The sequence below is a fragment of the Manduca sexta genome, chromosome 20 (genome assembly GCF_014839805.1).
Source record: "Manduca sexta isolate Smith_Timp_Sample1 chromosome 20, JHU_Msex_v1.0, whole genome shotgun sequence".
Lineage (NCBI taxonomy): Eukaryota > Metazoa > Arthropoda > Insecta > Lepidoptera > Sphingidae > Manduca > Manduca sexta.
Window position 1 is genome coordinate 9,912,831 of NC_051134.1, and position 271,563 is coordinate 10,184,393.

The 271,563-nt window shown below is 35.0% G+C and overlaps 6 protein-coding genes and 1 non-coding gene across 12 annotated transcripts; 3 read left to right on the forward strand and 4 right to left on the reverse strand.

Moving 5' to 3' along the window:
- Positions 1-10,761: 10,761 nt before the first annotated feature.
- On the reverse strand, positions 10,762-65,224 carry LOC115440693. The gene is made up of 6 exons (XM_030165107.2): positions 65,012-65,224; positions 31,799-31,912; positions 21,702-21,821; positions 13,467-13,581; positions 12,526-12,688; positions 10,762-11,217 (listed from the first exon to the last, which is right to left on the reverse strand). The coding sequence occupies exons 2-6, from the start codon at positions 31,865-31,867 to the stop codon at positions 11,085-11,087; spliced, it is 600 nt and encodes a 199-aa protein (XP_030020967.2). The 5' UTR covers positions 31,868-31,912; positions 65,012-65,224; the 3' UTR covers positions 10,762-11,084.
- LOC115440692 (dynein intermediate chain 3, axonemal) lies at positions 24,768-28,914 on the forward strand. The gene has a single exon (XM_030165106.2). It carries the CDS (start codon positions 24,850-24,852, stop codon positions 28,129-28,131), a length of 3,282 nt encoding a protein of 1,093 aa, XP_030020966.2. The 5' UTR covers positions 24,768-24,849; the 3' UTR covers positions 28,132-28,914.
- LOC119189952 lies at positions 49,458-50,693 on the reverse strand. Its single transcript, XM_037440784.1, has 2 exons — positions 50,249-50,693; positions 49,458-49,993 (listed from the first exon to the last, which is right to left on the reverse strand). The coding sequence occupies exons 1-2, from the start codon at positions 50,691-50,693 to the stop codon at positions 49,458-49,460; spliced, it is 981 nt and encodes a 326-aa protein (XP_037296681.1).
- An 8,505-nt stretch (positions 65,225-73,729) lies between the features above and the next one.
- LOC115440664 (alkylglycerol monooxygenase) lies at positions 73,730-120,501 on the reverse strand. 3 transcript variants are annotated; one of them, XM_030165070.2, is made up of 10 exons: positions 120,261-120,501; positions 100,987-101,164; positions 96,816-96,943; positions 96,482-96,633; positions 96,017-96,120; positions 94,634-94,796; positions 86,511-86,662; positions 83,331-83,459; positions 81,623-81,736; positions 73,730-75,303 (listed from the first exon to the last, which is right to left on the reverse strand). In XM_030165070.2, exons 2-10 carry the CDS (start codon positions 101,143-101,145, stop codon positions 75,037-75,039), a joined length of 1,368 nt encoding a protein of 455 aa, XP_030020930.1. In that variant the 5' UTR covers positions 101,146-101,164; positions 120,261-120,501; the 3' UTR covers positions 73,730-75,036. The 3 variants fall into 3 exon arrangements, with proteins under 3 accessions (XP_030020930.1, XP_030020927.1, XP_030020928.1); XM_030165067.2 differs by having other exon boundaries at positions 83,325-83,459; positions 120,261-120,500; XM_030165068.2 differs by lacking the exon at positions 120,261-120,501 and adding an exon at positions 102,627-102,736 and having other exon boundaries at positions 83,325-83,459.
- Positions 120,502-132,028: 11,527 nt separating this feature from the next.
- On the forward strand, positions 132,029-132,100 carry Trnae-uuc. Its single transcript has one exon. It is a non-coding gene; the product is annotated as a tRNA-Glu (tRNA).
- Positions 132,101-146,086: 13,986 nt separating this feature from the next.
- On the reverse strand, positions 146,087-155,856 carry LOC115440656 (alkylglycerol monooxygenase-like). Its single transcript, XM_037440746.1, has 9 exons — positions 155,409-155,856; positions 154,513-154,640; positions 152,180-152,331; positions 151,461-151,564; positions 149,469-149,631; positions 148,334-148,485; positions 147,812-147,943; positions 147,342-147,461; positions 146,087-146,492 (listed from the first exon to the last, which is right to left on the reverse strand). The coding sequence occupies exons 1-9, from the start codon at positions 155,544-155,546 to the stop codon at positions 146,241-146,243; spliced, it is 1,341 nt and encodes a 446-aa protein (XP_037296643.1). The 5' UTR covers positions 155,547-155,856; the 3' UTR covers positions 146,087-146,240.
- Positions 155,857-161,913: 6,057 nt separating this feature from the next.
- LOC115440688 lies at positions 161,914-219,417 on the forward strand. 4 transcript variants are annotated; one of them, XM_030165104.2, is made up of 9 exons: positions 161,914-162,122; positions 206,113-206,256; positions 211,149-211,295; positions 214,786-214,926; positions 215,426-215,540; positions 216,123-216,219; positions 216,689-216,773; positions 217,245-217,286; positions 218,023-219,417. In XM_030165104.2, exons 2-9 carry the CDS (start codon positions 206,151-206,153, stop codon positions 218,148-218,150), a joined length of 861 nt encoding a protein of 286 aa, XP_030020964.1. In that variant the 5' UTR covers positions 161,914-162,122; positions 206,113-206,150; the 3' UTR covers positions 218,151-219,417. The 4 variants fall into 4 exon arrangements, with proteins under 4 accessions (XP_030020964.1, XP_030020963.1, XP_030020961.2 ...); XM_030165103.2 differs by having other exon boundaries at positions 206,117-206,256; XM_030165101.2 differs by lacking the exon at positions 161,914-162,122 and adding an exon at positions 176,754-176,855 and having other exon boundaries at positions 206,117-206,256.
- Positions 219,418-271,563: the final 52,146 nt, after the last annotated feature.

Consider the following 271,563-nt stretch of genomic DNA (forward strand, 5'->3'; position numbering starts at 1 on the left):
GAATTAAATGATTTCATAATGACAAAAATAAACTAATATTCCAATAACTGTTTGTAACTGATATTTTCACGCCATGAAAACAAAATGATACCCTTGCAAAATTCCGAGTACATCCCTGACATCTGATTATGCCAACGCTAACGTTTGGCTGAATACCACACATGGGGAGACGGGGCCAAAGTGGGGGCGGATAAAAAGCTCAACGAGATTTTCGTGATAAATTAGACTTTAGCGCATTCACTGGCATATTTGGCGATTAACCGAACCGTTTAGCTGTCAAAACTGGTGAAATATTGCCATCAGCGCAGCTTCTGAAAGATCGGTTTAAGATGAATACTTGTGATTGATTGTCAAAAGGCTTTTTGGTGTAAGTTTTTACAGGAGACAGGGGATCGATCCCTTTAAAATGTGTGATTAGTAATATTAGTATGTTGTGTGTCGTAGTAAGGTATTTTTTTGAATGAGTGTTTTTGCAGTCAACACCGTGGGAATCTGCAAATAGGATACCGGAATACCTCTGCTTAGTGACTGCAGGGGCCTGGAGGAGAATTGGAAGGGAATTTCTGAGGGAGAAAGTGTGGGGGAACAATTTCCTATCCTTTTTGAGGATGGGCGGAGTTATTAAAAAAAAAATCCCTGACACATGTAACAAAAATTATTATTCCTCTTATTATCTGTTTTTCCACTTTCTTTTATTATGCACCTGCCTTCGTCCTCTACACCACCACAAGGTCGACTGGGAGAGAATGCTCATGGCATTAAATTCATCTGTAGACCATGTGTACAAAGTGTGAATTAAAAAAATAAATAAAAATGTTTTTTTTTAAATGTTTTATTTTACACATCGAAGAGCCCCCTTCGCTCTCTACGCTACGTTACTGACTGTTGGGTTTATTTAGTAGTTGTTCCTCGCGTAAAAATCTTCACTAGAATTAAATGTCTTACAGGATAATTAATAATAACAAGGTAGTGGATAAATGAAAGGTGAAAATATTTCTTTAGAACCGTATCTACATGCTTTAAAATTCAGGGCATCAAACTGCTGTAATTGGAATTTAAGAATAAAGGGCGGGTGTCAATACACCCACATTTAAAACGGCTTTGGAACAACTTGTTAACGAATGAAATTAGTTAGCATAAATATTAACATACTTCATAAGAACAAACATTAAAATATTTTAGTTACATAATATTTCAAGCACGAGTACTGAATATAACTTCTCTGTGTTCATGAATATTTAAAGTTACACGTAAACTTATTCACTGAGTGCGGGCTTGTTAAGGCCTCGTTTTCACTAGCAACGTAATTCGCAGCCTTAAAAGTAAGGTAACTCAAAAAAGACGATTTGTGGGAAACGAACTTCTTTACTGATGGTAGGTCTCTATTTCTGCCGCCAAACAGCAGTGTGAAGTCTCTGTTGTGTTCCAGTTTGAAGAACATTGTAGCCAGTGTAACTACTGGTCATAATAAGACTTAACATGTCATGTCTCAGGATTGCGAGCGCAGTGGAATACCAAACAATACTTTATAATTCAATGTGTTGGATGGTGTTTCTACTGTTTATGGGCGGTCGTATCGCTTATCAGGCGAACGGCAAGCTCGTCTCGTCATTCAAAGTAATAAGAAAAAAACGAAAAAGGATTTGAAAATAATATAGATGCAGTGAATTGGGCTCTCGTCGAAAGTGAGAATCTCTTTTTATATTCTATAATTTTGTCTTTTTCTTGTCATAGGATTATAAAGCATGTTTTAGAAGGTCGTTTTTGAATAAAATCATAAAATATATAAACTTTAAGTTTTCACTTTCGTTCCAAGGATGCCATATGACGCACAAGACCTAAGGCCGCATTCACAAATAAAACTCAACTTTGAGTAGGATCTCAAAGATATCAAAGATCGATTGATTTTAGGGCTAGTTAACTCAATCTATACATTGGTTATTGGCATGCTTTATACAATAAAACGATTGAATTATTAGTTTTAGATAGCATACATTGGATTGAGATTGATTATTAATTTCGGACGTTAATTTATTGAACCACGTTGTGTAGATCAAGCTTAAACTGTTATTTAAGAGCCTGTTCTCAGCTGAGTCACTGCTCTTATATAAACAAAACTCAGTCATGTCAAATACCGTCATATATTTTGACTTAACATATTTTTTCAGATATTGATAACTGTTTATTAAATAGGGACGATCTTAAGATGCTGACTTTAATTTGTCGGCTGATGTCACACTTTATTTATTTATTTACAAATCATATTTAATATAGGTTACAACTGAGTTAGGATGCGCACTAAGTTTAGAACTTGTATCGCGTATCCTTTATAAGGGGTCTTAAAATGTGCAATAAAAAATGAACTCAGTGAATACGTGGCTTTAAGCGGTGGCTGTGGCGGAAAATTATAATTAACATAAATATTCAAATAGAAAAATGTTTCTTTAATTTACTTAATACCAGTAATTCAAGCCTATGTAATTGCGAATTTTTTACTAAAATAATTATAATTTCTATTTTCGTTTCTCATTAGTTCCCTTTAGACCGCCCGTATTCCTGTTCCCGTACAAACCGGGATAAAACAGTCCCGGAGTAAAAATTCACCTATAGTATTCCGAGATAATGCACCTTATTTCAGAGGTTCACATTTCCTAAACGGGTCTGAAGGTAAATAATGCGAGAAATAAATCAAAACCCACCGGTGACACCCCTGAAATACGACGTCACGTGTGCGCGGTAATGAGTGGGAAAGATAAGAGAAGTAATTTTAAACTAAAAATAGAATAAGGGCGTATACACACGACGTTTAAACAAGGTGACATTTTTTAACTTGAATTTAATGATATTGCAATAGCGTAATGATATTACATAATCTCAAAATTCTTGGGGAATTTCTCAGGTATGCAGGTTTCATTACAATGTTTTCCTTCACTGTTAAAGCAAAACGATAATTCACAAACTATACAGTAAGTTTAGAAAAGTCAGAGGTGCTCTTGGGTTTGAACCTCGGCAGTCCGTTCTGCTTTTTCAAGTAAGGAAAGTTGGTTGAAGACAATAAATCATTTTATCTATAGTTCATAAGTTTAATTTATTTGACATGTCACCACATTTAATGTCAAGTCATACTTATATATTGATAATGTTCTGATAAAATCCTGTCAACTACCATAAATATTGGTTGCTGCTCAACTATAAACCCTATTTGTAAGTATTTACGGTACAATATTTAAAAAAAATAGGATACATTACAGAGGGACGGAAGACCACTCAACATTACTCAGGCCCTTCCGATCCAGGCTAGTACATATATCTTTACACACATCCTGCGTCAGTTAAAACGATGCTATTAAACTTTGAATAGCTACGCAAAAAGCAACTCTATGCATTGGCGATAGAGGTCAAAATTAAAGTCGTTAAAATGAGCCGTTTATGATTTACGATGCTGCTTGTGTATCAATGAATGTTAGAGGATATTTATTGTAGGTTTAGAAGGGCTGGTTTGTTGGTATAGGTCTTCTAGAGTTTAATAGGATTCTATAAAGGCATCGAGACTAAAACTTTGTTATCATAATATTGTAACATGTATAATAAGCCGTGCACGCTCATCACACAGATCTGGATATATTTTATATCAAACCTTGTCATATTTACAATAGTATAAAGTTATTTTTAGAAACGCTTTAAAATGGTCCTTAGTAAGTTAAGTATTGGAAATAATATTAGTTATTTTGTTATTAGTTTGAATTTTATTTTATTGTTATTGCTGTTTTATTTTGTTAAATTTAGAGTTAGATTATATTGTTAGATGTAAGTGTTTTGGCCAAGTACTGTAAACTTTCATTCAATTTATAAATAAATATATGTATATGGTATTTATACAGATGTTAATAATTAGTTTATATGGTCAATATTACACCGTAGGATCTGAGTATTTCTCAGAATAAATGTACGTAACAAAAAAGATTGCGAAATATTAATACGATGTTTTGTGTCACAATATTTCGTATAAACTTTTTCGTTATTTGGCAAACAAAAAGGACATATGAGACAGAAAATTACGTAACAATATTTCGTATGAACTATTTCGTTACGTACATTTATTATGAGAAATATTAATCTATTGTAGAATGGGGTTTATATCATTTAAAAGGACGGATATAGGTGGCATCTCCCTAAGGTGCGTTCAAAACTGACAAACGCGCCGCAAATGGAGGTATTAGCGAAAGGTTTGTGAGATCCGCGTGTGCATTACTGTAGTACCCTGATATCACGACTAAACCCAAAAGGGGTAGGTAGAAATACTTCTACAACCAGGTTATACAACCAGGGCACCCATTTTTCGTCAAGTGTTCCGTTTCTGAAGAGTTATTGAAGAGAGAAACCCAATATCACTTTGACCATCTCGGAATTTGCACCCGGGGTCTGAGAGTGGTATCAGGGTGCGCGAGGAATACAACTACGCTATTGCAGATCGTATTGTTTAATTTTCTCAAATATCACCTAAGTATTTTCTTGTTGATGGCATTTTGCGTGTTAAAGACATAAAATAATATAGTGGCGCTCATTGATATATCATAGAGTGAAGTGGAGAAGAAAAATCAGGAAAGCATGTGGGATCCATAGCCTAGAAGTGTGAGAGAGAGAGAGAGAGAGAGAGAAAGAGAGGGAGATATTGGCGCTCAATAAAGTACCAAATATTTTGAAAGTCATATATTTACATTTTTCACAAAACATTTCCTTAGTGACTACTGACTAGACATTAAATAAAAGCATAAACGTATATTTACATACTTATATTACTTAAAGGCATTACCTTATCTAGAGAAATATTTACAATACTATTATAGTAAAGTAATCTTATACTGTTTATATATAATAAGTTATATTTGTCGAGGGATATTTTTACATTACAAGGTGAATTATATGATTAATGTATACCAGCCTTTCCTCATGGGTTCGCCCGCATGGAATTCAGTTTTAAAAAAAATATTCAATGTCTTTTTTCAGGGTTAATTTTACTCCGTACCAAATATATCGTTCCAGTGTATCTACAAAATGAAATAATTTATTTGAATCTGTAAATGTTATACATTACTGAGATTCCGTCAATATTAACTTTACTACCAGTTCGGAAAGCAGTTCTCATCAGAGAAGAACCGGCAAGAAACTCTAGTGTTGCTCTTTTCAAAACCAGTTAATAAAGTAAAGTGCATGATACAGATAAAGAAACTCAATTGTTTTTTTTTTTATTGTCGTTTAGTTTATTCATATACTCCCAAAATAGGAAATAAATTTTATATTTCCATTCCATGGGGACGTAACAGACTGAGTTATTTTTGGGTTTATATCAGTATGGAGAGCTCGTGGGAGTGCGCTATGTTTGTAATCGGTAGGACTAGTTGGCCGACTCATCCGCAGTTTTTTTATCGCACCGACGGAAAGCGAGCAAGGCTTAATAACCCCCATCGTCTATAAACCATTGTAGATGCTCTGCAGAGTTAAAAAAAAGTCCGACAGGTTAGGTTACGCAGTATACGCAATAGTAATCTATCATTAATTTTAAATAATTCTCAATACCATATTGATTCCGATTAAGCGGCTCATGAAACATAAAAAATAGCTTCCCATCTTTTTCCTTTTTAGGGTTAGGTTAGGTTGTGGTTTTAGTTAGTAAAACCCGTTTTTAGCAGCTATGGTTTCATGTAATATCGGGCTATTGCCATTTACCGAACACAACTGTCGACAAAAATGTTGAGAATACGCATCCATATATTTATCCATATTTTCCTTCGAATATTTGTATATCATCAAGAGATAATATGGCAATAACACATGTAGTAAAGATAATTTCATTATCAGTGCTTATTGTTTTTATATGAATTGTAGGCGTAGTTTGCCAATTCGGGTGGGTAATGGCTGCCTCCCCTCTGCCATATTAATTTGCAGAAATATTGGAGAATAACCGATCAATTTGAGTAATAGGGATATTAGGGTTCCTTGTTAAGTTACGAAGTATTTATTTAGAGGGTTTTTGATGTCAGTGGGTACTATTTGGAGAATTATATACCACTATACTGAACTGCTTTGGTGGCGTAGTTGTACTGCATGCGCGATACGGCAGCACTCTGAGGTCTTGGGTTCGAATCCCAGGTCGGGTAAAGTGATATTTGGGTTTTTCTGCTCAGTATCAGACCGAAGTCTGGAATTTCTGTCAGTTATGGCGATAGGCTCGCCCTATTACACGTAAGAGTGTACACAGTATATTTGGGTTTATATTTGGAATACATTATACTTACATTAGGGTCTGGTTCATTTCGGTGTACTAGGAAAACAAAACATGATCTAAGTAGGTGTAAAGTCGAACTCCTACTAACTACCCTTTTAGAGGTATAATATGTGTAAACGATATTTTATTTACTCCTTTATACTGAACCCTTTGTAAATGTCTTCGGACTTGTCGAGTTTCTATTAGTCTCATTTATAATGATTATATTAAAGTGTTGTTATACGAAGGACCATTTGTTCTTGAGATATCTCCCCAATTAACCATCGAAGGTCATAATGACATACAAGGGCGTATGCTGTATATATTACATTTAATTATTGTTAATTTCTGATCATCTAAGCGGCGATAGCGTAGTTGGTTGTGGAACGGACTGCCGAGACGAATGTCCGCAGGTTCAAATCCCAAGGGCACATACCTCTGACTTTTCTAAAAAAAAAATTGTGAATTATCGCTTGCTTTAACGGTGAAGGAAAACATCACGAGGAAACCTGCATATTTGAGAAATTCTCTATCAGGAATTTTCAAGGGTGTGTGAAGTCTACCAACCCGCACTAGGCCAGCGTGATGGACTAAGGCCTCTTCCCGATGTTAGTAGAGGAGGCCCGTGCCCAACAGTGGGACAGTATATAATTCAGGGCAGATATTAATATTATTATACACCTGAAAAGTAAGAAAAAGAAAAAAGAAAGACAGATTTGATGCATTGGTCTCTTATCCAATTACAACTATCAAAATGAAACGACATCGATTTACGTATCACGTTCTTTGGGATATTCTAAAGAGGCTGGTTCGAAGAGGAGGAGTCTGAAGCATGAATATATTTGCGTAGAACAAAATTTCATTATTGTTTGCGGACTTTTAAATGTGAATAGGATAACTTCTGCAATTGTGAAAGTGCTCTACCGAGTTTCGCATAGTTTACGCTCGTGAGTTCCTATTGTGATGTAGAAACTGAAACGAGAGGATGTTTGCTGGCGAGATTCTGGAAACTTCATAGACTGTCCAATCAGTGATTTAGCAGATAACGTAGAGCAAATAGGTTTCTTGATGTTAAATTATTGCTTGTAATTTAAAAAAAATAAGGCCTAAACTGCGTTTCGTATGGTTTTCAGAAATAACCCCATCATTCTTTGGTCCTAATACTTTTGGCTCAAAGTTGGCAATGTGTTTATGATTCTTGTTATTATGTATCTTTGTTTGTGGTTAAGATCACTGACGAAATATCAGATAATCAGCTTCTGCCTTTTGTGTACTCGATGTCCACACCGAATGTACTATACCCATACGAGGACGGACGTTTGTCGCGGACCTAGGTAAAGATTAGGTACTACACACTGTTAAGTTTGTATACCTCATGGTTATAAATATACGTTGATGCCTATAAAGGCTCGAGAAGATTTCCCTCCGCTCATCCTAAAGGGGTTCCCATCCTTTCCCCACTTTTCCTACCTACAAAAAAGATCTCCTTCTGTCAATATAAATATATCGATATTGAATTACATCTACTCCGGCGTTAACTCAATTTTAGTTTAATTTTATTCCCGATGTTTCGAAGAAGCCTTTAAAATCACATAAATTAGAAAGGATAAAATCCATAAACCTATTTATTTTCAATATCAAACATTCGCGTAAATAATAAATAAAAAGTCCTAAGAATACCGTATACTATTATTCTGTTTAGAAGCTCACAAGCGTTCTTGTTGTAAAAGTGTTTTATGAACTTTAACATAGTTTGTCCGTACCGTCCAATTGTGTCGAGGATGCATTCGCAGATGTAATTATGGTTGGTTCCTAGTTTGTAGTAGTTAGTAAAGCAAGTGAAAAAAATAATTACAACACATGTTTCTTGGAAGTATCATGGATGCTATAAGAAAGCAGTTTGATTGTAAGTGATACAACACTAATATTCATCCCATTAAATTAATTTTTACGAGTATTAAAGCGAATAAAAAGGTACCTTTATAACTTTTTTTATTTCAAACAAAGAACATAGTATGGTACCGATACCATTTAATAATATAATAATAATAATATCAGCCCTGTATTATATACTTTCCCACTGCTGAGCACGGGCCTTCTCTACTACTGAGAGGGATTAGGCCTTAGTCCACCACGCTGGCCGAGTGCGGATTGGTAGACTTCACATACCTTCGAAATTCCTATAGAGAACTTCCCAGATGTGCAGGTTTCCTCACGATGTTTTCCTTCACCGTTAAAGCGAACGATAAATTCACAAAGAATACACACATGATTTTAGAAAAGTCAGAGGTGTGTGCCCTTGGGATTTGAATCTGCGGACATTCAATAATATGCTAAGTTATAAATAGCATTACAACAATTTTTTTAGTAGGTATATTGAACACTGCTACCCAAAATAAGATTTAACTTGTGTTATGGGTACCATGGCCATCACAAGTTTTGTACAGTTAGTTATATTGCATACAGATAGATTTGTGGTATTATATTCACTTGCGACTTTATAGAAAACAAAAAAATGGTAAATTGAGGATCTAATATCTATATTGTATTTTCGTTTATGTATTTCAAACTCGGAGCAGTTCTTTCCAGCATTAGCGTATTCAAACATAACTAAACCCATATCGGTATAAATCTAGGATTGCGACAATTATTTATATTTTTTTTTAAATAAAATAGTTATTTGTTTTACGTCGAAAAATGTTATATTTTACGTTATACTAAACATTTTTATTCATTCTTAGTCCAGGAACAATAAATACAAAGCACAAAGGTCCGGATAACATCCCTTTGTTTACATAATAGCGTTATGGAAATGTCTAGAAAGTTTTATAACATAATCGCTGATGTCTCGTCCTCTTCCAGCGACCGTCCTGAATCTAGGTTCGTAACCGGTTAGTGGGTTGCCCTCAGCATGGTCACTTAATTTACAAGGGTTGGGAGCGCCTAAAGATCTCACGCAAAAGTCCAGTATGAGCCACGTCATGGGATGGCATGGCGAAAACTGGGATTACTAGTTGCGCCTCTGTCTGCCCCTTAGGGATAAGGGATTAAGTTTGCCTATCTTTAGCATTTTTCTTATATCTTCTCGACTGAGAGCCTTTATTAACCAGGTGGGCATTGTAGATTAAGAAAATTTTAGCATTTATCGGCGTTTAGTCATACCCATTATAGGAATCTTTGACAGCTCGGACGCTAGGACCCTTCAAAATGTATTCCTTTTTTACTGATGGTAAGTCTCTCATATGTGAAAGTCCGCCTGTGTCTACTTCTGCCGCCAAGCAGCAGTGTGTAGTCACTATTCCGATTTGAAGGATATTGTAGCCAGTGTAACTACTGGACATAATAAGACTTAATACCTCTTGTCTTAGGATGGCGTGCGCCGTGGAATACCAAATAATACTTTGTAATTTAAGGTGTTGATGTTTCTACTGCTTATGGGCGGTCGTATTGCTTATCATCACGCAAACAGCAAGTTCGTCTCGCCATTCAAAGCAATAAAACCATGTCTTGCAGCTGGCTCACTCGTTGTACGTCCTTGTACTTGAAGTAAATTGAACAATTTATATTCCCAACTCCTCTAATCTTTTTAATTAATTGAGGGTTTAGATAGATTAGTGTTCCAGAGACTCGCTGAACACCGCTCGGTGTCAAAAATGCGATCCATTCTAGCTTACTGGAGTTACAGTAGCTTGTGTGTAGGCGAGAGACATAACCTGATACTAAATCTAATGCAGACCTAAAGGAATAAAAGGCGTTACGTTCTTGCATATCTAATGACTCAACGCAGATTGTTCACGCAGTATTTTGTTATTGAAAAATCGGGTTTTATTAATTATTGTATATAGCGGGCACGACATTTAGCCATGAAAAAAAACGGCATAGAAGAGAAGAGAGATAGCTCGTGGCACTTGCTTACGTATATTCTCTATGACATTAATGGCTTGTATTTTTTATTGCCTTAGTAGGCAAATGAGCAAGCGGTCCGCCGCTCATGGACTAAACCAATGCCAGAGGCACAGCCGAGCCTTTGCCTACAGGGATGTGAGAACTCTTTTTAAACCTCGTTTGTAGGAGGAAAATTCATAGCGCTCGGGGAACACCAATGAACGGAGTTCATTCCGTTGTTGTGTTGTGTGTAAATTTATTTGACAGTTTGTGGATGATACTCATTTTATTAACATTTATTTGGAAGTATAGATTATAGTGTGACTTTTGTATTTGATCGGCTTATACGATGAGTAACATTTATTCAGAAGTTGTAAAATCCTAAGTGTTCTTATCAGAATAAGTCAAAGATAATAGTTTTATAGAATGTATCAGTATTATCATTCAGTTTAACAAAACTATCGAGTTTCCTATATGTATTATAGAATAAAAAAACATGTTTAAAACCATCTCAGAAGCTCAAAAAGGTATATTTTTTGAGTTTCATAATGAAATATTTTTAATTTGCGAAATTTATTTCTTCAGAACACAACGTCTACAAATATTTTAAAACGACCATTTATTTACATTAACTATATCACAAAAAGTCTTTACCACATTACAATAATAAATGACACATCAAATTCAAATCCATATCACCATTGTCACATCATCCAACAAATGCCTTTCATCACGCTATCATCAATAGGGCATCATCATAACAAAGATGAATAGGTGTGATATTTTATATGAGCCAGGCGACGCGGCCGCCTTTCTCCCTTTCAATGATTACGTCATCGGGTGTGGACACATTGCGGTCAGTAGAAGCGGAGGCGGTAGCGGGAGCGGGCGCTTCGCTGACACGACGTCGCGTCAGGGAGCGCTGCGGCTCACGTCATTTGCCGCAGTCAATGCGCGCACACACTGCCGCGCTTAGGAGCGTCGCCGCTGCCAAAGCGATTTGCACGCACGCGATAACAACCAAATCGCGTGATGATGGCCTGGAGTCTTCGTCTGGTGGGGCGTCGCTGTAACAAGTATTAGATTTAGTATTTTGGCAGTTTAAGGCTATACGCTTGCTATCGGGTTAAACAATTTAACAAATTCATCATCATCATTCACAACCTGTAGAGTCCCACTGCTGGGTATAGACCTCTCTCACATTATGTCACTCAATCGCATCCAAGTTCGATCCGCAATTCTTACAATATCGTCCACCCATCTTGCCGCTGGAAGGCCCACGCTACCCTTGCCTTGTCTTGGCCACCACTCAGTCAGCGTGATCGTGATCGTTCCACGGTTAGTGGCAGTACGTGATCCCTGAACAAGGAAGGCTCGAGTTTTGAATTTCACGGACAACGATTCATGTCCAATGTATAATAATTGACATGGAGGCTGGACTAGATCCCCAAGGAGACGCGGGGAGTATTTTGTACCAACACCTTAAGAGTGGAATAAAAGCAAAACAATTAGAATGTATCATGCGAACATTTTTATAGTGCCAATTAGATATTTGCGATGATTTAACTTAACAACATTCGTTTTCATATAACTTTAATGCCATTTAACTTTGAAAATTCTTAGCTACTTCATCCTTGTTAGAAGTTAGCGCACCGTCTCACTAATAGAGGTAAGATCGGCGCAAATGTTAATAAGTTACACACAACTTTGCTATATCAAAGGCTAGTTCATAAAATTAGTTTTGAGTTCGTAATTTCTGACTGTGGGTAACTGGGCATGTCTTAATACTTGCGAGTAATGGAGAAACCATTAGTTATAATGAAATTTTTGTTCTAAATTACAAGAGTTGCTTAGGCATTGTTTTTGACAGACAAAATTAATTAAAACTACATTATGTTTATATCTCACGAGATGTTATAAATGTGACTTAGATTAGGTCGTTAAGAAAGAACACTTTAGGGATTAAATATACCGAGTTTGGTACGCAGAAATGTTAGTCATAAACTTTATAGTCGAAAATGAGTAAGTACATTATAATATAATTCTATTCTAGCTCGAATATCTCGGAGCATAATATGACACTTTATTCTACTTATAGCAGAAATTGGGTAAACGAGTGATTAGATCAAAAACACATCACGCCTCTATCTTCGAAGGGGTAGGCAGAGGTTTTTCTGGTAGTATGAAATATTTAATATTCGCCCGGATAGCGACTACCGTACATAAGGTGTTGCAACCCATAGCCGTGGCCCACGTAAGTGAGTCGCATTCCGGGATCAGCTTATGTATATCCAGTTCCAACTAGCCGGCATAATTATGTCGACTGACGAGAGATGATTACCCCTCGGCAGGTAGACATTTTAGGGTCATCTCACCTATGATCAAGTCCAGGCGGGTCCAGTATTGTCCTGCAGCATTGTACAATAAGCGCTAACAGTAGACACGCGGCCGCCGCCCACAAAACGCTCGCCGCTCCCGCTCCCGCGCCCGCCACGCCCGCCACTGCGGCCCAGCCCCGCGACGTATGGATTGACACAGCTATGAAAATGAGCATATTTATTGTTCTTAGTACATTTGAATAATGTAATGTTGGAATATTTGTTTTGTTTGCTTGTGAACAGTGTTTATTTGTATTTGTTCATCGTTAGGTTTATTTCTGCCGGAGTATTCATAATCAATAAGATACTGTCTTATTTATTATAATAATACACGAGAAAATAGATATGTCTGCGTGCAATTTGACTTTGGGACTTTTTATGTAATATATTGGTAGTATTTGACAACATTCATTCTTGCTTATAAACTTGTTTAAGCGTTAAGAGGGGGTTAAGAATTGCTTAAATAGCTGTCAAAACATCACCGATTCCTAGTTTAAACCTAATTAAAAGGCAAGATGGCGGGTTTTGACTTACAGCTGATCAAGTAAATTTGTGTTTTAACTAAGTATAGCTTTACGAATGTTTTATAAGTAGGACTGATTAACAATAGGTCCGATTTCTCTTGCTGTATATTATAATTATTTAATGATATAATATAAACTCAAGAATACCTTATATTTTAAAGTTAAAGTTTTGACATATCTATTACCATCAAGTTATATTTCCAACTCCTCCCTTTCTATTTGATTAATTTCGTTGCGGGATAATGACATATTAGTTTTCCCTGAGACTCGCCGAGCTTCACCGCTCCGTGTCATAAAATGCATGCCACTGCTGATCCCTTACAGGAGTTGTAGTGGTGTGTGTGAGGGTGGGAAAGTGTCTACCATCAAGCTATAGCTTGCTTTATGAATTCTAGATATTTAATTCGTCCATACCAGCAGCAACCACGCTAACACCACCAGCTGGTATCCCGAGACCCATGTTGAACTTCTGCCTCTCTTCTATGAAGGCCACGCTGCCCATCACCATGGCTGATATCCCGCATACTATCTGTAAATAATTCTTACAGATATTGAATAGGCATAATTGTGTAGATTGGCTAAAATATTCGTCGATCACCGATTAGAAGCAGCTAATAATATCAGCGCTATATATAGAGTAGTGTGCCCAATATTCATCCCTGTGGATCCCCGCAGGTAACTGGTAAGGGGGAAGAAATTTGATTTTTTTTTTCATTTGAATGACGAGACGAGTTTGCCGTTCACCTGATGGTAAGCGATACGGCTGCCAATAAACATTAGAAACACCATCCGTAGTGGAATCACTACGCTCGTAACCCTGAGACATGAGATGTCTTATTATGTCCAGTAGTTACACTAGCTACAATGTCCTTCAAACCGGAAGACAATAGTGACTACACACTGTTGCTTGTCAGCTGAAATAAAAAATAGGGCAACCTACCCAGGCAAGCTTAAAAGAGCACGTTAAAAGAGACCCATCGTTTCTCCGAACTTCGACAACTTAGCGGTTGCTTAGACAGCTATGAAACCTTGAATAACCAAGGTCGATGGTCTTTGGTCGATGTTAATAGGTGAACTCAGTTTCGCTCGCAAGTACGATATAAATATATATCAACAATGTAAAAAAAGAAAAAGTAGAAATGAGTTCGTTTCACTCGGCTGAAATATTAGTCCAAATGGCGAAAGTTGGAAATGTTTTAAATGTTTCGTACTTTTTAAAAAGAATATCAAAGAAAATGACGTTAACAGATTGTTTGAAAGAACGAGACAGGTCTAATATTAAATATTGTTTGTTTTCTGTCTCCGTGGCGGAGTTGTATTGCGTGTTGTATATGACTACCGCTCTGAGGTCACGGGTTTGAAGTCCGGGTCGGGTAAAGTGATATTTAGTGGAAACCCTACAGTCACCACCGAGAGGAACCTGCAAATGGGATACTGGTACCCCTCGGTTTTACGACTGCAGGGTACCGGGAGTGGGAGGATTGACAGGGTAGGGGGAAGGATGTGACAAAAGGGAAGGATAGGGAAAGTGATATTGGGTTGGGATGTAGGCAAAGTGATATTGGGTTTTTTTTTCGGTACAAGACTGGTGTCTGGAATTTGTATCCGATATGGTGGTATTTTCATTCTCTATCACATCATGGGACGGAGCACACATGGCGAAGTGGGTGCCTTGGTAGCATCTTTGCCTACCCCTTCGGCGATAATGGCGTAATAATGTGTTTTCTGTTTTTTCTACATTTTATAAAATATACTAGCTTTTGCTCGTGGCTTCGCCTGCATTAACACCTAAAATAAAAATTATCACTCCGAGGTAATGTTTTGTGAAACCTATTAGTGAAAGAAATGTCAAAAGTGGTTAAGTAGCTTTTATCCATTAGAAAGAAACATATAAAAGGTCTAATTTTCCCTTTATAACTATTTTTATAGCATAAGTGCAGACAATACGAAACAATTGTGAATACCTAGCTCTAATGGTTAATGGACTCTGAATACAAAGTTTTGTTATGTTCGAAAGCGAATTAGGAGTGTTGTTTCATACGAAACATATGGAAATAGTTTTGAGCAATTTCTGATCTCAAAAGTATTCTAGCCTCTAATGGTTACGTAAAATCTTTGGTCCTAACAACAGATTGGCATACTTTTTTTTTTTGCTTAAATCGCCAAATTTTACTGATCGTACATTAATTTAAAAATCTACCAATGCAGATCTTAGCCAATAGATACATATAAAGGTCTGGTATGATCTTTCCTTGCTGCTAAAATAAATTTTAAGAAGAAAAAGCTCATGCATACGTTTTTAAAACTGCATTTGGTTGGTTAATGTGCGTAAAACAGCCAAGTGTGTAAGTTTTATTTATGTGTGTTTATAACGATACAACACGGTATGAGTATGTATATTGCACTCTCTATCTACCAGTCTGTCTAATAGTTGAATGACAGAATTTTTTGTTGGCGGTAATAACTACACAGGCGTTATTTTTCTGTCACGACAAAATGACCTCTACACCTGATGGTAAGTGGAGTGGGGTCCAATAGAATGTTGACTGACGAGAGATGATTATCCCTCGACAGTCGACACAATTATGCCGGCCTGCTGGAACCGGATATACACAGGCGGATCCCGGATCGCGACTTACTTACTTGAGCCACTATAGCGGGTTTTAACACCTTGTGTATGGTGGTCTCTATGCGGGCGGATATAAAATATATCTTAACAATATGAAAAACGACGAAATTGAGCCAAGTTATTTTATATGTACTAGATGCCCCTAGTGGAACACCAATATTGAATCAATTTGTCAACATAACAGTAATTACAAGTTTGGCAAAAATTACTTGACAGTTGCTCCTTACATAGTACATATTAACTTATACCAGTTATGAACGGATCGCTTGAAAGCCTATAAACAAATTTACTTCATAAATTATGTAGAATTGAAACCATATTTTACGCTCACGGGTAAACATGTGACCAGTTTCATGCAATTTGTATACTCATTTTCGTAAATACAGGGACGTGGGGGTTAAGTCACTCTGTGTTGTCATTACTGTGTACAAATTAGGGTTGTTTTAGAAACATAAACACACTACTGCTCGCTTTTGGACAATATTTTTTGGGAGTTGTTAATCTATACTTTTATATAAAGCAGAGTTTGTTTGTTTGAATGCACTAATTTAAGAAATCATCGGTTTGAATTTAAAAATTATTTCAGTGTTGGATAGCCCATTTATCGAGGAATGCTATAAGGCTATAAACTGATTGAAAAGAGCAACACCAGAGTTTCTTGCCCGTTCTTCTCTGGTGAGAACTGCTTTCCGAACTGGTGGTAGAGTTTATATTGACGGAATCTAAATAATGTTTAACATTTTACAGATTCAAATAAATCATGTCATTTCATTTCTACATACGCTATGACCAAAAGGAGCGGAGCATTAACGGAATATGTTGGCAAAACCGGGAATATTTATTAAACGGTTAAAGTTACGTAAAATAATGTAAGATATAATTGTTCTTCTTAAATAGTTCTAAAAATATACTATAAAATAAAAACCTCAGTATGGGGATAGTTTAAGACCCTGGGAAGGACATAGGCTACTTTCTATGCCGGAAATAATATGTAGCGGGACTTTTATTTCAGGAAACTATATCCCGGAAAACTTATTCACACGGGCGGACCCGCGAGCAAAAGTTAGTTATTTCATAAAAGAGCCGTTTCAATAGATAATGAGTTTATTTTTAGTATGTTTTGGTCATCACGTGTTATAAATATTGGTTCTGCAATTACATTAAAATACATGAAACATTATTGACCTGTGGGAGTAATTATACTTTGTTTCATATTATGTCCAATTATCTGGGGACATTTTATTATAATTTGTATTTAAATTTGCTATTTTTAATGTAATTTCGTATGGTGAGCATTAACTAATATGTAATTTTTGGCAAGCTTGTAATTACTGTTATGTTGAGAAACTGATTGAATATATAGGTGTTCCAATAGAGCATCTAGTACACATCAAATAATTTGGTGCAATTTCGTCTATTTTCATATTGTAGGATATATTTTATATTCGCCCGCAATGCGTCTTCCATAGTGGTCGCTATGTTTAGAACATAAAGAGACAGAGAAAATTTTACTGTAGAACCCGCCATAGTGTCCCATGTAACTGCGCCCCGTTCGGGCATCAGTCTGTGCATATTCGGTTCTAATAGGCCGGCATAATTGTGTCGACTGTCGAGGGGTAATCATCTTTCGTCAGTCGAGATTCTATTGGTCCTCACTTCACTTACCATCAGCTGCAGCGAAGTCACTGCCATGCTCGTATGAAAAAACATAAAAGTAATATCACAAAATGTCTGCAAAAGAAAGTAAATTTATGGGTTCGCGACTGCCGCGAATTGTGTGATTTAATACTTTATTTCACATGAATAAAGACACGGAGCTTTCGCCTTTTCTTATTCTTTTTTAGTGGTGATTATTCATTGTACTCAAAATTTCTGAGGTGACGTATTGCAATCGCGATTATATATACACGTAGTCCATTGAAATGTTACATTTTTTAGGCGTTACCTTGCGTTTTTTAGAGGACGCAATTTTATTTTTTTGAAGTGTAGGGGGGGTCAGTCTAAAGCTAAAACCAAGTTTGTGGGGTCGCCACCCTTGTCCCACGGCCGCCATCTTGAAAATAGGGGTTGAAATGGTTTTTACGATGTATCTCTTAAACTATTTATCTGACAAAAAAAATGTATGAACATTTTTTGTTGCAAATTAAATTCTCTACAACGTTGGTCCAGTAACTTTTTGTCATAGAACTATAAATAAAAAAGTTATAAGCGAAAATGTTAAGAAATTCAATGTTAAGCAATGTCCATTGCAACGTCATCAGAACGTGTGTTTATAAGGTTCATAATACTTTTTATTGTACTCTCATTAGGTACAACACAAACCCGCGGTTGTCGGCTTGTACCCGAATTACTTGGATCCTGAATCGCTTTGGCACAGATGAAGCAATTAAAATCAATCAAAATATTAAAATGGTTCCATTTAGTAACGCAATGTCAAAATGACTGTTTTGTTCTACTTACTTACAACCATGCAATGTTACTTTGCCGTAAAATATTATTAAAATATTAATAAGTTGTGTATGTTTTGCAATATATAAGTGAGCAGTGTCTCTTAACCACAACTAATGTTAATACTGCCGTGCCAAGCGCAAAAGCGATATATCAGGGAAACTTTATTTCAAGATAATCGAAGGTTTGTAAATATAGTTTTATAGTTAAGTAAAATTGAAACAGAGAAACTGTTTTAAGGTTTTTATTAAGAAGTTCTAAACAAGATACCGTTATTTAGGTTAGTTCATTGATGGGTATTTCTTTAAGCTATCTGACGACATAAAAATCAAGATTTTGATTCCTTTTGAGATACCGCTTTTGAGCTTAGCACGGCAGAATAGTAAGTACAAATTTTAACGTAGCATCATAGATATTGACCATCTTATTTGACATATTTCTTAGGTGCGGCGAAACATGCGCTTAGACTACGTCGAAGCTGTCTAAGATTTTATCCCTAGACTAAGAACAAAAAGCCTTGCGTACGACTTACAGGACTTAAGTGTACGTGACTTGAATACATATGTACAAGGTTTACGTAACTAAGGTGTGGAAAACATAGATTGATGTTGGGTATAAACATAGATTGAAGTTGGGTATAAATTGCTTTCGAGTATAATAGTGGGGCCTTATAATGTGTCAGCATATGTTATTCGCCAGTTAAATACGAGACGGGTAAATGGTACTCAGATTAGTATTTAGATTAACACACTTACCCGTTACGCCCTTTTATCAACGAAGAGGTAGGTAGAGGTACTAGTGTATCAACTCACCATATGTATTTAATTCTATAATGGGATAGGAACGATACTAGCGCCATATGAGGTAGAAATTCGATACTGGACTAATATAGGAATACCTACTTAACCCAAGCCAGGGAATTGAACCCGAGACCTCAAAACGGCATTCGTAACGCAATAAAGTATGCCACAGATATAGTCAATGAAGTTAAAATCATTCTACATTTATATTGAATTGTTTTAAATATACTTATTCTTAAACATATTATATACTCGTAGTGAAATTTAGTGGAATGCAAATTAATAATTAAAAAATATCTCTAAGGCTGATTTCTCTTGTTTAATAAGGAATCACCTGAAGTAAATTTGTCATTTACAAACAGCATTTTTGCACATTATATAATTTAATTTCTTTAAAAAAAATATACAATTATCAATGTTATAGAAATAAGGTAAAAGATCATTTTAGGGCCACTAAATTTGACCATGCTTCTCAAAAAACAATAACTGCGCTGAACACAATTTATTTTCAACTCTTCACAAAGTTAACGAAAGTATAAAAGAATATACAAAACAAATTGAAACCATTATTTCAGTTTAAAGTACTTAATCTTTCCAATCCAGCCAATTTGTACCGAAACTTTCTATCACCGACAAGGCTGAAGTCCAGACGCGAATTATAAATAAGAAATAATTAAATTAAATTGTACTAACGGGATATTTCTACTTTACTGAAGGTTACACAATTCGTGGCAAATTTTTATTAATTAAGCGCATTTAATTACAATCTTGATATTGTTATTTGTGAATTTCATTAAATATTTCTGTCCTGCATGTTCCTTATATATAGCTTATAAGTAGTGCCATCACAGAGCAGGTAATTTTTTAGTCATATTATTATCGACATTGTTTTTATTAAAATAATGTTCAAAATCAATTAACACAACAACGTAATGCAAATGGTCCTAAACCTTGAAGACAGTCTTTTATCTGGCGCTGATGTATCGTGGAATCAATATTCCGTAGCCGAGATCGATGTCAAAGTATTTTTTTTTTATTGTTTTGACTGACGAGACGAGCTTGATGGTAAATAATCCAATCACCCATAAACAGTAGAAACACCATACAATACCTTGAATTACAAAGTATTATTTGGTATTCCACTGCGCTCGCCATCCTGAGACATGAGATGTTAAGTCTCATTATGTCTAGTAGTTACACTGGCTACAATGCCCTTCAAACCGGAATCCACCAGTGACTACATACTGCTGCTTGGCGGCAGAAATAGAATGCGGTGGTACCTACCCAGGCGGACTGTCACATATGAGAGACCTACCACCAGTAAGAAGCATCTCGAAGGGATGTAATTCTCTAGAAAATCAGGTTAAACTAATCCACAGAAAGTTTTACCCACACTCTCATACTTAAGAGGCGACATCTATATTAACCAATATAAAATAGATTAATTCGCCCCGCCGTTCGGGAATATTACCAATGAATATTTAAATTTCGACAAATACAATAATCGAACCTGTTTCGCAATGAATAATTTAACACCGTCGAAGAAAACTTAACAAGTTTAAGCCGTAACCTTTCTGGAGCCTTGTTCTCTATGGTACCGTGCTAAGCGCAAAAGTGTTATGCCGGGGAATTATTTCGAGATAACCGAAGTTTTTTAAATATAGTTTTGGATATAAAACTTAGATAGAGAACTCTATTAAGGTTTTTTAACAAGTTCTAAACAAGATACGTTATTTAGGTAAGTTCATTGGACGGGCATTTTTTAAGCTATCTGAATTCCGATGCCATAAAAATAAAGATTTGATTTTTTTTGAGATACCGCTTTTGAGTTTAGTATGATAGTGTTATTTCAGAATAGTGCCGTGTTACAGTACTTTTGTGAAATCAGCATGGAATGGTATATGTAATTTTTAGTTATCAACCTGAGGCCTTATTTTTCAGTACGTAATAACGTAACGCACCATGTCGCGTTAAAGACAATCAAAACTGGCATACAGAGTACCATTCCACGCAATGTTTACAAAGTTAACGTAATACGGCCGCGATACATTAACTTCGTGGAATCAGCGTGGAATAGTCTGAATATCAATTTTAAACTGAATCTTTATTTTTGACAGTGCGTTACAAGTAACGCGTCGCGTCGCGCTAAAGACAACAGTGTAACGCAAACTTCATAATGGCCCATTGTTCTTACCTGTATTGGGAGCATGCGCTGACAAACTTTCAGCTTTTATAAAATAACGAAGGTCTGGGGTTCACGGGCTCTTGCTCTAATAGCCATACAGAGTACCATTCCACAGTAATTATGATTTTTTTTCACTAATAGGAAGCCACGTCAATCCTGAGCACTATAGACTTTTTTTACGCCGGGAAAATATTTACCCCGGAAAACTATTTTCACGTGCGCGGAGACACCATGATCACGACTATAAAATCATGGTGTATAAATAAACAAAACAAATCATCACGCATTTATCTCTGAAAGAGTATGCAGAGGTACAACCAGGGCACCCACTTTTCGCCACGTGTGTTCCATCCCATGTTGTGATAGGGGGCGAGCCTATCGTTATATTGGGCACAAATTCCAGACTCCAGGTTGATACTGAGCAGAAAACCCCAAATATCACTTTTCCCGACACGGGATTCGAACCGAGGACTCAGAGCGCTGCCTACCGCGCATGCAGTACAACTACACTACCGAGACAGTCAAATACGTCTTTCGAAATTATATATTTGTGCTACTTCAATCAAAGGCTGACAAAAATTGTATACCTGTAAAACCCGTAGTCTGAGTACTAGAGCGAGAGGGTATGTAAGAGAGTGACGGAAGATTGTTGCGTCCCTTTCCCCCGTCAGAGGCGCTGCAGACTCTTTTCGACGGGATAGCGCGGCCTGAAACAAGAGAAAATTATTATCTTATTATATTTTACGCGTGTCTTCGTTCACTTCAAGACCTTTATTATATATTTTATTAAAATTACTAGCTTGGTAGGGTAGAGGAGCTAGTAATTATATTTATATTAAGAATCCTGACTTACTGCATTATACTGATCCAGTATTAAGAATTTTTGAATAACTAAACATGTATTTCTGCTATATTGGGGTAACTATTTAAAACATGTATCTTTTACATAGCATCGGCAACAACCCATATCAATTCTCATTACTCAAATCTATACATTTTATTAAATAAAGTCCCCCTTTTATGTGTGTCCGAATGTTATCGTTTTTCTCAAAATCTTCTGAATAGATTTTTATGATATTTGGTATGGAGATAGATTAAGACCTTGGAAAGGGTAGAGGCTACTTTCTATCCCGGGAAAATATGTAGAGGGACTTTATCCCGAATGGTTCAGTCGCGGGCGGAGCCGCGAACAAAAGCTAGTTTATAATACAAATGAAGTCTACAAACAAAAAAGAAACAGATGGCCTTAATTTCCACAGAAACGCGAAGGTTAAGTCTAAATGTATGATGTGGTTGGCAAAAACTTTTGCTGAAAAACAGGTCTGCGGGCCGAAGGTGGTGAAGTGGATTGAGAGACTAATGACCTTTTTTGTTAGACATTACAACTAGTTTTGAAACCCTTATAGAAACATGATAAACAATTAAAATGAGACCTAAATTGAAGTACATAGAGCATTATTTAGAGACGAGTGAAAAGATAGAATAAAATAGTTATGAGAAACCTACCATCCTGGTTTAGTACAGTAACTAACAGAGGGCCAGTACAGTGCAGTAAATATATTCTAATTTAGGACAAAAAAAATACAGCATTTTGTGATATCATTATAGTTATTGTCTCTATTATTGAAATAATTAGTCAAGTTCTTTTAAAGTCACAAGGCGTCATCTTGAGGCAAAAATATCTGAAAGCTCTTACTTAAGACACGGTTGAAATACTTTACTATAGACTCTATTCTATGTTCCCCAATCTTCACTTCAGTTTGTACTTGAAAACAGTATTAATTGGCACAAATTGGTTCCGAAACATGTTCCGGAATTATTAACATCATCATTGCTCAGAGTGGCTTGTTGGAACTTAATTGCTGTATGAAAATAGATTTTTACTTTTTAAGTGCTTAAAAAGTAAAAATCTATTGTTACTTTCTGTTTATGTTCTTTCATTCAGTAATTCATTTTAATTTAACTTAAATAACATTGTGGGGAAATATACTCGCCATAGCTCGTTCAGATAATTCGTAAAATGCTTTTAACTAGTCTATACTGTACAGTGTATTCTACTAATATTATAAATGCGAAAGTTTGTGAGGATGGATTTATGTATGTTTGTTCCTCTTTCACGAAAAAACTACTGAACGGATTTAGATGAAACTTTACAGTAATATTGGTTATACAACAGAATAACACATAGGCTACAATTTATAATAATTTTATGTGATTTGGTCATAATATAACGATACATATAACGTAACTCGAAAAAAAAATGCTATCTTGGCGTACGCTGCCTAAACCATTGGAATTAGACAAAGATGATGTACCGAAGGATTGTTTGTCTTAAATAGTTCCAAATTCAAGTCCGCGACAGCATATATCTACCTTTTATGTGGAAACCACTATGACCAAAATAGTGAGCCATAAATATAATTAAATCGGATATTTTTCTAGCGGGATTTTTATTCCGGAAAACTCTTTCACGCGGGCGAAGCCGCGAACAAAAGCTAGTATTTAATAAGAAAAGCCGGCATAATTTCAACAATCCTGAAAGGATCCCGTTGTATTGAAAGACGTTTTCCCATGGTCCATGTTGATTGAATTGCATTGCATTTAATAGATGAAATAGTTTCTTCAGTACATTTATCAAATTAAAAACATTATTTAGCTTTCAAATTAACTATAGCTTTACATTATTTTGGTGTAATAACTTTTCCACCGCCGTAAGATTACTCTATTTTATTTACAAGACCGTACCATTTACCGTCCGTACCATCCCGTGCTAGGTTTCTGTTTCCAAGCAACCATTCTACGTACGGCAAATAATCAGTAGGGAAGTAGGAAAGTGACACGAAAGGCAAAGGTAATATGAGTGACTCGGAGAACGAAGATAAAAAAAGAACCAGAAGTAGTCAGAAGCGATTCTTCAGATTCTAGTTATGATGAAGTGGAAACTCTTGCACAGGATGCGGGTATGAATATTTTCAAAATATGTAACACACACACATACACAAACACATCACACATTTATCCCCGAAGGGGTATGCAGAGACGCAACCAGGGTACCGACTTTTTTCCAAGTGTGTTCCGTCCTATGACACTTTGCACCGTGTATATTCCGCCCCTGATGTGATGTGGACGAGCCTATCGTCATGTCGAGCATTTATTCAATTTTTCGGGCTGATATTAAGCGGAATAACTAAATATCACTTTGTCTAACCACGGATTTTAACTTGGGACCTCAGGGTATCGTAGCGCACGCAATACAATAACGCCACCGAAGCACTCAGTCATCGATACCAAAATCGTTACTAATCATTTTATTATTATGCCATTATAATTATTCCATACAACAACCTATAGAACAGTAAATTAGCTTACATTACGCCGGTTTTTAAGAATCAAATTACTATTGGGTTTCAAATTCATTAAAATTGTATGTTCCAACATTTTGTATGGTACACATATGTCCCTGAAAAATGGGACAGTCGAAGGTAGAACCGACGTAAATAATAAAAATTGACCCTATTTTTTTGTTACTTTACAACATTTACCATTTTACTCTTCGTTTTACCTCAAGTCCTAAATTACAATATTTTTAGATATAAAACCTTCTTTCGGATATTTTATGAATGATAAGCGATATTTTTAACTGTCTCCTTGACATTCGTATTGTTATGCTAAATTGTGTAGCATATTTCAGTTATTAACAAAATATAATTTTCAGATAAACTTACCGAAGAAAATATGGCGGCACAACAGCCACAACCTAGGAGAAAAAGGTTCATACCTAAATATGACGTAGAGGGAGTTCATAAAGTAGTACTGGGTGAGGAAACTCAAATGCAAATCGAGATACTCATAGGCACACATGTTAACGCCCAGTACCCATGGAAACTAGTCAGCAAAGCTAAGATCATGGAAACTATAGATATTGGACATGAACTATCAGAATTCTTCCATTTAATGCCACAATTACAAGCATATGACGATGATATGGTGTTAATGGGTTACATTGTGGACGAATCCAAAGATGTCGATGAGTTCTACATCTGTTTAACTAAAGAATCCAGAGACCACTGCAAACAACAATCGGATAGATATATAAAGAGACAGGAGAAGAAGTTAGAAAAAGCAGTGCAGAAGAAACCCAGACCATGGAAGAGTTTTGGTAGTGAAAAAGAAATCAAAGAACTTACTCCAGTAAATTCTAGACCGTTAATGGAAATGGAAATAAAAGCTAAGTTTCCAACTGTTTACCAGCCAAAGAAATTCATTGTTAGGGACACAGATTCGGTTAGAGATGGACACATCGAACTTACACCGTATAGACAAAAGTTTAACGTTGTCTTCAGGCGTAGAATCGATACCGCTGCACAAGCTGCTCCACCAAAACGTGATAATTACGCTCAAACCGTGCTGAGATATCCTCAAAATATGTGGACTCAATCGATTGCTGATGCTCTTGGATCGGTTGATGATGCAGAAGATGGTGGTGGTGGGGGTGGTGATGCTGATCAGGCTGCAAAAGTAGAAAAAGAAGAAGAAGAGAGTTCCGAAGAGGAAGGGGAGGGAACTAAAGAGGCACCAGACGAGGTGGGTCTAGCTGCGTATAGAGCCGCATTACAACGCATGCGCCGTCCCTCATACATTAAAATGATTAACACTTTTATATCATCGATTTGCGACGAGGTAACGTCAATAATAGAATTAAATACTGTTATGGATATGTACTGCAATGATTATCCCAATTTAGTTGCGCAAAAAACAGTAGATATTTACGATTCTATGACATTCGAAGAATACGTTTGCTTCACAGATGTGCGCGCTAAAGATAAGTATGTATCTAGTGCTGTCTTTCATCCTATGTGGACAGGTATTGTTGCTATTTGCTATGCCGATGGATCACCATCTGTTATGAAAACTTTGACCACTCGCCCAGATCCAATTCAAAGAGCTGTCTACGGTCTCAATCCTGTTATGATTTGGAGCCACATCGATAGTCTATTGCCCAAATTATACTTAGAGTCACCTCGTGAGGTTAAAGTTCTTTCGTTTTGTCCTTTTGATGAGAACATTCTCGTAGGTGGTTGCGTGAATGGACAAATAGTAGTTTGGGATCTCACAAATAAGTTGGAAAACGTTGAGAAGATAGAAGTATTAAGTGAGACCAGGGAAAAATATCGTATCGCAATGAATGCGCACATGGGTTGGATGAAAACTGTTGAGGATAGTGCTGTGGTTCAATCCACAGCATTGAGTAACTTACTAACGTGTCATTATGGCCCTGTTACTGCTATTAAATGGCTCTCTCCTAATTTCACGATATCAACTACCGGCAAGACTACGTTGTTACCTAAAGACCAGAAATCCTTAATGTTCTTTACTGGTGCCGAAGACGGGAATATTTTGATATGGAATTTATCCGTTGAGAACGTTACTTTATTCGAGACTAAAAAAGTAAAAAAATCTAAAAGAGTAGCCAAACGGCCTTCTGGGTTGTTAGTTGACGTTTCTCCTTATAAAATTCTAGACCGAAACCTGCAGCCTATTTACAAAATTATTTTAGGTGTCGCCGGTCAGCCTGAAACGTTGACTTTACAAAGTTTCGGAATGAATCCTCCAACAGTCAAATACATATACACGCCAAGAAATACAGGCTCGGGTCGAAAGTATTTCACTAGTGAAGTAATTCCACAAACAGAATCTGATATTAACACCATACTGTATTGTGGATCACAGCATGGTGAAATAAGAAGGATCACTTGGGAAGGACACGAATTCAATACAGGTGAGGTGGTGAATTCCGAATATTGTACAATGAAGTTTAGTTGTAGTATACATGATGGTATTGTGACGTGTACACAGAAAAATCCTTTTTTGAACCATCTAACGTTGACTGTAGGAGGAAAAATATTTGCCATATGGGCTGATAAATTGATGAACCGTCCCCTTATTTGGAAGAAGCGTCCGTACCGGCTCACTGATGCTAGATGGTCACTTTATAAACCTAGTTTGCTGTTCATATCTACTTCCGAAGGCGATTTGGAGACATGGGATTTATTGTTGAGAAGCGACCTACCTATATCAATTCAAACACTTTCGGGAAATATGCTTACTGGAGTCAGTTTACATACCTTGCCATTAGCCAAGAATATTATTGGTGTAAGTGATGTCAATGGATCATTCAGAATGTTTCTAGACCCACCAATATTTATGATAGAGAACGCAACATATAAGACACGTATGGAAAATATGATTAATAGGGAATTAAAGGTTATGTTAACGTTCAAAGCATGGCAAGACGAATGGATGAAGAATAATGCTCAAATACTTCTAGAAATGAAACGAAAGGAAGGGGCTCTCTTAGCTGAGAAAGAGGAAGAAAAACGTAGGTTAAAGGAAGAAGAAGAAAAAAGATTAGAGGAAGAAGCTGAAGCAAGAAGACTAGCGAAAATGAAAGTTGTGGGTCCAGAAGAAAGGTGGAAAAAGATAGTACAGAAACTAATTGAAAGAACTATTGCAGTTAAAAAAAGAATAAACAGAGCCGAACTTATAGAGCACGAAAAACCTTTGCGGGAATTAGAAGCTCAACGTCTGGAGAAAGAAAGAAGAATGTTGGAGATAATGAAGAACCAAAAAACAATTTTTAATGATACTGTGGCAATTCTTTTCCCAGAGGCCATTAAAAAGAAAGAAAAAGTCAAGAAGAGTCTCCTCTGTGATGACAAGGAAGGCCTTAAACGCGAGTATTTAGAAGACTATGACTATTTGAAGAATACATCTTTTAAAATTGTTAAAGAAAATCCGTACAGAGTTGCATTTTCTTGGGAAGGTACGTTAGCTGAAGGTAAGGAAAGAAGAGAGGCGTTAAGTGCTCATGAGGATTTTATTAAAATGCACAAAGCAAGGATTGAGGAGGAGGGTAGAGAGGGGCCATCGCCTCTACCTACAAGAAAGTCTGCACGGCAGAGTGTCGTAGAGGAAATTGAAGAACATGTAGAAGAAGAAGAAGTTAATTTGGAGTAGTCCACATTGTCAATATTGCGGATTAAATTTCACGAATAAGAGCACCAATAATGGAGTATAGAATCAAAGGCTGTAATTTGCATTTGGTTCGATCTTTGACGTTCATTTTTTTGGTGTATAACCTGTTGTTATTAATAAAGCACTTGATGAAACTTAGATAAATATATTCAAAGAGATAAAAAGGTATTGTACGTTAAAACAGTCAGAGACAAGAGAGATATAGAGAGGGGACTTAAAAACTAGTGATGTACGCTGACCGGTGAGCTGTCTATGGGTCACTGATATTTGCGTTTACTCCAACAGTTTATTCCAAACTGACATTTGGATGCTTTTTAATATTCAAAATATATTTCTTTAGCATGGACAATAAGGTAGCCACAAAAGATAACCATCTTTTTGTGTTGGTTAAACGACGTCAAAAATCATTCTAAATTTAAATTGCTGCCTTTGACTCAGTCATGCGAAACAGATAAACCAAAAATGATCATTTGTGGAAATGTTCTACTAATCAGCAAATTATAGAGGGGAGAATATTTTCTTTTTTCCGGCTTGTCTTTACCTACTGTCATCTAATTTAGGGGAAACGTAACCAAAATAAACCAAAACGGTGTAAATGTCTATATAAACGTATTATTGTCGTGGCGTTTTATTATATTTCCCATTTTAGAGGTCCCGGTGCATTACTAATGTTCCGTGAAATTTAATAATTTATTATTTTTATTAATTTCCTTTTAACGTATTGCCTTAGTATTTTCTTTTACGATAATATAGTATTTATGTATCGTAATAAGAATTTTAATAATGCATTAACTACATTGTGTTAGTAATATGTTTGATATTTGTTGTAATAATTACTTATTGCATCATAATAAAGTTATTTAACTAAAACTGACTAATTAATTTAGCAAACAGGTACCAAATAACATAATATTTACTAAAATAGCACTAATTTTATCTAAATATTCCTCACATGTTAAAGTACATTGTACATGAAATTGACTAAAAATGCAAAAATAATTTTATCAAAATATTCCTTCCATACTGAAGTATATTGTACAAAAGATGAATTTATTTATAGCGAGAATTCTTTAGTTATGTATTTATTCCAAGAGTAAAATAAATCTGTTTTGACAATACGGAGAACAAATATAAAGGGACAAATCTTTTTTCCTTTCGGAATTTCATGTACGGTCAGTTCACACTCCCTGGAATATGTCGTGAAGATTGTCGTATACTAATAAGTAATTATAATTAATATAGCCTGATTAGGAAAATAAGACACTTCATCAAGTTATGGCAAAATTTCGTAGTATTGTAATGCTCTTTGTGGTAAAATATTTTGTTATATTGACAACGTAGTTAAAACGAAAAAGCCAAATTGGCGAACGAAAAGCAGGTTTTGTTTCCTGGTTAGTCTATAATAACTAATACGAAATTTTGTGGAAATTAATTATACACACGATTCGATAAGTAAACACCGACCGCAAAACGAATGAGTCTAAAATATAGCAAGCAAATAAACCATGTCTGGGATTAAGAAAGAATAAAGTTGATCTTGACTTAACGCGAAAGGTAAACTGGGACATTTACATGAGATCTTTCAAACGGGCGGACGTAAGAGCTTCAACTAGTATAGATGCTGTTAAACTTGGCCTAGTAGGCGGGTTTGAGGGTTGGGGAGGCTAAAGTTGCCTGATCTACAAATCAATCGGTCGATGCGCCGTCACTCCGCGTGCACTTCTAAGCTGATCTAGAAGCGGTGTGTCAAGATTGATAGCATCTATACGAAAGATAGGAATTAAAAAAATTCGATGGTAATAGATATATATAAAAATGAATCCCTAATTCCCTTGGTCACGCCATCACGCGTGAACGGCTGGACCTATTTCACTATTTTGTGTTGTTGTTGTGTTTGTTATTGTCAGGAGAAGGATCTTATGAAAGAAAAAATTAAGAAAGTTGAGCGGAACGTTAGAAAATTTAAGAAAACTTAATTTCAGCGATTGACAGAATGCGCGCTGCAAATTCATAGTTAAGACGGGACAACGTTTGTCGGGTCAGCTAGTGACAAATACATTTATCTCAAAATGTTTGAAGAATCGATGTTGGTTTCATCACTAGTGGACGAGGCGACTGCTGTTGACCTGGATAGCGAGTCACACCACAATTACAAATTACGTGATATGTCATAGCACTAATGATGTCCAACTTCAGTTTATCATTAAAATGTGGTATACTAAAATAAGATGGAGATCGTAGTTGCGGTTTCACAAAGTACTAGGTAACTTGGAAGTTCGTCATTACATAGCAATTAGGTGCACTTTTGCGTGTTTGAATCATAAGATATTTTCATAAATAATTCTTTTAAGATAAACATTCTAAGTGCCTGTTTCACAAGTTCAAGTAAATTTTATTTGTTATCGTATTAATTAACTAATGTAAATATTACTCAGTTTATTTTGGGAAATAGATGAGAGTGTGACTGTTGAACTTCGTCGGCTTATACATTTATGAAACGAGTAGTATTTACTCAAGTTTTGAAACAGACTCTTATAGTTTAGTTTAGTAAAATATTTTTCAATTTACGATTTAAATTTATTTGTTGAAAATATTTGATCGTGGAATATGAACCGTCCTATTTCCGGGTACAAGGTTTGTTAATTATTGTTATTAGGAGGCTTTCATTCCGGATTCCGCGACGTATAATACAATTAGCAGGCATGTATAAACATAATGAAAATTTAATTAATTAAAATTCGATGGGAACAGATGGGAAAATTATTGTTATACTAATTTTAAAGCATGTTACAATAGACTATTTAATGTTCGATGATTTGGGAAGTTCATCCTTTGTGTTAGTGGCCGATTCAGGATGATATTTAAGTATTATTGGGTAGCAACTTTCATATAATAGAATAGTTGATAATTAGCAATACAATACAATTACATATTCTAGTATACAGTGGGTATATGCCAACTCGATCTGGATAGTTGGAATATCTGATATGCAAATAACTTAGAATGACGGCTTGCTGCGTCATTTCGTTATATAGCTAATTATATTTAGTAATATAGTTTCTTATATAGGGGCACGCCACTGAACCCATTGCATCTAATAAGCGGTATAGGGTCCATACAAAGTGTCAACTGACGAGAGATGGTGGTAGTATATTATATATGTCCGGATAGCGACCACCGTATTTGAGGTGTTAAAACCCGGCATAGTGGCTCACGTAAGTGTATCGCGTTCTTGGATCAGACTATGTATATCCGGTTCCAACAGGCCGGCATAATTCTGTTGACTGCCAAGGGGTAATCATCTCTCGTCAGTCAACATTTTATTGGACCCCAACCCTCTTACCATGAGGTGCACTGGGGCCACTTTGCCGTTCCAGTGTTTAATTTAATTTGACAGTTGTATTAAACAGCTAAAGTAGGTAGTACTAATTTTAATACTATTTACTTCGGAGTGTACATTAGAGTGTGATTTTTGTATTTGGTCGGCTTTATGCGACGATTAGCATTTATTCAGCAGTTGTGAAACAGACCCTTAATCTCTATTTCTTTATGTTAAAGTGCTTTTTTATTGTGTTTGTGGCTGAAAAAGATCATAAACATCAGCTGACCTTCCTTATTAGCTAGTTTGTGTAATAAAAAAAATACTTACCACATTCAGGTCCTCCATGTCTTCGCATGTGAATGATGGGGCTCGTGGTTTGCGCTTCATATGTATCATATGTTTGGTTCCAAGTTAAAACGATGACTTTCTTGAAAGAGGCATCTGCAAACAAGAATTTTTTTGTAAAAGAAGAATAAACAACTCTATCTTTAGATAAATTTGTAATTTTTTATTCATTCAATTCATTTATTTATACACTTGTGATACATATGTAATTATATTGTTGAATAATAATATTATGCTTAGTGCTCTATCATCAGCATAATATTGGCATACAAGTGTAGTTTATATTTTTTTTATTTACAAATACAATAAACAGTATAGTCTGAAATTCTTCGTTATAAAAAGTTTAAAAAATATTTCTTCGTTTATAAAAACCTTAGCTTAGCCCTCTGAGATGTTGTTATCTAAACAAAATGTATTTTATCCCAGTAATTTGTTGCTGAAAAAACGACATTGACCCTTATTGAACTCTACATAAAACCTAACAGCAGCAGGAAGCAAAGGCAAGCAACTAGGTTTCGAACTAATCAAAAATGCAGAGATGTCTGCAGTTGGAAAGTTGCCAACAATTTGACAATAAAGACTTTAAAACTCCATCCACGACGAAATTAATCATGGAGAAAGACAGGCATGACTTGGAAACAAATTGTCCACTTCCCTCCGCAGTAAATCGGACGGCGAATATAAATTAAAGAATTAAAAAGACATTTACAGGTAGATGACTCAAGTTCAAAGAACTGCGCATATCATTTTGGAGTTATAATATGTCTTTGTTTGTGAAACTTTATTCCTGTAGGTCGGATGCAAAGCTTACTTATGGTATACCAGGATTTACATTTTGGGTGTTTCTTACGTATTTTCGGTGTTAGTTAGCCTCTGGTGGAATAAATGATTGTCTATTTTACCAAGAAAAATAGTTACCTTATATTGACATTCTGGGATATTGTTCATCAGTATGCCATTGTCTATTTTTCCGAGAAAAATAATAGTATATGTCGCCGCAGCACCTCGTTATTCGTTGAATTGGTGAATTTCCGGAGCGATAGTGGCGCCATCTATCATTACATCGAGGAAGTATTAGAAGAGGAGGGAGGTCGACCGCTGTCAATATAAGGACCGGCCGAACGACGAGAGCTCAATCTTGTAGAAGTTTTTGTACGAGTCTTATTTGGACGCTCGAACCGAGCACATTGTGTATTCCGCTAGTGTTACTATGCAGTAAATTGTTAGTGAAGTAAAGAAGTGTTTCAATAATTGAATAACTGTCTGGAAAATAAATATAGACCGGTGATACTTTACCGGTCATGCAAAAAAAATAACCAAGTAAAGAGTTTTCACTACGACATATATAATTGATCCAGAATATTGTTGTGCCAGATGTTATCCAATTACGTTCTGCATTAACTTGTAATAAACATTGAAACATCTTCAGTAACTTTTGTCTTTATATAACATTAAGGAAAATCACCCACACACGGCGGTATAATGCATAAGCGGTGAGAGCCTAATTAGATGTAGAACGATTTGCCGAGAATTATGGTTGTATTCTTTGTGTATTATCGCTTGCTTTAACGCTGAAGGAAAACATTGTAAAGAAACCTGTATACCTGAGAAGTTTTTTATAGGCATTCGGATTTGTGAAGTCCACCAATCCGCCCTAAGCCAGCGAGATGGACTGAGGCCTAATACTTTTCAGTAGTAGAGGCCCGTGCCCAACAGTGGGACGGTATATAATAATAATAATAATATCATCCCTGTATTATATACTTGCCCACTGCTGAGTACGGACCTCCTCTACTACTGAGAGGGTTTAGGGCTTAGTCCACCACGCTGGCCTAGTGTGGATTGGTAGACTTCACACACCTCCGAAATTCCTATAGAGAACTCCTTAGATGTGCAGGTTTCCTCACGATGTTTTCCTTCACCGTTAAAGCGAACGATAAATTCACAAAGAATACACACATGACTTTAGAAAAGTCAGAGGTGTGTGCCCTTGGGATTTGAACCTGCGGATATTCGACTTGGCAGTCCGTTCCACACCCAACTAGGCTATCGCCACTGGTATGGACGGTATATACAGGGCTGCTATTATTATATTTATTATACGCCACACATCGCGTAGGCTAAATATTTCCCAAAATAACTTATGAAAAATCTCCCCACATGTGTACGACGAGGACACAAGACGGCACGAGCTATTTATAGACATTCCAAGTTACCTTCTGATATACTTCAAGGATAACATAATTTATTTGGTAGATAATTTAATATGTGCGTCGTATTCTGGCGGCCTCGGGCTCCAATGTATTACGTTCAGGTTTAATATAGTGGATGTGTAGTTTCATGGTTGCATAGAGCTGCGCTATATTTTGCTCCGTAAATACGTCATCGGAAGTCATTTAAATTTTTAATATATTTTTATTTAGTGATGCTGGCGTACTCATGCCATCATGAATTGCTATATTAATTAAAGGTTATATTAATTCAATCTCAACGTTGAGTAGGATCTCAAGTAGACATATAATGTTTTGAACTATTTAATAAACAAAACTTAAGCTGTAATGTAAGAGCTTGTTCTCAGTTTAGTCGGCGTCATTTGACAAAACTAAGCCGACAAAATCGGTCATATTATGCTGTGATTTAACATATCATTTGATTTGTTGATATCTGTTCGTTAAATAGTCACGGCTTTAAGATGGTGACTTTAATTTGACAACGTCTTGGTTGTCGCACTTCAGAGCGAATGGAATGGCATCTATTGATATGGTTCTTAGAGACTATTCTAGCGGAAAATGATTTTCATGAGGGCGAAGTCGCGAGCAATATAATTGAGTTACAAGTTACCAGTGGCGAAGGATGAATTTTTCCGAAAGGGAATCCAAGTCCTGATGAATGCATAAAACGGCGATAGCCTAGTTGGGTGTGGAACGGACTGCGGAGACGAATGGCCGCAGGTTCAAATCCCAAGGGCACACAACTCTGAATTTTTCTAAATAATTATGTATGTTCTCTTTGAGTTATCGCTTGCTTTAACGGTGAAGGAAAACATCGTGAGGAAACCTGCATACCAGAAAAGTCCTCTATAGGAATTTTGAGGATGTGTGAAGTCTTAGTAGACTCAGATTCAGACGTCGGATTGGTATCCGCACTAGGCCAGCGTGGTGGACTAAGGCCTAATCCCTCTCAGTAGTAGAGGTGGCCCGTGTCCAGCAATGGGATGATGAATGCATAAAAGTGGTCTGCAAATCGTTCTAATGATAATTAGATTTAACATAAATTACGAAAAGGAAGCTGCCAGGAAACGGAGGCTTGGTAACTGCATGGTACCGTTTGGCATTAAATTGCATGCATCATGCTGATGTTTGTTCTCGTAATGGCTGTCGTCAATAAACTTGATGTAATGTCGTTTAAGCCTAAACACATCGGAGTATGCGTGACGGGAAATATAGGAAATGCGATGGTACCTGTCCAGCACAACTCTAGCACGCAGCTGTCACCCAGTACAATATAATAAAAAAGTATTTCTTTTAAATTCATTAAAATCTTTAAACATTATTTAGATTATATATATATATATATATATATATATATATATATATATATATATATAACGGTGAAGGAAAACATCGTGAGGAAACCTGCACATCTGAGAAGTTCTCTATAGGAATTTCGAAGGTGTGTGAAGTCTACCAATCCGCACTAGGCCAGCGTGGTGGACTAAGGCCTAATCCCTCTCAGTAGTAGAGGCGGCCCGTGCTCAGCAGTGGGCAAGTATATAATACACGGCTGATATTATTATTATTATTATTGCACCTTATACACAATACTTTTTTGCCATAATTAGTTCGTATAGTGTATATTATATAAGTTTCTAAGTTTGATCTTTTGTGTTTCCTGACATACCGCTTTTGCGCTTAGCACGGCAGTATAAGCCATTGGGGATGTTAATTATTAAGTTAATACATTGTTCCTAACGATAAGTCGACCAGAGAATCGAGTTACAGATCTCTCAGCTCACGATGTGCGTATACTGATCTGCCTCGGTGACCTAGTTGTATACAAGGTACGAGTACGACTACCACGCTGACCTCCTGGGTTCGAATCCCAGGTGGAGCCATAATTATAGTAACAAGGTTTTTCCATCTTAAAAATTATTCAGTCGCAGCTCGGAGTCAGGAAGTTGACGGTGTGGTATCCCCGTGCCTCGAAAAGCATGTGTAACCGTTGGTCCAACAGCTGATCTCTCCGGTAATATCGGATTGCCGTCTCATCTGACTATGAGAATGAAGGAATAGAGAGTGCACTTATGTATTACGTACACATTTGTGCACTATAATATCTCCTGCGTACTTGGCTGATCTCTGTTCAAATTCGTCGCCGTAGCCAAAATTCGGCTAGGAAGATTCATTCATACTGTTCTAATAAGTATTTTTATATGAATAATTTCGTAGTCCATTATCGTTATTGTCAGAATAGCTTTTAGCTAGTCGTTCATTATGAAAATGAATTAATTGCTCTATTGAAATGGATTGACGCTATATTGCCTAATTCAAATATTGTACGTTCATTCCTTTGTATTATCTAATTAGTAGGTATTTGCTGTTTCTATTATAAGTCTATTAATATATTAATATCGGGCGACCGTCGAGAAATGCGGCGTCCGTCGATGAACGCTAAATTTGAAATATTTATTTATTTAGAGAAACGTCAACAGCATACATTGCAAACGTAATGGGTCCACATAACCCAATTCCTAAATTCCCATTGAAATGTAATTATCATAGGAACGATTGACAAACAGCATTTTTGTATAACAGTAGTAACTTTATGTTGAGTTGGGTTCCCTTTTGAAAAACCTTACCCTTCAGCACTGATAAATGAAATGAAATGATTTGAAATTAAATGATTTTCATGGGTTATAAAATGTTATACATTATTTACATTCCGTCAATATTAACTACCATCAAAGTAGAAAGGGCAAGAAACTCTGGTGTTGCTCTTCCCAAAATCAGTTTAAGGTATTACGGTAATGATAATCTTTGTTCAATTTTGAGCAAATATTAGGTTCATAGTAGGGTAGTGTGTTTCGTGAACACCTCGACAACGTCTGCGCAAAGCCGTAAATTAAAATTACTTTTGTATGAAACTGATACCTCTATTATTAGAGTCTTTTATGATATAAATACGTATACATAAAACGATTTTAAACAAACGAACACCACACTGTAGTCTACCAGTACAGATTACGTAAAAAGGGCTCAAAGCCTTAACTGGAAATTAAAATTAGTTTTCTATTAAATTGATACCTCTCTTATGAAAGCCTTTTATGCTATAGATATAAATACGTATATATAAAATGATTTTAAACAGGCACGAACTCGCCTAAACTGCCAGTATAGATTACAATAAAAGGGCTTAAAATATTGGAGTAAGCCCGCCCATTACACAGGGCTAATCCAACTTTAATCCTTTGTCAAAGAGTCGCAAATCAAAGGCACCATTATTTTAATACTTCCAACCATTCAACGGCAGACAGCGCTGGAGCCGCTGCAGGGTCCGAGTGTAATTGGCTATTATAGTTCTTTATGGGCAGTTAAGCGCTTTTCAAAGCTTCAAGCGATAAAGGTTTATGCAAGGAGATAAAGCGGGTTATGTCCATGTGACAGTGGAAATTTGGGTTCCATTTTGAGTGGGCGCTACTGTTTAGGGGGAGTACCGCTAGAGAATTGAAAGGCTGTGGGTTCAACGACAAATATTAGTATTGGCGTAAATATTTGTTTCGGGTGTGAGATTGTACTAGGCTTTGTAGTCTATCCCCCTTATTCATAAACGTTTTTTTATCTAAGGACAGAGTAAAGCTGTCATAATAAGTCTGTTTTCTAGCTTTGTTTATCTGACAGCTTGCTGTTTATTCAGCTATCTGGCAGCCAATTAGATTAAAGTTGTATCTTAATATTAACCAATCATAACGTAGGGCCGTTACGCACTGCGAAGGCTGCCATAGCGTCAGCACTGAGAACAGACTTGTTATCACAGCAATGCTCTGTCCCTAGATAAATAAAGTTTATGTATAAGGGGGTATATCTATAAATTTATTTAAAACAAAGCTGGAATTTCCATTTAAACGCCCCGTGATAATTTAAAGTGATAAGTAAATAAAAAAAGAATCTTCCAAATCGGTTCATAAATGAGCGAGTTCTGAGGTAACAAACATACAAAAAAAAATTCACGTCGAATTGATAACCTCCTCCTTTTTTTTGAAGTCGGTTAAAAAGTCTTCGCTAACGTTTTATGTTTCGGTAAAGTATTATATTTTTTTGTCCTTATCCTTCTGTCTTTCGGTTTTCCACGTCCCTGATAAATAATACGTAAAGTCATTTCTCCTAAGTGTTAAAAATATATGAAATAAATGAAATTAATGTTCAAAGATTACAATACAAAATCGCAACACTAGCCTCTGTTAGCTAGGTTCACCAGCGATGGAATCACATTTTGGAGTTTAACGAAACATTGTCCAATCGACCCAGATTGTGTGTTAATTGACCTACTTGTATATATTTACCCCATTTGCGGTTTATTTACATTACATGTAGCCGAGAATTGTGGATCGGTCGAAATTTGCCTGAAAGTATTTTTAAGTTCAGTTTTATATCATGCTCTGCCGATTTGAATTCATACAGAGATACATTGATACAAGTGGTTTTGGGGATGCATGACTACCGTGTCGAAGTCTCGGGTTCGATTCTGGGTCAAGTAAAATTATATTAGGTTTTCCTGCTTATTTTCAGTCCGGAGTTTTAAATTGCGCCCGCTATCACATAATATAATACTAATAGCGAAAAGGTGCAGTAGTTGCGTCTCTGCTTATCCCTTTGGTGATGAGTCGTAACTGTAGGAATATAAGGTCATTTGTTTTTATTTGCTCGCTCCGAGGAGCAGCCTTTTAGCATCATAGTCGTACTCTAAGTGCACCGTCACTGGATTAACGATGTGTTATATATTGAGGTATGTTTCACAACTTCCACGTAAACGCTACTCGTCACATACAATTATAAGCCGGCCAAATACAAATGTAACTCTAAACTATGCTTCAAAATAAATGGTAATAAAATAAGTACAATCTAAATTAGCTGTTTAATACAATATACAAATAAAATTTACTTGAAACTTGTGAAATAGGCACTTAAACTTTTAAAGATTTATTCACCGACGTATTTTATACGCGTCGATGCTTTTTTTATTGCCGTAGTAAGGTAAGGAGCTAGCAATCCGCTTAATAGTAAACAGCGTTATAGTTCCAGCTGCTTATGTACTTTATTAGTGCCAATAGCAAAATACAATGCCAGTAGCGCGCGCAACCTACCTACCTACCTATTTATATTGTAAAATAAATAGGTAGGTAGGCAGCAAACAAAAGCCAATAACAATAAAGACGTCAATTCGATTACACTTGTAATTCAGACTGAAGTTCGCGTGTTTGCTAAATCACCAATTCACAGTAGCCTATCTATATGCCGTGACATATACAAATTAGTACGGAATCGATAAAGCTAAACTCTACTTTACGACTGTGACCATAGGCAGAGGTACATTGGATTGTTATTTATTTTTCTGTAATATTGTAATTGTTATTGTAAATTGACAGTTTGACTTAAGTACATTTTACACATAAGCTTATGTAAAAATTTCCTTTTTGTTATTCAAATACGAAATTAACGCACCATCATTTGATCTATATTCGTCCCATGATGTGATAGAAGAGTATATGTAGTAATATCGTATCGGTCATAAATTCTTATCCCAGAAAAGTCAGACGTTTTTTTGGAATTGAAAAACTCCCATAAATTGTGGTCCGACAAATTGATGGCGCCAGACCTTGGAATTAAGGGCTTGTGGTCCACAGCTCATATACTTTGTCTAGATCAAAACGGCTATAAATTCTATGAATCGGGTACAAAAGAAATTCGAGAATACCTGATATAGTCACTGCACGTTACCTTTGAAAGGAGATTGTTTGAATCCATTACGTACTCATTGACGAACGCCATTAGTGAATTAGTGTACGAACCCATATTTACTTATCCAAGGCGATTTCGAATGCCGAAATACTCGTAGTTATAAATGGATTTCTGCAAATGGCATTGGCTATTATTTTTTAGGTCAAATCAAAGGTAAATCCTTTCGTGTTTCGTTGTAAATATTTAATTGTATTATAGATTGCATAGCTAGTGGGTGATATAAGTGACGTTCGTTGTTTTCTTGTATTATTGTTCTTATTTTGTATTTTTTTTGCTATATTTAATTTTATAGTTGAAAGTATAATTCGTTATTTTTTCTAATAATACTGACATATAAGAGTATAATTGGCCGTATCTCGCCATTCGTGTAGACAAATGTCTACATAACAGCTCTAACACTTATATTTATTTAGTGAGATAGGTTATAAACAAACGATTTGTTTTTTAAGGTAAATTAGTGTTTATTAATTAGTATAGCTCACTGATTCTATCATCCTATAGCTGTGGTCACTAATGACCTTCGATGTTAAAAAGCTACCTAAAATAAATAAATAAAAAAAACAAACTTATATTTAATTGGAGTGACTTCGTCGTGTCAGGCTAAAAATAAAGCTGAACCTGCGTCCATTGTTAATAAGTCTGAAAATACTTAACGAAGCTTGAGACCTTTAAAGGTGTTAAGAAATTATTGAACCTTAAGCTTTTAGCACGTTGCAGCTATGTTATTATTATACTTCGTATTGTATAAAATGAATAAATAAAAGAATAAATCAGATCACATAGTGTGATTGTTCAAGCCACGTTTTAAATGTAGCTATGGTTATAAGTATTTATAATATTCCTTACATAATATGTGGAAAATTCTGGGGTTGTTATATTAGCTCATTTAACTTATATTTTCTATAGCTCCTAAGTAAACTATCATATCTGAAAAAAAATGCGATATTCCCTTTTTTACCGTTTCGTTATGTAGGAACTAAATACTACCAAAACCCATTAAAAAAAGTGAGTAAATGCTTGTTAAACTGTTTTTTCGTTTATAAACTTTTGAATTGAATGGGTTTGGTAGTAAACAGTACTTAGATAATGAAACGCTAAAATGTGATTGTCACAGATTTTTCCAGATACGACAGTTTACTTAGAATCGTTACGTTATAATTTATATGATATTTTAACAATGTTATTTTTACCGCATAAAATAAAATAAAATCATTATATTATTATAAGACCTTGTTGAACGTAGATGAGCTCTTCCAATTAACATTTACTTCGTTATTAGATAATAATGACATTTATGGAAGAGCGGAAATCCAAAAATAAATAAAACTTTTACTCAAAAGACTTTACACTTTGTTATCGTACCAAAAGACTCTCTCGGGCAGAAATGTAAAGAAAACCCACAATGAGAATATAACATTTAATGCTCGTTCCTACGGACCCTCCTATTATCCAACAGGACTTCATTTTCAATAAATTGCAGTTGATTAAACGTTGGCATTTCATACAGAACAATACATTTTCTAGACCAATGCGTTCAATAACTAGAATTTAGTACAAGCCAGCAATTATTCATAACTTCTAAATTCTCAATAGAGAATTTAGTGTGAAGTGGTGATTTATAGCTAGTTTCTTGCAGATTTTTTGCGCTGTGTTCGTCAAACATAACTATAATGATTGTGTTGTATAGTTCTGCCAGTTTTTAAGATAAGACGAGCTAGTTGCTCGTTTGATGCTAGTCTCGATTGTGATAAAGAGAAGGAATACCAAACACAGACTTTCAATTAAAATGGTTGACACTACATTCCGCTCATTACCCCCTGACATAGAATTTATGCCATAAATATTTTTGAATTAATAAGAAAAATCTTAACAAAAAAGTGCTGATATTTACGACGTTCTTATTCAGAAGACTCCATATCTTCTAATAATTGTTGCTGCTTTGAATGGATAAATGAATTACAACACTTTATTTTATACACCAAATACAGTAAAATTAATACAATTATTATAAAATAAAAACATGTATCAATAGGTCTTATCGTAAAATACCGATTTCTTCCAGACAAACTAATACATAAAGGGACTTATATTTATAACGAGTTAAAGAAGAGATGTTGAATAACATTTCAACATAGAAAAATAAGTTATCAAATTAAATATAACCTGGTTTTTTGGTGATAGAAACGCAGATAAAACTATCAACTAGCAATTATATTTAGGAACAGCCTTGTTTACTCGACAAACTCATTCTACTAAAACTATGGTAAATAAAATATTTTTTCAATATCCCATTTGTAAAGTTGGTGATGTAACACTAATTTCTTTTGTATGTTCTTAAATTTAATAAGTAGTTCCTATAATGTACAATGTAAGTAGTTATTTTTTCTTAATATTTTTTATTGTTACGTTTTGTTTTATGTTGTCAATTTTTTTTTCACTCAAGCGTCTTGGTGCATTTCCACTGTAAACTTTTGTGATAATTAATTGATAAATAAATAAATATTACTCAACAGTAATTATGATTACTACTTAGGTAACTTTAAAAGTTGTTCCAATGGACTATTACAAACATAACCCTGCCCTACCCTGTTTCATTTATTTTAAACTAGTTGACACGACAGACGTTGTGCCGTATTAACTATGAATTTGTAGCGCGCATTCTGTCAATCGCTGACAGTTATTTCAAACCACTGACAGTTATGTAAAATTAATATTGTCGTTAAGTTTTCTTATATTTACTAATTTTCCACGCAATTTTTTCTTTCATAAGAATCATCTCCTGACAATAACAAACATAATAAAAAAAAATAATGTAATCAGGTATCGATGTATGTTTTGTTAGTTGTTCCTTTTAATAAATAAACAATCCTTTCTTTTGGTTTTGATGTTGTCGGATGGACATTGTTGTTTCTCACGCTTCGATCCACAAGAAAATTTAAGGAGAAACGAGGATTCCAACTAATAAAGAGCTTAAAACTTGACGAGTCAACATTTACCTCTCAGAATGTCAGGTTAAATTAGAATTTTTAATTGAAAATTTACTACGAAATAGAACTGAATTTAAAGTAACACTTTACCTAAATACAAGGATAAAAATTAATACTAAGATTGACAAAGACGGCACTGTAATTAAAATAAATTTAATCATATTTAGTAAATCGTTGTGCAAGCCAGCCTTATTCTAAGGACGCTTTCTAAAGATTACCCCTTATTTATAGCTATAGTGCCTATGTGTACGCACTGCGAAGGCTGCCATGCCGTCAGCACTGAGAAACAGACTTGTTATCACAGCTTTACTCCGTCTTTAGATAAAAAACGTCTATGAATAAGGAGGTAAAAAAATATTTTTTCTGAAAAACACTAAAAATTTAATTTAAGCGAAAAGAGCAAATATTACAATATTCTAGTTTTATTAAAATGTCGGGAAACGTGGAGTGCGTTATTGTTCGTTTTTCCATTCAAAATTCAGGAACAGCATACAAGCATTCGTTTCTCTATATTTTGTTTGACTAAATATTTTTACATTCTGCAATTGCTTCATGCCTGCTTTGTGCCTGGCTTCAATAGCTGTACGTAGCTCCGAGCAGCAAATACCTACTAATATTTTATTCTAATGGAAATTTTAAAAAAGGAAAATAAATACTCAATAAGTCACAAGCAGCTATAGGAAATAAAATGCAGTGCAAATCTATTTGTATTTAAGCGCGGCGCAGACGTTGTGGTCGAGAACCGCAACACTGCTATGATTTCAGTTGCTTCAGCAACTTAGCTGTTAGTGTCATAGTAGTGAAGTGTGTTGGTACTTGGTCACAACTCCGAAGCAAACATCCACGTTTATTTTTTTTTATTATTTAACAAAAGGCATAACATTGAAATTGAAACAAAACGTAAAAGTTTAATAATTATGGTCATATATAGTCAGTTGGTACGCCTAACGAGTTCGGGTCTCGGGTTCATAACGCGGGTCGGGCAAAGTAATATGAGTATTGACTTCAGTCTGGAATAAATATTATTATCCAATCAGACAAAACTAATAAATAATCACGAAACACAGAGTAATTAATTTCAGATAGAAGTCAGACACACGAAAAATCCGCTAGATATGTAGAGTTCAAAATAGCAAGACTGCCGTAGGGTAATCATTTCTCGTCAGTCAATATTCCATTCGACCCCACTCCACTTATCATCAGGTGCAGTGGAAACACTTTGTCATGCACGTATAAAAAGCTAGTTCCAGAAATCGCCATTGATATAATAATATCAGCCCTGTATTATACACTTGCACACTGCTGAGCACGGGCCTCCTCTACTACTGAGAGGGATTAGGCCTTAGTCCACCACGCTGGCCTAGTGCGGATTGGTTTCACACACCTTCGAAATTCCTATAGAGAACTTCTCAGATGTGTAGGTTTTCCTCACGATGTTATCCTTCACCGTTAAAGCGAACGATAAATTCACAAAGAATTGATATACATATAATTATACCAATAAAACATTACAATATTGCTTTTTCATTTCACGACCTACCTCTAGTTACACTTCTAGGTACCCCTTTAGGGAAAAATGGCATATGTGTGCATATATTTTGTTTAGAAGCGTTAAATTTTTAATTTTCATACATACATTACCGTTGCAAATAGTGTTCCCAGAGGATTATTATAAATGGAAAACAATATCCTAGACATAAACTATTCATCTATACTTCTATACTATTATATAAAGCTGAAGAGTTTGTTTGTTTGTTTGTTTGAACGCGCTAATCTCAGGAACTACCGATCCAAACTGAAAAATTCTTTTTGCGTTGGATAGCCCTATGTTCGTGGAGTGCTACAGGATATATATCATCACGCTATACCCAATAGGAGCCGAGCAGTAATGCCTAATCTCAGGAACTACCGGTCCGAACTGAAAAATTCTTTTTGCGTTGGATAGCCCTTTGTTCGTGGAGTGCTATAGGCTATATATCATCACGCTATACCCTATAGGAGCGGAGCAGTAATGGTTAATCTCAGGAACTACCGGTCCAAACTGAAAAATTATTTTTGCGTTGGATAGCCTTTTATTCGTGGAGTGCTATAGGCTATATATCATCACGCTATACCCAATAGGAGCAGAGCAGTAATGGCTAATCTCAGGAACTACCAGTTCGAACTGAAAAAATATTTTTGTGTTGGATAGCCCTTTGTTCCTGGAGTGCTATAGGTTATATATCGTCAGGCTATGACCAATAGGAGCGGAGCAGTAATGAAACATGATGCAAAAACGGGAGGTTTTGAGAGCTTCTGTTGCGTGCGCTGCGTAAACGGTTAAAGTTATGCAACAATAATGTATGACGGGATTGTTCCTCTTAAAAAGTTCTACAAAATTATATCATAAAACAAAGTCCCCCGCTGCATCGGTCTGCCCGAACGTGTTAAACTCAAAAACTACCCAACGTATTAGGATAAAATTTGGTATGGAGACAGTTTGAGACCCTGGGAAGAACCATAGGCTCCCGGGAAAATATATAGCGTGACTTTTATAACGGAAAACTTTAGCCCGACTAACTTTATAACGCGGGCGGAGCCGCGGGCAAAAGCTAGTGTTTAATATACTGCGAGAAATGTATCAGAAAAATTATATTAAAATAGATCTCCAGTCATGTGAGACGCTATGGCTATGGGTGAATGAATGAATGAATTGAATGGATGAATGAAATGATTGAGCGCAATGGAAAGCGTTCAATTAAAAATAATTATCTTAGTATCTATTTTTATAAGGATCACTCCATTGGTAAATTGTTTGCGAAATAACAAACACTTGGGCTATGAATTAATCCCTGAGATAAATTCTCGTGATAGATTATAAATTATTATAGATAGCGATCGTGAGGTTATACTCGTATTATATGTAAATTTATGTTCGTATAGAAGTTAAAATAAACACTTCCTATCACAATGAACCTGACAAAAAAACTAGGTTTAATTTGACGCAATATTTTTTTTGTTCTACCATTTACCGATATTAAATTAACCTAAACCAAGTAAATTATTAATGAATGAATTATGAACGTTTTAGAAATATTTGCTTGGAGAAAATTGAAAATTATTAACATAAATAATTGCCAGAGGGCTCTTACCCCAATCTCCTTTTACGTTCCAAAAAGGTCAATATAATACAGTCAATTGTTCTCGGATTTGTGCTCTATTAAATTCCGATCTGCGGCTGCGAATAATTCGAACATATTTTTTTTCCTCTGAATGTCGAGATGAACTTGCCGTTCGCCCTATGGTAAGCGATACGACCGCCCATAAACAGTAGAAACACCATCAAACACCTTGAATTCCAAAGTGTTCTTTGGTATTCCATTGCGCACGCCATCCTGAGACATGAGATGTTAAGTGTTATTATGTCCAGTAGTTACACTGGTTATAATGTCCTTTAAACCGGAACACAACAGTGACTACACACTGCTGCTTGGCAGAAATACACATTGCGGTGGTACCTACCCAGGCGGACTTTCACATAACAGAGACCTACCACCAGTATTATAAATATGTTCACAAACCTATATAATATTAGAAAGATAACTTGTACCTTGTACTAATTTATAATATGCTGTCATTTCTAACTCGGCTTTCATGTTGGCTTCATTAAAATATTAAACGCAAATTGATATTGTTGAGGACTTGTCTGAGCCTCATTACAAAGTCTAAATAGAGGAAGAGCCTTAAATTCTGAACAACAACTAACTGACGAGAGGTTATTATCCCTTGCCAGTCGACAAAATTATGCCGGCCTGTTGGGTGATCGACCGAATATATACAGACTGATGTCGGAACGCGACACAGATTCATAGGTCATAATGGCGGCTTTGCATCTTCTAGTCGTGAAGAAGTATATGACCCATCTGTTCTATTGCAATAAAAAAAGATGTTCCAGAGATGGACGCGTTAAAAAAACAAGCTTTTTAGTGTTATAAATAAACCTATATAAAAATCATTCGAAGGTTGAAAAGCGAATTAACTTAAGCGAATTCTTTTTTTGAAAAATTTTGACTGGTTTAAAAAAGCATAGAAAAATGAGCTGATTTTAAATATTTTTGAAACTTATCGTCGAAAAAAAAAGACTTTCAAACGTCGAAATGTGTATGTATGTTCCCTATGGACTCTAAAACGGCTAGAGCGATTTAAATATTTTTTTTAGTTAATCTTCAAATTATTCCAGCGGATGATCCTGTGAAGTTTAGTATCGGTTTTATAGGAAGTTATTTGGCTATAGTTTATAATAAGTCCTACTTGTAGGAAGCCGGGGCGGGTTGCTAGTATATGTATACTAGTCGACCCGACAGACGTTGTCCTATCTTAACTATGTATGCACGCGCGCATTCTGTCGATTGTTGACAGTAATTTACCATTAAAATAAAATGAAGAGCACTTTAATATTTTCATCCTTTCAATTAAATTGACGTTTTTATTTTAACTACAAAAGCGGTCCAAATTAAACAAGATCGAAAGGTCTGTAGCCACAGGCGATTAAAAACCAAAAAAGGCAACCCTTTGACCGTTGATTCTTTGAGATATTTCTATTTATAACGTACCCTTCTTAAATAGGTTTAGAACATCCCACCATTTTTACGGGTTATACAAAACCTTGTTAGTTATGATAAAATGCTTGGCTTACGAATTCTAATGGACGTTCGAGTAATATTTATTCGTTTGCTGCCCTTTTGATTTTCTACGCGAACAGAAAATATTAAGTAATTTTTAACCGGATTACGTCTTTAGAATTTTTATTCTTGGTTCAAAGTTTGTAATGTTTTAATGTTTGTTGGAATTTAGATAAATTTAGTCATATTAGCACAGCTTGGAAATAAAAACATTATTTTGTAATAATTTTATTTATTCTTTTATTGGATATAAGATTGATATACTTATAAGTGTTTCATCATCATTATCATTTCAGCCAGGAATCGTCTACTGGACATAGGCCTCCCCTATTGAGCGCCACAGGGACCGATCCGACGACCCTCACCAGGTCGTCGGTCCATCTCGTGGGGGGCATGCCTATGCTAAGTTTTTATAAGTGTTTATGTTTTCCTAAAACTAGCAGATAAATAAGACACATAAGCGAACCAAATCAATGATAGACGATATTTATATCTGGCAATATACCTATTTCAATAGATATTTACGTTAGAAAAAAAATTGTCAACTTGAGAATTGAACTCAGGGCGACAGTTCGCAGTTCACAAGCAATATACCCCAGAACAAGCATAGAAAACCATGTCCACTACAACATTATAAGGCTAATTTGGCATAATGATTTCCTATATTTACGCGAATGACATTGAAATAAAACTATTTTTCAGATTTCATAGGGGCTTTCTTATATTATAATTTTATGCCGACGTTTTCTTTTTCTTGCCAGTTCCCCCCATTACCACAAGGATGTGAAGTCTTCAAAACGTTCCGAGTAAATCATAATATAATAAACTGTGATAAAAAAAAGAAACAGTTATATTTCAAGACCACTTTTATCAAGAAAAAGTGCGCGATATAAGATTCATCGAGTCTATTTCACGCGAGAAGAGAGACCAAAAGGTAATAATTCACAACAATAACAATTAAAAATGGAATCCCCAATTTCGTCACATTTTCAAACACTTTAGATACCAAAAAAATTCTCCGATACCGCGATATTATTAGAAAATATAACTGGCATTATTTTTAATGCCGTCTCCACAATGTCTCGGCCCGTAAATGAAACGAATGGGATACTTAATTTAACGGTGGGATATAAACTGAACCCCACCCATATGGTTGCAGGGAATGTTACCAATCGATTCTGGTTATGAGGTTGTTGCTCTGGTGAAAGATTTCTACAAATTATGATACAGAACTGTCTCGATTTCGTCGTTGCGTTCTTGTATCATTTACTATTTCTCAAAATAAATGAACCTAATAGTTTTTATAAAACATTGGTCTAACATTTTATTTCTTATTTGCCTTTTTTGTTAGACTCAATACATTGGTTCTATGAAATAATACATGGAATGTATATATCAAGACACACAAAAAAGAAGAGACAGAACAAATCGTAATAATTCGTTGCGTACATTTATTTTGAGAAACACTCATCTAGGATTCTAGAAAAGTACAGTCAAACATCTAAACAATTTTATAACATACAAACTTAAAATTAAACTTTATGTTCCTTTGCTGTACAGCAATACAAGTATTTATGATTTGGATTTAATTCCTGGTTTGGGAAGTGCTTATATTTTATTTATTTATTTTGAGAGTTTACAACAGAGAACACACATTACATTATTTTTACATATAGCAGTATAACGGCAGAAGATAGCTGTGTTTTTCTACTTACAGTAAACTACAGCATGCATCATAACTTACATGATATTAGTAAATTTTGAATTTACAAGAGTATTATTATTGTTATTTTTTAAATTATTATTATTTATGTAATGTCCTTTGGAGCGTAAAGAAACACAGCTAATAGTTGTTAGCATGGTTTATTTTCCACTGACGTATCCAATGTCATTCTTACAACCTCAGCCCATAGTGCCATAATACTCCGCATAGTTTGCATACACTACATCTCTCCCGACTTAATTTAATCTTAACGGTCTACTCCTTATAACTAACAATTTTCTCTAATCTACATTTCCGCAATGGTCGTGACTGGGATAGTACAGGCGTAGTGGGCGGCGTACTAAACTTTTCATCTTGTGTTTGATGTTCATTTGCACTCGAAATGTTCGGCGATGATATGCCTACGCCGAGCTGCCGCCTTATAGATGGCGATATTGGAGAACCCGTTACAAGTGAACGTTCTTGAACTGGGGTCGCCTCATTCTCACGACTTGAACCCATTATATTAGGTCTGGACTCCCTAGAACTCGTGGGGATAACAAGCGACCCACACCTCGGCTTAAGCTGATCGATGTGTCTATGTATTACTTTACTATTCTTGTCTAAGACCTTGAAGTCCCTTACACCCGTAGCCTTAGCCACAGTACCAGGAACCCACTTCTCCGTCATCGAATGCTGCCGGTACCAGATTCTCTCCCCAACTTTTAAACTTCTATTTTCACCCCGAGCGTCGTTAGTTTGACGTTGTTGCGCTCGATGCACATTATTTTCTCGGTCTGGCTTAATAATATCTAACGGAGTTCGCAACCTTCTATTCATTAATAATACCGCTGGACTTTCTTTTGTGGTAGAATGTTCGATGTTTCGATAATGTAATAAGAAAGTATTTAAGGTCCGATCCACATTTTTACGTTCTAAAACCGCCTTTTTTATTACTTTCTTTAAGGTTCTCACTGCATTTTCTGCCGCCCCGTTAGATAAAGGATGATACGGAGCTGTAAATATGTGCTCCGTACCATTCCGCCTAACAAAATTTGCGAACTCACCACTAGTAAATGGAGGCCCGTTATCTGTTACTATTTGTTTAGGGATACCGAACCTGCTCCATAATTCATGTAGTTTCGCAATAGTGCTACCCGCCGCCGTACTCGGTACACTAAATACTTCTAGCCATTTAGACATAGCGTCAACAACAACCAAATATAATTTCCCTGCTATAGGTCCCATATAATCCAGGTGCACTCTTGTCCACGGCCGAGTCGGCCAAGGCCAGGGATGCGGTGTGGCGCGCGGAGGTGCATCCGAGAACGCAGCGCACGTTCCACACGCGCCACAAGCTTGCTCCACCGCCTCGTCAATACCGGGCCACCACACGTAACTGCGAGCCAAGGCTTTCGACTTGACTATCCCCATGTGAGGCTCATGGATTATATTTAATACCTTTTCGCGGCAACCTACAGGTATTACTACTCTATGCCCCACATCACACATCCTAGCTCTTCGTACAATTCGGATTTCCTATTGAAATACGGTCGCAAAGCGGTGATCTCGCAAGCTTCAGGCCAACCATCGCGAATGAAAGTCAATATCCTAGCTAAAATGACGTCCTTTGCCGTTTGTATTTTGACCTCTTTGTAATTTAACAATAGCGCCTCTTGTGCAAAATGCAAAAAAGTTTGTTCGGGAATAGTGTCCTTGTAACATTGGAAATCTTTGGTCACTTCCGGTAACCTTGATAGGCCATCCGCGCAATTTTCAGAAGTTTTGATATACTCTATCTCATAATCATATGCCGAGAGAATTACGGCCCAACGTTGCATCCGGCTAGCGGTCATCGTTGGTATGCCCCTACTAGGACCTAAAATAGACACCAAGGGTTTATGGTCTGTACGCAATATGAACTTCCGTCCGTATAAGTACTGGTGGAACTTTTTTACCGTAAAAATTATGGATAAAGCCTCGCGATGTATCTGCGAGTAATTCTTTTCAGCTGCGGTCAGTGTACGGGAGGCGTATGCGACCGGCCGCTCGCTGCCAGCGCTTGGCTGCGCTAAAACCCCCCCGATTCCGTGCGGGCTTGCGTCACACGTTACGATCAAGGGTTTATCGGGATCATAATGTGCTAATACTTCCGCCCCGGTCAATTTCCTTTTTATTCCGTTGAAAGCTTGTTCGCTTTCAATATCCCAGTGCCATACTATACCCTTTTTTAATAATCTATGCAATGGAGTTAACAATGAACTAAAATTCCTAATGAATTTAGCATAGAAATTAACCATTCCCAAAAATGATCGGAGTTCACTAACATTTTGTGGTCGATTTAGCTTTAATATAGCATCGATCTTTGAACTATCGGCCTTAATACCATCCTTTGATACGACAAATCCTAAATACGTAACCTCTTGTGTAAGGAAAACACATTCTTCCAGAATTTTAACCCGTGGCTGCATAAGCGCTTGAAAACTTCTTCGAGGGCAGCTAAATGCTCGCTCCGTGTTTTCCCACCAATAATAACGTCGTCCAAGAATACCTGTACATTCGGTATACCTTGCAACAAATTAGTCATAATACGTTGGAACACTCCTACGCTTGATGCCAACCCGAAAACTAGCCTATTGTAGCAGAATAATCCTCGGTGAGTATTAATTACGGTATATTTTCGAGACTCATCTAGTTCTACTTGATTATATGCATGTGATAAATCTATTTTACTATAGAATTGCGACCCGTTTAAACCTACTAAAACGTCCTCAATCCTTGGTAGAGGGTAACGATCGATCAGCAAAACCGGGTTCAGGGTCGCTTTGTAATCAGCACAAATCCTCAATGTACCGTCAGCCTTAAAACAGGCACCAGAGGAGAGGCCCAGTCGGAGCATTCGATGGGCTCGATGACGCCGTCGCGTAGCATACGGTCCAACTCCGCGTCGACGCGCTCGCGCAGTGCATACGGCAGCGGCCGCGCACGATGATATATCGGCGCCGCCCCCTCTCGCACCCGCAACGTCGCCCTTCCGCCCGTGTACCGTCCCAGCCCGTCACTAAATACTTCTTTATATCTGTCGAGAATGCAACATATTTCTTTATTAACATGAATATTACTATTTCCCTGTATCCGATTACAACTAAACAGAGGAATGCTTATCTGTAATTCTGCTAACCATTGTCTACCTAATAACGACGTCAGGCCACCGTCAATAATAAATAATTCGAGCCGCTTATTGACATTATTAAAATTTACATCTGGTGTTATAACGCCCAAAGGCTTAATTTTAGAACCGTCATAAAATCTTAATATTGTATTATCATTCTCGATGGGTAAATGAGTGAAAAGTCTGTCATACGTCTTTTTACTTATGCATGATATGGCGGTACCTGTGTCAATTTCCATATTAACTTTAGTACCTTCAATACATATTGGTAAACTTACTGCCTTATAATTATTTAACGCTAAGAGATTTAATTGCTCCTCGATGTTTCCATCCTCCTCTCTGCTACTGTTGTGAATGACGTCATATTCGTTGTCCGAAAACTCTCCAGCTTCCGCTCCTCCAAAGTAGGTGCACTCCTGCGACATTTGGGCCGAATCCGCATTTTCCGCGGGACACACCCGTCGCAAATGACCAATTCGGTGGCACTTGCTGCAAGTGAAGTTCCGGAATCGACAAACGGTGAAGGAATGGGACGTCCTTCCGCATGCCGTACATTTCCCGTACTGACGAACAGACGCCCTCGGCTCTCCGTACTGGCGACCAGACGCCCTCGGCTCTCCGTACTGTCGAACAGACGCCCTCGGCTCTCCGTACTGACGAACCGACGTACTCGGCTCTGCTGCTAACGCACCTGCTCCTGCGCTGCCGGCGCGTTCCCCCGCAGCTCTGGTCCGCATGCTTGGTGTACTGTATGATCCTCCTCTGCGCGCCCAACCTTTACTGCTCGTGTTTTGTTTCATCGCATGCATCGCCTCTGCCCCATTGGTTGACTCCACGATTGCTGCATCCCGTTCCGCCGCCTCCAAGGATTGTGCTAATTTAACCGCCTCAGCGAATGTTATTGTATCCTCTTCCGCAAAAGCCTTTGCCGAATGACGTCACTATTAAGACCACATATGAATTGATCGCGCAAATTTTCATTCAATTTTTCTTTAAATTTGCAATCCCGCGATAGTTTCTTTAATTCCGCAACAAAATTGGCTATGTCTTCTCCCGATCCTTGACGTTTTTGTCGGAATCGGTATCTTTCCGCCAACGAAGATGGCGTCGGCTGTAAATGCTGACGTAACAGTTCGCATACATGGGCGTATTGTAATTCAGACGGCTTACTCGGACTGGCGAGATTTACGAGTAGTTCATACGCCTCGTCTCCCATCGTAGCAATCAAAGTTGGTAATTTCAAATCATCCGTTACTTTGTTGACTTTAAAATACATGTTCAATCTGTCTATATAAGAACTCCATACCCCCTGACCGCACGTCAAACTCCCGTACTTTACCGATCGACATCGTTTAAATAGTACTATTGACACTATTTGCGCACAAGATATAATTGTCTACTAATTATTATTATAATTATTTTAATCCTCGTCGCCACTGTAATATCCTTTGGAGCGTAAAGAAACACAGCTAATAGTTGTTAGCATGGTTTATTTTCCACTGACGTATCCAATGTCATTCTTACAACCTCAGCCCATAGTGCCATAATACTCCGCATAGTTTGCATACACTACAATTTATGTGCAGTATCAGTTTGGAAATGTACTCCGTAAATGGCAATAGACTCATCCTACATGTAAATTGATAGAGTATAACGTGGTTGTGGCACTGCCTACCTCTGAAAGGCAAAAGTCGTGACGTTATGTTATAAACTAAACGAGTTTCTGTACATACAGTCCTAAGAAACGGGATCTTATCATACAACTATTTCAAACTTATTTCTTATAACAAGTAAAATGTTTGAAGTGAAAATATTGAGTTTCCTACGTTTCTTTCAGAAATTTGTTTTCATATTTCGATTTGTTGAACGTTCGGCTCCAATAAGTTTACTTCGAAGATTTAAACTATCAATTTCCTTTTGAAAAATAAGCGTGAATTTTTACCTTCAGGAATATTTTAAAGAATCTTTGTTAGCGCGCAGTGTGACATAATCATTTCTTTTGTACATTGTAGACATTTTGTGATATTTTTGTTATTGTTGCAACTATCGAATGTATAAGTTCTGGTACCCAAAGCCTTTATCGTCAACTAGTTTTTGCTAGCGGCTTTGTCCGTGAAAGAGTTTTATGTTTTTAAAGAGTTAGATATTTTCCTGAGATAAAAAGTGGCATATGTCCCTTTTAGGGCCACAAACTATGTCCATACATTTCATCAACATCCGATTGGTAGTTGTTAAATTTACCGCGTCCAGACGGAGAGACGCGTCAGAGAACTTTTTTTAATAATATTTAAGTATTAATTTAACTATATACTCGGATATATATTATGTCTGTTTACGTTTAACCGCCACGCAAACGCTGTTAGAAAAAATAGTTTAGCGATTTAGTTGACGCAAATGCGCACTAATCAATGTTAATTAATTTCCTAATTTAGTTTAAACTTTTGATCGTTGTAATTGCGAATATCAATTCGTCTCCATTTTATGTTATACATGTGTCAAGTTGACAGCGTCTACGTACTGTCTAAGTGTTTTCCCCCAAATACTATAGACATTTTTATGCTGCAAGTCTATAATTTGACTCGTACTTAACGTTTTTGTTAGTGGAGAGAAATCTGACACTAGCGCTAGAGGCTAATGGCAACCTTTTTCAAAGCGCTTCTAAGAGGCTAATTGTGAAAAGCTAGCGAACTTTAAGTCCTTCAAGAAACTTTAAAAACAAGGTAACAAAATGAGGTTTCTGAAAACAGTACTGGTCTACATCTGGATTAAAGAAAGGCGAGAGAAAGGTAAAAAAGATGATCGCATGAGTTGAGACTGTTTCTTCTGGATAAAATAGGGGTCACCCGAAGTGTAGGAGGGCCAATGCACAACTCGAACTGTTTCTCCTTTTGAAAGGTCCATTTGTAGTTAAAACATACATCTCACCTTTATTTCCGAAGGGGTAGGCAGAGGAGACATCCTCTTCTCGTCATGTGTGTTCCATGACGAGACGGGAGCGAGTCTGTCACCACATGTGATACTGAGTAGAAGAAACCTATTATTAGTTTACCCGACCCGGGATTTAAATCTGAGACCTCAGGGCGCTTTCGTACCGTACAATACGACTACTCCACTGAGGCAGTCCTTCGAAGATTAACTGGCAGAATGATTGTGCTGATTCTTTACCATCAATTTTGTTGACTGTCGTGGTATAATTGTCTCTCGTCAATTGACATTATTTGAAGCCATTTTTTTACGTCCTCTGCAAAATGACCCCACTACACATGATGGTAAGTGGGGTCCAATAGAATGTCGTCTGACGAGAAATGATTACCCCTCGGCTGTCGATACAATTATCGGCCTGTTGGAACCGGATATGCCTGATGGAACCAGGCTACTGTGACAGGTTTTAACACCTTGTGTACGGTGGTCGCTATCCGGGCGGATATGAAATAAATCGTACCACCAACATTGACCATTAGGTGGAGTGGTGTAACGCCTGAATAAAAATTCCTAATATTTAATATTTAATATTTACCTTCAGTAAATATGAAATATTTTTCCATATCAAAACCTTTTTAAAAGCTTCCAAAGGTATTTTACAAAGTTTTATATTTCCATTGAAATGTTTTTCCAATAAATTTATCGAATATGTTGAAGGTAATTAGAACTTGATAGGTTTCTTTTAGCTCTATTCAAACCTAAAACGAGGTTCCTCAATTCGTCTTGGAATATTTACATTGAAATTTAATGAAATAATTTATTAAAACTCAATATGAACTCTATTCCCAGTTCGGAAAGCAGTTCTCATCAGAGAAGAACAGGTAATAAACTTCGGTGTTGCTCTTTTTAAAATCGGTTTAGTCGCGGCTATTAATAATATAATTACTTAGATGTTGCTCGTGGCTAACTCCACGTGACAGATCTCTCTCACTGGAAATTAAAACTCTACTGAATTTTCGGGAAAATTTAGCCTAAGGAAAAGTATTCTACCTCTGAGTTAAACGTTCAAAAGCGTTTTGTGTTTTCTGCATTTACTTCTAACGGACACTTTCCTAAACTTTCGCGTTCATTCAATTATCAAGTAAATTTTATTTGACAGTTATCTTATAAAACAGCTAATGTTGATAGTATTAATTTTATTATTATTTATTTGAGAGCAAGAGCCTACAAGGTGGACGGACGACCTGGCTAAGGTCGCAGGAAGTCGCTGGATGCAGGCCGCTTCCAACAGGTCGACGTGGAGATCCTTGGGGGAGGCCTATGTTCAGCAGTGGACTTCCTGTGGCTGAGATGATGATGATGATTTGAGAGCATAGATTGGAATGATTTTTTTTATACTGGCATAGAAAAGTTACCTAACTGCCCATGATGGTAAGTGGAGTGGGGTCCAATAGTGACGACTGACGAGAGATTCGATAGTCGACTCAATTATGCCGGCCTGTTGGAACCGGATATACACAGGCTGATCCCAGAACGCGACACACTACCATCAGTCACTATGGCGGGTTTTGTACTTTTGTAATCGGTGGGCTATACATTTATGTGACCAATAACGTTTATTCAGAAGTTGTGAAAAATCTGAATCTAATCAATCTTAATTATAAATATACAAAACAGTTCACTTTTAATAGAAAGTTCGTCAACTAAAATAAACCTACGGCTTCTAATTTAGGGAAATCAATGCGCCCACACGAATCCACCTAGATTTCAACGAGCGAACTCGACGAGGAAACAACTTTGCTTTTTACAATTAATGATGAGGTATTTGCGGATACCCATTTTAGATTCTACAGGTTAAATCTAATTGTGTATGGTATTCGTCATTCGTGACAGGTTTGGAAATCTTTGGCTGGTCATGATGATGATTCGTCACATTGGTTTGTGCGTCAATAAAATAATATATAGCTGACGTGAAACACCGACGCTCTATGAAGTCTGCAGTCGCTGAACACTCTGAAGGAAGCGCCAATCATTATCTGCGATTAGACAAGCCACAAATCCTTGCCAAAGAACACCGATTCTTGCCTAGGATGATTCGCGAGGCTATTGAAATTAAAAAAACATCCTAATTTCAATAGGGAAGATGGTTGGAAGCCTGCACAAGCCTGGGATCCAGTTCTACATTTAATTAAATCGGAACCCAAAAGACCGGCTGCCAGATTTCAAGACACTGTGAGCTCATTATGCGTAGATCGGACCATCAAGAGCTAAAAAATTTAAAAAGTTCTATAATTGTAAAATGTAGGTAGATTTTGTAACTTTGACTTTACGGATGAACAACACCTCAGTCCCCCCCGTGACCATGAAGGCTGCAAAGTCTTCGAAACGTCGGTAGAAAACTAAAATATAAAAAACCGCGATAAAATCCGAAAAGTGGTTTAATTTTAAGAAGAAAACGATTAATTTATTTCTCATTGATCCAGCAAGCTATGTTCATTGTGCTCAAATCAAATGAGGTTCATGAGCACATTTAGTGGAAAACATTTTGAGAAGTGGTCATGTTTATGAAAACATTATCACTTCTCAAAATGTTTTCCACTAAATTCGTCTGACGCCATTCATCATCAAAACCTTAGCGCCTAGAGGTCTGACTCGAAACATAAATAATGTATGAAGCATTAAAACGAACGAAATCGTAAACCAAGGTTTCTGTTTATCTCAAAATCAAATTACATTTGCAGTAGAAATCAATAATCGAAAGGTACTAAAATGTTGGAAGTAGAATTTGATGGTAGTTTATAGTAAATTCATTGGATACATAGATTTAAGTTTGGATACGAAAAGTCAACAGAGCGTATAATTAATAGTTTAATAGAAGAAATCATCGGTTCACTGCAAGAACTCACTATTGAAAAAATCACTCAAAAATCATTAAGTACAGTTTATAACGCTCTGAACATAATATAATATTTAACATACTCACTTGGTTTTAAGAATAAAAATTATGTCTACGATGATATAGGGAAAACAATAAAACTACAAGTGGCTTATTTCATACTTTTGTATTTGTCAGTTAATGAGTTTTTGCAGTAAATCGACCAAATATTTATTTTCAGAAGGCAAAGAACAAGCATGTAGGAGTAATGAAGTTTTGAGGACCATCCGTAAACATCTACAACTCTAGAGAATGTTATCTAAGAAGCCAATAATATCAGCTCTGTATTGTATACTGTCCCACTGCTGGACACGAGCCTCCTCTAATACTGAGAGGGATTTGGCTGTAGTTGACCATGCTCTCAGTGCGGGGTGACTTCCCATACCTTCGAAATTCTTTTGAAGAATACTTAGTATGTACGTAGGTTTTTTCATGGGAAAGTCAAATATAATTGATAAATAATACGTAACTTGAATTCAAAGGTGCGTCGTTTGAGTTTTTTGGACCTTGCGCAACGTCGACTCGGCAGACTATTTCGTTCCTAACTCGTATTGTGAACTTATTATTATAATACACAGATAAAAGTTTATATGCAAACGAACCTTAACTAACAAATTATAAATATTATTAGAACAGATTTTAGCGTAAGTCATGATCAAAATATTTGCTAAGATATATTTATACTTCGAATTCATTCCTAATACATAAATTAATCTACTACATTTCTATATCCTTATATAATAAAAATACCTTTATTTGCGTAGGTATGATTTGATCTATTTCATATCATTCTTGAAAGTCGTTACCGAAATGTATTTTATATTTATTCTCTATCATTAGTTCAATAAAAGTTACTACAGCATTTTCTGAGAAGTCTTGTTCCCGAGAAAAACAGCAAAGCAACCGCTTCAAATTACCAAATATCTATTGCTCTCAAAATTATAAGGACTTCAAAGTTCTCGGATGAGAAATGAATAAAATCGAATATATTATGTCTATGTGAAAGTTCTCCGAACAAAACTAATCAGACCAAAATAAAATATAGCCTGTAAAAGTAAGGATAACGGTTTCTTAGTAAAAGGTTTTGGAATCAAAGAAAATGGCCGGGACTAAAACTAGCTTTGTGTTAATCCAAGATATGACCTACACGTGTATTAAATGTCATCCAAATCCGTTTATTTGTTTATATACATATATATACTTCTACCATACCATCAAAATATATAAATATTCAATAAATTTCACAATTTCTTTTATTTATAATATTAAGATAAGATGGCTCAAGTTTACGAAATTGGTTCTGAGTTGGTACTGCTGTTTTCATTTGGCCGGCTTAACAATTAATGCCTCAGGTCAACAAGTATAGAACAGTATCACGGTGTACTTATTATTTACTAGATTTTACTCGCGGTTTCGCCCGCGTTAACAAGCTCTTCTAGTATAAAAGTCCCACTTTATATTTTCTTGGGATAAAAGTAGCCTATAACACTCCGTAGTAATGCAGCTTCCTTATTTAGCGAGTGGCGTGGTCAAACAAACTAACTTTTCAGCTTTATATGTTAGTTTACTGGTAAGTAGAGTGGAGTCCAATAGAATGTCGACTGACGAGAGATGATTACCTCTCGACAGTCGACATAATTATGCCGGCCTTGGAACCGTATATACACAGGCTGATTCCGGAATGCGATACACTTACGTGGGCCACTATGGTGGTTGTGCCTTGTGTACGGTAGTCGCTATCAGCGCAGATTTAAAATATATCCTACCAACAGCAAAGAACCTATCAATATTCTATGCAGCATTTCCCTACTGCTTAAAATAGGTACTTTTATTACCATTATATTAATAATATGATTATGATCATAAATCTTTTTGCGTATTTCCCATTTTCTTATATTTATTGTGCTCTTCCAAAATTCACACGGAACCCTAAACTCCTCTAATTCCATAGTCCATTCCATTAAATTATAAGCTACAATACAGATGTAGCTTTCGGAAAAAATATTTCATTATTTGCCGTCAATTACCAAATTAAAAGAGCAGCGAAATAAGACTCGGGCTTTAGACGAAATTCCTTTTAAAACATTTATTATTTACTATAAGGTTCAATTTGATGATATCCTTGTATATTTCGTATGGTTCAGATTTAATTTATATATAAATAGGTTTTTCTTGTTGTTCTGGCTGGTTGAAAGTACTTTTAGGTTTATGGTCGAAACATAAGTTAATATTGATGTTAATTAAAATTGCCTATTGGTATAGTCTAGAATAGTAAACGTATAACGTATTCCTTGGTTCTAGATTTAGTGTCATTTGATTATACATGAAAGATCTGAATCTAATTCTGAAATATTTCTGAACGAACCCAACTTCAAAAGTCACATTAGTTACATCTCTATCTACCCGTTAAAAGTTGAGTTTAAATTGTTATATAGGAGTTCCACCTCTATCAACTCCTCCTAAGTAATAAGTGTGAATATATTATATGTTGTACAGGAGAGTTCCCGAAGCCAATTTCTACTTCTAACGAAGCGTATTTCATACTAGACCTTTCGAAAAGTGGACGCCAATTCATCTTATTACTACATCAAAGGACATAATATCTTAGATCAAATGCTTTGAATATAAAACAAACAATAAACTTAGTAATATAGAAGGCCCGTGGGTGAATGGACAATCAAGTCAATTAACATCTTCTGGAATTATAGTCCTAATAGGAATGCAAAATTGGGGGAAATTTTTGGATATCTTTTTGTAAATAATTTTCGATAAAATTAAAAAAAAACCATGACACAAAAAAATTACAAACAAAACAAAGAAAAAAGAAAACCATAATAATAATTATAAAACATACACACGTAAACAAATAGACGAAATAACAAGGAATATAGGTAAACGAACTTGTATCGTTCCGATTGTCTCGAACGTGAGAAAATCATAATATAAAAAACCGCAATAAAATCCGAAAAATAGTTTTATTTAGATGTTTATCATGGTCATAAACATAAAAAATAATAGTGTACATTAACAGTTAAGAAGTAGAGTATACTACTAACCTTCAGTCACATCGAATACTATGTATCTCAATCATAAAAATAACCTCCAATTATTCTTGTCAACCAAAGTTGATGACAAATTCTAAGGACAAAGTGGCAAGTCAACTCAGAAGTCACGTAGGCCTTTTAAATACGTGACATTTATTACAAAAAAAGGCGACGTTGGATCATTTAGCAATTTTGAGAGAAATGGAGCGGATCGGTCATCATTCACCTATCTTGAATTGAGAAAAGTGACGGCTAAGGGATCTTTATCGAATAGTTTACGAGACTACCCCTTACACCCACCACTACAAACCCGTAACTGAGAAATAGTTCTTTTATATTATCTTTTTTTCACTTCCCTATAGCAACGCGGGTGGGAAAATTATGAACTACAAAAGATCGAATGTCTGAATGGTTTGCGTTTTTCGCGATTAGGTGCCTATTTCTCAACAAGAGGACATTTGTGTCATTATGAGTGCTAGACAAGTGCCCACATCAAAATGGAGTAATGATGACCAAATTTAAGTCACCTGTGGCGCGCAATATACCGCCTTACTAACAGTGAACGGATGGAACAATTTCGGTAATTATTTTTTTGTTGTGTTTATTATTGTTAGGAAAAGGTTCTTATGGAGGAAAAAATTAAGGAGTTTGAGAGGAAAAGAGAAGATTTAACATAACTTAACGATAATATAGTTAGTAATTTGTTTGAAATAACTGTCAGCGATTGACAAAAAGTAATATTTTTTTTTAAATATACTAACTTGAAATCTATGTTCATAGTTAAGACAGGAAACAACCCGATTCCAGTTGGATTTTCTTTATGTAGAATCTAATTATCATCAGAAGTATTTGCAGACCGCATTTACACATACTTATAAGTACGTGTAAATTGTGACGGGTGAAATTCACCTTTCGGAATAGCGACGGACTGCCAAGACGAATGTCCGCAGGTTCAAATCCCAAGGGCACACACCTCTGATTTTTCTAAAATCATGTGTGTACTCTTTGTGAATTTATCGTTCGCTTTAACGGTGAAGGAAAACATCGTGAGGAAACCTGCACATCTGAGAAGTTCTCTATAGGAATTTCGAAGGTGTGTGAAGTCTACCAATTCGCACTAGGCCAGCGTGGTGGACTAAGGTCTAATCCCTCTCAGTAGTAGAGGAGGCCCGTGCTCAGCAGTGGGCAAGTATATAATACAGGGCTGATATTATTAATAGCGAAAGATGAATTTTACCCGTGCAATAGCACTATACACATGTTTGAGTTGCAATCCTTCATTTTCAATACTAAATGAGACTGACATGGATGACATCGCATGGTCCACCCACTCTACTTTGTGAGATGTGTTGAGATCAAAATTTGCCTTCATTCGGAAATATAGATGTCGAGTGCGACTGACACTCTACGTCATGTCAAACATGTGACAAAACGATAACGTATTGATCTATAGTAGATTGCCGTATCACGATAAAAAATACATACACACACACACACACACTCAACCCTTTCATCCCCGAAGGGGTAGGCAGAGGCGCAATCGGTGCATTCTTTTCACCGTGTGTATTTCGTTCCACGGTAATTACACCGTAGAACTATTACGGGGTCAAGCCTGACGCCATATCGGGTATAAATTCCAGACATTTTCCCTGACTCGGGTATCGAACCCGGGACCTCAGCACTACAGTCGTACCCTAATAAAACTACGCCACCGAGACACTAAAAAAAATATTTCGTCATATACCACCAATGAGCTTTTGTTATGGTATTTGATACCATAATCGAAAGCTTTCATACACATCAATAGAATGATAAACTGAGAAGGAAGTTGTTTTCACCAGAATTAAGGAAAAACATTTTCTTTATACGAGGAAGTTATTAACATCGTTAAGTAATACTAGCAGTACCGGCTTTTATCAATTTATTACCTTATACTTCCGTTTCCGCGTTTAATTCTTTTTTCAATATTAAGTTTTACGCATTGCTTCATGATAAATATCCGTATATATTCCAAAACGAAATTTATTTGTGTTTACGTCGTTCCAGTCTATTACTCGTTAATTTCAGGATTCTATGTAAGTAAAATTATTATTTTAGGAAATTTATCAAATATCACATATTTTGTGTAAATCCTTCACCTAAATAGGATTTGCTGGAGGTAGGAAATATTTTATATCCGTCCGGATAGTAACCACCGTACACAAGGTGTTAAAACCCGCCATAGTAACCACGTAAGTGTAGCGTTCCGGGATCAGCCCGTATATATCCGGTACCAACAGGCCGGCATAATTATGTCGACTGCCGAGGGTAATCATCTCTCGTCAGTCAACATTCTATTGAAGTCCACTTCACCTACCAGTGCAGTCACTTTGCTATGCACATATTAAAAATATACCAAACGTTTCAGCCGTAAAATATATGAATGTTTCGAACTAGTAGCCAGCTTTGAATGTCAGACAGACAAATGAAAATTTCGCGACAGGATTTCGATGGCGCTCTACATATGGATGTCTAAAAGTAACAAAATAGAAACTAAAATAGCATGACATTTTTCATCACATTTTTTTACGTGCCGATGCCTCTGTGACGTAATACGGTACGACTGCAATAATGAGGTTTGGGGTTCGATGCCCGGGTCAGGCAATCATATTGGGTTTTTTTTATTCAATTCCAAGTCTAAAATAAGTGCTCGATGGTGCGATTGGCTCGCCTAATCATATCAAGGGATTGAATAAGCACGGCGGGAAATGGGTACATTAGTTGCGCCTCTGCCTACCCCTTCGAGGATTCAAGGTTTGTATGCGTTATATGCAACGTACAGAAAATTAAGTCTTTGTAGATGTATTAAGAATAAATACTTATTTATAGTAGGTCGGTAAAGTAATATTAAATAAATTTTATATTGGCATCAGTCCAAACTCAGACGTTTCTTTGAAAGGCTTAAATGTTCATTATAAAGTGCGCTGATGATATAGTCTTGAATGCAATGTTTTTAATTTAACTATTGTTTTAATTACCAGCATAATAGGATATCGCTTTGTGTATTAAAATGTAGTTAGGTAGCAATATATTGACTGCTGCCAAGCATTGTTCAAGAACTGCTGTGGTCCAATTTGTTCATTTTTTATTTGAATTAGGTTTATTATTGAGCATTATAAGACAATAAAAAAATTACCGAATGCTTCAGTAGCATAGTTGTATAGAGTGCGGTACGACTATGTAATGCTATTAGGTCTAGGGTTTGAATCCCAGGTCAGGTATAGTGATATTGGGTTCTTCTGCTCGATTAGCCACTATTTCGGAATAGGTCGATATGGCGATAGGCTCGTCCCCTATCATATCATAAGACGAATCATAAATGGCGAAAAGTGGGTACACTAGTTTCACCTCTGTATACCCCTTTAGGGATAGGGCGTAAATGTGCGAATATATATAATACTTTGCGTCTAGTGTAGTGCGATGAAGTGTTTAGTAATTCAAACTTCTGGTAGGTTCTGCTACTATTTAGAGATAGTCGTGACGCTTGGCATTAGGCGGGCGGTGCCTTGTCTTATCATAAAATAAAAAAAATAGAGTCCTAAATTATAACGTAATCATATTTTCAATTTATAAAGTAAAAACTGTTATTTAATCATTGGGATTTAAATTACTTCTGAAGTTGCAATAAATACCATTATTTTACACAAATACATTTAGATGGTTTACTATTTTTGGAAATATATAATTAAATTTAAAAGGTCTGATAAAAATAAATTACCTTTTTCCTTAAAACCAAGTCCGTAATTCAACACATCACATAATTATAAACAATAAAATGAAAACAGATTAACCAATTCGCTTCTAATAATTATTATTTAAATATTATCTAGAACAGTTCTTTTTTCAAATTTTGTTCCATTGATATTACTCAGCCAATACAAGGATCGCGCGGGAACGGTCCGCCCTTCGGCAAACCACGTGACGCGCCTAACGTTGCTGCGAAGCGACTGAGCTCATGATACGTGCATTTGAAGCTTCTGTCAAAGGTTCTATCAAATATATCATCAACAAAAGAATTACTATGTTCATTGTTCCCTTTGGAACATGTAAGCAACGATGCTCTCTAAAACATTGTTATCTTTAATTGATTTCATAGAAATAGAATTAATAAAACATGAAATATTTCGACTTTAATATTATATTACCTGGAAAAAATATACTGGCCGTCTCTGTATTCGAAACAAAAACAATATGTACAACATTCTATTTTGAAACATGAAAATGGCGCGCTGCAATGTAAAGGGATGTGTAAAATTAAAATACATTTCGCTTTTGTTATTGCGGCCAGTTTCCAAAGAGCGTTCTAAAATCAAACGCAGGTAAACATTGGATGAAATTTTTGTTTATCATCGCCCTCGAAGTTTTCTAACGCAGTTAGGATTTAATGAAAAATAATTTGTTCCTAGCGAAATTATTAAACTAATTTTAGGTAGTAACACATCGTAGGTATGTTTATAAAGAGCATGAATGGCTATGCTCTGGAGTTGTAAGACCCCTAACACAGAAAACCTACATATTGTAGTTAGAGTTTGATGCGTTTAGTATTTTGAGTGCGATTTCCGCGAGTTCAAATAACCCCGTCTTTTCTTCATTCCTTATTCTCAGTCCGTTAAGTGTGACTGCGGATTCGTGATATTTTTGACATTACGATGAGTGAAATTTTTGTCTTGTCAGGTAGTCCAGATGATCTTTAGCTCTCCTATGCTATAAAAAACGGGCCCGATGAAGTACATTATATTTTATCTTGACATTTGTCAAGATTATGCTGGTGTCTTACAACCCTTCTAAATTTGCGATGCGACACTTCTAAACGAGTGAGATTTTTAAAAAATCGTACTATTTCAGAGAGAAATAAAACTCCTTTTTAATTAAATATTTGTGGTATATTTACAGTATATTTGTTATTGGTTATTTTCGTAACTTAATACTGCGAATATAACATTGTTATCATGTTTAGAAATATATAAATATTAATGAGAAAAATAGGTATATCTATAATGAAACGTGCGAAATGTCGGATATTATTCCGGAAAAAAAAAAGAATTATGCACGATATATCTACTCAAAAACAAAACCTGGTATCCGTCCACCAGTATTCATCAGTGTTTAACACAAGCAGAAAAAGTAATAGGACATTGACATGAAAGATTTATTCTTGTCTCTACCAATATTTGTAAACAGTGAGCTTCTAAACTTAATTGCAAGTGTAGGAATTTTGCAATTTTACAGAATTGGAATTTTCAAATATTAACGTTTACTCTCTTTGTAGACAGTAATTACTATAGCTGAATGTATTCGAACTATAGGTATCGCTCGACTTGACTGCCTTGGTGTCGTAGTTGTAATGCGTACGCGAGAATACGACTAGCGTGCTGGGGTCCTGAATTCAAACCCCTGGTCAGACCAAAAAAAATGTGACTGGGTTTTTCCATCTTAAAAATTACTCAGTGGCAGCTTAGAGTCAGGAAATTGGAGGTATGATACCTCCGTGCCTCGGAAAGCACGTAAAGCCGTTGTTTCTGTGCCTGATCTCTCTCCGGTCATGTCGGATTGCCGTCTCACGGGACTATGAGAATGAAGGAACAGAGAGTGCACCTGTGTATTGCGCACACATTTGTGTACTATAATATCTCTTGTGTAACTGGCTGATTTTAAGATTGGCAGCCCACCCTTAAGTACACATGTACACAGTATTGATGAACAATAGCAACAGCGTTAGGATATTATCATGAGGTTTAGCTTTGCTAGTGGTGGAATTTTATATTCGTATAGCGACCACCGTACACAAGGTTTAAAACTACTCATACTGCCGTGTTAAGCGCAAAAGCGGTATGTCAGGGAAGGGAAATATCGTTTTATAACCTTGTATGTAAAACTGAAATAGAGAAACTCTTTTAAGTTTTTTTTTTTTACAACTTCTGAACAAGATACTGTTATTTAGGATAAGTATTTCTTTAAGGCATCTGGCGACACAAAAATCAATTATTTGATTTTTTTTGAGATACCGCTTTTGAGCTTAGCACGGCAGCAAAGTGGCTCACGTTAGTGATGCTGGAATAGCCTTTGTATATCCGGTTTCACGGCATTATTGGGTTGGCTAGCGACGGGTAATCTCCTCAGTCGACAATCTATCTGGATTATTTACCATTCAATACATAAGGGTCGTATAAAACAGTAGAGTATTTGTTTTTACATCTTATGTTCCGAATGCGATAAAATTATAATATAATAGGGGCTTGAGAATAATCTAAGTGGACCTTAGATGTATTAATTTCATTTCCAACTATATAAGCAAAGACGTTAAATGAAGAAAGATACTAATATTTACAAAGCACTCACATTTTAATGAAAAGAAATAAAAAGTGTATATTTAAACAGTTTACGAGTTTCTATTAACGCTGTAATTACCTTTCTAAAAGCGAGATTAAAAATATATGTACGAGTGAGAACTGACATCATTTTGTACTCAGATCTAAGAATTTGAATATAATGAATTCTAAGAAACGTTTTGGATGTTTAGTATTTTATACTTTGAAAGAATGTTTCTAATTAGTTTCTATAGATTCCTTTAATATTTAGTCTTACATAGAGCCTTTTCACATGTTTTAAATTTTAATTACACAGTTGTATTAAATAGCTAATGTAGATAGTACTATATTTTAAACAGTTTATTTGGGGGAATAGATTAGACTGACTTTTGTATTTGGTCGGCTTATACATGATGAGTAGAATTTACTCAGAAGTTTTAAAATAGGCCCTTATATACATATATGCGAAAATTATCAGGTCTTTTTGATGCTAAGAAATGTTATATAATTTTCTAAATACTATAATGTTATTATTATTTTAAATGAACTAAATTTTATTGACACAAAGAAATCCTATTATTTCTTCATTAGCTTTTGCTCTCGGCTTCGCATAAGTCAAGGAATTTTCCGGGATAAAAGTCCTGCTATATATTTTCCCGGGATAGAAAGTAGTCTATAAACTGCAAAAAATCCATGAAGCATCGGAATGTTTCCCGGCAAACATTCCGATGCTTTAAGTACTAAACTATCTCCATACCAAATTTATAAAAATCTGAACAGTAGGTTTTGAGAAAATTGATAACATACAGACAGAAAAGGGGACTTCGTTTTATAATATGTATAGACATACTTGTTATTGTTCAGGTTTTCTTACGAGACATTGGAACAACACTTTTTGGCCATCTCTTCGAATTCGTCTTGAATGAACTTTTGTTCTAAGAAAACTCTTCCACACAGTTGAAGCCTTCAGAAACAGTATTATGTATTTGTGTGAAATTCATACCAAACTTTCGCCAATGGTTAGTTCGTACAAGTCAGCTGAAGTGGAACGGTCTAGAGCCATGTTATTGCATGCCAATCAAGTTGCTTGGCAATGGTATTGTTTTGTTTCTATTATAAGCGATAGCTTGGAACTAGATGTCAATTATTAGATTTATATTTGATAAACATTTTATTTTTATATTCTTTGAGATATTTTACAGCACACTAGCTTGTGCTGTTTTGTGTTGGTGGTAGGATATATTTTATATCACCGTACACAAGGTGGAAAAACCCGCCATAAGGGTTAACGTAAGTGTGTCGCGTTTCCGTATCAGTCTGTGTATATCTGGGTCCAACAGACCGGCATAATTGTGTCGACTGCTGAGGGGTAATCATCTCTCGTCAGTCGATATTCTATTGGTCCCCACTCCTCCTACCATCAGGTGCAGGGGGATAACTTTGCCGTGGAAGAAAAAAAAGATTTTGCTCGCAGTTTCGAGTAAAAAAGTAGTTTGTGCTTACTTTCACTTTTTTTTTATCTTTATTTACTTCGGGGTTTTATCCCACAAGGATATGCCAACGCCACTTGTGCTTATTTGAAAGCAAATCTGAGTCCGTTATAGACATCAAATTTCATAAAATCTGATTTTATATTATATCCATGAAAGCTTAAATACAACTTTACATTAGCAGTATGGATTCGTCTTTGTAGATATACATTCTTCTTAAGACGTACTGTTATTTAGACTCATTATACTAATACATAAATGCATTGATGTGAAATTTGGCCATATTCAGTTTATTCCGCTTAAATTTCTTATGAGTCTTTAACTCCAAGAAACGTGTTTAAAACAGCCAAAACCACAAGCAATGTTTAATTTCAAACAAATTAAATCTTTTTAACTAAAAAAAGAAGTCCCGGTACACGTTGTTCACAATTTTTATGCAAACTCAGTATTGAAACTCAAAGTATCCGACCGTAAACGAGATTCGAGAACTTTCCAAAACTTCTGCCGAGGCGGTTTTCACGTTATTCAAAGTAGAATTCATTGCGACGATATTTCTAAAATTCGGACGTTTTTAATATTATAGGACGTTTTCTTACCTGGTGGATAAAAATACTAGATAAACTGTCGACAAATTTTTTTATGTTTACGCGAATTTTAAACATGAAAATTAAACTATTTTTCGGGTTTTTGTCGCGGTTTTTATATTTTAATTTTCTCGTGACATTTTTCCCGAGAACTTTGTCTTTGGATGACCAACACCTCAGTCACCCCCATGACAACGAAGGCTGCAGTCTTCGACACGTAAAAATTAAAATATAAAAACCGCTATAAAATCCGAAAAACAGTTTCATTTTAAAATGTCGACTTCCTCGACGGCGCTAGCATTGGCTAAGTTTTAAACGAATCTATACTATTATATAAAGCTGAAGAGTTTGTTTGTTTGTTTGTTTGTTTGAACGCGCTAATCTCAGGAACTACCGGTCCAAACCGAAAAATTCTTTTTGCGTTGGATAGCCCTTTGTTCGTGGAGTGCTATAGGCTATATATCATCACGCTATACCCAATAGGAGCGGAGCAGTAATAGCTAATCTCAGGAACTACCGGTTTCAACTGAAAAATTCGTTTTGTGTTGGATAGCCCTTTATATGTGGACCGCTATAAGCTATATATCATCACGCTATACTCAATAGGAGCGGAGCAGTAATGGCTAATCTCAGGAACTACCGGCTTTAACTGAAAAAATCTTTTTGTGTTGGATAGCCCTTTGTTCCTGGAGTGCTATAGGCTATATATCATCACGCTTTGACCAATAGGAGCGGAGCAGTAATGAAACATGTTGCAAAAACGGGGAATAATTATTAGTTTTGAGAGCTTCCGTTGCCTACGCTGCGTAAACGGTTAAAGTGCAACAATGATGTATGACGGGATTGTTCCACTTTAAATGTTCTAAAAATATATTATAAAACAAAGTCCCCCGCTGCATCTGTCTGTCTGAACGTGTTAAACTCAAAAACCCAACGTATTAAGATGAAATTTGGTATGGAGACAGTTTGAGACCCTGGGAAGAACATAGGCTCCCGGAAAACTACTACATTTATAACGGAAAACTTTAGCCTGAAAAACTTTATAACGCGGGCGGAGCCGCGGGCGAAAGCTATGAAAAGATAAATGTAACTAGAATGTTCTATTTACCTACTAACTTGTACAAAACGGTCGTTGTGCGCAACTAACTGCTGTTAACGAGATTAACTCGCTCGCTAACATTGACTCCGCTACTATCTGTGTTCACAGAAACTATAACTTCAATAATGGATACAATACGTTGGAAAATGTAATACATTTTTATTCATAACACGATCAGAGCAATCCAAATTGAAATTGAAATAGAATCTGATGAAACTATTTCTCATGTAAATCTGAAAATTGATTTGGAAAATAATTGATTATATTTTGGTGATTTATTACGTGTTTAGCGCAACGTCGATGTGTAAATGTTGTTGAAAAACTATTTTTCGGGTCTCATCGCGATTTTTTATATTATTATTTGTTATCGACGTTTCGAAGACTGCAACCTTCATTGTCACGGAGAAGACCATTTTATTTTAATGGCTAACATTCGCATAAACATAAGGATAAATGTTATTTGGGTTATTCAGCAAAAAATATTTTAATACATTTTACTATTATAATGGATTTATCGATGTATTGAACAGGATACAATGTAAAAATTATTTGTCAGATACAAGTTAGTATATCTGATGATTGAAAAATCACTCTTATCTTTAGGTATTTTTGTCCGTTTTTGCTTTACTTTATCGTTTATTCTTTTTAAGGTTTCCTAACTCAACTTACTAATAAATTAATTCCTACTTATGCAAACTCGGTAAAAGTTATGTATTTTATTGAATATTATAAAGCTTGTTATACACAGGATATTTTCTCGTACCATAGAGACAAAGTAGTAAAGCAACGCTATAGACATTTGTCAACAGAAAAGGATTAGCTGAATCGAGAAAATGTCATGGTTTCAGAGAAAACAATACGAAGTGATATTGATGTTTCTTACGGTTAGTGAGATTTCCGGAGCTCCAAATAATTCCCAATTTTAACTCTTAGCCTTATATGTTGGGCCTGCTACTTAGAATATTTTGGTATCATAAAATGACTGTATATTACGCACATGCTCGTTTATTGCCTACCTTCTTACAGAAAAAAAAACTTTAGGGACCGAATTGTGATACAAAAGTACAATACAAAGTTCAATGTTACCTTTTTAAAATTATTTAATAAAGGCATAATTTTTACTACTATTAAGAGACGTATTCTTTATGAAAAATGTTGGACTCTACTGCACTTGCTGAGTATTAACCATATTGCAGTAATATGGGATAAAAACACAGCATCCCGCAAAGGAGTTACTTTCTAGTCTCTGTGGTACGAGAAACTATTATATATACCAGCCTTAAATGAACAGAAAAGCACTTGAGAAACCATTTACATCTAATAAATATTTCACGGTTCGTGTCAACGTGCCGTCAGATTATCACAGTTAAGAATGCTGATCCGGAATAAATTGACAATACAAAAATTTCTTACCTTTTGTTGATAAGGTTGTTAATATTTCGAGGTCGAGTTGTTTTTTCGGCATTTTTAAATTCACTGGGTAAGTGCTTATATGCGATAGATCATTTGAGTAGAAATTACTAAGTTCATTTTTAAAGGTATGGCAAAATGATTGATGATGATAAAAACTTGTTCACTATAACATTTTCCGCATACCTGGCTGGTCTCCGTTGAGATTGGTCGCCGTGGCCGAAAATTTGGCTACGAGGATTTTATTTATAACAAATTGAGGTTTAGTTTAATAGATTGTTATATTTCTTTTATTTACGGTTTAAGAACGCGTGGACGGTGGTAAAGACTACAAAAAATGTACGCAAAGCAACATTGCTATGTTTAAACTCTTTACTTTTAGTTTTTTATGACACTGTTGTCGTCTATGTATAGATCAAATCAGATTTTGATTCCCTTAGAGAAAGGCAGATTAAGGGCATTATTAAAGACAGCTTATACTAATATATAAATCTGAAGAGTTTGTTTCTTTGAACGCGTTAATCTTAGCAACTATTAAACCGATTTTGGATTATTTTCACTCATCCGAAACTACATTAATAAAAAAAAATATCTACCACGTTGACGCCTTTAAAAACATTGTTGATTAATTAAAAAAAAATGTAAATTAGGTGCTATTAATTATTAACCAAAATATTTTGCTATCGAATAAAATTGTAACAATAATCTATACTCATAACCTATTTTTAATATGTTCCCAACCCAGACATGTCACTTTGATAGTTGTGACCGAGCCGAAGTTAAATTTGACAAATTAAGAGAGATTCGAATGTCATGGCAACAATGTTCTGAAATGTAATAAAAAATAGACTTTGACAATATAATATAAAAAATAAATTACTTTAACAATAAAACGTGGAAAAAAGAAGAAAATGTAGCCTCATTCCCTCTAAAAAGAATCATAGATTAATTAATTCGGATTCTAAGTCTCATTACAGCGCGGCGTGTCAAATTGGATCTTGTCAGAGAGAATTGTTAAATCTGTGGAATATGGGTTCGGATTTATTTCAGCTAAATGAATGCTTTATATTTTAATGTGTTTCGAATTGGGATTAGTGGATCTGAATTTTGAGGCATTAGTTTATTCACTGAATAATTTGTTGAACCCATTGTTATAGTAATTTGGATTCATATTTTATAAGATCGGATTTTGCCAGCGGCTGCGCCTGTTTCGAAATCGGTTAAAGAAAAATATAAAATATTTGTGTATATTCTCTTGGGATTCATGCTTCAACCATATAAAAAAAAACATGGTTCAGAAGGCTTATTGATTTTTAAGAAAAAGGATCAGTGAACTCCCTATGAGATAGCAAAAGTACATAAATAACGATGATGCATACTTTAATCAATTAATTATATTGTACAAAAAAAATAAAACGACTATGTATTCGTCCTATACGAAACGCCAATTTCATATGTAGCCTTAGGGACCTAATAGTTTTTCAATTATTTCTATTATATTAACTGTAATTGGCAGCTTGAACAAATTTTATAAATAAAACATGATTATAAGAACAATATTCCGTTTAATAAATTCGTAACAATAAACAATAAATCATAAACATTGTAATAATTTATTTGTTAATTAAAATGCTCGGAGATTGCTTCGGACCCGAGGTAATTTAAAATTATCTCATGAATTATCTCCAAATTACATTAACGTTATTACAAAGTTCTTAAAAACACTTAAAATTCTAATTATTTGGTATTTGCATTTTATTTCAAACTTAACATAATAATGCCCTCAATTCTTGAATTTTACGAACATTTTATTGTCTTTTAATTGTTTTTGTGGTACTTTATTGATATTTAACAAACATTTTGTTTCAATTGCTAGAGCCAAAAATATATATCATGGTATAATTTTCTAATTACATTATTATTTACATGTACAGTCAGTCACAAAAGTAGGTGAACAAATTAAAAAAAAATAAAAAATAGGTGAATTTCACATCGTCTTTAAAGTTTCGTGTCCGTATCAACTATAATTTTTTCTTCACTATCATATACTTCAGAGGGTATAATTTATTTTAGATAAAGAAAAAATAATTTTCGATAACAGTTAACGCGATCTGACTGTTCATGTTTAGGTAAAAAGACATTTTATACAAATCAGTAAATTCCTTGCAATTTTCAATTTACGTATGAAGGCACATTTTTGGCAGTACTTATACAAAATACAATTCATAGTTTTAAAATTATTCCTATATATTTTAATTCAATTGAAAACATATATTCTAAGGTAAAGATAACAGTTCATATTGATTACATTCAATATACATTATTAAATCTTTTAAACAACATATCCATTATTAAGTTTCTTCATCTCCTAAAAAAAAACCTCATTTCTGATAAATCTTAAAACGTAAAAAATATAACATGTTATCCACGTCTAACATAAAATAAGTAGCAACGTCAAGCAGAAAATCTCTATGTAATAGAAACCTTAGCATCAGTCAAACATCATTCAAAAATGACAAGATAGCTAGCTCAGTCGTCGATTAAATTCTGCTGTGCTGATAAAGACTGAAAAATGGGTCGTGGAATTCATTTACTGGACTATTTCGGATATAACTATTATTGAGAAATTTCCATTAAATTCAATATTGAAAACTTCAAAGGAATGCAATGATTTCAAAAAGTAGAACATGCGAAATGAAAATGGAACGAAGCTATTCCTGATTTAATATCGGCATAACAACAGTCCAATATCGACATCTGTATTAATGGTCTTTTGGTACATAATTCTACGATCTGTGAATTGATTTCTTCTGTCCACTAATGTACAAACACAACAGAAACAATATTAAAATCTAATCGACCTTTCTAGTCTTCTTAATTTCCAGGAGCTTGAGCATGTTCAGGCACCAGAACATGGCTGATACCACGTAGAAGACCTGCAGAGCTGTGCCAAGCGCTGGGCTAGAGACTGCCACACTCCTCGCCAAGAAGGCCAGAGCTGAACACCGAATGATCTCCAGGAGCGGAGCGTACTTGGAGTTGTCGAAGAGCATTCCGATGACTGTGAGCGAAGCTATGATGTAGAGTACGAAGATAAGAACGGAGATGGGAGTCATGCCCTGTGAACAAAGACACATTGGTAAATAAGTTGCAAAAACGAATGAAATGAATGTGGGTACTGTACAAGGTTAAGGATAAAAGACAATTATTATGGAATACGCTGACTATTTTTAAGGAAAAAAGTAGGAATTAAACACATGGAGAAAATATTTTGGGTTTTATAACCGTAGTTCATGATTTGAAGTCAGACAGTTGTAATGACGTTGACCTTTGAGCAGAAGCTTAAGGTTTCCTAATTGGAGGAACTGTCTGATGTCACCAAGCTGACTAAAATAAATTGGAATGTTATATAATAGCTTACAATAAAATAGATACAAATAATACACATAAAACATCATGTTAAGCATTAACATATCATTGTTCCTAGTATCAACGCTGTGAATACTATATTGTATTCACATTAATAAAACGCCATAATAGTTAAAAGACAGGCAGAGGTGCAACTAGTCCCAAGAGGACTAGTTGCACCTCTGCAATATGTCAAGCTTCATAATTTTGGACAAAATTCCCACCTCCCGAAAATTACGCAGGACTGTCGAACCAAAATTTCACACCAAATTGGTTCCTCGAATACGAAATCGGGCTATAGTGGTAGCTGTCTAGTCGTTTACAAATAGTATTTGTTATTCTTCCCACATTCTTGCTTACGAGATACCATTAAAATCTGGATCACTTTTAGCCTAATCATTCCGAAGGACTTCAACCCAAAAATATATGAGATTAAACAAAGAAACATTTCCACCTTTATTCTTTCCAGGTCCGTATTATGTATTCAAACATTGTACTGGGTGCCAATTCCGCTGATTTGTTACTTAGTACTGACTTGATACGCGAGCCGCACGTAGTGAGTTAACAGCGGGATTGTTTGATTCTAAAGTTATATTGTTCCGTGATGTTTCCTTGAGTTTTGTGGGACGTGTTATTTTCGCTTCTATTTCGTTTAAAGTATTTATTTAAATGGATGAAATTGCGTTTTGGCTTTGAATATAAGGCTTAAGAGCTTTTTGCTTGAATTAATTCTTTAACTTCTTTAATTATGAAATCTTTTCCACAAGTAGGAAGCTAGACTGACCCTGATGATTATTGTTGTATTGTATCAGCCTATAATGTCCCAATGTTGGGTAAAAGCCTCCCCAAGATCTTTCCATGAACCTCGATCCTGCGCTATAGTAAACCAGTTATTTTAATGATTCTAGGTCGTTCCACCATCTCTTTTATGGTCTACCTTAACGCCTACGAGCCGTATCAGGGGTTTACAAGGTTATAGATACATTTTATCAAATTCACTATCAAGTAACGATGCGTCTATCGCCAAATTGGAAAAAACTTATAATACCACAATGTTATTTTAACCAATAAACCTTGTTGTCTGTCATTGAAGTCGAATCCAGAATTTAAAAATTCACCCTCAAGTATGCTACAAATTGTATTAATAAATCTTGCACAACCATTCTTGAGAGTGTAACAAAGAAAAATTGTGGTAATTCATTAAGCGTGCATGTTGCATGCGTTTGTTGGCTCATATACGGAACCGCACTGCGGACGAACGCCGCATGCAAAAGTGCTCTTTAGTGACACTAAATCTCAACCAATATGTCAGGGCTAATCCTCGCGTTAAGTATAAACCTTTGAACACGATCAGTACTTCAAAACAATTTTTTTAATTTATTTATGTAGGCATACTATTTGTCTACTGTCCACCTCGGCGATGTTGTATTGCGTACGCGTAGGACTACCGTCTTCAGGTCTCGGGTTTGGATTCCGGGTCGGGCAGTGACATTGATTTTTCTGCTCAATATCAGTCTCGATCTGGAATTGTATCGCGGTAGGCTCGCTCCTTCCCCTTTCAGAGATAAGTGTATTTTTTAAAGAAAGGTCACAATAATTTATAAATGATTATAAAATTATTCGACATATGAACCAGCACAGGGTAGCCGGTATAATTGTCTACCCAAGTATATAATTTGGAAAAAATTCATTTCGGTCTAATAGGAAAGACCACCGGGCGCTGATAAATTGTTACTATTATTTTATTTACAATTCAATCCAATTTGTATAATATATTTGTTGTGTAAAGAGCCTTTTATTTCAAAATTATCTTTATAATCATGTATTTCGATTGAAATTTAAATGAGGTTTGCAAATAAATCGAAAATACGATTTATATAAATTAAAATCGCATTTGCAAAACATGGATGCAAAGCTTAATTGGAAATTTAAACTAAATCTATTAAGGGCCAAAATAAATTGAACCGAGCACACCTGAGCGCTCTCTGTTACAAAGTTAAGTAAAGTCCATCAAACTGCATACGACGAGCGTGACTGTTAAAGGCATATTACTTAGATAGAAAAGACCCGCGCCTAACAAAGAACCAAGTTCATACAGAACTACTTTAATTCAACATCTATTATAAAAACAATCGGCAGTAAACATTACACATCGAGCTATGAAAGGAAATCAGAAAATTATTTAGAAGAGACCTTTTCTTTGCCTACCAATGGGACAAATTGATACAGGACTAAGATTGATTTGTTGGTGGTAGGATATATTTTATATTCCCCCGGATAACCACCATCGTACACAAGGTATTAAAACCTACAATAGTGGCCCATGTAAGTGTGTCGCGTTCCGGGACCAGCCTACGTATATCCGGTTCCAACAGGCCAGCATAATTATGTCGACTGTTGAGGAGTAATTATCTCTGATCAGTCGACATTCTAATGGATCCCAGTCCAATTACCATCAGGTGTAGTGTCAAGATAGCGCTGAAACTGTCATACATGCAATTGAGACGACAGTCTACGAAACCGAAGCTTATCGATTGTGTTTCTACAGTATGTAATACTGCCGAGTATTGTAACTTTTTGCACGTATCGCTCCACCGCCAACAGCGGAAAACATAAATAAAGTACGATAGGATGTAAAAAGGAAGAACAGGATGAAAAAAAGACAGGAATGAATGTTCTGGACAACCTACTTAGTGTTATTGCTCAACTGTTTTATCTCGATATCTGGATTTTTATCCGTACTTTTCGTTATTGCCTCGGGTAAAGTCAATTTTAAATTGTATAGGTCATAAAAATCTACTTTCGATATCATTTTAATATGTTAATGTTTGATTATTTATTAGAAACATTTCGCAGAAATCCCTAGGGTGATAGACGAGATGCCTTTCTGCAGGCCCTTACCTTATTAGGAAACTAAAAAAACTATGTAATGTCATCGAAAAGTCTATCGCCAGAACATTCATTGCCATACATTTTTTTGTTTTTTATTAGCATTAATGATTGCAGGAACGCGTCTTGTCTCCTTCCCTAGAGGGAATTTAGATGATCCTATTAGAAAGATGACAAAAATATCACGAAGTTGGACACTAATTCCACGTAACAAAAATTTAAAACTTAATTATAGATACACTTACAGAAGATTTTAGGTTCATTTTCCAATTACTCAATATTTTATCGAGTGTTCAAATATATTTTATTCAGGTCTGAACGAACCCTGATTAACATTAATAAGAAATTTGTGAGGCAGTAAATGCTCTTGCCTCAGTAAATAATTAACGAAAGGTTTCCACGAACCTTATATTGTTTGGTAGTCAATTGTATGGGTTTTTATTGTCCGCGCATATTGGGTAGGCGGTATACGATGCAAGAATGTTCTTTGTACAAGAAAATGGGACGGGAAAGTTACTCACCTGAAAGTAACTGTTTTATCCAATCATTAGGCAATACATGGTTTAGCACTGAGTTGGTCATTTTGGTAAATTTCTTAACATTGTGAGACGTAGGACATAATGTATTTTGTCGGAGTGTGTGCGGAATGGACATCATTCTTTAGGTGTCAATGTAAATAATCTAAATAGTTGGTTGCGCTCATGCGTCAGAATGGAATAAGAAGTTATTATAAACATATTTATAATCATCAGTCAACACTTTGGTGTTTCAATGAAATTGAGCGTATGGGAGACATTGTAGTAAAATAAAACGAATCTCCTTAAATCAAGATTAAAAAAGGTTCTCATGTATAGCACCCACATTTGTTAAGTATAATATGTATTCTTGAAAATAAAAGATAATGAGTGCTTACATCTACTGCTACCTATATATTAGTATTTTTGTTGAATACAAACCTATTTATTCATCTTTTATATACAAGTTTTAGGTGTTTTTTTTACGCCTCATTCCATAATATTGAAAGCGCTAATAGACTCAGATCAATTCTCATTTTTCACACATAAAAGAAATCTTTAAAGATAAGTCGTTATAATGAATTTTTAAATGAGTTATTGATATACACACCCGCCTTGTATAATGGCGAAGGGGTTGTATTTTATTGAGAAATTGAACTTGAAATTAAAAAGTAAAAATGACCCCTCCAATGCAGGTGTTTTATTTTTTTGGTTAGGCTTATCTATATCTATACTATTATATAAAGCTGAAGAGTTTGTTTGTTTGTTTGTTTGTTTGTTTGTTTGAACGCGCTAATCTCAGGAACTACCGGTCCAAACTGAAAAATTCTTTTTGCGTTGGATAGCCCTTTGTTCGTGGAGTGCTATAGGCTATATATCATCACGCTATACCCAATAGGAGCGGGGCAGTAATGGCTAATCTCAGGAACTACCGGTCCAAACTGAAAAATTCTTTTTGCGTTGGATAGCCCTTTGTTCGTGGAGTGCTATAGGCTATATATCATCACGCTATACCCGATAAGAGCGGGGCAGTAATGGCTAATCTCAGGAACTACCGGTCCAAACTGAAAAATTCTTTTTGCGTTGGATAGCCCTTTATTCGTGGAGTGCTATAGGCTATATATCATCACGCTATACCCAATAGGAGCGGAGCAGTAATGGCTAATCTCAGGAACTACCGGTTTCAACTGAAAAATTCGTTTTGTGTTGGATAGCCCTTTATTTGTGGACCGCTATAAGCTATATATCATCACGCTATGACCAATAGGAGCGGAGCAGTAATGGCTAATCTCAGGAACTACCGGTCCAAACTGAAAAATTCTTTTTGCGTTGGATAGACCTTTGTTCGTGGAGAGCTATAGGCTATATATTATCACGCTATATTCAATAGGAGCGGAGCAGTAATGGCTAATCTCAGGAACTACCGATTCGAACTGAAAAAATATTTTTGTGTTGAATAGTCCTTTGTTTGTGGAGTGCTCAAAGTTATATATCATAACGCTATGACCAATAGGAGCGGAGCAGTAATGGCTAATCTCAGGAACTACCGGTTTCAACTGAAAAAATCTTTTTGTGTTGGATAGCCCTTTGTTCCTGGAGTGCTGTAGGCTATATATCATCATGCTATGACCAATAGGAGCGGAGCAGTAATGAAACATGTTGCAAAAACGGGGAAAATTATGAGTTTTGAGAGCTTCCGTTGCCTGCGCTGCGTAAACGGTTAAAGTTATGCAACAATGATGTATGACGGGATTGTTTCACTTAAAAAGTTCTAAATAATATAACAAAAGTCCCCCGCTGCATCTGTCTGCCTTAACGTGTTAAACTCAAAAACTACCTAACGTATTAAGATGAAATTTGGTATGGAGACAGTTTGAGACCCTGGGAAGAACATAGGCTCCCGGGAAACTACTATTTTTATAACGGAAAACTTTAGCCTGAATAACTTTATAACGCGGGCGGAGCCGCGAGCAAAAGCTAGTACAAAATAAGATTAAAAATTGTGCAAAATTCCATTTATTAACGGTTTGTTTTTAAAGGAAAAAACACCTACAATAAGTAGGTTTTATAAATATAGATTTTTTTGCGTCCCACATTTCTATGTCAATATTTTGTCAATGAATTTTATTGAAAAAAATACTGCGGTTTACGTAACAAACTGAATATACATCAATTATTTTGATTGCTTTCACATTCCATTTTCCGGGGTCCATTTAAATAAAAATACAAAGGCGTAGTCGGCTACAAACGTTTTAGAAATAACATGCGCTCCGAGCTTTTTGTGGTTATATTTCTGAAATATTTTTTTGTAATATAAAACGATTAAATGGGTTAACAGACGATATGTGATCACTTAGTTTCAGGCCAGAAGAATTGTACTCTTTATAAAAGTTTATGGATATTTGGAAGTAGGGACTTTTGTCCTTCAGAAATTTAACTGAGTTAGAGAATATTGTTTAGAGACACTGTTTAAAGAATATTGAAACTTAACATCTTTGTTACGTTTAAATACAAAAATATATAAAAAATACAAAATATATAAAACAAAAAAAAATGTAACATACCAAAATATATTTAATATATTTAATAAAAAATATAATTAATAAATCCAAAGTTGATAACTCACCATATATCTGGAAGCTAGTTCGAAGAAACCGTACAGGACTATCGCGTAGTGGCACACCAGGTACAAATTGCACCAAGCCGGCAAATGCACGTCGTATTTGTCACGATTTTCCACCTGGCATAAATTGTCAATCGTTAAAATTGTAAAAGGCGTGAGTTAATTTATATATTCACCAGTGGCACACACACATCACGCATTTATCCTCGAAGGGTTACGCAGGCACAACCAAGGCACCCACTTTTCGCCAAGTGTGTTCCGTCCCATGATGTGATAGGGGGCGAGCCTGTCGCCATATCGGGCACAAATTTCAGACTCCGGGCTGATACTGAGCAATAAAACCCAAATATCACTTTGCCCGACCCAGAATTCGAACCCAGGACCTCAGAGCGCTGTTGTAACGCGCATGCAGAACAACTACGCCACTGAGGCAGTCACGCAGTTTACCAATGGCGTAGGGTGAAATTTTGCTCAAGGGAACCCAATATAATATAATATTAATAATATGCATCAATGCGGGCTGCAAATTGTTCATAGTCGTAGCAATTTATAATGATAATTAGCTTTTAAAAAATTAGGAAAGGAAGCCGGAAGGAATTGAGTTTTATGGACCCTTGCCTACTGATATTTACTGCGAGTGGGATTACCTCACTTTTGGGGTAGCTTTGGCGTATTTACAAGACTGATCATAAAGAGAGCGACCCGCTTAATGATGTGTGGAAAAATAATGTGAGTTCAAGGATTCATTGCTGTTTTTTCATCTTTAAAATTATTGTTTAGCTTGGACAGGTTCTGGTGGCTTTTATAGAAAATAATATTACCCTAAATATTAATTATTTTAAAATCTTTGACTAGACATCTTTAATTTCTACTGCTTAGTATTTATCACATTATCCTGATTTTTTTTCAGATAATTGAACATGTTACTGAGTTGCATTTATCTATTGATGAGTTGTTGTTATCGGCAATGACTGTGCAGATATTGCTTATAGACTGACCAGCATATTGTATAATAATACATAATTATAATTATGGCTATTATCTGTGTCAGTATATCAACATTTCGAAGTAAATTCTAAGTAGCTTAAAACAATACACGTATACGACCTGAGGTCGTAGAATGGTTTAAATGTCGCAATTAAATTGTAGTGGGGAACCAAACATACCCCAGAGAGTGATATTATCCCTCCAACTTCATTCCGTATTCATAGTGCACTTGCTCCGATAACAGTAAGAATTTGCTGGTCACTATGGGAGTTACGAAGTACTTCTAGACGGGTGATTGGGGTAAACTAACTCTGAACAAAGTTGTTAAAACCTGTAGACCGCTAACCCCGACTTGCTTAGTTAATTAATGCTTCGGATTACTTCGCTGATTATCAAGTTTCCTTTGTGATTTACATCAGTCTATCTTCCGCTGTTTTATTGTTTATAGGATCAGTTTTGGTTCAATTTTAATTGAATATCTGTGTTTTCGAATTGTGAGTGTTTTGAGGATATATTTATAATGCAATTAGTTTTTTTGTATTAATGTTGTGATGTTTTTTATATGTAGCATGTTGTTTTTAAGTAAATTTCAAATTGAAAGAACTATATCATTTTAATATTAATAAAAAAATATATAAATAAATGAAAATGAATACAAAACATACATATTAATATCTAAAATATAAAGGAAAATGTGTGTTGAATTAAAAATGCTTACATCAACCTTCATATCTTCGTCGCCGAGTCGTGGGGTGCCTGGCTCCCAGCTCGGGCCCCAGAATACTGCTCTGAACTTGTCACCCCAGTTGTCGAATTGTCTGAACTTATCCACCACGTAGCCGGTGTAGAAGGCCTGAAAAAACAAAAAATCATAAAGACACGTGTGCGTTTCGTACGCTTTTAGCATTATTTTTATGTAGAAATACAGCTTCCAAAATTGCGTTAACTGTAATATAAGTAGCTTTCGAAGTGTGTCGTCAGCTTTTTAAAAAAAAATCGTGTACAATGCCTATCGCTAAATTGAAAAATTTGTTATTATTTAATAACTAACTACGACGTATCGAATTTCAAATGTATTGGATTTCTTACAATCGCAAATTCATGTTTCATTTTTTATTTTTAGGTTATGAGAATATTCTTACAACGTCTTTAATATATTTTCAGATATTTCGTCCTTTACAAGTTGAACTAGATAAAGTTGTAGAAGATTTAGATTATACTCTTACGTATAATAAAAGAAAGTCGACCGCCGTGTCTGTCTATCTGAACGCGATAAACTCAAAAATAACAAATGAATTTTAATAAAATTTGGTATGAAGATAGTTTGAAACCCTGGGTACGATAAAGACCACTTTTTATCCTGGGAAATATATAGCAGGACTTTTATCCCGGAAAAAGTCTCACGCTGGCGAAGCCGTGAGCAAAAGCTAGTAATTTTATAACTTAATCTCTTATTTTAATCAAAACTTTGACCTTCAAGTTTTAATCTCGGCCGAGTTTACGTAGTTTTGTAATTATTTCGTATATTTAATTCCTTAGGATCGAAATTAGTTTTAAAAATATTTTCGTTTTTTTAATATTTTATTGCAACTGATAAACAATAGTTTTTACTTAGGTATGCCCATGGGGTATTTACACCAAACCTAATTTGAAAATATATTCAAGACCAATTTAAGTTTTCTTCTTTTAAGCTTCTTTAGTCTATTCTCAAATGACGTTTTATTCAAGAAGTTGATTGGAAAAACTTGGAAAAAGATAGTTTGACTTTACTTGACCGTTATGTTGTTAAATGATGCGTGACTGGGTTTTTCTTTGTTCGATAATCTTTGACTCCCTAGCTCATAGTTCGAGCCAAAAAAAATGCCAAAATTTCATAATCATTTTTACGTTCTATTGATTTTATCATGATCTGGATATAATTTAATTTTCTATTATTATTCTTTATTGTAAAGGGTACGTGTTCATAAACTATTTTGTGTCTTGAAATACTTTTTGCGTTTTATAAGAAATTGTACTTGAAAAAGATAATGTGTTTTATTATTCAAGCATTAAAAACTAATGTAATTAACATGAAATAAATAATGATATTCTCAATCTTTCCAAAAAATTTACACATCTTTGAGAAACAAAGACTAATAAGCCGTTACAACAACAAAATGTAAAAAAAAAACAAAAAGAAATAAAGTCCTACAAAGATACCAGAGCAAATAAAATGTACCCTAAAATACAAGACAAAAGTTTCGGTGAAATTAAATACAGGCAAAAATATTTTCGCGGTAAATTAAATGGCCAAGTTCTAAAAGGTTTATATAAAATTTGGTCTTTTATATTCTGTGAAACTCTTGTTCTTGCCTAGCGGGTTGTTAACGCAAAGTGCTATTTCCAGGTAAATTTTATACTCGAATATGAATTTATAATAATGTAATATTCGACTTAACTTTGTATAAAATGTGATACTTTGAGTTACTTAGCAAATTCATAGAGATGCTCCCTTCTTTAGCCTTTATGAGTAAGAGTCAGGAATTCTAAAAACTCTTTCACGCTGGAACCTTATTTATCCTAGTTTATTCCTAATATGAGCCAAGACATTCCACGTGTATTTGTCGTTTTTGAATAAAATAATATAATTTTAATTGTTCGACTCAGGATAACTTTATTGTTTCTCAAATCGGAATCTATAACTTCGTACATAGTTCTTGTATTGCCAGTAGAATAAAGAAACTATAAATTAATATCTACGAAACGTAGCCATACTAAGTTAACTAAATTATCGCTATAAACAAAACAAATGAGATAAAAACATCTAAAACCAATTGATTCCGCGCTATTGGTAGTAATTCAATCCATTTTCTATTAACGCAGGAAAAATCCATTTAAACTCAATGCACGACTAAATAGATATCACGTTTCTAAAGCACCTAATCCATTTGAACAACAGCTATTGTGGTCGAGGTTGGTTAGAAAGCAAATTAATGATGTCCAATGTGTCGCGCGCTGGGACACGCAAGATGGATGGAGTATAATGGCCAATATTTCACCAAGAGTAAAAGGAATTACTGTCCATTCTTTAGATTATATAGACGAGTGGTTATTATATCAGATTGGGCTTTTGAAATCTTTATTGTACTGTGAGTGTAATTCTTGCAAGTTATAAATCGTAGTATAAGGCCTTGTTAATATAGATTGTACGAATCGTATTTTTTTTCTTTGTTAAGTATTCATCGCGTGTTTTAGGCGGTTGTTACAACGCCATATTAATTATATTCTTGGAAATTAAGTTTATTATTCCTCAGTCAAACAGAATACAAAAATTACATTCAGATTCCTGATCGCACAATTGCACACATGTATAGCTATACTTATTTAAGTAGTACTAGAGCTTCGAACTTGCTCCCTATATCCGATTTAAATGTTTATTTTAACAGTACTGATATCAAAAATATGGCCGATCACAGCCGATTACTATGACAAGAAGCCAGTAAACCCTTAGTAGGGGGTGCCCGTTGTTTTAACAGTAGAATATAATTATACAATAAAGGGCTAGTATTATTGATGTGGAACATTTAAAATGGCGAGTCAGACCGGCTGTTAGCGTGCCTACGTTCTGTCACCAAGCTGATCATGTATATTTAAATAAAAATAAATTAATATGTGGTGGTGGGAAATTAGTACCTGCCTAAATAGCGACCATCAGACACAAGGTGTAAAATCCACGATAAAAGGCAACATTAGTCGCGATCTGGGATTAGCCCGTTTATATTTGGCTACACACTAAACAGGCCAGTATAAATATGTCGGGTAGCGAGGGTTAAACATATAGATACTCTCTATGAATCCTACTCCACTTATCATCAGGTGCAGTGACTTCACTTATGGAGTTGATATAAAAGAAATCAAATCTCACCTGCAAGTAGACGGGGTTGAAAGAAGGCTGGTTGTAGATAAGTCCGTAGACGATCTCGACCTTGTCTGTCTCTGGTTTGAAGGTGCCGAAGAGTCTGTCCCAGATGATGAGCACTCCGCCGTAGTTCACATCCAAGCAGTATTTGTTGCTGCCTGTGAACAAAAGAAAAAAAAAACCTACTAATCCGGAAGAATTGTTTTAATAAAAAAAAAAAAACATAATACAGAGCAGTCATTATTAAATTGGCAAATGAAATTCATTGAATAAAATAAATAAAATAAAATATTGTAATAATGTATGTAAATGATTGAAAGCGTAACGAAATTAGACAGTACAGTCGGCCAAAATATCGAAATTTTAAATCGTCTTTAAATTTAACAATGAATGTCTCAAGTCGACAAGTGCAGAACTGTATCACGGAGTACTATTATTACTATATTTTACTAGACTTTACTCGTGCTTCCGCCCGCGTGATAAAAAATTATCCGGGATATTGTCTCAGGAGGAAAAGTAGACTATAGCACTTAACAGTAATGTAGCTCTTATTATAAAAATTTCCAAAACGGTTTAATATTTCCTGAGATTAGCGTGTTCAAACAAACAAACTCTTAAGCTTTGTATATCAGTATAGATTTAATAGTTGATCTATTTCAGTTAATCTAAATTCAGTAGTAAATCGAAATTGAAAACCAATCATCCAAAACGAATTTCGAATCAATAGATGTCATTCGATAGATTAACCCCGTAGGAGTAATCAACGTGAATCCAATTCCAATACAATGTAGATTTTAATTAGCTGAGAACACAACTGCCATCCATTATCAATGAAATGTGCAATATGATGATTTATAACTCGTACTAAATGATGGGAAGATAGTTTTAATTCTCCAGTCGAAAATAATTTAGGGTACTTGAATTTTCTAACCCGATTTGCATAGGATTGGACTTCCAAAAGGCGTGGTTGTCAAGTAGGTATAAAAATGTTATAAAAACATTCTTGAATATATTGGACTGGTCTCATTTTGGAGTCGGATAAGAAATTATATTGTATTTAAAATTCGATTATTTATTATCCCTTGCAAAAAACCTTATTATTACCTCATAAAACTTTGAAATACTTGATCAAAATGCTTGTATTAATTTTATTGAAGTATTTCCTATAATATATACATGTTTACTGCACTTCTAAGACTAAGTTTTGGAGTAGCGTAACATCCAATCCTCTTCAATTTAATGTCAAAATGCCCATAAATTTCAACATTGTAGCATGGAGATTTCATAGTTGGGTTTATGTCATGGGTCATCTTAAGCTGGACATTTCAGATTGTCCCTTTGGCAGCCCTAAAGCCCTTTGTAGTGCTCTTAAACGATTTGTTAAGCCTTAGGCTTATGAGAAATGTAGAATAAACGTTGGATGTAATTTGTGTTCTATTTAAACAGATATCATGATTGTAGAAATAAATACTTAATGAAATAATATCCTAAAACATTAGTAGACTACAGCCTAGTTGGTTGTGAAATGAATTGTCGAGACGAATGTCCACAGGCTCAAAACCCAAGGGCACACACCTCTGATTTTTCTAAAATTATGTGCGTATTTTTTGTGAATAATCGCCTGTTTTAACGGTGAAGCAAAACAGAAAGAAACCTGCATACCCGAGAAGTTATAGGACTTTTTAAGGCTGTGTGATGTCTACCAATCCGCACTAGCCCAGCGTGGTGGACTAAGCCCTAATCCCTCTTAATAGTAGAGGAGGCCCATGCCCAACAGTAGGACAGTATATATGCAGGGCTGATAATATTATTCTATACATTAGTAGACTTAACAAAATTTAGTAATAACTCCTATACTTTAAGCGGGTATTAAAAATATGATAATTATGAAGATAGTTTTGCTTTCAAATGTAGTGTACGTTTAAATATATCAAGCATAGTGTCCTCAATGCTGTGAAGATTTTCTTTTGTTGTTTAAACTCTTTGATGACTCGAGCGCGGCCTTGTAACAATTACGTGGTGGATGAAGTCAAGATTTTAAATTTTCATCAGCCTCATTTCTTATTATGAAAATGGCGTTATTTTTTTGTACGGGCACAGTAAAACCACACTGCTCCTGATGGTAAGTGGAGTGGAGTCCAATAGAATATCGACTGATGAGAGATGATTAGCCTTCGTCAGTTGACACAGTTATGCCGGCCTATTGGAACCAGACATACACAGGCTGATCTCGGAACGCGACATATTTACGTAAGTCATTATGGCGGGCTTTAACACCTTGTGTACGGTAGTTGGTACCCAGGCAGATATAAAATATATTCTACCGTCAACCAGCCCCGGATCTAAGGGGGGCTAGCCGGGGCCTATGCCCCGGGCGGCGAATTCAGAGGTCGGCAAATTCAAACTAGGCAGATGAATACATGACTCATCATTAACTCAACCTTGACTACTGAGACATGCAGTACATTCAATACTAAAATTGTTTCCCGCTGGGCGCAAAATAATGATGATGATGACAAAAGTAAAAATATAGGTGGGTGGTGGTGGCATTTTCCAAATTTTGCCCCTTCCGAAAAAATTTAAGATCCGAGACTGCCATCAATAAAAGATGACTCGGAATATGAAGGGCAAACGTATTAACAAAATTCTAATACGGGGCAAAATAAAATTTTCATGCCAAACTAGCTCAAGTTCCTCTTACCTGATAAAATTAGAAAGAATAATACACAGCATAAACTTATTCCCCAAACGAATAACCTTACTGTAATGCCCTTCCAATGCCATAAATACGATTTTGTTTATACAATTCCCGAAAGGCAAACAGGACGACGCAAATAGTATTAAATATTCATACGTTCTTTCAATTATTTAATCATTTATCAACAGCACCCAGAAACGGTAGGGTCTGCAATAAAAGTCACATTATAATGGAACTGCTATAAATAATGTATTAAGGAAAATTACAGTCTGGGGAATATATTTGTTTATTCCAAAGCATTTTGTATACGAGGTTTGGACACGATAGGATTTAAGTAAACATTGAATATGCTTTAGAAGACGATTATATCGATAGATTTCTTAAATCATGAGTGTCACTCTTCTAGATTTTAATTCGGTAACACCTTAAGTCTTGGACCCAACCAAGATTTTACCGAAAATTAACATTGGAAAAATACTACACACCTTTAAAATATTTGAATAACAAGATGTGAGATGAGATTGGGCGATGATCATTGTATTCTATTTTTCTTTTTTTGCTTTGAATGACAAGACGAGCCTGCCGTTCGCCTGATGGTAACTGATGCCCATAAACAGTGGAAACACCATCCAAAACCTTGAAGTACAAAGTATTGTTTGGTATTCCACTGCGCTCGCCGTCCTAAGACATGAGATGTTAAGTCTCATTATGTTCAGTAGTTACACTGGCTACAATGTTAAATCGGAACACAACCGTGGCTACACACTTCTGCTTGGCGGCAGAAATGGACATTGCGGTGGTACCTACCCATGCGGACAATAACATATGAGAGACCTACCACCAGTAAACATAATTATAAAGTAAGTAAACAACATAATATATACTTATATAGATGGGACACTACTTCTTCAAATAAAACTATGAGCTTATATCTATTTACTTAAACACTGTAATGTCCAAATTTCCCCAGATAAGTAATTAAATTCATATTTATACTAAAACAGGACCAGTCTTGCTTTTAAATTAAGGTGTTTAAAAGGATGTTAAATGAATTAATAAGTCTAAATAGACGACCGTTGGAAAACTCTAGGCCGCTTTTTAGGGCCTCGAAGAGTGTAAGTATGAATTTACTTGTTTATGGTCGTACCTTATTACTATATACAGTAAGGGTCAAATTAAATCTCTTGGCTTTTTCTGTAAACCGTAAAATATTTTTTAATATCTGCAAAGCGAATATTTTATTAATGTTTACAGACTTAACAAAGAAAGTAAACGACAAAGTACGTACTACATATTCATGAAAACTATAGACTTTACAAAGAAATCGAACGATAAAGCATGTACATTGAAAATACAAGTGCTACAATCATGTCTATTTATTCCTTTATGACTTCTATGCTTGATGTGATTTTGTTTTTATTCTATTCGTCGTGGTATTACTTTGTAGTTCTGTTTATGTTAAATGGTATTTCTAATTTTATTGAAATTTTGATTTAATTTATTTGGTAATTTTAATTTATTTGTTTTTTTATATAAATGCTTTTCACAGCTGTGATTAGTTCACTCGTTCATAACATCGTAATTTTTATTGAGCATGTTTTGTCTATTAACTATCGGTGTGGCGTTAAATAAATAAAATGAAGGAAAAAATAGCCATTTTTATTATAAGCTTCTGGGTTTTAAATTCGTTGTTTAAATTCTAAAAAACAGCATAGTACATTCAACTTACCTTCTAGTTTAATATGAAACCAGGGTCCTATATCGGTCGAGGTGCATTGTTAGAGGAAAGAAAAGGAGCGGTGATTAAAGTTTCTCATGATGGTTCGAAAATAATGTTTGGCGCAGTGACATTGTATAAGTTCTATGGGGCATTCCACGTGAAGCGGGCACGAAAAAAAACTCGATGTCTCAGATTTTCGTAATATTTGATTATGTTATACCTGTATATGTCCTCGATCCAGATACAAAATATTATTAAAGTATAAAGCCTGGTAAGCGAGTTAAAGGACTTTGAAGTTTTAACTGGCCGGCTGGTATACGCCACTTCGAATCCAATTATCAAGTTTTTAAATGTTACAATAAAATAAATAAAGCAATGAAATAAATACTTCATTTAATGAGCTTTTTTATTGTATTTTTGGAAATTGAGAAATGTTTTTTTTTCTTTGAAAAAAATGTGTTTGAAAGTTTCAAACTTGAATTTCACAAAGTTGGCATATTTATATTTTTTTTTATAAAAATAGCTACTATTGTATAGATAATCCCTGCGAAGTTTCATAATGGGCTGAGAAGTAGTTTAGGAGCTAGACCGATTACAGTGCCGAAGCGCGGCGGTCGCCAAAAAGAGCGAAGTAGTAAAAACTTTCAATTAAACTAAATACTTTCGATTAGAGTATTTTATCATGTTTTGCATCGCTCTAACGATTCAATTACATCTGATTATAATATAAAAAATATATTTATATTACTGACGGTGCACAACAACATTTTAAAAAGATTTAATTGTATTAACTTGTTATATTTCAAACAGGATTGTGGTAAAGATGCAGAATTTCATTTTCGTGCCACTTCACATGGCAGAAGGGCAATTTGACGGTCTCGGTGGTAACCTAAAACGCCTGGAGACACAGGCTAGTTTACATAACGCATTAAACAAAGCCATCACGATACCCGACCGCTTATACATGTAGGCTAGAACATCAATGCCACAAACTCATATTATTATTACTACTACTATTTATTATTATTATTCATATATATTTTAATGTTTCAAACTTGTATTTCACAAAGTTGGCATATTTATATAATAACTTTTTTCTACTAAAATAGCCAATATTGTATATATATATATATTATCCTTGCCAAGTTTCAAATGTTGTTGTGCACCGTCAGTAATATAAATATATTTTTTTATATTATAATCAGATGTAATTGAATCGTTAGAGCGATGCAAAACATGATAAAATACTCTAATCGAAAGTATTTCGTTTAATTGAAAGTTTTACTACTTCGCTCTTTCTGGCGACCGCCGCGCTTCGGCACTGTAATCGGTCTAGCTCCTAAACTACTTTTCAGCCCATTATGAAACTTCGCAGGGATTATCTATACAATAGTAGCTATTTTTAGAAAAAAATAAAAAAAATATAAATATGCCAACTTTGTGAAATTCAAGTTTGAAACTTTCAAACACATTTTTTCAAAGAAAAAACATTTTTCAATTTCCAAAAATACAATAAAAAGCTCATTAAATGAAGTATTTATTTCATTGCTTTATTTATTTTATTGTAACATTTAAAAACTTGATAATTGGATTCGAAGTGGCGTATACCAGCCGGCCAGTTAAAACTTCAAAGTCCTTTAACTCGCTTACCAGGCTTTATACTTTAATAATATTTTGTATCTGGATCGAGGACATATACAGGTATAACATAATCAAATATTACGAAAATCTGAGACATCGAGTTTTTTTTCGTGCCCGCTTCACGTGGAATGCCCCCTATGCAACCTTATGTCGTGGTAATAAGTGCGTGAGGTTTTCCATCCTAATAGCCAAAACAATGATAAATGTAAGTCACATAAATATTATACAATAATTAAGAATTTCGTTTTCGAAATTATAAATGCAGCCAGAGATTTTTGCACAATTATAAACTACCTTAAACTAAAAAATTGCGAACTGTAAACTTTTATTAGTATTTTTAAAATTCTCTTACGTCATCGGATTATTGTTACATTAAAATTTTCTTCTACATATATTGGCATAATGTTTTGTCTGAGGACCTCAACATCGCCCACGAAACAAATAAATCATCCATCCATTACAGATTTTGGTCTTTTTATAACTTTTGTAAAATTAAAATGAATATAAAATCCACAAAGGGAGATCGAAATATTTTGTTCTGAGAATAAAATCCCATTTTTATTTAAATTAAAACCAACCAATGTATCATTTTACAATTCATATTTTTGAGAAATGCTTTATATCTTTAAAATGTTGGAATTTATTTGTTTTTCTTGTGATTTCATTTCAGATGTCATTGAAAATGAAATAACATGTTATCTCTATAACTTTATATGATTTGTTCAAGATGTTATTCTAAATCTCGAAGCAACTATCTAGTAACAATTGAATCTAGCTCTCTTTGAACATTAAATACGTCGAGTATTATTATATCCTATTACGTTAAAACTATTTTCAATTTTGGATGTAATTTGCCTGATTCTGAATTCATCATTATGTAATATCCTGTCATACTAATTAAATCCGTTCGAATTTCAATTATCCTGCAACTTGTTCCATCAAATTTAAGTTTTATTATAGTTCTTATTAGTTATTAGGTTTACCTACTTAAAAATGGAGACATCACGGAGTAATTCCTGAAGAGATAGACAGAAGTGCTTCCAGGACACTCACTTTTCGATTTTTCATACGAGTTCTGCTCCATAATGTGCTAGGGAGCGAACGTATTGCCAAATCTGGTACAAACTCTAGCCTCCGGGCTCATACTAAATAGAAACACCCAAATATCACTTTGCCCAACCCGGGATTCGAACCCAGCACTTCAGAGCGCTGCCGTACCGCGCATGCAATACAACTATGCCACCAAGGCAGTCATGATTCACGGTTGTTATAAACACATACATCTGCTCAGAATTTTAAATGCATAGATAACAATAAAAAACCTGCCAGCACTGAAATCCGCAATATGGAAACGGCCTCCAAAGCACTTATACTTGGATTATGATAAATTATAACGTAAACAGTTGCAACACGATAATTTGTACATCAAAAATGATGAAAGTCCTCGTTGACGGACGCGTTGTGGGCAGTTTCAAAATGTTTTTGTTATACTACCCACTTTAAAGTTAAAGCAATAACAGTAGTACACGATCTATTAATAACTTTTTAAAATAGCAAACGATAGTGGAGCGCCTAGATGGATTATTCATATTATCTTGAAGTGGCATGGGAATATTGTGTTGTCTATCTTTAAGATAAAGAAAGGAATGAGGATCATTAAGGCAGAAGGCATTTGTTTTCCTTCCGAGAATAACTCAGTCGATTAAAAGGTTACAACTCTCTTCAATATTATTTTTAGAATTTTCTGTTTATAATTTATATTTACCCATTTAAGGGTAAAGCATTTTGCTTTGTAGGTAAAATAACTTGAGTAATTGTTTGTGTTTATTACAAAAGTTAAAGGGTTGCTGATGGTGCGAGTGGAACGAGGCAGAATAATAAAGTAAGTTTGGTTATAATGTACATCTTTCTATCATTAGTTGGTAACGAACGATTAAAACAAATTTAAACTATTTCGTTATGTTATTGTTTATTTTTTAATGAGGTGTTTATGCTACCGCTTTGATAGATTAATGTAATTTCATATTTTTTTTTTTCATTTAGCGGGCCGTATGCTCAATATTTTCTTACCGTGATGAACTCTGTGATGGCTGGGCGTGTTGAGGATGTACTCCAGAGGTCCGAGGCTCTTGATTGCCTCCGTGTGGATCCAGAACATATACAAGTAGCTGAATTGATGGTGCATCACGAACTGCGCTGGTGGGATCGCCAGCGCCAATGGTAGGTAGAAGATCTGTAGAAGATGGTGTAATTTTATTGTCTGCCAGAGAACTAAGCAACTACTTTTTTATATGTACACGACAAAGAGACACCACTACACCTGATGGTGAGTGGAGTGGGGTCAAATAGAATTTCGACTCACAAGAGACGTTTACCCCACGGCAGTCGACACAATTATGTCGGCCTTTTGAACCGAATATACAGAGGGTGATCCTGGAACGCGACACACTTACATGGGTCAGTATGGCGGGTATTAAGACCTTGTGTACGGTGGTCGCTATCGAAGCGGATATAAAATATAATCTACTACCAGCTAACTAGCTTACTTTTGAGTAAATAAATTAGTAGGAAAAGATCTGATGCCCATAAAAATTCTAATTTAATTCTAAAATCTATTTCAGTGTCTATTACGTGACTAAAAATCACGTCAGAAAATAGTTTGAGGACAACATAAGTTGTTAATTAACCTACATTAAATGCAAACATATATAATATTCTGATTGAGATTTTTATTCTATACCTGGAAACTTCACAACGTTGATTGGTTTGTCTTAGAAAATAAATCTTAAATCTAATCTATCAAACTTAGCAGTTGTCTAAAAAGGCTAGTTTAAATATAGAATTTTTCAAGGCGCGTTGCTTAAATTAAATTTTATCGTTGTATAATGTATCAAATTATCGAGCAACAAAATTCAATTTGGATTGACTCAATTTTTCTTTACAGTATATTTTAATATTGGATTTAATCCAGAGGGAGAATATAGGTCATGTCAAGTAGAATTAGCGCATCGGTGTAGTGGAAAAGTACTTCGGTCGTCAAATCGAATTTCATTCCCCAGAGAAGGCAATCAAATTTAAAATTTGAAAAGCCTTTGCATAGAACTGAAATTGTGAAGATACGACTTCTGGTGGTATGGTAGTGGATATAAAATTATACCAAATAGCAAATAATAATTATGAGTGGTGCTGAGTTCCCACATTCTACAACAGGCGTTTTGCTGTCACCTGACCCACAAATCGACGTAATTATAGCAACCATTAAGGAATGTAATCCACGTTAGTCTCCACGTATTATGTCAAGTACTCAGTACGCCTATTTCGTCGATTATGGTCATCAAACCAAAACAATGTTATTATATGAGACAGAATTATGATAGATTTGGAATAGTTGCACATATGTTTGTGAAGATATGGGTATACTACGTTAAGTCATGAGAAAAGATTTTTACTTACAAAACCGCACCAGCCCTGCAGCATGGACTGTCGGATGCCGACGCCCATGTTGAAGTCTTCAGACGTGTGGTGGACCTGGTGCTGAGCCCATAGGATGTGGACCTCTGTAATACAAATAATGCTATTGAAGAACACTCTTTACTATGAGCTCACTAGATTTTGAACCTACTTGCTATTCATATAAGCTGTACAAACATAATCACTGCAACTAACTGGAATTAATCCATTCGATTCGAGATTGTACTCAATGATGTTTGAATCATCAGAAAAATATTCTCATTGATGATTAATCTAAAGCATATTCTTTGACTTCATTATGCATTCCTATTGTAAATGAACTGATAGGCAAACATGGACCCCCAAAAAGACATCGATTTTTCTCTCAATAGCGAGTTATCTGATTAATAGAAACATTAAGATGCAGTAACCAGCTAACAGCGGGAACAACTACTACTAAATACTTACCATGACAAGCTCTGTGCATCCAGTAGTAACAAAAATCGACTCCAAGTGCTGCCGCGTACCACGTGACGGTGTGGTCCCACGGCAGCTCCACCAATCTGTAGTTGGTGTATATCCACGTGTACAGGTACGATTCCGCGCCTCTCCATATTAGCCTGTAATCCAAATAATATGTATTATTGTTGACAAAAAAAAAATAAGAAAGACTATGATTATTTTGTAGTCATAGATTGATTACCTTCGCCTTTATTACAGATTTCAAGAATGGGACTCTTGGTACACTTCTTTGAACCAAAATAATTCATAAAATGTAGTATTAATTAAAAAAATATTTTACCTTCCGCACTCCTGAAGAATTCCATGCGATATACTAGTTATTCCATCATTCAACCTGATCCCAGGTTTTCCTTCAAGCCTTAATACTATATGCTCCAGGATCATAAACAGGAAGAAGTAAGGCCACGACTGGAACAAAAAAGAACTCTTATTAAGAGGAATTAAGAGTTAAAAAAGTAATGCAATTCAGAGTTCTGAATCCTAAAAATATAAATGATATACGAGTATTAGTAGCTCATCTCGACGTTGCATTTTATGAAATACTATTATTCTACTATTCTGGGAAACCCGTATAACTACCTCTAATCAAGAACTGCATGCTGCAGAAGCTTCTGAACTGCACAGCTGTTATAATATCGAGAATATTATTATACAAGTTCTTGTGTCAAGTTACAATCCTAGGCTCAGTGTTTCTATTTACCGTCGATGCGGGCATGGATTTAGTCTTGTATTCTTGGAAATTATGCACAAACGCCTTATTGAGAGATGTATTATGGCAAAGTGCTTGGAATTTGCTTACTAGTAATGGTAATCATCTCTCGTCAGTCGACATTCTATCGGACCCCACTCCACTGACCATCAGGTGCAGTGTGGGATACTTTGCCGGACACATAAAAAAATTTGTACTTCATAAGAATTTCGTAGATTACATGAAAATAATATTCTTGAAAACAATGATTTAGGACAGTAAATATCGTGTAAAGTACGTCAATAATTCATTTCTAATTGCATCACTACCTCAGTCGAGTTTTTGCTACCGATCCCTATTTCCGCGGTGTTTTCAAATTAAAGAAACTTAATCAAGATTTGAGTTAAGATAGGGCCTTCGTCGAGATAAAAGTTACAAATTTCGAGACCCAATCAAGTTTGTAGCTGCTCGATCCAACCTTTGATTTGGAACCACATTTCAGGAAAGCGGTTGTCGTTGTGGATTGTTTGTACAAAATTAATTTTGTTTTATCAGTTTTTTTTTGTCATGGCAAAGATTTTCATTCGTACTGAGGGTACGAATTAAGGTAATTTTGTATTGACATAATATTGTAGAACATGTCACAGGGTCTCAGGGTAACAGGGACAAAAAACAAATAAACACACATCACGCCTTTTTCCCCGAAGCAGTAGACAGAAGTGCAACCATGCCACCTACTTTTTCTCCATGTGCGTTCCGATTTCCGTCCCGCGATATAACAAGGGGCAAGATTATCGTCATATCGCGCACAAATTCCAGGCTCCGGGCTGATACTGAGTAGAACTACCACTCTATTAGCATTATATTGGCACATCCAAAAATAATTATTAAGACACTTTAATTATCGTATCATACGCGTCATATCATTTTTAACTAATTTCGTATTGAAAGTACGAGAAATGAAAAAGAAAAACGGATATCGAGTACATGTATTTAAATATATAATATGCTCTCAAACAGTTCGAAGTATGTCTGTTTTACGATGCTTTATTATTACGCCTCGTGTGTAAAAGGTCTAAGCTCATTTCAGTTGTGGTGGAGTTGCACAAGAGCAACACTACACCGCGTCCACACTGTGTGAACGTAGCATGTAATATGACACGGCTCGTGCGTTACTATTGCGCGTCAGGTTGGCATTACTGGATATTCGATATTTGAAATTTAGAGTGTGGTTATTCAAATGCTTATTTTAAATTTATATTAATTACGTTGGTCAACACAGTTTTTTTTAATCGGCCTATAGTTAATCGGTTTTGGGTAAATTATAATATTTATTATAACCTTTATTGAGCACAAAATACATCATGAAAAGTACCTGTAAGTTTCTAACTGCGGTAGTTAATATATCTACAGAGTCGCAGTTAATAGCGCCTACTTCTGAGTGAAATATAGCTATGTGGATTAACAAATAAACAAAAAAAGAATAAAAAAAAATTAAAAAACAATTGAAAAAAAAATATATATAAAAATTGAGGGTTATTAACAGTTATTTAAAGATGGCAAAAGGATTTATTCCATTCGTTAACGAAACAACTATGAACTGTGAATATGAATATTACTATAAACTACGGCTACTAAAGATAGATCATAAGCAAACAGCCTGTAAAAAAAATACTAAATTATTATAATGTCTTTTTAAAAACTTTTTATTGAATTACGCATTGGATATACCTATACCTAAACAAATGTTCTAACTAAAGTAATACCTGAACAACTTTAACTTGTCTGCATTGTATAAAAAAAATATAGTTTACAAATGTATATTTTTTGGTAACATCATGTAATATTGTGCAATAAAATTGTAATTGTAATTAATGTGATCTAACTTCTAACGACTTATATCATTTGCCTCTAACGTCTTCACCAAATAGTAATAGATAACGCAATTACAAACAAATATAAAAATTATCGATGCGGTTACCACGCAGTGGGTGGGCTGTCTAATACTTGCAAACAAATATTGGTGTGTAGGGGTTTTTTTTTAAAGGGAACGGAAAAGTGCAGTGGTCACTTTTTCTGATGGTAAGAAGAGTAGGGTTCAATAGAAAGTCGACTGACGGGAAGTTATAACGTCTCGTCAGTTAATACAATTGTATCGGTTGTTGGAACTGGATATACACAGGCTGATCCCGGAACGCGACACTTACGTGGGCCACTGTGGCGGGTTTTAACACTTTTTGTACAGTGGTCGCTATCCTGTCGGATATAAAATATATCCTACCAGCAAGAGTATATAGAAGTTAATGGATCGGCGGTAAAATTATTGTATAACTCATAATTGATATTCATTTAATATTGTGTAATCACGCGTAGTTTACGTTCTATATCCGAACAGTTAAATGGTCTCCATATTGACAAATAGAGCCTTGGCTATTTATTTATTAAATATTGGGACATAATAAATGCCATGTTTTGAAATGTAATTATTTTTAGTTAGGCCATTACCGTCCGATACGTGCGTGCATAATTAAGTTTTTTTTTTAAAAAGAACATTTTATTTGTTTGCTATATACAGAGTGTAGGCGGTTTCTTGAAACCATTCTCTTTTATAGGTCTATATTTATGTTCTTTAAAATATTATATTTACGTACTTACAAGGTAGGTTTTGGAAATAAATTATTACAGTTCGATTTTAGCCCACACTGCAGATTTTACTTAGGACACATTCATTTTGCAGAAAATCCCATATTTGTTTGATACCGACGCGTGATAGTTTTATTCTACATTTTTATCGTCCACTGTGTATTAACCTTTATGTTAACAAGGTCAATTAAGTACATAGACATTACAAAATAAAAATCAACTATTTCACAATAGATGTAGCAAAGTCGTTATCTATTTCTAATATTATATTAACCTTTAACTCGAAGATTTGGAGCACACTGTCTAAAAAAATGTTCCGCATGAAATAACAAAGTTTAAATTATCATAACTATAATGTACTAGATTATATTATTTAGTTAATTATTTTGTTACGCATATTAAAAGTTCTTTGCCGATATGTTTATTTCTGGCTTCATAACACGTAATGCCGTTGGTCCTTCTGATCTCTCTCCGGTCATGTCGGATTGCCTTCTCATCGGACTATGAGAGTGAAGGAACAGAGAGTGCACCTTCAGCCAATTCCTAGGCTTATGTAGACATCTCGCCACTGCGTTATAATATATTTTTCCGGGATAAAAAGCATACCACAGCCCTATATCTTTCTCGGGGTCTCAACCGATATCATTACTAAATTTCATCGATTTCGGTTCAATGGTTCAGCTGGGAAGCGTAACAGTCAGACAGACAGACTTACTTTCACATTTATTAGTAGGTACAGATACACGGTGATCTACTTCAGCGCGATACAGCGAGTTTCCAATAGAATAGACGAAACTTCAATATATTGCAGGCGAATTGACTCGAATATATTAAATTCTATGAGCCTTTTTTTATGGGGAGCATCCTCTTAGATTTCTGTCGTGCGTATGTAAGGTAGACGGGGTATGTCAGATTTTACCGATTAAAAACCTCGTGGTGGTCTCCATCAACACTTTAGAATGATTTCAGGACCTTGAACCGAACATGCCGAAGCCATTCCAGTTCTAGCATTTTAAGCAGAACTTGGACATACATTATTGCTGCCGCCATATAGCTCTTTCGATGTCAAAAATTCTACGAACCTAGACGTTAGGCTTTAGAAGAAATTTGAGAGACTTACCTGTTTAAAAAAATTAGGAACATCTTCCTTCCTCTCAAACATGGTCTCCTGAGGTGAATGGATGTAGAACAGTCTTCCAACGCCTTTCAGATGGTCACTGACCATATCTGAGAAACCATTCTCCACCGTAGCATTGGCGAATGAGTAATCCGCCGCCATTTTGAATTAGTGTACTTATCTGAAAAGAAGGTCTAATTTAGTTTTGTGGTAGAAAATAATGATGTACGGAGCCGAGACTGGGACACAGACTGTGGGGGAATCCATAAGCTGAAAGTCACTCAACGTGCTATGGGAAGAGCTATGCTTTAAACCTCTTAAGGATAAAATTCGGAACGAAGTAATCCGTCAGAGAGCCAAGGTGACCGATATAGCTCTGAAAGTTAGTAGGTTGAGTGGCAATCACGAGATCTACATTTAATTTTTTTTTTTCAAATGAAGACCAACAAAATCAAATTACAATATGGACTCTTATGAAAACTACGCTACTGATAAAACGCGTGGGATAGTTTCAAACCATCTTATCCTAAAATTTATTTAATAAATCTAATTATAATATCGCTTTTGTTGAAAAATGTCGAAGACATTAAAGAAAAGAACACTTTATTCTCATTTGAATATTTGAAAACTGTTTCGCGAATATAATTATTAAATATTCTTCTAATATTCATGAAAGAGAAATTTAAATATTTTTACGTCGCGCAATTTTAATAAATAAATACATTCCTTTTTAATTTAAGAAAATTTCGACAAGTACTTATGAGTATAAAAGCTCACAATATCTAATGATATTACGTTATTGTAATTATTCCATTAAATGGGATTAATGCTAAGATCACACTAATGTCTAGCGGAATTAATTATAGCATTCATCGATACGCAGAGTAGGTGTAGTCAAGACGTTGAAATAATTATACAATGACATTCATTATGTCTTATGACAGAGCCTGATTCAGTTTCAAATAAATTTTATTTGAGTTATCGTAAAGCTAATGAAGATAGTACTCACTCTTTTACCATTTATTAAGTACATATATCGTTTTCGGAGTTTTAATTTTGTAATTGGTTGACTTATCCATTTATGTGGTTATTCACCATTTGAATAATATTGCTTCTTCTACCGTTACATTTGTCAATATATTTACGCCTTATTTTTTGTATTAACACTAACCCCTATGGCCCAGCAGGTTTCTAGTCATAATATCTTTTAATCCGTAATGAATTACACTAAAGATGGAGGTAGAATATTAGGTAGACTCGTTGACATTTTTCACGCCTGTTAATCGCAATAGTATTAAAGCCAGTGTATTTAATTTTAGTGTAATTTTGATCTCTTTCCCGTCATGTTGGATTGTCGTCTCACCAAACTATGAGAGTGAAGGAACAGAGAGTGCACTTGTGTCTTGCGCACACACTTGTGCACTATAATATCTCCTACGTGGCCGATCTCCGTTGAGATTGGCCAGCGCGACCGAAATTCGACTAGGAGGGATTAATTCAATGATACAGTCTTTTCTAACTTTCATGATCTTAAACTGATAAACGTAGTGCCTCGCAATACTACTAAACCAGCTACTTAAAGCACTTATCAGTTACCACCACCACATCGCCCTCTAGTGATAATAAAAAATAATCATTCTCACCAATTAGAAGTAATTCTCATAATAAGTCCTACACGTACACGTTTGCTACACTGACTTGCACGGTAATGAAATTATGCACGGTTGGTGAGAACACGCAACTCCTCTCATCGATCTTTACATAATTATGTTGTGACGTGGTGATAAGCTATACTCTATATATATTATGAGCGCGTGTGTCATGAGCTATACTGTTGTGTGTGAATGGATGATAGGAGACTGAAAAAGAGAATATACGAGGCGAATGTGGATGGAAGGTCCGGAAGAGGGCGACCGTACCGAACCTTCGTATGTCAGATGTCTGACATTCTTAATAAAGGTCAGGTCAAAAGTACCCTGGACCGGCGGGAATGCTGAAAAGATTGATGAAGTTGGAGTATGCGAGAGAAGTATGCCAGAATCATGCACACTGGCAATCCATAGTCTCTGCCTACCCTTATGGGATAGAGGCGTAATACTTTGTGTGTATGTATACTGTCGACATATATCTCAACAGGGCAGTGTACAGTAAACCAATGAGAATTAACGGCTTGCTGTTACATGTCATATGGATGTGTGTGATTTTTTTGGATTTGGGAAAGGCATAACCTTACTTTCTCACTTCCTATATGGATGAGTAAGCATTTTACGTAGGTTTTTATGAATGGTACTCGGTCGAGAAGTTTCGTTCTGTAGAAGTGTATATATATATATATACGTATATTTTATTATATAACAGCATCGCTATATAGACCGCATAAAACTGAAATATCTCAATAAAGTACGTGACTAACAGACAAACCGACTTTATTGATATTTTGTTCACACTCATAAACATATTTATTCGCTGTGTTTATTTACTATGTGCCATTATCAACACATTGTAAACTTGGTTATAAAAGAGATGTTACATTCAATAACAGACTCAAGTATGCTCTAAATATAGTTCATTTTATTACAACCACGCTTATCTGCGAAACATATCTGGTAAAATGATAATGTTTATCATATACAGCTGGATTGGTTCTGCAATTTTCTTATTACGAACTCGGAATTCGTTGGAGGTAATTTATCTATTAATGTAAATGGACCATCCAGTTATTTTACTGAGCCGAGATTATAGGTCAAAGCAGTAAAAGATATTTAAAGAGGAAGGAAACGTTTTGCATATAGTTTTTCTATGGCAAAAGAGTAAAATAAAAGGTTCTGAGTGTAATATTAATACCAAACAAGAAATGTGTCTACCTTATCAGCCTTTAGACAGTGGGATGAGAATTTGAGTGATTCGAAGGACAGCTTTGTTGTTGTAAATAGAGGATTTTTTAACTCTCTTACCTACATGGCTATCGAAGCTATCCTTCGAATAGAACGCCCGTAATTGCAATAACACGGATTCATTCCTAGACGGAATAGGGCCCCCACATTAACATATAGTTAATGTAAATTCAGACCTAAATTTAGTTTTATATTCAGTCTTATACTTAAAATATACTGCACTTATGGTGCACCCAATTATTTATTGTTATGTATTAATATGTTCATGCTGTGACAGTAATTAAAACAGCACTGCAGCAATTACTTACTGAATTGTTAAAAAAACTTGTAAGGTGTATGTTTTGTTGGCTGTTCAAATAAATAAATAAATATAAGTAATTTTCTATCCCGGTAATTTTTTCTCATGGGACATAATGAAATTTTATCATTTATCTTTTACATAGATGGCACTGGCGTTTTAGTAACTTTAGGAGCGGGAAAGGCTTTTCACGGCAAAGTTGAAATTAAAACATAATACGTAATTATGAGTTGCGAATATTCACAAATAGCTTATTCATTCGACCGATTTTATAACAGTTACTACTAGAAGTAATAACAATGTGTATTTTTATCCTAATCAAAATTGCTAATATTGGTATAAAAAATATGGGCGCGACACGTCGTGTGCGTATGAAATACAAACCGGTTATTACTGCGCGAAAATGAAAACTTGTTTGGGATTTTTTTCAGCATTTGTAACGGGTGTAAATCTACATTACATGACAAAGAGATTTATAGCTTTGTGAGTTTGTAAAAGGTAATTTATGGAATTATGACACCGGTTTTAAAATTTCTTTTATTAAATAATGAAAAGCTATTGTGCTTTCCAACATTATAAAATGTGAAAGGAAAAGCAAATGTAAATGCCATTAGAATTGCTACAACGTAAACCTTAATTTAAATAGCTTTATTGATACTATCAAGGATGAAACTAACAATTATTAAAATATATATCATCATAACACCATCTTCAGCCTTTGAAAACCCAAGATAAGCCTCTTCTAAAAATATCCAGATCAAACCAGGCCAATGATGGGATTTAATTCCTTTAGAAGAGCAAATAAAAATAATGTTATTTCTCACATATTTTCCAACATGGAACTTACGTAAAATTAAGAACAAAATTTTATGCATTATAAAAATTTTCAGTTTAAATTGTGTGTGATAAGTATTTTATAATAATATCTACTCACAAGTTGTATTCTGTGGCTACTCGCTGAATACGATCACGCATTCTACACACAGTATGAATACCATATTGTAAACACGTATCATTAGGTTTAAACTTATTTTTTGCTGAGTTCGTGTATTGACCCTCGCTAGCGATATAAATGATATCAACGTAATAACTAGAATTATTTTTTTATATTCCCTTTTTTTGGCGTTCCGTGATTTAATTCCATGTAAATATAATAAAGGTGCTATTTTTTAATTATCACATAAAAGTTATTCATCAAAGAAATTATAACACGACTAAGTATAAAAGTGCGACATATTGACAACTTTATACATTTTAAAACTGTCATTTTTTTTAATTTCGAAAAACCTAATAGATTTTAGCTGATAAATATGTCTCCATTGATATATTTTTATTTTATTATACTAACACTTGAACATTACCTATATCTTATTTTACTAAAAATAAATGTGAAAATTAGATTTTGTACTTAAATGCACCGATTTCGATAAAATTTGGCACAGACTTAAACCATGTCCTGTAATTAACATAGGCAAGAGCCTAAGAAGTAAGAAGAGAGAGAGAGAGTTACCCCTTCAAACATAAACGTGTGCGAGTAAAATTCATTCAGATACTAGTATAAGATTTAACTTCGAAACCAAACGCCATACGGAACCTTTGGGTTGAGTTACACACTAGAATGTTTATATTTCTGCACGATAAAATATACTAGCAAAAAACGCAGTCCGAAGTCGTATCAATAATTATTTTTAATTTATGTAGGAATTTTTTACTCAATTTGATAATAGTTTCATTGACATGATGTTTGAGAAGTTTTCACAAAAAATATTTAGATTATAAATTGTTTTGGAGATAACTGTGGGACTAAACATATACCTATAAAAAATAAATTGAATTAACAAACTTTAAAATTCTTCTTATTCTTAGTTCAAAATGGTTTCTATGAAACTGAGCAAAATATTTATTTTCTTACTTATTATTATCTACATTTTAACTTTTTTTTACAAGTAAATGTCAAGACGGGCAACCACCTCGCCTATGGGCTTCCATAAATAGTAGCAATACCATCTGAATATTGTTACGAACACAAGTCTCTAAAAATAATCAAACAACGTGGGAGTGAAATATTATAGAAATAGTCAAATAATAAACAGACTCCCTTTCACTTGATGGAAAGTGGAGAGGCGACCAGATACTGTCGAGTGACGAGTGACGATTAACCCTCAACAGTCGACACATTTATGCCGGCCTGATTGCATATACAAAATGTACGAAAAAAATTGCATTTGTATAACATTTTGAATTATAGAATTTGAACATATCGAGTTTGAGTTGTGTGGTCGGGCAGTGATAGTATTGGCTTTACTACTCAGTTTCAACCTGAAGTCTGGAATTAGCGTCTGTGGCTTGTCCTCCCGTATGGGGTGGAATACTTATGAAAAAAAGTGGGTCAACTAACTACGCTATCACCTAACTGATATAAGAGGCGTTAGTATATGTTGACATATTGACCACACTAAAATCAAGAGGCTCGACCATTTCAAGCGTCGAAAAACCAGTTATATAGATGTGGTATTTTATACGCAACCTTGAAATTATAACCACAATCAAAATTGTGTAACGAAGACGAAAGCGAAAGGTCCAGTTCTATCATTGTAACTAGACAATTACACTCGCTTTGGCTACAGTTTGACCTATCCCGCGCCTGATCTCTCTCCGGTCGTGTCGGATTTGCTGTCTCACCGGACTATGACAGTGAAGGAACAGAAAGTGCACCTGTATATTGCGCACATACTTGTACACTATAATATCTCCTGAGTACCAGACTGTTCTCCCTTGAGAATAGCCGCCGTAACCGAAATTCGGCTAGGACGGATTAATTCATACAAAAAATTGATGTTAAGTGAAAACTTGCTGACCATTTCTCAGATACGTTAGTTTCAGTTTCCTACATAAGTTCCTTTTTTTCCGCAGTTTATATCCATGTAATGGATGCCAGTATTGAACCTGGGGGTTAGAAGAATGGTTATGTCGGACTCACCGGCTTTCCGACCCAAATGTCTAAATGCTCTCTGAGTCAGGTACCTACCACTTTTATGCCGCCATATCGACTGAACCCGTGGTGACCTGCTTCTGCGCACGTGAAACGGTTCCGGAGGGTCGAGAGTGCTTACGAAATCGCCGGACCCGTCTCTGCACAGTATAAATAACTTCCTATCTTTCCTAATTTCTATTAATTATTTAAAATAATTAAAAAATACAGCACATCCATTATTTCTAACTGTAAATGAATGGTACCACCGCAAAAAAGAAGTAGCAAGCAATAATTTTATTTATACTTCAGAGGACAGAATTAGCAATAAGTACGAAATTAAGTAAACATTGCATGTGCTTCCTCGCCCCTTTGTTTCAATACAAGTATGGTATAAACAATTTTGTTATGAACCTATCATTCAAATATCATTTTAGATTTACTACATGGTTCTTCGAGCCGGATATGAAACCTCGCGAGTTAAGATGGTAGACCGCTTTATATCAAGTCTATATCTAATATTATATACCAGTGAGTTGCTGGCTTTAGCCTGAGAAAAAAAACAAACATCATCATTAACTTTTATATTCATATTAAGTGGTATAGTTTTGGCTCTTGAGTTGTTTCGTCTTAACATTTGTACTGAAGTAGACAATAATAGCTGTAATAAATAAGCTAAATTACTTTCACGTCTAGTTATTGGAAAGGTCAACGAACCCACTTTTAACTTTATTATGTCTACAATTCGTAAGACGTGGCGAGCATGTAAATTGAAATGATACTTTAACCGCATAAACAAATGATTCGAATTAAAATGATTCGTGCTGTTAAACTAACAGTATATTGATAAGTTTTCTTGTAGATTTTGTGACGTTACCGATCTTTCTCAGAATGAATGTCCCACTTTTTAGTTTTCAGTACGAAAGTGGCCTATAATATCATGTCGGCCTGGATATGAGTCACTGTGTGCTAAATTGCTGGTTGACTATGACAAGGTTTTATGTTATGTGTTTTGCACAAATTTAATCATATATTATATGATTTTATGTTATAGTTATAATTGACAATAATCATGAAAGATATAAAAGGGACAATCATGGATTATCTTTACAAGTGTTTACCAACATGATCATTTTAAATCTAGTATTCCAATATAAATGATTTACTGGTGGTATTTTATATCAGCTCGGATAGCGACCACCGTACACAAGGTGTTAAAACCCGCCATAGTGGTCGACGTAAGTGTGTAGCGTTCCGGGATCAGTCTGTTTATATCCAGTTCCAACAGGCCGGCATAATTGTGACGACTATCGAGGGGTAATCATCACTCCTCAGTTGATATTCTATTAGAACCCACTCCACTTACCATAAGGTGCAATGGAGTCACTTTGTATATATAAAAAAAACAATTACATAGGACCATGTCATAGTCAGCAAGTAAAATCTATCTAAAACCTTTCATCGGTTTCTGCGGTTACTTATAAGTTATACAAATACCTACTTTCACAAATTATCGCGTTTAAATATTGGTTAATATTTAAGAAATAGAAAGGTAAGATAACTGTGATTTTGTACATCTTATTGCACCTCTATAGATTGTGCAATACTATAGATTGCTTTAGTCTCTGTAAAGAACATTGTCAAACACCTATTTTATAGTTAGGCAAACATCATTACATATTCATCCTTGCATAATATAAAACAAAGACCCCCGTCGCGTCTATCTTTGAACGCGATAAACTCAAAAACTACCCAAAAGATTTCGATAACATTTGGTATGGAGATTTGAGGCAATGAGACCACTTTTAATTCCGAGATAATATATACACAGAAACACATATAATGATATCAGCCCTGTATTATATACTTGCCCACTGCTGAGCACGGGCCTCCTCTACTACTGAGAGGGATTAGGCCTTAGTCCACCACGCTGGCCTAGTGCGGATTGATAGACTTCACACACCTTCGAAATTCCTATAGAGAACTTCTCGGATGTGCAGGTTTCCTCACGATGTTTTCCTTCACCGTTAAAGCGAACGATAAATTCACAAAGAATACACACATGATTTTTTTTAGAAAAGTCAGAGGTGTGTGCCCTTGGGATTTGAACCTGCGGACATTCGTCTTGGCAGACCGTTCCACACCCAACTAGGCTATCGCCGCTTATCATCGAAACACATATACCCAAACTTATTCATGCAGGCGGAGCCGCAAGCAAAAACTAGGATGCCAAAAAAACAATTAATTTACTTCTGAAGCATTCAAATATTCTATTTATTCCATAAGATACTACGTATCAATATAATTGCTCGTTCAGATATTTTAAATCATTATCAAAGGGCAAAGCGGCTTCGCGATCAATACGAATGGGAAGAACACGTGTAGATTCTGTTATTGTTATACTAGAAATAGCACGTGGGTACACTTGATGTTACTTATAGATTTTTGTCAATTTGGATGATCTTGGAAAATATTTATAACTATTTAACGAAATTGAAATCTTTATAATTTAGAACAAGCTTCGAGATCAAGTATGATGTAACGTGTCTTTGGCTTGTGGAAGCGTGTGGGCTTAGATTAGGGGAGGCCTAGGAACGAATGCCAAATTGGGCATTCGCGGAATTTTCCTAATGCGTTTTGCCAGCGATTGAAGTGTTCGGTGATAAAATCTAAGTCATATACTTTACAGTACTAATTCGTCGAGGTGTTTGGTGGTAAGAACTAAGTCAAATGGTTTACAGAACTGACAGCACACTGGACTATATTATATATAGGTGGAATAGGCAGTCCACGTGTAATCAATGAGAGACCTCACTTTAATCAGTATTTGACGCAACTATCTCAGAGAAACAAAAACACTTACACAGCTCTTATAAAGTATCCAAAAGCATAATGGTATGAACATCAAGTTTTATCACACACAAGCCTTTATTCCTAGAATGAGTGGGTAAGAGCAGCTGCTGTTCCCACCTTCCGCCATGCGTACTCTGTCTCATGATGTGATGGGAATCGAGCCCATCGCCATATGAAACTCAAATTCGTGACTCTTGGGTGATATGGTAGAAAAACCCAATATCACTTGGTACCACCCGGGAATCGAATCCGGGACCTGAGTACTCCAGTAGCATTGAAATACAACGCCACCGAGGTAGACGTATCAAGTTATGTCGTAATAAATTAATTAATATTATCGCTTACATTGTAAACGGGTGTAAAGAGGGCAAGTACAAACAAATAAATATGACATTGACCCTCATTCTAGACCTGCAGTAGATTAAGAGCTAAAGCAAGTTTCCGTATTATTATAATTTTTTACACGGGCTATTCAAAGTGACCCACCGCATCTGACGCAAGTGAATTTGGGTCCAGATAGAGCGTCCACTGACGAGAAATCATTAAGTACATCGTCGCCAATCCACATGCCAGCCTGCTTGAAGCCGGATTTACTCAGCCTGATCCTGGAACGCGACACACTTACGTGGGCCACTATGGCGGTTTTACACCTTGTATAGGGTGATACAGTTTGTATCCGAAGGGATAGTGACTACCCTACACAAGATATTTGTATAATAGTTTATTAGCTTTGAAACCAACATTACCAGTTGGTATTTGTATGTAAAACTGTTTCCCAGCGCAGACGCCGTCCGTTGCAGCGTGCGGTCGTGGTTTGCGGTTGGCTAGAACCACGGTATTGTACATTACAACGGAGACGGATAATCGGATTATTGATTTAATAACAGCTCCAACTACAGCCAGAAGAATTTTAGGAGAAATCACAGCAAAATGCATATTTTTGTTTACAGACACGTGACAAACGATTAAAACAGTTACTACACAGACGAAAGGAATAGAAATTTGGAAAGAAACAGGGATGTTTGAGTACTACATTTGCGCTGATTCATCAGTTTTTATATCATAATGCTAACCTAAGCTGGCTTGAAACATTCGAATTGGAACACTGGTAAAGTTTGTAGGTAGTTGGAGAAACGAACAGAACGATGGTACTAATATACGTTGCAAATTTTACTTTTCTTCACGTTTTGGCACAAGTTTGGCCGAGTGCGGATTTTGGCATAAAATGAAGTGGATGCTTGCCAATTTGATTGTTCTTACGACCACCTACAAGACTCGGTAAAGTGGTTTTCAACGAACGCGACCTGTGATTTATTATATCTACGGTAAAGGTAAAATTATAGACTACACTTATTAGCGCTATTCCAGCGGGAAATCTTGATATATAGATAAAAAAATACGATGAATTGAGTAACCTCGTATTGAATTCGGTTATGCATTCAGTCATTGTCGGCTCTCTTGTGTAAGTCGTTCCGTCATTCGGCCAGAGAGCGTACCGCGCTACGTTTGCTCTGTGGCGTTCTTTGGGAGAGGCCTATATCCAATGTAGACTGCAACGGCCTCATTATGATGAATTTGGTAAAAAATAAAAATTCGTCACACGACAGATTAGAGTGGAACAGTAATGAAATATCAGATATACAATAAATTGCTAAAAGATTTATGCAAAAAATTGCCAAATTACAAGAATTCTTACACGAAAAGGTCAATGTTGCTGTTTGGAAAATTTGGCAAGTTTAATCAACTAAGATAAGCTGTCCATGTGTCAAGGTTTTTAAAAGAACTGGAAAAATTACTACGGGTCATCAATAACATCAGTAATCTACAATTTTTGATATGCGCGTTAGCGATCACATGAGCTAGTTGTGAAGTTGTAAGTATGTGTACTCACTGTTGTGTTTCGCTTTGAGCAACATTGCAGCCAGTAACTACTGAACATAATGAGATTTAACATCTCATGTCTCAGGATGACAAGCGCGATGGAATACCAAAAAATACTTTGTAATTCAAAGTGTAGGATGGCGTTTCTACTGTTTATGGACGGTCGTATCGCTTACCATCAGACGAACGCCAAGCTCTTCTCGTCATTTGAAGTAAAAATAAGAAGATTGCATTGTATCTGACACCTATCTGGTCAATATATTTTTTTTATTGAAGATCTAGATGGCTCGGTGGACTTCGTATCACCAATTTTTTTTTGATTACAACTCTTGATCGAAAATAATCGTTATCGATGCTTATAATACTATATACCGTCGAACCCCAATTCATTGAGATCAGTAATATTGTCTGCATTGTATACGATTTGAATTTCTTTATGTTATTCAATGTAACTTGCCTGAAAATAATTGTTAATTGGACCTAAGTAACTTGATCCAAGTGTTTTGTTAAAATTCACAATGTTTATTTACGACGTGTTTAATTAGGGACCGACTCGAATAAAATATTTAACCTGAGTATATATATTTTATTTCTTTCTGTAGCAGTTTTCGAAGTCGGTTCCTTTGATATAAAGTTTTTATTCTTCATTTTTTTTGTTTTTTAAAAACAAATCTAATTGTACAAGACACTAACAGTCACCATTCCACTTAATTTTGAAGAGTTCTTCTATATATGTTCCTGCGAATTTCAAGGGCAATTAATTCTTAATATGGTAGAATGATGAAGCTTTATTGAACACAGCATTCAAAAATCATTAAAATCCTATTTGATTTTGTAGAGTTTATTTATTTATTGAGTTGCCGTCTGTATCTTATGTCCAAGATTCTATACTTACCAATGAAATTATAATGGGGACAATTCTTAAATGATACGAAATCGAATACAAAAAAAAGCATATCCCTCTGTCGAAGTTGGTTACAAATGAATCTGAAGTGGCGATCTCCATACAAAATTACTACATTTTCGATGTTCTTTTGGATTTTCTCTTTTTTCCTTTACTATAGCGAACGAAAAAAATTATACAAATAAGTGAACACGTCCGAGTTTTAGCGAGACTAACGAACGGCAATTAATTTTTATATAAAATAAATGGATAAGAACACTGAATGACAAGGTGACCAACTCGTCGGATGGTAAGTGAAGTAGCAGTCTTTAAACATAATCAAATCAACTCGGAATTTGGAATAACAAAGCTCTGCATCAGTGGCGAAGGGTGAAATTTACTGAAAGGTAACTCCACACTACATATATGTACTAATATGCATAAATACGGTTTCCAAATCGTTCTAATGATAATTTTACATAAGGTACGAAAGGGAAGCCGGCAGAAATTGGGTTATATGGACCTTTCGCTACTGCTCTGCGTACCAACGAAATCCATTACTATCCCGATAAAGTTGTTCATTCTTCAGTATCAAAAAGTCCAGTAATTTCACTGGTCATAACCACGTTCAAACAATAGCGCTCACACTGCTGCATGGCACGAGACATTTTCAATGCGATGGTACATTAAATTGGTCATATTTTCATCCACGAAGACACCTCACTACTTTCCCTAATAGCTTACAATGTGCGTGAATACGAGTGAACGCACACTACGATAGATAACGTTGGGTAAAGGGCAGTACCGCGTGAGTGACAAAAACGTCATAATTAAAACTGATTCTTACTGTACAAAATTTTTGAGTTATAATCCTATACTTATTTTCGTCACGTACGTGGGTTTGCTCTTTCTCCGACGCTATCCATGGTTGTGTGCGTGTGCATTCATTTTACTCACGCACACTGTAAACGATTATTGAAAGTAGAGGGGCGCGTCTTCGTAAATGAAATGACCTTGTAGATTCTAGCAAGAGAGGTTTACCCTCGAATCCTGAAATATAATATAACAAAGTCCATGCCGCATCTGTTTGAACGCGATAAACTCCAAAACTACCAAAAGGATTTCGATACAATTAGATATGGAGATAATTTGAGATCCAAGGACTGAAATAGGCTACTTTTTATACTGAGAGAATATATAACAGGACTTTTAATCGAGAAAAAGCAGACGAAGCCGCGAACAGAGATAGTAAAATAAATTGAAAATTATATAAATAGTAAAATAGTCCCCTTATTAATCTTAGAAGTATTTTTATTTGGATTCAAAAAGAGCAGCGGTAAGAGCACTGTAGTTGAATCAACTACACATATTTTTGTTAGTGATAATAAGTGATTGTTTGAAAAACTCAGGTCTAATCTCATTTACCTTGGCCTGATACTCCTTGTCAACAAATCGACCTACAAGGTGTTATACATAGCAACTAGTTTTAGTACGTGGCTACGCGCAGGCAAACATTTTTTTTATTGAATGACGAGACAAGCTTGACGTTCACCTGATGGTGAGATACGACCGCCTATAAACAGTAGAAACACCATCCAACACCTTGAATTACAAAGTATTGTTTGGTATTCTACTGCGCTCGCCTGAGACATGGGATGTTAAGTCTTACTATGTCCAGTACTTACACTACCTACAATGTTCTTCAAATTGGAACAAAACAGTGATTACACACTGCTGCTTGACGTATAAAGTATTTCTCTATTGTAAAAAAGTTGAATTGTATTTTTTTGGTTTTACGTTATAAACTCCAGTTAAGTAGATAAGTTTATTATTTATTGTGCACGCATAAATTATGCACTTCGGAAGATGATACGGTAGTATTATCTTATTGTTATTGTTAAATACATGTGTTTTATTAAATTATGTATTCTGTCCACAATTTGATAATATAGTCCACTATGTAAGTTAATATATAGACCAAAAAGTTATAAATGTTCTGACCCCATTTAGATATAAGTTTTGTGTTGAGGATATTAACTTTGATTTGCGATCTCGAACGATCCAGAAACGATTCAAATGTAAGCGCAATAATGAATAAACAAATATTTATTATAAAAAAGAATTTTAAATTCGATTAAACCCAGGGGCTTATACTAGATACCTTTTTTTAAATGTTTAATGCTATTAGAAAACAAAAAAATATGGGAATGAGATATTGTATGAATAAAATTTGTGAAGTCTATTTAATCGTTAGCTCCCTATTACAAAAAAAACTATTCCATATAATAAGTATCGACTCAATCGGCATACTAATAAGTACTTTTAGGTAAACTTACTAAAAAAAAATAGTTGAAAAAAAAACTATTTTTCGGAATTTGTCGCGGCTTTTTATATTCTAATTTTGTTCCGACGTTTCTAAGACATTGCCGCCTTCATGGTCACGTTAGAGACTTAGTCATTGGTCGTCCGAAAATTCAAAGTTATAATATCTACCTACATATACAATTAAAGAAATTTAAAATTTTGAAATTGAATTATTATGATAATATCTAACATTTGCGTAAGCATAAGAGATAATAAATATAGTTCTTGTTCCTTACCCATTAAAGACTGCGTGACCTTAAATTCGAATTCACTTTCACGGTCACCTCTGACGTGTAAAACCACTAAACTAATGACACAATTTCCACAATTTAATTTTAATGAAATTGAATTTACATTTCGGGTGATCTTCATACATAAAGACAATAGAAAATGTAAAGAATCAAATTATTTTAAACGCTATCAATATTTTACTAACATAGATTATTGAGAATCTATTAAAATCATTTTTATAATCACTTATTGCTTACTAGCTAAATGGCATCGTTTATATTGTTTGGATGATTGATAGAAGTAAACGCGAATACCGCTGAATGAAATGGGTTGAGATTTAGCACATAGATAGAACATGTCCTGGGTTATCCTACAGAATCATTTTTATCCTAGTATAGTATATATTGGAATGGGAAACGCGTGTTATCCAGGAGGCCAAGCGGCAAGCAAGCCCTATAAGTGTATTAAGAACAAAAGAGCTTATAAATAAAACAAAATATACTATTTTTACCGTATAATCGTTGATTGGAATCAGACTAATCAATTTCTAGTTTAAAAATTAAGTTGTAGTTTTTCTGACCTAACCCTACTAATTTAAAAGCGCCTTGTGCTAATTGGGGTAATGGAATACAGAAATTATTTTTCACACTTTGTTATTTTAATATTTCTTAAAAGCTGAGCAACGATTAAATCGCTGATCTGATGCTAAGCGCTACTATCTGTACGCAATTAGCAGCTTCAGTTAATTAAGATGCTAAGTATTTAGTTTATAGTCCTTTACATTATAATAAATAAAATGGTGTGGTGGGATATTTGTGTCGGCCTAAAAAGCAATAGCCTAGTTGGGTGTGGAATGGACTGCTGAGACTAATGTACGCAGGTTCAAAACCCAAGCACACATATCTCTGACTTCACTAAAATTATGTATTCTTTACGAATTGTCGTTTGCTTTAACGATTAAAGAAAACGTCGCGAGGAAACCTGCATACCAGAAAAAATATCTAACGAAATTTTGATGGTGTGTGAAGTCTACTAATCCGCACCAGGCCAGCGTGATGGACTAAGGACTAATCCCTCTCAGTTGTGGAGGAGGCCCGTGACCAGCAGTGGGGCAGTATGTGGTACAGGGCTGATATAATTCATATTATTATAAATAGCGACTGCACATAAGGTATAAAATCAGTGCCTTGGTCCGGGAACAGTTTGTGTATATCCTGCATCGACAAACCGGCATATCTATGTTGACCGGGGAAGCGTAATCATGTCTTATCAATCGTCAGTTCATGATTTTACTAAACTTATCTACTGGTGCAATGAGGTCAGGTTATTGAACAAATTTTTTTTTTTTTTTAGTTTTTTTTTATACGACTGATGGGACGAGCAAGACACTCGCCTCATTGTTAATGCGAAGATCCATTATCTAACATGAGGGACTCATGCCAGCTTTTATAAATAAAGAAGGAAGCTCGGTTACTACTCTTTTTGTTAATGTAATCCGGAAAATGAGCAAGCAATTGGTCAGGCATAGGTTAAGAACAAACAAAATGCAAACTAATATAAACGTACATCACACCTTTAACCCCGTAGGGATAGGCAGAGATGCAACCTTGGCAGGTGCTAAATTTTTGTCATGTGTATGATGTAATAAAACGCGAGACTTTTACCATATCGAGCAAAAAATCCAAATTCCAGGTAGATACTAAGCTGAAAAACTCAATATCACTGCCCTTTTCGGGATTCGAATCCGGGGCTTCAGAGCGGGTCGTACGGCACACGTAAAACGATTATTTCACCGAGGCAGTCAAAACACTTAAACGTTTACATATAAAAACAGCCAAAAACAAATAAACGTTCACATATAAAAAAAAGAAAATTCAAATGTAAATATGACTGTATCTTAAAACCAGTTTCTTTTGTAATTTGATTGTTTTTAATCGATTTCATGTTAATCGATTCGTTAATCGATTTAGGTAATTTTGTCATTGTTTAAGGGAAGGCATGGCTTACTATCAGCCATGCTGGTCACGTACACTCATGGACAATAATATTAAATATATATTCTTTGTTTGAGATGCAAATGCGCACTTGATAAGGTCATTCACATTTCGTACTTTGTATGCAGACGATGATTGATAGGTCAGTTTTGTTCACAAACCTTGGAACTGAGTGTAATTTTCTCATTGTTCTAATTGTGAGGTGGAAAGTTCAATTCCGGACATAAAATAGATCAAGAATAGGTCAAATTATTCATGCTAAGAAAAGTTTTTTTACACACCGCGGCAATGTGGTCCCACACTGCACCTGATGGTAAGTGGAGTGGGGTCCAATAGAATGTCGACTGACGGGAGATGATTACTCCTCGACAGTCGACACAATTATGCCGGCCTGTTGAACAGGATATACACAGGCTGATCCCGGCACGCGACACACTGATATGAGCCGCTATGGTAGGTTTTAACACCTTTTGTACAGTGGTCGCTATCTGGGTTGATATAAAATATATCCTACCACAAGCAAGTTCAAAATGTTTTATGAAATTCTTAAAGAAAAGCTACACATTTACCATAAAAAATTAGGCAGCTTTGACATTCTTAAAATGGAATATTATCTAAATCTTTATTCATTTTTTCCTCAGTATTTTTTCTGTGGAAGGTCAACACGGGCAAAGACGCATTACCAAAATATAATCTTATCGAATCAATCCATTTTTAGATACTGAGCTAAAAATAAGAACAATCTTCGTTTTACATTATTTCGTGGTAAAGTAAGGGTCGTATTCTGCCTACGGGTATATCCGTCTTTTTGTCATGACGGACGTTCTCGCACTCTTAATACTTAAAATAATGACCTATTTCAAAATTGATAATTTTTGGCAGTCGTTGTAAAACTAATTTTTGTTTGCCGGTTTTTAAAAAAAAGGTTTTTGCAGTTGCTATAAAATTGAGCTTATTAAAGATAGGTAAATAATGAAACCTGTAGTATGAAAAAAAAAGGGAAAAAACTAAAAGGTCGCAAACAGAAATTGGTTGTTTTACGATTCTCACAAATGTGCAATTTTGGAATGGGTCATTATTTTATTAAGAGTGTGTTCCATTCGAAGTACAGCTTGTGGTAATCCATCGGTTGTTATCTAGGTTCACTGTTCCGAAAAAAAATGCCATTTTCCTTATTATCCTTTGCTGTTTTTTTTCTGTCCCTACAAAATTACTCTTAAATTATATAATGAACTTATTTGGATAAAATAAAACTTTCGAACAGCGGCCAATATTGGTCCTATATTGGAATTGAAAAGAGAGAGTATTTGATCGCAAAACCCTTCTCTTTCGTGTACCATAGTACATAAAAGAGATATATAGATCATACATAAAGCTATGGCTTTATGTATGATCATATACTTGATCCCATCGTCAAACCTGCGACCTTGCGAATAATAAAACATGAAGTACTAACAAAGCAGATAAAGTCCACTTTAAGGTTGATTGGTGGAAAATGCCTTCAGCATTAAGTCCGCTCTTATACTCTTTGTATATAAAGTGTTATAAATAAAATAAAGTCAACGTGAAAAATATAAAAAAAAATAACGTTACTTGAGCCTACATCAAGATGCCTTCCTATAATCGACTATTAAAAATAGAAAAAGTAAAGATAGATAAGTCCATCTCTAGGATATGACAAACCCATAAAATATAATGTTAGTGTTAACTATTGTAGAGAGACTTCTTGGTTACGGCCTCAGTACTAAAATAAATCGGTATGAGGAAAGTGTTTTACGATGACCTAACGTACCACTGTATCAATAGATTAAGAAAACAATGGAGTATTGTGACACTTACTAGTAATTTGAAATTCTTTTTAAATATACGAAGGTATTAATAGAAAAAAACCCAATGCGCTACTGCGAAAAAAAAAGAAAAAAAATACACAGAAAAATTTACATTACACACAATTTAGAACATTATCCGTATTTTAGGATTATGACTTTAATATTAATCAGTATTTTGTTTAGTACTAAACAATTTGGTAATAAGGAATAAATTGGCAGAAACAGTTTACATTCATGTATAAAGAATATGTGTTAAAGTATTGCCAAATTGGCCATTATTCGAATGTTAACGCATAGCTTAAAATGCTTTAAATAAATGTTAATGGCCACAAAACGAGAAAATACTTAGAATGTTTCGATGAGTACTAATTCATAATAGTATAGTTATTAGTTATACTGCTTCCAATTATATACTATTATAATATGTAATTACATATTATTCTGTTATTACTGTTATGGTTTTTCGACTTTTAAAACAGTAAACATAAATCTGTAACTCTTTTAGACTATGGTTTAATTAAAATGTAGTAGTAAACAAGAAAAAAAAATCCGGCCGTTACATTTTTTTATAATTTTCTCAAGTTTTTTGGTGGTTTCCAAGTCGTATTTCAGTGCGTTATACTAAAATAACAAAGAAAAAACCTTATCTCAATAAAAACAGGAAGAGGAAAATCGTTATCGTTGTCAACTAAAGAGTCAAATAGTCATTGTCGCCATTGTTTTAATTAATAAAGAGATGTTTCAATTAACTATTTCCGAGTTTAAGAGTTTTATATAGTTTTGAGTGATAATGTTGTCATAAAAAATATACTATAAAAACCGGTACATTTATTTGAGTATTAAATATAAGCGATGACTAAAATGCTTTTAAAAATGAAATGAAGTAAAAATACGTTTTTCATTTATACAATAACTTCCCATATATTATAAAAGGCATTTTAATATCTTTAACGTATCAATAATAAAATAAAATTATAAACAGGATACCCTCAAACAAATTTTAAAAATAAAAAAGAAACGATAAAAATGAAACATGTAAAATAGAGATAGCCACAATTTAAAAATAAAAAAAAACTTACAAAAAAACAATACAGAGAAAAACTAAAAAACGTCAACGTCTTCACTCCACGGGTCCCTGTTACATTGTAACGGCACACATCACAGCACTTAACCCTTAACTAGCGGGTCATCGACAAGAGTCTAATAAAAAAAAAAAACAATTAGAAAATATATTCAAATTTCGAACGATCTCGATTTAAGATCGTGTACGAGCGTGCACTCACGTTAAGAATCGAATGCAAACAGTCCGCATGAGTAGGACGCAATTGTATTAATAGCTCGTGTGGCTAAGACAAGTATTTTAACTGACTAGTTGAGGTTAGGTGTCTTTGAGACCGGATTATTTTTTTTTTGTTTTTTTTTTATACCCTGTAGGTTCTTTGTCAGGTGTCGACCTAATTTTTTCAATATATTTAAACTTTTTTATAAACCGTCTGCGTATTTCTTAATGCCAAAGTTTTTAAATCAGGTCAAACAATATACATACATCTAGTAATGGTTGTTTTGATTGCATTCTAATGAAAACGAGTTTTCAAGGCCAAGATTGTTTACAATTTAATATTCATATAAAAGTTAGATGTTTTTCTTTTACTATTCAAATGTCGACCTCGAGTTGAGACATTCTAAAATATATTTTTTTGTTTCAATGTGACGAGCATGTCGCTCGCTTCATAGCAACTGCTATAATATATTATATGATAGGTACGGTACATATAGTAGTATAGGCAGACGTTAAGAAGTATTATCTTCCAACCAACCATATATAGTACATAATATCAGTGCGGTGGTACCTGTAAAAGGAATCTTTATTTATTTATTTATACACTTTATATACAGCTAAGTATATAGGTGGACTTAATGCCAGAGGCATTTTCTACCAGTCGACTTTAGGGTGGTGCAGAGATGAACAAGGTAGGTGCATCTAAAAATGGTGAAATATTATTATTAAATGTATGTATATATTATAATAAATATGATAATAATAATAATGTATATAAAATAGAATAATTTAAATATATAGGCATTAGACATATAAGAATAAGATAAATAAATAGATACATAATTTATAATAAATATATAATAAGTCATGGTAGCGATTCTGCCAGTTTATCTTTAGTATTCTAAGTTACTTCAGGCCCATTACACAGTCTACGTGGAGACAGGAGCTAGTGGGAATAGATAATTTAAATTATTCCACGACTGTGTCCAGTATATTTAGAAACCTCGAGGGGCATCTTTTGTTAGTCTGGTCGTAGGTTATATTTTATATCCACCCGGATAGCATACCACCGTACACAAGATGTTGAGACCAGCCACAGAGGCCTACGTAAGTGTGTCGCGTTCGGGATCTATGTATATTCTGTTCAACAGGCCGGCATAATTGTGTCGACTGCCGAAGGGTTATTATCTCTCGTCAGTCGACATTCTATATCCTTCCACTTACTATCAGGTGCAGATGAATCATTCTGCCGTGTACGCACAAAAAAAATAGTCGAAATTACACTGTACCTACTTACCATCATTATCACATTACTGAGACATAAAATAACGTTAATGTGAATTTAAAACCACGTGTTAACTAAATAACAATAACGGCGCCACATGTGACATGTTAAATGATATTGTTATCAGCGTGTGAATTTGCTAATTAATTCATGGACATGACCCGTATCACTTAGATGGAGCAATAAATGGATGGCCCAAAAATCTGTATTTATTAATTTATAATCTTTTAAGCGGCGATAGCTTAGTTGGGTGTGGAACGGACTGCCGAGACGAATGTCCGCAGGTACAAAACGTAAAGGTTCTGACTTTTCTAAAATTATGTGTGTATTCTTTGTGAATTATCGCTTGCTTTAACTGTGCAGGAAAACATCGTGAGGAAACCTACATACCTGAGACGTTCTCTATAGGAATTTTGAGGGTGTGTGGAGTTTACCAATCCGCACTAGGTCAGCGTGGTGGACTAAGGGCCCGGCCACAGCTAAGCGGCGTGCGACGCAAAATGCGATGATATGCCGCGTCTCGATTAGTTGCGACCGCGGCGACGCGACGGCGTTAGCGGCTAAGTTATTTATCATTTTTAACAATGGCTCTATTACAAGTGGCTGGCAGAATGAAATGAAAATGGAATTGTTCAATATTCATTATGTATTCACTACGAACGCGCGATGAAAATAAAATAAGTATTTAGTTTTGGTTGTCGACGCCGCCGCGCACGCCGCTCTGAGCTGTGGCCGGGCGGAACGCGCTAGTACATTCGTTTCATTCGCTCACCGCGTTGCCCATCGCCACCGCGATTCATTCGGTGCTCATCGCGCTGCAGATCGCGTCGCAAATCGCGTCGCCGGTAGCTGTGGCATAATCCATATAATGTCCTACATTTGTTTTCGCCGTTGGTCGCTTGAAATCGCGTCGTGAGTAGCTGTGGCCAAACGGTAAGGTCCAATCCCTTTCAGTAGTAGAGTAGAGGAGGCCCATGCCCAGCAGTGGGACAGTAGTATTATTTATTATAATCTTTGAATCCTTCCCCATAAGAGCATCTTACATTCTTCTGGTAATGTGTCACAGAGAAGTAAAAATTTGAGAGGGGACGGTTATTTTCCTTTGTGTCCAGCCTATCATGTGCAGTAAAATATCAATTAGTAATAACATATGGTGTTCATTGTATTCTTTGTTTTAAGTATATTCTACGAATAATAAATTTTGCCATTGAAGTAATCATCATTCCACGTATCAATTTCGTTGACCTGAAATAAACAAGTAATAACACATGTATCAAACAGACCGACGTCACCGCGATAGGGTTGAGTGTAAAGTATTAATAACTCAGATACATTATATCGAACAAAAAAGTTGTTGCGAAAAAAACAAATGTAATTTCGCCGCTGAAGATTCTCTGAATATTTGGAATGGTATTTCATTCAAGAAACTTATATATAAATCTTTATAGATTCGAATTCTTGAACGTTATTTTTAAATTAATAAATAGTCAAGCGGCCCTATTCTATCTTTGGACCAATCCGTCTTTTTGCAATTGATCGCGTTGTAATCGAAGGATAACTTTGATGCAGATAAATAGGCGAGTTTTTGACTCCTTTACCTATACAGATATCTAAGCCGTCATTTGAATCGAACCCCCGCAATTGCAAAAAAACGGACTCGCCTACTTGACTACACCGTCATGCATATGTCCATGATAGCAGATAGAGGTACATGTACATACTTATATGTCCAAAAACGATATTGCCGTCCTACTAGGAAACAGAGGTGTAGCATGCGTCGCAGTTGAAGTTTTAGAAAGATAAAACATTTTATTTTGCCAAATCATAGGATCTTAATTAGAACTTCGTTACACAAGTCAAGATTCAAGTTCTAAATATTTCAAGATACCACATTCAAGATTTTGTTTCATATACCAAGAAGTACTTGCACTTAACAAAGTGATATTTTATATGATCTTTAACATTGTTTATTAGTTTTTAGAATAACATATTGATAACAGATGACCTTAATTATTATCCTAAATATACATTCATTTAATATATATAATTAAACTCTGGACACATATCATTTAATATTACATATAAATACATATCAATTTTTTTTTATTTTTGTGGGGTATTACTAGAAAAAGAGTTTATAGATATAAATATTTTTTTTCTTTCTTTCTTTTTCACTCAATGGCGTAGTTGTAATTGTACACGGTACGCATACGACTACTGCGCTGAGGTCCTAGGTTCGAACACAGGTCGGGCCAAAATAATTGTGACAGGGTTTTTCCACCTTAAATACATTATTCAGTCGCAGCTCTGAGCCAGGAAGTTGGCGGTGGTGTGATAACCTCGTGCCTCATAAAGCTGTTGGTCCTGCGCCTAATCTCTCTCCGGTCATGTCGGATTGCTATCTTACCGGACTATGAGAGTGATGGAACGGAGAGTGCTCCTGTGTATTGAGCACATACTTGTACATTATAATATCTCCTGCGTACCTGGCTGATCTCTGTTGAGATTGGCGGCCGTGGCCGAAAATTCGGCTAGAAGCATTTCTTTTTTTTTCTTATCTTAATAAGAGTTGTTTGTCGCTTGATAAGCCACTGCTATGAACTTACCGCATAACACCTCAGGCAGTTAGGATAGGTTGAAAAGCATGGAGCTACCGTCCCGATCGGCATGACCTGAGCCGCCTCCCTTTATGGTTGTATTGTGTTCCCGAGTTCCATAATAGAAGTGAGAAGATAATAAGGCAATTTTTTAATAATTCACCATTGATAACACTTATGGTTAGCATTGGATATGCCGCTAGTTACTTAGCACTTAGTTCTTTTTAAAGCAGTACATTTAAATTGATAAATGGGTTACCTAATAAGTGATTACTGCGTGGACTTATCGAACAGGGCAACCGACTGGGGCTTCGCGATCGCCCAGAACCTCACGTTTCGAGAGACCTGCTTCTAAAGAATATAAAAATGTTACCCTCTGTCAGCAATCAGACAAAAGGTCTCACAAAGATCTCCCGCGCAGTGCCTTGCATCAGTTGAGGTCGCTACAGTTTACTGATTAATGAGACGGTGAAATAGTTCAAGAATGTTTCAGAAAGATGACAAAACTAGTCGACTTAAATTTCTAACAAACAAAACCACGTTATAAACCAGTTAAGAATCACTAACCGACCACCACAAGGCAAATAAACGTTCATAAAAAAGATATACGACTATCATAACTGAAACGTACGTATTTTTTGCTAGCGTTAGCTGTTAGAGCAAAAAATTATCAAGTCGTGTAAGATTGTTGAGTTAATTATATTTGTTGCTTGATCAGTTCAGGCTTTAGTAGCGTGTTTAAACCGTGGAATGAATAAAGTTTGATGACATCGTGTAGACGATTGCTTTCTTGAGAAATAAGTTGGATGTTCTACGCTCATTCTCCCAAGTTGTGTGTATGACTTTTATACATGTAATAATGAGACGAAACTACTCGTTTTATGTTACAAAAGACTGTGCTAGTACCACCACCTATACTCTGAAGTCTGAACTTCATTGAACTACTTTCTACTCATGTTATAAATGTGAAAGTTTGTGAGGATGTATATATGTATGTATGTTTGTTCCTCTTCCACGAAAAAACTACTTAACGGATTTGGATGAAACTTTACAGCAATATTAGTTATACATCAGAATAACATATAGGCTACAATTTGTAATGATTTTGTGTAATTTGGTCATAATATACCGATATATATCAAATATGTTGGAAAAATATTTATCCCGGAAAACTTCTTTACGCGGGCGAAGTCGCGAGCCAAAGCTGTTTCGTCAATAATTAAAGATCGTGAGGGATAAGTTAAGTTTTCCTATTTTTTATATCAGGAATTTATTTTATTCGCGTTTTCAAAAAAGAAAAGTCGGGAGCTTTTGGGCTATTTGCCCTACAGAGTTCAAGTATATATGATCAGCTAATCATATCAACATTTATAAATAACATACACGTCATCGTATATCGCCTATTTAAGGTTATCAATAAAAATGATATGTTGCTGAAAGTAAACAAATATTTCTTTAACAGCATTTAGAACATTCTAGAAAAACCCTTCAACAACCTGGAATTATAATGGTCACATACATAAAATCATTTAACTCTATATAGTATACGGTACTGTCTATGGTTATCTGGGCTAACGTGGCGCGTGACGGGGAACGACTGACTACCGCTGGCAAGTGCGCTCCTGCGCAGCTACAAAATGTAAAATCAGCAAATTACAAATTCTATGAAATGCATACAGTGTTCCTACAAATTGCATTACATGATGAATTATATAATTATATCTATTTATTCACCTTATACATGTAGCAGGAAATCGTTGGATGCAGGCCGCTTCCAGTAGGTCGATGTGGAAATCTTTGGGGGACGCCCATGTTCAGCAGTGGACATCCTGCGGCTGATGATGATGATATTTTGTATGGTGTCACAGGGCTTTATAGTCATCCTCACAACGCTACAAAATCCTGTGTAAATTTCATCAGAGCGTGACCATCAATGAGTCTCTAAGAACATTATTTATCGTACCTCGCAATGAAATAATTAAATAGATTTAAAGAAATTGTGAATATCAAAAATTAGGCACTCAAAAGCCGCTTTGTATGGGTTTTTCATCCACGCGTTTTTCTGAATTTTATCGCCTGGAGGAGGTGGACGTCACCGTCATTTAAACGACGTTACAAGATTTTTTTTTGCCGTTGAATGACGAGACGTGTATGCCGCTCGCCTGATGGTAAGCGATACACCCATAAACAGTAGCAACAACATACACAACTTTGAATTAAAACTGCGTGATACTCACACGCTCGTAATCCTGAGCCATAAGGTAAGATGGGTGAAAAAACTGTGTTGAGATATGACAGGCAAGATTATATGAACTAAGTTATACCTTTATATAATCATCTATAGTTAATAATAGATCAAGAGATAATTATATAATGTAAACAGTTAACTTTATCACGCAGCTAACTGTTAATTTTCCTCTAGACGGTATGCCTATGAAACAAGAGATAGATTTTAGGTCTAGTAATTCGCTATAGTGGCCTACGTTAGTGTGCCGCGTTCCAAGATTAGCCTTTGTATTCAGTTTCAAATAAGCCGGCAAAATTGTGTCGACTGGGGAGGGACAATCGTCCTACGTCATCTACTCCTAACTCCTAAGATGTTTTTATTACATAGATACGTAGTCCGAGCTCAATACTGGCAAGACGAAAGCAAGGTAATTGCCCGACATTCAACCAACTCCAACCACTGTCGCGGCTAGTCGGCTTACTAACTTCTTGTATTTTTATAAATAAAATGCCCTCCTGTGTTTTTAGACGATGTACAAATTATACTCCAACTGTGAATGAAAAAAACTTTTCATTTCATATGTTAGTAATAAGTATACACTTATTTTTAACTAATGAATGCATTTTATTTGACTGTCATTGCGACGCGACGGGGCGGTCGACGCTCGGGCCCATTCGGGTTCAGTCGGACCGTATCAATGCGAGCTGGTAGGGCTGTAGGTATGTGACTATATATACTGCGCTGTTTTAATGTGCAATTTTGTTAGTCTATGACGCGTCTATTTGTAAAACGTCATTGATCTACTCTATCTGGATTTGCTTACCATCATGTCCAGGTCACTTTGTCATACCCGTATAAGAAATATCTCTTTTATGCAAAAGTCCGCCTAGATATGAGCTACAGCAATGTATTTTTCTGCCACCATGCAGAATTTGCAAGTTATAGTTTAAGTTTTAAGATGATGCGTACGGGCTTTTTTTTTCTTTCACATCACCCGACCGGGGTTTTAAATCTTCAACCTCAGAACGGGAGTAATTTTAACCATTTAAATTCACCGGGGCAGGCCGATGCAAAATGAAGTCTTCAGATTTTTTTCTTATTAACTTCGAAAGTATAACTACATAAACATTTACAGCGAGTCTCTAAAATTTTTCCATTTGCGTTCATTGAAAGGTCGTGTAATTTTTTTGATTTAAATTATCTTTCATAAAATCATCTAATAGTACAAATATAGAATTAGTAAATACTGGGCCCTTATTCTGTATGATAGTGTAAACGCGTAACGCGGCCGTGTCATGTTATCTTCGAGAAATGTGCGTGGAATGGTATTCTGTAAGCCAAATTTCTATAGTACTAAACATGATGCGTTGTGTTACGTGCTTGTTATGCACTGTCAAAATAACGTGCGGGATAGAGAATAAGGCCCCAGCATGGGTCTATCATATTGATAATTTTATTTTCGCTTACTTAAAAGCCTCTACAGCGTCGTTAAGGTCAAATCGTGCGAGTCACTCTACTACCAACCGCAGGTTTATTTCCGTTCTTCCGGTGCGAAATAATTTATATCTGTTTTGTTTTCCATAAAATTGTTTAATATAGTTTTTTATCTAAGTATTATTCAACGCCTGATACTATAATAAGTATTATTATTTTTTATATTTATTTACACTTTATATATTTAGAAGTATAAGGCTTAATATGGCAGGGAATTCTACTGGTCGACCTTAGGCGCAGCAATAGATAAAGTAGGTGCGTCTACATATGGTGAAAACTGGAATTTTATATTATGTGCTTTAAATCATAGTATTTTTCTTAATCGAGCAGGGCAAAGTGACTCCACTGCTCCTGACGGTAAGTGGAGTGGGGTCCAATAGAATGTCGACTGACGAGAGATGATTAACCCTCGGCAGTCAACACAATTATGCCGGATTAGAATTGGATACACAGGCTGATTCCGGAACGCGACACATTTATATGGGCCACTATGACGGGTTTTAACACCTTGTGTACGGTGGTCGCTATTCGGGCGGATATAAATATCATACCACTATTTATTAATATAAACAAAGGTATATTTATCTAACAAAGCATTAAGATTCTTCTTACGTATAAAATACGTGCTAGGAAAACTAAAAACTTCCTTGTTACCTCTTAAATATCACGTGTATTATATAACTAGACGGCTATATATAACATTCCATGTATAACAACAAAGAATTTATGTGTTTTGATAAAATAGGAAGACATAGCAATAATTTAGTATCAATGTCAATGACTTTTAGATACTAGGCGTTGCTCGCGGTTTTGCCCGCGTAAATAATCTATTTTTTACGTTTCACACATCGATGTCTATTCTATAGACACGGTCGTCCATATAAACTATTCGTTCAAAATCTGAACTAAAATGGCAAAGAAAACGTCACTGTTATAACCTATTTATTCGCTTGAACAACAAATATTTTTACTTATTTGACTAATATTTTTTATTCAAATCCAGGTTTACACTTGACTCGAGTTCTTATATCATGAGCGCCACTCCGTACACAACCACAATCTGTCAATATTGACGAAACTAAAGTCAATTTGAATGGATTGTAGTTCAATTCAGTTGAACATAGTGAATGTTCGAAACGCCAAATCTAGTATGTAGTACATATATATCGATGGTTTAATATTACCGTGATGCACCTACCTTATTTATTTCTGCACCACCCTAAGGTTGACTGGGAGAGAATACCTATGGCATTAAGTCCGCCTGTATACTTTTGTATATTAACAATAAATAAATAATCTTTAGTATAGTTCTTTGAGATAAGAACTCTGGTAATATATGTATGGTCTAGTTTTCATTGAAACTTGTTCAGCTAAGTTAGTGTTTACTTTTAAGAAACTTCAAAACTTTCAATAATATAAGATACAAGCTCAGATGTGACTCCGCTTGTGAATAATTCAATAATAATAATTGTTTAGCAACTGCCTCAGTGGCGTAGTTGTAATTGCATAGTACGGGTATGACTACTGCTCTGAGGTTCTGGGTTCGAATCCCGGGTCGGTCGAAATAATTGTAACTGAGTTTTTCCATTTTAAAAAAATTACGCAGTCCCAGCTCAGAGTCAGGAAGTTGGTGGTGTGATACCCCATGGCCTGATCTCTCTCCGATGATGACGGATTGCCGTCTCACCGGACTATGAGAGTGAAGGAACAGAGAGTGCGCCTGTGTATTATAATATTTCCTTCATGCTTAGCTAATCTCGGTTGACATTGGCCGCCGTGGCCGAAATTCAGTTAGGAAATTCAATCAATAAATTTTAGATTAATGCATGTGAAATAAATTAAAACAGACTGACAGTTATATATACACTAACTTTTACTCCCGGTTTCGCCCGTGTTCAAAAAAATTCTGGAATATAAATCCAGGATAAAAAGATAAAGTAGATTTCTATTAGTGAAAAAAAAATCCAAAATCGGTTTAGAAGGTCCTGGGTTTAACGCATTCAAACAAACAAACTCTTCAACTTTATATATTAGTATAGTTTTCAAATTATTTGTTGGTCTATTGAGTGAGTTGTTTTGCTAATATTTTTCAAGTAATGATACGCCAAGTTCATCTAGTTTCGTTAAAGTTAAAGGTTGTCTGAATTATTTATTATGAATATTTTTTATTTATGAATAGGAATATTTTGCATACCTATTGAATAATATTGAGGAATATTATAGCTTACATTAATAGCTAAGATGATAGATATATGGACAATTTAAATAAGTATAAAACTATGACTTATAGGTTTCTAATAACATTAACTACCGTATCGTAACGTTGCTGATGATGGGATATATTTAATATCTCGGATAGCGACTTCACACAAAGTGTTAACACACGCCATAGTGGTCCACGTAAGTGTGTCCCGTTCCGGGATCAGCCTGTGTATATCGGGTTCCTACAGGCCGGCATAATTGCATCGACTGCCGAGGGGTAATAAAAAAATACTGTAATTCAAGGTGTTGGATGGTGTTTCTACTGTTTATGGGCGGACGTATCGCTTACCATCAGGTGAACGGCAAGCTAGTCTCGTCATTTATATAATAATAAATAAGAATATCAGCCCTGTATTATATACTCGCCCACTGCTGAGCACGGGCCTCCTCTACTACTGAGAGGGGATTAGGCCTTAGTCCACCACGCTGGCCTAGTGCGGATTGGTAGACTTCACACACCTTCGAAATTCCTATAGAGAAGTTCTCAGATGTGCAGGTTTCCTCACGATGTTTTCCTTCACCGTTAAAGCGAACGATAAATTCACAAAGAATACACACATGATTTTTTAGAAAAGTCAGAGTTGTGTGCCCTTGGGATTTGAACCTGCGGACATTCGTCTCGGCAGTCTCGTCATTTAAAGCAATTAAAATAATATGTCTCGTCAGTCAATATTCTATTGGACCCCACTCCACTTACCGTCAGATGCAGCGGGGTCACTTTGTCGTGCACATATAAGAATTACTAATATGTTGATACGGATTCGTAATCTAAATATTATATATGAAAATATAATTACATATAACTACGAATAAAAAAGTACGTCTAAACAAGAAAATATTTATCTGTGGGTTATGACATAATCAGTCTTACTTACAAACTTGTTTTAGCGTTAAAAGGTGGTTAAGAATTGCTTAAATAGCTGTCAAACCATCACCGGTATTCCTAGCTTAAACCTTATTAAGAGGCAAGATGGCGGGTTTTAACTAAGCATAGCTTTGCAAATTTTTTATAAGTAAGAAAATAAAAGTCACCGTAGGTCGCTGGATGCGGTTCGCTACTAATAGGTCGAACTGGAAATCTTTGGTGTAGGCTCAGTTTAGTAGTGGACATCCTGCGCCTAATGATTTTGATTCGTGGGTTCATAATTGCTATTTATTAATTATATTACGTTATTAACAAAGCCTTAACATGTTTATTTTTTTCTTTCCGTTTTTTTCCCTTGTGATCTTCAAAAAGTCTAAACTTATTTTAATGACATTTTATTAGCACTTTTTCGAATATACCATAGAAACCTCGTATTCTAAAATAAACTTTTAGTGTTCTTATCCATTATTTAAACCGTTAAAAGTTGTACTAATTAAATTATAACGTTTCTCCGCATGTAAAGCTCCAAGCGAAAGCAAGTAAAGGTAATTACATTTACAGAAAACCCATCGAAAATCGAACTTGCAGTACTACTTAGGTCGTACTGTAGCATTTAGCTAAATGAGGTACATTTGCTGGACTTAATGTTATTTTTGTTTATTTATTTACTAATAATATAGTAATTCTCTTTGTTTAATGTAGTAATGTGTGTATTTAAAATTGTGCTAGCAATAAAACTTTCTTTCTTTCGCCTACTTTTTATCGAATAAAACGATAAATTTATTATAAAATACTGTTTAAAAATCATGTGGTCCGTAAAATAGCGACTCCATCGTCATCCCGTATGGTCTAGTGGCTAGGATACCTGGCTTTCACCCAGGAGGCTCGGGTTCGATTCCCGGTACGGGAAAACTACTTTTTGCATAAAATTATAATTTTATTCTACCTACTGATTATAAAATAATTGACGATCGTAAGCATCGTACTTTGAAAATATTGCTCGTGCTTATAATATCTAACTACTAGTTAGGGAAAAATATTCGATATCCTTATTTCAGTGAAAAATTTATGTACTGCCATATTTTTTTGTGCAATTCTCTATGCACGATACGTTAAAGGACATTTTAGAGTAAGTACCATAGCATTGTTAAAATCAACCGCCAACCAGTAGTGTATCGACGGCTACAGAAGAAGCTAAGCAAATTTAAAACTTCTAACCGGTTCTAAATGTATGTAAATCTGTAACGTGGCATTGGCATATATATATATATATATATATATGCCATAAAGGTGCGTTGGGGTTAAATCGGACGCTTTTTCGACGTGTTAAACAGTCTTCTCGAATTATTTTTTTACAAGAATTCTATAGGAGTTATCATAATGAATCATTAACTTAGCTACATGTTATTAAATGTACTAAATGGTATATATTTTTTCAATTCCTTAAAAATAATAGTTAATGTTTTATAAGGCTTTAAAAAAGTACCATACTTTTAGAAATGTGTGAGAAAGATAGGACCTTCACAGGTATAGTTCGGACTACTATCTAAAATCGTCTATGATACAGGGATTCTAAAATCCATAAAAAGAGCATATTCTGATCTAGATAGTCATTTACAAACATTCAAAAATCTTTAAAAATATCGTGAGATATTTTTAGAAGCGAAATTTGTTTATTTAAAAGTTCTAGGCTTACGATCTTACCCCTCATGCTTAACACTGTAGATATTTATAAAAATATTCTAAGAAATAGTTCATACACGTGTAAATAAATAACAAATAAACAAAATTGATCATTCAACTGAGCTAAAAAAAATTACATAATTATTGAGTTCAGACGTTTTTGTGTGTAAATTTTGACACAAATTTGCAATATTTTACAAGTGCTAGATCGAACGATATTTATCCGTTCTTTAACGACAAATAATTGTATGGGTAAAGATCGGATCTCAGGGAATATAGGTGTTTCGACAAATTTGAATAAAGAAGTCACAAGATTTATTTCCTTTATGATACTATATGACTACAAAATTATTTGAAAACAGTAAATACTCAATTAAAATTAGGCAAATTCTTGCATGGGGTTAATCCGGATCTGCCAGGGAACGACGAAATACCGATATTTTGTTTGTTAGCACCGTAAACATTAATTACTTGACGGAATCATTTATGTGAACTAGTGCAACGTAAGCAAGAAAATGGGGTCGCAGGTAGTGTTGTCCAAAAACAAAAATTATAACACAATTGCGAGTTATTTGATTTATACGATGTTACACCTCCTAAGATCTTACCCCAACGCGCCTTATATATATATATATATATATATATATATATATATATATATATATATATATATATATATATATATATATATATATATATATCTGCCCCATATCTGCCCCACTGCTAGGCACGGGCCTTTTCTACTTCTGAAAGGGATTAGGTCTTAGTCCACCACGCTGTAGTGCGGATTGGTAGACTTCACACACCCTTAAAATTCCAATAGAGAACTTCTCAGGTATGCAGGTTTCCTCACGATGTTTTCCTTCAGCGTTACAGTAAGCGATAATTACAAATAATACACATATTTTTTAGAGAAGTCAGAGATGTCTGCCCTTGGGTTTTGAACCTACGGAAATTCGCCTCGGCGGTCCGTTCCACACCCAACTAGGCTATCGCCGCTTTTTTGGACTTTAATTACGGCTTTATTGAGCTTTAATTGTATGTTTGTCCTTACGCAAATTATGTAATTCCAATAAGGTATTTTTACTTAACATTGGCCCAGTCTTTATTGTTTCCGTAAATAAACAGTAAAAAAATGGCTATAAGGAAACTATTAAAGTAAAACTGACTGCCCCAGTGGAGTTCAATTAAGGTATGATTGCAGTGCTGGGATATCGGGTTCGAAACTCAAGTCGGGCAAAATGATATTGGGTTTTACTACTCAGGAGAGAGTACGAAATTTGTATCCGATATGATTATAGGCTCGTTACCTATCACATCATGGGACGTAATAGGCGTGATGAAACGTGGGTGCACCAGGTGCGTCTCTGGCTACCCCTTCAGGATGAAAAGGCGTGAGTGTATGTGCGTATTAAAAATAAAACTTATATGCATTCATTTCTATGTATTGCAAGTCTTGAGTTATGTTTTAGGTTGACGAGTTGCTATGTCTTTTTTAGTTCATATTAATATTATATTTGATGTACAGATTGAATTATATATGACATGATTGTAATTATTTTTCAGTGAAAATACTAATAACCCAGATAAATAAGGCGAGAACCAAAAATGATTATCTTTTTTAATGTTTACCAAAGAAAAATTTAAATTGCATATCTACTATAGTGGTAACTTAACATAGGACCTTGTAATAATAAGCCAGCGAAACATTAGTCTCGCTGCTCGACTACCTACATATTCCTTCCAATCCACGTGTACGAAGCAATTACCACACTTATTACTTAACTACAATCCATCAATTTACCATAAATCACGCATAAATCTCCCCACAATGGTAATGAACTTGAAACATGATGCAACATGCAACACCACTTTCATAAGAAGATACCGGTTATGTTAATTTAATTGAATCAATTACATGGTTACAGTATTTATATTGTAATATCTAGGTTGATAAGTGCATTAAGGATAAATAAACTAATAAAAATCAAGATAGCACATACGCCATTTAACCTTGACTAAGGCAGAGGCACCACGAGTGCACTTTTCCTTTATTTTTTCGCCGTGTGTATTCCGCCGTATGACGTGGTTGGAAGAAAAGTTACATAAAGGTTGACTTTACTATGAAATAGGTACCATAATATACTGGTGGTAGGTCATATGTGAGAGTTCGCCTGGGTAGGCACTACCGCAATGTCTAATTCTGTTGGCAAGCAGCATTGTGTAGGTACGGTTGTATTTCGGGTTGAAGGGCGTTGTTGCCAGTGTAACTACTTGTTATATTAAAACTTAACATCTCATGTGTAAGGATGGCGAGCGCAGTGGAATACCAAACAATACTTTGTAGTTCACGGTCTTGGTTGATGTTCCTGCTGTTTATAGGCAGTCGTGTTTCTTTCTATTTGATTAAATTATTTATGGGATAAAGACAGATTAGTGTTCCCCGAGACTCATTGAGTTTCACCGCTCAGTGTCATCGTGTGCCACTGCTGATCCTGGTTTACAGTTGTAGTGGTGTGTGTGTGGGCGGGAAAGTTCTTATTTGTAGTGGAAATGAGCGTTGCATTTGTAAATATTAAGCAAGCAAGTTACATATGAACATGACTAAACTGCCCTAGACAGAGCAACCTGGTGTGCAATGCAAGAGGCCTACACTCAGCATTGGGTGAACATAAAGGCAGAAGAAGAAGAAAAAACTTCATACGCTGGTTACAGTAATGAATTAAATTTTTGCAACTTGCCTCTTCGTAAAATTTATCCAGTCTTACAAACTTGTTTTAGCGCTAAGAAGTGATTAAGAATTGCTTAAATAGCTGTCGAAAACATCACCGGTTTCCTAAATTAAGCCTTATTAAGAAGCAAGATGGCGGGTTTTGGCTTACAGGTGATCGAGTAAATTTGTGTTTTAACTAAGCATAGCTTTACGAAATTTTTATAAATAAGACTGATCATGACGAATTACGCCATAATTTGACAACAGCAATTACGATTCTATAATTGTTTTTAGTATTCTTACGCCATATTTAAATAATTGGCTTACACATTAACCATATCGTGGTTTGAGCATGAAGATATATTTACATTGGAATGCGTGACTGTCGATTGCAATTAGTTAAAAAGTTAATGGTATCTAGATATACTCAATAATATATTTTTCCTCTATTATTACTATTAAGGGGGTTTATGTTTGGTTCTCAGCCAACGAATGCCCACAGGTTCAATTTACAAGGGCACAAACCTCTGACTTTCCTAAAATTATGTGTGTATTATTTGTGAATTATGACTTGCTTTAACTGTAAAGGAAAACATTGTGAGGAAATCGCATACGTAAGAAGTTCTCAATATTTTTTTTTTTTTTGTACCTGACATACCTTTGTTAGCCTAGCAGGGCCGGCTTATACAAACACACCGATCTTGCGGGTGAGTGCTTTAGGCACTGCGAGCCCTTAAGTGACCATGCTGAGGGCGACCCTCTAAAGGGTCACGGCCTCGGCTCAGGACGGCCACTGAGAGAAGATGTTAAGTTCTCAATAGGAATTTTGAGGGTATGTGAAGTCTATCAACCCGCACTAGGCGCGCGTGGTGGGCTAAGGCCTATCCCTCTCAGTAGTGGAGGAGGCCCGTGCCCAACAGTGGGACAGAATATAATTTAGTGCTGATATTATTTGTAATACAAAAGTTGTGAATATATTCTTAGGGTTCATCACGATGTTTCCCAATGTTTCAAATGAAAAATATACACACATTTCTACCTTAAAAGTCACGCATGTGTGCCGTGGGAGCTAGAGTCAAACCCACGACCTTTGCAATCCGCTCCACTCCCGACTAGACGCGGCTTATTGAAATGGAAAAATAGAAAAGTATGTTTACACCAACAGACAATTTACAGTTTTTATTATACGGAACCCATCGTATAACATAAAGCCTTGACAGACGAGCGTCAAAATTAATATTGTTAATAAAAATTTTATGACACAAAGTGATGTAGTTTTTTAAAAATAAATCATTTCACCGCTTGGCTTTCTGTAAAGTTTTTGAGAATTAACTTTGGTTAAATAAATTTAAAGTTTAAACTTGCTTGATTAAACCTCGTTAGTTTCGAGCTCATCAAGCCTTCAAATTTGACACCAGATAAAATTAATGCTTTACAAGATAGCAATCAACATTTATTATTTATATTGTAATTTTAGAAAACTGAACGAGAGATTTGCGCGTTTGTTGAGACACGTTTGAAAGAAAAAACAGATCGTTTAATCATCCCCTCACATAGAAGAAGAAAAAAAAAATTAACACCATTTAATGGTAGACATTGATATTGCATATGCATAGGCTATGTAACCAAAATTTAAATATCAAATGATGCAAAACCAAAAAATTATGTACAAAACAAATTTGTTCGTGTATGCTGAGCTTATACAGTTTCATTTCAAACAATCTATGGGCCATAATTTACTTTATATTTTCTAAAGATAAATAAACCGTCCAGTGAAAGAAAATTTCTTTTCCAAGACAAAGTTAGACAAAGTACGAGCTGTTTCATAACTTTTCACTTGTTATAATTTCGCTTAAACGACTGCGATAGATACTTTAAGCTATACTTGGAGTTTTCTAGTTTGAAGTTTCTAAAACAAGCCTTAAGTGTTTATTTTCTTAAAGTTTCATTTCATTTGAGTATCAATTATTTCTAGCTGTCTACGGCGAGAACTGAACAAAATTTCGTTTGCTATAAAACTAAATTCATTTTAAGTTTAAGTTAAGTAAGGACTGTTTTTCCATCAAGTAATTTTGGTTGTAGATAAAAGCAAAAGTAAGTTAATTTAAGTGAGTTCGCGTAGCTGAAATATTTTTTATATAATAATTCAAAATAAGTAAAGCTATGTTCTATGTGTAATTTTCTTAGCCATGAAAGCGAAAGTAAAATGACATCTGCATTGGTACATATTATAAAACAAAGTCCCGTTATCTGTCTGTATGATATCGATTTTTTTAAAATCTACTGAACAGATTTTTATGAATGATACGTAGATAGTTTTGCACCCTGAGAAGGTTATGGGTTCCTTTCTATACCGGGAAAATACATAGCGGAACTTTTAACCCGAAAAACTCCTTAACGCGGGCGAAGCCGCGAGCAAAAGCTAGTAGGATATATTTTGGTGTTCAACCGGCATAAAAGTTATTTTTAGTATAAAATAAGACTCATTCTACTCCTTTGTTTTACGAGTGTGTAGATCAAAGATGCTTGAAAAATATTTTTTCTAAGAATTTTTCATTCTATCTAGAAATAGAAGTACAAGAAATAAATAATCTCATCTATTTTGCTTCGGATTTATTCTTAAACTGAATGTACGTACTTCTCAGAATACATCTGATGCTGACTACATTTTCCATGAAAACATATTTTTTTACATTTTATAAGTTTCTTTAACAAGCGCTCTCATTATCTTGAGACTTAGGATGTTAAGTTTTTAATACCAAGTATTTTGTCTACTGAAAATCTTTTACTAACTAGATCACTCCAATTCTTCTGCACTGGGGCCTCATTTTCTATGACAGTGTTAACTCGTAATGCGGCTGTGTTAACCTTAGTAAAATTACCGTGGAATAGTATTCTGTATGGAAATTGTCTTAAACGCGACGCGGTGCGTTACGTACTTGTTACGCATTGTCAAAATGACATGCGATATACAGATTTACTGGTGGTGGGTCTCTCATATGTGAGAGTTCGCCTGGCTAGGTACCACTGTAATGACTATTTCTGCCGCTAAGCAACAGTGACTACACTGTTGTGCCCCGGTTTGAAGGACATTGTAACTAGTCACCAGTGTAACTACAGGGCCCTTATTCTGTATGATAGTGTAGCCGCGTAACGCGGCCGTGTCATGTTATCTTTGAGAAACGTGCGTGGAATGGTATTCTGTAAGCCAAATTTCTATAGTCCTAAACATGATGCGTTGTGTTACGCGCTTGTTACGCACTGTCAAAATAACGTGCGGGATAGAGAATAAGGCCCCTGAATATAATAAGACTTAACACCTTATGGCTCAGGAAGGCGAGCGTAGTGGAATACCAAGAAATACTTTATAATTAAAGATGTATGGCGTTTCTACTGTTAATGGGAGGTCGTATCGCCTACCATCAGGCAAACGGCAAGCTCGTCTCGGCGTTCAAACAAAGGAAATCAGAATAAGATTCCGCTGTTCTGTGGTAGAAATAGCCAATCGTCGTTCCTATCTGTAAAGATTTAATCATACAATAAACCTATAATTATCAATTAAAAATAGCTTAAGTACAACATTTCAATCAACAATGACTTGCATTTATTCATGAATACAAATTGTGCAAAATAACAATATTTTATTAGATTGTGAAGGTCATTTGGTTAATATATAAAAAACTAGTTTGATGACATTGACACAATACGAAAGGCTTCGTTGCAAGCTTCAAAAAGCCTGCAGTAAAGCTGGGACCATAAATATTACAAATTTTAGAAATGCGGAAATGTGTTTTTGTATTGGCTCGGTAAATGATCTCAATTCATCTGATGGTAAGTGGAGTAGGGATCAGATAAAATAGCAACTAATGATAGACGATTACCCCTCAACAATCGACACAATTATGTCGGCCTGTTTGTAACTGCATATACACAGGCTGATCCCGGAACGCGACACTTACGTGAGTCATTATAGCGGGTTTTACACCTTGTGTATTGTTGTTACTATACGCGGGGGGGGTGTCCTAGATACGATGTTAAAAGTAACAGAGAACTGATTTGTATTAAATTTGTAAATAAATCACGTCTCGGAATTCCCGAGTTTGCATATCCCAGAAAACAGCAAAGTTGGACTTTTATCTCTAAAAAACTCTTACACGCAAGCGAAGTCGTAGGCATAAGCTCGTCTATTTATGTATTCTTATTTCAGCGGAGATCTTCCTGTATCTTTTCCATGCAAAATATCATGGCACGTGTAATAAGCTTATATAATTTATTCAAATAATAAAATATGGCCATCGAATCGAAAAATGATGTAAGCTCAACTTAATTAAAATTAGAATAAAATTTTCCACGACCTGATCTAAATCACATTTTTAACCAGTGAGATATCTTATTGATTTTTATAATTATTTGATAGCTTTTGTTGAATGTTGGCTTCATGTTTTCAATATTTATATATATTTTTATTTTAATCCTTCAATTTAATTGTTACTACAATAAGTATGATTAATTCATTCTTAACCGAATTTCGGCCACGGTGATCAGTCAGGTATGCAGGAGATATTATAGTGCACAAGTGTGTGCGTAATACACAAGCACTATCCGTTCCTTCACTCTCATAGTTCCGTGAGACGGTGATCCGACATAACCGGAGAGAATAATAAGTATAAGGAAGGAACTTCTTCGATCATTATTTTCTTATGCATCAGTGTTTTAAGAATTTGATGCATATAGGTAGGTACCCTTTTGAATACGATATTTTTTAATACAAATTCTTAGGAACTTTGGAACTTTTTTCAACCATATTTTTTATGATTTTATTGTGTTGTGTTGAGCATCTTTAAGGCTGTATCTAGTATTTTTAAAGTATATGAGGTACGATGATCAAATAATGCTGAAACTACACATTTTCCAAGCCTCGCCATGCCACCATAAATTCAAACGTGTGGATAAGGCGTTTGGCACGGATTGCGTGGGCTTGTAAGCGTCAGTAGTTTGATGTCGATATGGCCGAGTGTCGGTTTTTGAACATAAATCATTGGAAAATGGGAAAAGCTTAAGCGACAAGAACTTGCGATGCATTCACACGGTTCTGAATGGTCTGTAGAAAGTGTAGTTTTACTAGTGCCAAATGTGTGGTGGCATTAGATGATTCTCTTGTTCATTTTCCTAGGACTGCCATTTATATGTTTAAAAGTAAATTACTCCTGATAGCTAATAAGAAAGATTTGTGTAGTAGTAAATAAAGATATATATATATTTTTTATATAAAACTATTATTGTGAGTTTTTTAACTATCAAACGGGCTATTCAAGATTGGAATTGAAAATCAATTATTAGTTTTACTTCCATCTAAGCATGAAGGGTACAGGGATGAACTTTAGATTTCCTTCATTCAGCGAAGGTAACACATTTATCACTCGCCATTCATAACTGTATCCTTAACACGAATATTTACGATACAGTATCGTTAACGTAATAGTTTAAGTTAAGTTTTGTGTGGAAATTTGAACAGCGCCCCGCGAACGAAATTGAAACTAAAATACTTAAGCATGAACATTTAAACTTCGAATTGTAAATTGTGTTGCCAGAAAAGAGTGTCCCAAAATGCACGGGAATCGACAACACGATTTTTTTTACACATATAATTGTCTAACTGTAGAGATATAATAATATTAATAATAAGGCTTTTATTTCTTGCTTAGTAACATATTTATATACGTACTAGCTGACCCGACAGACGTTGTCCCGTCTTAACTATGAACTTACCGCGCATTCTGTCAATCGCTTAGAGTTATTTCAAACAACTCACAGTTATGTAAAAATAATATTGTCGTTAAGATTTCTTAAATTTTCTAATTTTCTGCTCAACTTCCTTAATGTTTATCTTCTCAAACCTTCTCCTGACAATAAAGAACACACAAAAGAAAGATTTATCCAATTTGGTGCAACCGTTTGGAAGTTATGCGCGTACAAACATTTCGATGATTCATTTTTATTTATATAGATTCGTTAACTGCATCGATACGAATATTGGCCACGTCACGAGCGCTGATAACTTTAGTTAACCATTCTCCATTCATGAGTTCAATGCTACATAATCCAGTTTGTGAATGAAGAAAACAAGTACACGTTTCTATACACGTGACATTTGATAAAAAAAATTAGAACAATTTTAATTGTGATATGCGCAAAAGCGTTTTTTTGATGGAAGTTTAGGTGCTGCACGATCTCTGTTCGTGAAGTGTTATAATCAACTGTTGATTGGTGGAGCAACATAGTTGTAGCAACTGTAAAATACCTACGAAGTTCTCTATAGGAATTTGAGGATGTGTGAAGATCAATCCGAACTAGGCCAGCGTGGTGGACTAAGGCCTAATCCCTCTCAGTAGTAGAGGAGGCCCGTGCCCAGCAGTGGGACAGTATATAATATAGGGCAGATATTATATTTTATATAACTATGTATATACTAGCTGACCCGACAGACGATCCTGATCCTGTCAACTATGAATTTGCAGCGCGCATTCTGTCAATCGCTAAAATTACCTTTTTTAAATTTTTTTAACGTTCCATTCAACTTCCTTAATTTTTTCTTTCATAAGATCCTTCTTCTGACAACAAAAAAAAAAAAAAAAAAAATTGTGAAATCGGTCCAGCCGTTCACGCGTGATGGCGTGACCAAGGGAAATAGGGATCCATCTATATATATCCATATATATATATTACTGTATTACTGTAAAATAATTTTTAGCCTAGTAAGGAGTGAAACGGACTGCCGAGATAAATATGCACAGGTTCAAACCCAAGGGCACGCACCTCTGACTTTTCTACGGTTATGTACGTATTCTTGGCGAATTATCGCTTGCTTTTACGGTGAAGTAAAACATTATGAGTAATTGATTCAGACCGAAATATGCACAGTTTTGTGGCTATTTTGTATCGTGCTTGGTGCAAGAGTTAGCGGCATCAGTCCAACGCTTACGATAAATATCTTCCTCTATATAAATATTTTATGTGATATTACAACTTTCTTTTTGAGCAAATTGCAGAAACGACTTGACTTAGTTTGTACGATCGTTCACTTTACATACATTATTAGTGAGCATCCAGTCCCGAGCAAATGGTTTTAGAGAAGTCGAAATGGTGTTTTATAAATAAAACCAAAGGTTCCTCACAGTCCCTTATACACGTTAGCCCTTCATACGTTGTGACGAGACCAAGCAAATAATACAATCTCCTGCTATATTAAACATATGTTTATCGAATGCCTCTGGGGTTTCAGGTTTGAATTCCGGGTCGAGCAATGCTATAGGATTTTTCTGCTCAGTATTAGCTTAGTCTAGAATCTTTGCCCGAAATAGCGATAGGCTCGCCAAATGACATCATGAGACAGAATACGCAAGGTGAAAAATGCACTTATCCCCTGCCTACCTTTTGAAGAATAAAAATCATGTATGCGCATTTATTTTAAAAGTGTTTTACAAGGCATAGTGAAGGTTTGTTTACGTTGCAAGTAATGTATGAGTATAGCTAGAAGAATAGTTCGGAGAACTATGGCGCAGTTTATAGTTGTTATTGAATTCAAATGAACTTTTTGCGAGCGCCACGATTGTTTTGTCTGATTGTATAATGTTTGTTTTGTAGCATTTGTAATAGTTTGAATGTTTATGCAATATTTTTAATCTACGTGCATGTTGTTTTTCTTATGTATTTTCCTCGTAAACTATTCAAATATATACAAATTCTGTGTTAATCTGTTTGAACGCGCTAATCTCAGGAATTGTTTAATCGATTTTGATATTTTTACAACTAATTCGAAGCTATATTAATCCTATGTGCTAGGCTACTTTTACATTGGGAAATATTATCCCGGATTTTATTTTTGCCTGGGGAGGCCCAGGTGAAGGGTTATATTTGGAGGTATGGAACCGTAAAAAAGACGTCATAGTGCCGATTTGACGCGTACCAAGGTAACAATATTACAGTATCGTGCCGTTATTATCAATAACGTTTAAATAAAGTAATTTATTTAAATAATATCCATTTTCCAAGAATCATAGAAATAGTCAACCAGTGAAGTGCGAATTATGACTATTTATAATAAAATAATTCGCCACGTTATTTAATTATTTTATTATATACTAGCTTTTGCTCGTGGCTTCGACATATATCTGTATAGCTGTAAGTCTTCCACATCTTTACTAATATACAAAGCAGAAGAGTTTTGGTTGTTTGTTTGAACGCGCTAATCTCAATACTAAAGCGATTTCGAATTTTTCACTAATGAAAAGCGACATTCCTTTTGCGTGGTATAGGCTAGTTTTTATCCCGGAGAACCTTTTTCACGCGTGTGGAGCCGCAGGCAAAAGCTAGTGTTAAATATATCAATATTAAGATCCATTAACAATCAAGATAAATGTACTTATATTTAATGGTTTTATTCACCACAACAACGTAATATCCGCGTATCGTGTCCGAAAGTTTGTTTGTTACCTTGTGACTTCACAAACATGCAATTAATGGTGATTACATAAATTTAATTTTGTTATTTATAGTATAAGGTATAAAGTTTTTTGCTGAAAAATTAACATAAATAATATCACGCCTTATACCCTTTTCGGGGATAGGCAGAGGTAACACTCACAATCTGCGTTTCATAATGTTCAATTATAGGGTGCAGGCCTACTGCTATTTCCCGAGCATATTTCCAGACTCCGGGCTAATGTTGATTAGAAAAACCTATTTTCACTGCCCGACCCAAGATTCGAACTAAAGACCTCAGCCTTATAGTAGTACCGCGTACGCAATACAACTACGCCACCGAGTCTATCGAAAAATTAAACCCGCAAAAGTTTGTTACATTACGTAATTACCTATTAAATTTTCTCTTGCAAATCTCTAGTATTAAGGGATGCTTGATGTCAATTAAAATTGAATTATCACTGTATCTAAATAAGGCCTTAATTTGCTCACGATAGTGTAAAAACCCTTTAACTAATTACAGACTGAGGAACCCTAATCATATGGAAACGAAGTTACGTCTATTTATGATTTGTTTTGTAAACAAATGTAGTAACTCTGAGAGGTTATTGCATCACTGAATAAATTAAAACTTAGAAATTTAATTACTATAACTATTCGAAGGTTTGAAGGTATATGCGAAATGTGAGAACGTGTTTTTTTGTGTGACTATTCTGTTCAAAACACTACAATTTCTGTTAGCTGTGAGTTTTGGTGGTAGGATACATTTTATATCGGCCTGGAGAGAGACCATTGTACACAAGGTGTTAAAACCCGCCACAGAGGGTCACGTAAGTGTGTCGTGTTCCGGGATCAGCCAGTGTATATCCGGTTCCAACAGGCCGGCAAAATTGTGTCGACTGTCGTGGGTTAATCATATCCCGTCAGTCGACGTTCTATTGGACCTCACTCCACTTGTTACTTGATTGTTTTGTTTATATGTTCTTCCATTAAGCCTTCCTTGTAAAATGAGGATCAAATACATAATGTAACCGCATTTTGTAAAATAAGGTTCATAATAATTTGTTTATAATAATGCAACAAACTGACATTCTAATAATGACTGCAGCAAGGCCCAATCATTGCCAAGTTCACGTTCGAAAGGTCAACTAGAAAATTATTTATAGGTATTTATTACGAGGTGGTCATACGTGACATTGGTGTAAAGATGAGGATGTAATATTGATAGTAGGCTAGGTTGTGCTCGTGGCTTCACCCGCGTTTTCGGAATAAAATACTGAAATTTATCTTGATCAAAGTAGCCTGTATATTAATTAAGGATATGGTAGAACATATTATATATTGGGTTGGGGAATAAGTTCATAGCGTTTTTATATTTCTTTTATTTTACAATGATATGTTTGCTGTTTGGCAAAGGGTAAGTATTCATTCGATAGAACTCTTTCTGCTCTACAAAACTATGTTAATTGTATTTTTGAGTTATTTAATTAAAAGTTTTCAGTAAAAACGCTACGAACTTATTCCCCAGCCTAATACATTGAATTTTGACACGGATCTGTGTGCTAAATTTCATCCCAATCCGTTGAGGTTTCTGCGGTTACTTTTAACAAATATGGACCATCATCTTCAATAACTTTCGTATTTATACATAAGTGGAAAGGAAAATAACTATGAATTAATTTTAAGAATTAATAACGAATGCTTTGAATAGTAACAGAGAATATTTAAAAGTAGGTACTTTAAGCATAGGTAAGCTACTGTGGTTTTTAAAGGAACTAAAGGGTTATTCAAGAGGCACATTGTAAAAAACCCATTACAGTAGCTTCTGATAAGTTGTGGTTTTGGGTCAGCCGATGTCCAATAAGGCCGGCATAATTTCTGCGACTGTTAGTAGACGCATATCCTGTTGATCTATATGATATTTCGAAGGTACAGTATGTAACATCCAAAGGCAATTAGTTTTTTGGATAAAGAAAATTCATTAAGTAAGTATTATGTATTTTTTATTTATGTGTCAAATGTTACATATATTAGACGGGCATGGTAAATTGTACCTAATGGTAAGTGGAGTAGGGTCCAGATAGCATTGGTTGATGAGAGACGATTACTTCTCGCCAGTCGACACAATTATGCCGAAATCTTCTCTTACACTTAATTTTAAATAACTTTTAATTCAATAAGGTTGAATTTCCTTACTATTACAAACGAATATAAACCAAAACATTCCTGACATTAAATACATAAATTTTATCATAACATTGACGGCCAAAATCGGACTAAACCAGTTAGCAAGAGTCAAGAACGAGAGACATCGTAGAGTTTCGTAGTAGGGCGCTTTTGGTGAAGCGTCTAGAATCATTCCGAAGACGGTTAGAGATGCTAATATGTACAGCACTAGGATGAAAAGTGTAGATGAAGGTAGTTCCTGAAAAAACGACATTTGAATTAATGACTTTCGGATTACTTTTACAATCTATTGAGGGTAGTTCCTAAAAATATAGGAATAAGTTAACGATGTTTGAATAACTTATACAATCTATTTGACTTAGCCTCTGAGGGGCCAAGCTCGGACAAATATGTAGAAGATCAATAATGCACGACCTGAGAATTGGACTCAGGTCCGTAGTCCATACGATGCCACTAGAGACCTAGACAGAGGCTGGTAACACGCTTTATACAATTATAAATAACAGTAATATGGATTTAACTTATAATTATAATAGACAATAGTCAATATAATAATTTTCTGGTATGATTACTGTTTACCAGTGCGAGTAATCTCCTGTGATCTATTAAGTTCTGTAAGCAAAGGAAATTGTTTCAATGTCGGATATTAGTTTCCTAATCAAGATTGTTATGGATATTATATCCGTTCTATTTATTTGTGGAATATTAACTACCGTTGTTCGCGGTTTCCCTTGAGTTAAAATCCCGTTTTTGGGTTTTTTGTGTACCCGCATTCGAGTAGGGTCACCTTATATCACTGATCCCTGCAGTCTGTTATAGCCCATAATATTAGTATCATTTATAGAAATGGAAATAGGAGAATGTGGCTTGGACCCTAGGCAATCCAACTCATCGATCGAGCTGTATTTTTAACGTCGCTTTATGAATGAAAGTGTAGCACCGTTTTGGCTTAAAAATATCGATATTTCAAGCAACATAGTTTCTTTTTCAAGTTGTACATGGTGCCAAATTTCACCTTTGAGTTGTTTCTACAATATCACTATAACATGCGTTATGTGCAACTAGTCTAAGATGGTCAGTATCTTACCAAGTGCCGCAGGAAAACTTGGTAGAATCCGTACAAGACAGCAGTGTAGTGAATAAGTAAATATCCAGTGCACCATCTGGGTAAGGTGACGTCATATTTGGGCCGCGTGTGGATGGCGGGCTGTGGAAGATACGCATCGGCTTAAACTTGTAAAATATTCAATGGGTACGAACATATAATCTGGGTATGAATATATACGAAAAATTTGAACTTATCAAAGTTAATAAAATTGGGTGTACTGATTTTGATACAACTAAATAAAGAAATGAACAAGTCTGAGATGAAATAAAACTAGTGATCCCAAATGCCAACTACCATTCAGTTGCTAGGGCAAAAGCTGATTTCACTATAGTCTGGTAACGTGATCTCCCAATGTCAGCATATTATTGTTCTTTAAATCGAAATCCAAAATGCTACTCAATTAATCAGTTATATATTGGCTATAATTTAGTTTCAATTGGAGTTCTTACATCTTCTGGCATGTCTTTGAAACGCACGTAGGGTACAGGCTTCCAACTAGGCCTGTCGAAAACCGCTCGCACTTTATGCGACCATTTGTCGTAACTCTTAAAGCTGTTAACCACGTATTTAGTGTAGAACGTCTGTAAGGAAGGAATGTGTTTTAGTAACTTGTTTCAAACCCGAACAAGAAAATAAAGCCTGCGTTTTGAGCTGGCGCAAAATTATAATGCAAATATTGCAGAAAATATATCATTACTGGATGCCTATATGGTTTTTTTGGGAGTTAGGTAATCAAGGAAATTGTATAAGAGTAAGTCACACATAATGTTTTGCTTGGTTATACTCTTAGAAAGAGTAACGACGACCTGTCTTATTGGGTGTATACTGGTTAATCCCTTAATTCGCTTAAAAGGGCCATGGATTTTATAATTAGTATGATCTTCCCATTTATCACCAAAGCCTCCTCCCTCTTCTACCTCCTTTTAATAATATATTTATGTAACAAACTAATAAAAATATTTTAGTGGTACCTGCAAATGTAGAGGATTGAACGATGGTTGTTGGAAAATGAGTCCGTAGACTATACGGTCTCCTTCCTTCTCGCCGCGGAACGTGCCGAAGAGCTTGTCCCAAATAATCAACACGCCTCCATAATTTACGTCAATGCAGTATGGGTTGCTGCCTGGAATTATTTACATATACATTTTCAAGGGTAGACAGAGTTATATCAAACCCACATTGCGACAGCTATATGATAGGGAGAAGCTTATTGTTTTTTAACGACCAAAATTCCATTACACAAATATAAAAATCTAATTATTAAAAAACCTATCAGTGGTTAATATCCATTATGTCAGTTCGATCTCTAAATTAAAAGACGTAAGGAAGAAAGTGACATAGGAGTACAGGTTAAAATATTATTAACGACAGTGATATACAGGGTCTTTTTGACATTGCGTTACTAAATGAAACCACATACTCGTCTTCACCTCTCCTGACATTGTGCCAAAAATCATTCATTGATAACTAATATTTTCACCAAAAATCCTGGTTTTAGTTTTCTGATTTTTTATGCATTTTGTAGTTTAATGCGTATATGGCGTGTGCGTGGATCTTTTTCTGACTGAAAGTATGATGTTGCCGCTGCGACGAATTCTTTTAGAGTAGTAGTAGTAGCTTTAGGGCGCGGAAAATTAAAATTACTTTTTATTAATATTTATTTTGTTCGAAACTTACATTTTTTTATTTTACATCTACGGCTCAAGCAACTTATTGTAAAATGTTATTTTCAAGTAGATAAGTATGTGGTTTCATTTAGTAACGTGATGTTAAAATGACCCTGTATAGTTGTAGCCTGTTAGGTCACATTGTAAGTTATACTCTTAAAGATTGACCTTTATGTCAAGCGTCTATCTTACGTGAGAATACGATGTGACATGTAAGGACTGAGGTTCCTTGAGCCTTAATGAAAAGAAAAAGGTTAAAACTCTAAATAATAAATAAATCTGTATTATCCTCTATAAATTGCATCTTTCTGAAGATTTAGGTGGTTATGCATCAACTATTCTGCCAAGGTATTTAAGTCTCATAATATCAACAAACCATTAACCTTAGGGATCAAATCCAAGATATACCTTATGTTTAAAAAAAACTTCTACATCATACCGTGATGAATTCGGTGATGGCTGGGCGTGTTCAGGATATACTCCAGAGGTCCGAGGGTCTTGATGGACTCCGTGTGGATCCAGAACATATATAAATAGCTAAACTGGTGGTGCATCACGAATTGTGCAGGTGGGATTGCCAGGGCCAGTGGTAGATACACGAGCTAAAATTATAAGGGTTGAAAATCATACAGACGATTCAGATCATGACGGTTTTGGTTTAAACAATGATCATGCGTTAAATATTAAATCTTATACAAGCTTGCATACCAATGCTTTTGTATAAATATAAAAAGCAGTAACACATATTATTAAAGAAAAACAATCATAAATTAAATAATATTTTAACACCATTATGCAACAAAAGCCCGGACCAGCGGTTTCTCCTTAAAATGCGGTGATGAATGTAATGTATTTTCAATGTTTTGCCGCTGGTGTGCGGTTGACGTAAAAATTGGACGAAGCTTTCTGTTTCCAGCTGAAATTTGGGTTTTGTTTACATTTATATTTTAAAATATGTTCAAGTATAAAGCAACTGTTGAGGTAAACGCAATGGCAAAACAAAATATAATCAATGTGTGTAAAATATTGCTCTGAATATAGATTGCACCAATAGTTGGAAGGTATTTTTTCATGTAACTGTGAGTTATAATTTAGATTATTAAAGCTGCCTCGGTGGAGTAGTTGTATGATGGTATGACTGCAGTGCTCAGGTCTCGGATTTGATGCCCGGGTCGGGAAATGTGCTATTGTATTTTTAACTTGGTATCGGAACGGAGTCAGAAATTTGTGCCCAATATGGCAACATCATGGGACGGAATACTCTCGGCGTAAAATTGGGTGCATCAGTGAGTGTGTGAATCTTAAAAAAAGTCAATTACATGAAACGTAGCATCATCACAATTCATAATCCATTACGTACTGATTAGCCAGGGTAAGAATTTTCTACCAATAATTTTACACAAAATTCAGTCAAAAATGTTTTGCGAATATTCAAAGAAGCTGTCATTTCGTCAAACGACTCGAGCTCAATACTAAAAGGCGACGTCATTTCCCGTAAAATAAAACATCGATGCTCTACAAAAGCCGTAATCAAAGTCTTTCAATATATATACTTCATTTGGAATGCCGGACGTCAAGCCCCTGGGTCCCGGATAGAGGTAAAAAATAACTGAGATATTTTCTATAAATATGACGGACTTTTATATTGAAAACTGATCTCGCATATTTGACCTTATCCAGTCTTACTTTAAGCGAAATTCTTCACATGAATATTGTTTTTATATTCAAATATTGTGCAACGGCTTGCAATGCTAATGATTTTCGGTTCTCGTTTATCACGCCGACCTAATGGGTAGACAGATTTTTAACACTAAAATTCCGTTATTTATTTATCACGTATTTTGGAAACATAAATAGAGCGTCTTGACTGATTCGGAAATTTGACGCTGGCCTTAACATATTGGAGCAGCATCATAAAATACTGAGGACTATCTAGCATTGTATTACGTTCCGAACTCGATATTACACTAACCCACATTATAAAAGCGGTGATAGCCTAGTTGGTTGTGGAACGGACTGCCGAGACGAATGTCCGCAGGTTCAAATCCCAAGGGCACACACTCTCTGACTTTTCTAAAAAAATATGTGTGTTTTCTTTGTAAATTATCGCTTGCTTTAACGGTGAAGGAAAACGTCGTGCGGAAACCTGCATACCTGAGAAATTCTCTATAGGAGTTTTCGAGGGTGTGTGAAGTCTACTAATCCGCACTAGGCCAGTGTAGTGGACTAAGGCCTAATCCGTCTCAGTAGTAGAGGAGGCCCGTGCCCAACAGTGGGACAGTATATAATACAGGGCTGTTATTTTTACATTATTACACCCAGAAATTTCACTAGCTGCAATTTCCTTCAAATCGGAACAAAACAAACCCAGCCCAAACAGGCCCACGGATTCAGATATATATCGCTTATGATAGAGGAAATTAAAACTTACAAAACCGCACCAGCCCTGCAGCATGGACTGTCGGATGCCGACACCCATGTTGAAGTCTTCAGACGTGTGGTGGACCTGGTGCTGAGCCCATAGGATATGGACCTCTGTTGATTTATTATAAATTAAATAATAAATAATACATTATACTTACAAAAAAAAAAACATTAGTTAAAGAAATTGCATCTGAGGATCTTCTTCAAAAAACGAACGTCGAAACGTCGCGTCGGTCCGAAACGAAGAAACGCCGAACTTCGCATTTTACTCTACTACCAAATTACTTCGGATCCGTCAACGTTATGTAGCTTACCGTAGTGGTAGGATAAATTCACCGCATTTTTTTTAAAGAAATGGTACTTTATCCCCGCACATGGTTTTAAAAAGGGATAGCAAAACCTTATAAGTTCTTATAAATTCCATGTCTGAAATATTGCGATGAATCGCTCGGATCCATCGTTGAATCCGTCATCGGATCCGTAACACTTCGTAGTAACAAAACGTGCGATCCGTGATCCGAAACTACGGATTTCGTTTTTCGAAGTAGACCCTTTGATTCGGATCAGTAGTTTTTGAGAAAATCACGGACGTACAAACATGTTTCTCGAACACAGATACACCTTTTTGAATTCAGATAAATCATAAAATTGATGTATTAGGGATTTTCATCGTATCATTTGGACTTTTTCTGCGGATTCTAATATTCGATAGCGCATGTAACTCACCATGACAAGCTCTGTGCATCCAATAATAACAGAAGTCTACTCCTATTGCTGCAAGTATCCAAGTGGAAGTGCTGTCCCACGGTAATTCTACCAGTCGCCAGTTCGTATAGATCCAAGTATACATGTAAGATTCCGCGCCCCGCCATATTAACCTGTTTTGTAAAAATTAGATATTACTTTTTCCTGGAATGCCCATGGTAGCCGGTAATCGAGCAACCGCCCGGGACCTCGCATTGCCTTGGAGGACCTATTGTTACAATTACCGACGACATTTTTAAAACCGGGAAATGTCTTTTCGCTCCGTCGGGCGTTTATTTTTTTTGTTTTTGCGAGGCCTCGGTTAATGCCGCCACTGATAGTACAGTACATTTCAATGCGTATCATATGAAGTACAGTGTAGTCCAATAAGTAATGTCGACAGATGATTAAGAATTCCTCGACATGCCGTAATGATACCCACCGGTTTTATGTTAAGACCTTTGACGCTTTTTCTTTTAAACAAATCTTCCTAATAGGCCTAAGAGCGACAAAGATATTATGTTTTTGATTTGACAATCTTTTTGAATGAATGGAAAAAATTAAACACAAATGAATTTTTAAAATCAGTTATGAAGTTAAATATAGCTTTCGTAATTTATATATAAATGTACTCAAAATTAAATCGGATAAGTTTATATTCGTATTCTTAAGGCGATACCTCAAGGTCCATTTTCATACATTTTGTTTCACCTTTAATCTGGGTAACTAAACAAGTATTGGCAAGTAAAGAATTTAAATTCACGTCTAGTTAGTGATTAGTTCTCGCAGTTGAAAGAAAAACGTAAAAATAATTAATAATCATGGATATTTCTGCCTTTAAAATTTCGTCATATTAAATTTTAAAAGGCCAAAACCAAAACGGGTAGTCCAGATAAAGTTATTAAAATAGCATAACAAATGAAATTGTTCTTCGAAGTACTACGGCAGAGTTCTCGAAAATTGCTTTAATCCTGACTTTCATTTAATTTAATAATTTTAATTTTAGAACGTTCTCGCCTTTTTCTTCTGACTTTGCCTAATTTTCTTTGATCCTATTTAATCCGATTAAAGGAGTAAGTTGCTTCTAATTTGTTAAAATTTTAATTATAAATTTAAACTAGTATTTCTTATTTTGAAATTTGAACATAAAATTGGTATCGAAATATCAACTTTTTTTATTTTATCATCCTTCCTTTTTAATATTGCAATGTATTTTGGAAATATGCATTAGTTATGTTCACTTTATGAGTCCTCTTCGTGTCTCTTTCTTTGATCTCCTCTCTCAGATACTTATTCCATCTTATATTTGACATCCCACTAAATTACTATATACAAACACACATCACGCATTTATCCCCGAGAAATATACAGAGGTGTAACCAGGGCAAACATTTTTCGCCAAGTGTATTCCGTCCAATGATGTGATAGGGAGCGAGCCTATCGCCATATCGGAACCAGTTTCCAGACTCTAGGCAGACTGAACAGAAAAATCCAAATATCACTTTGCCCGACCTGGAATTTGCACCCAGGACCTCAGATCGCTGCCGTACCGCGCATGAACTACAACTACGCCACCAAGGCGGTCACTATTAGTCTTACTTATAAACTTGTTTTAGCGTTAAGAGGTGATTAAGAATTGCTTAAATAGCTATCAAAAACATCACCGATTTCCTAGTTTAAAGATTATTAAGAGGCAAAATGGCGAGTTTTGACTTACAACTAATCGAGTAAATTTGTGTTTTAACTAAGCATAAGTTTTACGAATTTTTTATAAGTAAGACTCTATAATATGTCTATTTAATTATGCTTTTTTTCAATTCCTTAATAGTTTCTATTCATGAATTCGGATATAATGGTAGCAAAACATTTGTAACAACTAATATACTTACTTTATCCTTACTTTATTTATCTTTATCATCTTTCCCCCTTATTCATAGACGTTTTTTATCTAACGACCGAGTAAGGCTGTGATAACAAGTCTGTTTCTCAGTGTTGACGGCATGGCAGTCTTCGCAGTGCGTAGACATAGGGCCATTGTGATTGGCTAATATTGAAATACAACAATAATAACCAATCACAACGGCCCTATGTCTATTTCTCGGTGCCGTTGGGCACTGAGAAACAGGCTTGTTATCACAGCTTTACTTACTCCGTCCTAAGATAAAAAACGTTTATGAATAAGGGGGTTTATCTTTATCCTTACTTTATTACTTTATCCTTACTTACTTTATACTTACTTTATCTTTATATACTTACTTTATTAAATCTATGTAAAATGTATATATAAATAAAGAAGAATAAACCAAACAACTTACCTCCCTCCTTCCAAGAATATTCCATTCGAAACACTAGTAATACTTTCGTTCAGACGAAGGCCTTTCTTTCCTTCTAATTTTAAAACTATATGCTCCAGTATCATAAATATTAGGAAGTACGGCCAGGACTGAAATAAGTAATATTATCGATAATTAGTAATTACCTCATATGGACATCTTATTAGGAACTTTCCCGCCCTTAAACGGACCACTACAACTCTTGTAAACCAGGAACGGGAGTGGCATGCATTTTATCCCGCAACGAAATTAATCAAATAGAAAGATAGGGAGAAGTTGGAAATATTAATTGTCCCTCCATAATAAAGCGGGAGACACAATAACGAACTAAAAAAATTTAAGGAAATTACTCAAATAATGAAAAATTCAGAAAATCTAACTACTATTTTAACTTCACATTGATGCATGTGAATTAAGTAGACAGCAGTTTTTTTTACATAAAAAAATATGTAGTTATTACGTATGTATGTCAGTATAACTCCTAAATCGATAAACTGATTTAAATGATTTTTTTATGTGTTTTCGGGTGGGTTTTGGATGGTTTAAATTCACAATTGGTCCCGGGAGATGGCGCTGTCTAGGTCTACAACAACAATGTCCAACAATGTCTGTTCGAGCCGCTATGTATACAAATAACGAGAAAGTGTTAAGATGTTTGGAAATCTGTAAGAAGTAGGTATACATAGACCAAGCCCTGGATAAGAATTTAATTGTCATTTTGTCTTCAATAATATAAAGTGGAATTTTTAATTCCATAAAGTTCTTTTACGCGGGCAAAGCATAAAATATAAAAAATAATGGACACATTAAACCTTCTTCTAAATCTTATAGTCTAGGTAGAGACTGAACGGGGAAATTCAATTATCCAAGACACTAACCTGCACATAAAAGTTGGGTACATCCTTTTCATTTTCAAAAAATGTGTCCTTTGGATCAACAATGTAGAACATCCGTCCAAATCCTTTCACAAATCCATTAGGTTTTTCAGTCCCATTTTGGTACCAGTTCACATCCATTTTTGTTGAATACTGAACGTCGAAGCAGATGGCACTTTTTATTAAGGCAATTATTACGTGCTATTGGACATATATTGTGAAATATTCTTAAATTTAATGCAAGCGGAGCAATAATTGATTCTCATTAGTACCTAATTAGGTAGTTGCCTCGCATAGTACAAAAACTCGAGTGATTTGATCTTTTGATGGTGTGAGTCGACAGTTAGCGGGCCCTGGGCTAATTCTAGTTTGGGGGCCTGCTTTAATAATCAAATAATAATGTTTATTTATCCAAATTATAGGTACATAGCTATCTTTAACGTATCCTCACTAAGCTGTGTCTATATCGTATATATCAATTTTAACATTTTTATATTATTGCCATCTTGTCAAACAACTAAGTTGAGATAACCACGTAGGAGAAGATAGTACAATAAATTACTGATATAATAAAAAACAAATAACGATAAGAAATCAATAGCTCAGGTTATGTAAAATATACTACGCTCTTATAAAGGTTTGTTTTTAATTTCATATAGAGTCTACTGTCTTTGATGGCGATTAAGGACCTTACAAATCCACGGGGCTCTGGGCTATAGCCAAAAAATCATTATGTTATCCGCGGCTAGATAATCAACAATCAATAGAAATTATTGACTTAAGAAAAGATTGGGAAGGATATTCATTTTCAGACCTCCTTTTTCCTATTCCTTATTTCTCTTCTTTGTCTGCTTCGCTGACGTAGTTATGTTAGGGAATAGCCACAGTACTAAGATATTAGGTTTGTTCCCCAGGTCGGGTACAATATTAGGTTTTTCTGCTCAATATTAGCTCAGAGTCTGAATTTTGTGCTTAATATGGCCTCTTATCACGTCTTGGGACTAGATATGGTGAAAAGTGGGAACATTAGCTGCGTCATTGTTTAGATGCTAATGGGGCAAAAGGGTTGTTTGGGTATATGATAACGTCATAACAAACGTGTTTCTCTTTTTGTGCCTGCTCTTATATCTACCACTCTGATATAGAGTCGATGCAATTCACATATGTTGCGGGTACGATTTTGCTTAGGCTGTATGATTGACAGGCTACTTGACTTCATATTCCTCTGAAGGATCGAAGGAATTTCGTTTTATAAATATCCACATAAGTGTTCGAATCGCCTCAGGACGATTTATTTTCATATGGCGCTTATACTCTGTGCAGCGAATATTGTTCAGTAATTTTGAATTATAATTGAGGAAAGTATATACTAATAAAATTTAATAATATCAGCTAATTGCTTGGCACTGGATAAGGAAAATTTCACAAACACTAATGTATCTGTGCTAATATTTAGTAGCACTGCCATCTGTGTGACATTTTATGAATTAAATTTGATTTATTTGTTTGATTATCTCTGCTACTTTGTTGTTTGAAAAACACCGGATAGATGTCACTATAATAAAATTATTATATCATTGTTTTAGAATAGAGAGGTATGTTTTTAAAGATGTCGCTCATGAGTTAATAAAGGACTAAATGAAACCACTTTCAACTGTCTCAACCTATTTCCTTATAAATTTGCAAAGTTTATTATTTTCTAACATAATTATTATGTGTATACTAACATAGGTTATTTAAAATCAAACCACTCAAGTTGCTCATAAATTTATCTTAATGACTGCTCTTCCACTTCTATCCCAACATAAGAATATAGCTAAATATTACAAATAACATAGGCACTCTTTCCTTTTCCAAGGGTAGGCAGTGGTGTAACATGTGCCCTGTAGATTGAGGGCACCTAGAGAACTCTATCACGGTATCCTCTGCCATCGTAAAAGGAGACTGGGTTTTTGTGGGCGTCGCGGGGTGAGCAGGGAGGGGATTCGCTATACTCCCGAGTGTAGACATTAGGTTGTAAGACCCGTGAAACCAACATAACCGTTCCTCTCATCTCTCCAGTGGCGGAGATTAATGTCGAACGGTCCATATAACCGATTCCTCCCGGCTGTCCTTTATGTGGCATTTATGTTGAATCTAATTATCATCAGAAGGATTTGCAGGCCTCATTTATGCATATTAGTGCCTATATGATGTATCGGGTTCCATTTTAGTAAATTTCACCTTTCGCCACTGGTTGCAATGACATTTTTTTCCCCGCGATAAATAAAGGCAGTGGTGTTACATATCCACACGTCTCCAGCTATGTTTGCTCGTACGTAGAAGGATCGAGCCTATTTTATTTACCGAGGACATTACTAGATTCCGAGTTAATGATAGATGAATAATAATTCCATAATTTTGTTTTGTAACATTGTCCCAGTATAACACCCCCACTATAATAACATATTAACGCTTCGTTAAACCCTGTAAGTTTCGTGCCAATTTGTCACAGTCGACCGGCGCTAGTGGGTCAGGGGTTTCGTTCCCGCTCCAGTAATCATGGTTAAAAATAACTTTGCACTTGCAAACTTACACTTCATGCAACGGTGCAGTTTCAACGATAATTATGATATTCGTGGTTAAAATGTAATTTTATTGAAACCGATGATTGTGCAGTTGCAAGTGCAGTTAGAAAATGAACATCACATTGATTCAATTTTTGAAAAAGATTGATTATACATATAGAAGTTGTCTTTAGAAGATATTGTATTTGTAAATCGCGAACAGATGTCTTTCCTTTAAAATTGAAATATGTTAAGCTCGCGGACCCACGCCCGCAAAATTTCATCAATAAAATTCCCCCTCTACTATAACAAAATAAAAATATGTGCGCAAAATTTCATCCAAATCTATCTAGTGGTTTATGTGTTAATTTTTAATACGTATATTAGAAACTTTATATAATACGGAGGTAGGTAACAGACTGCAGGACATTATAACTGGTCATTAAATGAATCGATTATACCTTTGCGCCATTTTCACCACTTGCAGGTCACCGTCCGAGTTCCACTGGGAACTGACGCGTGCATAATCAATTATTAAAATATGACGCACGTCTTTAATCATGCACCTTTGTGTGCAGTATGTTGAAGAAATATATAGCCACTAGGCATGAAAACAAAGAAATTCCTTTTAACTTTTGTTCAATCTGTCAATAGCACTAAATACGGTAGGAATTTTTGAAAATTCGGTAGATATTTAAGTATGAATTTAAATGATAGGTTTCCATGGGCACGTCAGTGTCCTCACTGGACCTGATTGTAAGTGTATGGTAATTGACCCACGTAAGCGTATCGCGTTTCGGGATCAGCCTGTATATACCCGCTTCTAACAGGCCCACATAATTGTGTCGACTGTCGAGGCCTAATCATTTCTCGTCAGTCTACTTTCTATTGGACTCCTCTTCACTTACCATCAGGTGTAGTGGGGTCACTTTATCGTGCTCATATGAATAGAATCATTGATTTGAGTTATGTTCATATTTAGAGTATTTACTCAAGGGAAGGAAATTGGATTTAAAGATGCATCCCACCAACAACACTGGAAATTTAACAATTTTCAAACAACCCTTACCTGAATGCTTTACTAGTTGTTTTACCTGTATACGTTAGCTTGGAATTGCTTCCAGTGATAAGATCGACAATTTTACGTTTTTCTTTTTGTTTTAAGTTGTATTCTTCGTGTTAAAGTGTTTAAACTCGGCAGCAGTCATGAAACTTATCGTTTCATTATACCAATGACCAATCATTAGACAATACAATAGAAGACTTTCTAATTCTATTCAAATTCCAAATTCCACTCTTGTGACTTCAACAATCAAAATCTACAAGCAAGGAATGTTCTTCCTAAAGCAAAGAATCCCGAAGACAGCGGTAAAGTTATTTTCGATTAAAAATGCATATTAATAGCCCACATCATATTCGAATCACGTCTTACAGGCTTACTCCTCGCCATTATTATTTCTGACACACCTCGACCTCCTTTCTCGAATAGGCCCTGCTAAATTTTGCAAATTTTTCCCTTTCGTCCTTTGTTTTACGCTCCTGCATCTATATTTAAATAGGGAAGTATGTTCGGAAATTACGAATACCTAGAGATTTTATATGAAAAATTAAAATTTCAAGTCATCGTGTTTAAGCAAATGAAATTTGATAAATCTAACATTATAGGCACCATAAATAAAGTCTTAAAATATGTGAACTCCAAACCTATATCATTAGTTTGCTTTTATGATGATGCCATTGTCATATACAGCTGGATTTAAAATATTTAATAAGGTTTGTAATAATAATATCAGCTCTGTATTCCATACTGTCCCACTGCTGGGCTTGGGCCTCCTCTACTACTGAGAGTCCACCACGCAGGCCTATTGCGGATTGGTAGACTTCACACCTTCAAAATTTCTATAGGGAATTTCTCAGATATGCAGGTTTCCTTACGATGTTTTCCTTCACCGTTAAAGCAAGCGATAATTCACAAAGAATACACACATTATTTTTAAATAAATCGGAGATTTATTGCCCTTGGATTTTTGAACATGCGGACATTCGTCTCGGCAGTCTGTTCCACACCCAAATAGGCTATTGCCGCTTAATAATAAGGTATGTATCATCACTAAATGGTATAACATGACCCTATCTACATAGCAAAATTTATGTGGTAAGGTATTTAATCGAGGAAATCCTTGTTCGGAAGTTATCGATGTCCTAAAGATATAAGATTATGTAAGGGTTTCAAGCATTTGTAAAGTTACCTTCTCAGCTACAAAACTAAATATATCCCCATCCTTCCTTACCTTCGCTATGATTCTAAAAGGCCCTGTTTATCAACCTAAATGGAACATCTTAGTAACCAGCAAAATCTTACAAACGAAAACGACTTTTGAATCAAAACATTAAAGCTTGTTTTGGAATAGCGTGGTCCTATTTGATAGCTTGCCAAAAAGCATCAATCGATAACTTTATTTGCGTATTTATATGTTTAAAACTACGCCAGCCAGACGAATGAACCCTGGGTCAGTTGTAATTGAGAACTATAATAGTTTATGTAGATGATTATGATGAAGGGGAATCAAATTTGATATGATAATCAAGATTCAGGATACAAACCCTAAAATGCGAAATGAAAATAGGTCAAGTTGTGATTCGAAGTTTAGGTAATAAGACGATGTCGGAAGACCATCGACTCCTGCTATATTATGGACAATAAACATGGCTAACTACAGACGAATTAGATACTGTCTCTACCTTTCCAGAGATAAGGGTGGTACTTCTTAAAAGGCTTTAATGAGTAGATAGAAAGTTCAAGACTTTAAGCTCATGTTGCAGCTGGTGCAAGCGCTTTTCTTATTCATCTTCATTTTGCTTGATATTAAGTTAGTTAGAGTTTAAATACAATTCCTTATTATAAATGGGCGGTTAAAAAATGGCTTTTTTATTCGACTCCATACTGAGTATTTTATTTGCGTATTTGCAAATTCGTAATGTGTTATTTCACCTGCATTATGTTACTAAAATATTTTGACTTCTACACTTGTTATTTCGTTCATGTGAATAAAATATCTTCTGACTAAATATGAATCTAATTTTGAAGTATTAAAATTGGTAAATTAAGTGGCTTGACTTATTCAATCAAATCTTTAACGAAGATTATTTTTACATTAAAAATAGCGTAACTATTATAAAACCTTAATCACAAAGCCAAAGAAAAAATAAATGGCAATACAAAGAAACATAATATTTTATTTAACAACTTTCCCCAAGAATGTGGATGTTGAGGCAAATCCACAAATATTAAGATTCCAGTAGTCTGATGTTTTATTTACCACAAAGTAAGGCAGACTGGCTGGCTACGTACATTGCGCATGTGTAAGGTATCTAGGGATGTTCGTACTTGTGGTAAAATTATCGATATTTTGCATGCTATTCAAACAATTTGTCGAAGGAAAAGGTTCAGGTTTTTAATTAGAAACAAAATTGTAGTATCGATAATTATACGGGATGATTGGGAATAATCATGGTACTAAAAATATCGATAATTTCCATGTAGTTTATGTTTTTTAGAAATTGATGATTTAAAAAAATGTGCATTCAACCGGTAAACCAATTAGAAATATACTTCGACTAATTAACGCGACATTTTGAGGCAACAATGTTTTGGTAACAAGAATCCTTTCTATTTATAATATAGGATTTATTTATCAATCTTTCTATATCTACATCCATGATTAATAAAATACATTTTTCTCCAAATTACCTTCGTTTTGTAATTAACATTGATATATCTTAATGCAGTCATATTAAAAAGGTCGTACCTACGGTAATATACTTCAATTAGAAATTTTACGCAATAAACCGTAATGTGTTTGACAGCATTGTCGTTTGGGAAAACCAAACTATCGACTTTTCCCGTCACGTCGACCCCAAGCATGCCAACTCTACCCCATAGAACAGTGTAGTCCGCGGCCGATAGCAACCAGCCGCGCCCGCGTCCGCCCAATTCTGCGCCAACTCTATTTTAAAATGCATTTCATCCGAAGTGTCCCTTTTTGAAACGTTTAATTTATGGTGCGCGAGGGAATCTAACACATGTGGCAGCAGGGAATAAGGTTCAATATAGCGAGGCAGAAGCCTGGCTAACCGTTCCAAGAGCCCCATTGTGCGCCCGGATGACACGGTGAGACAATTATATGTTAATTTTTCACGGTTCATTAAGCTTATGTGATGAGTTTTTGTTGCGAATTGGTTTGAAATTGGAACATGAGGGTTTTGAGTTATGATTTCCTGTATCGCTTTACATAAAGGCTGATGATATACGTCCTGAAAGGACTATAATAAGTTTTCTCGTAATTTGATTAATACTTATTTTCCTTTTTGCATTGTTAATTCATGCTTCAATTATTTGTTTGTTTTGCCTACAATATCACCGCTTATTTATAACATTGTTTCATTGCTACCTTAATTTAAAATTTATTTCATATCTTTATTGTTTGGAATTTAAAATTAATTTCATGTAACCTACATTATATATTTATTGTTGTTATTTTAAGAGTATTGATTAAGGTATTTTCGTCATCTTATACGTTGAATTGTACGTAACGCTCGCGTACCTTTGGGCTACTTTTCATAATATCATTAAGATTTGTAAAACTCTATGTCGTCATGATTTGTTATTGTATGTCTATTGCTTATAATTTTTATTTCTTTTGTAACATCATTATGTCCTTTGTTTCTAGTCAAGGCGTTTACGTTTTTCACCGCAGTCATAGTTTCTGCTACTTGGTTTACGAGGTTATTGTCCGTTGTAAAATTTGAGCTTAACTTAATCTACTAGCGCGACGTAGCGAAGAGCGATTGAAACTGATGATGGTTGGTTTGGTTTTTATTATTATTGGACCATTGCGCATAGAAAAGAAATATTTTTTTTATTCTTTCTCATAGCTGCCTCTAATTACCTGGCGCTTATGAAGTATGTGTAGGGATGGCAAGCGTATCCAGTACTGAATAATGGTTGCCCATTAATGAGCTGCCTGAGGAATCAGGTGGCTACGGACTAAGTGCGGAATAAAGAGTCCCTCAACATAGAGGAATCGGGTCACAGAGGTCAAATAATATGCACATCAAACCTTCACGTATTGGTAATGATTGATGGAGTAGGATAGGAAGACACGGAGACGTCTGGAGAGGGTGTCCTAGATTAATTTTGGTTTGATGAATATATTGTCTTGTTTAAATATGATGCAATCGCGTAAGAGTTTCATCGACCTCTTTATTTTTTATATAATAAAGAAGAGCGTAAATTTGTCATTTCTCAATCCCTTCTCAAATTCACAAGCTTGCTCAAATCAGAAAGACGTGTCAAACTTTAAGATTACGCGCAATAACTCCTAAGATTTCTTGAGCATAAATTCCTTGACGCATAAATTATGATTCTAAAACTTATATCAACACACGTTTCTTTATCGAATAACCTGTGAAAATATTCGCCTTTGTTCAGAAAGTAATCAACACTAAATTAAATCGCCTCGGAAGGATGATGTAAGAAAGTAAAATATAGGGAGGCGTGTCAACGGGAATCTGGGGAAGCTTGGCAAGCGACATACTTACGCGGGGTCCCTTTTTATGAATCCTCTGGAGGCCCAATTGTTGATATTACGGTACTAGCGGCAGATTTAGTAGTTTTGGCCTGTTGTAAAAATGTTTTTGGGTCATTCCTTTGTTTATTAAGAATATTGTGTATTGAAGACCGCGATTTTGGAAAATCATTTTGATGATTATTAATGAAGCACTCTGAAGGCATTAAAAGCCTTGTGAATTTGTTGAGTACCTGTTATAGCTTTAATTTTTGAGAATAATTGTCTTCTTGATGCAAGGTTATTTATCTTCTAAATATTGATACTGTTCTCTTAATATATACGATTTAGTCAAAAACCTCTATACTGCTTTTGATGTTATGCTTCCATTTGGTAATTTTTGTAATGTTTCCTGTCCCGAGTGAAGCATGCTATTAGCAAAGTGTTTTCTTTTTGGATTTACGATGTTCTTTCGACTCTCCTCAGATCCCATTACTTTCAACATATGTAACTGTTCGTGCTCCAAATGTAATAACATCTAAAAGTTAGTATAGTAACTTAGTCCGTTTTAGAACATGTGGAGTTTACTCGACCCGGCTTCATGGAACGGTGCAAATATTTGTACAATTTGCTCGTATTTGTTTCCAGTGTTGTTTTACGAAATCTCTATTCAACAGGGCTTTTTAGGCTTGAATTAAATTGTTTTGGTGGGGGAATATTTTTTTCTTTGAATGAAATTTTTGGACCGAGTCCCTAACCTTTGTATACCCTACACCAGCATACCAACTAAAACACGCGGTGGCCTTTTTCGGCACACGGGATGGCCCCGGGGTATCTTATTGCTCTGAGAAGTGTTTTAATACTACTCCGTTGACATGTTAATATATTTAAATTAAGTTCTAGTACATATTTGAAAGATGAAAGGCGTTCCATTGACATTATAATTCGCTGTACTTTTAATCATTTTAATAAATTAACATAATAACTCTCTTATCCCCGAGGGATAGGCAGGGACGTAATTAATGGAATACAGTATTATGTAGGTCCGGTGAGCGTGCCGCCGTTGCATGATGGAGATAGCAAAGTTAGCTAAATTACCTGGTCAATAAAATATAATATGGGACTGCAAAACTATTGCATGTTTACTGGGGCTTTTAATTCGAACGAGTAATTTTGCAGATAGAGTATTGCCAGTACTTTTTTTGAACCTGACATACGTTTGTTAATCTGACAAGGGCTTATAAAAACACACCAGACTTTTGGCAGAGCGCTTTACGCGTTCCTTGAAATTAGGCGACCATGTTGAGGATAACCAACTAACGGGTTACGAACCTTGGTACAAGACGGTCAATGGGAGAGGATGAGGCATCAACGATTAGGTGCTAGTGGAATTTTAATAGTTATGAGACAATGTTGTCATCTCAATATCGACTTTTAGTAGTTATTGTAAGTGTTTAAAACATATTGACAAAATGTAATCTGACCTAATGCAGTTCAATATGATTGCCAGTCAATAATATTGTCTATTTGCATTAGTGTAAATAGACTGATTTTACGGAAGTTTGAATTGAATAACACATCTTCTATCAGCTATTGTTGATCGAAGTAATACATAGATAAAAGTAATAGTTTTTGAGGTACCTTTGTAATTCGCGACCGTTTGATTTTCTGTAATAACAAATCATATTATATAGAATTCAATCGTAAAACCGATCCATTTTATCTATACGATCTGTATTATTAATAAGATCTTCGGGGGGATTCCATCGTAAAAAAATGTCTTAAGAACATCCATACACTTCTGTCCAAGCTGGGAATTGAAGCCAGTACATCCCAGTCTTAGCCCAGCACTACTAAACCGAGAAGCGATATGTGGAACATAGAAATATAGACTACTAGCTTTTGCTTGCGGCTTCGCTCGCGTGCAGGAGTTTTCGGGGATAAAAGACCTGCTATACATTTTCCCGAAATAAAAAGTAGCCTATAACCTTGCCCAGGATCTCAAAACTCCCCATACCAAATTTTATAAAAATCCGTTCCGTAGATTTTGAGAAAATTCATCACATACAGACAGCTTTTGGATACTTTGTTTTATAATATGTATAGTACTAACATATATATTATATCAAACAATAAACTAAGTAAGCTATTAGCGAAGACAACGGAGAAATACCACAAGCCAACATAATATTAGAAATTATGTGGAGGTAATAATGTAACTGTACATTAGGGTGTGGAATGCGACCTCTCTAATGTGAGGGAGGGATATGGCCCTCTGAAGAGATAAAGACTTATGTCTACATAGTTATAAAAAGTAACGTTTATCTCACGAATATTTTCAAGTAGATTTTATCAGCGACTCCTCCCACGTGTTAAGTATTTCCGGTATAAAAAGTCCTGCTATATATTTTCGGATAAGAAGTAGTCTAAGCCTTTCTAAGTGTCTTAAATTATCACCGTACTGAATTTTATCGAAATCCGTTCGGTAGTTTATCGCGTTTAGACAAAGATAGGTGGCGATCTTTGTTTTATTATATGTAAGGATGGCAAAGTGAAGATGGTTAGATGTTTGTTAGAAGTATATTAAGAAACTACTGAATGGATTTGGATTAAATTTGGTTGTGAAATTGCCTGGAGACGTAGTTTTATTGGGTATGCAGTACGGCACCGTTCTGAGATCTTGGGTTCAAATTCTGAGTCGGGCAAAGTGATATTGGATTTTTCAGTATCAACCCGGAGTCTGGAATTTGTGCCCGATGGCAATAGGTTCGCCCTCCTACCATATCGTGGGACGAAACACACAGATAAAGCCGTAATGTTTGTATATACTATACATCTACAAAAACGGCCCAGATTAACTTTTTCGGCAAAAGATTCCACGCGGACGTAACCACAAACGACTTCTAGTTTCTAAAAAGAAATTAAAGATTCACTTTATGGAACTAGAATTTATATAAAAATAAAATCTTAAAATTCTTTTTGGAACTAGAAGGCAGTGAATTTTGGTTCCTAAGATCTTGGAATATGTTCTCAGGTGAGGTATAATGATATTGTGACTTAGTATTTTTACCCGACTACGACGAAGGGAGGGTAGTGATTTCGATTTGTGCGTATAAGAGGGACAGAGTCAAGTTTAATGACATGCTGGTGGTAGGATATATTTTATATTTGCCTAGACAACGACCACCGTACACAAGGTGTTAAAACCCGCTATAGTGGCCCACGTAAGTATATCGCGTTCCGGGATCAGCCTATGTATATCCGGTTCCAACCGGCATAATCGTGTCGACTGGCAAGGGGTAATCATTTCTCGTCAGTCATCATTCTATTCAACCCTAATTCACTTAACATCAGGTATAGTGTGGTCACTTCGTCTGGAAACTCATTGCACTTTGGTTTACATTTTGGGCAAAACTGGCTTGACTATCACACTGATATTTGTATCCAGGCTGACTACAATAGCCATTGTCTACCAATAAATCGACGAGGTTATTTGAAAAGACTTCATTTCATATACACAATCACTGTATGTATCAACATTCTTACAAAACTTCTTAATATTCACAAACCCCCTATTCCCTCAGCTGTATATTTAATTAAATCAATATTAACGTCTAGACGGTAACACAGATATCCCAAGAGAATTAAATAATGTAGGTATTCTGAAGCTATTTGGTTATTTGAGTACGGTACGCGATGGTAAGAAACCGATAAGTGAACACGCATGTTCTTTGGGCTGTCTTATTAACCTTGAATTAAAGTTCAATTTCAATTGAAAATTAAACGAATACTAAATTATGTTTAGTTTGACTTTTTGTAGGTAGTAAATAGACTTTAAAGTCTCTAGATTATGCCCTACAAAACCTGTAAAGTCTTTGAAGCGTCGGGAGAATACAATAGTATAAACCAGGGGTGAAATCCGAAAAATAGTTTTATATCAAGTACTGCTGAGTTAAACAGTAACTACTATAATAAATTTCCGAACTTCCTTAAAAATTTAGACTACGAATCTACAGAACATAGTCTGTCCACAGTCATGAAAATAGGTACATTTTAGGATTTGAATCAACATTCTGTTGCATTTAGTAATTTATTTATTTTATGCAAAATTAGATCGTACATTGTTTTAGCATTATGTTACCTTTATTGTTCTTTTAGTCGTTAAGACTCATTTTAAATTAACTCTGTCGCAGGTAGCCCGAGATACAGGCTATGCTTGGTTTGGATCCCTCTGGAAAATCTAGTATAAGAATCTCATAGATTTATATATAACTAGCTTCCGCTCGCAGCTTCGCCCGCGTGGACTTCAAAAATGGAGGAGGTGCTCAATTTGTCGGGATGTTTTTTTAATGTATGGTGGTATGCAGGTGGTCCGATTGTCCGGTCAGGGTCTGATGATGGGATCCTGGTGAAATCGAAGGAAGCTTATAGCATGATTCAGTATTCACGCGTGATGGCTTATTATTAGCGTATTTCATGTATAACTTTGGTGTTTCTATACCGATTTCTATGAATCTTTTTAAGGAATATTTAATAATGTTAACTTTTTTAATTAGGGATGACTGAGAGTGTTATAAACGTAAGAGTAGTCAAATATAATGAGAAAGCTTCGAACTGCTAAGCTATCGGGAGTTACACGTGTTATTGTGAGTCAACCATAAAAGATAGACATATGCTGTCGTGGGATATTTTTTACATAATTTTAAGGAGAACATTTCCGTCATACATGATTTCTGCGTAGCTTTAACCATTAAGGTTGCACACGCGACGGAAGCTTAAAAAATGGAGTAACTTCTCCCGTTTTCCCAACATTTCCCTTCACTGCTCTGCTCCTATTAATTGTAGCGTGATGAAAAGTATACTATAACCAGCACAGGAGTATGACAAATAATTGTACCAAGTTTCGTTAAAATCCGTCGAGTAGTTTTTGTTTCTATAACGGTTATACAGACAGACAGACAGACAGACAGACAGACAGACAGACAGACAGACAGACAGAAAGACAGACAGACAGACAGACAAAAATTTTACTAATTGCATTTTTGGCATCAGTATCGATCCCTAATCACCCCCTGATAATAATTTTGGAAATATATTTCATGTACAGAATTGACCTCTCTACAGATTTATTATAAGTATAGATTATTAAGTAGAATTAAGTCTCTTGCAAATTGTAGTTTCATTGGTCCGCGCACTCGCAATCTTTGGAATAAAGAACCGGCATCGGTGTTCCCCGATTGCTATGACTTGCCCTTCCTTAAACGAGGCTTAAAAAGAGTGTTCCCCTTCCGTTAGGCAACGGCTTGACTGTGTCTCTGGCATTGCAAGGTTCATGGGCGGTGGATGCTGCTAACCATCAGGCGGACAGCTTGCTCGTTTGCCTATTAAGGAAATAAAAAAAATAACTGCGGCTGATCCCGGAACGCGACATTCTTATGTGGGCCACTATGGCGGGTTTTAACATCTTGTGTACGATGGTCGCTATTCAAGCGGATATAAAACATATCCTATCAACAGCAAATGGTGTATAAAAACTAATATAAATTGAGTAGCTCGTAGTAGAGGCTCCATCGCATCCTCTACTTATGTCGATGTATTGTTACTGCGTTCCCGTACAATATTTCAATTAACAAATTAAATTTCAATTTGGATATTAGTATTCAAATACACATACGTCACAGCTAAAGAAAACCGTTTACAGTATGATAATACAAGGCCACTGGCCCAAGTTCATACATTCATACACGATCCTACAAGGAAACACTTAATAGTGTATCATTAATACATCATTTTTCATACTAGGTACATAAAATCTTTGACGTACACTGAGTAATGGTTTGCTTCGGAATCCATGCACGACAAAAGCTGATAAAGATTATTAATGATGTAATAGATTCACATGTAATGAAGAGTTCTGGGAATTTGGAATAACAAAGCGATGGTGATGATAGATTCGTTTGTGGACGAACAATTCTGATAAAGGCATTGTCTGCCTCGGTGAAAAATTCGGTGTTATATCGAAATGCAGCAAAAGCGAATGATAGCCTGTAGAATGGAATGGACTATCGAAACGAAGATGCGTAGGTTAAAATAACCAAGGCACCTTTGGCTTTTCGAAGTTAAGGTTTTTTTTTATACTTGCACAACAAAGTGACCCCACTGCACCTGATGGTAAATAGAGTGGGATCCAATAGAATCTCGACTGATAAGAGATGATTAACCCTCGACAGTTGACACAGTTATGCCGGCCTGTTGGAACCGGATATGCATAGACTGATTCCGGAACGCGACACCCTTACATGGGACACTATGTCGGGTTTTAACATCTTGTGTACGGTGGTCGCTACCCGGGTGGATATAAAATATATCCTACTAGCAATGCTATGATGTGTTTAGTATACAAACAATATTTTATGGCTCATTCATTGAATTTTTCACGTAAACCATTTTTTTTTCCTTAAACACATTTCTAAATAGCCTGAGATTTTTAAAAATTGCACTCGTCATATAAAAACCCTATAACTGTGGCACACCAAATTATGTTTGGGCGATTTTATTTTGGTTGATATGCGTAAAGTGCATTTTCCTACCATGGCAGATAATTAAACTTGGCAGCTTCACTGGCTACATAGGCGTAAGTATACGAAGATCAAGGTCCCATATCATACTATTAATACCATCACAAGTAGAACATAAAAATGCCATTGTACTCTAGAAAAGTGCACGCCAAGCAAAATAAAGAGCCGAATACACTTAATGATAAATAAAATCTATGACGTCATTTAAATCAGCCATAACTGGCAACACTGCACTGTTTTATGCGTTTTTACTGGCAGGTTGCCAGTTTGATAGTGCCAGGCCTTTGTCGGGCTACAATGCGCAGATTAAGTACGAAAGCTATCGGGTCACAAAGGTTGAAACATTAGGCCTGTGTTATTGTTTTTTCTGTTTTTTAATGTTTGCTTTTTAATTTTTTGATATTTTTTTTTGTATTTCAAAGTAAATGGTATTTCTTTTTTTTATAATAAACGAGTAATGACGGTTAAGCGGAAGCTTTGATAAGCCTGAATTAGGTTATACATTTAATTAAATCGGAACCCCAAAAGACCGCCTGCCAGACTTCAAGACACTGTGAGCTCATTTTGAATAGATCGGACCATCAAGAATATTTTTTTTTATTTGGTAGATATAGTAACGTTGAATTTTACGGAAGAAAATTATAATATAAAAAACTGTGATGAAAAAGGTCAAGATTAGGTGCAAAATATACCTCATCAGGTTACAAGTAATAGAATAAGCTAGCTATTGTAAGTGCTAGCACTAAAGAAGTATTTTAAATACGTAAAAAGGCATGCTTTAAACACATTATTTAAAAAAATATATTGTTAAGATACGATCGCGTGTAATTTACTTAAAATAATTTAATTTTCAACTCCCATTCTTTGTTGGTCACGAACGGCCTTGGAAATGTAAGACACCGCCATGTTAGCACTTTTCCACTTTAATAATGGAATAAATCCGTATAGCAACAGGATAATTAACAAGCAATTCTGATGTTTTTGTTCGAAGTAAGGTATTAAATATTTTACTCATCTTATCTTACTCTTTCTTTTTTTATTGCTTTTAAGGATGACATGAGCTTGCCATTCGCCTGATGGTAAGCGATACGACCGCCCATAAACAGTGGAAACACCATCCAAAAGTTTAAATTACAAAGTATTGTGTGGTATTCCACTGCGCTCGCCATCCAGAGACATGCAATATTAAGTCTTATAGTGTCCAGTAGTTACACCATTTCTAATATTATAAATGCGAAAGTTATAACAAAATATGGATGTTTGTTAGAAGTAAACATAGTAACAAATGAACAGATTTAGGTGACTTATGGCACACAAGCAGATTATGTCCTGCATTAACAGAAAGGTTAATTTTTATCCCGGTACTTTACTCTCATAGGAAATAAGGGAATTTATTAATTTAATATTTTAAATAGATGCAACTAGCGTTGTGCAGTGTTTAAATACTTTTGTAAAGGCTAGAAGATTAGAATTAGAATGTTGCTTTTAGATGTCTCATTAATATATCAGTTTATCACAAAATACATTGTTATCATAGTGGCAATTTGATTATACAACGCATCTAAGGACAGTATAGCTCAAATACAGTTGATTAATGTGAGAAATATTGTCCTTTTAGAATCATTCTTTTAGAGTCCTATTAGAGGTAGTTCACCGACCGCAGAACAAACCATTGAGATGTGTTGTCACTATTTACAGCGGTTTTCAAGAAATGATCCTAATCTCAATTATTCCGATTCCGAGAATAAATCAATAAATATAACTAATTTGTAAGCATGTCAAAAAAGCTTTGATTGACTGGTTCATTTTTGAGATGAATCGAGAAAAGCGATTGGCATCGTTTATTGTAACATGGCAATAACAACTGTTGGGTACAAAATAAAAAACTAAGATCACTTTTAATAAATTAGATTTAAATAAAAAACACATGTTTGGCCAGGTATCTAGGTATGGCGCTAAAGCCGTTTATATTGTTAGAACCCATTATCAAGCGGTAATATCATTGTGTAAAATAGATACACCTGTATCTACATTCGAAGATATACCTACAATATGCATTAATGTTCCTATACTTATCAATTCTACACTTACACGAGCTTCTACAATTGTGGTATAGTACGTAGCTATTAAGTCTTAAGCTAAAATTAAATGAAGGCAATTAGCTCAGGAGTGCACTCAAGAGGGTTGAAGAGGCCCGCCTGCTTGAAAGAGGAAAATGACGGAAATCAAGATTTCTTAGAAAGTTCTACATAGTACATACATTTAAAGCAGATTAAAATCTAGATGACGGCTTTGAGTTTTCAGAAGTATTTAATTAGCAACGGTTTAATTATTTCAAAGAGTGTTCGTTACTTGGGAAAAAATCCATTTTTTTTCAACGGGCATGACAAAGTGGCCCCACTACTCTTGATAGTAAGTGTAGTGTGATTTAATACAATGTGGACTGACGAGAGATATGAGGCTTCGGCAATCTACACAATTATGCCGCCCTATTGGAACCTGTTATGAGTGCCAATAGTTTCTCTTTAATAAGACGTATCTTAAGGCGACTTGTAATTGAAACCAACAACCATCCTTCTTGTTTCATTTTCGTTATTATTTTCATATACAACATTTATAGGTATATTTAATTTCACAAGAAAAAGCTAATGTTATTACATCTCGTTTCTTATCATTATTCCCTCTGTCCCTCATCATATTCCACTTTCAGAACATTTGTTGCACAATAAGAATTTATTATTACGGCCACAACACGAAATGTCTTCTAATAAACGTTGTATTCCCTTCCACGTCTTCGAGCGAACTTTCTCGTTCCGATCGAAACGAGATGTAATCTTTGCTGTTTTCTTAATAGCGTCTAAAAGAAAACAACTTGCTTAACTACAATTCCATAGTTTGGTCACGTAGCGACTCCTCACTATGTGATCGATTGCTTTATTGTGATGGCTGATGCATTATGGGAATAAGACGTTAATTCGGAACCAACTGGTGATGATGTAGCTTCTTTTGTGTTGTTGAAAAACTGCATTGAGGAATTATAGATGTATTTAAATTGAGTATTAATGGACCCGACTTAGTATTTCTGGTTTTTGCTTTAAAATTATATTAATCGATTTTCTCCCTTTAAATAAAAATAGATTATGAATGTTCCACGTATTCAGCTGTTCACCTTCTAGATTAAAAATAGTGTGGTTTTATTTTACAATGTTTATCCTCTGTAAAGTCTTTAGTTTTATTTTAGTGTACCGAAAACTAAGTTAAAATATCTGAATAATTAACATCGTTACTGTCTTCTTACTTTATGTTACCTTAACTATATAACTAACTAAAGGTAAAACTCTAGTACGGCAAAAATAAAATTGATTTTGAGAGAGTAAATTTTTCGTCTATCTTGCTCTTAGTATGTAGGGTCAGCGCCATAATCTTTTTCACACCTACTGTAGAATCGATTCAACTTGGTTTATACGACCAGACTTTAGCATTACATTTTTTTATCGCCGAGAATGTGTTTCATCGGTGCCACACAACCTCAACGAGGGCGACTGGACGATAATGTTAGGCGCGGCCTTACGATCTAACGTAAGAACTACCCGAAATGATGGAAACACGGGCGGCTTGTGAACCGAGTGCTTACACTATACACGCCTATACGCACGGCACTGCCAACTAAAACTACGCGGTGTCCTTCTTCAGCGCATTAAGAATGACTGAGGGCTCTACTGAGGGAAGTAACTAAATTGTGTGCAAACGCCCTTTCGAGAAAATGTTCTTATTAACTAACACACCAAGAGTTGACAGATAATTATTAACTCAAAGTAACTGACAAAGCTACGTAGTGGCGTAACGAGAACTTCCAATGCAGTAACTGATACAGCACTTGTATTTTACAACAGAACTACAAAAACTCACATTGCTAAACATGCAAACAAGCTGTTTAATATAAAATGAGTTTAGTTGTAAACTATACGTTTGCAGGAGTCGTTTACGAAGTTAGTTTCGTAGCTGTTTAGTTAGCTATGAAGTTAATAGCTGACTTGCTGATTAACTTTCATCTCCAGACGGAGTTAATTTCATTGAAGTTTAATTGTTTTGGACCCTTGAGTGAAATTGGGACGCAATTTTTTGGTAATATCGTAAAAAGTTTGTTGTGTATTGGGAATTAATTTCGGGATTATGATGTTTATGTATGACTAGCTCTTTATTTATTTATTTATATAGCACTTTATATATAAAAGTATACAGGCGGACTTAAAGCCACAGGCATTCTCTAGCAGTCAACCTTAGGATGGTGCAGAGATGATCATGGTAGGTGCATAAAGGAAGGTAAGAAATTAAAAATATTTAGAAATCAAATAATACTTAATAAATATATGTGGCTTTTTCTAGCGGTCTGATCATACTTTGCCTGAATTAAAAAGTAGCCTATATTACATTGTCCAATGAAGTCATCTTACTCTCTACAATCTTTATCTTCTATAAAATATCAAAATTTAACTTCGCTCTTCGACTACTGTGTAAAATATTTTCATCAATATCGATTTATCTATAACTTTTGATGACCGTCCTTGACTTGCCTTTTATTCGGTAAAGATATCAAACGTCGCGAACATAATTTTAGTCATTGTTATTCCTTATCTGAACGGTTGCCGAAGAATATTGTCTTGCAGAGAAAAAATAACAGATAAGTTGACTACTACGCTCCGACTTGGTCTTTTATTTTTATTTTCCCCAAGGTTATTTTGCATACCTTGGTATTATAGAAAGCGAGTCTATCGCCATATAGGGCAGATATTCCAGTTGGGGGCTAATCAGGTGTGTTTTTTCGAGTCGAGAAACTAAGATTATGAATAATACACTGCCTGAGAGTTAAACATAAAACTTTCTTCCTACTACATCAATGCGGCGTTAAGCCTCGATAAACATAGATAAAAAAATCTGCCTAATTTAGAACATAGGAAGGTAGTAGTAGTCATAACTTGATATGTATCACATTTTTTCTTACTTTTGTGTCAGATGTGGCTGTTGTGGTATCGAAGACTATTTTCTGTTGACGCTGACTTATTAATTCGATATATGATACTAATAATTATAGAAGAATTAAAATTGTCACAGAATACAAACAATTTAACTTGTCTAATTTATGTCATACAAACGAACTTTATCTATACTTGAACTTTATCCCTTTTACATTAACTTAAGTTCATTCCCCTTAAATTAGGGCCCGCTATAGTAAAAAAAATAATAATATCCGGTTATGATGTCTGATATTTGTTTTTATACTATTCTCATTAGTTTATTTCTTTGTCTCTGATTTGTACCGTATTTTTCCTTATTTTTAGGATTTTAATATTCTTATACATTCATAACATTCTTATTTTGAATTTATGTGTAGCGTTTTTAGACTATTTCGTAATGCCATTGCTTTATTCACCGTTCAACAGATCGCACTCTTAATAAAATAATGACCTATTTCAAAATTGTTAATTTGTGGCAGTCGTCGGAAAACAATTTTTTGTTTGCTACCTTTTATTTGAAGTTGCTATAAAATTGAGCTTATTAAAGATAGGTAAAAAATGAAACCTATAGCATGAAAAAAAGGGAAAAAACTAAAAGGTCGCATATAGACATTATTAGACCTATCAAAATATCGTGACTTCCTATTTTGACATTGGATAAATCATCGCCTGATAACGATGGGGCCACAATCTAAAAATTGACTTGTATACTTGAACTTGTTACTGTCTTGACACCGAATATCGATCAAAATACATAAACGCGCATGTCCTTGTTTCCAGTGTCATATTTTGCATAGTAACTGCCCGATTGCTGTTAAATGTTTGGGGTGGTTCGGGTGCCAGGCACGGATCGCTTTTAATGCTCAGTTAATGGAAACTAATGAGTTAACAGGTCGAATGTCAGCCTACTTTGACATTTATGTAGACGGTATCAAAAATGAAAATGGTGATATCATTATCAAAGTTGAAGTTATAAGGCAAAACAACGTAGATACGGCACAGAAAATAACAATGATTTATTTCATATAAAAATATCATTGGATGATAACCTTTTAATGTACAGTAAATAGAATTTAAAATATAAATAAATGTAATTCAATATAACTATTTTACGGATTTTATCGCGGATTTTTATACTATAATTTTCTCCCGATGCGATGTTTCGAAGGCTTTACAGCCTTCGTGGTCAGCGGGCAGACTGAGGTGTTGGTCATCCACAAAGTCTAAGTTACAATATCTACATACATACAATAAAATAGGATTTTGATGATTGTTTTTATGTTGGGTTCAGTGAAATGTATTTTATAACTAATAATAAAAGCAATAAAAATTAAACTTATAACAAAAGCAAAATCGACCGCAAGAACCACTATAATCCAAAAAATAATTTAACATACTCAAGCAATATCATTTTCTTTCTAATTCGTGATTTTGTGTTTATATGTGTACATCATTACTTTTTTGGATTTGCCGCCTAATTTAAAATGATTATCGTTTTTGTATATTAATTTATTGCTTAGATGATATCCATTTTTCTATGAATTATTTAATATGAAATCCCTGATTTTTTATAGTTTTTAATGCTATTTCTGGTAACACTGCAGCTGTTAATGTCATATATTATTGCGTAGGCACTATGTTTTATGTTATCCTCAATGTTATCCACGGTTATACCACTTCTCAACAGTCTATCGTCAGTGGTATATCGTTTACAGTCAAATAGCAAGGAACAAGAAGCTTCTTGGTATGTAATCACTTTATGGTCATTATAGCTGTAAATCTCAGTAGACTTTAAGGGCGTATGTTGAATGTTAAATCGCAGTTATTTCACGTAAACCGTATAATGTGCACAGTGATCACATGCTGATCTTGCTTTGTCTTGATAGCTTAGTTGGTTGTAGAATGGACTGCCGAGACGATTGTCCGCAGGTTCAAAACTCACCTCTGACTTTTCTAAAATTATGTGTGGATTTTGTGAATTATCGCCTGCATTAATTGTGAATGAAAATATCGCAAGGAAACCTGCATACCTGAGAAGTTCTCTATAGGAATTTAGAGGGTGTGTGAAGTCTACCAATCTGCACTAGGCCAGCGTGGTGGACTAGGCCCTTATACGTCTCAGTAGTAGAGGAGGTCTGTGCCCAGCAGTTGGACAGTATAACAGGGCACATATTATTATATATAACTGTGATTCATTTGTGTTGTCAATGACTTTGTTATCACTATTTCGTTATAAATCATTTATTATTTGCGAAAGTCGTTGCTGTATATGTTTACGATATGATATTTGGAATCGTAAAAAAAATGTAGCAGTAAGTGCTATGTAATTATGAATACTCCATAAACACAGGTTTTACGTACAATTACAGTATAATCAATGAAAGCTGTCCAAGTGAGTAGTATTTACTCAAATTCTTTATTGTTCAATTGTGGAATGGTTGTTTTTATTTGAGTTGATGTTTATGTTTCTTCAAACTTTAACCCTTAAGATACAATGGTTATCAAATGGATCGTATAACTACAAATACTAGACGAATATATACGTCATTATAGTCACGGTCTAATTCCGTCTACGGGGGCATTTCCGTCTTTTTACAGTTACGGGCGATCTAATTGAAGGAAATCTTTTACAGTCTATATAGCTATCAAATTTGTCCTACGATTACAACACCCGTAATAACAAAAAGACGGTTATGGCCGTAGACGGAATAGGTCCCTCTGACAATATATAAACTCATGCAATCGACAATCTCAACTGCCCCATAACATAGTACTTTTTATCACAAACATACGCCTTTTGTCCCCGAAGAGGTAAGCAGAGCCACAACTGGTAATCCACTTCTCGATATGCGTATTCGGTCCCATGATGTGATAGATGTCGAAGCTATCGCTATAGTGAGCACAAATTCAAGACTCCGGGCTGATACTGAGTAGAAAAACACAATATGACTTCTCCCGACTCGGGATTCGAACCCAAGAACATCTGCTAAATCGTAATACAACTTCGCCACCCAGTACTTTTTACATTCAGCATTCAACTTTTGTATTTATTTAACATACATATGCCTGCCAATTCGTTAATTAGCAATATTTCTACCCATATCAAATTAAATACGTTCAATAAATCGCCAGCTTTAATGAAAACATGTACAAAATTTATTATCATTGCGAAATCCCGCTGATTTATTTATTACAACCGGATATCCGTTAATTAATAGCCGAGTGTTGCTATCAGTTCATCCGGATCACCGTATAGGTAATGTGTATAGTTAATGTTAAATCATGCTGTTAATTATGAGGTGAAACTGATTTGGAGTCTTATTAAAATTGATAACACTAACGAATAAGTTTTTTTTTGTGTCCAAATGAGTAAAATGAAGTTGTTTATAATTAGTCGCATTTTAAAAAGTATTTTTTTCTTGTAATTCCCCTTGGGGCATTGAGGGTGGGCAAGGTCCTCTATTTGATACGTAGTACGCCTCCGCAAACAAATAAGTTGATTTTATTAAGAATCGGCTGCTATTTTTAAAACACAAAAAAAACTACATTACCAATATACTAGTTACCACTTTTGGAGTCGATGCCTAATAGAAATTAATAATATTTGGTCATGTATTTATGTAGTTTAGCTTGCAATTTTAATTTGAAGTATATATACGGCGAATTGAGATTTGGACTTTACAATGATTACTGTTCATAACATCCAGTATAAGCACATACCAATTGAACAAACATTAATCATGACCGCAGCGGCCATTTTGTTAATGGCTCCAAATGTAGAAATAAAAATTCTCTAACGACTTTTAAATTATTTTATTTGGCTGTTAAATATCTTGCAAGGGCTAAAATACGTAGACGTAATAATGTGTTGACGTCTTAACTTAAAAATGCGTCGCGTATTTTAATCTAAGAACCGAGCTAAATATAACATAATTTATGTCACGGTTTCTATTGAATAAGGCAATACGAATGTTCTATTCCTTTTTGCTAACCTTTTTTTTTTAATTTGACGAATTAAGAGACGAAGGTAAGCGATACGACCGCCCATAATCAGTAGGTTGCTACCATAGAGAACTATGAATTACAAATTGCGACTTTTTAATTTCAGAAGATATATGTGCATTACTTTATGGAGATAAGGGTGAATTTGCCATATTAAGTTCCAGATTATCGCATTGATACACGTCGACCCAGCTCTTATGTGACCTTGACTTTTAGACATAAGATGTTAGTCTAATAATGTCCAATAATTGCTCTGGCTACAATGTCCTTCGAACTGGATCACAATAGTGCACGTATACTGCGAACCACTCATTTTATTTTTATATACACGTATAATTTATGTGACAGAAGTTCGACAGTGTAATTACTTCGGGGTAAATAGTTCTGATTCTTTTCTCGATTATCTTAGGGTCAATGAATGCAAAAACATACGGTAAAAGTGAGATAAGGAAAGGGAACAGAATTGCTTTTCGCTGTTTTGGCCAAATTAATTCATTATGCGGACTAAGTAATGGTGGATTTATTTTTATCAAAGTTTATAATATACAGTAAAATATTAAGTTAATGAGGATCTAAGAGGAATATAAATAATTAAAGGAAATTCAAGGTAGTGTACAAGATATTAATGCAAGCTAAACTAAAACTGCCATAAATATCTGTTCAATTACATTATCTCGTAAAAAATATATTTATAGTACACATTTTAGCTAAATCTCAAATCGATTTTGAATAAATAAACGAGTCCCTAGCAACAGTAAATTATCAACCTTCGATCTTGATTCAAGTTTCAAAGCTTTTGAATCCAACAAAGACGATTACAACTATGATCCCAGTACTTAAAGGTTCGAAAGCTTTCATCAAAAGTTCGTGTCAAATCACCGGAACATGGGTGTCGGAAGCGGGCTTTCAATCCGTCGTTCCGGCCTACGGGATCGGACGCTACGTTAAGTTTCCATTAATTACCTTTTCTGTCTTTTACGAATTTGCCATTTAAATGTGTTTATTAAACTCTTACTGTTACAATAGTGTTGAGTTTATTTGGAACAATATTTGAATTGAGTTGATATTTTTCAGTGATGAAGAGGTCATATAACCAAATTCTTACCGGCGCGGCGTCTCTATCGTAATTTATGTAAAATATAATAATGATTGGAAATTTTGCAGATCACATTTATGCATATTAGTATCAATATTATGTCGAATCGGTTTTCCTTTCGGAATTTAACTCTTCGCCACTGTTATTCTTATTATAGAGGCAAATGAGTAAATGCCAATCTTGAAGGTGAGGATTAGACGATAGATCTTCATAGTGCTTTATGTTAGACAAAAAAGGAATTGTAAACTGCACATGTGAACGAAACTGTAATCATTTCATTCATTCCAGAGAATGAAATGAATAGGCGTATAAACCCTGTCAGACACTGAGCCATGATACACATTCAAGAAACAGTCGTAAGAAATGTTCACGCGTCCATGCATCTGAAAACCTCACAAAAGCGCTTTAGACTCGAGAATTCTAAAGTTTGTCCGCATCTCTCGCGGGTCGTTATTGTTATGCCAGCATAGAGGTTTTTCAAGCTTAGTATAAAGAATATTTACAGTCAACTGACTCGGCACCTCGGGAATTATCTTATTAAATGGTATACAAATGTGGATAAGGATACCAAATAAAGAACAGTAATGTTCTAGCAAGGAGAGTATTAGTAGATATTATGAGATAGCATAAATTGATCTATTTTATTTGATTTTTGATGATACTTCGGAAATATGAAAATTGTTGAGACGATAAAATATACATTATTCAAAAATTTAAAAATTCTTATTGTTTCCAATATCGTTTTACGATCTGTAAAATATCTTTTTCGCTTTCAACGTTGTCTTTCGATTCCGTATCGAAAATTGAATCGAATATATTATTTATATCTAGGACATGCTGATGAGAGACATAAATATCTTTGTTGTATTACTTTTGTACTTCTATACTTTAATTTGTAAGAACCCTGTCAAAACAGCGTTAGCGGGTAGACATGCATTACTCTGTACCTCCTGGGAAATTATGTAATGGAGTTGTACCATGTATTGTTCTAGTTGTTAGAATCTACAGTACTTAGAGGCAAGTCAATAAATAAGTTGCAGGACATATTTTATCACATTCGCCGTATTCCGAATTTTGAAACATAAAAGTATAAATCATCAAAATATTGCGTGCTTAAGATTTATCATAATTCAGATCACAAGTTATTAATCTACGACAATTGATGTCTCTATTGAGACCTGATAGAATCTGATAGAAAATACCAATATTTATCACCAAATAATACTTTGAACTGCCTCGGTAGCATAGTTGTACTGCATGCGCGGTACGGCAGCGCTCTGAGGGCCTGGGTCCGAATCTCGGGTCGGGCAAAGTCATATTTGGGTTTTTCTGCTCAGTATCAGCCCGGAGTCTGGAGTTTGTGCCCGATATGGCGATAGGCTCGCCCCCTTCCACATCATGGGACGGAACACACTTGGCAAATAGTGGGTGCCCTGATTGCGCCTCTGTAAACCCCTTCGGGGATAAAATGCGTGATGTTGTGTGTTGTGTGTGTAATACTTGAAGGCTAGTCGGGAAATACTCCAAAATTGACCTCCTAATACCGCCCTTGTCTTATCGATCTTTAGAAATCAATAGTCAGAAATACAACGTTACGTAATGACCAGCGTCGATGACCACCCCTGACCTTGTCTAGTAATGTAATCTAAGCTCGCGACGGGTCAAGTTTTATTGTTACCAGTTTCTTGGCAAAGGTTTATCAATATTCTTTGGAAAGGTTTTATGGCCTCCTGTTACTGTTTAAGGACGCATATTATATGAAGGCAAAAACCTTTTGTAGTTTTGCGAGTGCTGTATCTGCTTTGCTAACTTAATTTAGACTTGGTGGTAGGATTTTAAATAAGAAGAATGTTGAGCCTTTTTTTATTTATGGCAGATTGGTTTAGAAAACCCAACAAAATCTTCAGTAATTTCCTCCCTATACATCGACGGCATAATGATCTCGACATTATGATATAATAAGTTATTTTCATCGATAAAGGTGATCGCGTACAAACAAATTAATAATGTCTTCGTTAGCCAGCCAGTGCCATAAGAGTTTTTCGTTTCCTGTCCTCCTTCCATTTTACGAGGGTCATTTTATTAAAATCTTTTTCATAAGTAACGTAGTTAAGAAAATATCGTAGGTTATCATATTCTTCGGAGGAACGTCTTCAACTTTTAAAATCCCCTGGTTGTTATTCTAAAGAGCTCTTTTGCGAACTGAAGTGGGTCGGCTTGAAAAGCGGATTCACTTAAGACATTAAGTAAAGAATTGTTGAATGAAATTTGTAAGCAGGGGATATTGGACGGTCCTTCACGAAACCACTTTATATTTGGATCCTTATTTGCTTTAATTTGAACAGTATGGCGGTCATTATTACTATAATGAAATAAAATACATTTAATTGAAAAACAAAACAAAACAATAAAAATTATCAAGAAAAAAAACAACTACTTACATTGTACATTATAGGAACTGCTTATCCAAATTTTAAAAATGGTTAAGTTAAGTAATAAAATGACTTAAAAATAAATACACATTTTCGATACATTTTCATTAGCTCTATATTCCAAAAAAAAAAATAGAATAAACGTTATAAATTACATTCTATATAGTAATTCGGAATTAATATAACATACTCCTCGTAATTCTTCATATTCACTACTCTGGGAAACAAATCCTTTAGCATAATATTATTTCTAGTAAAACTATACGTCGATTCCACACAAAAAATAGTAAATTTTGTTTATATTGAGAAAGATCGAGTATTTCTCAACAGATTCTTTACAGTTGATAAAATACCAACTGATTTAGGAACCTTTTCATGTCCTGTTGGAACAGGTGTATTTTTAGTTCTTTGAGCAGAACCTATTGATCCCGAACGTTGCATTCTAAATCTTCATTTTCTTTTATCTAGCCAGGCTTCGTTTTATTTAAATTGATGCTGGCTTTTAGGGATACGTAGGTTTTGTAGGATCTCGGGGCAAAAAAAGGGCTTCGGTAGCTTCAATCAAGTTGTTAATTTACGTTTGGATTACTGATGATAATGCTTTACACATACTGGTTACGCTTTAAAAGATATGGCATGGTAAACACGTCCTAAATACTAACAGAAGATGCATAGAAATGTCGAATAAAGACAAATTATTAAAGCATAAACATTTATTTGAGTACAGTTGTCAAAAGCATAAGGACATGCGTAAAGACGAAGATAAAAGTTAGACAATAGATTGCAAAATCTGACCCATTGTTAATTGGTACTCATGATTTGTAGCGCATGCACGCGATAATGTTATTATGTTTTTCCAAGTTTGATTTATTGTATCCGATATCCGAATGTGAGGTAATAAACGCGCCTTATGGCGTAATGTGAAATTATCCCATGGCAACCATCCCAAATACATCTCGTAATTTCAATTAGGGCAGCGCAGCAATAAAAAACCCGCTGCGGAAACAGAAGCGTTCATTCATATTTTACTGAACACAAATAGTACCGCAGAATGGAATTTTACTCAACTCCGAAAAAGGACGGCAATATTTGAAAATATTTTCGTGGATTTATTTGTAAGTTTGTACTAGTTGATTGATTATGAATTTTAAGTTTTGTATCTCTTAAATACAGGATAAACACTGGCGATGAATATAAGATCTGTAACTGTTGTTATGTTATAAATAATAATAGATAAAAAAAAGTTGCAAATAAAATCGATTTAAAAAAAACTTTGTAAAATTAAACGTAACTTACTTTGCATATAAGTAATTAAGCTATTTAACTTAGGCGTTAGAAATATATCAGCCATACTTGCTGGATCGAGTAATAAAGCCTTTTTTATTTTATTTTATTTAGTTACTGGATGTACACGAACCCAAAAACACGAGCTGGAAAGTTCTGCTAGGTAGGTTTTTACCGGATTGCCGAACGAAGTAAAAAAAAATTAACCAGTGTATCATGGTTTCTCTTCATTCTATGATCTAATAAAGTATTATTTTGCTTTAATAAATGGAATCTAACTCATTCTTACTTTTGTTACTATTCTACCAAAAAACTTCCACGAATAGCGAATATTTTCACCAAATATACAGTTTTAGTTTTCTAATATTATTTTATCATTGTATTTTAGGACGAATATGGCGTGTACGTGAGTGAATTTTAATATGTCGCCGCTGCGACAAATACTGGACTTGTAGTAATGACATTGGGGCATTTGAATTTAAAATTACATTTTATAGATATTAATTTGTTCGAAACTTACACCTTTATGTTTTACAGATTTATTTATCGTAAAATATTATTTTCAAGAAGAAAAGAGTGAGTGAGAGTGTAAGAGAGAGAGTAAGAGTGTTTTATTTAGTAACACAATGTCAACATAACCCTGTGTACTGTAACTATAGCATTTAATCTTTACGATTCATTTAACCATCAGAAATAAAATCTGTTCGGTCTTCAATCTATGTTGACCTCATCTTCAGAAGTTATGTATGGTATTGCTACGTTCGTAGACGTATCATTTACCATCAGTCGAGCGGGATTTTCGTCTCATTTGATTGAATTAAAAATACAATTTAGTATCGTCCTAGCAGCGTAAGTTTGTGAAGTTAGGTTAATTATTGAGGTAATGGTTTACAGTTTAATGACTACAATTTTTTGTAGACGTTCATAGTGTACCATAATTAAAATTACCATAGCGATTTATGATTCCCAAAACGTGTTGACGTCAAGCCAGTCATAAAACCTACAAAATTTAAAATTATGATGGAATCCTGTAACATCGTCACCTAAAATACAACATGATACAACGTGTATGACGTTTACTAGCGGAGTACTAATTGATAATGGAAAACCCGAATGATGGTAATATGGGTACCTTTAGCGACGTATGTCGTATGCTTCGTAAAATATACGTTCAAGAATTCTCCAACATTTTCACATTCTTATTTTTTTCTAAATCACGGCAAAGTGACTCCACTACACCTCATGGTAAGTGGAGCGGGGTCCAGTAGAATGCCGACTGACGAGAGGGGATTACCTCTCGGTGGTCGACACAATTATGCCGGCCTGTTCGAACTGGATATACACAGTTTGATCCCGGAACGCGACACATTTACTTGGGCCACTGTGGCGGGTTTTAACATCTTGTTTACTGTGATCGCTATCTGGGCGGATATAAAATATATCCTACCACGTAGTTCCTGTTCATCTATAGCTGACAACAATACTTCTGGTCGAATTGATGTTTATCGGTGACTATTTACTATCAGGTGCATCTTTTGCTTATTCTCTTTTTTCTACCATAGATCTACTAACTTCAAAATATACGTTTGTGATACCACCAGGGGCCTTATTCTCTATCCCGCACGTTATTTTGACAGTACGTAACAAGCACGTAACACAACGCATCATGTTTAGGACTATAGAAATTTGGCTTACAGAATACCATTCCACGCACATTTCTCGAAGATAACATGACACGGCCGCGTTACGCGTTTACACTATCATACAGAATAAGGGCCCAGATCCGATTCCAATCTAATTTTTATACATAACTGTCACTGCAAGATTTATTCGTATAAAAATACGACGCGATATTAAAAATTCCGAATGATTTGATACGAGAATGCATTTGAATTCCCACAGCGGGAATAACTTTTCATGACAATTTTAGTTTTGTAGCACTATTTTTAGCTTGTGAATTCATCGCTTATGAAAAGTTTTGAGTCACGCTGTACTCTTAAAAGCACTTATAGCCATCTCAACTGGTACCGGCGTACACACTGTTATGTAGTAACCGCTTTAATATTGTTGATTTTAATAAGATCTACTGAGTCACAACTGCCTCGGTGACGTAGTTGTACTGCATGCGCGGTACAGCAGCGCTCTGAGGTCCTAGGTTCGAATCCCGGGTCGGACAGTGTATTTGGGTTTTTCTGCTCAGTATCAGCCCGGAGTCTGAAATTTGTGCCCGATATGGCGATAGGCTCGACTTCTATCACATCATGGGGCGGATCACACTTGGCGGAAAGTGGGTGCCTTGGTTGCGCCTCTGCATACCCTTTCGGGGATAAATGCATGATTATGTGTGTGTGTGTGATCCAGAAAGCTTAGTAATTTCTTTCTTAAGGGACAATATCGCTTGTACAATTTGGGTTGTTATTTTTATCCACTTTTATGCTTTTGATACATTTTAACTGACGGCTTATTAAACAAAGAGAACTCTTCATAGTAGCGTTCCGTTCCTTCCGAGGTCAGCCGGTGTATTTGCATACAATTTAAAGAAGTATATTACTTAAGATTTAATTATGGTCTATCATGTTGGCTTTATCTTGAACTGCGCATTTATTTACAGCTTTACTAAAGTATTTATGATTAACAAAGAGCATTTCAAACTAGTTCAACCTCCAGCCCTTTAAATTTAGTAACTCATTTATCGATTTCTATTACTAGTATGAAAGAATTGAAAGTAAAATATTGTGGACCAACGTTATGCTTCACCTTGTTTGTTATAAACATGACTTGCCAACAAAGGAATCGAATGCTATGCCCGCGTATCGGTCATAAATTTGCAAGCAACATTAAAGTTTGTAAGTAATGTGACAAACATTTGACCCAAGTTGTAATATTAGGGCAAAATTACAGTTAGCGTGTTGAACGCTATCGATTTTACATGTAGCTGTTTGTTAGCTTTGATTGTATATAAATTAGCAGTTTGCACCATTTCTTCAATATAAATAAATATCGTTTCTATTTAAGACATGGACGTGTTCTACCATTATACATTCTGATATTCCTTCCTTTTTTTATCATTTTAGACATGAAGTAAGAACGTGCCAAAGCAATTATGGCTGTTAACATAGTTAGGGTTTGAAAGGCGCTCACGCTTTTAGTTGGGCGACTTTTTTAAGGATTCTGAAATATTTATTGGAATATTGCAAAGATTTTATTAAAATGAGTATAGTAAGTGTTCCAAAAATCTTAATAAATCGTATCAATTATATTTCTTAACTAAAAATGCCCATAATTTTTAAAAATATAATATTACAATTGGTATAATTTGAAGTTCTATTTTTATCGTTTTCTGAAGGAATATCTTGTTTCAGTAAAGTGGCAATTTTGCAAAACGTATAAATAAAATTTAAAGCTAAAAATATATACATATCTTCAATCATGAGAATGAGGTACTTTCTTCTTTATTACCATATATTTAAGATTGTTTTTATTTCTACTAAGTGCGTCCAGGTTTATAAAACGTATTAAGTTGAGTCCGGGTGTTAACCATAAATTCTATTGTCAAAATAAAACAAATTCATTTTATTTCCCTACTTGCAAAGAAAGGATCAAAGGCTGATCCTCAGTAACTGCGGATTTGCTATATTTTATAGTACAGAATATCGTGACGAAATATTTTATACCGCTATATGAATAATATTAAATAAACCTTCGATATCACTGTAGTAATAAATTTTGAATGTTAGGAATCGTCGATGTGTTTATTTGTTCATTGCTAACGATGTTTTGCAGAGAAATGTGACACGATGTTTTGATGTAGGATCGGGATTTCTGTTAATGTTATCTTTCTTAGATTGCTTAATTTTCGTAATTATATTACGGTACATCCAAAGACATGAGATGTTAAGTCTTATTATGTCCAGTTGTTACACTGGCTACAATGTTCTTCAAATCAGAACATAAAATTGACTACACACTGCTACTTGGCGACAGAAATAGACATCGCGGTGGTACCTACCCAGGCGGACTTTCACATATATGAGATTTAACACCAAAAATGTTTCATCACAATCAGTTCTTCATCGACTAATTATACAGCTATCTTTATTTCCTTTGATGGAGCTATTTTATGAACACGGCTTAAGAACCAGACAATACCTTTCGGAGTCACACAGACATAGAACACGCAGTTCTTGGCCCGACGCCCAGTGCCGACACATGAAAAAGCGGTTAAGTACTTGGCCACAGTTGTAAATGAAAGCTTTAAACACTTTGGATAGATGGTAAGATTGTTGTATTTAACGTTAGTGCTGCTAACAATCAAACTCCCGGTGGGCTAACCGAAGCAATTCTTGTGTGCTCGGTCTTCGCACCGAATGCACGCCCATGCACGGGGGAATATTATGCCGCGACTCTAGGGACATAGTATGTGTGTACTTCTTTGTTGCCAAATACACATTGAGGCCTATAAGGGTTCGCGAACATCTCCTCTCACTCTCGCTTCCAACTATTCTAACAAAGCTCCTCCTCCTTCCTCTTCTCTTTATCCCCTCCCTTCTTCCTTCCGGGCCCCGTAACCGAATAGCTGCGGGTTGCCAGCGTACCGTCCGCTGGTACCCTCAGTGATAGCGGTAGAGCTCACCAAATCTTCATTGGGACTGCCGTGCTTGCTAAGCCGGGGGATCGCTTGTACACCGTTAGCAGGGTAACCCGAGCGATAACCGCGGCAGTTCCCAAAAAAAAAAAAAAACTCCCAGTGGGCAACGGGTTGGCTGTGCCATTGGCATTGCTTTAGTTTAGGGCGGCGGATTCTGCTTAACACTAGGCGGATCGCTCTATCGTTTGCCTATTAAGTCAAAGAAAAAAAATTAAAATCTATATTGCTGTGTTTTGATTTGGAGTACACGATAACCTAATTGAGAAGAGGTTTCCCGAGACGTATGTCCGCAGGTTCAAAACCCACCGCCCTGTGGAATGGGGGCGTTTGGAGAATTCCACCACGGTATCCCCTGCCTGTCGTAAGAGGCGACTAATAGGGGCCACGAAGGGGGTCGTCGGCGGGCAGCAGGGGGCTGTCCGCCCTAGTGCATTTCTGTGCATCTTTGCACATTTGTCGGTTAACCCCCGGGTTGGACGGCAGTGTACACACACTACACAGTTGGCCTCACGCTGCCGTAGACGCCGAGGGCGTCCTTCGGTGCGCGGGAGCTTTTGAGCCCCCCCCAATAGGAGACGGGCCGCAAGGCGGCACCGCGCAGGGGCGGCTGCGGTCGCAGACTAGACACTTCAACGTCAGAGGAAGCCCGCAGCCGTCCCTAATGCGCTGAAGAGGGCCACCGCGGAGTTTTAGCTGGTAGGCCGTGCATAGGTTTAAGTTGTATATAGGGTTAAGGACTCGGCCCGGCGGTCGCCCGAAGGTCGTCATCAAATCCGGGCGGCTCAACGCCGGGCCGTAAGGCACGGTTACCCCAGCATAACCGCTCAGTCGCCCCCCACGAAGGCTGGACGGTAGTACAAAGGGACTTTCTGCGCGAAACCAAAAAAAAAAAAAAAAAAGTTCAAAACCCAACGCACCTCTTTTCCTTTTTTTGGCAACGCCTTTTGAAATTTATGTGTCTTGTTTATGAATTTATCAATCACTTTGAAGGTAAAACACATCGTCAGGAAACCTACATATCTAAGATTTCTCTACAAAGAATTTTGAAGATATGTGAATCCTGCCTATCTACATTAGGCTAGCGTAGTAGATTAAGGGCTAAATCTAGTAGTAGAGGAGACCTGTGCTTAGCAGTAGGTTATAAAGGCTGATATATACTTTTTTATTATAACTAAATCTGGATTAATATTAGAGTATCGCAAAAGCCGTCGCCTTGTTACCGAAGATGTACGACACAAAATGAATAGTACTAATGTTGCGTTTATATGGTAAATAGCTGTACATATGCTAATAAACTTCATATAGACGGGTAAAATGTTTTACTAGTTTAAAGCACATTTACCCGTTAAAGTCAAAATAACACGAAACTACGGTACCACAGGGAACTTATGTATTAAACGCGTGAATAATAGGTAATGATATTGTAACCTATTTCTAGAATATTCAAGAATTCCCTCGGGACTTACAGTTTATGGGTAGCCAAAACGCAAATTGAGGGTGTACACGCAAAATGGCACACAGCCCAGACGAATTTGTATTGTGAAGAGAATCTCTTGAAAGGCAATCATTATTTGGAAGAGTATTTGGCATAACACCAGATAATCTAAGTGTCGATAACCCCGAGATCTTAAAAGGCGGAGAAAATCTCCCTGTTTCTCGGTTGGATCGGACAAAGTATAATAGTTTGTAGCCAGTGTAACTACTGGACGTCATAAGACATGTCATGTATTTGGATGGCGAGCGCAGTGGGATACCAAACAATACTTTGTAATTCAAAAAGTTGGATGGTGTTTGTGCTGTTTATGGGCGGTCGAATCGCTTACAATCAGACGAATGACAAGCTCTTCTCGTCATTCAAATCAATTTAGAAATTTGATACTGGGTTTTTATGCTCAGTATCAGCCCGCATTTTAAAATTTGTGATATGGTGATATATGCCCCACTATTTCATCATGAGACGGAATACATGTGGTGTTTGTATTGTTTTGTTTTCTAGGTCATAGGTTTTCATATGCGCAATGGTGTGTTTCATATTTTTGCCCACAACAGTTATAAGCCAACCAGTGTAAGGGCATTATGAAACTTAACATGTGGACTACATGTTAAGTGACTCAAAATGATGACCTTAGTTCAACGGCTCAATTGTAATTCCAAGATTTTAGATTTGCTTTTAATTATGTGCAGTCGTGATGTTTACGATTATGCGAACAACTTATCTGTCTTATCAATATTACTTCTTAAAATCGTGGTCCTCACCATTAACGCATGACATCCTCATCTTGTCAATTAGCTTCTAAGCTGATTCATGCCTCATTGCTAAATAACGTTTTTCTGCGCTGTATTACTTCATCAAAGTTTAATAAAGTTTAATGAAAGGGAAAGTTAGCGCTTCTTGGGTCGATAAAGTTACAGAACCGAAGTTTATGGTTATATAAACTGCTATCATGCTGTAATGTTGAATAAAAGATAGTAGTAGAACTAGTGTTAATGTCAATTTAGGAATTGGTCAAAATTTAATCCAAATTCATTCAACGGTTTACGAGTTTCTTGAGAAACATCTTCAAAACCTTTCGCATTTATATGAATTGATCGCCATTCTCCTAGTATAAAACGTCAATTATATGCAATAATTTTCACACCTCGCATGCGGTTCTTGAATGGTCATAAAAAGTTGCCCAATCTGATCACATAAGCGAGGCAACTAGTGTCCGCTTTGCACAAGACTCGCTCCAAGAAACTTGCTACAAGAAACTCGCTCCGTCGAAATAAGGTTTGACATAATATTTACTCTACTCACCCTCTTAATGTTGGGGCCAAAACTATTAGACCTTAATAATTATGTCGGCAGTAAAACACTTGCAGAAATTTCGAGTTTTAATATCACAACAGCGAAGCGACGACAGTTACTGATTGTAGGCAATATGAAAACTTTCAACAGTCCCTCAACCCATTTGCATTTGTTGTCAAATGAGTTTCTTGTCCGGAATTTAGTGTGCTTTGCCTTTGAGTAATGTATTTGTTTATCATTATTCGTTATGTAATCGAATGATTGTCTTTGAACACAATGATTTTTTTTAATGTTATGTATTATTATATAAAGCTGAAGAAATATCTCTTTAGATATTTCTTAATGTCTTTACATTTATGTTATCAGTGTTAGCTGGTACTGGCGGTTTCACTTACGCAAAATAACCTTCCTCAAGCAAGAGTTTGACTACGTAATTTTTCGGAATAAAAAAAGTAGTGTATGTAGTGATAACTCATCGATATTTTAGGAGTTTGTCTACGTATGCGAAGAATCCCTTCCCTTTCTTGAGCATACGATATCTTCACAATGATCTTCCACATTGATAATATGAAACACGACATAGGAATTAGCTACACATTTGAAGCGAAGATTTTAGGAAAATACATAATATTATACAACTTTATTTTTCGCTAAAAAGAATCGATAAGTAACGATAACAACATCAAAGAAAATAGACAGTGAGCTGCCTTAGAACAAGTTTGAGTAAAGTAAAAGAAAAAGTTACGCAAGAAGCGGAATGGCCTAAGAGAAGTCCAGGTGAATGTGTGTATGTATGTAATGTTTAACTAGATTACCTGTTCAATAATGTATGTTTATTGAACAGGTAATCTAGGTAAGCGGCGATAGCCTAGTAGGTGTGGAACGGACTGCCGTGACGAATGTCCGTGGGTTCAAATCTTAAGGGCACACCTCTGATTTTTCTAAAATTATGTGTGCATTCTTTGTGAATTATTACTTGCTTTAACGGTGAAGGAAAACATCGTGAGGAAACCTGCATACCTGGGAAGTTCTCTATAGGAATTTTGAAGGTGTGTGATATCTACCAATCCGCACTAGGCCAGCGTGGTGGACTAAGGCCTAATCCCTCTCAGTAGTAGAGGAGGCCCGTGCTCAACAGTCGGACAATATATAATACGAGGCTAATATTATTATTATAATATAATGTATGTTTGCTAATCATCGTCTGTTTACCTGGTAACCTAATGCTATACAAGGTTTTGCTTACAACTTCGGCTGTGCAAAAACCTTTTGCTGTTATAAAGGTTCTTAAAATATTATACGCTGTATTTTGCTTTCGGTAGATTTTAAAATTACTCTTAATAACTAAAATTAACTAAAATCGATTTGGATTTACTTGCAGTGTAATTCTTAAATGTAGGATAAATGATATTCGAATAAAAAAAAGCTATTCTAATCTTTACTGTTCTTTGACAAATCTTGGAATAAAAAAATTCAATTCCAGTCTTTTTCTTTAACAAAATTGTGAATAATATTTTGTCGACGTGTGATTTAATATCCCCGTCTCAAGATGTCCGCAAGAAACATTTGTAATAAACTTGGGCCAAATGTTGGTGCACATTTACTTTTTGTAATGTGAAGACGGCACGCTTCGACAAGTCTCGTAGGCGCCGCGCACTGCGGTAAGTTGAACACGCATGCGTCGTGTTTACAAATGAAAAACCAGCCTTATTGTGTTAAGATAAAGTATAAATTCGAATAATAAAGTGACGTGTCACTGAAAATTCCGCTCTGAATCGAGGGCGATGATTGAAAAAAACGTAACACGATATAAATGTTCGAAAAACTTTGTATGGTTTAATTGTATTCATGTTTATACATTGCGGTAATTTTAATTATATCGTGTGAGTCGTTGGCCTGATATTGTTTGCATGATTGCTTTATACTGGTCTTTATCGAGTTATATCACAGGGAAATTAGAAAAATATAATACAGTTGGCAAAAAAAAAAAAACAAAAGCAAACCACATATTGTGTCCTGTGAAAGAGTTTCTCTTATTACCTATTTACATACATGACAAATGGTTAAGGATATACTTTCATTACTGAAAAGTATATTATGTACAAAAAAAATTTGCTCCTTTTTTCCTTTTCAGTGGCAGGCAGAATCGTAAATACAAATTTCGCAAGCTACTTAAGATTCCATGTTATAGGTGTAAGGGATATGCGTATGAGAAATATATCAAATTGTGACAATAACCAATGCTTTAATAAAAACAAATAATTAAATATTTAATTTATACTGAGATGAAAAACCAAGTATCAGTTTACCCGACGAATTCGAACCCAAAACTACAGAGCCGAAGGTGTACCACGCACCAATGGCGAAGGGTGAAATTTTCCAAAACGGAACCCGACACAACATAAAGGTACCTAAGTGCATAAATACGGTCTGCAAATCGTTCTGATGATAATTAGATTCTACCTAAATTCTGTATAAAGGGAAGCCGAGAGGAATTGGATTATATGCATCCTTCGTCACTGCCACGCACGCAATACAACAACGCTGCCAAGGGAGTTGAGACATAAAGTACCATAATATTATAGTAAACTAGTTGACCCGACAGACGTTGTCCCGTCTTAACTATGAATTTGCAGCGCGCATTCTGTCAATCGCTGACAGTTATTTCAAACAATTATATAAAATTAATACTTTTGTTATATAAAATTAATACTTTTGTTAAGTTTTAAATTGTCTAATTTTCCTCGCAATTCTTTGAAATTTTTTTCTTTCATAATGAAAATTCGCGCCGCACAAGATCCTGTATCTGAATTTAAAAAAATCTTTAGAAGTCCGTCTGTCCATCTTTTAAATATTCCCATTGGCATTTAATACCAATGTTACATTACCAAAAATGCGATCAATATTTACAAACTATTTGTAATTCAACTCAGTATTTTCTAAATTTTATAGAGGTACGTCTTAGTGAATATTTAATAGTAACAAACTTTTTACGGCAGCTCTCCTTTTAGTTATAGTAATAGGTAGATACAATTTGTAGTTTTATTAACCTAATGATTTTTTAGGTTAACGCGACTGATAGACATGGAAATAAAACATTTTTTGGAATATATCGCGGTTGCTTTGTTATAATTTTTTTACATAGTAGAAAATACTGTGATAAAATTCGAAAAATAGTTGTATTCTTGTTTTAGAATTTTCAGTTCAATTTTATTTACCCTTATACTATATAACTTGGATCTTTGAAACTTGGATGTGATGATTTTCAAAAATCTTTACATATACTTCATAATTTGATATGCCGTAGTCGGTACATTATAAATATTGAAGAAAAACTAACTGATGGTCTTTATTAGAACAATAGAAGACAAAACACCAGTTTTTAAAATTTTGTCTGTCCATCCTTTTGCCACAAAAAGTTACCTCTGTAAAATTTACTCAAATTACAACTTCCCGCAAACTATGGCGGTTTTAATCCTGCGTTAAATATGCTGTGTATACATCCCTTAGTTTCCTGTTACGGCTCCCTTGGGAAAGTCCTCCCTTGGGATGCCTACAATATGTATTTAGTTTTGTCCTAAATAGCTGTTTTGTATTTCTGGTGTTTGGCCTCTAACCTTCGAAAATAATAAAAAATGACATTTTTGTTGTCTTTTTAAGGAAATTTCTTTATGGTCCAACAGTTTGTAAGTCTTCGCAAAGAAGAAGTAAGAGAAGTCTTTAGTTTTTTTAAATTTATTGCATATATAAGGGAACTGTAAAAAAAATATATTTTCAAAATTAACAAAACAAAATGACAACACTATCGTTTAGTAACTAAATAATGAGAATATTTTATGATTTTATTACTTGTACTATCACTGTCTAGATATAAAATTATTCTATGAAACTTTACATTATGAATTCAGACGACGAGCGCAGTACAGGTCTATGCTGTATAACGTAATTAAAAGTTCTGGGTGGAGCTTCTAGTCTTAGGCTTGCCTTTCACCTTCAGGTCATTTAGTTGCGAATTCTCGACGAGTTTCTTTATTCGCAGTGATATTCAAATTTACTTTTATTTTGTCTATATTATGACGTTTGTGTTGAGGTAATACTGGCTTTATACTTTAATAACAATATGAGCCCTGTATTATATGTCCCACTGCTGAGTGCGGGCCTCCTTAACTATTTAGAGACTTAAGAGAAGATTTAGGCTTTAGTTCAATACGATGTCCATGTGCGCTTGCTTTCCGAATTCTAATGTGGAATTTTTAGGTACGTAGTTTTCTTCACGATGTTTTACTTCACAGTCAAAGTTAAGAATAAAATTATTGATAAACAATACACACTAACTTAGAAGTCGGAGCTATGTGTTGGATTTTGAGCCTGCGAACTTTCGTCTGGATGATTTGTTCCAATACCAACTAGGCTATCGTTTACACAGCTTTTACTTTAGCTAGTATTTTACATTAAGAAACTGATTCTAAACCCGTCATTAGTGTTAAAAGTATTGAAATGTGTTTCGTCATTGCGTGAACTATCCGAGGGGCTAGAATATTATTTCCAAATATAGTTGATGGAATTCTCGTGTTGATGCGTAATGGATTGAATCATATCGTGAACTACTGCGTCATTTTAGTTGAGTGTTCGAGACGTCGCATTGTTAGGGAATGGGCAAACAGTGTTGACTTTGCAGAACTCTGAATGGTGCACGCTTGCTTTCTAGTGCTCTTATTTTTATCTATAGATTCTTTTAGAATTGTATAAAATATGAAATGAGTAGAGATGTTATCCAAAACTTAAATTAGAAACATTGGCTAATTCTGATGCTGCAGCAGGTACTTTCGATGATTTATGTGATATCTCAGAATTTAAGTCATTTCATATTACTATATTTGTTGTATACTTAGACCTAAGTTATAACCAGCTACTGGATGTAATAAATACGTTTTCGGTAAAAATCTACGCACACAAATTACACGATCTCTCTCAAATCCAAATAAATGCTTCATTTATTGCTTAACGACAGAGAAGACAAATCATAATCATTTCTACCAGAAAGTTATCTAGCCAGAGCAGAATTCATATTATCTTTGAAATTGAAAACCAGCTATAATTATTCTGATACGCTATAACAAATAGGTACGTCACGAACCGTTCTCGGTAGTACATTTTCATAATGATATTCATACGTTCTGAAGAGTTTTGGACCTCGATCGCGAGCATTGACATGATATTTCTGTAATTCGATGTAGTTCTTTAGAAGAATATTATGAGTTTTGAACGAAAATGCTATGAATTTTGAAATTAAGTTTCTAGACAAAAAATTAAGAAAATTTAGTCAATAGCTAAAGAAAAGGATTGAGGATCAGGAACAATAGCGCCCGTAATAATAAGGCATTTTGAGTAAGGCGTAAAAAAAGTGTAGGTTAGAAGACTTCAATAATAATTGTTCATCTATACATTAAAGTGTAAGATAAGACTTGCTACTCCTTTTTAAATGCATTGCGTTCATAGGAGTATGAAATTTAGCATGATTTGAAGTTCGTAAAGGAGTGCAAAAAAAATTAAATAATATATAATATGTGTTACAAATGTATAAAATTCGATGGTCCAATTTCGAACTCTGGACGACTATTAGTTATGATACTTGAAACATAAGATGTAAGGTTATTTGCTTTATAAAATGTCAGTCATACTAAACCAAACACGTTTACGAAATTAAATATTGAGACCAGAAACATAAACTTACCGAATTATGCTTTGGATTATCGTTTTCGTTAACATAATTAAATTTATAAAGAAGTCTTAAGAATACGAAGATACTAATTCAATTAATCATTAACTTAACCCTATGGTCGCTTTATTCATAACTCCGTTTTTAGAGCGCAACAGGCAAGGGTCAGGGAACTTTCTTTTGTCTACCTCAACATAAAACATCGTACGCTTTATTACTCTGCTGCAGTCCGTAAATTATAATTTTAGGTACTTGTATGATGTATTTCATAATATTATAAAATATTGTATTATAAAAAATAGCTTCCGTTTTAATATAAAAATTAGTTTCCTTATTTATGGGACTTTGTCGTGTCCTCAGACTATATCAAACGTTAAAATAACAATAGATTTGGATAAAATTCGGTAGCTATATATTATCAATGGTACTTTTTATCTCGTATTGACATTAAAATATTTTTATGACGGTATCTGTGACACTTTTTCCTATAAAAACACTGAGTATTTGACATATCGAGTGAGTGATTCATTCAGAGTCGTACCGGTCAGTTGGTTGGTAAAATATTTGTTAATGTTTTTCTGTAGTCAGTGATAGTTCTTCCTATTTTAATTAAAATTGCTTCAGTAGCCTAAGAGTCGCTGTTCCGAAAAGTTTGTAGTGAGCCTTTTTACAGGAACTAGGATAATTCAAGCGAAGCTACGATCAAAAAATAGTTTGAACTTAAAAATATAAATTTATTTACGATAAAAAAAATTACCACTGAAATCTTTTAGTGGATTAAAAATTCTTAACCTTTGGCAAATCACAGTACACATCTTAGCCCTTTGGTATATTATTTTAAATATACCCCCTTATTCATAGACGTTTTTTATCTAAGGACGGAGTAAAGCTGTGATAACAAGTATGTTTCTTGACCATATTGAGATCTTAATATTAGCTAATCACAACGGCCCTATGTCTACGCCCTGCGAAGGCTGCCATACCGTCAGCACTGAGAAACAGACATGTTATCACAGCTTTACTCCGTCCTTAGATAAATAACGTCTATGAATAAGGGGGATAGGCTTTGACACATATTTAGGTAGGATTAAATAAAATAAATAAAAATAAAATGCTTTATTCATCACGTAGGCGAACATAGTTGCACTTATGATAAGTCAATGTACATGAAAATATTTAATTATTACTTCATTAAATTAGCTTATATAAACAAAGACAATTTATATTGAAAATTAAATAAATGAAAAATATAGTAAACAAAGAAACCAGCTCGGGCTGGCAGGAAAGAAGAAATAAAATGTGATAATGATGTATATATTATATGCTGTCTAGCACTGAAGACAAAATAAATTTCTACGTTCAGACTAGCCTCAGGAAGTTAGCGTCATGTTGCGCTGACGTCAGAAACACACGTGCTGCAAATTTCGCGAAAATCGCAGCAGTGGAGTTAAAAAATTACGTTGGTTTTTTGTTTGCATGCGACGGGTTGCAAAAGATAAAATGCACAGTATTTTTCGTCAAAACAAAATGTCTAGGTGTAAAAGAGTTATTGACATATTTGTTTATATAAATTAATTAACGTGTAAAATATTGATAATTGCCGATCATAAGTAGTAAGTTATAAATTAACTAACTGCATGTATTTACGTTTAATGCATGTGTATGTATGAAATTTTTAATTTCTTTAGAGTATTTAGCTTCTTGTCAAACGTGGTTTTGTAGCCTTAGTTTTTCCACCGATGGCGCTTTTATTCAAACCTTATTGATATTTTTGTCTTGTTTGAAAAAATCACATCCTTTTTAGTAATTGATAGCAAAATTAATGATAATCACCATTACATGCTAATGACAAGACTACGTCAATATTTTAATTTTAGCAAAACCATGACTATTCATCAAACTTGTTAGCTGATTTCAATGTAAGAAAGTACAAAAAATTGCACTTTGCATTGATTCTTTCCTGGCACCAAACATTGTGCGTGTCACACGCGATAATTCATAATTATAATCACTCCACGCAACTCCAACTCTTATAAATAAAGACATAAGAGCTGTAGTCCAAAAACAAATTTGGCTACAACCTACCTCTTTCGGGGCCAGTTATTGGTGGTTAAATTTAATCTTTGGGGTGTGAAACGGAGCCCGTCGGATTTCTTTATACAATGCTCGTTATTCTTGTTAATTAAATGAAAGTAATACCTAGTAAAGGGTTACAAATGTGTTATATTTCATTTAAATGAAAGCCATTTGAGTATTTTGACTTTGAATCATAAGATTTAGGAAGTATTCATAGGTAGTAAATCTCCCGACTCTGCAAGTCTTTGGATAAAATATTGGAAAAGACGGTATTAATTTTTTCAACTATACATGTCACATTTGTTTATATAGTTGCTTCTCTAATTTATGTATCAGTAGCTTTCGTAGAGTAGCCTTTACCACCTAGGAGTAATGCAGCTTCGTATTAGTGAAAATTTAAAATCGGTTTAGTAATTGATGAGATTTGCGCCTTAAAGCAAACATTGTTTGGTATTTCACTGCGCTCGACATCTTGAAACAGGATATGTTAAGTCTTATGTCCAGTAGTTACATTGGTTACAATGTTATTTAAACTGGAACAAAGCATTGACTGCACACTGCTGCTTGGCGGCAGAAATAGACATTGCGTTGGAACCTACACAGGCTCTCCCATATCATGAGCGACATACCACCAGTAATCATTTATCATTTTGATCCTTCTGCATTAGCCAAACCGTATCATATTGCAGCAGCAAAGCGATTAATGTGGCATGTTAGTGCACAACTAACCAGAACTTGTGTTCTCGGCTTGTTTACATCATGTGTATAATCCGCAAATGCTTCAGCGTTGGTTCATATCATCCACTGATGCAGCTTTGTAGATGATTGTAGATGAAACCAGAGCTATGGAATTAATCAATTCTCACTTTTCCAACATTTGAACCAGTCTGATCTTTACATCATCAATTCAAAGGAACAATTTAGACGTAAATCATTACGCTCCTTTCTTAATGAAATTCGTTCTTTTAAAACTCAATAAGTCTTTACTGAAATTCTTTCTTTTGGAGGTCAATAAATCTCCAAATTGAAATTGTAATCTATTTAGAAGGCCTAAACATCTAATATCGCTTTCCTTGGGAGCAATGATTAATGAACGCAAATGATTCGAAAGGACCGTATTAAATATCCCTTAGTCTTCGATACGAAACTGACTGAAGATTTTACTGATAAATGAGTTTACCCTACAGTCTCATACTATGACCGTCTTAGAAACGTTTTGGGCAATTTCAGTTTGTATTGAAAGTCAACTATGTCCACTAGACCGTTCAACACCGTCTTATATAGTCTCATACTTTTAAATTCAAAGAATATTGTTTTGTCTGATACGTTCCTATCACGGTCATGGTGTAAGACGGTGTAGTGGCCAGACCCCTTAATTGTCTTTAAATGTATCATAGGAACGTATTGGGCATTTTTTTGTATTCTAAAGTCCACTGTATCCACTAGGCTGGTTAACATCATCTATTATCCCGGTCTCATATTTTTCAATTTCAAGAATATAGTTTTGCTGATACGTTCCTGGCACGATCATAGTATGAGACGTACACCGTCTCATACTATGATCGTGCCAGGAACGTATCAGCAAAACTATATTCTTGAAATTGGAACTGTAGGAACACTTCTTAATGTGACTTTAAGTGTAAGTTTCTTATGTGACATGGAAATTACGTATCAGAGTCCATTATCGTAAGACTTAATGACCTCATATCAGATTATCTGAAACACGACATCTTAGTCAACTACGTAGTTATTGTATCGGTTATTAGGATTCAGGGCTGAATTTAATAAATATGAATTTCAAAGTTGATTCTATAATTAATATTTATAACAAAATAAAAATTGATTTAGGATTTAAATATTGAGTTGTTCCTTATTCTCGTTGATTATATTATGATCTCTGGAGCAGGTTATTCTGGGATCATATCCCAAATATACTTTGTGTGAGTTTTTTTTATTGTTCCAGGCCATATGGGACTCAAATTTTAAATTTAGATGATTCACTTTCTTTTAGAATAGAAACACAAAATATTGCCCAACCTACGCATTGAACTGTAGTGGTAAATAGCCCAAATGTAACTCAACCAATGGTTTTAAAACTGAATGAACTTTACATAGATCGATGGTGACACACTAGTTCAATAGCTCTTCAAATCTCTGTATCAGAAAACAGATAGAGCACGATAATTAACCATGCTACTTTAATAGGTCAGAGTTGAGTACTGTGACCTAAATGATCTGTTGATGCTACTATTAGATAAGTGGTAAAACTACTATGGAGTTCATCTATGTCTGTATCTCCCGTGAAATACCTCCGTGCACATACATCTGCTGTTCATGTTACTATTAGATAAGTGATAAATCTCCAATGGGGTTTACCTTTACCTATTTCTCCCGTCAAATTGCTTTATGCATAAACATTCGAAGATGGTAGGTCTCTCGTACGCGCGGTACCATATGGATAAGTATCTGTATTGTCTATTTTTACACGCTGTTATTGAAGGTTTGGAGAATATTATATCCCGTGTTGTTACTGGGAATTATGAAAATATCCAATGTCAGAATAATGTGCAAATAGCAATGATATACAAAGCTCGGTAAGTAAAGTTCTGCACGGGGTTCCTACTAGGTAATCAAATGAATTTGAAACTTAAAAAATGTATTGCATTTTATATGAAAGAAATCGTGGAAGTAGTAAGAAATATACTTTCGTACCCAAATCCATCACGACGTACAGGTACGTATAAATAAATAAACATGCTCTCGTCTTTTTCACAACGTGTGACAACGGTAAGTGCTGCTCAAAGTGACAGTTTTACGGCACCGGTGGCGAGCTAAATGTTTTTTAGATAATAAATTCTTGAGGAAGCTTCATTGACTAGGCAAAGTGTAATAAAGTTCTCGACGTTATGTCACGTTTAGTAAATAGTAAGGCAGGCTTATTATAAGAGAAGATACAAGGGTAGTGGAAGGTTATTTTAAAAGTCTATTTTAATTCGAATCTTATCGTACTTCCTACTAATATTATAAATGCAAATGTTGTAAAAATGTGGATGGAAAATAATGGATTTTTTAAATAGATGACGCTGGTGTCGTATAGATATCGTTTTAAATGCTATAGTGTTTTGGGGAGTTTTGTAGTGGGAAAGGCTCTTCACGCGGGCGAAGCCGGTAGCGACGCCTAGTAATTAATAAGTTATTGCATATTCACCTATAGCATATTTTATTATGTTTATAATTGGTATTGTAGTTACAAAAATAAAAACGGATGTGACCGCGGTTACATTTATTTGGCAGGCTTAGCACTAAAACTGCAATAGTATACCCAACTTTAAAAATCGAAATAACCTAATAGTCAAGTTATATATCTACAGTTTCTGCGAGTATCATTTCAAAAGCCTTTGTTAGGGCTCGATCGTCAGTCAATATCTCTATGTAGACAAACGGACAATACGTATCGATGACCCACTTTCCGGATGTGTCAAATTGTGATCTATTGACCGACAGCCTTCATAGTGCACCGGCTGAGTCTATAGACCGTGATTCAATTGTTGACTAGAGAAAAATGTGTAGTCTTTTTATTTGTTTTAACTAGTCACTCGCCTGATAGGGGATAACGTTCTGCTTTCAAGGTCCTGGAGGAAAGTTGGCAGGGGATATCTGAAGGGAAATGTGGGGGAAGGAGAAGGAACCCTCTTAGGGTGTGAGGAGGGAAGAAGGCCAGGAAATGTTCGCAAACCCTTACAGGCCTTAATGTGAATTGGCAACCGTGAGGTCTACACGTTTAATTGTGTGTCTAGGGCCGGGACAAATGTCCTGTGCATGGCCGTGCATTTAGCATGGGGACCGAACGTACAAGTATTGCATCGGAGGGCTAATTTTAAATAATGGTAGCACCATCCAGAAGCCAAATATCTAGACATCTAGGGTTCCATAGATGGAATGATAATAGATGGACAAGGGTTCAATTTTTGTAAAGAGGGAAATATTTTATAACCACAAGATTTGATCTATAAATATAGTTTATGAAAAATCGACCAAGTCGCTCGCCTAGTAAGTAAGACGATTGTTTTTAAACAGTCATAACGTAATTCAGTGGCTGGTTGTAGGATATATTTTATATCCGCCCGGATAGCAACTATCGTATACAAAGTGTTAAAACACGCTATAGTGGTCCACGTGTGTCCCGTTCCAGGATCAGCCTGTGTATATCCGGTTCTAACAGGACGGCATAATTGTGTCGATTGTTGAGGGGTTATCATCTCTCGTCAGTCGACATTCTATTGGATTCCACTCCACTTTCATCATGGCAATGTGATCTTACTGTACCTGTACAGTAGGATCACAATGCCGTGCCCGTTCCAAAAAAATATCAACGTAGACGGAATCACTGGTCAAGTTTAAAAATAAAATTTCTTTCATTTAATTTTTACATCAATTTATTTTCAATAGTAATTAACGCTTATCCGTCTTTGAATTGTGATATTTAACTGCAAGGTTGTATGAAAAAAGTTAACGGCTTTTTATTTATCTACCACATAAATTTAAGAGTTAAATTTTTTAAGCCATTTTCATATTTGCCTAAAACAGCCGAATTCTTGTGAACAAAGGTTTATCATATTCATAAAAGTTTTATTATGTCTAGAATTTTAACGTAATGACGAGTAATTGTCTGAAGCGCTTATAAACAGTGGAAAAATCAACTAAAACAAACACTGCGGTGAATCCATTAAATACTTTACGTTGTGGTTTGTTTTGACAACATTTTTGAATAAATGCTCCCCCGCCACAAACTATTATTTATCAATAACTAGCTGACCCGACAGACGTTGTCCAGTCTTAACTATGAATTTGCAGCGCGGATTCTGTCAATCGCTGAAATTAACTTTTCTTAAATTTTCTAACGTTCCGCTCAACTTCATTAATTTTACTTTCATAAGATCCTTCTCCTCATAATAACAAACACACCAAAAAAAAATTTGTGAAATCAGTTCAGCCGTTCACGAGTGATGGCGTGACCAAGGGAAATAGGGATTCGATTATATATAATATATGGATAGTTGATTGTCGAGTCCACACGTTTTGACTGAAAGCATTACAAGATGAATAACATAAGATCTTTGAATAGTCTACCTACTTTTGATATTTTAACGTGGGTATTAGTTACTAATCCGCACTAGGCCAGCGTGGTGAACTAAAGCCTAATCACTCTCAATAGAAAAGGGGGTCCGTGCCCAGTAGTATATAATACTAGGCTGATTATTGTAAAGGATTGGAAAGGAATTTTGACCCTACAACCTCTAGGAGCGAAATAAATCGCTGGTACGCAATTGCAAAGTCCTATTAATTTTTACTTACTTTGCAAAAATGAGGTTAAAAATTTTCATATCGGTAAAAGTTATGAAATACTATAATTCATAGTTCCCTCTTTACTTATCTTTCAGGGTTATTGGAAACTTTCACTGAAAAAGATTTAGAACCATATGATATACGTAATTCAATTTCCACAACGAATATAAAATAGAACCTTGTAATAGTGAGCCAGCGATAAGCTGCTTCAGGGATAAATCCCGTAGCTTCTAACTACAAGGTATAATAGCTAAATAGCAGTAATTGCAGAATAAATTTGCACAGTATTGCTGACTTTGGCCACCGCACTTCCAATTTGTCGTTTACTTAATCCAATAACGTAGCCCAAGTTCTAAATTGATATGACCTGTATTAACTAGTGAGGTCGACTACCTCATAAGGTATTTATCGTAGGCCGCTCTTTGGGGGATTAAATATTATTAACTTAATAAAGCCAAGAAATGGCTGATAAGGAATAGATGAAAAAACAGGTCACGTTGATTATACAGTTAATATAAAACTGACAGTGGCTTCATTTACCGTTGATTAGTTTAGCATTTAATCACCTTTTTCATGACTTGAAGTGTTACAGACCATGTGATGCTTCTCAGTTATTTTGCTGTAATGTGAGTCGGTTAAATGTTCGAAATGCTTTTCTGTTTGTATTTTCAAAATTGTGATAAATTATTTCGAAAATTTAGTAGAACTACGTGTTAAATTTAATCAACAGCTTGTATGACTAGGTATTGTAATGTAGCAAATAAAACAACCATATTTGTATCTCATGCCGCCATTTTGCTAAAAAATCCCTCAAATTGTTTATGAAAACTAACTTTTCATTGCGCAGTTGAATCGCCATTTACGTGTTTTTAATATCTCCGGCCAGATTCAAAATTAAAACGCAGCGAAATAAAATAAAAAAGGAACGTTCCAATCTGCACAATTTAAGTGCAAGCGAACAATAAAGAATACCATTGTGTAATAATTCTGCATCATCCGCAAGAATAAGTTATTCCCGCCTACGTTTTAGCTGTAGATTTAGGCCAGATATTTTCTTTAGATTGTCACCGGGCTGATATAGACTCTCATTTATTTATACTTGGTTTATTTTCCTTTGATTTGTTGGTTGTTCGGATTTTAATTTTGGCTTGAGGTATACATATTATTTGATTGTAGCAATTTTATTTCCGTTTTTGTTCGAGCATTTGTGCAATTTTGTTGGTTTTGTAACAGTGCATAGGAAAGAAATTTAGCTAGCTATTCTTTCATCTCAAAAATATCACATCTATTGAAAATTGCTGCGTAAATCGAGGTGAATAAATGTGTTGTAGCGATTCTTACTGTTGATAGTCGCACCGTAATAATGTAGTCTGATTAGCCGAAGGGTTGAAAATACTGATCTTTTTTATCCATTCAGAAATTATTCAAAGACAACGTTGCTTGGGTATTAATATACAGGATAATTTTAGCATTGCGTTACTAAATGAAACCATATATTTTATTTTACCATATTATCATTTAGTAACGCAATGTCAAAATGACCCTGTATGTGTTGTGATTCTGAGTGCAATTTTTATGTTAATTGAATTTAAAAGAATGGTTTGTTCCAGGCAGTTCACTGGCATGTGACGCGGGCGCAGTGAGCGGCATGCGAGGCGAGCGCTCCAAGCGGGCAGCGCTCGCGGCGCTCGCAGCGCTCGTCGCGTTCGGCCTGCCGCCACTCGGCACGGCCGAGCTCGACCACGCTGTGGCAGGTAATGTCCTTCCTGTATCTATTTATTTCAAGTTGATCAAACAATAACTGGTGGTAGATATCTCATATGTGAGAGTTCGCCTGGGTAGATACCACCGTAATGTCTATATCTGCCGCCAAGTAGCAGTGTGTAATCAGTGTTTTTCGGTTTGAAGGACATTGTAGCTAGTGTAACTACTGGACATAATAAGACTTAACATCTCATGTATCAGAATGGCGAGCGCAGTGGAATACCAAACAGTTGATGATATCAATCGCAATATTACAATTTTTTTTGGGTATTTAAACATTAATTTGTATGTGGTCTAAGTGTTTTACTACAAAAATATTTTTTGCTAACCGCTGAACATAGATTGCACCAAAGTAACTTATCTGTAACATTATACTTCTTTCTCATAAATAAAATACCAACTCCTAAGCTGTCTAAGTGGCTCGTGATTGATGATACGTCAAGGAATAAACATATCTCGGGCTTTAACGCTATTTATCTTTCTGTTCATACTAAGGACGTTCAAGTTGGCGTTAAATAAACAAATACAGATTTCAGACGAAAGCATTTTACAAGATAAATTTTCTTTAAGCTAAGACCGGTATTTTCTGCCAACCATCGTCGAGATAGGCAAAGTATCTTGCTCGTCATATCAATCTATTAAATACTAACATATTAAGGACTTTTTCCATAATAGTCAATTAAATGTTATCAGACAATGCTGAAAGCAGTATTTTGTTTACCATTAATATGGATGTTTGTCTTTGTATTTAATAACCTCATATTATAATGGACCAATAGTCTTTACTCTGATAGTGAAATATGCCTTAAGTGTACACACACATTCTTCATCGGTTAGGATCATTTTAACTTTCTAACTACTACCAGATCCATTGTCATTCACCTAACCGAGCTAAGATCACTAAAACCATAGTTATTTCTATAATTCCACCTCACTGTCCAGTCCTATTTAGATCAGTCCTTTGTGTGTTCGCTACTAGGTCAAGAAGGTCAATTCCTATAAATATTATGATTAAATTCCAAGCAGTAGGGTCTCGTATTTTAATCAACATTTCAAAGTCTTCCTTCCCATCTATCTAAATAGCTTGGTGACATTCTCCTCAGAGAGAGGGAACATAATGATGTCGTTTTAAACGAATTCCTTCGAGGCGATGGTTCAATGGATAGTATTGTACAAGATTAGTTCGATCGTGTTTTTAATTTGTAAACGGATGTATATTGATCATGTTTCTGAGTGTTGAAACTGTAGGATGTTAGTTAAACTGTAGTTGATGTATAATAATAATAATATTTTCTTGGTACTGTATACTGTTCCACTTCTGGGCATGCGTTTCTTTTACTGTCGAGAGGGATTAGGCCTTAGTCCACCACGCTGTCCTAGTAGGCTCTTGGATAATTTCTTAAGTATGCAGGTTTTTTCACAATGTTTTCCTTCACCGTTAAAGCAAGCGATAATTCACAAAGTATACCCACGTAACTTTAGAAGTCACAGGTACCCTTGGGTTATGAACCTGCGGACATTCGTCTTTACAGTCAGTACTACTCCCAACTAGGCTATCATCACTTTTTTTGTAAACTGTTAGATAATTTACAAGTTATAATCTAACGCCCGTATTCATAAACGTTTTTTTATCTAAGGATGGAGAAAAGCTGTGATAGCAAAGTCTGTTTCTCAGTGCCCAACGCCACTGGGAATCAGACATACAGCCGTTGTGATTGGCTAATATTGAGATACAACAATATTAGCCAATCACAACGGCCCTATATCTACGCACTGCGAAGGCTGCCATGCCGTCAGCACTGAGAAACAGACTTGTTATCACAGCTTTACTCCGTCCTTAGATAAAAAACGTCTATGAATAAGGGGGTAAGTGTTTTCTTGTACCTTTTATATAATACACATATATATGCATAGTATGTTCAGCTACGAATCTGATAGTATGTCGCTTCTGTGTAAATGTTTCAATAATTTAACCATTCAAATTACATATTATATAGGATTGAAATAGATTTAGATCGTCATTGTTCAGAAACTTAGAACTAACTTGGTATTGCATCTCTGTCAAACAAAAGTAATTGTCTAAAATCGACTTGTTATCACGTATTGACTTAACATCCCTGTTCTACTCTGTATTGTGAAAATTTTAAGAAATTTGCTTACGTTTCTAAGCATTAAAGAATACTCTATTACTTATTAAATAAGAAAGTCACTAGAAATATGCTTTTTAAAAAACATTTTGAATACGTGACTACATTATTCTATGCTATTTTTATTCGAACCTAAATCATATTTGAAATAAATTTCCTTCCAACCCAAATAGAAGTAATGCTAGAAGCTCGAAAATTGGAATGCATTTGAGTGAAATTGTTTTAAAGATAAATGGCTTCGATTATAGCTTCCGAAAATCCAAAGGTTCGATTCAGTGAAAGCGAGACTTTCCAATGCCTAGGTTCTGATGTAATACCTTGACCTATCAATACAAGTTTAGGGCTATTACTGTCTGTGTACTTAACAGAGAAATCGAGTATTTATTAGAAACTAGGGCGAGTTCTTTTATTTTCTCTGGAAAAGAAGAAAAAGTATGGTTTAAGATCGGCTTGATGTAGTTCTGTTCAATTTACTATTTTAATTGTCATATTTAGTAGACCACAATTTATGTTTTGTTAACTAAGCTGTTAACTAAGTTGTTTTCATGCCAGCTATTATCATGGTAAGGTACATTACATCAAAAATTTTCTAGACAGTAGTCACTTTATCGTCTTCAGAATTTAAACAGGCTGCTCTTCCTGCGTTTCCTTTGTTAAATATCTTGACGATTGGGATAGTATTTTTTCCGTTTAAAACTGCTCTACACTTTCTACCAAGCTGCAGTATGCAAGCAACGTTGAAACCTCGTTCAAAAGACTACAGCCGCGTTGGTTTGTCTTTATAGGACTTAAGACTTGAAGTCTTGTTGATACAATTGAACCATAAATGAAATAAAATGCTTTATTCATCACGTAGGCGAACATAGTTGCACTTATGATAAGTTAAGGTACATGAGAATATTTAATTATTAATTAATTAAATTAGCTTATATAAACAAAAATAATTTATATTTAAAATAAAATATATGAAAAATGTAGTAAACAAAGAAGCCAGCTCGGGCTGGCAGGAAAGTAGAAATAAAATGATGTATATATGTAATTTTAAATAAACAATAAGGGAGAAACGCGTCGCGGTCCTCACCGGTGAGGACAATAAAAACCCTAACCTAGCTAACTTACCAGCCTTTCACTACCTACCTAAGCGATGACTACCCGAAGAAGAAAGGCAGAAAGTAACTCCTGGCTTTATTTGTTGTCACATAGCACATACATAGCTTGTAGCTCATAACTTTGGTTGGACACTCAAGCGACTCGCTCGTTCTGCCATACTTGTTATAAAAAATACAATTCTGTAATTATTTTGCATGGAAAAATCAATATCCATAAACACAGTGCAATGAACTACCGACGCAGTGTCGCATGAACTGCGGTACGTGACTATGGTAATATAATTTTCCTGGAACCGCTCAATTGGATTCTTTCTTTATTGATTGTTTTAATGGCTTGCGATGGCGCCATGAAAATACATGACGCGATCAGACTGGGTTATTATGGTGTAAAATATTAACGTTTTTTTTAATATGTGCAAATTGACCCCATGCACCTGATGGTAAGTGGAGTGGTGTCCAATAGAATGTCGACTGATGCGAAATGACTACCCCTCGGGAGTCTGCAAAATTATTTATCGCCTTATCTTTGGAGCATAATCTTTAAACCTTGAATTCAATTTCCAGATCATGCTTGCCGAAATATTTTGTTTGATCGTCTTTTTCAACTCCTAACATACGTTACCTTTAGTTTAAACGCCCTATATTTAAGACTTTTTCTAATTTATACAATAAAGACTTATGGGATTACGTCTGGATATACTTTCAGTATTATCGAATCTATCTCTATTCTCAAGCGACAGTGTGCTTGTGTTTGAGTTTGAATAACGGTGTCAGCAGTGAATTTGTCAAGCAATATTAGACAATATTTAAACTGTGTAGATATGAGAAGTGTAAGCATCTGTGGCGTATATTTCTGTGGAATATAATTTTTTGTGTCATATTGCTACTGTTTTTACGAGCTCTTGTAATGCTTACCTCAATGAAAGCTCGTCTAGTCTTTTATTTATAAAAATAACTAAAAGGCATCTTCCAAGTAAAGATGCAGATGTAATCCTGCCATCAGCGAGTTCATTTCGAGTAAATATATTTTTACTTAGCAGAGAAGCAAAGTTGTGTACTTTATCCATTCCCCGGGGCGTTCTTAATTTATGAAAGTAAACAATATCAATATTGACTTGAGTGTTTATACAACAAAGATATTCACTTGAAGATGATGGTTTGTTGATATCGAATCTCGTCAGTTCTATTAAAAGGATCATATTATAGCGTCATACCGTTTATGTGGTTATTTATAACATTTATGTGGTTATTTAGTGCATTGATGGTACATGCTTAATTCTATACACAAACCCCAAACTTGAAACAAATATTCATGGGCATGCCGATGATGTCTAAGTCCTCTTACAAGCGACTTAACTCTTACTGCTCAAAAATTGAATTTACTTGATAAACGCGCCAATTAAAAGCAAACATTTGAATAAAAATGATTAAATAGATACAGATATTATAGACATAATCTGAGATAGCGATAGATGACAAGACCGATGACCAGATGATACCTCAGACCTCCGGCAGTCAGTAGTCGAGGTTCGTACCGGACATAAAGAAAGGCACGATCCCTAGCAGCGGTTGGATACAGGCTAATCTGATTTATTACTAAATATAATGTTTTAAATATTTCTGCAGATGAAGCCAGACGGGGCCGGTACGGAGACCCGTGTTCAGTAGCTGCTGACTGCAACTTTCCGGAATCTGTCTGCGATGAGACCCAGAAGATCTGCCAGTGCCACGAGGATTTCCAGGTCACCAACCACGTCGACAAGTGTGGGAAACGTAAGTAACCAATAATGCCAGTAGTTATATTTCCAGAACTGCATTTACGGTAAATAACATCTTGTGCTTGTAAGGAAATGCCGCCATAGCTATTATTGTACTGATGAAAGTTGATAAAAATTCAGGTAAAGTTGTTTGGTTGTCTGTGAGACTGATTTTTAATTAATTAAAAGGAACTTAGAATATACACTATAAGTACTATAAGCAATTATAAAAATGAGGTTTGACATAAATAAAAAAACACGAAATAATTGATTCAATCTCCGAAGAAATAGCAGAACAATCCTTACATTAGAGAAACGTGCCTATTCTCACGTATCTGACACAAATCCAATCAAGTACCAAATATGTTTATGGACTTGAAGATTACCAAGGATCCTCTAGGGATATGAGCCCAAATTTGACCTACTGACCTATATTCCCAGCAGTTTGTTAATATTAGTAGGTAATTCTGTTATAAACAACAAGGAGTATTGGCCTACGTACTAAGACGGTTTATCTAATGAATATTTTAAAATAGTGTTTTACTTAAACATTGTTTTGATTATTTAATTCCTAAATTATTTGATTTAAGGGCGTTAGCGATAACATAGGGATTAGCTAAAACCTAAAAGATCTTTGGAACTATATATTATGCTTGTCTAAATGATTTCAACATTACTGACCACTTCCAAGTGTTTATTTTTAACACTTTATAAAGAAGAGGCCGTAGATGCACCTTTGTACCCTTTCGGGGATTAGGGCCTAATTTTTTGTTAACTTATTGATAAAGAAATAATACGGCAATGTGTAGTAAACTGTGAACAACGTTGTGGGCTGTACAGCTATGTAAACGTTGATACTTTTACAATCTGTTTGTAATTTTCTTTCTGCAGCTGTTTGCTATCCCAAAATAAATAATACATATAAATACATCGTAATGGGGAATTGATGTCCAAATGGTCATTTCGGCGTACTAGAACGAAAGTCGGTAAAATGTACATTTTTATATGTTCAAATCAACTGGTTACATAAAATGTATAATGGCCCTCAAAATATAGTTTTGAAGTTCTATAAACCATTTATGCTTTCACGCGAAGGCTCTAGCAAGGAAAAAGTCCTTTGTTATAGCAAAAAGTGGTGATTCAAAAACATTAACCGTGACTCACAACCAACTAACCATGAAATACAACAAACCTAATGAGCTAGCGCGAATAAATTCATGTTTGCCCACATGACTGATGGGCTAACACGATGTATCCAACAATTATTTAAGTAACATTGCTATTTTCAAAGCTGACAAACAGTAAAAAAAGGCCGCGTGATGTTAAACGTTGTAAATTTCAAGACACAGATATACGCAGGCTGATCCCAGAACGCGACACACTTACGTGAGCCACTATGGCGGGTTTTAACACCTTGTGTAAGGTGGTCGCTATCCTGGCGGATATATAATATATCCTACCGCCAGCAAATTGTGTGTTCATGTTCGTCTGCTTTCGCCGTTAACCTTAAGATTACGTTTTTGTTCCTTCTATAATCCTGTTTATTGGTTTTACTAAGTTTATTTGTCATGAACATAGATTTCGGCTTACGTTTGCCTGTGGTTAATGACTAATCAGAAATGAAAAGCTTAAGGGATTTATTAAAGTGAAACTAGAAGGCTTATAATTAAGATTAAATTCTATATTTAACAAGAAATGTTGCTATTGGATCGTTTAATTAATATTTTGGAGGTACGAAGAAATTTTATTACGAATTTTAATATTCTCAGTGTTCTAATACATATTTTAAAATCTCACATAAAATACTATTGTAGATGGAACAAAGTTTATTATTACTATCACAACTTTCCATATTCGATCTATAATAAAACAATAAATAAACACAACAGGAAGTTTTGAATTCCTATACCATGGAATTTAAAGGCATTTAAACCTTTCAAAGATAATATGTAGATCTAAAATTGAAACCAACCAGACTTCCCTGCTTTGTAAACGCTTGGGGAAAGGCTATTAAGAATAAAAGCCGGCCAGCGTTGAGCTTAGAGTTTTAAATAGGGCGTAAAAGAAAAAAACCGACGATCGATTCAAACTTGCATGTCGCGTGTACTTCACAAATTATTATAATAGTTACCAGTGTCCTTGGTGAAATTATGACACATTTTCATAAAATTCATGATAATGAGGAACTTTTTAAGGTGTTCGGACGGGTTTTGGAAAATGTCAAATTTTAAAAGAGTTAAGCTATTATTTTATGAAGTTGTAATTATCACTAAACATATACTGACCATTGCTAGACATTCTACTACTGAATTATGATAAAAATAATGGCCACTTATATTCAAATTAACTTTACAACATTAGTTTCCCAATTTATACATACGGCAACTACGTTCTTAATTATTGTATAGCGAGCTTTCAAGTAAAACTTAAGCAAGAATCGAGGAAAAACATCACGTGAGTGGAAAGGACATGCTATCAACTACCTTTACCATTTCCTTGAAACTATTCAAGGTTTTGTGACTAACCGGTGTTCATTTTAGTCAATTAATATGATTTATGCGTATTTTTATAAAAGATTATTCGTGCGTGATTATTATCACCCTATTATGTTTTGAAAATTCATTCATTAAATTTAATAATTTCAGTAGACCAAAGTAAGTTATAATGTTTATGAGTTATGGTTTATTTTCCTTTGGCAAAATAAATTCGTCTTTATGTAATACTTTATTTTTCTTTGAGTTGCGCACTCCGTCAGACATGATGGTGGCATTCAGTATATGAGTCAGTATCGATTCCGTAAAGAGAGGTAGATCTCTCTCAGAAATTTTGGTTGTTTTTTTTTTATGACATATTGATAACTCAGGGGTATATTTCTTACTAAAAGTGAGAAGTTGCCGCTGGGATGAATTCTCTTAAAGTAGTAATAATAGCATAAGAGCGTGTAAAATTAAACCTACTTTTTAAATGATATTTATTTTGTTTGAAATTTACACTTGCTTTATTTTACATTTGTAGTTTAGTAGCGCAATGTCAAAATGACTCTATCTACGAAGAATGCAAAAATAATACTCTGATATAAGGTCAATGACTTGCAAGGAAAAAAATCTTTCCCTTTTAGATTCGCAACTCCATGCCTTCGCTATAATTATTGGTGTTCATATAAGTCTCACTATTATTAAATTACATTTAAGGGCTTCTAAGTTTGAAATATATGCAATAATTATCTCTCTCTCTCTCCCTCTGTAGTCGGTCCCTCATGACTGAGGATCGTGTTCATTACTGGATGTATCGAATTTTGAGCGGATTATTTGTCTCCACCGGTTTCTGTTCATTGCATCTTCAACTAGTTTATGGAACTTGGTGGCAGACGAGTCTTTAATCTGGTCTGTCCGTCGAGTTGCTGCTCGGCCTCGAGAATGTTTGCCTTCGGTATTGCCAACGATGACAATGATTATCAAGTGACTAAATATTTTCTATAGGTTTATAACATTTTTGTTTTGTTCCAGCTGCTGCAATAAACGAATCATGCACGTTCAACGAGCAATGCGAGGATGTGGTGTTCAAAACGGAATGCAAGAATGAGCGATGCGCGTGCAAATTCGAGATGGTGCCAGAGGTCACGCTCGATGGCGCTGTCGTTTGCAAATGTGAGTAGATTAGAAATGGTGATGATGATGATGATGATAGCAGTGGTGGTGGTGATTATGATGATCATGGTGGCGGTGGTGATGATGATTATGATGATGGAGATCTTAATACTAATTTAGACTTACCAAAAAAAGAATTAATAGTTTTATTTTCTTGACTCCAGAATTTTGATATAACAAAAAGTTTGAAAACAAAGACAAGGATAGTGCTTTTTCATTATTAAAAATGCAGATATTCGGAGAGTAATAGATCAAGTTCCATTCCAAGAAAATGGAGATTGAACACTTATTTTTTACTTTAATTTTTTACCCGCATGTCGTTTAGAAACTACTTGGATAGATTAGCCATATCATAACAAGTAACTTACGAATGTACCTTATTCTAGAACCTCCAAAAAATCCCTAAACAATCTCCTTCTTAAAAAAAACAAAGCATTTTTCTTCCATACTAAACTCTCTGAACCTATAGGTATTGATATAAATTATAAAAACATTTCAGCGCACAAGCAAGTGGAGGAGCCGATTCGAACGCTGGACCCGGCGATGATCGGCGTCCTGGTCGGCATGGCTCTCATGTTCGTCATCATCTGCGTCGTGCTTCGTTTGTTTAGCAGGTGAGATGCTAGTCCGATCCTGTTAGATTAGGTTTTTTTTAATTGCTTTGAATGACCAGCCAAGCTTGCCGTTAGCCTGACGCCAAGCGATATGACCGCCCATAAACTGTAGAAACACCATCCAACACCTGGAATTATAAAGTATTATTTGGTATTCCACTGCGCTCACCATCCTGAGACATGAAATGTTAAGTTTTATTGCGTTCAGTAGTTACTCTGCCTACAATGTCCTTCAAACCGGAACACAACAGGGACTACACACTGTTGCTAGGTGGCATAAATAGACATTGCGGTGGTACCTACCCAGACGGACTCTCAAATATGAGAGACTTACCACCAGTAGGTTAGGTTATTATGGTGGGAAGTAAACGTGACCATATACCAATGATTTTACTACTTTCATCCTAAATAACTCCTATACAATTTCTATTTTTATAAGCAATGGTGATTAGTTAGCAAATAAAAATAAATGTGAGCTTGTCAACTCGCAGAAGAAAACCAAAAAGTTCAATTTATAATTCAAATCGGCAAGGAAAAGAAAAAAAATAAGGAATGGATTTTATCATTACGTTTGATTTTCAGAGCGCGGTGGAGGGAGAACCGGACGATCTTCAACACGCCAAACCCACGACTAATGAACGTGTCCTTGTTGCGAGATTCGAAACTGTTGCACTCTCAGGTATAAAAAGAAAAGATACAAGAAATCAAACAAAATTCAAAGAGATAAAACAGTCATGTAAAACTTAAGTAAACAAATTGAAATAACTGATTACTTTAAGTTGAAAATGTCATTTTCCACACAATTAGGTGATGTGGAAGTAAAAAAATGTAACTTTATAAAGTGATAATAAAATATCACATTATAAAATCTTCTTTGTGAATTATCGCTTGTTTTAACGGTGAAGGAAAACATCGTGAGGAAACCTGCATAGCTGAGAAATTATCAATTAGGAATTTTCGAGGGTGTGCGAAGTCTACCAACCCGCACTAGGCCAGCGTGGTGGACTAAGGCCTAATCCCTCTCAGTAGTAGAGGAGGCCCGTGCCCAAAAGTGGGACAGTATATAATACCGGGCTGATATTATTATTATATTATCATACATTATAAAATGTAATAATGTAATTAAAACATCACTCAAACTGTTCTAGGACCGTCGTGGCTCTCGCGTGAGTATGCGTCCCCCCTCCAGACAGGCCAGCCAGCAGGAGCTGCGACCCCACTCGCCAAGCCCAGGTAATACACAAACAGTTTGTTCTTTTATTGCTATTTAGATTTTATATCGCAATTCCGTCGAAAAAGATTAGTCATGAATACCTGCTATATCGTAATGCAAATTCTATGTGTATTTAAATAGAGTGTGATGTCGCTATATTATAAAGGTGGGCAATTTTTTGCAAAAAAAATTCAACACGAAAAATTGTTCATAACATTTGAATCAAATAAATGTTGTACCTACTGTTTTAAAATTGACTTAAAGTTGTATTTATTTCAATTTCGAATTTCAAATTATGTTTAAAAGTGTAAAAAAAAAAAACAATTGAAATAAATGCAAAATAAAAAAAAAATATTCCACGTATTTTAAATCTCGATGTTGTGTCCCCGTGACTGGCTGGATGAATCTAATTCGTTTATTTTATTTTTGTTTTGATACACAATTTTGTTCCCATTAACAAGGCTAATATTCATGATTTCATCTATCGACAGCACGTCATCACCAAAGCCATCAGCTACACAGAAAACCCTCAGGTTACAAAGTTTTATGATTTGATTGGTTTCCCATCGCTTTGTAGCTACACAGAATTTCTCTCCACTTTTGAATGGTGTTGCTGCACTAAGGGTCTTGCCTAATATTGACGTAATTTACATAGCAAATATTGTCCGCATAACAATAGTACGTAATTACAATATACGTTTGAAACTTGATCAAGTATTCGTAATTTAATAAATGCGTGGAAAATCGGATATGTTTATTATGTCACATATGGCGAAAACCTGAGTAGACTTGTTTATTGATTGAAATAATTTGACTTTATAAAGTTGTGGAATTTAGTTTAGAAAGTATGTAGGTTACTTTTATAATATATTTTCCACAAAAGAAACCAATTCAAAAATTATAAAACATATTTATCAACAACTGCGTTGTTTTCTTTACAAGACTAGATTTTCTACATCTTCACTTGAATCGTTTGAGAAACGAATATCTTCTGCATGAAAAAGATTTGAACAATTAGCAGTTCAAAATACATTTGGGGTGAGAGTAAATCGCTTAGCAGAGATTTAGAATATTTATGCTACAATACTTTACAATAAATTATAATTACAAATACAATCACCAAATACTGCTTGCTACGTTATAGTTAAGAATAGGTATGATAGAAAATATTTACAGCATGATATTCTTTGCGACATAAACCATGGTTTGAGAGCATGCTTCGGTCATAAGATTAATGATGTACTGTTAGTTACTTGGCTTCGTTAACAGGTTCGCGGCGCGGCTCAAGAGCGAGCAGTGCGCACTCCGCCACGTCTCTGAGGTCAGCGACGCTCCGATCACCAACGACTCCCGGCCCCACCTCGGTCACCGTCGAAATACGTGCTCCCGATGCATAAATAAAACGTGAAATGGACAAACGATCTGCAATGACAATGATGAAAGTGATTTAGTAGCTACAAAAGCTTTTATAAGTCAACGTCACGAGTCGTACTTAGGCGAATGTAAAAATTCAGTCCAACATTACCAACATTTGTGATATATACTATCGTTCGATATGGTTAAGCTTGTTCAACAATATAATGTTTATAGCAATAATATAACGCACTCTTAAATATTGACTGTCGAAAATCAGCCACTTGAAAAGTGCCTCGAAATTAATACGCAATGACATTCAAGTTTTACTTTTCGATATAAAATATAAACACTTTAGACTAATGAGTTTACAAATATTAGATGTAATCACATTTCACGATTCAAATATTAAGGTCACATATAGAAGTAGAGCACAGTTCAACGATTTTCATAGTTAATAAGAGATAGTATAGTCTATTAGCTTTTTTAGCATTAGAAAGGAGGCTTTTTGGCAATTTTTGTAGTTTCATAGTTTTAATAACGTCGATTATTATGTGTAAGTCTAATTTCAAATTAAAATCTTTTTCATGTTCCCGTTTGTAAGTAAATGCTAGATTTCGTGATTATCTCTGCCTTAGAATTAATAGCTTAACTAAGCGTAGAAGTAAATTTATTTTCGGGGACCATCTCCTATCGCCGGAGTGATCTGTATTATGAAAATTATGGATATATTGAAAATGGTGAGAAGCTTCGATGCCGCTTCTATACTATAAGACTTTAAAGATTTAGCTTTAATTTTAAGGGCGGAAGATTTTAGCTTTTCCTTTGATGATTTCTATGAGAGAGTTGTGAATCGATTAAGAATCTTTCATTGAGTTTTCATGTAGTCTCGTTAGTAATCTTTAAATGTAATTTAATGTGTAAAAAGGGGAATTTTACACAAAATACGATGTAAGTCCTATGCACTTCTGATGCTTCGACCAATGTTTATGCAAAGCGCACAAATACGAACAGATTTAGTGCTCCTAAAATGTACAACAGCGTTAAATGTATAAAATTCAATTAATTCGATGTCATCCACGTGTAGGATACATCCCAATTAAGGGGAAAAGTTGGGGTGTTGTCCGTACAGTTCATCATCATGTCTTGGATAAAGCAAAGTTAATCGATTAAGCTATTGTATTTAAAATTGAAAAATATGCTCACATTGTGAAAAATGTATTTCCAACACTGTGCTAGTAAATCTACTGAAAATTAATGCTATAATTTAATTATATATTATGATCTTTTATTAAAACTTATACTTCCGAATCGATGTTTCATTTTATCTGAACATTACATATAATCTTATTATATCATAACTTATTTGAAAACACACACACACACACACACAAACTCACGCCTTTTATCCCTGAAGGGGTAGGCAGAGGCGCAGCCAGTGCACCCACTTTCCGTATGTATTCCGTCCCGTGATGTGATGGAGCGACACTAACGCCATATCGGGCACAAATCCCAGAGTTTGGGCTGATAGTGAGCAGAAAAAACTAAACATAGGTTTGCTCGGCCTGGGATTCGAACTCAGGACCTCAGGGCATTGGTGCCGTGCACACAGTACAACTAAGCTACCGAGGCAATTGGTGAAATATTATTTTTTGTGAAGTAAGTACTTGTAAGCTGACACTTAGGGTCCTAGTAACATTTGTTTTTGTTCTATGATGCACCGACTATATATGTAGTAGATCATTTTAACAACAATCTAGCCTTCCTAGTAACAAATAATTCTCAGTTTTCAGTAAAATTTTAAATTGACATTTAATGGATTTAACTATTTAATAAACAAACCTTAAGTTGACATTAAAGAGCTTGTTCTCAGCAATGACTAAATATAAAGAGGACAGGCCTCAAAAATTAGCTATATGAATAAGTTATATTTATGTCAGGGAAATCGACGCAGAATTGTCAATATATATGTCTATCTCTTTTACTCAAAGCTTATTTGGAACGCAACAAAAAGACAAAAATAATTGCTTTCTTCGCATATGGGACTATTTCGTTTACTTCAACACACTGGGACCGCCTTGCGGCAGAAACGCCATTTGTTGCAGGCGAGTCAGCAAGTACATGTAGTGTCAGACGATGTAAACAAATCATAAAATTGAATTTAAAGTAATATAATCATATTCTCAATTGTTCAGTGTGTTTATTAGTGTATTTGTTAAGTTTCGAAAATGACTCAGTGTTGTGTGAAAGGATGCAAATCGAATTCACGCAAGAAAGACCCCGAAATATCTTTTCATAGGTTAGTAACTGTTTTTACCGAAAATTAGCAAATATCTTTGTATATTTACTTTTTGGATTTGTGTTTATCAATTAAAATGATATGTGGATCTGGTTTGTTAAGCTTTGGACCCTTTTAGGCGTGATTTATACACATTTAAATCATTATGTTTGTTTACACACGAGCTTAGGGATGGGTGGGTGGATTTGTTTAGAAATTATTGATATCGATATTTTAACAGACGCCCGTTTATCAGTTACGGTTTTTGTCTTTGAAAGAATGTTAGAGCACACATCAATATTGTATTATCCAGAACGACAAACTAAGTGAAGTTAGAATATTTTTTTAAGATAACCAAAAAATTTAAAAACCAAGGCAAAATGAATTGAGAATATTGAGCGACGTGATTGGAATCCTACACCAAATACATATTTCTTTACATTTTGAGAAGATATGCATAAAACACACGTTTAATTAACGCGAGTAAAGATAACTGTTTTCCAACAATATTCCCGATAAGTAAAATAGTAATGATTATTATACTTCACCTAATAGTAATATTACTTTAATATATTGCTATGAATAAAATTAGAATTGTTACATAAAAGAATAGATAAACATAAAAGAAACAACATAAAGATGAAATGTAAGATATATTTTTACAATTGGCGGTCTAATGTTTCGAGCAACCTTTGCATGCACGGAAATAGATACATAATCATATTGTTGTTATTGCAAATAATTATTATAATTGATTATCTTAACCACCACCTTTACGCTCATTGATTTTAGTTTGCTGAAACATGGTTATGTTTCTCGATCAAAGAGCATAATAATAAAATAAAATAAAACCAACCAAATAATTGCTGACTACGCTATCTTATTCCATTTATCATGTATTAAGTAAATATGTTAATCTGTAACTTAAATTTTTAGCAAGGAATAGTGCAACATACAAATATAGATCAAACACAACTGGATGTTTGTCACAACAGGTACTGCTTTCTTTAACAATTGTTACTTATAAATCAGTTTCAGTTTGTTTGTTTATATTATGGTTTGTTATATTTATATTATGGTAGAACCTAACCCTTTTCGTATTTGATCTTTTTTGGGCTTGTTTGTCTCTCTTTAATTCTTCGATGTCGATACAAAATTTTCGGTACTAGCATATCACTATTGTAAGGGGCGGAGTCGGCGCCATTTTATGCATTAAATGTGCCGCATGTCACGTGACCATATTACCCATCCTCTATACTCTTTAATCATTGGTTCTCAGCCGAGTCGGTGTTGTTTAATAATCAAAACTGCTGTCAAAATCTGTCATATTATGCTGTTGACTTAAAATATAATTTGAAATCTTGATCTGTTTATAAAATAGAAGATCTCTAGATGCTGGCTTTAATTTAACAGCGTCTCAGCTAATATCGCATATTAGAGCGAAACTGAGTTGCATCTATTGACGCTTTTACTAAGATATTCCATCAGAATAACTGTAAGCATCCCTATCAAATTTCTTAATTTTTTTTATTCCATTTTAATGCAGTCACTGGTTTCCCAATGCTTGCTTACAAGGCGCTTCAGATATTTCAAGAGACAGAGATCCACAGTTCTCTATGATTTAAATTACACAATATGTTAGTTAGAAGCAAGTATATTATTAGGAAAAGGACTCTTGTGCGAAACTTCTCTAATAGCACCACTGTGATATTCCATCAGAATAACTAAGGATCGCTACCAATTTTTTTTTATCCATTTTTATGCCGTCTGCTGGTTTTCCAAAAGCTTAGTTATCAGACGCTTCAGGTATTTCAAGACAGGGTTCCACAGTTCACAATGATGTGTAATTAAATTACACAATATGTTATTTGGAAGTGAGGACCATAATATTATTAGAAAAGGGACTCTTGTGTGAAACTGCTTCTAAGGATATAACCTATGACGGTCCTTGGAAAGGATGTTGCGTAGAACTTAAATGTTTAGTTGGAAACAGTCCAGGTAGCCTGCTAGTCCTTGCGTGTCGTGCATTTGGATGCATTGAGCATAATCATTGTTTGTTCCGAAAATTCCTTAAATGTTAGGGTAAGGTAGCGAATCCTGTATTTCTAGCACGAATTTCTTTATAGTATCTTTATAGTTTTTATCATTAACACGAGGTATTTTTAAGTCTCGTAAAAGTCCCCTTGAGCGTATTTAGAACAGAAATACGACAGTGTGAACATTAAGCGCGTGTAAACTTCGTCTTCAAAGTATTTATATTTTAGTATCGTAAATCTCGTAAACTTAGACGAGTATGTGACAAAATGTATGGAAAAGGCAGCACGAGTCTCTTGTTTAACATATGGAATCATAGTTCGTTAAATTTATATGTACGATTAGAAACATAGTGTGAAATTCCCGCTAGAGTTATAAAAAGATTTTTACTTGACTAGTTAGAATACAAAACTAAACTGTTAAAGTGAGTGATGCTGGTTGCGAAAGTAGAGGTCGCTGTTTCGAGATCTAAATGGAGATATTTTTTGTCATTATCGATCATAAATATTTATTTCTATTTGTTATATAATAATTCACAAAATGGATTTGGGCGTTATTGGGACTAATTAAGAAAATGAAATGTATGGTCCTGTTAGCCCAGACGTTTTGCATGTTATTGCGGAGAAATAAGTGACTTGGCTGTTTATTTAATTAGACGTGTTGTGCCCGATGCTTAATGCCAAAAACGATTATAACAAGTTCTAAATTATAATATTATTACAAAGTACAATTACAAACATATGTTAGGAATTGTATAAGAGTCATATTACACTAAAAAACAACAAAATGTTAGTCACATTACTTAGTGTATATTCTACTCATGTGTTAAGCGCTAGATGTCGCTATAAATAAAATTCGATTTGGCTAATAGTCAAACTGAAATGAATATCCCTAAAAGGATTTGTGGCGGGTGCTATTCACCATTAGGCCGAGCTCTTCCTCGTTTGCCTATTTAGGCAATAAAAAAACTGATTTTACATCAATAATCGTCTCCAATTTTCATAGTCAAACATCTTTTTTTGTTTGGTAATGGACGTTAATAAACTCTTAATTTTTTTTGAATTTGTACAAAATATCTAATATTTTTTCCAATGAAATCTTATAAGGTTAACGCTTTGGTGATACCGGGGTTTTAGCCTAACTATTCTAAACTGGTGTACTGACAAAAATATCATATTGGCTCTCTTGGTTGTACGTGATATAAAAAAATAAATGCTTGTACAAAACTGTTATTAATTAAGCTCGAAACACATAGGCGGATTGACAATAGTCAATCTGTTTCTTCATAATGGTTTTCTTTGAGACGATAGGATTTAAGTTGCGATAACCATGTTACGAAATAGGTTAGCTCTTGATATTTGAAACAGATTTCAATTAAAGGCACACTTTTCCCTGTCATGAGCATCTAGTGAATTCTCGTGTCAAAATTTCAATAAAATTTTTTAATCTTCGTTCCAGAACATAAATATTAAAGCTACGTTTACTGCCGCACTCCAGACACATTTTCCTCATATTTACGAAACCGATCAATCATCGCGACAAAATTCTTGGGTCCGGTTCATTCCATAAATCCCGAGGCTCGCGGTCCCATTGACAAAATATTAATTTCACATGCCTTTAGAAATATCTGATTCCGATATTTATTATTCGGTACAAACACTTTTGGATAGATTATTTATGAGGATTGAATTCTATTAAGTATAATGTTTTTTTGTGAAATTATTGGTCTAGTAAATATACAGAACATATTGTCCTAATCAAAAGTAGATTGGAATGTGATTGAAGGTACAATTTTATTAATTAGTTCTTTGGAATTCCAGAATTCGTCTGGTGAGGTTTTGTTTTCGTCAATCCTTAGGCTGTAGTGCAGCTCTATTTTTCAGAGACATTGTAGCTGATACATTAATAAGATAAACCGTACTAACAGTTATTTTTCTAATGAAGTATGGAGTCAGATTATAAATCCTCGGGCTGTCAATTATGAAAAAATCGAATGATTTTTCCAAAATGATATTACATTTTATCGGTTAAGGGGATGGTGTGTAAATCAGCGGGTCTTATTCCGTCTTCGGGGACGAATTCGTCTTTTTGGAAATCGTAGGTCAGCATTAATAATTGTATAGGTAAATAGAAGATTTTTTGACTCTATAAGATATACGGCTAACAAAAATGTCCTTCTGTCCTTCAGTTAAAACGCCCGTAATTAAAAAAAGATGAATAAGCCCCATAGACGGAATAGGGCCCACTGACACTATGTTGTACCTGATTTTACAGTCAAACCTGGTGTTATTAATGCCACGGCGATTCGTTCCGACAAAATGCGTTCCAGGGTCAGCCTGTGTAGGTTCAGTTAGGGAGAGATTTAAATAAAACTATTTTGCAGTTTTTATATTACAATTTCCTCCCGACGTTTCGGACCACATTCCCGACGTGGCGTGAAGTGTGAGGTGTTGATTAACCGAAGAATAAGTTACAATGTCTACCCTACATTTTACAATTATACTTCTTTTTAAATTTAGGCTTTTGGTGGTCCGATCTACGCAGAATGAGCTCACAGTATCTACCGCAATAAAATCCGCTAAATAGTTTGATTTTAATATATAAGATTCGTCAAACATAACAATTCAGTTAAGGATCATAATTTGGCGAAAGCAGCACTCTTTTTTTTAGTCACTCGATTTGAACTGTCTCGTACATTTCACCGAGTGAGGTTACTTTTTTAAGAAGCTCGGATACAGTGACAAGTAATGAAAGTAGGTGAACAAACATGGAAGTAAACAAGCCTGTTTTGAATAAGGCTGTCTGTTTTGTACGGACTGATCCATTTCCGAACTGGTTAGTCATTCGGTCATGTGAGTGAATGTATCGCTGGGGGCTGGTTAGTAATTAAGGCTAAGAGTTATGGATTTTAGAACGTCAATGGATGGGAATGTATATTTTAATTACTCGGTGGGTAAATATTAGCGTATTTATTTTTTAGTATTAGAGATAAGGTAATTAAATTATGTTTTTATTCGTTTTTAGACATTTGCTTTGATTTCTTATTATATTAATTTTATTATCATAAATTTAATGTTTGACAGCGATCGTTTGGGAGAAGAAAAGTTTAGATGGTATACTATGTAGTTTCTATTACAAACCTTTTCAAAGATAGAGTTCATTTCTTAATATCCCCAGATTCCATTTTCAAAATTTTAATAGACCTCCTTTCATAGCTCTTAATCTTTCCAAAGAACTAAAAACAAGATTCATATCATAAATCATTTCGCTAGTACCACAAAATTCGCAAATAAGTCAACAAGCTTATTTTCGAAACTGGGACACTGAAGGAACTATACTTAGCTTCGAGAGAATTTCCACTAAGTCTGCGTTATGACTTTTCTTTGAGTTTATCTCGTTCATTTTGAGGTAATATTTTGTTTCATATCGGATGTTTTTTATCTATCACATGAGAGGGTGGAGGTTATCTTTACCAATCACATCTTATAATCTCTGGTAATGTGGTAATTCGACTATTTTGTTGATCAACTATACCTGCTTAGGTTGCTTTTATTTCCCATCTCTAAACTGTTATATTACTACCGCATTAGTAGTGTTAGTTATTTTACCTATAAATTAACTAGACTATTACTATGTAATGTCGGAATGGAAGAGTTCATTACTTTTATTATTTTATCTATATCTACAATAAACAATGAATGCTTAACTTTTTTAACTGGGGTTTACTAAGTGTATATAATATTGTAAACTGAATTGTCTATACCCATTGAATTGTGGAGAATATTGAATTGAATGCGCCGTTAGCCCGTCTGCCTTTGGAGGCAATATTAAAAGCAAAGGAAAACTTCGTGAAACCTCAGAAACATACCTACATATTACATATCCTAGAATTCTTCATAAGAATATCGCTATGTGTAAAGAGCTCTTTTAAGCATATTGCATTTGGCGCACGAAGGAATGTAAAATTTTGCATGATTAAAGTTCATACTATTGACGCGTGCAACAAAATAATATCTTGTTGTCTCGTGTTCTTTGTCTTTGACGGTCAAATTTCGAACACTGGATGACCATTAATTATCACAAACGCAGTACAGTCATACACCAACAAAGCAAACTCGTTATTAATGGTTGTCATAGTTATGCCGGCATAACTTTTCCCCGTTTATCCTCACAGAATGAATACCAAAAAATACGAAATTGAGTCCCCGCATTGACACATTAGTATTATATTAAAGAAGAAAAACGGCATATAAAGAAGACACGTAAAGCCTCCGAGAAAGACATATGGAAATTCCGATACGAATAAAAAAGCTTTTGACGTCGATTCGCGCCCTATCGGAAATTATGTCTGTCTGGGACATTTTGTATAGCGATGTCATGCTAAAGGCGGTTACTTGGCCCTTTGGGATATATTATTTTTGTACGGAAAAGGTTTTAATGTCGTAATTTAGTCATCGCGTGTTTTGAGTTGTTTTTAATTTGCTGAAAGGTGGAATAGAATTCAATAAAAATAGTACTAGAAGCAAAAATATCTGCTAACGGTTGACGATGTTCTATATTTAAACGAGTATTTTTAATTTGCTGAGAGGGATAATAGAATAGAGGCCAATAAATATAGCACTAGAAACAAAAGTATCAACTTATTTAGTTGACGATGTTCTTCCCATAAACGAGCATTAAGATGGCATCAAGCCTCTATCTTAAACTGTCCCTAATATTAATAACTTCGAGGAAACAAAAATCTACAAATTTAAAACCAACATTTCAAAAAATTTTAAATATGCAATGAATCCCAAACTTTCCCTCATAATTCACGAAGAAATGAGGAGTAAAAACTGTTATTTCAACATAACAATAAATTGTGTCCCGCCGCTCCCCGCGCCCTGCGGCTAATAACTAAGATTATTTATCCCAAATTTATGTCTGCGAAAGGGTTATCTATGAGAGCTTGCACGCAATTTATACAGGCGGGCCTGGCCGACCGCTTCTATATCCTGTTACCCGATTGGATAGTGCTAAGTTATTTCGTTGTTGATTGTGCGATATGATTTGGGCCTTATTTAATGTTTCTAAGGGTTGAGTTTGGATTTAGAATTGATGTGGTTAGAAAGCAAGTGCATTGATGTAGTCTTGAAGATTTGAACAGTGATTTGCTCAATCTAGAGGTAGCTCAACGGAATGTTTGGTGTTAACTGTTTGAGAATATAGTAATAATTATAATTAAATCTAAATTAGATTGTAGATTGTTTATTGCTGTCTGAATAAAATCAAGACATTTCATAAAAAGAGGGTAAGTAATAAATAAAGACGCAAACCAAATTACAGACACAGCAAATATTTTATAATTGGTGATGTCATTAAAGTAATTTCATTTTTTTTAGACGTTAAAAATACAATCACCTTCTTGCTTTGAAAATGTTATCCAAAATATTGAAATCCATCAACAGTAAATACTTGAATAGGTTCCCTGTTCAAATACCCTTTCGCTACACGTTTATTTTTCTTAAACTCCAGACAATAGCCTAAGCAAACCATTATGACGCGTATCCTGTATTTACATAAAACGTCTCGAAAGGGTGAAACATCCTTTTCCGCGGGTGTAAATCCATCTCACATTTGACTGTCGACCTTTCAAAAGAAACACAAAAAGCCATTGTAAGGTTTGAGACCAACACTCGCGAACACTTGCCGGTCGCAGAGTCCCTTTTACTTCAACCCTTCGCTAATGGGCTCTTGCTGGGCTCTTACTGTAGCCGCTTTCAGCAAGACTTCTCCTGGTTAGGTGCTGGTATTTGGTACTTGTAAGTGGTAATGGTGAGCTCGTGTATATGGCGTGGAAACCTGGATTGGATGTTAAGGTGTAATCAAATTTGTATTAGTTTAAGGTAAAGACTTGAGATCTTCTGTTATAGATTGAGGAGTTAGTAGAATTTGTTCTCGATTTTGGGGATATGGTAACCCCTATCACACATTGAAATAGACATCAATTTACGAACTATAAGCATTCGAAAGAATAGCTAAAAAAATTATAGTTTTATTAGTTGCCTATAAAACAATATTGAAAGTAGAGTATTTTTTATTTGTAGTTAAACTATTCATGCATTATAATAATTTAAATAACTTTCTTTGAATAGATATCATTCAAATTGGGTATCATATTATGATGAAAATATTGTTTTCTGTTGCTGTATTTTTTTTAAATCCAAGGGATTGAACGCATCAACATTAACAGAAACTCAAAGAAGTTCGCAACACTAGGACAAGTTGCGGTTTCACAGCTCACGAGAGTCGACCTTTGCTCGCTCACATTATGTCCTCATGCTGGTACTTTTAGGCAGTTAACCGGGACGGTGATCCAGTCTGGTAAGCCTTATGGCTAAGAACCGTATTGTTATCAACCATATCAATATAGGTGGTCGTAATGGTCTGGTTGAGTGTATGAATTTTGTGTCCAAATCTGAATGACAAGACAAGTTGCTATTTCGTAGATATAAAGTGCCGCAACTGTTGAATAGTACAGGAGTACTGTCTAAATCTATGATTTACTATGCTCTATGGGGTCCAGACGTGCTTTTATCATCCTGAGAGATTACGTGCTAATTCTCATCAGTTATTACGTCTGATATAATTTAGTTATATTGAAGTTTGATGACAATGGAGTGTGCCTCCTTTTCATCAGCAGATATTAAGAAGGCGATGGTTCCTACTCAGACGAAATCTCTTGTACTAATTGACTAACTAATCAAAATAATATAAATATTAATTATTAAGACCTTCTTTACAAAATAAGTAAAATTATATCCAGATCTTTGCAAACAATGTTAACAACGAAACAGAATACAGAGTGGAAAATACATGGAACTAACAGCAAGAAGTTCGACAAAACACACGTAAAAATACAAAAGTTTCGGTTCCTTAAACAATATTATGTTTGTCTTCACAAATGAAAATTCTTTTAAATTAAATTGTATGTTTGGAAACAATTCTTTGTTTACAAGAGAAGTTTTAGAACAAAAAGCGCATGCTTTTACGATGATATCATGTGAAGTTTAAAGGTAGGTACTATAATCGAATAGGATAAGGTTACAAAGAGTTCTTGCAACTGTGTCGTTTGATGTTACCACGGGTGCTACATGTACGTGGAGTACGATCGAGAAATTATTCACTTGGTTAGTAAGTAGTAGATCTTGAAATTTATTTATTACTTACTTGAGTAGTAACTAGTATAATATTTTTAAATTGAATAATGATATCTTTGTTTTATAAATAAGAATTTTGTCTGTATTATAACTGGCTTTTGCTTGTATCTTTGCTCAACTGAGAGAATTTTTCGGGATCAAAGCTCTGCTATATATTTTACCGAAATAAAAGTAGCCAAGGTTTTAAACAATTTCCATACCAAATATGAGCGCCCATTTGATAGTTTTTAAGTTTATAGCGTTCTGAGGTAAAATTTTCATAAATCGTGCATCAATATATGGACAAAATATGGAGTAAGTAACTAATACTATGTTGATCATACTCAAATTGATCTTCAACAATGCATACTAAATGCGCATTGGGAATCATTATTTAATAAATGATTAGACAAGACAGTTATAACTATCAAGTTGCATGGATTGACTAACGAATGCTAGCTAAGAATTTAAGAATCAATGTAACTTTTGATCTGAAATTACCATTTTTAGCGGTAATTTTATGACGTCGTTTTGTTTGTTTTGTTGTTGTCATCTAGTAATAACATATTAAAATTCCGAGACTGGGCCCTTATTCTGTATGATAGTGTAAACGCGTAACGCGACCGTGTCATGTTATCTTCGAGAAATGTGCGTGGAATGGTATTCTGTAAGCCAAATTTCTATAGTCCTAAACATGATGCGTTGTGTTACGTGGTTATTACGCACTGTTAAAATAACAGTGCGTAACAACCACGCATTATATAATAGGCATATTTCTATATAATAGGCCCTTGGGGCCTATTATATAGAAATTTGGCTTACAAAATACCATTACACGCACATTTCTCGAAGATAACATGACACGGCCGCGTTACGCGTTTACACTATCATACAGAATAAGGGCCCTGATTAGCGTTAATATCGTAAATAAAATGACCTATTAAGAGAAAGAAATTTCATATTTAAGCTTTGCCAGTGATTCGGCCCACGTAGATATTTTTTTGATACGGACACGGTGAAGTGACCCTACTGCACCTGATGGAAGTGGAGGAGGGTCCAACAGAATGTCGACTGACGAGAATTGATTACCCCTCGGCAGTCGACACAATTATGCCGGCCTGTTGGAACCGCAAATACACAGACTGACCCCGGAAGTGACAAACTTACGTGGGCCTATGGCACGTTTTAACACCTAACCCCTTATTCATAAACGTTTTTTTATCTAAGGACGGAGTAAAGCTGTGATAACAAGCCTGTTTCTCAGTGCCCAACGGCACTGAGAAATAGACATAGGGCCGTTGTGATTGGTTATTATTGTTGTATTTTAATATTAGCCAATCACAACGGCCCTACGTCTACGCACTGCGAAGACTGCCATGCCGTCAGCACTGAGCAATAGACTTGTTATCACAGCCTTACTCGGTCGTTAGATAAAAAACGTCTATGAATAAGGGGCTTAGTGTACGGTGGTCGCTATCTCAGCGGATAAATAATATATCCTATCACCAGTAAATAAAAACGAATACTGTCGAGCTAATATGAATCGTGTAATTCGTAGTAGAGGCTCCATCGCATCCTCGTCTCGTTATGTCGGTGTACTGTTACTGTGTTCCCGTACACTTTGATCTTTGGAAGCGGTAATTAAATCTGCTTCTGTGTAAAGTTTCTAGTTTTTAACAGATTACCTTTGTGCGAGAATTGGCGTGTAGGTGTATCAGATTTTGTATTTTGTTAAGTTTTAAAAGTATTCGTGTATTGGTATTGTTAGCGGTGAGAATTTTCGATATCTGACAATACTTATATATCTAAGGTGTTATGCAGACGCTGAAGTTGCTAAATCAAGCAGATTCATAGTACAGTGTTTCTCGTCAACAAGTTGTTAGAGTCTACGTGGTGCTTAAACATTCACTACAAAAGTGACCATCTCATTTACGAAATGAGTAATGAGTGCTACGCATTGACGTATATTCTATACGAACGTTCATAAACTATTTTAAAATATGAACTAAAATTGCAACCAAAATGTCTTTGCCAGCCCCGGATCTCGAATTTTTTCGAGGCGGGGCAAAGTCTGGAAAATGCTGCCCCCACCCACGTATATTTTTACCTTTGTTACCTTAATCATCATTTTGCGCCCCGCGGGAAATAATTTTAGTATTGAATGTACTGTAGGTCTCAGTAGTCAAAGTTGCATTAATGATGAGTTATGTATTCGTCTGCCTAGTTTGAATTTGCCGCCCTCTGAATTCGCCGCCCGGGGTATGGGCCCCGGCTAGCCCCCCCCCCCCCCTTTAGATCTGGGGCTGGTCTTTGCTATAACTCATTTATTCACGTCTTGAACATAAAATAATTTTCCTTATTTGACTAATATTTTTTATTCACATCCAGGTTTACACTTAGACTCGAGTTGTTATATTATGAACATTACTCCTTACATAACCACACGCTGTCAATGTTTAAATCATACTAAAGTCAGGTGTACGGATTGCAGTACAATTGAGTCGAACACAATGAGTCTACGGAACGCCAGTTCTAGTACGTAGACATATATATATATCGATGGTGCTATGCAATTTTATACGAAAATACTTTGAAGCTATGCCCTTTATCCGCAAATTCCAACAAAAATGGCCCGCCGACCGCTTTCATCCGCTAATTCCATTATGCACGTCACGTGACGAATTATGCTGTAATTGTTGGCGCAAGCGTCCACCACAATTATATGCCGTGGGCAAATTATGTCTACATTTCTTCTAAAGAAAAGGGAAAAATTGGCTTTTGCTTGGGTTTTGGCTTATTAACCCGAGTTAAAGTATGTTGATAATAAGAGAAATGTATGTAAAATCATCGACAAGGATAGTATCATGGTTGAGGCTTGGTGGCTGCGTTATGTTTTTCAATGACATGGCCAAAGGTACAATAATATTCAGTTTTCTCATTTAATATATTACCATAATCAGTTTAGTAAAACTAAATTAATGCAACTATAATCAGAAACTTTGCATCATAATGTAATTACTTATTCATAAAATTAACTAAAACCTATTTCTGACGCCGTTGAAAAGCTGTTAACATTTCGTATCGAAGCACTTCATCGCTATTTATTTATTTATTTATAGGAAGACTTACTGTAGTCTATCTTTATTAGTATAAAGATTAAAAAAATACATAACTACATAAATATACATGTTGCTTATAGTCTCCGCATATATGACTGCAAATGTAACTGCATAATAATATGTAACTGTTGCTTCAGTAACTTTAGCAATTGATAGTTCATAGTAGTGTAGTGCTTCTCGGTTCATGGCGTCTAGTATTAAAAGTTTATATTTCCAAAACTCAAGCTTATTTTAGCTATACGAAGCTAAGATTACTTTTCTTTGTTGCTCTTCTTTAATTTCTTTAATATCTTAATTTCAATGCGATTTAATTATTTTAACGCAAAATGTGGATTACTTAGGCGAGAAATCATAACCAGTTTTATTATTGTTACGCCAAGAAAAGCAATTCTATCCATTTTGAATGATATTCGTAATAAAAATCTAGTACAAAACTTTCAATACTTTAAAACTATGATTTGAATATCCATTTCTGATACATGGTTCCTGCTTTATCCTCAATTATAGTTACACAATTAATTCTACCTTATATTTCACTGTTTACACAAAACAATACATACAGTGACAAAAGGCAATCAACTCAACCGACCGTGTATTCAAGGTAGTGATTAACTACACTGCATTGTCCCATTCTATGCTTTGACACAAATGAATGAGCATATAAATACATAATTATCACGATATGTCAACTCGGAGTTTGATTGCAAATTCCATTATATCTCCCAGGTAGACATTACTATTGGCTCTTTGTTTATTCTAGATTCACTTCATTCTCGATTCATGTTTCTTTGACGACGTATCGTTTTTGTATTAATTATTGAAAGCTATTGCCAATTTTTAGGTTATCAGTATCACTAAATTGCTATGTTCTTCGAATTGCTATACTATTATGGGTAGATAATCTTTTAGATTTGTACACGAAACGATATTAATCGCCGTGTCATGTTGTTTCATTGCTAGTTTATCATAGTACTTCAAGGCTACGCGTCTAAAGTCTATAGACTTATTATTAACAAATTTAATTAAATAACATCTCCATGTTTGAAAACGATATTTTTCAGCTCAATAATATTCTCATCACCTCTTTATCCATTTAATTCCAAGTATATAACAACAATGGTAAGGCTTCCAGCTTTCTAATTTGCATCGACAAAATTGCAATAGGGTATATGCAGCTGACAATATCTGATAGGGTAATCTATTGAGAGTGACATTATGACTTGAAATTAGATGGAGATTGGATTTGGGTCCCTGGATGTGTGAGTGTTGTTTTTGGAAAGTTATTTAGAGTTCATTTTAGTGATATAAATTATCATTATGATTAATTTCTAGACTATTTCTTATTTCAATAACTTTATAATGTGGTACAATGATAATGTCACGATCATCAATGGCAGCTACACAATGTCTACAGCTATACAAAAGCCTTCACCAAGAATATTCATTCGGACATGTTGAAAGCGATCAGCATCCAGTGATTTCTTGCTACCTTTTTTAGATCTTCTTTCCACCTTCCAACATGCGATTCGTTTTAATGTTAAAAGCTGATATCGATCTGATAAAGTGAAGATTGTACTTAGCACATATTTTTCTTCACATTGCCGCACTTCATGTAAACATACTTATACACGTTACTACTGACACGATTTGGGTTAGTTTTTTGAAGTGCTTGATTAATATAAACTCTTCTAGATGAATCAATCTAGGCAGAAAGTTTAAGCAAACATTTCGGAATCGAACAATACATTTCCCATCCTGCAGTCCACGCACGAAAGACCTTGGAGTCTATAAAGACGACGAAGTGTATATTCTTACGTACTTATATTCGGAAAACCTCTGACCCGTGTGTACATAAACCTTCATTATTTTCTTCAAATTTATAATGATCCTAATCGCTTTTTTCGTTCCATCGTGAAAATAGGCCAATCAGAAAAAAAATTTACATACTTACAAATAACTTTTTTGATTGTTCTTTTCTTGGGATCAGATCAAAGTTTTGTTTATTTTACTTTTCTTCCGACGTTTAGAAGACTTTAGTTTAATTTTATTGTCTAACATTGGCGTAAATATAAGAAATCATTATCAGATCGAAGATTAGGATTAACTTTTATAGAAATTTGCCGTATGTCAGCTTTTTTTGAAATCCAAACCCAATTACAGATGAGACGTTTAGTTCTGCTTATAAGTTATTGTGGGATTACCTGTCACTGATTGACCGCTACGTATCGACTCGCGATACCGCAATATGACAAACCAATTTGCTCTGTACTTTGTGGCATAAAATGTTAGGAAGCTGTCATTCAGAACACCATTTATCTACCATGACATATTGATGTGAATCGAAGTGTATGAACTTGTAGTAGCGGGATAGATTCTTGCTTCTAGTTTGCGGATATACGAAATATAGTTTGTTTAGGTATTTATGTATGTATAATTTATTCGTTATTGTAAAATCTTACGTGATATCGATTCTGTTGTGTCTTTTCATTTCTCTATAAATCCTATGAGCTCTGTTATGAACAATCTTTAGAAAGTAGTATAGCACGTATGCTAACGCAGCCATATTATAGCGAAGTGGGTAGACAATGGAGTCAATAGAACAATATTACTAGTAAACAATTCTTCGATTTATGGTCCCACTTAGTTATTCGAAAAGCAACTTAAACCCATTCAATTATCGCACAACCTTGTTTGAGCCCCAATACTCTAACGTAATTTCGGAAACCGCCTCAAATTTTCGTAACGCACCCAGAATTGGACGTAAATAAGCTACGCACATAAAAAATGTACAAGGGCCGGCATTTGGAGCAATATTCCGCGCGTGTTCGCGCGTGAGATGAATAAGATGCCCACGAGGTGTGGTGGCTTATGGCGGGAAAAACTTCTCACATTGCGACTCATTGGTTTTACTTTCTATATTACGTACCTCCAAGATTTTTTTGCTATCTATTCGTTACCACGTTTTAGGGAAATTGACAATTTGCACATTTTTTTTTCTCTAATTGGGTTTTGAAATAGGACTAGGTATACAAGTTTCCGAATGATCGATCCTATAGGTTTCTGTTTCAGTTCTTTTTTATTTTTTTGAATGAGGAGACGAGCTTACTATTCGCCTGATGATAAGCGATACGACCGTGCCTAAACAGTAGAAACACCATGCAACACCTTAAATTACAAAGTATTGTTTGGTATTCCATTGCGTTTGCCATCCTGAGAAATGGAATTTCAAGTCTTATTATGTCCAGTAGTTACACTGGCTGTAATATCCTTCAAACTGGAACACTGTTACTTGACGGCAGTAATAGACGATAACTACCCAGGCGGCATCTCACACATAAGAGACCTACCCGTAAAGGTCTTAAAGTATTAAGAAGCCGAAGATATTTAGAGTTGTTCCTATTTTTTTGCAAGTCATGTCTCACTGAATATACGTTCCCAAAAACGGATGTCAATGACGAATGAACACAGAAGACTGATCGGCAACTTTGATAAACGACGTTGCGACGTTCGTACGCGTGACGTATTGCCGCTGTACTCACCAATGTCGACATTATTGGAAACAAAAGTTTGACGATGATTGATCAAATATTTGCCACTGTTTATAAAGATGTTAACGTCGCTGTAGTGTGTTGACAAATAAGGCGTGTCCAAATGTAGTGCAATTTTAATGATTTTTTTTTCTCTGAACATAGAAAATTTTATGGAAGTAGCTAATTTACTTTGCTTTTATATTTAGAATTTAGATGAATAAAATCAAACATATTTTTCAAAAATCTTTAATTAGTGCTTTTACACATGTTATAGAACTTGTGTGCAAAACTTAATGCCTCTAGAGCATAGACTTTTTGTTTCGACCAATGCATTGTTTGTCGGTTTTAAGGATTCTGTTAAATACATGCTTGGTATTAATTTAATGCTCTTCCAACATCGAGTTCAATAGTTATACAAAGTCATTTTGATATTGCATACATTTACATACTTATCTACTTGGAAATAACACTTTACTATATAAGTTATTTGAGCCATAGCTGTAAAATAAAAAAGTTTAAGTTTCGAACAAAATAAATATTAATAAAAATTCATATTGATTTTACGCGCCGTAATGCCACTATTACTCTCAGAGAATTCGTCGCAGCGACATCACACTTTCAGTCAGAAACACACTCATGCACACACCATATTCACATTAAACTACAAAATGATCGAAAAATAAGAAAACTAAAATCAAGATTTTTGGTGAAAATATTGGTTATTAATTAATGATTTTTGGCACAATGTCAGCAAAAGTGAAGACGAATATGTGGTTTTGGTGTATAATATACTTCACTAATCACGGTGTTACAACCCTAACATGTTAAGGTACGTTACCATCGCCTTTACTTTCAGTCGATACAGGTCATTAATCATAATTTCAGTTATTGTGGTAATGTTTAAAAATGGATTCGTTGTCGCCATCGTGGTCTGACGTCCATGATTGATTACGATACATTAAAGAATTAACTTATGCGCCAATTTATTGTTTATATATAGTTTATAATGTAGTTTTATCTTAAATATTTTATAGCTCAAAGGGATCATTATTTTATAGACAATTGTGAAGTAAACTCAGACAGAATTAAAATGTATGCTGTTTCATACAGATCATATACCTGGTGTATCACGATACGGACTCGTGACCATGAAGGCTGCAGTTTTCGACACGTTGGAACATAATTAAAATATAAAAACCGCTGTAAAATCCGAAATGTAACTCTGTCCTTTCACTCTCATAGTTTGATGAGACAATCTGTCATGGCCAGAAAGAGGTTAAGCGAAGCACGGTGTGATGATACCGCAAAGTTCTTGACTCCGAGCAGCAACTAAGTAATTTTTAAGATGGAAAGAACCGTTCATATTCACTTTTGACCCAACTCAGGTTACGAACCCAGAACCTCAGCGCGCTAGTCGTATTTGTACCGTGAACACATTATAACTACGCTAAGGCACTCAGATGTCCAGTATACCTGACTTATCGCTATTATATCAAGCTAATTATACTTCCAAATCTGGCAGTTAATCGCCTTGAATGCGTGTCGGAACACAGAGATAAAGCCTATCGGCCATCACACGAGCGAGATAAGCTTTCAATTATTCAGCGAGCTCTGAATGCTAATGTCAATGCACTCGCCGGGTATAGTGTTGCACTGCATTGTAGACGTTTTGGGCAATGTCTGAAGTTGTTGCTGTATGTGTTCAGCAAGTGGTGTTTATAAAGTCCAGTTGTGCAATAGTGACAAAGGCTAAAATTTGATATGAATTTATTATTGTAATCTTATTTATTTATACATGGAAACTTGTAATTGGCTTTCTTTTATATATTTTTTTTACTTATGTACCTATGCTGTAAGTTTTCGAAATCAAAAAATAGAATAAATTAAAAGGGAACCCGACACAACGTATAAGTACTTTATAATATGCATAAATGCGGTCTGTAAATCTTTCTAATTATAATTGGATTTTACATAAATTACGAAAGGGAGGACGGCAGGAATCGGTTTATATGGACCCTTCACCACTATTGTTCTGTTATGGCCGAAGTTGAAACACAAGAATAATATTGGAACATACAATAGAAGAAAAAGCGGCGATAGCTTAGTTGGATGTGAAACGGACTGCCAAGACGAATGTTCGCAGGTTCAAAGCCCTAGGGCACACACCTCTGACTTTTCTAAAATCATGTGTGTATTCTTTGTGAATTATCGTTCGCTTTAACGATAAGGAAAACATCGTGAGGAAACCTGCACATCTAAGAAGTTCTCTATAGGAATTTCGAAGGTGTGTGAAGTCTACCAATCCGCACTAGGCCAGTGTGGTGGACTAAGGCCTAATCTATCTCAGTAGTAGAGGAGGCCCGTGCCCAGCAGGGGGACAGTATATAATACAAGGCTGATATTATATTATATTATACGATAGAAAAATACGATTATTCTGATACGTGTGGCTTCTTAGCAGTATTTATAATTTACTTTTAGAATACAAAGTTAAGCGTGTGGTATTAACCATTGGAAAGGGAGATACTGATTGAATAACTCGCAACTTTTCAGATTTGAAATACCTTTGAAATTCTTATTAATATTGTAGCTTTCCTCACATAATTGTTCTTGACAATTACTTATTAATCATTAAATTGAATATTATTATTGAAAGAAATCAATTTTTCGGAAAATTTTAATTGTATTAATGCATAATGTGGGTAGATATTGTAACTTTGACTTTTCGGACGACCAACACCTCAGTCCTCCCGAGACCATGAAGGCTGCAGAGTCTTCGAAACGTCATGACAATATTATAAAAACCGCAATAAAATCCGAAGAATAGTTCTTTTATAGTTTAACGAATGTTAACATAAGAAGTCATTAAATATTTAACATTATTGCGACACACTCGTAGCTTGTCCTAGTATTGATCAATGACCCACATTACTGTTTTCTCAATACCATTTGTATGAAGTGTTTGTTCTGAATAATCACCTATGTGTGCCTCGTCAATTTTGGCCATCACTGTTTTGTCCATTCATATTAAAGCATTCATACATTCCGTCATGAAAATCAGTTATCACATTTTCATAGTAAAATGTTTTGACTAATAAATGTTTTGTCTCAAATTATGCCGGTTGCAGGTTAAGCAGAAAGTAGAAGTTATTTGTTAATAGCTTTATTGTACACCAAAAAGAAAAGAACTATGGTAAAAATTAAAAAAATAAAGGCAGAGAGGAGGTCTTAGGGCTTATCACTCGAGGGAATATCTTATAGGCAACTATTGAATGGAATAAGAGAAATAACGAAAAAGGGCAGTAATTAACAATGTCACTATGTTTGAGTAATCTAAATATGTTTAATTGAGTGATTGATTTTCTGGTCAGTCTGTTATATCAAAGTCTTGCCGTTGCGAATTAATTTTAAAAAACCAACAGCACTTATAAAGAATGAATTCTATCCTTCCGGATACCCTACCTAACAATAGGTACACAAACAATCTCGACAAAGAACTCGCAGCTAACTAAATCGCAACCTAACCCCACAAACACAAATCTAATATTTGCGTAACACAACTTGGCGAGTGTCAACAGGCCATTCTTGTAACAATAAACAAGTGGGCATACATACAAGTGTCCAAAATAAACAGTAATCTTGCACTTTATTTGACTAGTGTACCGTTGCAAACGGATCTTAGCAAAAACGTGATAGACGGGCGGGTTGTGGTAAGTCTGTGAAGTTATTTGTTACAAGTTGGAAGTTAGAAACAGCTGAATAGATTTAGATGTTTGGTGCATAGACAAAACGTTGGATTAATATAATCATATAGACGACTTCAGAAAGTCACTTGATCAGGGTCGTCTCCAATAAGTCAATCTAGAAATCTTTGGAAGAGGTCCATGGTCAGCAGTTTATATCGTCAGCGGCTGATGATGATGATAGTCTTCTTTTTGGAAAAGTAAACAGTGGATATTCCATTCCGCGAAGACTCACGTTGTGGTAAATCAGGCTTTTTATATAATATTTTAGTGGCCCGTGTTGACAAAGTATGTCGTCATCTGCACGACGTAGCATTGTGATCTGGTTTGTTGATTATTAAAAACGTATTAAATATTTTAAATTGTAACTTGACATCTAAATTGATCTTATTTTGAAAAAGGTGTGCGTAATGTAGAGTTTTAAAAATAATAATTTTGGATCTCTTGCGATTATTTATACGCATTTGTTAACCATTAGTCGAACGACTTTCTCATCCTATTATTAACTTTTATAACTAAACAAAAAAGATCTTACACTAACCAAAAAAATTACATTTAATACGAGCGTTTTTTTAACCGCCCGTCTACCTCGACATGAAGCAGTAAATCTCGACGGGTACACAACGGTGATCAAACACGGGTCCCAACAATATTGCGTTCAATCCACTCCTCTGTCGACTTGTTGGCACGTTTCTTTGTCAGCGTGTCGGGCCTTTTGTCCGACTAACTAGGAAACGGCATGTGCCTGCGGATCGTGTTAATGATGTTTTATGTTCAGAATTTGTAAGATAGTTCAAGTATTGTATAAATGTGAAGTGAATGTTTGTTTTAAAACTTAACCGCTGAATATATTTGGATACAATCTGACAGTTTGCACACGGATAAGTGTTTAATGGAGCTTTTATTCCAGGAATAAAATCCACTTATCGGTTGGACCCATGAGCTCTAAAGTAATACTATGTTAACTAAGCCAAAATAAAAAGAGGCAAATTTTTTAAAACTTAAGCATACGACTTTAAACCTAAAGTGGAGCTGAATTATTTACGTTGTAGATAAATACGTCTAAAACATAATTCTACCACTATTCAACGCCTTAATAATAGACAAAGTCGTAAAACCTCAATCAAAATTCGATCAGCTTATTACTAATATGCAAATTAACGTGTAAATATACAGATGAAAATTAATATCTCTGATATTGTCTCATATTCTAAGAACTAGCAAAATAATTTCCGCAATTGCAGAAGACAGTTGCAAGTTCAATTCTCAAGTTGTGTCTGAACACTTCAATATTAATAACTGTGCGTGCCTGAGATTTGAATAGTTTCGTATTGAAAACCTCCTTTGAAAGCCATTGCAGAGGACTTCTACATTGATATGATTTAGTTTTATATTTATTAAAATGTTGAAGTTGAAAATGAAAATCATATGAGAGAAAACAATAGCTTACTAGATATTAGAATAGATGGACTAAAAATTTATGATATAAATGATTTCATTGATATCAATAGCATTATTAAAAATGAAGGAGATGGCGAATTGGAAAGTCGAATTAAAATATCGATTTACCCATTATATTGTCGTGCTGTTTTGAGGCCGAAAAAACCTGCTGTCTCTGGTTCACATTATCATCAGGCGATCATGTTAAAGAAGGACAGAGTATGGTTCGCAGGATTCCAAGATCTTAAAGCTAATATAATATCAGTGTTCCTCATCCATGTTTATGTTCTCAGCACGTGCTACGAGTTTAGATGCATCTTGAAATATTAGCGACGTGCCCGTATCCAGTCCAGTTTTGAGTAATATAGTGAAGAGAACTCTATGGTCTGCAAGAATACTAATGCAATGCTCTGACTTTTATCTGTGGGTCATTTTGTAACCTTAAGAAGTGGTGACATGACTGACTTCGTATATTCATTTGTTTTAATGGTGAAGGAAAACCTCGCAAGGAAACTTAAAAATCCATACCCATTTCGAAAGTATTCAAAGTCTCTAAACCCAGCATTTTTCAACGAAGTGGATAAAAATATTTGAAAAAATCTATCTTGTATGAAAGGCTTTACCCATAGACCTTTCCCTAGTAGATGAAGCCCATATTACGATGGCCCAATAAAAAAAATAATATTGTCAATATTGTTATATGGTTATATGATCCAATATTTAATCGTTTTTTCTTTCTCTTTCTAATGGCTGATCATTGTTACCAAATGGGTGACGTCTGCATGGTCTTCTTAATATATTTTATTACTTTCAACATTGATGTAAGAAATTATTTTCGTTACCATAACAACTATTCGTAATACATCAAATGACAAAAAAACATAAATCATATTAATGTTAACTACGATATTGCCTAAAATATTTGAACAAAATTTGAACTTTTTTAAACAATTTCTATTGAAATGCAAAGAAGCTTTAATATCAAAAGCATACCCTTTTATCTCTTAATTCATTTTGGATGTAAGGAATATAGGCGTCTAATGTACTTGGGCATGGATTTAAAACTCCTGGAAATGCCCTCTATTGCATTATATGAGTGTGGACTGAGAGAGTAACAAAACATTATTATATGGGATAATTATACATTTTATCTGTATTTTCGTTCATTACCTTTACTTCCACACACACCTTTTTCCCCAAATGGCTAATCAGAGACGCGACCATGGTACTCACTTTTCACCATGTGTGTTCCGTTACTTCTGTCCCAAGATGTGATTTAGGTGGAGTTTATCGCTATATCGGGAATAAATTACAAACTCTGGACTGATGCCGAGTAAAAAAAACTGGATCATTTTGCCCCACTCCGGACCTTAGTGCGCTGTCGTACCGCGCACGTAATACAACTACACTATCGCAGCAGTCAGTCAGTCACTAAACACCAAATTTCTTCACTTCCATTCTCAGAAATATTTATTTCACTTCCATTCTTTCTAATTCTTCGTCTCGCGTGTGATTCTTTATTGAGCGCTCAAGAATACCGGCCTTCGGTAGAAGTGAAAACAGAGCACGCAATACAATCACGCTCACGCAAACACGCGATGACAATCACGTAAACACTGTCACGCTGAAACGAATTACGTGGGAGAAATTACTACAGCTCTATTGTAGCGTTTGCAAGGCTTTTGTCTAGTTTTTTGCAAAGCTCAGTGCTTTCGCCGGAGGGTTGGATAGAGTGCAATTAGCGCCATTGAGCTTATTTCCGTCCTATTTATGGGCACATTCCAGCCTCCAAGTTTTTATTTCAACGGCGAATTCATTTTTGATTTTTTTTTATATGGGATCTAAATAATTTTACAAGTCTTATTTTTGTTAATGGCACTAACCAGTAATAATATCATGGACACCTACTATAGGAATTAAAATACGCATGTTTTGTACAATGAGCTAGGATAATAATTTACCTTATCCACAAGCTATTAAAGTACATCTTGATTGTAACATTAACAAAACATTTTATACTTTCTAAAAAGTTCCATATATAATTGTTACCAAAGAACGATGAGCAGAAAATTTTAGTAAAAAAAATCCTCTACATGGAGTCTAACATATCTGAAAAGGTATTATAAAATTGCCTTCCTCTGAGAAAGGCGTCATGATATTTTAGTCATGAACAACCAATTCATAGGCCTTCAGTACGAAAACCGATTTCAGTAAGATGCAACACGTAGATAAACGGCACCTGACGACATTTGGACAGTCCAGACAGTGACTTAGCTAATTGACCGTGCGTGACGATGTCACTAACCTACAACGTGCTGCATGTCGGCTACAATCCTGTAACAGTTAGTCAGGTTTAATCCAATTAATGTCAATGAAATAGAAACCCATTAAATTTATAAATCATTTTAGCTTTTTCTACTTTAAAACATCACGCCTATCTCCATAGAGGTAGGCAAAGGAGAAACCAGGGCACCTAATTTTAATGTGTTCTAATAGGAGTCGAGCTTATCGACATATCGGGCACTAATATCAGACCTCGGGCTGATACTGAGCAGAAAAACCGAATATCACTTTGCCCGACATACGAAGCCACGATCTATTGATACTTCAAAAAACGAATACAAGATACCGAGTGAAATTATTAAAATATTGGTAACACTGCATTATGAAATGATCACTTTCGTTTTTTTAAAAGATATAGTATAAAATGTAAAAAAAAAATTAAAAGGAATAGAGTCATCAATATAATAATATGTTTTTTTTTGTTTTATAAAATATAAAATATAAAAATCAAAGGAAAGGAAACGTTGAAAAACAAATCATCAAAATATCTTAAAATAAATGCTCAATTGAAGAATAAACTAATTAACCCGCAATAAAGGCATTATTACAATATACAAAAGGCTGTAAATCTAAACGAAATGCCGCCCTATAATCTTTTCTTTCACGACAGTGCAAAGTACGCAGCTTATTTACGACGTAATAACTGTTCCGCTAATGCTACTAGAACCTTTATAGCTATTGTGTTATTAAAAACACAGTATTAGTTTTTATTTAGTAATAGCTGAAACCGCGGCTTCGTCTATATTGTAGGTTTGTGACAAAAATAATAAGGGCCTGTTTTCTTTGGCGTTTAAACCTGCTCTGTGTTTAATTGCATGGAAATCCGTTCAGTCGTGAAAGTTTAATAACCTTAATTAACTATTTAAAGTATTCGTTTGGTGTAGTTTCTAGTTGAGCTGTAATTTGAAGAATAAACTATGACCAATAAATTATAGGTTATATTTATCAATTACGACTTTCATTTTGGGAAACGTTTGTCGCGAGAAAGACGAGTGACAACACATTAGATAATTATTATACAAAGGATATTGTATATATTAAGGATATTGTCAAAATGATGATAAATAAATAAATAAATAAATAAATAAAATTAAAAAAATATGTTCTTCCTTCTTTAGTAAAGACAACAAATAATTGTGTAATAAAAACAAAATACTCAAAACTAAGATCGCCATCCGTTTAACATTTATTTTTATACTTGCATGGCATTGTGACCCGACTGCACCTGATGTAAGTGGAGTGAGGTCCAATAGAATGTCGACTGACGAGAGATGATTACCCCTCGACAGTCAACACAATTATGTCGGCCTGTTGGAACCGGATATACACAGACTTATCCCAGAACGCGACACACTTACTTGAGCCACTATGGCGGGTCTTAACACCGTGTGTACGGTGACCACTATCGGCGCGAATATAAAATATATCCTACCATCAAACAATATTATATTACAGTTTCATCGCAGAGTAGGCCTTTCCCAGTGGCAAAGGGTGAAATATTTCAAAAGGTAACCCGTGCCAAAAAAATTGCCTTAGTTAACATATTGCGGCTAATGTAAAAGAAAATAAAATTTAAGACAAACATAAATAAAGCTCAAAGGGAAGCCGGTAGGAATCGGGTTGTATGGACGCTTCGCCATTGGTGATTCCTGTATATTATAGTATGCAAACGTAATAACAATTCTATAACCGTTTTTAATTTTAACAATAATATTATATGATTTACATTTAGATAAATTAGGATTAAATAATTATCATTAATGCAACTTAAATGATAAGAGAAATTTAAAAATAAAAAGCTTTATCGAAATTATGAAAATAGTTTTCATTGATAATATTTTCCGAATTCGGGAAGCTTTGAAAATGGACGTGAATTATTGTCGTGGTTAGTTGCCTATGGCAGTGAAGCCTAACTTTACGATCGTGCTATAAATTTACCATTGAAACAGCTTTTTATAGCTAAAATATGATCTACAGGATAGCATACTGTAATATATTTTGGGCTTTAAAATATAACACCAACCATTATAAAACAAAAAAAAATATTAGTTAATGCTAATATCAGCACTTATGACGGGTCAAAGTACGTAATAAAAAAAATATTACAATTATATAACTTATATAATTATGGACATTAATTTTTCACTTTTTAATTTTAAAAATTGCAAATGGGCTATTTATATAATGAACTCTATACCTACGGAAAATAGTCGATAAAGTACCTCAAGAATGGATTAAATTAAAGATTAGCTTGCGGCTTTGGTCGCGTGCAAGTCATTTTCTAAAGCCCCACTTGGATTTTCCTAAATTTATAATAACACTGTAGAACTGTTTGCTTCGCCTATCGGTACTTGGAACATCGATCCTAAATTGATTTATATGTAACCTAACTTCTAACACAGCTGCCCCAAAGTAATTCTTGTGCGCTTGATCTCCACTCCGACTGCACGCCCATTTACGGGGGTCTTTTGGCGCGGCCGTAGGCACACAGCTAAGTGTGTATACCTCATAGTTTTCAATTCACATTGAGTCCAATAAAGGTTCCTTAACTCCAAACATGTTTCCTCCTTCTCCACTCCGCCCATCCTAAAGAGAATTCCCATTCTTCCTCCACACTTCCTTCCCAAATTATTTCCTCCCAACTCTCCTACCTACCTACCTCCCTGTAGTCACTAGGCCGGGCCAGTATTCCATCCCCTACATTTGCAGGTTTCCCGCGATGTAGACTGCAGAGTCCCTTCCAAAAAAAAGAACTTCAAACACACGAACATCTTCACCAAGCTTCTAAGCTAGAAGTAAGTAGAATAGTAGGATTAGTAGAATTACAGCTTTCAATTCACATGACTATTTACCTGGCAGCATGTCCAGTCTAACTGGCCGAAACTGCCAGAACACAAATGCTATATATAGAAAATAAACGGGCCACGTTCGCTGTTGCAGTCGTTCCATGGAGCTCCAGCCGGATATTGACTGGTTCATGGCTTGTGACGACTTCCGATGGCTGTCGATTCGCGGCCGATATGTACAGGCGAGTGCATTAACGCGGAAGGGCTTTTTGGAATATTTTCTGTTTGTTTTTTTTTCAAACGATTCTCAGCCGTTTTAAATAAATTATCCTAATCTCAATCTTCGATGCGATACCGATATTGAAGAAATTTAAATAACTCGTAAGCATACAAAAAACTTTGTTTCGATTGGACATTTTGAGATAGATCGAAAAATATAATTCGCTAGCCGAAATTATTGTTAAAAAACTTAATTACAAGCATGTCCAGAAGCCTTTAAGCTAATCAGTCTATTTTCGAGATGGATAAAAGAAGCGATCGGGGTCATTGTAAACGTCGGTAAGTAGTATTTATCGGCTCGATCCTATTTATATTTTATAAAAAATAATAATTCTAAATACAGGCTTCAATATAACCTTAATTCTTCTTTTATATACTAATGGACAAGGTTCTATCTTTAATCGATCCCTTTAGACAACCAGATGTCATTATCAACTTAGACGAACGTATGAATAAAAACAGAGTGAAATATTTTCTCCACAACTGTACGTACAAGTGAACTGACGTCTCCGTTATGTATTGACAGGGCTGTGCGCACTCTAGGCCTGAAATAAACAACTTGCGGGCTTTATTTGGTAGCTCGACTTCGCTTGTACATTTGACAATTTTGTTTCAAGATCGGTTAAATATCCACATTCGTTCATGTGAAGGATACCAGTATTATTGAAGTGCTATTGTTTTTTTTATCCGGACACTGTAAAGTGACCCATTACACCTGATGTAAGAGGAGGAGGATCCAATAGAATGTCGACTGACGAGAGATGATTATCCCTCGACAGTCGACACAATTATGCCGGCCTGATGGAACTAGATATACACAGGCTGATTCCGTGACGCGACACACTTACATGGGCCACTATGACGGGTTTTAACTGTACAGTGGTCGCTAACCGGGCAGATATAACATATCTTACCAACGACTTAAAATTAACACCTTATGAAAGTCAAGAAACTACCAAGATGATTTTCGTCTAACAAAGAAACTTAAAAAGAACTAAAAATTACGCAGGTCTTTTACACATGTACAATTTATTTCAATAAAGTACGTCACTCTTATATGCTTGAATGCGCTCTAAGTAACGAGCTGACTCCCCCACATCAGTTTACAACGATACTAATCGATGACAGAGCTATGCATCGGAAACCATCGCGTAATGAAGTGCACGGCACACTTGGACTAGAAAGGCAGAATTAATCACCTGAACGTACCCTTACCACTTTTAATAATGTGGATTGGCAATAACTTACGTGGTATAGAGATGGTTTTGTTGGCGAGCTTGTTCGACAATTTGTGCTATAGTATATTACGATGAATAATTTACTGGTGGTAGGACTCTCATATGTAAGTCCGCCTGGGTAGGTAACACTGCAATGTCTATTTCTGCTGCCAAGCAGCAATGTGTAGTCACTGTAGTCACAGTTTGAATGAAATTGTAACCGATATAACTACTGAACATAACAAGACTTAACATTTCATGTCTCAGGATGGCAAGCGCAGTGTAAAACCAAACAATATTTTGTAATTCAAGGTGTTGAATGGTTTTTCTACCGTTTATGGGTCGTATCCCTTTCCATCAGGCGAACGGCAAGATCGTCTCGTCATACAAAGAAATAAAATAATAATAATAATCATTAGGTCTCTCACAATTCAGTTTGTGTCAAAATTTACCCTTTCTGAGATTTTAAGCTTTATAGAAAAACTTCATTTAAATTGTGAGTGGTTGTGTGAATACATAATATAGAGAAATGGTAACTTTTGTATTTAAAATCAATAATATGTATATCAAACAGATTCGTGCTTTCTATGACTGCAGAATTACGTACACTATACCCACTGGAGTTCAGTGTTCAATGAAAACTACGTGTTTACTCTTTGATATGAAATTAACGTATTGTCTTATCTCATAAATAATAATCTTACGTAACGTAATCTTACTCAAGATAATTTTTTTAAATACAAAGACCAGGGTAGGCAAAAACGTTTTATCATTTTCAAATTAAAAAAACTGTTTCGCCATTTACTGCCTCTTCAGCTGTTGGTGAACTTTATTAAATCAAGTTAACCATCCTTTCATACCGTGTGTATCAGAAATATTTATGGAAATGCGTCACTTGGCTGCTCAGGCGCTTTATGCGGCCCATGAATGCGAACATCGGACTCGACGATCAGTAATATTTCAATTGACACGTTTGCAATCCTATGTCGCTCTTATAAATACTTGATTTTAGTTTGCATTTAGATCTGAAACGACGCGACGCATTGTGTCGGTTATGCTTCCATGTCGTATTTTATTAAGGATTCTATTGGCATGTTTATATTTGGGTTTATTATTCAAGGCTTTTGGCTTGCCTCATTGGCGTATCTAGTTGTATTGCATCGCTCTGAGGTCCTAGGTTCATAACCCGCTTCGGACAAAGTCGAATTTGTCCGATATGCCGATAGGGTCGGCTGCTATCACATCTTGGGACGGAACACACTAGGCAAAGAGTTAGCCCTGGTTATTATCTTTGCCTGCTCCTTTGGAGATAAAGGCATAATATGTGTTTGTTTCTTTTATTTGTGCTATTAATTGAAATGTTTTCCATAGCGTATCCTAAATGATGTATGATGTAGATGTAAGTATGCAGAGATATAAATAAACTCACACGGAGCGGGAAGAATTAAGCAGGCCGAAATAATTGTGCCGTCCGTCCGAGAATGATTAGTTTTTGCCTGTCGACATATTTTAGGGCTTCATTCATTCATCATAAGATGCAGTGGGACCGTTTTGCCGTACAGTTGATGAAAAATAAAACTAGCTGATTTCAATTTATTTTCGCCATTCATTTCAGTATGTGAAAGAACGTAAATCTATCTCCATATGGGGAACAATTTGCATTAATACTTAAGTAGATTTTTCAACCTGTTTATCGAATTTTAGACCGTATTGTCTTCTTCATATAACAAACCAAATAAGATCAAACTTAGATCCCACTCTTTTAAAGTTCTCTTTAATATGAAACTGAGTAAAGTTTCGATCACAACTACTAACATGTTAGTCTAGAGTTAAAATCTTTCAAACTCCTCCGGGCTTAGTTGCTTACTTCGGAGTTAGTTTGACGGATGCTGGCGTTTGACATACACTAGGATCGACGTATACACAATACAAGCTGCCAATATTTAATGTTAGTTGAGATATTGAAAAAGTATTAAGAAATTTGTTTAAATATTGTAGGTATATTCGACGTATTCGCCTTTATGTTCTTTTGTAGTAAAAAACTTGAATGAGTCAATGGATCAAAAATAATATGACGCGTATTCAAAAAATTAATGACCATTGCTCTTTATTTTAAGATCCATCAATTTATTAGATTTGAAAATCCTGCAAGCGAAAATTTGTTTCACCATGGTTATCCTCGATTTTGATTGTATTTGATTCCATTTTGTCTTATTTTACAATAATTTTATTTAACTTGCCATGTTTATATGTGTGGTTGTTCGAGTCAAATCTTACTAATGAATGTAACAAGTAATTATAATAAAGTAACTTGATCTAGGCAAAAGTAAGCCACAATCTATCTCTAAATAATATAAAACAATTGATACAATTTTAAGGTATTTTTTTCTTTTCATTACATTAAAATAAAAGCTTGCTTTAATACTGTTTTTACTTCCATCCTAAGCTATAAATAAAAACATTTAATTCAAATATCCTTCTCTCACCTTTTGTGTAAACACTTTGATATCTAAATTACTTTATTTATAACCCTCTGGATGAGTTTACAGTATCGTTGGAACAAGGCAACGACATTTAGGAAGGGGCGAAAAAGTCAACAAATTGTAATTCCTATGATAATGAAGTAACAACAGTAGCGTGGCGTGTTCAGCACAATTCTCTTTACTGGCTCTTATCATGTGAGCGGGGAATAACTTTATTTGGGGCTCAAAGCATTTTGCCCTTACAGGCGATGTAGGCTGAATTTTGTGTAATTGTATTTTCTTTGGGTGATAAAAACTATCATGCGCTATTATTTCGTTGAAATTTTTAAGGAGGATTTGAAATTGGAAGCATTGAAATAATATATAGTCTAAATCGTTCAACTAACCGTAAGCACACAACTAACAGAAGTACCAAATAGCACCATGGTTTATAAAATACTACATGTCACTGTAATGCGATGGTCAATGAGAAAAAAATAAATATTAACTGTCATAATACATAATAATTCCATTGACTGACAGTCGTTTTCAATAATCGATTCCGTTTTCAATAATCGATTGTAATCTTAATTTTTAATCTGATTCCAGAATGAACCAATCAAAATAACTCATTTCGAACTGTCAAAAAACTTTGTTCTGATTGGTCCATTTTAGAAATAGATTAATAAAAGCGTTTGGGATCTATTTAAAATGGCGGTTGATCTCTTCCAACCGAAAACCAATGCTTGTTCAATTACCTACTTGGCGACTAAAATAGACAAAGCTGTCCTTAATCTACGCTGGTATTCGCATATAATTTGATATATGTACTCGTTTATATTTTTTAATATTGCTTTGAATGACGAGACAAGCTTGCCGTTCACCTGATAGTGTATTACCACCGTCCATAAGCAGTAGAAACACCATCCAACACCTTGAATTACAATGTATTGTGTATAAACACACCATATTGTATTATTTATAATATATATACATACTACGTTACACTACTACTACACTACTTTGTAGAAAGCCGCTATAGTATTATAGTTTTAACCCATAAATTAAAATTGATGGCCGTCAACTTAAATCTAAAGTAACATTACTGGATTTATGAAAGAAATAAATCCTCTTAGACATTAGATTAATGCGTCAATTTTTCATCATAAAAACCCTTTTGATATAGTTTATAATCTTGATGTACTCTAGGTCATACGCTATTAAAGTTTCGTCTAGTTCAGACTGAATAATCTTAGCAAAGGTTTACCTTTTTAATACATATTACCTATTATTATGATTCTCAATTACGGTCGTAAAAAATGCTTTCACGCTTTGTCTAATTTAATATTAGAGTTAGTTTGTAAATGAATAGTTTATTGAACGAACATCTTCAAATGCAATGCTTGGTAATGTTGGACGAGAAATCTCATGCTGCCAAGTAATCAGTACTCCATACTGGAAAAAATAAAAGGCGACGGCCCGATATTCAGAGGTTAGAATTACTTTGAGAAAAATGCTTTGTTACATAGTGTTAAGAAAAGTAACGCTTTAGTTGGATACTAATAGACTTTTGGATTAAAGATTTTGATCCAAATCCGATGTATTTTAGCCAAAAAAAAATTCCAATCATTTATATTTGAGACTAATTGTTGCTCGTGGCTCCGTCTGCGTAAAAAAGTTTTTCAGGGAATAAAAATCCAACCATCATTTAGGTGCCTTTTTTAAGTCTCCTTATCTACAAGCTACCAACAAAACCATACCTAAAATCATACTCCGTCTGCACTACACTGAACCTTCTATCGATTTTAATACGAAAAACATTTCCACCATAGAAAAGAAACCGAATAACATTACCAGCATTCAATGTACACCTGGAACGGTAAAACATCAATAAAACGAATTCAGAACATTTACAGCAAATACCCGCAAACAACGACGGAATAGATGATCGCAGACAATTCTAATCTAAATCCTTTCCAGAAGTAACATTACGTGACACGGTTGCCAATTGTTATTCTGTTTTATAGTTTCTTCTCGGCGACTGTTAATGAAGCTCAGTGCCTTAAAACGTATGATTCGTAATGGAAGGAATATGATATGTTTTCTGGTAACGATTTGAATTTTATTATATCTGAATGTGTCTGGATTGTCAATGATTATGTTTTGTTATTCTTTTTAAATTTGAAACGGTGAGGTAAATGTGTAGAGAGGTGCATAGTTGAGAATTTCTTATAAAAATCAAAAACGTGATTATCTTCTATCCCAGAATGACAGTCAAACAACTATAACTAAAGAATGATTTTGACTAACAGTTGTACAGTGTTATAATAATATGCTATTATGGTAATTCATAAGTCTGATATAACTAAATATATGTTTTTTTTTTATCAGGCGCGCCAAAGTGATCCCATTGCACCTGACGGTAATAGGGTGCAATAGAATGTCGACTGACGAAAGATGATAAACGTTCGATAGTTGACACAATTATGCCGGCCTGTTGGAACCGAGTATATACGGGCTGATCCCGGAACGGATATAAAATATATCCTACCACCAGCAAGACGACTGCTTTAGTTTTGTAATTTTCTATATAATTGTAATTGTAACCTTCAATAATCAAATAATTATTAACTCAAATTATTCAAATTTTATGATATTCTAATCAAAGAAGCATAAACAAATCCTATCCAATAAAAGAATTCAGAAATACCTGAAAATAAATTCCTACACCGAACCCATAAAATTACGTCAACTTTTTCACGTTCTACCCTTTGTTCTCACCCCAGTTATGTCATTTTTCGCGATAAAATGAACGAGAAATGTCAATATTACTAACTTCCTTGCGCATTTGTATTCAGCTCGCAGTTTAGTAATTCGTTCGTAGATGAGCAACTTCGCCTTAAGTGCGGACACACTTCGCTTACCACACGCTAAGTGACATAGATACGGATGTGTCTCAATAGAATTAAATTAACATGAGATGTGAAGATTAATTTAATGAATGTTTCTAAGAGGAAACGGGATGTTGTGTATTGTCTTACTATTGTTATTAATGTAAAATGTTTGTAAGAAGTACTCAGGAACAAGTAAACGGATTTGTATGAAAATTGCCTACTGATACACCATATTCTAGATTAACGCATAGGCTACTTTTCATTTTGGTAATTTTTTCCCATAGATATTTTTGTTTTATAGAGATGGCACTAGCGCCTTTTCGGTAGCACTGTAAATGGCTTTAGGAACTTTTGTAGAGATAGCAGCTCTTCACGCGAGCGAAGCCAGGAAAAGCATTTAGTGATAAATAAATATCAGAAAAGGCAAGGCTAAAGTCTCTAATTGCAAAACAACATCCATTCATGATCTAAATAAATAAATATAATTATTTACCAGCTTTAGGAAGATGGTTATTAGCTAAGCGAGCAACATCACATGTCCTTTCACTCGGTTTCTTAAGGTCATTTTTGGCAAGACAATTCTTGTATCTATACGGCTGCGAGGCTGTGGCACGACCTTATGCAGCCAGTAGAACACGATTACTAAGTTGAATCCCATAGCGTTCATAAAGATTCCTTAGCTTTTTAACATTATCTCCGTGGACATTGTCCCAGTTTGAACCACCAGGGAATCACGCTTTAACTGAATCGTCTTCCTAATTAATGTTCAGATGGAATTATCTGGAATATTGAGTGGGGTTATATTTGCTTAGGGTAATTGCATTTTTAACTATCTTAATTGAAGTTGGTTTATATTTTATGCCGATAGATGAGCTGCATCAAGCACGCAGCATCTGTAGGTTATGAAATGGTTAGAACTTTCCTAATTTCGCTTATATTACCAAGTGTTCTCTATCTGTTTTAATTATTAATATATTAAAGTAAATATAACTCAGAATTGACGAAAAATTCGAATCATATTGAGATGTGATGACATTTAAGTCAGTCGCAGCCATAGGGAGAAACACGAATCAGGCTACCGCTCGGTGCCTTTCGCTAGCAGAGGTATCGAACGGTGATTTGAAGGACCTTTTTCAGCTCTTACCTGCGAATCTATTAAAACCAGGGAATTTTGCTCAGCCGGAGGCCTCGCGTCAGTTATATTTTGCTCAGTACAAGGCCTTGAGTTGTGTTTTTTTTGCTTTCGCCTGGAACCTCGCGTGGGTTAAAACCGGCATTGCTTTTAGTATGTTTGGTTTGTCTAAAACTAAGTTTTCTTTTATAACATTAACAGCTTTATCAAGAGATAAAAATATAGTCTCTGCAGTAAAAATTAACCTTACACATAATAATAATAAAACAGCATTTCCAATCTTATAGATTGCAGACCGATTTTACGATGCCTTTTAATTTTTATGCTCCGAGCGTTTTTCTTTACTGTATTATTTATTCAGAATGCAGATTGGTTTGAGTGCTTTAAGCTCTCGCCCACCTGCTATCGGGTGGCAGCGTAAGGCGATTAAAAAGAGGCATTTAAAAGGTATAAAGTAAATGCTGTATCAAGTATTACTTATTTATCTACTGAATTGTGTGTTGGCGTTAATACTTGGCTACGAATGAGTCTTTCATATTTATTTTGTAATAATAAAAATATTATGAGATTAAAAAACATCAGTGTAAATGGTTGAATGCAGACCTTTTCTATCTATAATGTAATTTTCATTGCAAAATAGAACTTCAGAACTTCAAATACGAATTTGTGTTACTATAATTTTTCTAAATAACAAATTTTAAAGTTCCATTATTTGCAAAAGGATCCTAATCAATAATAGTTTTTTATATCATGGTTAACCTATGGTGTTGAATAACGTTTTTGTCCGCTTCTTCCTTAATGAAACACTCGTAAAAATAAACAAGCTAACCATTAACCAGCTCCGACATTAAACAGCAATATAACCAATAAATGTAATCACCTATAAAGTGGTTCGTGGGCGCGTGAAATTAATAAAACCCATTGTTACTGTGTTCAGTAGCTGCGACTTTTTCTGTCCGCGACAACCGTGGATTTATTGTGGGAGGGTGTGTTCGTGCCCTTATGGTATGTAGCTGGGAGCTTTTCCACAATATTTTAATATTATTTATTAGTATCCATTTTTATTTGACATTTATAGTAATAATAAGCATTTATTGCACACAACACACACAAATAAAAACACATGTTAAAAAGGGACTGTAAAATATATCGAGGAACTGGAAACAGGAAGGAAATTATCTGACGTTGTATTTTTATCTTTGTTAGAAAATATATATATATATTGGTTGTCCTGATAGCGACAATCTGTAAATCCTGCTAAACCAAGTAAGTGTCGCCTTATGGGATCGGACAGGGTCTTACTAGTTTCGAATACGCCAGCATAGTTCTGTTACTTGTGAAGATCTTCACCGCTTCTCAGTCGATATTGTATCTAGACTCCGGTCTCACCAGCAAGTCACATTTATTAAAAAAACATAAAAAATCTTTACAAAATATCAAAGACCCAACAAATATAGATATAAATTATCGTTGCAGTACTACTTAGGTCGTACTGCAACATTAAGCTGAATTTGAGGTACCTTTGCTGGACTTAGTGTAATTTTTGATTAGCGTAGTATATTATATAAATGTATAATATAGTAATTTTTATTTATTAATAACTAGATGACCCGGTGAACTTCGTATCACCTACATACATTTATTATTATTATTATTCATCGTGGAACGCAATTTTGCCATACAATACGTATGTTATCATTATCTGTCTCTCGCTAGTCGAGAGTACGGTTTGCACGTGAAGTAGCTCGTCGTACATTTGATTAACTTCGACTATCTAAGTCATCTTCTCCGTGGCATTTTGCGACAATAACGATAAATAAAGTTCTCACGCACTGACAAATTGATGATAGATTTTAATTATAGTCTTGCAATTTCTTTATTTATTTTCTATTTTTAAGAACCCACTGACACTTTTACACTTTATTTATTTCTGAAATGTTTTGTATTTGAATAAAATAAACCAAAGAAATCGGACCTCATATTACAACTATGAAACAGACTTATTTCTGAATACATCTATATATATGTTACAGTTCTTTATTTCTAAAAAGACATGAAATGTTTGACAGGTAGGAACATTTTGTATTGAAAACTTATATTGTCGTTTTTAGTATTTTCCGTTATTTATTATTTATGTTCGTCACCGTTTAATCCATCCCTGGACTTCCACAAATAATTCAAAACCAAAATTAGCCAAATCGGTTCAGCCGTTCTCGAGTTTTAGCGAGACTAACGAACAGCAATTGATTTTTATATATATAGATATAGTAATTTTTCTATGTTCAATTTTGTTTGTTTAAAATAGTAACGCGTCTATTTAAATTGTGTCAGCAATAAATTTTCTTTCTATCTTCCTTTCATAAATTCTTGAAGAAAATACATGACACCTACTTACCACAAAGTGTCCGCAGAAAGGATAATGTAGATAAGTTGACGTTCGCAATATGGGAGAGGCGCGTATAAGTAATGATGGCTGCAGACGTCGCGAAGGCTTTGTTTGAATTAATGTAACGTCGGAATTATGGCTCTGACCTTGAGGGTTTTCGCCATGATGAATATTTCAGCTCCGGGAATTATTCTGGAAGTTTCCAAGGTGGGAAAGGTATTACGCGTGCCATTCAAGTTTCAGTGGACCTTAGCTTTATGGATAACTTTGTACTTTGCTAGTTTTGGTTTACTTTTGTCTTGCATTTTTGTGGTCTTTGGATGTTTTACACGCTCAATTGACTGACCCATTATGCATACAATCTTAAAATCATTTCAACATCTAGGTTTTGCAAAAATTTATAATTATATCGGTCTCTTTTATATTTCACACTTTTCACAAGACATGAGATTGTTTATAGCACAAGGATTCTATTGAAGTGATTTTTTTTTATTTTGAAGCGACCGATTAATAATTTAAGTGTGATAATAATTAAAAATATTTTAATATTTTTAAACTTAAGACAAAATAATTATAAAGTTGCTACACATTTAATGTAATAAAGACCTATTGCAAAAAGAATTTTCCAAATTGGTCCATAAATGAGCGAGTTTTGAGGTAACAAACATAAAAAAATAATGTATGCAATTTCCAAAAAAAAAACAAAAATTTAATCTGTCTTTTATTGACCATACGATGTGTTTTTACACTTTATTTTGTTTACGGTTATCTGTAATAGATTTCTGCCTTAATTTTTTTTAATAAGGAACAGTCATAGATTCAAAATCAGTTATTAAGAACTTAAATTTACGTTCCTAGGTTTAATCTCTAAAACAGGCTTAAGAATACTCAAAGACTTCCACTGTTAATTTCGATCCCAAATTGAAATTGGATTGTCCAAAACAATATCGCAAATTAACAACACAAACAGCAGTTTAGCTGTAAAATCAATACAAATATAAACTAGGCAATTTACTGACAGCAATTTGATAAGACTGGCGCATTAATTGATAGTTGATTAGATTCAGGGATCGACGCGCCGGCGCGGTGCTTGCAAAATTGCATTTCGACCAGCAATATCCATTTGATGCTCCATTATGAGACGGTAACTTTATTAGGTTCAGCTTTTGAATTGAGATTATATTTTTTAATGGATTTTTGCCTTCTGTGGTTTTAAATGTGATAGATCTGAGGTGTCCAAATTATGTATTACTGAATTGTTTTCGCATTCCAGTGCCACATTTAATAAATAAAAATGGGGAGTTCATTACTTATTCCTAGTACGACATCAGTGGTAAAGGATATGACTTTTTGGTGGTGTTATGTCATATGGCTAACGATCCAAATGAAGTTCACCGCTGAACATAGGTTCACTTAAAGATTTCCTGACGGACTTGTCGAAAGCGGCCTACATTCAACAAGTAGTAAGTAATACTGCAAGTATCAAGTTTATATATTATATGAACCCTGTGTTATAAACTGTCCCACTTCTGCATGGGTTTTCTCTACTATTGAAAGGAATTAGGCCTTAATACACACGCTAATAACGCCTAGTGCAGATTGGCATACTTCAAATACCCTCAAAATTCTTATGGGGAACTTCTCATAATATATTATTATACTAACAGCTAATATTGCCTTCCCAAAAGTAATATATGTATACGTTCTATGTTTATAGATTCAATATCTTAATATAGCTCACAGTAAGCAGTATAGTGTGATGAAGAGATTTGGTAATTAAAATGCGACCATCGTGTCACTATCAGGCGAGTGAAATGTCCGTTACAAAATTCCATTCTTAAAAAAATTACAATATAAATGTTAATTTAATGCAAAAGCCTATCTTAAATTAAATCACGCTCCATCTCACTATAAAATTATCGCATTTAAAGCCTAAAACAGCGTAAATAGCTCTGAGTGTTACAAATGCACCCATTTAGCCAAATTAGAATTATGAATGAAATCTGCCGTGTTAATGTGAATACAGTCCAAAATAACGCATCTGTTGCAATGTGGAATCATTTTGGGTCACCATCTGGCAAAAGCAAAACGTATAGGTACTATAGAAATTAATATACGCTGTACACAGCGGTCCAGTGAGCAAGTTGGATGTTTATACATCTGTTGTGTTTTATGATGTCCGAATACTGAATAGTAAAGTAAAATTGATGATAATGTAAATCTGGTTGCTGTTGGTAGGATATATTTTATATCCGCCCGGGTAGCGACCGCTGTTCAGTGTTAAAACCTTTATAGATGCCCATGTAAGTGTGTCGCGTTCCGAGATGATTCTGTGTATATCCGGTTAAAACAGGCCGGCATTATTGTGTCGACTACCGAAGGGTAATCATCTTTCATCAGTCTACTGGTCCAATTACAATCAAGTGCAGAGGGGTCATGTTGGCGAGCTTGCGTAAAGAAAATCTCTGGTTAGGTACGTCTGGCTTATTTCATAGTTCCAGGGTTCGACTTTTAGGGCAATGTTTTATATGTATCGGACAAGTGATAGTAAAAATTGATGTAAACGAGGGACTGGGGCAAAGACAGGTCCCTTCCTTAGTTTCTAAATTTTCTTCTTCTGAAAGAAAATTCAATATGTTACCATAAAGCTTGCTGTGATAGAATTCTATATTACATTGATAGAATTTAGTTATCATATAATAACTCCATTATTAAAGCACCGGCCTATTTGACCATTCTTAGCGTTAATGGGCTCCGCGAAATTTGACCCATCGCCTTATAAGGAATCACACCTTCAAAATCCAAATAATTTAACTTAGTTAATTTTAGTTGGAAATTTAAAATACTTATTTAAATAAGTATGCCGAACATTTTCGCGAAATTATATTTCGTCAATTGGAGTTTTTACTTCACCATTGACTGACTCTTACAAGGCTGTATTTTTTTTTCACGAAATAGGCCTGTACTGTGGTGGATATATTGTTTTATCTGTTCAAAATGCTTTTTCTTGCCAAAAACAACGTAACAGTTTATTTGTGTTTTATATGTACCATGTAATTTATTTTTATGTAGTTCCATCTATAATAATAAAAAAAACATGATGACGTCACAAACACATATAATTTGGTCAATAAATGAGGATACGTTAAATACTTATTAACAAAATAAACATTGGGCTCCTGATCTAATGCAGTCATTAAGATATTTTACAAGCGAAAATTCTCTTTTTTATCATGGGCTATAACCGTAATATAAAACGAATTAGCGACCCTTGACATCAGGTGGCGGGTTAAAAGTAATGTTAAAAATTGTTTAAAAAACCCTTAAAATGGCTATTTTACGATTCTATATTCTGATCGGTATTTGATGTTATCAGAGGACGACACGTGTTTTTTTTTATTGCTTTTTATTGACGAGACATGCTTGCCGTTCGCCTGATGGTAAGCGATACGATCGCCCATAAACAGTAGAAATACCTTGAATTACAAAGTATTGTTTGGTATTCCAATGCGCTCGCCATCCTGAGACATGAGATATTAAGTTTCATTATGTCCAGTAGTTACACAGGCTACAATGTCCTTTAAACTGGAACACAACAGTGACTATACACTATTGCTAGGCGGCAGAAATAGACATTGCGGTGGTACCTACCCAGGCGGCCTCTCACATATGAGAAACCTACCACCAGTATATCGCCATATTATATTTTTTCTATATAATCTAAATGTTAAACTTTTCAGGTACACGAAGCCAATATTTTGAGTCAACGATGCGTCATACAAAATGCAAGGCTATCCAATATTATCGGGTTATTTAGTATTACTGAGAGATACTTAAATTTAATTAAAGTGGTAATTCCAGAGATTAATGAGTTAAAACTAAATGAACTTTAAATATATATTATTACTAGCTTTTGCTTGCGGTTTCGCCCGCGTGAAAAAGTTTTTCTGAGATAAATATTTTCCGGGATAAAAAGTAGTCTATAGCATTCCGAAGTAATGTAGCTTCCTATAAGATTATTTATTGGTAGAATCTGGTAATTAACAATTTTACTTATAAATGTTATTCAGTTTGTTATTCGTTATTAGTCTGTAAGCTTCCCTTAAAAAATAGACAAAAAGATTTTAAACTTAGTTTTGTAGTTCCCGAGATTAGCGCATTAGCGCACCTTTATATATCTATATATGTATAAAAGAATGTGGTGTTAGTTACACTATTTATAACTCAAGAACGGATGAACCGATTTGGCTGAAAATTGGTGGAGAGATAGCCTAGAACCAGGAGACGGACATAGGATACTTTTTATCGTGACATAAGACGTGATATAAGAAAGCAAAATTTGGTATGGAGATAGTATAAGACCCTGGGAAGGTTATAGGCTAATATCCCGGGAAAATATATAGTAGGACTTTTAACCCGGAAAACTCCATCACGCGGGCGAAGCCGCGAGCAAAAGCTAGTATTAGTATAGATAGTAAATTCTTTTAACAGATGAAAGTCACGTACGATAGTTATAGCTGTTGTTCAATATTATGTTTCCCACTCCGTAAGCCACGCATTATTGTGCCATACCATACATCATGTACGAAATCCAAACAGACTACCGAAATATGAATTATCACCCCAAATGACATTTACAATAGAATAAGACATGAATAATAGTTCTGTAGATTTAAGCCTCTATACGGTCGGAAGTTTGAAATGAATCAATTTTAATGAAGAAATACGCACACATATAGTTTTGGTAAAGGAAATTTACATCCAGTGACTGAATCTCATGAAATATCAAATTCAAAATTTAAAATATGTGACAGTATCGAAAAAGCCGTTAAAGTATACGATATGAGCAATTGAAAACAGCAGTAATAACATGTTAGTATACAATATCACTATATATACAAACATACACTAACCGAGCCCGCTCCACGCCTAAAGGGAGCCAAACGTAATTCCGAATTCAAACGCACGCAGCCGCCATATTGTTATACGGTTCTAATTTCAAATTTCAAATTTGGAACGTTCGGATATTCCCCGGTGGCCGTTGAATAGTTCGAGCCCGCAGATGATTAATAACTAGATATTAATCAAGGCATTATTCGAGCTGGCGGATTAAATTTTCAAAACGCGCGGATACGGTCGGATGGTATAACGCTTTCAGAAATAATCAGAATGTTTATGAAGTAATCAATAATTTTGTCAAGAGTGTGATTAAAATTTTCGGAAATACTTGTTTTAGACCTGTTTGACTTTGAATTCAGAATTTTAAGAATTCAATTTTATCGTACTAAATTCATTTTATGGTCTAAAATAAACTTTATAAAACACATAATATTACGCAAATGTATTGATTAAAATCACCTTGAATTTCTGTTAGACATAAAAATAATATATATAACCTCGAAAATGTAGGCCGTCTGATTCAGACTTTCATCTTCAAATTAAAAGAAATAAGCTTCTTGTATTAAGCATACAAAAAGAGAAAATCTTTATCGGGATAAAGATACGTAATCTGAGAAATTTAAGAAAGGTAAGTATGAGTGCATTTGTAACATTTAGTCGAAGGTCAGAGGTCGCAAGTTAAGGTATGTAAAGGTCCCGTGAACCCTCCCTACACCGTGCGGGCTACGAATACAAATAGGGAATCCAGGGATGGATTAAGGGATGTGTTGAGTTAATAACAGTGCTGAAATTACGGTAGTCATTTCATAAAAATATTAGTTGACGCGACAGGCGTTGTCCCGTCTTAACTATGAATTTGCAGCGCGCGTTCTGTCAATCGCTGACAGTTATTTCAAACAATTGACAGTTATATAAAATTAATATTTTCGTTAAGTTTTCTTAAATTTTCTAATTTTCCGCGCAATTTTTTGAATTGTTTTCTTTCATAAGAAACTTCTCCTGACAATAACAAACACAACAACAACAAAACATAGTGAAATCGGTCCAGCCGTTCACGCGTGATGGCGTGACCAAGGGAAATAGGGATTCATTTATATATATATATAGATAGATTTAAGTTTTTATTTTGGAGTCTGGAATTTGTGCACGATATGGCGATAGACTCGCCCTCTATCTATCAGTCGAAACTCAGGCTTACCGGTACAAAGGTCACTTCCATGTCCGTACAAAAAAAACGTGATTTAGAAGTCGCTTAAACCTGTGCATATTAGGTTTACACTTTACATATTATATGACTGAAGGATTAATATCGATATATCTACTATACGAACTATTATATATATTTATATAAGTAATGAAGTATCCTGTACTGTAGTTCAAATCCATCGTGCGTTCATTAAACGAAGCTCAATAATCGTCCATAACGCGAACTTCAATAATAGATGCCAATAGAATTGACACACTGAATTGAGGTTAATGATTTAATCCAAATTTCGATATAATTAGTTGATTGGAAAAGCAAATATTTCACGTGTGAAGCAAATATTTTAATTATGTTTTAGCAATTACGTTGACACAGTTTCTGTTTTCGATCAAACTCGATCTAAAAACTAGTTTTGATTACAATTTTTGATTGAACTTTGGAAATCGTTCATATCAAACAAGAATTGCCTTTGGTCCTATAAGATTACTATCAATGCATACTAGGATATGGCCTTAGTCGTTAAAAAAAATACTTCAGTATCTTTACCACCAAGCATCAGCGTGAAAGCTTTATTTGGTTTGAAATACAAATATTGATCGTTAAGACTTAATTAAATTAATTAAATAAAGCTATTTTATTATTATTATTATTATTAAGCCTTAATTTCAGTATTATAAACACTGTTCAGAGCCATTCAGTAGGTACTTATTAAAACCTCCAAGATTTCGACATATATGGGCACGATAACATCAAGACTATTTAATTACATTTTAAGGCATGGCAGTAAAGTTAAAGTGCCAGGAGTTAAGTTGTATTTTTTATACCATAATACATTATAAAGGAAAATAATCAGGAATATGTCAGCATATCAGCCGCGATAGCCTAGTTGGTTGTGGAACGGACTGCCGAGACGATTATCCGCAGGGTCAAATCGCAAGGGCACACGCCACTGACTTTTCTAAAAAATTATGTGTGTATTCTTTGTAAATTATCGCTTGCTTTAAAGGTGAAGGAAAACATCGTGAGGAAACCTGCATACCTGAGATGTTCTCTATAGGAATTTTGAGGGTGTGTGAAGTCTACCAATCCGCACTAGGCCAGCGTGGTGAACTAAGGCCTAATCCCTCTCAGTAGTAGAGGAGGCCCATGCCCAACAGTGGGACAGTATAAAATACAGGACTGATATTATACTATAATCAGGAAAATAGCACGACTAGTTCTACTTAAACAATATTCATTTATTACTCATACCCGTGTCCCGGTGCGTTCCAATAGTTTACGTTGACCCCGTTGACGGGGATAAGCATGTCGCCATATTGGGTACAAATTCCAGACTCCGGGCTAATACTAAGTAGAAAAACCTAACATAACGTTACTCTACCCGGGAATCAAACCCGAGAATACAGCACTACAGTACCGTAATACAACTATGCCATCGACGCAGTCAGCTCCTTGTAATTCATTTCATTAATGAATATGCAATTTCAAAATGGGCAAATCTCGTAAATCTATACTATTATATAAAGCTGAAGAGTTTGTTTGTTTGAACGCGCTACTCTCAGGAACTACCGGTCCAAACTGAAAAATTCTTCTTGCGTTGGATAGCCCTTTGTTCGTGGAGTGCTATAGGCTATATATCATCACGCTATACCCAATAGGAGCGGAGCAGTAATGGCTAATCTCAGGAACTACCGGTCCAAACTGAAAAAATCTTTTTGCGTTGGATAGCCCTTTGTTCGTGGAGTGCTATACTATATATCATCACGCTATACCCAATAGGAGCGCAGCAGTAATAGCTAATCTCAGGAACTACCGGTTTGAATGGAAAAAATCTTTTTGTGTTGGATAGCGCTTTATTCCTGAAGTGCTATAGGCTATATATCATCACGCCATGACCAATAGGAGCGGAGCAGTAACGAAACATGTTGCAATAACGGGGAAAATTTATTAGTTTTGAGAGCTTCCGTTGTGTGCGCTGCGTAAACGGTTGAAGTTATGCAACAATGATGTATGACGGGATTGTTCCTCTTAAAAAGTTCTAAAAAATATATTATAAAACAAAGTCCCCCGCTGCATCTGTCTGCCTGAACGTGTTAAACTCAAAAACTACCTAACGTATTAAGATGAAATTTGGTATGCAGACAGTTTTAGACCCTGGGAAGAACATCGGGCTCCCGGGAAACTACTACTTTTATAACAGAAAACTTTAGCCTGAAAAACTTTAAAACGCGGGCGGAGCCGCGGGAAAAAGCTAGTATGAAATATATAGGAATATCACAACAAATAACAACAAAAATTCCGTAATTTTTATTACTGATTGACCGCAAATTGTAAATAAAAAATATAAAAAACAAAATTACACTATTTTAGAAAATAATAAGATTTTTCCATTTCCTGATCTTTAGAATTTCAGACATGTGCCCTTTTCGAAATTGCATATTCAAATATTTTCCATAACCTACCTTATTCCTGTCCTGGGCGGTTCCGACCGAGTCACGCGTATGTGTGTAATATTATGACCCTAATAAATATCACTTGGAATACATATATTTATGTTCGGAATGTACTCATATTCATATGTGCGTCATTGAAGTACTATTTCGTTACGTGTAAATTTCATTATTATTTTTTGGATATCATCTGTCCATTTGCCTCGTGTCCATAGCCTGTAACTACTCATCCGTACGACCATTAATGGAGTATAATATTGGAAGTGTTTTGGTAGTATAATGAAATTTCATTTATTTTTTATTTTATTTTTATTTTATTTATTAGGGATCACCAACAGAATTTACAATATTACATACGAATAACTAAAACAAAAAAAAACATCTGGACTAATTGCAATTCTAATAACTGGCAACTACAACATGCACAAGGTTAGAAAAAAAAAAAAAAACATATAATTTACGTTTAATAATACAATATGGCTAGTAAAATGCAGCGCAGTGGAATACCAAACAATACTTTATAATTCAAGGTGTTGAATGTTAATGGGCGGACGTATCGCTTACCATCAGATGAACGGCACGCTTGTCTCGTCATTTAAAGCAATAAATAATATTAAATATTACTTTTTTGTAAATGATTTTCACGTTAGAGGCTGATGAACCATGGCAAATGATTTTTCCATATTAATAATATTGTAACATTGTAATATATAGATAGCCAATATACAATTATTATTATGAAGCCGAATGGTAAAGCGAAATCAAAAAAGAAATCCATATTTCTCTCATCTCTGTTCTGTTGCTTTAAGCACTATTTTCAGGTTTTTGGTATTGTGTTTGTGGTCTGTCTGATCATTTAATTTCAGGTCATCTGCCTCTTTATCGACTTCTGTAAAAAAATTATGAGCAATGCAATAAATGTGTTTACTAAATCCAGGTCAGTTTTATGGAATAGCAGTCGTGTATAACAGCACAGCTGGCCTAGTCTTCTTCAACTAATGATAGTCTTTGGCTTTGCGGGTACTATGCAAATACTCCGGCCTTGTGCAGGTTCATGGATACCACATAATCAAGACCTGTCAGATATGGTCTACTCATTGGATTGGCATAGTTATGATGGAGTATTTGTATGAGGGTAAAGGCATTCAGGTTTGAAATTTGGACTCCTGGGAATTTTCACACGAAACGCAAATTTTCTTTAAGGACATTTCACGTTCACTGCTGATAGCTACCAGATCATATAATGTGTGCCCAAAGCTGCCCAGCAACAACAGAATACTAGAGCAAATGTATCTAAACAATGGTAGTTATGAAGCCTCCGTCAACTGTGTAGGCACTAGAGCAACTTTTCTCATTTCGCCTTTACTCTACCAAGATGAAATAACTTCCACGTTGCGCTGGATTTAAACATGGTTATAACGAAACTTGTTTCCGTTTGACCTTGAAATACCTTCAATCGAAATGTTTGAGAGAATTCCTACTTCTGTTAGATTTTCAAAGGTCTAAAAATGCTTCATTCCCCATTTTCATTTACTAGTTTCTCGGCACATATCGTATATACATCAGTCCATATTATAAAACAAAGTCCGCCGCCGCGCATGTCAATTTGAACGCAATAAACTCAAAAACTACTAAACGAATTTTTTATTATTTATTTCACCAACGCAAGAAGTGATTCAAGAGGAAGGGTGTATAGGTATAATTCATTAATGTTTTGTGCTACAGAAATAATCTGTTGGTATATAAGCTCTGATACTCGTGCCAAGCCAGACAGGGTCACAAGTAAAGATTAAAGGAGAATGATAAAGCGATTTTGACCAGACTGTACCACTGTCTTACAGAAAGCCGATGTGAATTGATAAATTTTCCATTACATTGCGTTTGTTCAAAATTCCAATACGCAATAATTATGCTCCCTTTTACCAATTTCTTCAGAGCAGCGTATCCAAATTGTGGCTGTATATATATCATGATGATAATTTATCAGATTATCAACATAAAAAAGAAGAGAGAAAAGAAGAAGTTTATTGTTGGAATAAAGATAAAAAATTAAAAACACAAAATCCTACATAACAAACAATTATTGCACCAACAATGGGCCTCCCATTTAAAAGTGATTCATCTGTCTATTCGTCTACCTTTTGCCACAATAAAAGATCTTTTGGAAACAATTATTCCACCAAAAGCATACGGAAGTCATTGGATTTCATTGTTTTAATACGAGAGAAGACGCTAGTTCCCTAAAGACTCGCTGTTACTAACGGCTCGTTACATTTTCTACATAATTTATAATTCTGCAAGATAAATTGGAATTTTAGTATTTTAACATGGAAAGGCAGCTGTGACGCGAAACTAATTTTATTTGACGACTTCTCAGTACCTAGATTAATCGCCTGACTAATTTTTCAGCTAATCAACATAATTAGAGTTTCTGGTAGATTTTTATCATTTTTGTTTGTTGCAGCCATAATATATTAATAAAAACTTTTTAAAACCGAAACGGACGTACTGCTTGACATCAAATTACGATATATATTTTATAAAAATGGAATATCAAATTTATTGTTGTCATTTTTCGTATAATCTATGCCGATGATTGTATCTTCTAAAATTATTAATTATTTTACACATAATATCATCAGGTTAAACTGACGGTTCAACATTATTCTTGTTAAGGAAACATGTTGACCAGTTGGATATTAAACGTACGTACGCAAGGTACGTATCATTGTGGTTTGTGGTAATACAATAAAACTTTGTACTACGAAGCACATTTAAAGTAAACGCTTTGTTGTGTTCTGTAACAAAATAATTCTAGAGATCCGCAACATGAACCGGTGTTGTTAATTCGCACACGAGTCCTTCCGTACCTGATATTGACTTTGAACAAAATGAAAAAGCCAGCATAATTTTTTTATGGTAAAATAGACGTGAAAAAAAGCGGCGATAGCCTTTTTGGTTGCGGAACGCACTGCCGAGACGAATGTTCACAGGTACAAAACCCAAGGGCACACACCTCTGACTTTACTAAATTATATGGGTATTCTTTGTGAATTATTATAGCTTGCTTTAACGGTGAAGGTAAACCTACACACCTGAGAAGTTCTTTATAGAAATTTCGAAGGTGTGTGAAGTCTACCAATCCGCACTAGGCCAGCGTAGTGGACTAAGCCCTAATCCCTCTCAGTTGTAGAGGAGGCCCGTGCCCAACAGTGGGAGAGTATATAATACAGGGCTGATATTATTATATTAAAATAGCCGTGCCTTAGCGGAATTGTACTAATGTCTCACGCAACCCGAATTGAAAGTATTTTAATAAACGGACACAGGAAAGTATCGACTGACGAGAATTGATAATCTCTTGCCAGTCGACACACAGTTTTGCTGGTGATAGGATATATTTTATATCCCACGGATAGCGACCACCATACACGAGGTGTAAAACCCGTCATAGTGGCCCACGTAAGTGCGTTCCGAGTTCAGCCTGTTCGGTTCCAAAAGTTGACATACTATAGGGCTCCACTCCACTTACCATCAGGTGCAGTTGGGATACTTCGCCGTGCTTGAATAAAAAAAAAATATTAACAATGTCAGCCTGTTTGAAACCAAATATACATAGTTTGATGTCGGAACGTGCACACTTACGTAAGCCACTACTGTGGGATCTACCCCTTTTGAACGGAGGTCGCTATCCCGGCGGATATAAATCTCTCTAGTAAACACGAGCAAGCTTGCCCCTACGGAAAAGTAAATTTCATGAACCACCATCACGCATACTATTTCACGTTAAACGTCCTACACTTTGCCCCATTAAAGCTATTGAAAATGGATCGATAACAATAAATAATTCAGTACATTTAGAAGTGTTCTATAAATGTACTTAATCATTGAATTATTAATAGAAAACGTGGTGTAAATGACTGATCTGACCACAATTATATTTATAGTGAAATGAAAAAAAATGACTTCTTATGTCTGATTATGTACATTGTTTTATGTATGACAGAAAATAATATCAAAAATAAATATTCTGAAATCTGCCTCAAAATTTGTTGAAAAAATAAAACAGTTATTCATAATTGAAATATTGTTGTAAGCAAAAATGGGGGCGCTTATCGTGCTCTCTCTTTCTCACGTAGCGTTATGGCCAGTGAGACTTGGTAACGTCACAGTTTGCTATCACTGTTATTTGACAGCTACCCGGTGTATTAGGAACCTTTATAACTGGAAAGGTATGAAAGCGAAGCCGTTCTAGCAGGAACATAATTCTCAAATACTGTATAAGCTATTTTTTATTTCGTGAACAAATTTAACTGGCATTAAAAATAAGGGTAACTATGTATATTTAAACTATGATTGATTTTTCCGATGGAACTTTGTCACTATTCTTATTGAGTGTAAAACATATTTATCTGTTTACAATGTTATTTTGTGATTTTTATTTAGATTTCCATAATCATTCGGTAGATAAAACAAACCTTACTTTTTCAAAAAAGACCACAATTGTATTGTCACTCATGGTGGCTGCAATGAACAAAACTGTAACAACTATAAAAACAGAATACAAACTGTCCAGCGTAGGTACTATCATTATAAGGAAATGAGAACATACTTACCTGGTTGGAGAACGATGAGTCTCGTCAAACAATCAAACACAAATCTACTATTGTTCTAATCGTTGAAGTGCCGGTGGCTGTACAAGTTGTGGACCTCAACGTGATTGTGCAAGTTTTTGCAAACGGAACGTGCGGTGCGGTCGGAACCGAGCACTGAAATGAGAAAAGTTATCGCTTGATGAGGTTACATTTGTTGTTACCGGATTATGGAATTTTTTCGAGTTCCACAATAGTTATTTGTTTAAAATGTGAAAATATTCTTGTGGTTTACCACACGCAGCTGTGTACTTTGGGCTTTGTTGTTTCGAATTTTGCATATTTCGCCCCGAGAAAAGTAACTATTTCAGGTAATGGAAAGCTCAGTTCCGTTGGTACAAACATAATATCGGCCATCGATGCTAGATAAACCAGCTTATCTAACTAGACGTACACCTATTGGCTCCGGGATGTATGCTCTTTACAGTAGTTATTAAGTCTCATTTCATCTACTGATTACATTAGCTTAATAGACCAGTGCATGATCACTGATGCTTCCTGCTGGAAAAAATGAATCTACATCTTTGCCTACACTGAATCTTGTATGAGAATTGATAGCATTAGAGAAACTGAGTTCGATTATGTTTCTTTTAATAATTAATTTCGAAGTAAAATGTTAAAAACAGAAAAATACTTGACGAGTCATACGGTTAGATGAAGGAGTATTCTTTGCCCACCTTACTATTTATTTAACAAAACTCATACACTGTCATTTGTCAAATAGGTACGTTACAACTGTCATTTGTTATTTTTTTTACTGCAAAGCAAATGCAATTACTTCTTGAGCCGTATATATGTATGACATAATTTGGGGCTCTCGATGTTTTAAAATAAAATAAAAAAGTGAAAATATTTAAACTTTGAAAAAATATATGGGTCTCATAATTTTAGATCTAGTTTTATAAAATATAATTATTTGTGTATGTAAATAAAATATATTGTCAGCTAGTTAGGAAATCTAAGAGTAACTAACACCTACAATTTCTAACTTAGGTAAACTTGGCCCATATCATATTTTTTTTACGAACAGCATTTCGTAGAATTAGAAGAAATATATAGAATATTTCTCTACTAGGAAATTACTATGCCAAATTAGACGATTCATTAAAATGAAATATACATAAAGACGATTGAACAAAAACTTGCTTCTATATTCATATGCTTTTGATTCGATAGTGCTCGTTAGTATTGACTAGCGACTATAAAGATATTTACTCTCCCAGGCATCGGCCTTTAATGTGCCGTCATAACAAGTTGTCAGCCTTAATAAATTATGTTTACTAACAGTTAGATTGGACCGACGACTTGAAAAAGGGGGCGGGTAGTGGATAGATGCGGGCTACTCAAGACCGGGATGATTGGCGCTCACTTGGGGAGACCTAGGTTTAGCAGTGGATGGAGTCAGATTGATTGATTCAAAAACTACCCTCA

Coding starts and splice junctions, on each gene's coding strand:
- LOC115440656 (XM_037440746.1), bottom strand. CDS start 155,546: ATGGATGTGAACTGGTACCAAAATGGGACTGAAAAACCTAATGGATTT. Junction 148,486..149,468: donor CCATCACCGAATTCATCACG/GTATGATGTAGA, acceptor AAATAATTCCAG/GCAGCAACCCATACTGCATT. Junction 147,462..147,811: donor TCAAAGACATGCCAGAAGAT/GTAAGAACTCCA, acceptor TATCTTCCACAG/CCCGCCATCCACACGCGGCC.
- LOC115440688 (XM_030165101.2), top strand. CDS start 176,755: ATGTTATCCTCAATGTTATCCACGGTTATACCACTTCTCAACAGTCTA. Junction 214,927..215,425: donor TGGCGCTGTCGTTTGCAAAT/GTGAGTAGATTA, acceptor AAAACATTTCAG/CGCACAAGCAAGTGGAGGAG. Junction 215,541..216,122: donor GTGCTTCGTTTGTTTAGCAG/GTGAGATGCTAG, acceptor TTTGATTTTCAG/AGCGCGGTGGAGGGAGAACC.
- LOC115440693 (XM_030165107.2), bottom strand. CDS start 31,867: ATGATACATATGAAGCGCAAACCACGAGCCCCATCATTCACATGCGAA. Junction 13,582..21,701: donor TCAGACTACGGGTTTTACAG/GTATACAATTTT, acceptor AATTATTTACAG/ATAGTATGCGGGATATCAGC. Junction 12,689..13,466: donor TGTTAGCGTGGTTGCTGCTG/GTATGGACGAAT, acceptor TCATTTTCATAG/CTGTGTCAATCCATACGTCG.
- LOC115440692 (XM_030165106.2), top strand. CDS start 24,850: ATGGCGGCACAACAGCCACAACCTAGGAGAAAAAGGTTCATACCTAAA.
- LOC119189952 (XM_037440784.1), bottom strand. CDS start 50,693: ATGTGTGATGTGGGGCATAGAGTAGTAATACCTGTAGGTTGCCGCGAA. Junction 49,994..50,248: donor CGGGCCTCCATTTACTAGTG/GTGAGTTCGCAA, acceptor GAACTCCGTTAG/ATATTATTAAGCCAGACCGA.
- LOC115440664 (XM_030165067.2), bottom strand. CDS start 101,145: ATGGCGGCGGATTACTCATTCGCCAATGCTACGGTGGAGAATGGTTTC. Junction 96,121..96,481: donor GATGCACAGAGCTTGTCATG/GTAAGTATTTAG, acceptor TTTGTATTACAG/AGGTCCACATCCTATGGGCT. Junction 86,663..94,633: donor CCATCACAGAGTTCATCACG/GTAAGAAAATAT, acceptor TTTTGTTCACAG/GCAGCAACAAATACTGCTTG.